This window comes from Macaca mulatta, chromosome 9 (assembly GCF_049350105.2).
Source record: "Macaca mulatta isolate MMU2019108-1 chromosome 9, T2T-MMU8v2.0, whole genome shotgun sequence".
In the NCBI taxonomy this organism is placed as follows: Eukaryota; Metazoa; Chordata; class Mammalia; order Primates; family Cercopithecidae; genus Macaca; species Macaca mulatta.
In genome coordinates this window covers 27,833,336-28,050,344 of record NC_133414.1, presented here as the reverse complement: position 1 = coordinate 28,050,344, position 217,009 = coordinate 27,833,336, and the positions used below count along the sequence as shown (strand labels likewise).

Below are 217,009 nucleotides of genomic sequence, written 5' to 3'. Positions count from 1 at the left end.
TGTTAGTCAGGTAACTAGAATAGTTGGTTAAAATGGGAATAGAACATATGATATATATGCAATTTATATATTTTATTTATTACATGTTTGCTAAATCCTAGTACAACTTTAAGTATTTTAATCTCAGACATTTGCCAATTCTTTGTCACCTCATGTGTGAAGCCTTAAATGACCTACCACAAATACTCATTCTCTGCTCTGTTGTCGCTGTTCATTTTATATAATTCTGGTATTGCATTTATTATAAAGTAGCATCATGATTTCTTCATATGTTCTTCTCCCCTAGTAGAGCATGTGCTCTTTGAGGTCTGGGTTCTGGGTCTTACCTTTCTTTTTCCTAGCACTTGCCCTGGGCTTAGTATATAGCAGGTATAGCAGGTACTCAATGGATGTTTATTGAGCTAATCAAATTTGACACATAATAATGTAGAACCTCATATGATCTTAGAAACATATTTTCATTTTTGATTGGTATTGAAGAAATATTACTTTTTGGCTGTTTTGGTAGTAAAACCCTTATTCTTCAAGTTTTAACATCTTGAGCCTGTTCTAATGAATTCATAGATGTTGAGGGATTTAGGTACTTGGATATTGGATACTGTGTTTGAGGGACACTGATGCTACCTCCTTTTTATCTCCAGGGGATTATTAGGCTTTTTCATACAGGAATATTATCCCTCGATGGATGTCAAAGAACCTGGATACCTGGTAAGTATTTATTTATTTATTTATTTATTTATTTATTTGTTTGTTTTTATAATTGCAACTTTTATTTTAGATTCAGGGGCAATGTGCAGGTTTATTACATGGGTATAGCGCTGAAGTTTGGGGTATGACTGATCCCCTCACCGAGGTAGTGAGCATAGTACCCAATCTTTTTTCCACCCTTCCCCTCCCCAGAAGTCCCCAGTGTCTATTGTTACCATCTTTATGTCCATGAGTACCCAATGTTTAGCTCCCACCTATAAGTGAGAATATGCAGTATTTTGTTTTCTGTCCCTGTGTTAATTCATTTAGGATAATGGCCTACAGCTACATCTATGTTGCTGCAAAGGACATGATTTCATTCTTTTTTTATGGCTGTGTAGTATTCCATGATTTCCATGTACCACATTTCCTTTATCCAACCCATAGTTGATAGGCTCTAACTTGATTCCATGTCTTTGCAATTGTGAATAGTGCTGTGATGAACATACGAGGACCAGTGTGTTTTTGATAGAATGGTTTGTTTTCTTTTGGATGTATACCCAGTAACGGGATTGCTGGGTTGAACAGTAGTTATGTTTTAAGTTCTTTGAGAAATATCCAAATTGCTTTCCACATGGGTGACCTAATTTACAATCCCATGTGGTAAGCATTTAAAGAGAAAAGACAATTCTCTGTTTTCTCTTGCTGACCTGCCAACACTAGAGATTCTAACTTAGAATTTAAAACACTAACGCTAGCAAAGGAAGTGCAGAGCCGTTTGAACATTTTGCTACAGGAAGTTAAGATGCACCACTTCTTAAACAAGGCATAGACAAGACAGTTATTTTGTTTAAAAGATGCCTATAAAAAAAGAACAGGTGTTCCTACATCCTGACAGTATACGTTATTTTTTGAGCAGCATTTATAACTTGATCACATACATTCTTTCGTCACACATTAGATATATAATATTTCTGTTGTAGTAGTTCTAAAGTAAATAAAATACATAACAGTAAAATGTGTTTTTCTATTGTTATGGAAATTTTTTGATCTCACTAAAGCTTTTCCATTATTTTAACAGTCACTGAGAAGGGAATTCCTTTATTTTTCTTGGTGACACATTTGAAGTTTAATAACTCACGTTGCTGAAACTTAACTCCCTCGGGCTGAATTCTGTTGTTTTTACTTTGGTTATTGGCCATGGAGAGACTTGATCATGATACTGTGTCTAAGCCTCTTATGTATTATTTCTGGATGAATAATTTTACTTTTCTCTATTTTTCTTACAAGTACCAATTTCCACTCCTTTAGTCATCTTTTGACCCACCTTTGAAGTTTTACTGTATGCTTCTCGTGACTTATCGGAGGATCCTAAAAGAGTGTACATTGCTAAAAACCTGAGAAATCTCTAAATTTCATTTTAGGATTTTTTTTCTATTGTGGTATCTGAGATAGCACTACTTATTGCCTTGTGGACATCTGTTAGTTTTGTTCAGACAGTAGATATCAGTAGATATATCAAGTTATACATATAGATATATATATATAGAAAAGTTGTCTACTGATATATCATTCTTCTGATGAGAAAGTAGAATTTGTTGAAGTAGAAAGCTTCATTTTTTGTGACTTTAAAAAATTCCTATTGATGAGCTTCTTAACATTTGTAATATGTAAGTTTCCCCCTTATCTGCATTCTCACTTTCCACAATTTCAGTTACCCGTGGTCAACCATGGTCTAAAAATATTAAATGGAAAATTCTAGAAATAAGCAATTCCTAAGTTTCAAGTGCTCACAATTCTGAGTAGCATGATGAAGTCTTGTTCCGTCTCGTCCGGGATGTGAATTCTCTCTTTGTCTAGTTTATCCATGCTGGAGACATTCCCTGGCCATGAGTCACTTCGTCCCATGAGTCACCTAGTAGCTGAGTAGTTCTATGGAGCATTGCAGGACTCAGTGCTCGTGTTCAAGTCGCCTTTATTTTACTCAATAATGGTCCCAAAGTGCAAGAGTAGTGATGCTGGCATGCCTTTATCGTTGTTCTATTTTATTATTATTGTTTTTAATCTCTTATTCTACCTAATTTATAAATTAAACTTTATCCTAAGTATGTTTGCATAGGAAAAAATCATAGTTTTTAGAGAGTTTGGTACTATCTGTGGTTTCAGGCATTCCCCTGGGAGTGTTGGAACACATCCTCTGCAGATAAGCGGGGACTACTGTCTACAAATTGGTTTTTAATGATAGAGAAAGATGTTTTTCATGTTTTAAATAGTTTTGAACAGATCAGGATGACGTTACCTGTAAGATTATGTATATGATTATGTATCTCTTTAAAGCAATTTTTAAATTTTTAATAAATACTACATACTTATGGTAAATAATTTACAATATACAGAAGTGAGAAGAGTTTTATTCTCCAAAGTAATCACTGTTAACCACTTTATTATTAATTTTTCTGGACTTTTTTCTATGATGTACAAATATCTCCGCAATAAAAAGGGGGCTACCTATTTTCCCACTGTCCTAAAAACGACTCATATTTTTAGTTTTTCCTCTTCTCACAACCTCCAAAAATTACTCTTATTCCTCCACTAGTCTCAAGTTCATTTTAAGTTATACATATTTTTAAACAACTGCCAGGAATTTAGGATAAATAAAAGAGAAACTTCTATTTCTTGGCTTTTTATTACTATAGTATTTGAAATTTGAGACAGTTTTGCTCTTGTCACCCAGCCTGGAGTGCAATGGAAGGATGTTGGCTCACTGCAAACTCCGCCTCCCGAGTTCAATCAATTCTCCTGCCTCAACTTCCTGGGTAGTTGGGATTACAGGTGCCTGCCACCATGCCTGTCTAATTTTTATATTATTATTAGAGATGGGGTTTCACCATGTTGGCTAGGCTGGTCTCAAACTCCCGACCTCTGGTGATCTGCCCGCCTCGACCTTCCAAAATGCTGGGATTACAGGCATGAGCCACTGTGCCCGGCCTTGCAAGGATCTTGTAATGTGAGCGATATATGTTTATATATGTATAAAGCATCTTGTTATAGCCTGGGCCTTAGTACTCATACAGTAAATTAGAGCTGTAGAAATCAATCACTTGGCTATAATACTCAATAGTAAATCAGAGCTGTAACAATAAATCACTTCTATGTTTTGATTTCCTTTTCTTTCTTTTTGTTTTTTTGAGACAGAGTCTCACTCTGTCTTCCAGGCTGCAGTGCAGTGGTGCAATCACTGCTCACTACAGCCTTGACCTCCCAGGCCCAAGTCATCCTCCCATCTCAGCCTCTTGAGTGGCTGGGGTTACAGGCATGTGCCACTATGCCTGGCTAATTTTTTTGTACTTTTAGTAGAGATGAGGTCTCACTATGTTGCCCAGTCTGGTCTCGAATTCCTAAGCTCAAGCCATTCTTCTACATCAATCTCTAGTGTTGGGATTACAAGTGTGGGCCACCATACTTGGCCTTGATTTTTAGTTTACTGTGTTGACTTCACACTTGGCTTGGAGAAGGGAAAAAACAGGGCTGGGTGTGGTGGCTCATGCCTATAATCCCAGCAATTTGGAAGCTGAGGCAGGAGAATCGCTTGAGCCCAGGGGTTCGAGACTAGCCTGGGCAACATAGGGAGATGCTCCTCTCTACAAAAAATTTAAAAATTAGTTGGGAGTGGTGTCACATGCCTGTAGTCCCAGCTACTCAGGAGGCTGAGGTGGGAAGATCACTTGGGCCTGGGAGATCGAGGCTGCAGTGAGCCATGATTGTGCCAGTGCACTCCAGTGTGGGCGACAGAGTGAGACCCTGTCTCCAAACAAACAAACAAACAAACAAAACAAACAAAAAAAGAAAGGTAATTCTTTTTGCAGTGCAGGTTCTAGCAAGATTAAAGAAGTTAAGGCAGAAGGATCTGAGCCTTTGAGTGCTTCTGCCTTAGGACTTGTATAGAGAGCATGTGTATCGGGGTGACTGGTTGCTGTCCATGAAAAAAGGATGACACCGACATTCCATGTTAGGTTAGGGAATGAAATTGCTTCGTGAACTCAGGACATTATTGTAGACATAAAAGCAAGTTTAGTTCTTACAGTGAAATGGATGAGCTCTTTGGGGTTCATTTCGTTGCCAGCCACTTATGCCCGTTTGGGCAATCATACAGAACTTTCAGGCCAGCTCAGAATGTGCACAGTCCCAGAAGTTGAGAGGAAGAAGTCTAAAATATTTGTAAATGCCATGTGGTGGCCATCCTTAGTATTTGGATTTACTTGGTTAGGATAGATTGGATGAAATGGCAAAGTGAAAGAAATGAGATGGGTTCACGGCTGCAGCTTTGCTTCTGTGAGTTTAGAGAAATAATAAATGCTAAAATGTGTGCTCTCAAAGAAGGGAAGAAATCAATTTCCACGAAGAACAATGGTATAATAAGAGTTTATAATGACAGTTCATTTATTTTTTAAAGTACACTTCCATATATTCTTATATATTTAATTGATCTGTAAATGGAAATATATAAAATATTGGTTGCACATGTTTATGTAACAATGTATAGCAGGGATGTGGAGTTAAAGAATTATACACACATGAACAAATAAACATCAAAGCAGGAGACAGCTGAGTAAAGTCTGATCCTCATTTCCCTAATGGAATCTTTTTATTTCCATGTAGCTCCTTTCTTTGGAGTAACAGCTGTGCGGGGGTCCAGAGTCAGACCAGCTATGCTTGAGTTCTGGATGACCCAACATTTCCTAGATGACAGTAAACCTGTCACTTGATGCCCCACTTCTTTCTTTCTCTCTGGTGTGTAATTTTTGACAGCTTTATTGACATATAATTTACATACCATAAAATTCATTCAAGCATAGAATTTTTTTTTTTTTTTTTTACTAAACTTAAGAAATTGTGCAATCACAGCAGTCCAATTTAAAAATATTTTTATCTATTTAACCTGTCCTAACTTTTGTGTCCTCATTTACACTATACAGTGCATATGTATAATGGGTTGCTGCACAAACTGAGTAAGATAGTGGTTGGCTGGCTCGTGCCTGTAATCCCAGCACTTCCACCTTAGCCTCCTAAGTAGCTGGGACTATAGACAGGCATCATCATGCCTAGCTACTTAAACAATTTTTTTTTGTAGAGATGCAGTCTCACTATGTTGCCCAGTCTGGTCTTGAACTCCTGGGCTCAAGCAGTCCTCCTGCCTTGGTTTCCCAAAATGCTGAGATTACAGGAATGAGCCACCATGCCTGGCCAGATTATTTTTTCACTAAAAATAAACCAGGTGCCATCACTCACTTGAGGTCAGGAGCTCGAAAATAGCCTAGCCAACATGGTGAAATCCCATCTCTGCTAAAAATACAAAAATTAGCCAGGCGTGGTGGTGCACATCTGTAATCCCAGCTACTCAGGAGGCTAAGGGACCAGAATCGCTTGAACCCGGGAGGAGGAGGTTGCAGTGAGCCAAGATTGTGCCACTGTACCCCAATCTGAGTGACAGGGTGAGACTCCATGACAAAAACAAAAAAAAAGCATTTTTTTTCTTGCTGCTTCATTCTTTATAATGTGACATTTTTAATGGCTCCGTAATATTGATTTGAAAGTACATGTTTTACTTATTAAGTATCCAGTTGTTTCTAGTTTTTCCTTAATTTAAATAATACTTTTTAATGTTTACATTTGTTTCCTTAGACTATGTTCCAGGAGAAGGAGAATTACTGGATCACAGGGCACTTCATTTTTAGATTATCTATCACGGAGGCAGACCTTCAATACCAAATCGAAATGGAATATGTAGTCCATTCAAGTAACTTGGGAACTTCAGTTGAGAGTCAATAACTGGGGTCTGCAGTCCTCTCAGAATTTCTGTTGTACCATTGAGGATAGCATCTCCCCTCCCTGACCAGTTGATAAATAATCTTGCAAAAGGTTCATCTCAAATGAAGATGTAGTTCCTGGAATTTTAAAAAATGTGTCATTTTTATAAGATGTTTTAATAGGAAAAAAAATGCATGGTTATTGTCAAAAATACAAATTTATCAAGGTTTTTAATTGCACGAGACCTTTCCTGCTTACTCTCAGGCAGAATCAGCATGACGTGGTTCTAACGCATCAGACCTTAATTCTGGGCGTTAAAAGCAGCAACTGTTTTGTTTTGTTTCCTCCTCTCCACTTAGGCTGCAGGGCCTAATTCAGATGAATTACCTACTTCATTGGCTTTATAAAATGCTTACTGAGCTGCAAATGATGAAAGAAAAAGCAGATTGTGATGAAACACCGAAAACAAAAACAAAACGTTCATGAAAATGCTCACAAAAGGTTTTTTCTGCACCAAAAGTTAATAAATGCTGTACTTTGTTTATAAATAATTAATGGACCGATAGTGATAATGTCTTCTCTTTTGACTCTTCCAGCAAACTTCTTAAAGGTTATAAAATATAGTGGTGATTTCGTATGACTTAATTTATAGTTGTTGTTTGTAATTTATTAATTTGCTGTTTCCAGATGTGCTCTCTCTCGACCTCGTTTAAGCTGTTAACACTAGGTATGTGCTGAGGAACTGGATGGCAGAATCTGCAGTGCAGAAAGCAGAAAGGAATGATTTCTCAGAGGTAAGATGCTTGACTTTTCTCAGTTCATTTTTATTAATTAAAAATCCATTGCCAACACCAGCTTCCTGGATTTCTCCCTGCTTAGTCTCTCTTTGGTTTATCAGTTGAATTATTTTCTCATATTTTCTATTTATGCTTCATTAACATTTTTAAATATTTATTTAAACACACACACATATACATTATTTGACCTTTCAAGGGTCTGATTCTGCTGTTCATTGTTTGTGTTTTGGAATTGTGGATTTCAGTCTCTGTTTGAAATCCAGTGAACTGGAATTTGAGGGTATGTCTCTCCAGAGGGCAGCAGCATTTGCTCCTTTCAGATACCCATGGTACTACCAGCCTGGGTCCACTTTAATCCTGACAGCAATGAAGACGGATAAACTAGAGCTGCATGTATTAGCAAGAATGACTCTCCCAATTCAAATAAAAACTTTTAGACATGGGGTCTCGCTCTGTCACCCAGGGTGGAGTGCGGTGACATGAATCATAGCTCACTGCAGCCTCCACCTCCCAGGCTCAAGCGATCCTCTCTTGACAGCCTCTCAGAGACTACAGGTGTGCACCACCACACCTGGCTCATTTTTTTACTTATTGCAGAGACAGAGTCCCACTATGGTGCCCAGGTTGGTCTGGAACTCTTGGGCTCAAGTGATCCTCCTGCCTTGGCCCCTCCCAAAGTGCTGGGATTACAGACGAAGCTACTGTGCCCAGCCAAATCTCTCTTCTAATGTTAAGCGAAACAAGCAAATGGCAAAGGAATTCAAACAAAGTGTTACTACTTAAATATAGTATAAAAATAAGCAGAATTCTATCAATATCATGCAATATGGCTTCAACCACATTGAAAGTATTTTATTGCTGAAGTTGAATGGAGGATACACAGGTGTCTATGATGTTATTCTGTACATGTTTTCTGCCTCAAATATTTCATCATTAGCTGTTTAAAAATGCATCGCACGTTATGTATTTTGTACAACAGGAATGGCCCTGGCTCTCATGCTGCCACTCTCCTGTCCCATGCCCCGAGGGTACGTTATTGGTAGTCATGACCCTCTTTCTCTCTCAAACCGGTTGTAGCCTCAGAACCATTTTCATCACAGAATGCCCTGACATCATCAGCCACTGATCAGAGTTGGAGTAAGAGAGAAACCATTTTGCTCTTTCTAATTTGGAACTTGTATTCGCTTTTTATCTCAGTAGTTTAATTACCCTGACATTTCATTTCAGAAAGTATAAAATTTTTAAATAGAATCTTTTTTTGATCTGAAGGAGAAACAAAGAGAAGGGAGACACCTCAGCATTTATCATTAGGTAAATGTGTCTCTGCAGGGGAAACTACACAGTGTTCAGTGAGCTGTTTTGTTGGCCCGTGTCTCTTTTCTTCTGTATCTTTTATGTCCCCCCCTTCTTTCCATCCCTTCTTCAAAATTATATTTGAGTATTGAGGCAGCGCCCCCGGGGCAGGTTGGGAGGAGGTGTTTTAAGTCTTAGGGTCAAGTAAACATTCAGATTCAAATGACTATCACAGGCCACACACCTGGCCCCGGCCAGCTGAGAGAGACAGAGCACAGGAACAAAGCTTCCCGACAGGGCACCACCAGGTTCTCCACGTGCAGGGGACCTTGGAGCAGTCCACACCAGCAGTAAGGCACGGCAACTCCACTCATGTGCAAGGATCTGAGAGCCCCACCGTGAACCTGCAGGGGCAGCCCTGCCTTAGAAGCTTCAGGCTCTGCAGAAAGCAATGTCTCTTGTAACAACTCCATTGGCATAATTTCCAGCATCCTCACAAGAGACCTGCCTCATAGTAGGAGTCACCAAGCTTAGGAAAGCCCAACGCATCCTATCAGGTATTTGCAGTTCTCCCAGTCCAGGACTTACTTGTCCTTCTTAGGCAACGCTGTATGGTGATAGAGTTGACATACCACCTTATCAGGACACCAGGGGAACAGAACCAGAAAGGTAACTGAATGACAACTTCTCATGCAGGAGAAGAAAAACATTTTGTCAAGCCTTTCTACATGCAATCCTTTACACATGGAACTGGTGTTTACCTTCTGTCCTCAAACATTTCTTGAGAATCCATTCAATGCAAAATGCTGTGGAGAAATGTAAAAATTAGAGGGGCTCTTAAGTTAGTAGGTAAGTGAGAGCAATAGGTATACAGTCAACTTTAATAAAAAGAGGTGTATAGAAAGTACCCAGGAGAAGTGCTAAGATGGGCTCCAAAAGCCCTGTATTTATGATGATGCAGTCTTCATATTTAAAATACTAGTGACACAATAATATGTTCTACTTGATCTCCCACCTTTAATTTCTTAGTATAGATAATCGTCCACCTTTTCTGTCATAACCAAGCATTTCTTTTGTAATGCCCAAGAAATAGCAAAAGCACTGAAAATATACATTTTGATCTCAGATTGATTGTGGAAAAAGGTGTGTTCTTTGGTGCCTCAGATTTTTACCATGGGGCCAAATTACCAGTAGGAAGCAGCATGAGCTGGAATTCATGGCCTTCATTTGGAAAGATTGCAAATCATTGACATCCTTCTATTTCTGTAAATATTTTAGAAAATTACAATTGCCTAAATTCTGTAAAGAGGTATTAAGATTAAAATGTATATCTTCATTCACTTAGTTTAGTACAAAAACTTAGAAAGCACTCTTAAGGAGTGGTTTAATGGAATAATAGAAACTCCAAGTAACAACTAGAGTTGAGGTTTTCCATAAAACTTAAAATGTATAAACTTTTTTTGTTGTTGATATTGTTGTTGTTTTCTCTGAGAAGGAGTCTCGTTCTGTCACCCAGGCTGGAGTGCAGTGGCGTGATCTTGGCTCACTGAAACCTCCGCCTCCCAGGTTCAAGCATTTCTCCTGCTTCAGCCTCCCGAGTAGCTGGGAGTACAGATGTGTGCCACAACGCCTGGCAAATTTGTGTAACTTCCAATGAGACAGGGTTTCACCATGTTGGCCAGGCTGGTCTCCAACTCCTGACCTCCAGTGACCCGCCTGCCTCGGCCTCCCAAAGAATAAACATTTTTAAACATTTTAAATTGACCTTGCCTTTTAGAAATGGAGAAAGTTATCAGGGTCCTGAGCAATTCTAATCTACATTTACTTGCTCACATTGTTTACCAGGTGCATCTTCTCCAGCAAGTTCTTCAGCATCCTTTCCAGAAGCATTTGGCAGCCGAGAAAGCAGGCTACGCCTCACCTACTCCTTCCTGGGCTGAAGATCTCAGACTTAGTTGCTCATCTTAATTTGGGAAAAATAAATTAAGGAATTCTTCTATCATTAAGCACAACATAAAATAATCCGTTTGATAAATTCTTTCTTATCCACATTTTTATGCCAATCCCATGTTTGAAAATAATGATTATATATGCAGATATTTTTAGCCAATTAAATTGGAACTTATTTTTTGAAACATCTTCATGATCGTTTTTGTTCTAATCAGTAACTTTAATGCAATAATAAAGTGTTTTTGATAAACCACATGAGTTATTCTCATTATCTTATGACAGTTGTTATCAAAATGGATTAGTACATATTAATCTAGTATTTGCTGTAAGCTCAGCAGTTTGGAATACATCAGTAAGTATTTAGTTTTATTATGCTACTAGAATTTTTTTTCCTATCATAGAATTTTCAAAGATTTACTAAGGTAGATAAAATTTTAATAGTTTAAGGAACCTCATTTACCATTTAATCAGCTTATTTATTAATAATCAATACACAGCCAATTTTGCTTCATTTACACCTCCACACACTTCCCTCATATTCCTTGTTATTGCCTAAATTGAGATGTAATTTACATGTCCTCAATTATGTTTTGGGAAATGGAGACATTGTTTCATTTCCTCTACAAGTATTTCTGTATGCCTCTCTAAATGTTAATGACTTAAAACACAAACAAACTCTGACACCATATGACCGTAAGACAAATTAGCAATAAATTCCTAATGTATAAAATTAAATATCCAGTCAGTTTTCAAGGTTTTTCTATTGTCTTGTAAATTGTTATTATCATCTTTATTTTATAGTTATTTTAATTGGGATCCAAATAAGGACTATACATTAAAATTAGATGAAAAGATGTCTTAAGTTTCCTTTCATATCTTTGAGTATCTCACCCATGTGTGTCACCTACATCTTTTTTCACTTGCACTCTTTTGGTTTATTTTGTTTTGACTGAAGAAACCGATATTATTTATCCTGTAGTATTTTGACACTGCATTTTTTGGATTGCATTTTGTGGTATTTATTAAACCTGTGATATAATTTGAATGTACACTCCAAATCTCATTGATATGGTTTGGCTCCATGTCCCCACCCAAATCACATCTTGAATTTTGACCCCCATGTGTGGATGGAGGGACTTGGTGGGAGGTGATTGGATCCTGGGGGCGATTCCCCCATGCTGTTCTTGTGATAGTGAGCGAGTTCTCACGAGATCTAGTTGTTTGATAAGGGTTTGGCATTTCCCCTTTGATTTCTCTCTCTCCTGCTGCCATGTAAGATGTGCCTTGCTTCTCCTTCACCTTCTGCCATGATTGAAAGTTTCCTGGCTGGGCGCGGTGGCTCAAGCCTGTAATCCCAGCACTTTGGGAGGCCGAGACGGGCGGATCACGAGGTCAGGAGATCGAGACCATCCTGGCTAACACAGTGAAACCCCGTCTCTACTAAAAAATACAAAAAACTAGCCGGGCGAGGTGGCGGGCGCCTGTAGTCCCGGCTACTTGGGAGTCTGAGGCAGGAGAATGGCGTGAACCCGGGAGGCGGAGCTTTCAGTGAGCTGAGATCCGGCCACAGCACTCCAGCCTGGGCGACAGAGCGAGACTCCGTCTCAAAAAAACAACAACAACAAAAAAGAAAGTTTCCTGAGACCTCTCCAGCCATACATAACTCTGAGTCAATTAAACTTTCCTTTCTAAATTACCCAGTCTCAGGTAGTTTCTTTATAGCAGTGTGAAATTGGACTAATGTATTCATGCTGATCTGTAATCCCCAATGTCGGAGGTGGGGCCTGGTGGGAGGTGTTTGGGTCATGGGGTCAGATTCCCCATAACTTGATGCTGTTCTCCTGGTAGTGAGTGGGTTCTTAGGAGATCTGTTGTTTAAAAGTGTGTGACACCTCACCTCACTTGTTCTTTTGCTCCCACCCTCTCCATGTGAGAAGCCTGCTCCTGCTATGCCTTCTGCCATGACTGGAAGCCTCCTGTGGCCTCCTCAAAAGGTGAGCAGATGCCAGTACCATGCTCCCTGTAAAGCCTGCAGAACTCAGCCAATTAGACCTCTTTTCTTTATGAATTACCCAGCCGCCCGTATTTCTATATAGGAACAGAAAAACAGCCTAGCACAACACGTTTCTCTGCCCCTGTATTTCTGTAAATATAGAGCTTCAGTCAGTTTCAGAACTGTTTTATTTGGCAAAAATACTTGAAATACAGAGCAAACATCTGCCTTGGTGAATTGCCACTATTTCTTCTGTAACTACATTTATGTTCTATTTGAATTTCACTTTGTGTTATCACTTCTATTTTTCTGTTGCAGTTTTAGCCCTGTTGATTAATTTCCACTTTTGATTATTCCTTTTTGTAAAACATCACATAGGCTTCTCACTGGGAGAGAAGGAGGCAAGACAATGACATGCATTGCTCTCTGTATGAACTCAGTAACAAATATGCAGTGATTGGCAACCTCATACTTTGAAAGGAGTGTTGGGTCACTGATCATGACTGCATCTGTTATTTAGGCTGTGATCTGTGGACTGAAGAACTAATAAGAAGTTTGTACTTTATGTAATTGCAGGTAAAATACCATGATAACTGAAATTAGAACCATGTTGGGGAACTCATGTCACTTAATTAAATCATGGTTCTCGGAACTAGGTAGAGTGTGATGGCCTATAACTCTTACCTTCCTGATGTTTTCTTTTTTATCTGCAATAAACATTTATATCTTTCCTTATATAGACTTTGAAATTGTCTATCAATTCTAGACATGTAGTTCTTGTTGCTATTGTGAATCACTTTTTATGCTACATTTTATAAATGAGCATCACTGGTATGTAGTATATAGGACAGTTTTTGGTTTCTAGAATAGGTTGACTTTATTAAATTTTCAGTAGATACATCATCTGAGAATTTAAAAGTCTGTCTTTTTCATTCAAATAGTTGTTCATCCTATTGTTTTTTGGTTGTATGCATTGGCTAGAGACTTCAGGATAATGTCGAATAATATTAATGATAATATTGACTTTAATGGTGTATTAGTCATGTCTGTTATTTTCTGAATTCGATACTTTGACATCCAGGGCCTTGTTGCCCCTGGAGGGACTGCCCCTCTCAGGATAAGCTAATTCCTGGACGTAAGCAACTTGCTTGCATGTATGTTTACATATATAAACCAACCAATCCAGAGCTCATACTCCCTTCTTCATCCTTTATCACCCTCTATTCTTTATATCTCTTTATCCATCTTGATCCTTCTTTTTTTTTTTTTCAGTTTCCAAGTCATTTTATTCAGAATTTTGTGTTTGTTTCCTGAATCAATAAATACTATACAAAACAATGTAAAAATGGCTACCATCACTGTCATATCCCTGCCCACTATCCGCCTGCCCTAATTGCCTCAGGGCCAGGTAGCCGACAACTAGGGACAGCCTCGCCTCCCCAGGATGCCATGAAATTATTCAAACTAGCCAATCCTAAGACTGGTTGCCCTGCCTTGCTTGTTCCTTCCTGTGGAAAGTGAAGTAAATATTCTTGCTTTTGCTTCCCCCGTCTTCTCTGCCTCCTGACTGACCTTGATGTTTCCCTGTTTTGCCTCTTCTGGTGTGAAGTGCCTACAGCTTCTAGGGAACCCTGAGTAGCAAAATAAACTACTTCCCTGATGACACTCATTTCTGTGTTCATGTGTCTTACCATACTGATTAAAACAAATCCTTGGTACCATGAAAATAAATGACATTTCTGTTCATGCTTTATTATTAAATATGCCTTTTGCTGTAGGTTTCTAATAACTTTTATCAGTATAAAAACATATTCCTCAATTGCTAGCTTCTTCTGAAGTTTTAATTTTTTTTAACAAGGAGTGGTGTTGAATTTAAATAACTGTTTTCTCTCCTATGAGTTTTTCTAATAAAAACTATACTGATTGAACAAGGTTAAAATTAAAGTTTCATCAAAGACTCCCAAGACGTAATAGCTGTGATAGTCTAAATCACCATATGTAGGTTTTCACAGCAAATATCTGAGAACCTGCTCCACAAGTATTAATTCCCCTCACCTGCTTTAACAATGTGAAAGGATGTGGAGTGGAGAAGACTGCAGGGAGCTGTTGCCTCGCACTCTCCCCTACCTTGCCTTTGATAGTCATGTTTATGGAGACGAAAATAATGCATACTCTTAACCCTGGGTCTGGAGGAGGACTCTTTGGGAGGCCACCAGGACAACTGACCAAAAAACTCCTGGAACTAATAATAAACGTTGATAGCAAGGCTGCAGCATACAGGATTAGTATAGAAAAACCCATTGCAGTTGCTCTCCAGCACACCAACAATGAGCAATTGGAATTTGAAATTAAAAACACAATGCCATTTATGTTAACATTCCCACAACCACCAATGGAATACTTAGGTATACATCTAACAAAATATATAAAAGATCTATGAGGAAAACTGCAAAATTTTAATTAAAGAAATAAAAGAAGGACTAAATAGAGAGATATTCCATGTCCATGGACAGGAAGGCCTAGCATTAACAAAATATCAGTTCTTCCCAACTTGTTCTCTAGATTCAATGCAATCCCCATCAAAATTCCAGAAATATATTGTTTGGATATTGACAAATTGATTCCAAAGTTTATATGGAAAGGCTAAAACAAAAACAAAAACACAAACAAAAGCCAAAAAAAACCCAAAAAAAACAAGAATCGACAACACAGTATTAGATGAAAATCAGGGGGAGTAACACTACCCAATTTCAAGATTTACAAGAAAACTGCAGCAATCAAGACAGTGTGGTATTGGCAAAAGAACAGATGAATAGATCAATGGAACAGAACAGAAAGTCCCAAAATAGACCTATACAAATATTTGACAAAGGGCCTAAGGCAATACAATGAGGAAAAGATCGTCTTTTCAACAGATGGCGTTGGAACAACTTAATATCCATATGCAAAATCAAAAATCTAGACACAGATCTTACATCTTCCCCAAAATTTAGCTCAAAATGGATCATAGACCTAACTGTAATACACAAAATTATAAAATTTCTGGAACAAAGAAGAAAACCTAGATGACCTTGAGCATGGCAATGACTTTTAAAATACAACACCACTAATGGCATGATCCATGAAAAAAGTAATTGATAAGCTGGACCTCATTCAAGTTAAAAACTTCTGTGAAATGCACAGTCAGGAGAATTAGCAGACAAGCCACAGACTGGGAAAAAACATGAGTGAAAGACGTACCTGATAAAGTACTGTTATCAAAATATACGAAGAACTCTTAAAACAGCAATAAAAAAAGGAACAACACAGTCAAAAAATTGACAAAAGATCTAAACACACACCTCACCAAAGAAGATGTACAGATGGCTAATAAGCATATGAAAAAATTGCTTAAAGTCATGTGTCATTAGGAAATACCAAATTAAAACTCATACCACTACCTACCTATTCAAATGCTTAAATACAAAACCCTGACAATACCAAACAATGACAAGGATAGGGAGCAATAAAAATTCTCATTTATTCTTGGAGGGAAAGCAAAATGAAACAGCCACTTTAGAAGACAGGTTGGCAGTTTCTTATACAACTAAACACACTTTTTCCATATGATCCTGCAATTGCACTCCTATTTGCTTAAGTGAGTTGAAAACTGATATTCACACAAGTGTCTGCACACAAGTTTCTAGCTGCTTTATCCATAATTGCTAAAATTTGGTGGCAACCAAGATGTCCCACAATAGGGGAATGAATAAATGAACTATGGTTCATCTAGACAATGGAATGTTATTCAGTGATAAGAAGAAATGAAGCCAAGATCATGCCACCGCATTCCAATCTGGATGATAGAGTGAGACTCCATCTCAAAAAAAGAAAAAAAAAGTTAAGAAATGAATTATCAAGCCGTGGAAAGATAATGGAGTGCTATGGTTTGACTATGGATTGGCCCTTCCAAAACTCATGTTTAGGTTTGGTCCCCAAGGTGGCAGTGGTGGGAGGTGCTTTAAGACTCATTAAGATGGATTAATCTCTTTCAGGGGCTATGGGGTTAGCTTTCATGGGAATGGATTAGTTCCCATGAGATTGGGTTGTTATAAGCAAGTTTGCTGCTCCTGTTTTGTGCCCTTCTGCACGCAGCCACTCCTCCTTCCGCTTATCTGCCATGTGATGATGCAGTCAGCAGGCCTTCCCCAGACACTGGCACCATGCTGTTTGGACTTCACAGCCTCCAGAACCATGATCGAAAATAAATCTCTTTTTAAAATAAATTACCCAATCTCACGTATTCTGTGATAGGAACGGAAAATAGACTAAGATATGGAGGAACCATAAATGCATATTATTAAAAAAAGAAATCAATTAGAAATGGCTACATACGGTGATTCTAACTATATATTTTGGAAATGGTATAATTACGGAGACAGTAAAAAAGACCAGTGGTTTCCAGGGTTTAAAGGGGAAGGAGACATTGATAGGCAGAACCCAGAATTTTGGGACAGTGAAACTAATCTATATGATTCTATAATGGTGGATACATGCCATTGTACATTTCTGAAAACCCATAGATTGTGCAACATCAAGAGTAAACCTGAAGTAAACTGTTGACTTTGGATACTAATGATGTGTCAATGTAGGTTCCTCAATTGTTTCAGTATGATTTTTGTAGCATTTAGGTAGTGGAGGAGGCCATGCATGTGTGGGCACAAGGGACAAACAGGAACTCCCAATACTTTTTGCTCAATTTTGCTGTGAATCTAATACTGGTCTGAAACATAAAGTCTATTTCAAAAAACAAAAAACAAAAATGGATGGCTTTAATGTAGATTAGATTGTGTTAAAGAAAAGAATTAGTGAATAGAAGTTAATGTCTGATTAATATATCCAGAATGATAAAGAAATGGAAAATATACACAATTAAGAGATAGGGGGGCTAGAGTTAGAAGTCCTAACATATATTTCATTAGAGTTTTGGAAGAAGCGAATTAGGAGGGGCAATGTTTGAAAACAATATAAATTACATTTTTCTGGAATAGTGAAAGACAGATATTTCTAGATTCAGGAATCTCAGTAAAATATCAGGCAACTTAAAAAAAACCCACAGTTATACCCACTGTGGCACCAAAGACAAAGGTCTTAAAATCATGCAGAGAGGAAACAAAGAGATGACCTAATAGAAATAATAATTTCACGGCTGACTTCTCAACAGCAACAGTGAAAGGGAGAAGACAGTGGGGACAATTCCCTCAAAAAGCTGAGAGTTTTTGCTGTCAATTGAAATTTTACATCTGTTGAAACCATCTTTGAAGAATGAGGGTGAAGTAAAGATAATCTAGGAAAAAAAGAAGTCAGCCATAACTCAACTCCTAGGCAATAATGTGTGTGTGTGCGTGTGTGTGTGTGTGTGTGTGTGTGAAACCAAAGTGTTCCAAACTCCGTGCATTTCCTAGGTTAAAGTTGTTTAACTTGAGACTTTATTGAGTATGGATATTATCATTATAACTAGCCATTCAAAAAATAGACACAGTATAGAACTTTTCAACAAGAAGCTTAAAAAGGGGAGTAAGAACTCTTAAAACAGCAATAAAAAAAAGGAACAACACAGTCAAATGAAGTAGACTAATCACATGAAGTAGACAAGAAAGGAAGATAAAAACTCCAGAAAAATCCAGGGTAATAGGAAATACAAAACAAGATGTTAAAAACAAATACACATATATAATCATAGTAAGAGTAATAAGAAGAGTCCATTCGTGGTGGCTCATACCTGTAATCCCAACACTTTGGGAGGCCAGGGCAGAAGGATTGCTTGAGGCCAGGAGTTAGGGACCAGCCTAGATGACATGGTGAGACTTCTATCTCTACAAAAAATAAGAATTATCCAGGCTTAGTGGCATAAGCCTGTAGTACTAGCTACTCGGGAGGCTGAGGCAAGAGGATGGCTTGAGCCCAGAATGTTGAGGCTGCAGTGAGCTATGATCACACCACTGCACACCAGCCTTGGTTACAGAATGAGACCCTGTTTCCAAAAAAAAAAAAAAAAAAAAGAAGAAGAAGACAGAAAGAAAGAAGGAAAGAAAGAAAAAAGAAAATTTAAAAAGTAAAAAGAATAAACTTGCAGTTCAAAGATAATAATTCCTGAACTAGATATAAACACAACAAAATCCACTAGATGTCATTTACAAGTAACAAACATAGAACATAAAGGCATAGAGAGTTTGAAAGTGCATGAATAGATTTGTCAGGCAAATACCTGAAAAAAGACGATACAGCTGCATGAGTACGAGATAAAAAGCAGAAAGCATTGCATGGTGATAGACGGTTCAATTCACCAGGAAGTCACATACATAATTTTTGTTTACACTTAATAATAAAGTGTCAGAATATAAGGCACAATTCACCAGAACAATGAAAAGATATTGACAAATCTGCCCTCAGAAGATTTTAAAATGTCCTTCTTAGTTATTGATGGATGCAACAGACCAGATAACAGGCTGCAGGCAGAAGATTTGTGCAACATGCTTAACAAGCTTGTTCTAAGGAACATGTATAATACGTTGTACCCAAGCACACATAAACCATCTGTAAAAATGGACCACACATCAAGCCATAAGTCTCAGGCACACTTCAAAGGTTCAATTCTCATGGACTTGGGTCATTTCAGTATCATACTAGCCAAGATTCCTATGATCAAACAAAATATGTGGCTTAAATACTCATTCTCCTCTTTGAGGACCTACTGTAAAATCTTAGTTCATAGTCTATCATGTGACAGGTTAAATCATGTTTTCTGTAAACTCTACCAAACCCTGTGGTTTTTGTTGCAGTTGGCCTATTACATGGGTCTTTGCCCCAGTGGCAGCATTATAAAAGAAATTATGGAGTTTTCATAAGCTGTGATGTTGTATTACTGCCCTATACTATTAATTATATATTGTTCATGATATATTATTATCCTTGTACTCCCTCTCTAATGTCCAATTTCCCCCAGCTTTTGCACTCCCCCCCACCTCCAGTATCTCACTAAAATTTTCATAAAGGAACAAAGTTTACTGCATTTTCAGGATAAATCTAAATAACCCCACTCAGGTATAGCTAGTACTTGTAAAGACCTCTCAGCCAGACACCAAAGATTGTGTTCCACTTGAGTGAAAAGCACAGAGTTGACGATAATCATGAGAACCCTCTATTCAAGGACTTGCCTGGTTCTATTTGTCAGCATTTTCTTAACATGAGTGACTCCATCTTGATTCTGACACCTTTCACAGCCCTCTTCACTGAACCTTTCCTGTATTGTACCAGAGATCTGCGTAATGACCATTATGTAATCAGGTGTCAGAAAAGCTGTTTTTCACATGGACACAAGGAGGGGAACAACACACACTGGGACCTGTTGTAGGGGGTTGAGTGGAGGGAGAGGATCAGGACAAATAGCTAATGCATGCTGGGCTTAATATTTAGGTGATGGGTTGATAGGTACAGCAAACCACCATGGCACACGTTTACCTATGTAACAAATCTGCACGTTCTGCATATGTATCCTGGAACTTAAAGGAAAACGAAATTTAAAAAAAGAAAAGTCGTATTATTACTGTATCTGACGTCAAAAGAACATAATATACTAAAACTGGAGAGTTACTGTTCCTGAGATAAAATTTAATGTAAAGCAAATTTGCCTTCTATCATATTTCAAGCATATGCTCAAAAAAATTAAGAACACCTTGCCAGTTTTAATTACTAAATATTTTGGTTTTAAAACTAAATTTGTTTCATTTTGAATTTCCATTTAGCCTGCAGGGGTGTCCAATCTTTGGCTTCCCTGGGACACACATAAGATGCACTAACACTAGTGATAGCTGATCAGCTAAAAAAAAAAAAATTGCAAAAATCTTATAATTTTTTTTAAGAAAGAGTCTTGCCCTGTCGTCCAGGATTGAGTGCAGTAGCAAGATCTCAGCTCACTGCAGCCTGCATCTCCTGGGTTCAAAGTATTCTCCCACCTCAGCCTCTGCAGTTGCTGGGATTACAGGCATGCTCACTGCGCCTGGCTCATTTTTGTATTTTTAGTACAGACAGGTTTTTGCCATGTTGGCCAGGCTGGTCTTAAACTCCTGACCTCAAGTGATCCACCAGCCTTGGCCTCCCAAAAGTGCTGGGATTACAGGTGTGAGTCACCGCGCCCTGCCAAGAGCTTATAATGTTTTAATATTTGTCGGGCAGCATTCGAAGTTGTCCGGGGCCGCGGGAGCCCATGGATTGAGACAGCACGATCTACAGCTTACTCTTCCCCAAATATTAAAACATACCATTAATTATCTTCCTTAATTTTAAGAAAATAGCCTTTTAGCCCATCGGAACCCAATTTGAAAGAGAAGAGACACAGGTAACAAAAGCCTAGGATAAACTGAACATTAAATCTCTCTCTGAGGGAAAACATTCCAGATTGAAATATACACCAATAAGATTGCTTTTGCCTGTCCCTACATTCTTATTTACAGGATACTTACAGCGCTGTAATAACAGAGAATTCAAAAACTGTCTGAATAACTATTTTGTAAATTACTGTTATTCAAGCATTAAAAAAGCAAAACCAGGCCAGGCGCGGTGGCTCACGCCTGTAATCCCAGCACTTTGGAAGGCCGAGGCAGGCGGATCACGAGGTCAGGAGATCCAGATCATCCTGGCTAACAGGGCGAAACCCGTCTCTATTAAAAATACAAAAAATTAGCCGGGCGTGGTGGCAGGGGCCTGTGGTCCCAGCTACTCAGGAGGCTGAGGCAGGAGAATGGCGTGAACCCGGGAGGTGGAGCTTGCAGTGAGCTGAGATCACACCGCTGCACTCCAACCTGGGCACCAGAGCAAGACTCCCTCTAAAAAAAAAAAAAAAAAAAAAAAAAAAAAAAAAGGCAAAACCAAAACAGCCTGTGTCCAGGGCTCCAATCAATCAAGCGACGGGAATCTCAGAGCAAGGGAACAGGCTCTGCTTGTCATGTTTTCCCGTTTTCCTCTCTCGATTTTCCTGAAAATTCTGAAGGTCGCAGAGGTAGAGATGAAAATCCAAGGTCACCAAGACTTAAGAAGGCATGGGATGGTGAAAGCTATTTTTAATTATAGTGTTGACCTCAAGATTGACTGACCCAGTAATCCTTACAGAAATACTGTAGGAAGAACGTTTAACTTTTATTCATTTATTTTATTCATTTGCTGCTTGTGAACATTGATGCCTCGTGCCTGTTGGCGGGGTGGGGCATAGGAGGCCTCTTGACGACTGCGGCGGGAGGGGGCACAAAGTCCGGGGGCGGCGGCGGGAGCTCTGGGTCGTCCAGGCGCGGTGGCGGTGGCTGCGGCGGCAGGAAGTCGTCGGGCAGGGCGAGGAAGTCCCCGCTGCCTGTACCCTTGGCTTTGGGGGGCATGGCGGGGCTGCCCCTGGTGTCCCAGGACCTCTGCACCGGACGGGGTGGGGCAGGCTGGACTTGGGGCCCTGCGGGGCCGGGGTACTCCCGGCTCCTGGTGGTTCCTGAGGGCTGGCTTCTTATCCTGAAACCAAGGGACAGCAGCATTCATTATTTTAAAATTTTTGAAATTTAAATTTATTGGGATTAATTAATGGAGACAGAGTCTCACTCTGTCGCCCAGGCTGAGTGCAATGGAGCGATCTGGGCTCACTGCAGCCTCCACCTCCTGAGCTCAAGCGATCCTCCTGCCTCAGTCTCCTGAGTAGCATTCTTTATTCTTGACAAAACAGCCCCAGTGGACAAGACCATGCCATAGATATGTGAGTCTCTGTCCTGGGGGGGCGGGGGCGCGGGCGTCCCTCAGTCACTGAGACTCCTGGTTGTTCATGAACTCATCTTTGCTCTGGAATAGGGAAATGACTCTCAATGGCCATTATTATTATTATTATTACTATTATCATTATTATTGAGACAGAGTCTTGTTCTGTCGCCCAGGCTGGAGTGCAGCGGCGCCATCTTGGCTCACTGCAACCTCTGCTTCCTGAGTTTAAGCGATTTTCCTACCTCAGCCTCCCTAGTAGCTGGGACTACAAGCGCTGGCCATCACATCCAGCTAAGTTTTGTATTTTTAGTGGAGATGGGGTTTCACCATGTTGGTCAGAGTGGTGTCGAACTCTTGACCTCATGATCTGCCTGCCTCTGCCTCCCAGAGTGCTGGGATTACAGGATGAGCCACCGTGCCTGGTTTTTTAATTTTTAAATTTTTATTATTTATTTATTTATTTTTTGGGACAGGATCTCGCTGTGTCACCCAGACTCGAGTGCAGTGGCGCAAGCTCGACTTACTGCAACCTCGACTCACTGCAACCTCTGCCTCTAGGGCTCAGTGATCCTCATGCCTCATCCTCCTGAGTAGCTGGGATGACAAGCATGTGCCACCATGTCCAGCTAATTTTTGTATTTTTTGTAGGATGATTTTTTGCCATGTTGCTCAGGCTGGTCTCCAACTCCTGGGTTCGAGAGATCTGCCCACCTTGACCTCCCAAAATGCTCGGATTACAGGTGTGAGTCACCTCACCTGGACAGTTTACCTTTTCTCAACTGCATGAAAGTTGACTGGTTCACCAGGTAGAAAATGAGCCCCGTAGTCTCTATTATGACCTGTGTCTCAGGTTGTGATGAGATCAAATGAGATACATATGAGTTCTGAAAAGAAAAATCACCAGCGTGCTATTGGTAGCAACCAGAACGCCAAATTTGGCTAAAGTCTAATAGAGGCATAGCCCTTCCTCTGCCAATACTGGAATAGATGATAATAATTTATATTTATATAACAAATCATCCCCAGGCAGCTGGATTGAATCCCTCTGTTTTAGTGATAATTATCATTCCAATTTACATTTCATCAGGGTTCCAGTTTTTTTCTTCCTCTGCTTAATAGCCTCTTACCACTGAAGATTAAATTTGGAAGTTTTTTTTTTTTTTTCTAACAAAGTGCCTTCTAATTTAGTTTCTATTTTATTTAGTTTATTTACTTATCATGATAAGCTAATTAACTGGCGATGTATTTTTTCCTTTTTAAAAAATTTCTGAACAGGCAGCTTGGGTATTGATGTTCACATATAGTTAAGTGATTTCTATTCTGGGATTCTTTTTTTTTTTTCAGCATTTTTAAATGCTTTCCTTCGATTGACATTATAGAAATAATGAAAATAAGAATAGCTGAAAGCGCATTGCATGAGAAGTGCAGGCTTGAGAAGATAATGTGAACATTAAAGAAATACAACTTTTACAGGCCTGCAGTGGTTGTCAAAATTATAAGAAGTTCAATAAATACCAAGATTTAGTTGTTTTCATGACTGGCCGATGGACAAAATGAAGGGGTGAAAGAAGTGAAAAATTGCTAAAGCGAAGCACCCTGCCTGTCCTAGCTGGGAGACATGCTGTTGTCACAGTTATTTAAGGTTGTTTTGACTCACGCAAGAGAAATATTCAACAGAATTTATACAGTCAACTGAGAGGTTTTGAACTAGATTAGTAACTAAATCATAATTATTAGCTATGATTTTAAAGTAGAGTTAAGTGAATCCTCATTGATCTAATCAGTTGAAAAAATGTTGTGGAGGATGTCATACCTATTGGCTATTATTTTATAATGTATTTTCTCCTCCATCACCCTGGGGATGTATGTAGGACATTAATGGAGAAAATAGAAAATGCAACCTTTTTTTTTTCTGTTTTTCTTGTTTTATGACAAGGTCTTTATCTATCATACAGGCTGGAGTGCAGTGGTGTGATCACAGCTCACTGCAGCCTTGAAATTCTAGGCTCAAGCAATTCAAACACCTCAGCCACCCAAGTAGCTAGGACCACAGGTGCATGCCACCATGCCTGGCTAATTTTTTGATTTCTAGTAGAGATGAGCCCTTGTTCTGTCATCCAGGCTGGTCTGGAACTCCAGGGCTCGAGCAATTCTCCTGCTTCGGCCTCCCAAAGTGCTGGGATTACAGGCGTGAGCCACCGTACCCAGCCTGTTTTTTCTTTTTAAAAGAGCAGTTATTGGAACAATGTGAATGGTTGAGAACATGGGCTTTAGGGGACAGCTGACGGAACGTATGTCAGCTGCTTGCTGGTTTTACCTTGGATGTTTCAGCGAGTGTCTGGGCCTCTTGGAGAACAGCACTGACAGAATGCAGCCTGGGGCATCTGTCCATTGGGCTGGGCGGTGCCGTTTATAGGTCCTGAGAGGGAGGAAGCGAGAAAAGAAGAGCGAGCAAAGCATTTTCAACATTCTTGAAAGTTAATCTGAAAACAAAAGCAGTTTACATCTCTAAAGCAAAGAAAGATACTTGCCGGCTACTTCTTACAAAAAATAAAAAAATAAAAAAATAAAAACAAAGCAAAGAGAGCAATTCACAGGCATGGCACGGTACACAAAACCTTATGAAAAATCTGAGGTTCTGTGACAAAACTTTATATGAGATTCAGCAAAAGGTTCAGGAAGGTGAGTTCGGTATTTGATAAAGCTCACCGAGGAGGGTCTGGATTAACTGGGATCGTGGAGAAGAATAGTATGTTTTACTTTTGAAAAGCTTTTGATAATTGAAGAATAAACCTTGAAAACCAATTTCCTTTCAAAAAAATTTCACTGTTGATTTCCCTAAAATGTATTTACCTAGTTTCATACTGTGCTGAGTACAGGAACAACTTTCGAACATTATCCTCAACAAAGAGTATATTGGGCCGGGCGCGATGGCTCAGGCCTGTAATCCCGGCACTTCGGGAGGCCGAGGCGGGCAGATCATGAGGTCAAGAGATTGGGACCATCATGGCCAACATGGGGAACCCCGTCTCCACTGAAAATACAAAAATTAACTGGGCCTGGTGGCGCACGTCTGTAGTCCCAGCTACTTGGGAGGCTGAGGCAGGAGTATCGCTTGAACCTGGGAGGTGGAGCTTGCAGTGAACTGAGATCACACCACTGCTCTCCAGCCTGGCGACAGGGCGAGACTCAGTCTCAACAACAACAACAAAAAACAGATAAACAACAACAACAACAAAGAGTACATTGGACACAGAAACAACAGACAGATATTTGGGCAAAATGTGCGGGTCCCTGAACTAATCTGGAATTAGATGTGGGTTTTTTTGCTTTGTTTTTTTTCCCCAAAAGTCCTGATATTACAATTTTATTTTCTCGCCTTTTAATTTGTCCTTTTGACACAAAGCTTGACTCATGGAAAGTCTGCAGTTGTTAGAGAATCAGATAGAAGAAGCTCTACGTTGATTTCTCCACTCCTTAGAAAGGATCCCGCCAAAGATGGCCACCTCTCCACACCCAGGCGGTTTCTCCTGCAAGCGAATTGCAGCCCAGCCCCCACCAGTCTCAGCCTGGGTGACAGAATGAGACTCAGTCTCAAAAAAAAAAAAAAAAAAAAAAAAAAAGAATGATACTCAGGGGAAAATGGTGGGAAGGGGGAGAAAGATAAGAGACTACAAATTGGATTCTGTGTGTACTGCTTGGGTGATCGGTGCACCAAAATCTCACAAATCACCACTAAAGGAGTTACTCAAGTAACTAAATACTACCTGTTTGCCAAAAATTTATGAAAAGAAAAATTAAATTTTTTAATGGTGAAAATTGAGTGTCGTACTTTCAAGTTACAAAAGGCACATCTATCATGAGACTTAATTATTCTAATGTTTAAAGAAATGAAGAGAACAACCAGAGTTTAAATAGAAAAGCTGTCAGACATTTCGTCTACAGCAATGAAATGTGTAGCATGCGTTTTGTATTTTGAAACCTAGTTTTCAGCCAGCCTGGGGGAAGAAGAAGAGGAAACAGAACTGAGCATTGGGGTAGGTAGGAGGAAAGTAAGAAACCGGCTGGAAGCAGCAGGGAAAGAAGAAGCGGTGAGGACTCCAGGCAGAGCCAGTCCTCCTGCTTGGGGCCTGAGCATAGGAAAGCAAACCCCGGGCAGGAGGAAGGAGCCCCAGGCTGTGGACGCCTCTGGGGGAATCTTGGGTCAGCGATGGCCAGAGGAGCTCCTGAACTTAAGCAGTATCTGCCACCTCCCTACCTTTGGGTGTCTTCTGGTGGCCAATGTGCTGCTGTCAGGACCTTTGCTGGCTCCCAACTTCGACTGGGCAGGCTCCAAAGCAGTGGAGTTGGCGCTACTGCCACCTCTACCTCGTGGATCACAGAGCTGCAGGATGGCTTCACCCGCCGCACCCTGAGCTGGCCCCACTTGCGGCTGGCATTGGGGGACAGTGTGTTCCAGGCACTTCTGCTCCTATATATCGCGTCCTGCATCTTTGCTATCTGTACACCGGTAGAAGTCAGAGCCACAGGCTGGCTCTGCAGAACCCTTGTACCAGCCCTGATTGGGGCTGGCTTTGGCGCATATGTGACAATTCAGTGTGGACCCCATGGGGCACTTGTGCTCTTCTCAGGCAGCTTGGGCCTTCGCTCGCCCCCAAGTCTGCAGAGTTCAACACCTATCGCCTTTTCCTGGCAAAAGCAGTGCTGGCACGGGCAGTCCTGGGCCACGGGGGCAGCACTGCACTAGCAACCCGCACCCCATATCACCCCAATACTCTGAGCTGACTTGTCTGCTAAAAAAACCTGCCAACCTGTCTGGTTTATTTTAGAAGGGCCTGGATGCAACAAGCCGGAGAGCTGTGACTGGGGGAGGAGAGAGCACAAACTGATTCATCCTCCTTCCACCACCACCCAACAACTGAGGAACACCAACTGAAGAGAAACAACTGAGGGAACCAACTGAGGGCACTAACCGAAGGCAACCAATGAGGGCACCCACTGAAGACCACCAAGTGAAGGCCAGTTGCCCTGCCAACCAGACCACATCCTGGATCAGAGGAAACAATCAGGTCCAGAATCCCCTGCAGGCATCCCCACAAACTTGGAACTTGAGAGCACAGGCACATGGCTCACAAGGCCCCGCCCTGCCAGCGGCTCCGCCCCACCTTTCATTCCTCGCTGGCTGCTGGGCATTTTCATGTTGCTCACTGTGAAGAAGTTCCTAGGGATCATCCCTTACAATGAATGATGCTAAAATTACTGAAACCAAATCTGCCTCATGCAGTGTCTGGGTTTCATAGAATCCCCTTTACCCCATAACCTCTGGGATTTTTACAAACCAGAAAAATGACAGATTTCTGCAGCTGCATTCAGGAAAACACATTCCCATAAGCTAAGCCTACACTATAATGTCAAATCATATTTCATATACATGTATATATACACATATATATTCAATCCACATGTATTCCATTTCCATTTTTGAAAATAATACACGTATTTCATCAAATTAACATGAGTAACAGAAGATATTCTCTAAAATTTATACACTAAGTATATCACAGTTTTCTAGTGATCATTTTGATGCAGCAACTTAGACTCTATGGCTTCAACAAACAAAGAGGTTTATGTAAGAGGAAAGCACCACATAATACAAAAATTTAAATGTGATCATCATTGCTACTTTTAACTGGCAATTACCCAGTAAATGTATTGTGAACTGCTTTGTGACTAGGGTGACTCATTTAATCTTGTGATCCTTGGTTTGATTATCTCAAAAATGTGAGTAACATCATTTTATAAACTTGCTCTAAAAATTAAATGAGAGAAAAATAATCCTTCTCTGTGTATTGAACATTTAGAAAATTGTAGGCATTCTGTCCAGATTTTTACACACTTACCTTATCGAAGCCTCATAACAACCCTATCTTTTAAATTAAAGGCATTTTGCCCACCCAAATTTTTACTCATTTACCTTATGGAAGCCTCATAAGAATCCTCTCTTTTATAAATAAGCAAAGTGAGGCTCTGAGGAGTTAAAAACACATGCACCATCACGTCCTAATGAGTGTTGGAACTGGGATTCAAATCCAGTTCTCTCTGATGCCAAATGTGGTGCACCTTAATGAAGACCAAGTTATACCCAGCACATGGAGGGATCAAAACATGTGGATCCCCTTTCTTGACCCTCTTATGTGTGGATTTCAATGGGTTTCATGGCCTCAGAACAATCCTAGACTCCCTCCCAGGTTGCCTTGCAGTCATTCCCTTCTTCTCGCTAATGAATGGGAATCTGCACATTTAGACCACAAGCATCTCCTTTGAAACAGGTTTCTTAATTAAGAAATGACATTTTTGGCAGGGGATGGTGGCTTACGCCTGTAATCCCAGTGCTTAGGGAAGCTAAGGTGAGCAGATCACCTGAGGTCAGGAGTTCGAGACCAGCCTGACCAATGGTGAAACTCCATCTCTCCTAAAAAGGACAAAATTAGGCACGATGGCGCATGCCTCTAATCCCAGCTACTGGGGAGCTACGCCAGGAGAATCGCTTGAATCCAGGAGGCAGAGGTTACAGTGACCCAAATTATAGGTATTGTATCCAGATTTTTACACACTTACCTTATAGAAGCCTCATAGAAACCCCCACTTTTAAATTACAAACATTTTTGCCATGGTTTTCACACACTTACCTTATGGAAGCCTCATGACAATGACACCTTTTATAGATGAGAAAGCTGAGGCTTTGGATGCCTCTGGGGGAATCTTGGGCCATCAGCGGCCAGAGGAGCTCCTGAACTTAAGTGGTATCCGTTGCTTCCCTACCTTTCGGTGTCTTCTGGTGGCCAATGTGCTGCTGTCAGGACTCTCGCTGGCTCCCAAATTTGACTGGGCAGGCTCCAAAGCAGTGGAGTCCTGCGCTACTACCACCTCCAGTTCGTGGACCTCAGAGCTGCAGGACAGCTTCACCCACTACACCCTGAGATAGCCTGGCTTGTGGCTGGCATTGGGCGATAGTGTGTTCTGGGCACCTCTGCTCCTGTGTATCGTGGCCTGCGTCTTCACTGTCTGCATGCTGGTAGATGTCAGAGCCACAGGCTGGCTCCGCAGAACCTTGTGCATTTGCAACACTTCGGTGTGGACCCCATGGGGCACCCCTGCTCTTCTCAGGCAGCTTGGGCCTTCGCTTGCCCCCAGGTCTGCAGAGCTGAACACTTCTGGCCTCTTCCTGGCAAAAGCACGGCTGGCACAGGCAGCCCTGGGTCATGGGGCAGCATTGGGATAGCAGCCCTCACCCCATGTCAGCCCCGTACCCTGAGCCGACTTCTCTGCTAAGAAAACCCTGCCAACCTGTCCAGTTTATTTTAGAAGGGCCTGGATACAACAAACCTGAGAGCTGTGACTGGGGAGGAGAGAGCACAAACGGATTCATCCTCCTTCCACCACTGCCCAACAACTGACGACCACCAACTGAAGAGAAACAACTGAGGGAACCAACTGAGGGCACTAACCGATGGCAACCAATGAGGACACCCACTGAAGGCCACCAAGTGAAGGCCAGTTGCCCTGCCAACCAGAACGCATCCTGGTTCAGAGGAAACAATCAGGTTCAGAATCCCCTGCAGGCATCCCCAGAAACTTGGAACTTGAGAGCACAGGCACATGACTCACAAGGTCCTGCCCTGTCAGCGGCCCCGACCCACCTTTCATTCATTGCTGGCTGCTGGGACCTTTCCGGTTTCTCACTGTGAAGAAGTTCCTAGGGATCATCACCAAATTGAATGATGCTAAAATCACTGAAACCAAATCTGCCTCACGCAGTGTCTGAGATTCATAAAGCCCCCTTTCCTCCATAATCTCTGAAAGATTAACAAACTAGAATGAAGAGAGATTTCTGCAGATACTTTCAGAAAAAACCGTTGCCATGAGCTAAGCCTACTCTATAATATCAAGTCATGTTTCATATATACACATATATATCCAATCCACATATGTTCCATTTATGTTTTTGAAAATAACACATGTTCAATCAAATTAACAAGACTAACAAAAGAAATTTTCTAAAATGTACACACTAAGTACATCACATTTTTCTTTTCTTTCTTTTTTTTTTTTTTTTTTTTTTGAGACGGAGTCTTGCTCTGTCGCCCAGGCTGGAGCGCAGTGGCATGATCTTGGCTCACTGCAAGCTCTGCCTCCCGGGTTCATGCCATTCTCCTGCCTCAGCCTCCTGAGTAGCTGGGACTACAGGTGCCTGCCACCACGCCTGGCTAAATTTTTGTATTTTTAGTAGAGAAGGGGTTTCTCCATGTTAGCCAAGATGGTCTCGATCTCCTGACCTTGTGATCCACCCGCCTTGGCCTCTCAAAGTTCCTGGATTACAGGCGTGAGCCACCGTGCCCGGCCAGTATATCACATTTTTCTAATGATCGCTTTGATACAGCAACTTAGAATCTATGGTTTCAAAACACCAAGAGGATTATGTAAGAGAAAACCACACCATAATGCAAAATTTTCAATGTGATAATCATTGCTACTTTTAACTAAAAATTACCCAATGAATGCATTGTGAACTGCTTTGTGACTTTGGTTATCTAGTTATTCTTTCTCATCATTGGTTTGATTGTCTAAGATATATGAGTATCACCAATCTTATAAACTCATTCTAAAAATTAGATGAGAAAAAATAATCCTCCTTCTGCATTTACTGAACACTTAAAAATTATAGGTATTGTATCCAGATTTTTACACACTTACCTTATAGAAGCCTCACAGTAATGCTGTCTTTCAAATTACAAGCATTTTGCCATGGTTTTTACACACTTACCTTATGGAAATCTCAAAACAATCACGTCTTTTAATAGATGAGAAAACTGAGGCTTTGGATGCCTCTGGGGGGACCTTGGGCCAGCAACGGCCAGAGAAGCTCCTGAATTTAAGCAGAATCTGTCACCTCCCTACCTTTGGGTGTCTTCTGGTGGCCAATGTGCTGCTGTCAGTACCCTTGCTGGCTCCCAAATTCGACTGGACAGGCTCCAAAGCAGTGGAGTCCGGCGCTACTGCCACCTCCACCTTGTGGATCCCAGAGCTGCAGGATGGCTTCACCGACGCACCCGGAGCTGGCCCCGCTTGTGGCTGGCATTGGGGGACAGCGTGTTCCGGGCACCTCTGCTCCTGTATATCCCGGCCTGCGCCTTCACTGTCTTCACACTCTTAGATGTAAGAGGCACAGGCTGGCTCTGCAGAACCCTTGTGCCGGCCCTCACTGGGGCTAGCTTCGGTGCACATGCGACAGTTAAGTATGGTCCCCATGGGACACCCCTGCTCTTCTCCAGCAGCGTGGGCCTTTGCTTGCTCCCAAGTGTGCAGGGCTCAACACCTATTGCCTCTTCTTTCCAAAAGCATGGCTGGCATGGGCAGCTTGAGCCATGGGGTGGCACTGCACTAGCATCCCGCACCCCACATAACCCCTGAACCCTGAGCTGACTTGTCTGCTAAAAAAAAAAACCTGCCAACTGGTCCAGTTTATTTTAGAAGGGCCTGGATACAAGCCTGAGAGCTGTGACTGGGGAGGAGAGAGCACAAACGGATTCATCCTCCTTCCACCACTGCCCAACAACTGAAGACCACCAACTGAGGACCACCAGTTGAAGAGCACCAACTGAGGGCACTAACTGAAGGAAACCAATGAGGGCACCCACTGAAGGCCACCAAGTGAAGACCAGTTACCTTGCCAACCAGAACGCATCCAGGTTCTAGGAAACAATCAGGTTCAGAATCCCCTGCGTGCCTCCCCACAGACTTGGAACTTGAGAGCACAGGCACATGGCTCACAAGGCCCCGCCTTGCCAGCGGCCCCGCCCCACCTTTCATTCGTTGCTGGTTGCTAGGACGTTTCAGGTTTCCCACTGAGAAGTGCCTAGGGATCATCGCCTTATAATGAATGATGCTAAAATTGCTGAAATCAAATCTGCCTCATGCAGTGTCTGGGATTCATAGAATCCCCTTTTCCCCATGATCTCTGAAACATTTACCAACTAGAAATAAGAGAGATTTCTGCGGGTGCTTTCAGAAAAAAACATTCCCATGAGCTAAGCCTACTTTCTAATGTCAAGTCATATTTCATATACACACATATATCCAATCAATATATGTTCCATTTACATTTTTGAAAATAACACGTGTTCAATGAAATTAACAAGTGTAACACAAGAAATTTTCTAAAATTTACACACTAATTACATCACATTTTTCTAATGATCACTTTGATAGAGCAACTTAGAATCCATGGTTTCAAAACACCAAGAGGATTATGTAAGTGAAAACCACAACATAATACAAAATTTTCAATGTGATCATCTTTGCTACTCTTAACTAGAAATTACCCAGTGAACGCATTGTGAACTCCTTTGTGACTTTGGTGATCTATTTATTCTTTCTTATCATTGGTTAGATTGTGTAAGAAATATGAGTATCACCAATTTTATACACTTGCTCTGAAAATTAAATGAGAAAAAATAATCCTTCTTCTCCATATACTGAACACTTAAAAAATTACAGATATTGTGTCCAGATTTTTACACACTTACCTTATAGAAGCCTCATAGAAACGCTCTGTTTCAAATTACAAGCATTTTGCCATGGTTTTTACACACTTACCTTATGGAATCTTCATAACAATCACATCGTTTATAGATGAGAAAACTGAGGCTTTGGATGCCTCTGGGGGAACCTTGGGCCAGCAATGGCCAGAGGAGCTCCTAAACTTAAGCAGCATCAGTTGCCTCCCTACCTTTTGGCGTCTTCTGGTGGCCAATGTGCTGCTGTCAGGTCGCCTGCTGGCTCCCAAATTCGACTGGGTAGGCTCCATAGCAGTGGAGTCCGGCGCTAATGCCATCACCACCTCGTGGATCTCAGAGCTTCAGGACGGCTTCACCCGCCGCACCCTGAGCTGGCCCCATTTGTGGCTGGCATTGGGGGACAGCGTGTTCCCGGTGCCTCTGCTCCTCTATATGGCAGCCTGCGCCTTCACTGTCTGCACACTCATAGACGTCAGAGCCACAGGCTGGCTCTGCAGGATGCCTGTGGCAGCCCTGACTGGAGCTGGCTTTGGTGCACATGTGGAAGTTTACTGTGGTCCACATGGGGCACCCTTGCTCTTCTCAGGAAACTTGGCCTTCGCTTGTCCCCAAGTCTGCAGAGCTCAACACCTATCACATCTTCCTGGCAACGGCGTGGCTGACACAGGCAGCCCTGGGCCATGGGGTGGCACTGCACTAGCAGCCCGCACCTTGCATCACCCCCATACCCTGAGCTGACTTGTCTGCTAAGAAAAACTTGCCAACATCTCTGGTTTATTTTATAAGGGCCTGGAGGCTACAAGCCTGAGAGCTGTGACTGGGGGAGGAGAGAGCACAAACGGATTCATCCTCCTTCTACCACTGCCCAACAACTGCAGACCACCAACTGAAGAGAAACAACTGAGGGAACCAACTGAGGGCACTAACAGATGGCAACCAATGAGGGCACCCACTGAAGGCCACCAAGTGAAGGCCAGTTGTCCTGCCAACCAGACTACATCCTGGTTCAGAGGAAACAATCAGGTTCAGAATCCCCTGCATGCATCCCCACAATGCTGGAACTTCAGAGCACAGGCACATGGCTCACAAGGCCCCGCCCTGCCAGCGGCCCCGCCCCACCTTTCATTCATTGCTGGCTGCAGGGACCTTTCAGGTTTCTCACTGTGAAGACGTTCCTGGGGATCATCCCTTATAATGAATGATGCTAAAATCACTGAAACCAAATCTGCCTCACGCAGTGTCTGGGATTCATAGAACACCCTTTCCTCCATAATCTCTGAAACATTAACAAACTAGAAATAAGAGAGATTTCTGCAGGTGCTTTCACAAAAAACCATTGCCATAAACTAAGCCTACACTCTAATATCAAGTTATATTTCATATGTACACATATATATCCCATCCACATATATTCGATTTACACTTTTGAAAATTACACATTTGTTCAAATTAACAAGACTAACAGGAGAAATTTTCTAACGTTTACACACTAAGTACATCACATTTTTCTAATGATCACTTTGATAGGGCAGCTTAGAATCTATGGTTTCAACAAAGGAAGAGGCTTACGTAAGAGAAAACTACCACAAAATACGAATTTTCAATGTGATCATCATCGCTACTGTTAACTAGAAATTACCCAGTGAATGCATTGTGAACTGCTTTGTGACTGTGGTGATTTATTTAGTCTTTCTGATCACTGGTTTGATTGCCTAAGAAATATGAGTATCTCCAATTTTACAAACTTGGTCTAAAAATTAATGATCTAAAAATGAGAGAAAGATAATCTTCCTTATCCACATATTGAACACTTACAAAATTGTAGACACTGTGTCCAGTCTTTTACACACTTACCTTTTAGAAGCCTCATAATCCTCTCTTTTAAATTACAAGCATTTTGTCATGGTTTTTACACACTTACCTTATGGAAGCCTCGTAACAACCACATCTTCTATAGATGAGCAAACTGAGGCTCAGACGAGTTAAAAACACATTCACCATCACATTATAAAGAGCAATGGACCTGGGATTCAAATCCAGTTTTCTCTGACGCCGAAAGTGGTGCAATTTAAGGAGGACCAAGTGATACCCAGAACATGGAGGAATCAGAACACGTGAATTGTCTTTTCTACCCCCTCGTGTGTGAATTTCAATGGCTTGCACTGCCTCAGAACAATCCTAAACTCCCTCCCAGGTTGCCTTGCAGTGGTTCCCTTTTCCTTGGGGATGATGAGGAATCTGCATATTTAGACCACAAGCATCACCTTTTAACAGGTGTGTTGATCAAGAAATGAAATTTGCTAAGCTGTATGTTACTAAGTGTGAATTGTCCAACTTCTCTGCAATAAATAAAGGGTCTATTCCATTAAAGAAATCACAGCATCCACTGAATTTGCACAGAAAGATTTGGAACTGTGCTGCAGGAGCATCTTACTGACAGCTGCGCGGGAGACCAGCCAGAACACACAAAGCAGGAGCAGCTCCCAAGGCCAGGTGTGGTGGTTCTTGCCTGTCATCCCAACAAAGTGGGAGGCCAACGTGGGTGAATCACTTGAGGCCGGGGGTTTGACACCAGCCTGGGCAACACAGTGAGACCCCGTCTCTACAAGAAATCATTTTTTATTATTAGAATGAAAAACAGTACTTCTAACCGTCCATCATTACTTTAGGAGAGAGAGCTCTGCTCTAGAACTCAAGATATGAAATTGGGAGTCCCGATGTGGCTACTTAAGTTTAAATACAAGAGCGGTCAGACATTTCCTCTACTGTAATGAAATCTGTAGCATCCATTTCGTATTTTGAAAACTTAGTTTTAACCAGCCTAGGAAAAGAAGAAGAGGACACAGAAGTGGGCATTTGGGCAGGGCAATGAAAAGTAACCGGCTGGATGCAACAGGAAAGAAGAAGGGGTGGGGAGTCAGAGCAAGTTCTCCTGCTTGGGGCCCGGGCCTAGGAAGGCGAACTAGAGGCAGGAGGGAGGAGCCCTAGGCTGCGGATGCCTCTTGGGGCAACCTTGGGTGAGCAACGACCAGAGGAACTCCTAAGTTCAAGCGGTATCTGTAGTCTCCCTACCTTTTGGCGTCTTCTGGTCGTCATGGCTCCTGAATCAGACTAGGCAGACTCCAAAGCAGTGGAGTCTGGCGCTACTCCCACCGCCACCTCCTGGATCTCAGAGCTGCAGGACGGCTCCAAACACCACAACCTGAGTTGGCCCCGCTTGTTGCTGGCATTAAGGGGCAGCTTCTTCCCGGTGCCTCTGCTCATCTCTTCTGGGGCCTGCGCCTTTGCTGGCTGCCCACTCATAGATGTCAGAGCCTCAGGACGGCTCTGCAGAAGCCCTGTGGTGGCCCTGCCTGGGGTTGGCTTTGGTACACTCGCGACAATTCAGCGTGGTCCCTATGGGGCACCTGTGCTCTTCTCGGGCAGCTTGGTCCTTCATTTGCCCCCACGCCTGCAGAGCTGAGCATCTGCCACCTCTCCCCAGGAACGGCCACCAAATGCTACCAACTGAAGGCACCCACTGAAGGCACTAACTGAAGGCCGGTTGCCCTGCCAACCAGATCGCGTCCTTCTTAGGAGGAACCAATCAGGCCTTGGGTTCCCTCCACGCTCCGCCCTTCCATTTGTGATATGGGAGTCCAGGCACTGGCTCACAAGGCCCCGCCCCCACAGCAGCCCCGCCCCACCTTTCATTTATTAGTAGCTGGGAGCAACTTTCAGGTTTCCTCACTGTGAATTATGAATATGACTTATGCTGAAATTACTGTATGCCAGTGTACCTCATGCACTATCTGACATTCAAACACCCCCTTTGCCCCATCGCCTCTGATTTTTTTGGAATCTACAAAAAGGACAATTTTCGGCAGGTGCTTTCAGAAGAAAACATTGCCATGAGCTAAGATTATGATGTCAAGCCTTATTTCATGTATCAATACATATTCATATTCATAATCCAAAATGCACATATTCAAATTAACAAGACTAACAGTGGAAATTTTCTAAAATGTATACACTAAGTACATCACATTTTTCTAATGAACACTTTGACAGAGCAACTTAGATTCTATGGTTTCCACCAATAAAGAGGCTTATGGAAGAGAAAACTGCCACATAATAAAAGATTTTCAGTTTGATTATCGTTGCTGCTTTTAAGTAGCAATTACCCAGTAAGTATATTGTGAACTGCTTTGTGAGTATGGTGACTTATTTAAACTTATTGGTCCTTTGATTATCTTAAAAACAGGAATAATGCCATTTGTATAAACTTGTTCTAAAAATAAAAGGAGAGAAAAATAATCCTCCTTCTCCATATATTGAACAATTACAAAATTAAAGGCATTGTGTCCAGATTTGCACACACTTACCTTATCAAAGCCTCATCACAACCCCATGTTTTAAATTACAGGCATTATTCCCAGATTTTTACACACTAAGCTAATACAAGCCTCATAAGAGTCCCTTCTTTTAGAGATGAACAAACTGAGGCTCAGAGGATTTAAAAGCTCATTCACCATCACGATGTAATGAGTGTTGGAACTGGGATTCAAATCCAGTTCTCTCTGACACCAAAGGTGGTGCAACTAAATGAAGACCCAGTTATACTCCGCACATGGAGCGATCAAAACATGTGGCTCCCCTTTCTCTGTCCTCTTATGGGTGAATTTCAACAGCTTGCACCGCCTCAGAACAATCCTAAACTCCCTCCCTGGTTGCCTTGTAGTGGCCATGACTTCTTTTTCATGATTAGGAGTCTGCATCTTTGGACCACAAGCATCTATACACAGTTGTTTTGATCAAGAAACAAAATTTTCTAGGCCTTAGGTTACTAACTGTGAATTGTCTAGCTTCTCTGCACCAAAAAAAAAGGGCTCTTCCATGTAAAAATATCACAGGATCCACTGAATTTGTGCAGAAAGGTTTGGAACTATACTGCAAGAGCATCTTACTGACAGCTGTGCAGGAAGATTAGTTGAAACACACAAAGCTAGAGCACCTCCAAAGGCCAGGTGTGGTGGTTCTTGCTTATCATGCCAGCAAAGTGGGAGGCCAAGGTGGGTGGATCTGTTGAGGCCAGGAGTTCAAGACCAGACTGGGCAACACAGCCAGAGGATCTTCTGAACTTAAGCAGTATCTATTGCCTCCCTACCTTTGGGTGTCTTCTGGTTGTCAATGTACTGCCGTCAGGTCCCTCGCTGGCTCCCAAATTCGACTGGGCAGGCTCGAGAGCAGTGGAGTCCAGCACTACTGCCACCTCCACCTCGTGGATTCCACAGCTGCAGGACGACTTCATCCTCTGCACCCTGAGCTGGCCCCGCTTGCAGCTGGCACTGGGGGACAGCGTGTTCAGGGCACCTCTGCTCCTGTATATCGCAGCCTGTGCCTTTGCTGTCTGCACACTTGTAGATGTCAGAGCCAGAGGCTGGCTCTGCAGAACCCTTGTGCTGGCCGTGATTGGGGCTGCCTTTGGTGCACATGCGACAGTTTAATATGGTCCACATGGGGCACCCCTACTCTTCTCAGGCAGCTGGACCTTCACTTACCACATATCGACTCTTCCTGGCAAAGGCATGGCTGGCACAGGCAGCCCTGGGCCATGGGGTGGCAATGCGCTAGCAGCTGACACCACGCATCACCCCCATACCCTGAGCTGACCTGTCTGCTAAAAAAAACCCTGCCAATCTGTTTGGTTTATTTTAGAAGGGCTTGTATGCAACAAGCCTGAGAGCTGTGACTGGGGGAGGAGAGAGCACAAACGGATTCATCCTCCTTCCACCACTGCCTAACAACTGAAGACCACCAACTGAAGACCACCAACTGAAGAGAAACAACTGAGGACCACCAACAGAAGACACCAACTAAGGGTACCAACTAGGGCACTAGCTGAAGGCAACCAATGAGGGCACCCACTGAAGGCCACCAAGTGAAGGCCAGTTGCCCTGCCAACCAGACTACATCCTGGTTCAGAGGAAACAATCAGGTTCAGAATCCCCTGCAGGCATCCCCACAAACTTGGAACTTGAGAGCACAGGCACATGGCTCACAAGGCCCCGCCCTGCCAGCGGCTCCGCCCCACCTTTCATTCATTGCTGGCTGCTGGGACGTTTCAGGTTTCTCACTGTGAGGAAGTTCCTAGGGATCATCCCTAACAATGAACGATGCTAAAATTACTGAAACCAAATCTGCCTCATGCAGTGTCTGGGATTCATAGAATCACCTTTGCCCCATAATCTCTGAAACATTTACAAACTAGAAACGAGGGATTTCTGCAGGTGCTTTCAGAGAAAACATTGCCATGAGCTAACCTTACTCTAAAATGTCAAGTCATATTTCATATATACACATATATATCCAAACCATATATATTCGATTTACATTTTGAAAATAATACGTATGTTCAATCAAACTAACAAGAGTAACACAAGAAATTTTGTAACATTTACTCACTAAGTACATCACATTTTTCTAATGATCACTTTGATAGAGCAACTTAGAATCTATGGTTTCAAAACACGAAGAGGATTATGTAAGAGAAAACCACAACACAATACAAAATTTTCAATGTGAAAATATTGGTACTTCTAACTAGAAATTACCCAGTGAATGCATTGTGAACTGCTTTGTGACCTTGGTTATCTATTTATTCTTTCTGATCATTGGTTAGATTGTCTAAGAAATATGAGTATCACCAATTTTATAAACTTCCTCTGAAAATCAGATGAGAAAAAATAATCCTCCTCCTCCATATACTGAACACTTAAAAAATTATAAGTATTCTGTCCAGACTTTTACAAACTTACCATATAGAAGCCTCATAGAAACCCTCTCTTTTAAATTACACGCATTTTGCCATGGTTTTTACACACTTACCTTATGGAAATCTCAAAACAATCACGTCTTTTATAGATGAGAAAACTGAGACTTTGGATGCTTCTGGGGGAAGCTTGGGCCAGCAACGGCCAGAGGAGCTCCTGAATTTAAGCAGTATCTGTCACCTCCCTACCTTTGGGTGTCTTCTGGTGGCCAATGTGCTTCTGTCAGGACCCTCGTTGGCTCTGTAATTCGATTGGGCCGGCTCCACAGCAGTGGACTCCGGCGCTACTGCCATCATCACCTCGTGGATCTCAGAACTGCAGGACGGTTTCACCCACTGCACCCTGAGCTGGCCCTGCTTGCAGCTGGCATTGGGGGATAGCATGTTCTGGGCGCCTCTGCACCTGTATATCGTGGCCTACGTCTTCACTGTCTGCACACTCGTAGACATCAGAGCCACAGGTTAGCTCTGCAGAACGCTTGTGCCAGCCCTGATTGGGGTTGCCTTTGGTGCATATGCGACAATTCAGTGTGGACCCCATGCAGCACCCCGGCTATTCTTGGGCAGCTTGGGCCTTCACTTGCCCCCAAGTCTACAGAGCTAAATACCTTTCACCTCTTCCTGGCAAAAGCATTGCTGGCACTGGCAGCCCTGGGCCATGGGATGGCATTGTGACACCAGCTCACACCCTGTGTCACACCCATGCCATGAGCTGACTTGCCTGCTAAAAAAAACCTGCCAACATGTTTGGTTTATTTTAGAAGGGCCTTGATGCAACAAGCCTGAGAGCTGTGACTGCGGGAAGAGTGAGCACAAACGGATTCATCCTCTTTCTACCACTGTGCAACAACTGAGGATCACCAACTGAAGACCACCAACTGAAGAGAAACAACTGAGGGAACCAACTGAGGGCACTAACCGAAGGAAACCAATGAGGGCACCCACTGAAGGCCACCAAGTGAAGGCCGGTTGCCCTGCCAACCAGAACGCATCCTAGATCAGAGGAAACAATCAGGTCCAGAATCCCCTGCATGCCTCCCCACAAACTTGGAACTTGAGAGCACAGGCACATGGCTCACAAGGCCCCGCCCTGCCATCAGCCCTGCCCCACCTTTCATTCATCGCTGGCTGCTAGGACCTTTCAGGTTTCTCACTGTGAAGAAGTTCCTAGGGATCATCCCTTACAATGAACGATGTTAAAATCACTGAAACCAAATGTGCCTCACGCAGTGTCTGGGATTTATAAAAGTCCCTTTCCCCCATAATCTCTGAAACATTAACAAGCTAAAAATAAGAGAGATTTCTGCAGGTGCTTTCAGAAAAACCATTGCCATGAGCTAAGCCTACCCTATAATGTCAAGTCATATTTCATATATGCACATATATATCCAATCCACATATCTTCGATTTACATTTTTGAAAATAACACATATGTTCAAATTAACAAGACTAACACAAGAAATTTTCTAACATTTACTCACTAAGTACATCACATTTTTCTAACGATCACTTTGATAGAGCAACTTACAATCTATGGTTTCAAAACACGAAGAGGATTATGTAAGAGAAAACCACAACACAATACAAAATTTTCCATGTGAAAATCATTGCTACTTCTAACTAGAAATTACCCAGTGAATGCATTGTGAACTGCTTTGTGACCTTGGTTATCTATTTATTCTTTCTGATCATTGGTTAGATTGTCTAAGAAATATGAGTATCACCAATTTTATAAACTTCCTCTGAAAATTAGATGAGAAAAAATAATCCTCCTTCTCCATATACTGAACATTTAAAAAATTATATTGTGTCCAGATTTTTACACACTTACCACATAAAAGCCTCATAGTAACACTCTGTTTCAAATTACAAGCATTTTGCCATGGTTTTTACACACTTACCTTATGGAAATCTCAAAACAATCACATCTTTTATAGATGAGAAAACTGAGGCTTTGGATGCCTCTGGGGGAAGCTTGGGCCAGCAACGGCCAGAGGAGCTCCTGAATTTAAGCAGTATCTGTCACCTCCCTACCTTTGGGTGTCTTCTGGTGGCCAATGTGCTTGTGTCAGGACCCTCGTTGGCTCTGTAATTCGATTGGGCAGGCTCCATAGCAGTGGACTCCGGCGCTACTGCCATCATCACCTCGTGGATCTCAGAGCTGCAGGACGGCTTCACCTGCTGCACCCTGAGCTGGCCCTGCTTGCGGCTGGCATTGGGGGATAGCATGTTCTGGGCGCCTCTGCACCTGTATATCCCAGCCTGCGCCTTCACTGTCTGCACACTCGTAGACGTCGGAGCCACAGGCTGGCTCTGCAGAATGCTTTTTCTGGCCCTGACTGGGGCTGGTTTTGATGCACATGCGACAGTTTACTGTGGTCCACATGGGGCACCTCTGCTCTTGGGCAGCTTGGGCCTTCGCTTGCCCCCAAGTCTGCAGAGTTCAACACATATTGCCTCTTCCTGACAAGAGCATGCCTGGCACAGGCAGCCGTGGGCCATAGGTGGCACTCTGCTAGCAGCCCACACCCCGCATAACCCCCATACCCTGAGCTGACTTGTCTGCAAAGAAAAAGCTGCCAGCCTATCTGGTTTATTTTAGAAGGGCCTGGAAGCAACAAGCCTGAGAACTGTGACTGGGGGAGGAGAGAGCACAAACGGATTCATCCTCCTTCCACTACTGCCAGACAACTGAAGAGCACCAACTGAGGGTACCAACTAGGGCACTAGCCGAAGGCAACCAATGAGGGCACCCACAGAAGGCCACCAAATGAAGGGCAGTTACCCTCCCAACCAGACCACATCCTGGTTACAGGAAACAATCAAGTCCAGAATCTCCTGCAGGCATCCCCACAAACTTGGAGCTTGAGAGCACAGGCACATGGCTCACAATACCCAGCCTTGCCAGTGGTCCCGCCCCACATTTCATTCCTTGCTGGCTGCTAGGACATTTGAGGTTTCTCACTGTGAATAAGCTCCTAGGGATCATCGTCTTACGATGAATGATGCTAAAATCACTGAAACGAAATCTGCCTCACACAGTGTCTGAGATTCATAGAACCCTCTTTTCCCAATAATCTCTGAAACATTAACAAACTAGAAATAAGAGTGATTTCTGCAGGTGCTTTCAGAAAAAACATTGCCATGAGCTAAGCCTACTCTATAAAGTCAAGTCTTATGTCACATATACACATTTAAATACAATCAATATATATTCCATTTACATGTTTGAAAATAACACACATGTTCAATCAAATTAACAAGTGTAACACAAGAAATTTTCTAAAATGTACACACTAAGTACATCACATTTTTCTAATGATCACTTTAATAGAGCAACTTAGAAGCTATGGTTTCAAAAACACCAAGAGGATTATGTAAGTGAAAACCACCACATAATACAAAGTTTTCAATGTGATCATCTTTGCTACTTTTAACTAGAAATTACCCAGTGAACACATTGTGAACTGCTTTGTGACTATGGTGATTTATTTAGTCTTTCTGATCGTTGGTTTGATCGTCTAAGAAATACAGTATCCCCAATTTTATCAACTTGGTCTAAAAATTAATAGTCTAAAAAATAAGAGAGGTCGGGCGTGGTGGCTCACACCTGTAATCCCAGCACTTTGGGAGGCTGAGGCGGATGGATGACAAGGTCAAGACATTGAGAACATCCTGGCCAACATGGTGAAACACCGTCTCTATTAAAAATATAAAAATTTGCTAGGAATGGTGGCGGGCCCCTGTAGTCCCAACTTCTCAGGAGGCTGAGGCAGGAGAATCGCTGGAACCCCTGAGGCGGAGGTTGCAGGGAGCCGAGATCGCACCACTGCACTCCAGCCTGGGTGACAGAGTGAGACACCGTCTCAAAAAAAAAAAAAAAAAAAAAAAGGAAAGAAAGATAACCCTCCTTGTCCACGTGTTGAACATTTACAAAACGGTAGACATCGTGTCCAGTCTTTTACACACTTACCTTTTAGAAGCCTCATAATCCTCTCTTCTAAATTACAAGCATTTTGTCATGGTTTTTATACACTTACCTTATGGAAGCCTCGTAACAATCATATCTTCTATAGATGAGCAAACTGAGGCTCAGACGAGTTAAAAACACATTCACCATCACATTATAAAGAGCGATGGAAGTGGGATTCAAATCCAGTTTTCTCTGATGCCAAAAATGGTGCAAGTTACAGAGCACCAAGTGATACCCAGAACATGGAGGGATAAGAACATGTGGATTGTCTTTTCTGTCCCCTCATGTGTGAATTTCAATGGCTTGCACTGCCTCAGAACAATCCTAAACTCCCTCCCAGGTTGCCTTGCAGTGGTTCCCTTTTCTTTGGGGATGATGAGGAATCTGCATATTTAGACCACAAGCATCACCTTTTAACAGGTGTGTTGATCAAGAAATGAAATTTGCTAGGCCGTATGTTACTAAGTGTGAATTGTCCAGCTTCTCTGGAATAAATAAAGGGGCTATTCCATGTAAAAAATCACAGCATCCACTGAATTTGCACAGAAAGATTTGGAACTATGCTGCAGGAGCATCTTACTGACAGCTGCACAGGAAGACCAGCCAGAACACACAAAGCAGGAGCAGCTCCCAAGGCCAGGTGTGGTGGTTCTTGCCTGTCATCCCAACAAAGTGGGAGGCCAACGTGGGTGAATCACTTGAGATCAGGGGTTTGAGAGCAGCCTGGGCAACACAGTGAGACCCTGACTCTACAAAATATCGTTTTTCATTATTAGAATCAAGAAGAGTACCTCTAACCCTCCGCCATTACTTTAGGAGAGAGAGCTCTGCTCTAGAACTCAAGATATGAAATTGGGAGTCCCGATGTGGCTACTTAAGTTTAAATACAAGAGCTGTCAGACATTTCCTCTACTGTAATGAAATCTGTAGCATCCATTTCGTATTTTGAAAACTTAGTTTTGACCAGCCTAGGAAAAGAAGAAGAGGACACAGAAGTGGGCATTTGGGCAGGGCCATGAAAAGTAACCGGCTGGATGCAACAGGAAAGAAGAAGGGGTGGGGAGTCGAGTCAGAGCAAGTTCTCCTGCTTAGGGCAGGGGATAGGAAAGCGAACTAGAGGCAGGAGGGAGGAGCCCTAGGCTGTGGATGCCGCTGGGGGGAACCTTGGGTGAGCAACTGCCAAAGGAGCTCCTAAGGCCAAGCGGTATCTGTAGTCTCCCTACCTTTTGGCGTTTTCTGGTCGCCAATGTGCTGCTAGTCATGGCTCCTGAATCAGACCGGGCAGGCTCCAAATCAGTGGAGTATGGCACTACTCCCATGGCCACCTCCTGGATCTCAGAGCTGCAGGATGGCTCCAAACACCGCACCCTCAGCTGGCCCGGCTTGGGGCTGGCATTAAGGGACAGCTTGGGCAGGGCAATGAAAAGTAACTGGCTGGATGCAACAGGAAAGAAGAAGGGGTGGGGGAGTCGAGTCAGAGCAAGTTCTCCTGCTTGGGGCAGGGGATAGGAAAGCGAACTAGAGGCAGGAGGGAGGAGCCCTAGGCTGTGGATGCCTCTTGGGGGAATCTTGGGTGAGCAAGGCCAGAGGAGCTCCTAAGGCCAAGCGGTATCTGTAGTCTCTCTACCTTTTGGCGTCTTCGGGTCGCCAATGTGCTGCTAGTCATGGCTCCCGAATCAGACTGGGCAGGCTCCAAAGCAGTGAAGTCTGGTGCTACTCCCAATTCCACGTGGTGGATCTCAGATCTGCAGAACGGCTCTGAACACAGCACCCTCAGCTGGCCCTGCTTGGGGCTGGCATTGGGGGTCAACGTGCTCCGGGCACCTCTGCTTCTCTGTGCTGGGGCCTGCGCCTTTGCTGGCCGCCCACTCATAGATGTCAGAGCCACAGGATGGCTCCGCAGAAGCCCTGTGGGGGCCCTGTCTGGGGCTGGCTTTGGTGCACATGCGACAGGTCAGCATGGTCCCCATGGTGCACCTCTGCTCTTCTCAGGCAGCTGGGGCCTTCGCTTGCCCCCACGCCTGCAGAGCTGAGCACCTGCTACCTCTCCCCAGGAAAGGCCACCAAATGACACCAACTGAAGGCATCCACTGAAGGCTCTAACTGAAAGCCGGTTGCCCTGACAACCAGATCACGTCCCACTTAGGAGGAACCAATCAGGCCTTGAGTTCCCTCCACGCGCCACCCTTCCATTTGTGATGTGGGAGTCCAGGCACTGGCTCACAAGGCCCCGCCCCCACAGCAGCCCCGCCCTACCTTTCATTCACTGATAGCTAGGCGCAACTTTCAGGTTTCCTCACTGTGAATTATGAATATGAACTATATTAAAATTACTGTAACCCAATGTGCTTCATGCACTATCTGGCATCCAAAGGATCCTCTTTTGCCCATGTTGGGGTTTTTGAAACTGGAAAGAAGGCTGATTTCTGCAGATGCTTCAGAAAAAATCTTTGCCATGAGTTAAGTCTACTGTGTGATGTTAACATATATATATATGATATATATATATATCACATGCATTCACTAATTATATATTCAATTTATATGTTTTTGAAAATAACACACATACTCGAAGTAGCATGTGTAATAGGGAAATTTCCTAAAATTCGTACACTGAGTGGCAAGATGTGGTAGAGAAATGTAAGAATCAATTAGAGGAGCCGTTTAACTAGTAGGTGAGACTGATAGGTGTACAAGCAACTTCAATAAAATGATATGTATTGAACGTACCTGGGGAGAAGTGCTAAGATGGGCTCCAAAAGCCCCGTATTTATGATGATGCAATCATTATATTTAAAATACTAATGCAATAAAATGTTCTACTTTATCTCTCACCCTTAATTTCATGGTATTATCATCCACCCTCTATATTCTAACTAAGCATTTCATTCATAATCCCCAAGAAATAGCAAAACCACTGAAAATAAACATTTCAATCTTAGGTTTACTGTTGAAAGAAGTGTGTTGTTTGTGCCTCAGTTTATTATTATAGAGCCAAATTCCCAGTGAGGAAGCAGCATGAGCTGGAATTCATGCCCTTCATTTGGAAAGATTGCAAATCATTGACATTCTTTTTTTTTTTTGCTAAATATTTTAGAAAATTATAATTCTCTTTATGCTGTAAAGGGATCTTAAAATGACGGGGATATATTTGTACTCTCCATGACAGTGTACACATTCCTTCTCTTACTTTAGTACAAAAATAGTACTTAAGGAAATTCTGTGGAATAATAGAAATTCTAAGTAACAACTAGAGTTGAGATTTTTCATAAAACAAAATGTACGAACTTTTATTGTTGTTTGTTCGATTTGAGACAATCTAGCTCTGTTGCCCAGGCTGGAGTGTAGTGTCGTGATCTTGGCTCACTGCTTCCTCCACATTCAGTTTCAAGACATTCTCCTCCATCAAACTCCCAAGTAGCTGGGAGTACAGGCAGACGCCGCCACATCCGGCTTATTTTTGTGTTTTTAGTAGAGACAAGGTTTCGCAATGTTGGCCAGTCTCGTCTCCAACTCCTGACCTCCAGTGATCTGCCTGCCTTTGCTTCCCAAAGTATGAACATTTTTAAACATTTAAAGTTGACCTTGCCATTCAGTAATGTAGAAATTCATCAGGGTCATGAGTAATTATAATCTGTATTTATCTGCCCACATTGTTTACCAGGTGCATCTTCTCCAGCAAGTTCTTCAGCATCCTTTCCAGAAGCATTCAACAGCCAAGGAAGCAGGCTACACCTCATCTACTCCTTCCTGGGCTAAAGATCTCAAACTTAGTTGCTTAATTCGGGAAAAATAAATTACAAATGAATTAAAGAATTCTTCTATCATTATACACGACATAGAATAATCTGTTTAAGAAATTATTTTTGATCATCCACATTTTCATGCCTATCCCACATTTGGTAATAATGATTATATGCAAATATTTTTAGCCATCTAAATTGGAACATATTCTTTGAAACAACTTCATGATGATTTTTGTTCTAATCCGTAAGTTTAATGGAATAATAAGATGTTTTTGATAAACCACACGAGTTATTCTCAATGATTACAAGATCTTATGACATAGTAATCAAAATGGATCATTAGAGCCTGGCGTGGTGGCTCACGCCTGTAATCCCAGCACTTTGGGAGGACGAGGCAGGCGGACCACCTGAGGTCAGGAGTTCAAGACCAGCCTGGCCAACATGGTGAAATCCCATCTCTACTAAAAATAAATAAATAAATAAATAAATAAATAAATAAATAAATAAAATTAGCTGGGTGTGGTGGCGGGCGCCTGTAATCTCAGCTACTCAGGAGGCTGAGGCAGGATAATTGCTTGAACCCGGGAGACAGAGGTTGCAGTGAGCCATGATAGCGCCATTGCACTCCAGCCTGGGCAACAGGATTGAAACTCTGTCTTAAAAATTGGATTATTAAATATTGATCTAATATTTACTGTAAACTCAGCATTTTGGGGTACATCTGTGCATATTTAGTTTTATTATGCTCCTAGAGTTTTTTTTTTTTGTTTGTTATAGAATTTTCAAAAATTTACTAAGGTAGAGAAAATTGTAATAGTTTAATGAACCAATTTACCATTTAATCCGCTTACTAACAATTAATACATTGCCAATTTTGCTTCATCTACACCTCCACACACTTTCCCTATATTCCTCATTATTGCCTTAATTGAGGCATTTGTACACTGAGTACATCGTATTTTTCTAATGATTTCATTGATAGAGCAGCTTTCTTGATGCAGCCCTTTTCACATGTTACTGGTATTTACCTTCTTTCATCAAATATGTCTTTAGAGTCGACTCAAGGCAAGATGTGGTAGAGAAATGTAAGAATCAATTAGAGGAGCCATTTAACTAGTAGGTGAAACACATATCCTCATTTTTTTGGAAATTCAGGCATTTTATCATTTCCTCTGCAAATATTTCCATATGCATCTCTAAATGTTAATGACTTAAAACACAAACAGTCCTTGACATCATATGACCTAGAGCAAATTAGCAGTAACTCTTAATGTATCAAATGAAGTATTCAGTTTTCAAGGTTTTCCTATTGTCTTGTAAATTATTATCATCATTGTTATCTTATAGTTATTTTATCTATTTATTTTTGAGACGGAGTCTCACTCTGTTGTCCAGGCCGGAGTGCAGTGGCACAATTTCGGCTTACTGCAATTTCTGCCTTCTGGGTTCAAGCAGTTCTCTGCCTCAGCCTCCCAAGTAGCTGGGATCACAGGTGTCCCTGCCACCATGCCTGGCTAATTTTTGTATTTTTAGTAGAGAGAGGGTTTTACCATCTTGGCCAGGCTGGTCTTGAACTCCTGACCTCGTGATCCACCCGCCTCAACCTCCAAAAGTGCTGGGATTACAGGCATGAGCCACCATGCCCAGCCTCTTATAGTTATTTTAATTGGGATACGAATAAGGAGTATACATTCAAATTAGATGATAATATGTCTTTAATTTCCTTTGATATCCTTGAGTATATCACCTACATGTGTGTCTACATCTTTATTCACGTGCATTCTATTGGCTCCTTTAGTTTTGATTGAAGAAACCAGATTATCCTGTGGTGTTTCAACATTCTGCATTTTTCTGATTGCATTCTGTGGTATTATTTATTGAACCTAGGATATAGCTTGGATGCCCCCTCCAAATCTCGTTGATATGGTTTGGCTCTATATCCCCACCCAGATCTCATCTTGAATTATGACCCCCATGTGTGGACGCAGGGACTTGGTGGGAGGTGATTGGATCATGGGGGCAGTTCCCCCATGCTGTTCTTGTGATAGTGAGGGAGTTCTCATGACATATGGTAGTTTAATAAGTGTCTGGCATTTCCTCTTTGCTCTGTCTCTCCTGCTGCCATGTAAGATGTGCCTTGCTTCTCCTTCACCCTCTGTGATGGTTGTAAGTTTCCGGAGGCCTTTGCAGCCATGCATAACTGTGAGTCAATTAAAACTTTCTTTATAAATTACCCAGTCTCAGGTAGTTTCTTTACAGCAGTGTGAAAATGTACTAATATACTCGTGTAGAGATATAATCCCCAATGTTGGAGGTGGGGCCTTGTTGGAGGTGTTTGGGTCATGGGGACAGATTCCTCATAACCTGGTGCTGTCCCACTGACAGTGAGTGAGTTCTCAGGAGATCTGTTGTTTAAAAGTGTGGGCACCTCCCCCACTTGCTCTCTGGTCCCAGTTTCTCCATGTGAGAAGCCTGCTCCCACTCTGCCTTCTGCCAAGAATGGAAGCCTCCTGAGGCCTCCCCAAAAGCTGAGCAGATGCCAGCACCATGCTTCCTGTAAAGCCTGCAGACCTGTGAGTCCAGTAAACCTTTTTTCTGTATAAATGACCCAGCCTCAGGTATTTCTTTACAGCAACAGAAAAACACCTAACACAACACCTGTCTGTACCCCCTGTGTTTCTGTAAATACAGATCTTCAGTCAGATTCAGAATTGATTTATTTGTCAAAAAGAATCGAAATACCAAGCAAACATCTGCCTCAGTGAATGGCCACTATTTCTTCTACAACTACATTTATGTGCCATTTGAATTTCACTTTGTGTTATCCCTTTTCTTTTCTCTTTTCTTTTCTTTTTTTTTTTCAGTATCATATTTGTTGACGACTTCCCTCTTTTGATTATTCATTTTTGTAAAATGTCACGTGGATTTCTCACTGGGAGACAAGGAGGCAAGACAATGACATGCTTTGCTCTCTGTATAAACTCAGTAACAAATATGCAGTGATTGGCAACCTCATACTTTGAAAGAAATGATGGGTCACTAATCATGATTGCATCCGTTATTTACGTTGTGATTTGTGGACTGAAGAGGTCACACAAAGTTTATACTTTATGTAATTACTCACAGTTGAAATACCATGGCAACTGAATTTGGAACCATGTTGGGGAACTCACGTTATTTAATTAAATCATGGTTATTGGAACTAGGTGGAGCAGTGATGACCTGTACCTCTTTTTTTCCTGATGCTTTCTTTTATACCTGCAATAAACATTTACAATTTTCCTTATAGACTTTGAAATTGTCTATCAATTCTGAAAATATTTTAGTTCTTGTTGCTCTTCTGAATCACCCTTTGTACTACATTTTATAAATGAGCTTCACTGGCATATAGTATACAGGACAGTTTTTAGTTTCTATAATTAACAGCTTTTAATAGATTGCTTGACTTTGTTTTTAAATTTTAAGTAGATACATCATCTAAGGATTTGAAAATCTGTCTTTTCCATTTAGATATTTGTTATCTTATTGGTTTTGCTGTTGTGTGCATTGGCTAGAGACTCCAGGATAATGTTGAATAATATTAATTATAATACTGACTTTAACGGTGTATTAGTCATGTCTCTTATTTTCTGAATTTGATGCTTTGACATCTGGGCCTTGTTGACCCTGGAGGGACTGCGCCTCTCAGGGTAAGCTAATTGCTGGATGTAATAAACCACTTGCCTGCATGTATGCCTTTCCTATATATCCAACCAACCCAGAGTTTATACCTCCTTCTTTATCATCTCTTCCTCACTCTTTATTCTTCTTTATCTCTGTTTATCTCTTTTACAGTCTTTATTCTTCCTTATCACTCTTACATTTCTGGCCACTATTCTGCTTCCCTAATTTCCTCAGGGCCAGATAGCAGCCTCTTCTTTCCAGAAGCCAATGAAATTATTCAAACTAGCCAATGCCAAGCCTGATTGCCTTGACTTGCTTGTTCCTTCCCATGGAACTGCAATAAAGATACTTTCCCATGATTTCTCCTGTTCCCACTGCCTCCTGACTGACCTTGATGTTTCCCTGTCCTGTCCCTTGTGGTGTGCTGTGCCTCTAGCTTCTAAGGAACTGTGAGTAGTAAAATAAACTACTGCCTTCATGACAGTCATTTCTGTGTTTGTGGGTCTTACCATTACTGAGTCAAACAAATCTTAGATACTATGAATGTAAATGACATTCCTGTTTGTGCTTTATTATTAAATATGTCCTTTGCTGTGGTTTTAGACAACTTTTATCAGTATAAAAACATCTTCCTCAGATGCTAGCTTCTTATGAAGTTTTAATTTTCCTAACAAGGTGTGGTGTTGAATTTCAACAAAAGCCTTTTTGCCATTTATTGAAATAATTATTTGTTTTTTCTCCCATGAGTTTTTCCAATAAAAAATAATACTGATTGAACAATAGGTTAAAACTAAAGTTTCGTCAAAGACCACCAGAATATAATAGCTCTGAAAGTCCAAATTACCATATGTAAGTTTTCATAGCAAATATTTGATAACCTGCTCCACAACTGTTAATTCCCCTCATTTACTTTAACAATATGAAAGGATGTGGAGTGGAGAAGACTGCAGGGAGCTGTTGCCTTGCACTCTCCCCTATCTTGCCTTTGATAGTCCTATGTAGGGAGAGGACAATAATGCAAACTCTTAATCCTGGGTTTAGAGGAGGAATCCTTAGGGGTCCACCAGGACAACTGAACAAAAAACTCCTGGAACTAATAAGCAGTTACAGCAAGGATGCAGCATACAGGGTTAATATAGAGAAGTCAATTGCAATTGCTCTTTTAATACCAGCGATGAGCAATTGGAAGTTGAAGTTAAAAATATACCATCTATGTTCACATTCCTCCCTACAAATGGAATACTTAGGTATAAATCTAACAAAATATACAAAAGATCTAGTAGGAAACCTACAAATTTTTGATTAAAGAAATCAAAGAAGTACTAAAAAAATAGAGAGATATGCCATGTTCACAGATAGGAAAGCCTAGCATTTGTGAAATGTCAGTTCTTCCCAACTTGCTCTATAGATTCCATGCAATTTCCATTGAAATCTCAACCATTTATCTTGTGGATATTGACAAATTGAATCCAAGGTTTATATGGAGAGGCAAAAAAAAAAAAAAAGAAAGAAAGAAAAAAAGAAACAAGAATAGCCAACACAATATTAGAAAAGAAGAAAATCAGGGGACGAATGCTACCCAATTTCAACATTTACAAGAAATCTACAGCAATCAAGACAGTGTGGTATTGGCAAAGAAGAGACAAATAAATCAGTGGAACTCCAAAATAAGCTTATACAAAGGGGCAAAGGTAATAAAGAAAAGATAGTTGTTTCAACAGATAGTGCTGGCACAAGTGGATATCCATGTGGAAAAACAAAAACAAAGAACCTAGACATAGATCTTGCATCATTCAAAAAATTTAACTTAAAATGGATCAGAGAGCTAAGTAAGCTATAAAACTTCTAGAAGATAACATAGAAGAAAATCTAGATGACCTTGGGTATGGCAGTGACTTTTTAGATACACCACCACCAATGACATCATCCATGAAATAAATAATTGATAAGCTAGACTTCATTCAAATTAAAAACCCTTGTGAAGTGCAAAATCAAGAGAATGAAAGGACAAGTCACAGATGGGCAAAAGCATTTGCAAAAGCCATATCTGATAAAATACTGTTATCCAAAATATACAAACCATTAAAACTCAACGGTAAGAAAATGAACAGTCCAATTAACAAACTGACAAAAGATCTGAAAGACACCTCACCAAAAAAGATACAGATGGCCAATAACATATGAAAAAAATGCTCAACATCATATGTCATTAGGGAATTGCAAATGAAAAATGATACCACTACATACTTATTACAGTGGCTAAAATTCAAAACCCTGGCAATACCAAATGCTGACAAGGATGTGGAACAATAAGAACACTCATTTCTTGTTGGAGAGAGAACAAAATGGAGTGGCATCTTAAGACAGTTTGGCAGTTTCTTGCAAAACTAAACACACTTTTTCCATATGATCCTGCAATTGCACTCCTGTTTGCTGAGCGAGCTGAAAACTGATATTTACACAAATGTCTGCACACACATTTCTAGCTGCTTTATCCATAACTGCCATTTGATGGCAACCAAGATGTTCTTCAATAGGTGAATGAATAAATGAACTATGGTTCACTCAGACAGTGGAATATTATTCAGTGATAAGAAGAAATGGGCTGGGCACGGTGGCTCACACTTGTAATCTCAGCAATTTGGGAGACCGGAACAGGTAGATGGCTTGCGCCTAGAGTCCAAGACCTGCCTGGGCAACATGATGAAACCCCATCTCTACTAAAAACACATAAATTAGCTGGGCATGGTGGTGCACCTGTAATCCCAGCTACTGGAGAAGATGAGGCCAGAGAATCATTTGAATCCAAGAGGTGAAGGTTGTCATGAGGTGACATTGTGCCACTGTATTTCAGTCCTGGGCAACAGATCGAGACTCTGTCTCAAAAAAAGAAAAAAAGGAAAGAAACAAACAAAAAAGAAATGGGCTATCAAGCTGTGAAAAGATAGAGATGTATGTACTATGCTTTGAATACGGATTGGCCCTTCCAAAATTCATGTTTAGTCTTGATTCTCAATGTGGCTGTGCTGGGAGGTGGTTTAAGAGATGATTAGATCATTAAAATGGATTAATCTCTTTCAGGGTTAGTTCTCATGGGAATGGATTAGTTACCACGAGAGTGGGCTGTCATAATCAAGGTTGCCTCTCCTGGTTGGTCCCTTTTTTGCATGCACCCACTTCTCATTCTGCTCATCTGCCATGTTATATGATGCAGTCAGTGGGCCTTCCCCAGGCACTAGCACCATCTCTTTGGACTTCCCAGCCTCAGAACCATGATCTAAAATAATTCTCTTTCTTTATGAATACACAATCTCAGGTATTCTGTTATAGTAATAGAAAATAGACTAAAATATGGAGGAACCATAAATGCATATTGCCAAGGAAAATAAATCAATTTGAAATGGCTACATACGTATGATTCCAACTATATGATATTTTGCAAAAGGTATAATTACAGAGACAATGAAAAAGATCAGTGATTGCCAGGGTTTAAAGGGGAGGGAGAGATTAATAGACAGAACACAGGATTTTTAGGACACTGAAACTAGTCTATTTGATCCTATAATGGTGGATACATGTCATTGTACATTTCTGAAAACCCACAGATTGTACAACCTCAAGAGTAAACCCTAAGTAAACTATGGACTTTGGATGCTAACAATGTGTCAATGTAGGTTCATCAATTGTTACAGTGCTATTTTTGTAGAATTGTGGTAGTGGAGGAGACTGAATGTGTAAGGCAGGCGGCAAATGGGAACTCCCTGTACTGTTTGCTCAGTTTTCCTGTGAATCTAATACTGGTCTAAAAAATAAAGTCTATATCAAAAAAAAAAAAAAACCACCAAAAATGGTTGGCTTTAACATAGATTAGACTATGCTGAAGAAAGAACTGGTGAATGGGAATTAAGATCTGATGAATATATCCAGAATAGATAAAAAAATAGAAAATACACAAAATTTAGAGATAAGGAAGCTAGTGTTAGAAGATTTAACACATTTCATTAGAGTTTCAGAAGAAGCGAAAAAGGAGAAGCAATGTTTGAAAACAAAATAAATTACAATTTTCCGGAATAGTGAAAGGCAGATATTTGTAGATTCAGAAAACTCAATGAATTATCAGGCAACTTAAGTAAAAGAAATTCAGAGTTAGACTCACTATATGCACCAAAGACAAAGAAAAGGTCTTAAAATCATGCAGAGGGGAAACAAAGCAATGACCTAATAGAAATAATAATTTGATAGCTGACTTCTCAATAGCAACAGTGAAAGGGAGAAGACAGTGGGGACAATCCCCTAAAAAAACGAAGAGTTTTTACTGTCAATTTAAATTTTACGTCCACTGAAATCATCTTTGAAGAATGAGGGTGAAATAAAGATATTCTAAGAAAAAGATACTCAGCTATACCTCAAATACTAGACAATAATGTGTGTGTGTGTGTGTGTGTGCGTGTGTTTGAAATCAAAGTGATCCAAAGTCCATGCGTTTCCCAGGTTAAAGTTGTTTAACTTGAGACTTTACTGAGTATGGATATTATCATTACAGGTAGCTATTAAAAGAATACATACAGTATATAAGTTTTCAACAAGAAGCTTCAAAAAGAGAATAAGAGAAAAATTCTAATCACATGAAGTAGACAAGAAAGGAAGAAAAAAAAAAACACCAGAAAAATCCAGGGTAATAGTAAATACAAAATAAGATGTTAAAAACAAAATATACAGTCACATTCAGAGTAAAAATAACAGGCTGGGCATTTTGGTTCATGTCTGTAATTCCAGCGCTTTGGGAGGTTAAGACAAAAGAATTACTTGAGGCCAGCGGTTAGAGACTAGTCTAGGCGACATAGTGAGACCCCCATATCTACTTTAAAAAAAATTAGCCGGGCATGGTGGTATGAGCCTGTAGTCCTAGCTACTTGGAAGGCTGAGGCAAGAGGATGGCTTGAGCCCAGAAGGTTGAGGCTGCAGTGAGCCATGATCGCACCACTGTCCTCCAGCCTGGGTGACAGAATGAGACCCTGTCTCTAAAAATTAAAAAAAAAAAAAAAAAAAAAAGAAAATTTAAAAAATTTAAAAAGAATAAACTTGCAGTTAAAAGATAATAATTACTAACTAGATATAAAGACAACAAAATCTGCTTATATGTCATTTACAAGTGGAAAATGTAGAACATAAAAGCACAGAGAGTTTGAAAGTGAATGAACAGATTTGTCAGGGAAATACCTGAAAAAAGACAGTACAGCTGCGTGAGTACAAGATAAAAAGCAGAAAACATTGTATGGTGATAGATAGTTCAATTCACCAGGAAGTCACATACAGAATTTTTGTTCACACTTAATAATAAACAGTGTTGGAATATATAAAGCACAATTTGCCAGAACAATGAAAAGATATTGACAAATCTGCCCTCAGAAGATTTTAAAACATCCTTCTTAGTAATTGATGGATGCAACAGACCAGATAACAGGCTGCAGGCAGAAGATTTGTGCAACATGCTTAACAAGCTTGTTCTAAGGAACATGTATAGTACGTTGTACCCAAGCACACATAAACCATCTGTAAAAATGGACCACACATCAAGCCATAAGTCTCAAGCACACTTCAAAGGCTCAATTATCATGGACTCGGGTCATTTCAGTATCATACCAGCCAAGATTCCTATGATCAAACAAAATATGAGGCTTAAATGTTCATTCTCCTCCTTGAGGACCTACTGTAAAATCTTAGTTCATAGTCTATCATGTGGCAGGTTAAATCACGTCTTCTGTAAACTACCAAATGCTGTGGTTTGTGTTGCAATTGGCCTATTACATGGGTCTTTGCCCATTAGTAGCATTATACAAGAAATTATGGAGTTTTTATAAGCTGTGATACAGGATTACTGTCCTATATTATTGATTATACATTATTATTCATAACATATATTATCCACATACTCCTTCTCTAGTTCCCAATTTCACTCCAGTTTTTCCACTCCCTGCACCACATGCAAATATCTCACTAAACTTTTCATAAAGAAACAAATTTTGCTGCATTTTCAGGATCTAAATAATCCTACTCAGGTATGGGTAATACTTGTAAAGACCTTTCAGCCAGACACCAAAGATTGCATTACACTTGAATGAAAATCACAGAATAGGATCCTCACGAAAACTATTTTCCTGGACTTGGCTGGCTCTGTCTGTCAGCAGTTTCTTAATGTAAGTGACTCCATTTTGATTCTGACAATTTTCACACCTCTCTTTGCTGACATCTTTCCTGTATTGTACCAGAGATCTGCATAATGACCATGATTTAGTTAGGTATCAGAAAAATGGTGTTTTTACCGCATCCGATATCAAAAGGAACATAATAAAATGAGAACTGGAGTTACTGTTGATGAGATTAAATTGAATGTAAAGCAAATTTACCTTCTATCCTATTTCAAGCATATGCCCCAGAAAAAATTAAGAGCACCTTGCCAGTTTTAATTACTAAATATTTTGCTTTTAAAACTATTTTTTTTTTCTTTTTAAAGGTTCATTTAGACTTCAGGGGCGTCCAATCTTGTAGCTTCCCTGGGGCACACTGGAAGAAGAATTGTCTTAAGCTACATATAAAATGCACTAACACTAGTGATGATAGGTGATGAACAACAACACACACACACAAAATTGAGAAAAATCTCATAATATTTTTGAGACAGTGTCTGGCTCCGTCTCCCAGCAGAGTGCAGTAGCATGATCTCAGCTCACTGCGGTGTCCGCCTCCTGGATTCAAGGGACTCTCCCATCTCAGCCTCTGGAGTTGCTGGGATTACATGCATGCGCCACTACACCTGGTTAATTTTTGTATTTTCAGTATAGACAAGGTTTTGCCATGTTGGCCAAGCTGACCTCAAACTCCTGACTTCAATTCATCCATCTGAGTCCGCCTCCCAAAAATGCTAGGATTACAGGTGTGAGCCACCGTGCCCTGCCAAGAGCTCCTAATATTTTAATTTGTGTTGGGTAGCATTCAAACGGGTCCTGGGCCACCTGCAGCCCGTGAGTTGAGACAGCATGATTTAGAGCTTACTTTTCTCCAAATATTAAAACATAGCATTATCTTCCTTTATTTAAAAAAATGCATTATTATTTTCCACTCTAAGAAGATTTTGAGGAGTTTTACAGTTAAAAAAAAACACAAAAATACAAAAACAAAAATAGAGCCATATAAATAAAATTAAGAAAATGTAAAAGGCCTATCAGTAGCCAATTTGAAAGAGAAGAGATATAGGTACCAAGAACCTAGGATAAACTGGGCGTTAAACTTATCTCTGAGGGAAAACATTTCAGGTTGAAGAATATACATAGGATTGCCTTTTCCTGCCCCTACATTTTTATTTACAGGATACTTACAGCATTGTAATAATAAGAGAATTCAAAAACTATCTAAATAACTGTATTTTTCAATTACTGTTATTCAAGCATTATAAAAGCAAAACCAAAACAACCTGTGTCCAGGACTCCAATCAATCAAGCAACCGAATTCCAGGGAAAGGAAACAGGCTCTGCTTGTCACGTTTTCTCGTTCTCCTCTCTCGATTTTCCTGCAAATTCTGAAGGTTATAGAGGTAGAGATGAAAAATCTATCTGAGGTCACCAAGACTTAAGAAGGCATGGAATGTTGAAAGCTATTTTTAATTTTAGTGTTGATTTCAAGATAGATGGACCCAATAATCTTTCTAGAAATACCATCTTCAGGAAAAACGTTTAACTTTTATTCATTTGATGCTTCTTAACATAATAAAATAAATGAACCTAAAACAGCACTTTAGGTAACCTGGAAGGGAAGATACATTCCATTTAGGTGAAAATACATAGGAGCAATATGTACATTTGGGCAGATATTCTGAACTCTATTGGGTTAATGTTTATGGCTGCACTTGAGCACAACAGTGAGAAGTTTCCCATCACATTTTATCTGAAATGAACAAAATGTCAGGGTAATCTACTAGCAAAACCTGCGCTCCGGGTCAGCGGTGCTTCTCCCTCTGGCACACTCACCATGCCCCTCCCTAGGACACGTTACCTCTCTTCTTTTGCAAAGCTTTCATGAGGTCTGACATGAAATCTTGCTCCCCGCCTCCTGCCCCGCCCGGGGTCCCTGGGTTCTCGTGCCTCTTGGGGGGCATAGGAGGCCTCTTGGCCACCGCGGGAGACGGCCTGGCGGAGTCGGGGGCGGGCGCGGGCGGCGGCGGCGGCGGCGGGGGCAGCTCCAAGCCCGCGTTCCCTGCACACGACGGCGGGGGCGGGGGCACGAAGTCCGGGGGCGGCTCCATGAACTCCGCGGGGGGCGGCGGGAGCTCTGGGTCTTCCAGGGGCGGCGGCGGTGGCGGCGGCGGCAGGAAGTCGTCGGGTGGGGAGGGGAAGCCCCCGCCGCCTGTGCCCTTGGCCTTGGGGGGCGTGGCGGGGCTGCCGCTGGTGTCCGAGGACCTCCGCACCGGAGGGGGCGGGGGCAGGCTGGACTTGGGGGCGTGCGGGGCCCGGAGCGCTGCCGGGTCGTGGTGGTTCCCGAGGGCTGGCTTCTTATCCTGCAACCGAATGACAGCAGCATTCTTTTTTTTTTTTTAATTTTTGAAATTTTAAATTTATTGTTATTAATTAATGGAGACGGGGTCTCACTCTGTCGCCCAGGCTGAGTGCAGTGGCGCGATCTGGACTTACTGCAGCCTCGACCTCCCGAGCTCAAGCGCTCCTCCCGTCTCAACTTCCCGAGTCGCATTCTTTATTCTCAAAACAGCCCCAGTGGACAAAACAGCCCTAGTGGACAGGACCATGCCATAGATATGTGAGTCTCTGTCTGCCCCCTGGGGAGCCTCTGTCCCTCAGTCACTGAGACTCCTGGTTGTTCATGAGCTCGTCTTTGTTCTGGAATATGGCAATTATTCTAAATGGTCTTTAAAATTAAAAATAATCATTTTTCTAATTTTTTAATATTTTGGCTGGGCATGGTGGCTCATGCCTATAGTCTCAGCACTTTGGGAGGCCCAGGCAGGTGGATCACTTATGTCCAGGAGTTCAAGACCAACCTGAACAATATGGTGAAACCCTGTCTCTTTTAAAAATACAAAAATTAGCCTGGTATGGTGGCACACGCCTGTAGTCCCTGCTACTGGGGTGGCTAAGGCATGAGAATTGTTTGAACTTGGAAGGTGGAGGCTGCAATGAGCTGAGATCATGCCACTGCGCTCCAGCCTGGACAACACAGCCAGAATATGTCTCTCTCTATATATATATTTTTAGAGACGGAGTCTCACTGTGTTGCCCAGGTTAGTCTCAAATTCCTAGCCTCAAGTGATCCTCCTGCCTCAGCCTCCTGAGTAACTGGAATTACGGCCACCCCACTTGGCCCAAATGGCCTTTAACAGTATTTCCTGTTGTCACAGTGGAACAGCATAAAAACGAATGTAACTAACTTCATTTTTATTTAAAGTGGCCTTTACCCATTCCTGCACATCGGCAAGGATAATTTTAGAGCATTGAGATAAACATGCAAACCCAGCAATCACGTAGTTTTAAAAACTAACTCTGGGATTAGAGAAGTAAACAACTATGTTTTGTTAAAGATTTATATGACCATTGTGACCTGACCAAGGACAGAGAAGTTCCCAACCTCTTTGGACCCTTGTTGGCACCCAGATGTCTGCAGTCTCTGGTCATCCCTTGATCTCAACTCTTTCCCCAACTCACTCCTCTTCCCCATATCCCACACTCATTAAACTCCTCCAGTTAGCCTGAAAAATTTAAGATTGTACTTCAGAACACTAGTCCACCATCTTCATAGTGTTACTGGCTTTCCAAATAAACCAGCTTTTCCTCCCATCATCCCTAATCTCTTGAGTCTGGCTTTTAAGTGGGGAGCAGCCGAACCTGGGTTCAGTTACCCTGTGGCACTCATCTACCAAGTCTACTCTAAATGGAAGATCTGGCCATGTTCAATGAGGTGTGTTGTATTTAGATCATACGAGTATCACCTCCTTGGAACCTGCCTTATCCAGGAGCTGCTGTGTGTCTCTAAAGGGGCTTTCATGGTGTATCTCCTGTGGGGTTGCCTCAGTCTATAAACCACCCTCGACTCATTCATTCCTTCAAAATGGAAGCCAAATGACTTCACTCTTTGGTTCCCAAGCCAAGCCACCAGAGTCCTCGGCATATAGGAAGGGATGCATTTTTTCTTGGTCTGAGTTGAGCTGGTTGTGAAGCTCGTGTCAGGAGTAAGCATCTGTAAAATTATCTTGCTCCTATTCCACACAACACACAGTAGAAACACACGGCAACTCCTGGGGCTTGAGGACTTCCCAAAACCTCCACACAGTCTCCTGGCTTAAATGTACTACTCTGATTAGGATGAAGGAGATGGAAGGGGAGAAGTGAATGGAAACAGTTCTCTCTTGGCTACAGCTTTGTGCAAACGTAGGCACAAAGGATATGTTTCCTGGCAAAGACCTTTTTGCCTGATCTTGGGGACAATGTCTCCTTGTGTTGGTGAGCTGAGAACACAGGTGCCTTTCGCCAGGACTGTGGGCTTTTAGAGAGGAGCCGATTGCAAGCTTGGCTCCAGCTGGCCTCACAGCTTCAGGGAAGGCAGTGTGGTGGGCCAGAAATCAGAACAAGGCATCTGGTCTCTATAAGTTTACTTTTTCTTTATTTTATTTTATTTTTATTTTTATTTATTTATTTTTTGAGACAGAGTCTCGTTCTGTCACCAAGGCTGGAGTACAGTGGCAGGATCTCCCCTTACTGCAACCTCCACCTCCTGAGTTCAAGCAATCCTCATGCCTCAGCCTCCCAGTTAGCTGGAATTACAAGTGTGTGCCAACAGCCCCAACTAATTTTCCTATTTTTTGTACAGACGGGGTTTCACCATATTGGCCACTGGTCTCCAACTCCTGGACTCAGGTGCTCTGCCTGCCCCGGCCTCCCAAAGTGTTGGAATTATAGGCATGAGCCACCATGTCTGGACAGTTTACCATTTCTCAACTGCATGAAAGTTGGCTGGTTCACTGGATATAAAATTAGCCCCATAGTCCTTATTATGACTTGTGTCTCAGGTTGTGATGAGATCAAATGAGATAAATATGTGAGTTCTGAAAAGTAATATCACCAGCATGTGCTATTGGTAGAAACTAGCACGCCAAATTTGGCCTAAGTCTAATAGACGCATAGCCCTTCCTCTGCCAATGTTGGAATAGATAATAATAATTTACATAATGAAACATCCCCAGGCAACTGGATTGAATCCGTTTTAGTAATAATTATCATTTCAATTTACAGTTTATCAGGGTTCCAGTTTATTTCGTTCTCTGCTTAGTAGCCTCTTACCATTGAAGATTAAATTTGGAATTTTTTTCTAATAAAGTGCCTTCTGATTTAGTTTCTGTTTTATTTAGTTTATTTACTTCGCATGATAAGCTATTTAACTGGTGATGTATTTTTTCTTTTTATTTAAATTTCTGAACAGGCAGCTTGGGAATTGGTGTTCACATATAGTTAAGTGATTTCTATTCTAGGATTCTTTTATTTATTTCAGTATTTTTAAATGCTTTCCTTCAACTGGCATTATAGAAATAATGAAAATAATAATAGCTGAAAGCACATTGCATGAGGAGATTGTCAGGCTTGAGAAGATAATGAGAACATTAAAGAAATACAACTTTCAAAGGCCTGCAGTGATTGTCAAAATTATAAGAAGTTCAATAAATACCAAGATTTAGTTGTTTTCATGACTGGCTGATGGACAAAATGAAGGGGCAAAAGAAGTGAAAAATTGCTAAAGTGAAGCACCCTGCCTGTCCTAGCTGGGTGACATGCTGTTGTCACAGTTATTTAAGGTTGTTTTGACTCACACATGAGAAATATTCAACAGAATTTATACAGTCAGCTGAGAAGTTTTGAACTAAATTAGTAACTAAATCGTAATTATTAGCTATGATTTTAAGATGGATTTAAAGGAATCCTCATTGATCTATTTGGTTGAAAAATTTTATGGAGAATGTTATACCAATTTGGCTATTATTTTACAATGTATTTTCTCCTCCGTCACCTGGGGATGTATGTAGGAAGGACACTAATGGGGAAAATAGAAAATGCACATTTTTAGTGAAACCCTTTTTTGTCTTTTTTCTTTTTTTTAAGACAGGGTCTTTATCTGTCACCCAGGCTGCAGTGTAGTGGTGCAACCAGAACTCAACTGCAGCCTTGAACTCCTGGGCTCAAGTGATCTTCCTGCCTCAGCATCCCAAGTAGTTGGGACTACAGGTGCTCACCACTGTGCCCAGCCCTATTTACAGTGTAACTCTTTTAACAGTCTTCTAATCTGATTTTGGGGGCCAGTTAACGCTTCATATAGGGCTTCAGACTACTAGTTGCCCTATTTTACTCAAAAAAGGCAAGTAAAATCCCAAGCGTTTAAAACTTGGATGTGCTACTATCAGAGAGGGCTAAGATCACTTGACTAAACCAAGAAAACCACTTTGGTCAAAGTAAACGTAGCTAATTAACTTCAGAGTGTTAAGGAAATGCTTACGTTTTTCCTAGGCAGTGTGATGATAGCTGGTTTTAACTTTTGATTCTAGCATGTGTAACTTTAAGATTACAAATATCAAGCAATGAACTAAATTAAATTGTAGTAACGTCTCAGTTGTTGGAACTACATTTTCTATTTATTTATTTATTTGACTGGATCTTACTCTGTCACCCAGGCTGGATGCAGTGGTGTGATCACAGATCACTGCCGCCTTGATCTCCTGGGCTCAAGCCAGTCAAACACCTCAGCCTCCCCAGTAGCTGGGATTACAGGTGCATGCCACCACACCTGGCTAATTTTTTTTTTTTTTCTAGTAGAGACAAGCTCTCTCTATATTGCCCAGTCTGGTCTCGAACTGAAGCTCAAGCAATTCTCCTGCCTCAGCCTCCCAAAGTTCTGGGATTACAGGTGTGAGCTACTGCACCCGGCTTTTTAAAAGAGCAGTTATTGGAACAATGCGAATGGTTGAGAACATGGGCTTTGGAAACATGGGCTGATGGAATGTATATCAGCTGCTTGCTGGTTTTACCTTTGACGTTTCAGCATGTCGCTGGGCCTCTTGGAGAACAGCACTGACAGAATGTGCAGCCTGGGGCATCTGTCCATTGGGCTGGGCGGTGCCATTTATAGGTCCTGAGAGGGAGGAAGCGAGAAACGAAGAGTGAGCAAAGCATTTTCAACATTCTTGAAAGTTAATCTGAAAATACAAAGCTGTTTACATCTCTAAAGCAAAGAAAGATACTTGCCGGCTACTTCTTACAAAAATAAAAAATAAAAACAAAGCAAAGAGAGCAATTCACAGGCATGGGATGGTACACAAAACCTTATGAAAAATCTGAGGTTCTGTGACAAAACTTTATATGAGATTCAGCAAAAGATTCAGGAAGGTGAGGGTGGTATTTGATAAAGCCCACCGAGGAGGGTCTGGATTAACTGGGATCCTGGAGAGTAACAATATATTTTACTTTTAAAAACGTTTCAGTAATTGAAGAATAAACCTTGAAAACATATTTTAAAAAATTCTTCTTGATTTTTTAAAAATGTATCTATCCAGTTTCATACCACACTGAATACAGGAACAACTCTTCAACATTGTCCTCAACAAAAAGTACATTGGACACAGAAATAATAGACAGAAATTTGGGCAAAATGTGCAGGTCCCTGGAATAATCGGGAATTAGATGGGTTTTTTTTCCCCCTCAAAAGTCCTGGTATGCTATTTTATTTTCCTGCCTTTTAATTTGTCCCTTTGACATGAAACTTTGACTCATGTTACCTTCAAATATGCTGTCCAGGACTGGGTGTAAGGTGTCAAAACACTGGGACATAATCTCATTCTTCATGTGGACAGTTTTCTGGGCACTAATGGAGCCTTGGATTAATATAATATTTGTACTCTGATAAGAAACATCTACCTACTAGCTCACCCTAAACAGGAGATCAGCACCTTATCCACAGAATATCATAAAATAAGTGGTCAAAGCTTTCTTAAAAGTCACTTAAAATAGATACAGGGCTCCAGTCTGGGCAACAGAGCAAGACCTTACCTCCAAAAAAAAAAAAAAAAAAAAAAAAGCAAAGAAGAAAAAGAAAACAGGTCGGGTGTGGTGGTTCATGCCTGTAATCCCAGCACTTTGGGAGGCCGAGGTGGGTGGATCACGAGGTAAGGAGATCAAGACCATCCTGGCTAACGCGGTGAAACCCTGCCTCTACTAAAAAATACAAAAAATTAGCCAGGCGTGGTGGTGGGCACCTGTAGTCCCAGCTACTCGGGAAGCTGAGGCAGGAGAATGGCGGGAACCCGGGAGGCAGAGCTTGCAGTGAGCTGAGATTGAGTCACTGCACTCCAGCCTGGGCGACAGTGCGAGACTCTGTCTCAAAAAAAAAAAAAAAGAAAAGAAAAAGAAAACATATTCCGAAGCCGTCTACAAAGTTCTGTTTGTATAGATGTGTTGGATACGTTTTGAACAGGAGCACTGAGCTTTGAATATGTGTTGGAATTTCTCCTCCATTTAGTACCTGTAGATGGCTGAGCTGGTGCAGCTGCATTGACTGTCCCCAAGTTTGTCCACCGAGAGGCAAGTCCAGCCTTTGCCACTGCCCGCTGGTAGTTATCATAGAGAGTCTTCCCATACTGGGGAGAGAACACAAAGAAGGAAAGGAATCCATTTATCCCAAATCTGCACTCAATTGCAATATAAACATAGAGAAGAAATAAATACTCCACGGCTACTCTGTTCACCACTTGTCTGAGTTGGTGATTTTGGATATTTCCATTAAAATTTAACAAATACACATTCAATCATTTTCCAGATTGGCAGAGTCAGTTAATTTTTTCACCAACATATTAGAGAGAGCTTTGGCCACTCAGTTCTGATTACGTATGTCTTTATGTAACACGATCATAGATTCCATCTTGCGTTTTTTTTTTTTTTGAGACCGAGTCTCGCACTGCAGCCCAGGCTGGAGTGCAGTGGTGAGATCTCCTGCTCACTGCAAGCTCTGCCTCCCGGGTTCACGCCATTCTCCTGCCTCAGCCTCCCAAGTAGCTGGGACTACAGGCGCCTGCCACCACGCCCGGCTAATTTTTGTATTTTTAGTAGAGATGGGGTTTCACCGTGTTAGCCAGGATGGTCTCGATCTCCTGACCTCGTGATCTGCCAGCCTCGGCCTCCCAAAGTGCTGGGATTACAGGTGTGAGCCACCACGCCCGGCCCCATCTTGCGTTTTTAATTGCACACTAAGCTTGCAATACTCGCCATGAGTAAATATCCGGTTACTGGAGAGGTTCGTGTTTCTATCGCTCTCCTCATTTAGAAAACCCACTGGCGAATACACTTGATAATGTCTGTGGCTGAACCCAAAGGTGGGCCAACTGTTTCACAGTACCAGGAAAGCTGCGCCCGGGTCACTAAGTGGGCTGGCAAATGCAAGACAGGGTGAAGTCCGAACGCTCTCTCACCTTGGCTATCCGTATTCCCATCACCCACTGGTTAAGGGTTCTTGCGTCATCACAGCAGAGATACTTGATATACTGGGACTCCTTCTGAATTTGGGGGTGCTAGAAAGAAGCAGTTTCAAGACAATGTATTCACTTGTCATGTATTAGGAAGTCAAAGCACCTGTCAGGAAATTTTTAAAAAATCTCTAAAAATATATGTGATTTATGTGGTAAAAATTACTGGTTGTAAAATTAGGAAGGTAACTTTTAAAAATGACTAAATTTTGAAAGGATTTGAGAAATTTGTTATATGTTGGGAGGCTGAGGCGAGCGGATCACTTGAGGTCAGGAGTTCGAGACCAGCCTGGCCAACATGGTAAAACCCCGCCTCTACTGAGAATACAAAAAAAAAAAAAAAATTCCTGCTGAGGCAGGGAAATTGCTTGAATTTGGGAGGTGGAGGTTGCAGTGAGCCAAGACTGCACCACTGCACTCCAGCCTGGGGTGACACAGCAAGACTCTGCCCAAAAAAAAAAAAAAAAAAAAAAAAAAAGAAAAAGAAATTTGTTTTATGATTTATCAGAAGCACATCTTTTAAAAAAATGTTTTAGAAACAGGGTGTGACTCTGTTGTCCTGGCTGGAGTGGCACAATCACAGTTCACTGCAAACTTTGAACTCCTGGGGTCAAGAGATCCTTACCCCTCAGCCTCCTGAGTAGCTAGGACTACAGGTGCACACCACCATGTCCAGCTAATTGAAATTTTTTTAAAAAAAATATTTTGTGGAATTGGAGTCTCACTATATTAGCCAAGCTGGTCTCAAACTCCTGGCCTCAAGCAATCCTCCTGCCTCAGCCTCCCAAAGTGCTGGGATTACAGGCATGAGGTACCATGCCTTGCTTGTAAGAACTTTTTACTAATTATTATTACTATAATTTTCATTTATGACTTTTTAACTTTTGGAAGGTTTTCACATCCATCATGTCTCTATCCCCATGAGAAGTCTGAGCTGCTTCTCCATTTGTCAGATAAGGGAACTTACCTGAAGTAATTCTTATGTCATAGAATTAAAGCCTATGAGAATTGTGGGTTTATAACTCCCAAAAACTGATTCTAGGGTTATTTCTGCTTCTAAAAATTCAGAGTTTTGTGATGACCTTTCCTTCTTAACTGCTATCTGCTGCTCAAATGGGCCAGTGGCTTCCAGATGGACACCCTGGAGGACTATTTCTGTCTATTACACTTAGTGCCAGTGGCACTAAGCAGTGGTTCCGGTTGCTGAACAGGTCTTTTAGGAGCTCACAAAGATAACAAGGAAATGGGCAAGTGTGAAAGAGAAACACCTTGCATTCCTCTTAGTCCTCATTGCTTTTGTTGTTTCTGGTTTAATTTTTATTTTTTAAGACAGGATCTCACTCTGCCGCCCAGGCTACAGTGCAGTGGTGCCATCATGGCTCAGCCTCTAATTCCTGGGCTCACACAATCCTTCCACCTCAGCCTCCTCTGTAGCTGGGACCACAGACATGCATCCATGCTTGGCTTTTTTTCTTTTTTTTAAAGAAACACTCTTGCTATGTTTCTCAGGCTGGTGCTGAAACCCTGGGCTCAAGTGATCCTCCCACCTTAGCCTCCCAAAGTGCTGGGATTACAGGCGTGAACCACCAAGCCCAGTTAGTTTCTGTTTTATGTGTCTGTCTCAGATAGACTGTGTCTTCCATGAGGGTGGGAACTACATCTGTCTTACTCACTGCTGAAGACCCTCATTGCTTAGCACATGGCCAGCACATGGCAGGTGTTCCAGTCCAGATGTCAGAATACTTGAAGAAAAGAAACAAGCACAACATTTCGTGTTGAGTTAGAAATCTTGCCGTCATCAGGCGAGGGGCCAGCAACCAAACATAGGTTCTAAGATATTAATATGTGCCATGTAAATTTTCATCGGTCATTATAAGGTTTATTATAATACATTTTATTATGTAGAAAAATAATTAACAACCACAAGCATCTTGTGTGTGTGTGTGTGGAGGGGTATGGTACCACCTCTTTCTTTTTCCTCCTGTCCTCAGAGGATTTATTAATCCTGCTAGGATAATCCTCATTTGCTGGTGGGGCTGAAAGTGGAAAGGAAAGCAAAGAGAGCTGGAAGCATCTGTCTGCTCTTCAGTTGGCAGGAAAGGTGGAAAGCTGTCCAATTCCTCTCTTCGGGTATTGCACGGACCTCTCCACTTCTCTTTCACTTTCCATCTTAAATCACTGACCTCCAAGGAAATGGCTATTCTCAAAGTTGATCTACGCAAAGGGTCTCATGTCTTTAAACTTCAGTTGGAATCTGACTGGCAGCGTCTAGTCACTCTGCTGGACTTTCTAATGACTCAGCCTGCAAGAACCTGTGGGATTGTTACCTTTGTCCAGAAAAGATAACAAGATCTTTATAGACTCCAAGAGCTTGACGAGAGTTTAGTAATTTTTGGTTTCACGAATGAGAAAACTGAGGTTCAGAAACGTTACTATACATTCCATTCCACCCTGTGACCCCCACTAGAACCTGGGGGTCTCCTGACTAACCACCTAGAATTTCTGTGTTTGTATTAAGCTATTACACCCAAATCTCAGACTTGGAAGAGACAACAGAAAAAATTCCTCTTTTTGGTTTTTTCAGGCAATTGAGGAAGGTCTACTCATATTTTTGCCTTTAAATATGTATTGCTTATGTAGCTCGCTCGGGCTTCAGAAATTGCATCACCATTGCTCGAAGAACGGTCAGTTCCTATTTGCTTGGGCAGAGCAAACAGGAACACAGACATTCTCTCTACCAACGGCGACAACTTCACATCAGGCGCCTGAATGTTGCTGTAGTTTTGCAGTCTGGCCAGCAGATGACAGGAAACACTTTCGAATGGCTGCTGGGCATTTTATTGTTTTTGCGGTTCAATGCTTATTCCCTCATCCTGAATGCTAGATTTTAATTTTGCAAATGTTACTCCAATAGTGATCCTCTTTGGAGGCCCTTAAAATCGGAAATATCTATCAACTCAGGTAATATGGCCCGATAGCCAAAAGGATTTGTTGTCTTAATTAACCTGAAGGACGTATTGATGAAAAATATACTAAAGCCAGCACTCACTGGCTGGAATGTAACAGCCCACAAATGCCGCCAGCATTGCCTTCAACGATAACACGTGCAAAGCCAAACCAATGCCCTTGTCTTTCAGCACCAGAAACACGGCTCTCTGGCCGACAAACAGCATTTGTGTTCTGATTGTCATGTAAGAGAGGCAAGCATTGGTCTCTTCAGCAATTAAATGTTTACAATTGTTCTTAGAAAGCAACTATTCTGCCCCACCCCCCAGATATTTAAAAAGCTGACATTGCGACCTTCAAGTTAATCTATTACTTTTTTTTTGGTAGATGTCATGTGAGAGCCAAGTTTCCAGAGCAGACTAAATCTCATCGTGTTTGCAACAAAACGCAGAAAGCGACAATTATCCATTTAAGAAGCACCATAAACAATTTCTTAAGTATGTTATTCATTGAAATAGAGTAAAACATAGTCATTCCCTTAAAGAAAATGACTTTTGAACATAAAACAGTCCCTTGATGATGGGGTGATGTATAGACGTTGCTATAGGTCAGGTCTCACCAAGTTCCTTCCTTACGCTACATGTGTGCTGTGGATGTATACAGGAGGATTATATGACCTCTAAGTTCTCTAGCAATCCTCAGATTTTATGGTTCTAAGATGAGCTACCTAATGGGAACAAGCTCCTTTCTGGCTCCCTTGTGACACGGAAGTCGTTCAGGCTTGCAGACATCATAGAGCAAGTCACTGAGCTTGTTCTCCACCGTGATTGAGACTTTGCCAAGGAGATTATTGCCTAACCGAGCCTTTTGCTGAATAATCATTTGCAAAGAGGTTTCAGGAAAATGCTGGTGCAATGTCACTGGCCAGGCTCTTTTGCAACTGATTTGATTGTTCCTGACCATAAAGAGAGAGAAGCTCTCTTGGGACATGAGAACAGCACACAGAGGGCAGGGCGATTGTGGAATGCCACTGCTTAAAGGGCTCTTACAGACCCTCTGAACTTAGGAAATGAGAAAACAGGGTGACAGAGGCTAAGCAATTTATCCAAGGCCAAAGCTAGTGAAAGAACCAAGGTCCTATTTTGTTCCACAAATATCTCTGGGTGCTAAGAAGTATGCTAATTCCCAGGTACATTAAGAGGAGTAAGAGAGGCAGGGGCCAGTGGCTCACACCTGTAATCCCAGCACTTTGAGAGGCCAAGGCAGGTAGCTCACTCGAGGCCAGGAATTTGAGATCAGCCTGGACAACATGGTGAAACCTTGTCTTGGCCGGGCGCGGTGGCTCAAGCCTGTAATCCCAGCACTTTGGGAGGCTGAGATGGGCGGATCACGAGGTCAGGAGATCGAGACCATCCTGGCTAACCCAGTGAAACCCCGTCTCTACTAAAAATACAAGAAAAATTAGCCGGGTGAGGTGGCGGGCGCCTGTAGTCCCAGCTACTTGGGAGGCTGAGGCAGGAGAATGGCGTGAAACCGGCGGGGCGGAGCTTGCAGTGAGCCGAGATCGCGCCACTGCACTCCAGCCTGGGGCACAGCAAGACTCCGTCTCAAAAAAAAAAAAAAAAAAAAAAAAAACAAAAAAAAAAAACCAAATGCTTATTTCAATAGATGCAGAAAAAGCATTTGACAAAAATTCAGCGTCTCAACAAATTAGGTGTAGAAGAAACATACCTCAACATAATAAAGTTTATATATGTTAAACCCACAGCCAACATCACACTGAATGGGAAAAAATTAGAAGCTTTTCCCCGAAGATCTCAAAAGAGATAAGGATGCCCACTTTCACTGCTCCTATTCAGCATAGTACTGGAACTCTTAGCGAGACCAACGAGGCAAGAGAAAGAAAGAAAAGGCATCCAAATTGGAAATGAGGGAGTCAAATTGTCCCTGTTTGCAGACAACATGATTTCATATGTAGAAAATCTTAAAGACTCCACCAAAAAAACTGTTAGAACTAATAAACAGATGAAGTAAATTTTCAGGATACAAAATCAGCATACAAAAATTAGTAGCATTTCTATGCAACAGTAGCCAACTATCTGAAAATCAAGAAAGCAATCCCATTTACAATACCTACACAAAAATAAAATACTTAGAAATAAATTTAACCAAGGAGGAGAAAAATCTCTATGAAGAAAACTATAAAACATTGATAAAAGAAGGTGAAGAGGATATAAACAGAAAGATATTCTATGTTCATAAATTGGAAGAATTAATATTTTTATAATGTCCATGCTACCAAAAGTAATTTACAGATTCAGAGCAATCCCTATCAAAATTATGATGTCAGACTTCACAGAGAAATAGAAAAAAAAAAATCCTAAAATTTATATGGAAACACAGACTCCAAATAGCCAAAGCAATCTTGAGCAAAAAGAACAAAGCTGGAGGAGTCACACAAACTGATTTCAAGATATACTACAAATCTATAGCAGTGTGGTATTGGTGTAAAAACAGACACATAGGCCCATGGAACAAAACAGAGAGTCCAGAACTAAATCAATGCATTTACAGCCAACTGATTTTAAACAAAGGTGCCCGCCCCCCCAAAAGAACAAGAACAAGAAAAACAAACCAAAAAACTCACAATGAGGGAAAGATAGCGTCTTCAATAAACAGTGTTGGGTTAACTGGATAACTTCATGCAAAAGAATGTAACTTGACCCCTATTTCTCACCATAAACAAAAATCATCTCAAAATAGATTAAATAGTTAATATAAGACCCAAAACTGGCATGGCTCATGCCTGTGATCTCAGCACTTTGGGAGGCTGAGGAGCACAGATCACCTGAGGTCAGGAGTTCGAGACCAGCCTCGCTAACATGGTGAAACCCCAACGCTACTAAAAATACAAAAAATTAGCCAGGAATGGTGGCGTGCTCCTGTAATCCCAGCTACTCAGGAGGCTGAGGCAGGAGAATTGCTTGAACCTGAGAGGTGGAGGTTGCAGTGAGCCGAGATCACGCCATTGCACTCCAGCTTGGGCAACAAGAGCAAAACTCTGTCTCAAAAAAACAAAACAAAACAAGCAAAACAAACAAACAAACCAACAAAAAGAAAGACTCAAAACTGTGAATCTGCATAGCAAGGAAAACAATCAACAGAGTAAAGAGACAATCTACAGAATGAGAAAAAATATTTGCAAATTATACATTTGACTAAGGGTTAATAAGTAGAATTTGTAAGGAACTCAACTCACTAGCAAAAAACCCAAATAATTCATTTTTTAAAAAATGGACAAACAACATGAATAGACATTTCACCAAAGAAGACATACACAAGGCCAATAAAAATTTTAAAAATGCTTAACATCACTAACCATCAAGGAAATGCAAATCAAAACTACAATGAGATTTTGCATCATCCCAACTAGAAGGACTATGATAAAAGGACAAAAAATAACAAATGCTGACAAGGATGTGGAAGAACAAGAACTCTTATGCACTGTTGGCAGAAATGTAAATTAGTCTAGCCATTACGGAAAACAGTATGGAGGTGCCTCAAAAAACTGAAAATACATCTACCATATGATCCAGTATTTCCACTGCTGGGTATATATACAAAGGAAATGAAATTGGTATGTCAAAGAGACATCTGGACTCACATGTTTATTGCAGCACTGTACACAACAGCTAAGATATAGAATCAACCTAAATGCCCATCAGTGGATGAATAAAGAAAATACAAAAACATTTATATTCCACTCATATGTGGAATCTAAAAAAAATGATCTCATAGGAGTTGAGAGTAGAATAGTGGTTACTAGAGACTGGAGCGAATGGGGAGAGAGGTTTGTCAACAAGTACAGTGTTATAGTTAGGAGGAATAAGTTCTGGTACCCTACTGCAAGGTAGGGTGACTATAGCTAACAATAATGCATTGTATATTTTAAATAGCTAGAGGAGAGGATTTTATGATAAATGTTTGTGCTAATTACCATGATTTGGTCATTACACAATGTTTACATATACCAAAACAACACATTGTGTGTCATAATGTACAATTACTATGTGTCAATTAAAAAGTAAATGAATAAATACATAGGAAAAAAAGAAAAGCAAATTTCTGCACCCAATCCCAGACTTACTAAATAAAAAACCCTGGGGGCCTAGCAGTCTGTGTCTTAACAATCTAAATGGTTCTGATGCATACTAAAGTTTGAGAAACACTGGTTAATAAAGAGATTTATTTAATACTAGATGGCAATAATAACTACCACTTACTCAGTGCTGATACATTTTTAGACATTGCACTAATGATTTTGTAGGCGTATCATATTTAATTCTCAAAAGAAGGGCTGGCTGCTCTTATCTCTTGAAGATGATGCAATGAGGCTTAGCATCTCAATAGTGACCCAGTTACTAGGTGACAGGGCCAGGACTCAGACGCCAATCTTTCTGACAGCACCTCTCATGAACAGCCATAGTCATCAAGCTCATATTGAAGGATAAACTTTAGCCTGGATTTATCAGGCCACGAAATGAAATAATGCAATCTTCTTTTGTTTTGTTTTGTTTTGTTTTATTGAGACAAAGTCCTACTCCGTCACCCAGGCTGGAGTGCAGTGGCGTGATCTTGGCTCACTGCAACCTCCATCTCCCAGGTTCAAGCAATTCTCATGCCTCAGCCTCCCGAATAGCTAGGATTACAGGCGCATGCCACCATGCCTAGCTAATATTTGCATTTTTAGTAGAGACGGGGTTTCATCATGTTGGCCAGGCTGGTCTCAAACTCCTGACCTCAGGTGATCCATCCGCCTTGGCCTCCCAAAGTGCTGGGATTACAGGTATGAGCCACCGCGCCTGGCCTAAATCTCTTAACATTCCTCCCTGTATCCTTAATCCCTCTTGCCATCTACATACACATTCTTTGCATTTTGGAAACTGGCTCACCCTAATAAAGAATAGCAAGAGTTTTTACTTTTTTAAAACAGCAGACAAAAAGGGAAATAAGTGACCACAATGTTCATAAACAAATTAGGTTCTCCAAACCTCAACAGTAACCCTTTTACTCAGCAAGTTAATAAGAATTCTCAATATTTTGGGAAGGAACTGAGAAACATGCTTAAGAACAAAATGAGCAGGGTGATTGCACATGAGGAAATTGGCTTCAGAACAGAACTGATCATCATCCTGAGAAAAAAGGAAATACACATTCTGCAAGGGTTGCTCATGACTCTTACTCCCAGATCCATCGATCCTGCTGGTTTCTCCACCTCTGAGCCCCCTTTTTCCTTTGGGGAGATCCTCAACTCTCTCTTGACGACCCAGACCTTGGAGAGTAGGAATTTTTAGAAATTCTAGTTCAATATTCTGGGACCCAGGATTTCTATTCTTGGTGTAATCTCAGGATAACCTCACGTTCTAGGTCAGACAGTTCAAGTCCTGGCGATTGTAGGTCCTCATCCCAAACTTATGTGTCAGTTTGAGAAACTGAGTCCCTCCCCTGTTCACTGTGTCTAAATCCCCGTGCTGGGAACCTCTAGTCAGAGACCTTGTCTTTTTCTTGACAGACATCCCTGCTCTGGCTTCTGGACCCCAGCCCTGGGATTTGGCTCCTGCTTCCTTCTGCTAGACTTTCATCCTGTCTGCCCACTCTGAAGGCCATTTCATCATCAGCTGAGCCATGACTACTACATGAATCCTCATTAGAGTGAGGATACGTTCTAACACTTGGTAGAAAACTTGACCATGTTTAGGAAAAATGAAGATTCCTAGGCTCCATCCTTAAACCCTAACCCTAACCCTAGGTTCCATCATTATTTTGATTTAGTGGGCCTAGGGCCTGGGAACCTGCATTTGTAATGAGTCTCCAGTGACTCTGATTCAGCCAGTTTACTGACCCGCGTTTCAGAAACTTTCTCCAAAACCTTCTCCTGATTTAAGAAGTGTGGGCAGTGCTTTGGTGATAAAGTGTGTTGGAATGCTCCATTTTGGTGATTTATCAGGGTCTTAGGATTCCAAACACGGGAAGACATGGCTCCAAGGGCAGGTGGCCTTGTGGGAGGGGCAGGGTAGTGGGCAACGCTTCGTGTCCAGATCTCTGGGGGCCTGAGAAACTGTCTGAGAGAACAGCCTCTGAGCCACGCTGCCTGATTTCTCATTCTGACTTGGCCACTTCCTGGCTGGGGAGTCTCTCTGCACACATACCACATTTATAAAGAAGATGCGATGTCAGTGCTTGCCGTTCTTCTTATTTTTCCTATATCAGGAACAGACAAGGAGGGGCGAGGACCAGAAGCAGGCAGGGCATGCTCCTCATCTCTCTTCCTTCTGACCAAACAGACCTCTCTCACCTCAGGGCTTTCCACTTCCCGTTCTTATTCCTGGAGGGCTCGTACTGCGGGTAATTCTTGCTCCCTCACTTCGCTCACATCTTTTGTCAAATGTCACTTCCTAGAGGGCCTCTCTGTGAACACCCCATCCAAAGGAGCCCTGGCCCCAGCCCTACTTCATATTGCTCCTTGTTACTACCTGACTTTACATTACATAGTTTTTGTTCTTTACCATTTTCCTCATGTTGAATGTAAACTCCATGAGGACAGGAATTATTGTATTTTTTTCATTGCCCCACCACTGTTCCAGGTGATGGGAATGCAGCAGTAAAAATAATAATAATAATAATCCTTGTCATTCAACAATAGTTGTCATTCAATAAAATTTTTTTTTTTTTTTTTTTGGAGACAGAGTCTCTCTCTGTCGCCCAGGCTGAGTGCGTTGGTGGGATCTCGGCTCACTGTAACCTCCACCTCCCGGGTTCAAGCGATTCTCCTGCCTCAGTCTCCCAAGTAGCTGGGACTATAGGCATGCACTACCACGCCCAGCTACTTTTTGTATTTTCAGTAGAGACAGGGTTTCACCATGTTGGCCAGAATCCTTGGTAGGTGGATCGCCTGAATCCGGGAGTTTGAGACCAGCCTGGGTAATATAGTAAAGCCCTGTCTTAACTAAAAGTACAAAAATTAGCTGGTGTGGTGGTGCGCACCTCTAGTCCCAGATACTTGAGAGGCTAAGGCAGGAGGATTGCTCTTAAGCCTGGGAGGCTGAGGCTTCAGTGGGCTAGAATCCTTGGCCTCAAGTGATCCGTCCGCCTCAGCCTCCCACAGTACTGAGATTACAGGTGTGAGCCACCGCGCCCGGCCGGCATTCAACAAATATTAAATGAATAGATGAATGAGTGAGTGAATGGATCTAGCCTTCTCCCTGCCTTCAGTGCCTTCACAGTCATTATTCTGGGGCTTTTCTGTCTAGGGCAGGTTTCTTGACAGCAGCACTGTTGACATTGGGGGCCAGAGAAGTCTTTGGCATGGGGGTTTTCTTGTGCACTGCAAGGTATTTAGCAGCATACCTGGCCTACTAGATGTCAGTAGTCCCTGCTCCATGCCCCAAGCTATGACAATCAAAAATGTCTTTAGAATTGGCCGAACAACCCTTGGAGGCAAAATGCCTGGTTGAGAACCACTGGGGGAGTATCAGGCTGACTGAGCTAGTATAATGGTTTTTATTATTAATATTATCCATAAATAGTTAAAAGTGGATGCTTAGGAATTAAAAACAAAAAGGTTAGGACATCTGAATGAAAGCCACTGAATATCCTGAGTCCTTGATAAAGCCAAGAATTTCAACCAATTATTATTTGATGATTACAATAAGTGGTTGTAATTGTTCAGGGAGTCAAAATTACTAAACATGATTGATTTGGCCTGGTTACTGTATTTGACTAAAAAGAAACACAGACAAAAACTTACCATAGTCCTCAATCCAGAGTTCTGTAGGCATACAGAAAGGCTCTAACACATCACATGTGTGGTTGTAATAACTCGTCTCCTGATCAGACTGATCTGAGATTCTAATTTTAAAAAATGTAAATTGGCCAGGAGTGGCGGCTCATGCCTACAATCCCAACGCTTTGGGATGCCAAGGTAGGTGGATCTCCTGAGTCCAGGAGTTTGAGACCAGATTGGGTAATACAGTAAAGCCCTGTCTTAACTAAAAATACAAAAATTAGCTGGTGTGGTGGTGTGTACCTCTAGTCCCAGATACTTGAGAAGCTAAGGCAGGAGGATTGCTTAAGACTGGGAGGCTGAGGCTTCAGTGGGCTATGATTGCACTACTGCAGTCCAGCCTGGATGACACAGTGAGACTCTGTCTCAAAAAAACATAAACCATATCTAACATTTGATAATACATATTGCCTTTTGACAATATACACCTTAAGTTTCATGACCCAGTAATTAAAACAATTTTTTTTTGTTATTTTCTATACATTTTCTAGGACATCTTGCAAGTTTCTAATTTCCAAAAACTTACTATGTTGGAATGAGCCCAATAAATAAAGAACTGAAAACTTTTTTTAGTCTTATCAATAAAATTATAAATTAATTTGTTTAAAATGTGGAACTTTCATTTTCAGAAGTGAAGAAATCCCCAGACAGATTTACCTTAAAGTTTTAGGTTCAGATAGGAGGCTTTGAGGAAAATGCCCCAAATTGATAGAAATGTTTCCCTCATTCCTATTTTGGTTGAACAATTTCTTATTGTTACACATGTGGCTAACTATATAACATTTAACATTTTCTTCCTTGAAAAAATGATTAACTCAAATTGCTTATAAATCTAAATGAATGACTTCTTATAACATACCTTTAAAACAAAGCAGTAGTCAGTGGGCGCTTTATATTTCATTTTATGCTGAGTCCCATAGTAAATGTTGACATTTTCGAACTGTATAAAACATGCCAGATCTCGAGATGTCTGAAAGACAGGGAAAAAAATAAAACTTCAACTGAGATGACAGTTAACAATTTTCCAGAGTTGTCCTTCACGGCATAACTAAGGATTACATTTTAGTAAAGAAAATATTGACTTTTAGGTAGTTTATATAAACATCTGCCATGTATGGTTCTTCTCAAAGGCAAGTCTGAAAGGTTGGAATGGAAACAGATATGGCCAAATTGGGGGACAATTTAGTAAGATCTATGCATAAATCTTTCCCAGTATGAAAGATATTGAATGTTCCCAACACAAAGAAAGGATAAATGTTTAAGATGATGGATGTGCTAATTACCTTGATCTGATCACCATACATTATATGTATCAAAACATCACTGTGTACATTGTGCATATGTACAATTATTATTTGTCAGTCAAAAAATAAAATTAATTTTTAAAAAAGAGTACAGCCAAGGAAAATCGGTGCCACTGACCAAGAAATGGAGTGAAAGATTATACTGCTGTTCTAATGCCTATCTGGGGACTCCCAGAGTCAGGATTGTCCTTCAGATGTCATTATCGATGCAGTCGAGACAAGGTGACCGCTTAGCCAGAAATTTCATTTTGACTTTTGCCATTTTAAGTCCGTGATGGATTTTGTGATTGAGCATTTAAAAAAAAAAGTCCCCCTCAGGACGAACAATGAGAGATAAACTTATGCTCAGTAAATTAGCACACACTTCATGCACTTCCTCCTCTTCCTCCTGAGAAAAAGGATTTCTTTCACAAGTTCTCTTTACTGCAGGCAGTGTTGCCATGGAAACAGAGACCTCTCCTCCACGGATAACAGGCACTGTGAAGGCTGCAGCCTGTAATCTACGTATTTGGTTACACTTCAATTACAAATGTGTTGTATTATTTTTTTCTTTTGCCTTCTATAATTCTTTACCTAGTTAGTGAATAGATGAATAGATGGCAGAACTATTTACACCTTAGTGCACAATTATTTCTTTACATATGCTTGTACATTCTTTTCTTACAAGATATTTTCTTCTGGATGTTCAAAGTTTACGTTTTTAAGTTACAAACTAAGGCATATTAGTCACAATTAAAAATATATATATATATTTAAATAATAAAATGCATATCTTCCTTTACCACCCCTTTTTCTTATTTTGTTCTTTTCTCCAAATGTACCATAGTTAATAGTTTGGTAGTATTCTATTCTGTTCTATTTCCCCACGTTGCCCAGGCTGGTCTTGAATTCCTGAGCTCAAGCGATCCGCCTTCCTTGGCCTTCCAAAGTGTTTGGGATTAGAGCTGTGAGCCACTGTCCCCTGCCTTCGTTTTCTTAACATTGCATCTAGGAGTCTTTCTATATCAAGACACATGAATTAATAGATGACATTCATTTTATGACTGCAGAGAATTCTACTGTACAGGGGTAACGATTTATTTAACTATTCTACTACAGAGGATTAGAAGTTATTTCAATATTTAGCTATTACAACAAATACTGTGCATATGCGCTTATATTTCTGTGAGATAGATTTGTCAAGCATGGAGCTGCCAATTGAAAGGATTTTTCCTCCCTTTTACATTTACATAGATTTTGCTAAATTGTCCCCCAGTTTGGCCGTATGAGTTTCCATTCCAACCTCCTAGGTGTGAGTGTCCCTTTTTCTTACCCACTTCCACCAAAATTTGGATATTGTCTATATTGTTTATTGTATCAATCTCATGTTTAATTTACATTTCCTGATTACTAGTGAGACGGATCAACTTTTAGTTATGCGGTGGCTACCAGTACTTCTTTTTCTGTAAACTTTCCCTTTAATGCTTTGCCATTTTTCTGTAAGTATGTTTATCTTTTTCTTATTGATTCGTGGAAATCTTTATATTTTATGGATATTCATACTTGTTTGTACATGTTGCAAATGTACTCTGTCACTGTAGTCAGTCTTTCACTTCTTGTTTGTTATCTTTGGCCAAAAGGTATTAAAAATAACTTTATAAGGTCAAATCTGTCCATTTTTTCCATTATAATTTTGAGTTTTTATTCTTGCTTAGGAAAGCTTTCTCCAGCTCAAAATTATAAAAACATTAACCTATATTTTCTTTCTTTCCCTCTCTCCCTCCCTTCCTTCCTTCCTTCCCTCCCTCCCTCCCTCCCTCCCTCCCTCCCTCCCTCCCTCCCTTCCTTCCTTCCTTCCTTCCTTCCTTCCTTCCTTCCTTCCTTCTCTCTCTCTTTCTTTCTTTTTTTTTTTTCAGGGTCTCATTCTGTCACTTAAGCTGGAGTACAGTGGCATAAACACGGGTCACTGAAGTCTTGACCTCCCGGGCTCAAGTGATCCTCCCCGATCAGCCTCCCAAGTAGTGGGGACTACAGGCATGTGCCGTCATCCTTGTTAATTTTTTTATTTTTTTTGTAGAGACTGGGTCTCCCTATGTTTCTCAGGCTGGTCTTGAACTCTTGGGCTCAAGCTATTCTCCCACCTGGGCCTCCCAGAGTGCTGGGATTATAGGCATGAGCCACCACACCCAGCGAACCTCTATTTTCTTCTAGAATTTTATACCATGTTTCTCTAAAGATATTTTAACCAATCAATAATTTAGTCTGGTACATGGAATGAGGTAGGAAATTATATTTCTAAATGGATATACAGTTATTTCAATGCTATTTGTTGAATACCATATTCTTTCCCCACTGCTGTGATATAAAATTCTAACTTTAACTTCTCTTATATTAGATGGCTGTCTGTCGACCTGTTTGTCTCTAGCCGTGCTGTTTTTATCTAATGTTTTGGCATGGCAGGAAATCTACCTGGATGTTCTTCACAATTTTGGGAAGGTCTATTTTGGAAGAGTGTCTTTTTTCCATGAACTTTAGAATCAATCTGTGAATTTCAAGTAAATAAAATCCTACTGATATTTTTATTAAAATTACCTTAAATTTATAGAAAACTGGGAAGAATTAATAACTTTTCATTTAGCAACATGGTACCTTTCTTTTCTTTTTCTTCTACTTTTTTTTTTCTTTTTTCTTTTCTTTTTTTTTTTTTTTGAGATGATATCTCACTCTGTCGCCCAGGCTGGAGTGCAGTGGCGTGATCTTGGCTCACTGCAATCTCTGCTTCCCGGGTTCAAGCAATTCTTCTGCCTCAGCATCCCAAGTAGCCGGGATTATAGGGGCCCGCCACCATGCCTAGCTAATTTTTGCATTTTTAGTAGAGACGGTGTTTCACCATATTGGCCAGGTTGGTCTCAAACTCCTGACCTCGGGCCTGCCTCGGCCTCCCAAAGTGCTGGGATTACAGACGTGAGCCACCACGCCCGGCCTGCAACATGGTACCTTTCTATTGATTCAGTTCTACTTCATTCCTCTTAATAAATTTTAAATTTTATGCCATATAGATCTGGAACATTTCTTGTTAAGTTTATTGTTAGGAATTTTGCATTTTCTGTTTCTAGTCTGCATGGATTCTTTTGCATTGTAATTTGCATTATATATATTGTTTGTGTAAAGAAAAACTTTCTTAGTTAATGCATTTATTTGGTTCTAACAGTTTTTCAGCTGAGTATCTCATATTGCTGGTAGACAATCATGTCAACTGTGAAAAATCAGTCTTTTCCTCTTCCTTTCTATTGGTTATACTTATTATTCTTTGCTTTAATGTACTAGTTCCTCAACCCAGTGTTAATGGTAACAGTGAGAGAAGGTATTCTTACCCGACTCTACTGTAAACACTTTTTTTTTTTTTTTCTGAGACATAGTCTTGCTCTTTCACCCAGGGTGGAGTGCAGTGGAGTGATCTCAGGCCACTGCAACCTCCACCTCCCAAGTTCAAGTGATTCTCGTGCCTCAGCCTCCCCAGTAGCTGGGATTACAAGTGTGTACCACCACACCAAGCTAATTTTTGTATTTTTAATAGAGATGGGGTTTCACAATGTTGGCCAGGCTGGTCTAGAACTCCTGGCCTCAAGTGATTCACCTTGCCTCAGCCTCCCAAAGTGCTGGGACTACAGGCATGAACCACCACACCTGGCCAAATGTAAACACTTTTAATTCTCATCAGAGTATATTGTTTGTTACACGTTTATTTATATGTACCATTTATATTCAAATGCCTAAGACATAAACATTTCAAAAAGAACACAAATTATTTGTGGGTCATTTGTGAGGTGCCCAGCGTGGGACTGGAATGACATGGCAGAGATGGGAAAGCATCAGATCTAAGGCCGGGAGCAGAATGGAAGAGGCTAAGGAGAACAGTAGCTGTCCTGGACCAAGAGTTAGCCATAATGCCCCTCCTGCCTTCCGGCAGAGACAAGAGTCTCCTTACTGGAGGTAGCGGACCTGGATGTTCACCATAACTTCATCGGCTTGGAAGTGTGGGTTAAGCTTTATCAGAGGAAGTTGGCAATGCATGAATATACCACTGGTGGTGCCCTGCATTTGGAAGGGAAGGCAAAATGCTTCTGCGTACCCAAGATACAGATTAGACATATATTAATGGTGAACAAAAGAGTGAAATGTCCTAATCCTCTAAGAAAGATCTTAGAGAGAGTTGATGGTCAGAATAAGAGTTAAAATTACATTTCAAGGAATAATTTATTACATATAAATTTGAGGCAATAATCCCAAATCACCAAGTAAAAGTTAAATGATGTCTAAAATATCCTGCTAAATTAAGCAGGGAAATTCAGAGTACACCTCAGAGAACGATTTAAAAATATTCAGAGTCTAAGGACTAAAATCTCAAGGAAAATCTAGTCCAGAGCCGGTGCAGTGACTCATGCCTGTAATCCCAGCACTTGGGAAGGCTGAGTGAGGCGGGCGGATTGCTTGAGTTCAGGAGTTCAAGACCAGCCTAAGAAACATGGTGAAAACCCATCTCTACAAAAAATATGAAAAATTAGCTGGGCGTGGTGCCATGCACCTGTAGTCCCAGCTACTTGGGAGGCTGAGGTGGGAGGATGGCTTGAGCCTGGGAGCCAGAGGTTGCAATTAGTCAAGATCATGCCACTGTACCCCAGCCTGTTGGTTAGAGTGAGACTCTATCTCAAAAGAAAAAAGAAAAAAAAACCTTATCAAGACTTCTAATACCTCTATGATTCCAGATAAAATAAATTTAACTATAATGACTATAGAACTATAAGGGTAAAAAGTCCTTGGAAATAGATAGGTAAAGAAACAAAATAATCTCTAGAAAAGTGCTTTTGCCATCATTTTTGAAACCTGACTTTAAAATAGATAAAATACTTTTACCTTCGAGAGCTATGGAAAAACTCAAGAAGATTTCAGTAATACTGTTCTATTTGTATACATGTTGCAGGATTATGGAATCTGCAGCAACAGCGAATGTATTTAACTTGCCACGTAAGGATTTCTTTAGTTTGACGCTTATGAAATGCTTTATTGCTAAGTGCTTTTTTTTTTTCTGACCTTAGTCTTCCCTTTGGGTACATAATAAATTCCAGAAGCCCGTAAAAGAAAATAGCGCCTTTTCCAGGATTTCTTTCCATCTTCTTTCAAATAAAGAGCTCCTTCCAGTTCTGGTACAATGATAGATGTTCCACAGAAACTTTCCTGAAATTGAGATTCCGACGACACAAGACACACATGAAAGATAAAGCACGCATTTTTATTCACATTTAAACAAACTCGCAAATTAGCTTTTAAACTAAAAGTCAATTGTGTGTACAGCTCTGATCGAATGCATTTGTTTATATTATATGCTATTTGCCAGAAAAGGGGAAGAATAACACATCGGTCAAGAATCCTGGCTCCTGAGTTACGCCTCAAGGCCTCCTCACCACTTAGCTCTGTGACTGTGGGCCATTAAACCTCAGTCCACTTACTTGTCAAAATGGAATAATAATAGCCCAACTTCATAAGGTAGGTACAGTCTTGGCATGTTGTAAAAGTAAGCATTTAATAAAAGCAATTAATGTTATTATAAAATGGAAGACAGAAAAATTATTACTTTCCTGGTAAGTAAAATAGTTACTATTTCATTGCTCGTAAATAGAACAATTATTATATATAATTCAACACATAAAATTGGGGAGGATAGTTAACGGGTACAAAAGAATAGAAAGAATGAATAAGACCTACTATTTGAAAGCAAAGCAGGGTGACTATAGTCAATAATAACTTAATTGTACATTTAAAAATAACTAAAAGAGTGTAATTGGATTGTTTGAGGGAAGGGATACCCAATTCTCTATGATGTGATTATGTCACATTCCTTGCCCATATCAAAATATATTATGTGTCCTATAAATATATACATATTATGTACCCACAAAAATTAAAAATAAAAAGAATAAAAATAAATAAGTTAATATTTTTTTCTTGGGATAGTTTTCAAAGAAGGAAGAAGGCAGTTATTAATACATCAGTATCAGAAAAGAATAACAAAGCACATCTAGATGTAGATTTTTAAATCTCAAAAGTTGCATAGAATTACAGAATTCTTAATAAATTTTGTCTTAAAAATCAATAGAATAAAATTATATATTATTCTATTTTACAATTCAAATAGTCAAATTTAGATTTCACTTTCTTTTTATAACTTTCAATATCTTCTCATTTAGTTTCATAAATGCAAAATAACTGGATTTTGCATCCTCCAAGTACATTTTTATGTAGTAGAGCTGGAACACATTTCTGTTCACACTCCCCAATTTCTCCCCAAATTTGGCTAGTATTAGTCATCCTGTTAATAGTCTCTTAAATTCAGGTTTTTACCCCCATTAGACAGCAGGATAATGATTTTTCATAGCACAGCACGCTTTGTATTTTCTTTTACATGCAGCTGTAAAACATTGCTGAAGTCCTGGGACAAGGACTCTCTTGTTGTGCCTCCCTGGGAAATGCCCGCTGTGCTCATGCTCCCAGGAACCAGAACCTGCAACACCTGAGCTCAGCATCTTGGGAGTGGCAGCTGGCTGTGGTAGCTGCTTGCTTTGGTATTGGGCTGTGAACGCAGGCAGGCAATAGACATGCGCAAGGTCTGGACGGAACCTTAGTGAACGCGAGAGGGCGCTCTTCAGAATGAGCCAATTGGCTCCAGGTAATGGGGCCGAGGGCATCACCAGGTCTTCTGATTTTTCAAGGGAGGTCCAAAATTTACTAACTCAGGAAAAGGTCCATGGATTGTCTCAGGGAAATACAACCTGGGCAACTCTAGCATGGCCATTTGTGACTTGAGATCTGGCACTCATTTCAGCTGCGTTATGTGCTGCAGAGCCTCGATTTTTTTTTTTTTTTTGAGACTGGATCTTGCTTTGTTGCCCAGGCTGGCCTTGAGCTCCTGGACTTAAGTGATCCTCCCACCTCAGCTTCCTGAGTAGCTGGGATTACAGGTGTGTGCCCCCATGCGAGGCTCAGAGCCTTGATTTTTAGCACGTGAAAACTCACTAGAAGTTTCCAAACAATCAATTGCCAAATGAACTTCTGGAACACGCCCTAATAGTGGTCATCACAGACATCTGTATGGTCATCAACACAGTGCTTTCGCCAGCTCCCTGAATCTCTGTGATGATTCAATACAATTCGGAAACTGAGGTTCTCAGGGGGGCGGGGACTGTCCCATTAGCAAATGAACAGTGTTGGGCAGGGCCACCTCCTGTAACGGGTCCCTGACTCCGAATCTCATGCTTCCTACCACATCTGAGATGTTGGGAGAGCATCTTAGAGGTCCCTTTAAATAAGATTTGGAAGTCTTATGTCTGACTTCCGTGGAGCACTTAAGTAATGAAACATATGGAATGCCAGAAGATGAGTTTTATGAGGATTTGTCAAGTCTTTTTAAAAGTCAAGAATTATGAATCCCACTTCATTTGTCTAAAGCCACATGTTGTAACAAATGACTCAAAAAAGAAAAACAGTTGAATGATCTAAACAGCTATAATTTAGTAATAATTTGATTTTAACACCCCAACTTGAAATTCAGTGTGTCTTTAGATTTTTCCATTGTTCTGGGAAGAAAATGACTTAAAAATAGATAGAGCAAACGTCATTCTCTTTCCTTCCATTCTGCAAAATTAACCTTACCTCGAGTAAGGATTCCTTGTTCTTAGCATTCATTTTCTCATTGGTTTCCTTGCTTTCTTTTTTTCCTCTGTTATCCAAGTAGAAATTCTAAATAAAATGTTAAAAGATCAGATCAGTAAGTGTTCATTACCATGCTAGACGCTGCAAGGAACTCACAGTCTTGCAGGAAAGAAGATGTTAATTGTGTGAAATAAACAGGGAATCAGAGCATATGCTATCAATCAATCATCAGGGCCTTCCCAAATGCTGATACCGCATGGCAAGGCAGGATTGAAACCTCCTCACCCTCCCATAGTGTACAATCGATGAAAAAACGAAGATAGAAAACAGTAGTGAAAAATACTTCATTTAATTGCTGAAGTCCATGCGTGCACCATGCATGTTAAATGCTGGAAGCTGGAAGTCCTCAAGGCACTGGCAAGAGCTGGAGGCTGGAGTGAAGGTCAAGCTCATGTCCTATGCTCAAGAGGGGAACTGCTCTGGCAGGCAGATGCCACATGGCAGCTCAAGGCCTTGTAGGGGAGCAGGATTCTGGCTTATCAAGAGAATCCAGAAATATAGATGTTAGTAAATGTTAGTGACCTCTTTTATTTTTTAAAAGAACTACCTGGGTTAATCACAACACAAGGTTTACTATTTAGCAACTTCTAAGGACAGAAAGAAGCAGAAAGGGCATTTCTGGAAAGAAAACCAGCCTAAACAAAGACAGGGAGGACTATGAGCTAAAAGCACTCATAGGCTGGGTGTGGCTCATGCCCATAATCCCACCACTTTGGGAGGCTGAGGCAGGAGGATTGCTTGAGCCCTGGAGTCTGAGACCAGCCTGGGCAACATAGTAGGACCCTGTCTCTACTAAAAATAATAATAAAAAAATTAGCTGGGCATGGCGGCATGCATGCCTGTAGTCTCATCTACTCGGGAGGCTGAGGCTAGAGGACTGCCTGAGTCCAGGAGTTCGAGGCTGCAGTGAGCTATGATCACGCCACTGCACTCCAGCCTGGGCAACAGAGTGAGACCTTGTCTCAAAAAAAGAAAATAAAAAAATAAAAGAACTCACAAGTGGATTCGTGGTCTCTGAGCATGGTTCGTATTAATTTCTGGATCATACTTTGTTAATACTGAATATCAACGGGGTGGCTAAAAATGAAGTGTGTGAGTTTCCAAAAAAATCACGAGCACTCAAGGACTAATTTTTACACAATAAGCGCAGCTGAGGTATCCATATGCACAGTGAAGATAATGAGTGACCACTGTTATAGTTAAAGTGCTGAGGATTTTATGTAAAAACATGGAGTTTTACAAAATCATACATAACAAAGGTATTAAAGGCAGAAAATGTATCACAGAAGCACTGTGACTAAATTAAGGACCCTCCCGAATCTAGGCACAAGTGTTTATTTACACCGTAGGAGTGTTTCTCCAAGTATAACTCCCAGACCACCTTGAAACTTGATACAATGCATGTTCCTGGGTTACACTGGAATCTCTGGGATGAGGCCTGGAAATCTGCATTCCAATATGCTTTCCAGATGATTTTTATGCACACTGAAGTTTGAGTTTTTCTTTTCATTTGCTTTTTTTTTAGAGACAAGGTCTTGCTCTGTTACCCAAGCTGGAGTGCAGTCACACGATCATAGCTCACTGCAGCCTTGAACTCCTGGGCTCAAGTAATCTCCCCCACTCAGCCTCCTAAGTAGCTGGGACTATAGGCATGGTGACACATGCTTGTAGTCCCAGCTACTTAGGAGGAAATATGTCAAGTACAATTTTTTTTTTTGAGACACAGTCTTGCTCTGTTGCCCAGGCTGGAGTGCTGTGGTGCAATCTTGGCTCGCTGCAACCTCTGCCTCCTGGGTTCAAGGGATTCTCTTTCCTCATCCCCCACCCCCCGAGTAGCTGGGATTACAGGTGTGCACCACCATGCCCAGCTAACTTTTTTTATTTTTAGTAGAGATGGGTTTTGCTATGTTGGTCAGGCTGGTCTCACACTGACCCCTCAGCCTCCCAAAGTGCTGGGATTACAGGCATAAACCACCATGCCTGGTCAAGTACAATTCTTTTGGTAATTCTTATTGAAAAAAGTTTATTTTAATATGTTTTTCCAAGACTTTTAAACTTTTACTTGTTATTTGAAAGGATGTTATATTATGAATTAGTGCAGTCATAATATAGAATTCAGAAAACTATTTAAATTTTAAATGTTTTGCTTGAAGACCACGACTAGCCATATTAGGTAGCACCTGCCAGAAACCTGTGCTAAGGCTTTACAGGCATGATTTCATTTCATCCTCACAAGAACCCGATAACACAGGTACCACTGCCCTTGTTACTTTACAGACGACGAAACAGAAGATTAGGTGATTTTCCCAAGGCCGATTAGTGGCAGAACGTCGAGTTATTAAATAATTTTTTTTTTTTGAGATGGAGTCTTGCTCTGTTGCCAGGGTGGAGTGCAGTGGTGCGATCTCAGCTCACTGCAACCTCCAAATCCCGGGTTCAAGCAATTCTCCTGCCTCAGCCTCCCAAGTAACTGGGATTACAGGCATGCACCACCACGCCCGGGTAATTTTTGTATTTTTAGTAGAGACGGGGTTTCACCATATCGGCCAGGATGGTCTCGATCTCCTGACCTTGTGATCTGCCCACCTCGGCCTCCCAAAGTGCTGGGATTACACACATGAACCACCATGCCTGGCCAAGTTATTAAATACTTTTTCTCAGCATTAAAATTCTCTGAGTACAGAGCCAGGCACAATGGCATGCACCTGTAGTCCCAGCTACTCTAGAGGCTGAGGCAGGAAGATTGCTTGAGCCCAGGTGTTTGAGTCCAGTCTGGGCCACACAGTGGGGCCCTGCCTCAAAAAAAAAAAAAAAAAAAAAAAAAAAAAAAAAAAAAAGAAAGAAAGAAAAAGAAAGCTTTAAGTACCATAGGGGAGAATCTAGCACAACAATGTGAATGTACTTAGTACCACAGAAAGGTACACTTGAAAATGGTTAAGATGATAAGTCCTGTGTTACATATACTTTTCCACAATAACAAAAAATGTGATCCAACACGAGTTTGCCCATTCATACAAGAGTGATTTCAGGGTGCTGCTAGAAAGCAAACCTTGGCTTAGGAAGGCCAGATATTTGAATCATGTATGATGAATTGGAAGCGTGAACAGAGAGCATAGTGAAGACTCCAAGCCCGGGGGCGGTGGCTCACGCCTGTAATCCCAGGCCTGTAGTCCCAGTACCTTGGGTGGCCGAGGTGAGTGGATCACCTGAGGTCAGGAGTTCGAGACCAGCCTGGCTAACATGGCGAAACCCTGTCTCTACTAAAAATACAATTATTTGGGTTTGGTGGTGGGCGCCTGTAATCCCAACTACTAGGGAGGCTGAGGAAGGAGAATCACTTGAGCCTGGGAGGTGGAGGTTGCAGTGAGCTGAGATTGTGCCACTGCACTCCAGCCTGGGTGTTAAAGCAAGACTCGGTCTCAGAAAAAAAAAAAAAAAAAAGAAAAGAAAGAAAAAAAAAAAGACTCCAGAGCAAGTGTTTGTCATCATCTGGGAAAGACAGAACATTTGTCACTCTCTGCAGGGAAGAACGTGTCTAAACCGTGAAGGGCCGCATTTCACCAGGGTGCCCTAAAGAGGCGGGATACGTAGCTGTACCTTTCTCTGAGAACTTTCTCTGACATACTTCTGACTTTTTCAGCTCCAGAATATCCTTCTAAGTGACCATGCTACACTATTTTTGTTTTTTATTTTAACGAAACAGCAAAAAACACAAAGTAAATCTGTGCTAGAGGAGGGCAGTCCTTAGAATAAGAATAATTCTTAGAATAATAAGACTGATTGCTTTCGGATCGGAACTTCCGCCTGTGGTGTGGGCGCCCACTCAATGCGGGCTGCTCTGGAGAAGTAGTGAGCAGAACTCAACATTTAGTCATTATATCCTGCAAATGGAAACTGGGTAAACCTGAGTCGAATAATAAAGGAACTTTAAAATAGGAAATGAGACTCTTGGTCACAGCTTGCTGTCTTTTCTCACAGCTTCTGGGAGTGCAACATTTGGGAACAGCTGGATAGGAAAGAAACAGCAAATACTTTTTAAACATCTTCTTGGAATAAAGAGTAAATCAAGCAAACAGTTATCAGGTCATGAAGAAATATTTGCGAGTGCCCTTTGTACATGTAAAACATCCCTGTTCTTTTTTTGGGGAGGGACATGATCTCACTTTGTCACCCAGGCTGGAGTGCAGTGGCGTGATCATAGTTCACCGCAACCTCCGCCTCCCAGGTTCAAGCAATTCTCCCACCTCAGCCCCACAAGTAGCTGGGGCTACAGGCACATGCCACCACGGTCAGCTAATTTTTAAATTTTTTTGTAGAGATGGGGTCTTGCTATGTTGTCCAGGCTGGTTTCAAACTCCTGAGTTCAAGTGATTCACGTGCCTTGGGCTCCGAAAGTGCTGAGATTACAGGCGTGAGCCACCATGCCCGGCCTCAAATCCCTGTTCTTAAGAAGGCTGCTATCACATGGAGAAGATAAATACAGATAGAGCATAGTGAGATGGACGGATGACTCTTTATCTATTGATGGGGAAGATATAAGAGACTACAAAAATTCAAAATGAGCCACCATCTAGAGATTTGCAGGAAGGAAAAAAATAACTATGGACTGAGATGGTCAAGAAAAGCTTTACAGAGGGGGTCAAAGTTTGAAGGAGGCCTTGAAAGTTGTTCAATGTTCAGCTAGGGGAAAAAAGAATGAGAATAGATTTCCAGGGAGGAGAACAAGCATGCACAGAGGCACACAGGTGTCTTTGGAGGACCAGTGAGCAGCCAGTCAGGCTAGAGCTGTGGGGTGAATGCAGCTCACTGAGTGAAGATCAGATCAGACCATCACTCCCAATTCTCTGCTCGCTGTCAGGTGACCGGGCAGTAACTTTCCCCAGAGTGGGTGAAGCTTATTTCCTTGCTTCACTTATGTTGGGTTTGGCCATGTGACTTGCTTTGACCAATAGAATGTGGCAGACGGGACGATGCATGGATTCTGAGCAGAGGGCTTGAGGTGCAGAGTGTGTTTCTGTCATTCACCTGTACTCTTGTCATTGACTGTGAGAAGAATATGTCACAGGTCTGTGCTGTCCAGGGCCAATCAGAGACACATGGGGCCGGACGCAGTGGCTCAGGACTGTAATCCCAGCACTTTGAGAGGCCAAGGCTTGTGGATCACCTGAGGTCAGGAATTCGAGATCAGCCTGGCCAAAATGGTGAAACCTCGTCTCTACTAAAAAGACAAAATTAGCTGGGCCTGGTGGCGCATGCCTGTAATCTCAGCTACTTGGCACGCTGAGGCAGGAGAATGGCTTGAACCCAGGAGGCAGAAGTTGCAGTGAGCTGAGATGGTGCCATTGCACTCTAGCCTGGGCCACAGGAGCAAAACTCCGTCTTAAAAAAAAAAAAAAAAGACATGGAACTACCTAAATCTAAGTCTAAGTTATACTCTGGAGCTAAAGACAGGCGACCTGCAGACCCAGGAGAGAGGAAATGTCTGTTTCTGCAAACCAGTGGGATTCTGAGGTAGTTTTTTTTTTTTTTTTTTGAGACAAGGTCTTGCTCTGTTGCCCAGGCTGGAGGGCAGTGGATCATAGTTCACTGCAGCCTTGAACTCCTGGGCGCAAATGATCCTCCCACTTCAGCCTCCTGAGTAGCTGGGACCACAGGTGCATGCCATCACACTCAGCTAATTTTTTGATTTTTTGCCAAAACTGGGATCTCCCTATGTTGTCCAGGCTGGTCTTGAATTCCTGGGTCCAAGTGATCCTCCTGCTCTGCCTCCCAAAATGTTGGGATTACAGGTGTGAGCTACCATGCCTGGCTTCTAAGGTTGCCTTTCATGCCTCAATACACTGACTAATTGCACATACCCACACTGGGTGGTGAGAAGATCCAGGGCACCGAAGTCATGGGTAGACCTTCCTTTAACACAGTAGCCCATGCTGGGGACCATAAAGGTGATTACTATGTAACTTTCCTTCTAATTACACCTGGTCCTGGATGGTCAGAGACTGCCCTTGGTGGGCTGAGGGAGGCTGGAAGGGAATGGAAGAATGATGCCACAAGGTATTAATACTTTTCTCCCACAATAGCTGCCAGGCTGGTGGCTGAGACCCTTCCACACCTGAGCAGAAGAAGCTGTGTTTCTGTCTCTGCTCCTCACTCATGCAGCCACCAGTAGAGTATAATCACCATCAAATTTCAGTTAAGAAACAGAATAATCTGTGGAATAAGAGTTGCCTAAAATATCAATAGTGATTATTGTTAAAGAGTGAGATTATGGGTGATTGAGATTTTCTTCCTTATATTTTCCTGAATTTTCCAACTTTTCCTTTTATAATAAATTGATATTATTATTATTAATATTTTGAGATGGAGTCTCACTCTGTCACCCAGGCTGGAGTGCAACGTCGCGATCTCGGCTCACTGCAACTTCCACCTCCCGGGTTCAAGCGATTCTCCTGCCTCAGCCTCCTGAGTAGCTGGGACTACAGGCACACGCCGCCATGCATGGCTAATTTTTGTATTTTTAATAAAGGCAGGGTTTCACCACTTTGGCCAGGATGGTCTTGATCTCCTGACTTTGTGACATGCCTGCCTGGCCTCCCAAAGTGCTGGGATTACAGGCGTGAGCCACTACACCCGGCCAGATATTATTTTTAAGTTAGCAAAAGAAAGTTAGTAGAAGAAATAAAAAGTAGATAATAAGGAACTTATTTGAGGAACTTACTTGAGGCACAACCTTACATGAACTGACTTTACAGATTCCTTTTCTGAAAAAGAGATTCTTTAGGCTTCTAGCAGTAAGAATGGCTTATGTGAATACTGGAATGATTTTCCATGTTCATACTCCTTCCTCAATTCTCAGACCTCTATTTTGGTTTCAGGTGACAGGGTTTAGGACACACTATCCCAAACTATGGCACCTTGTCATTTGAGAAAACAGAAGAAGCAAGAAGAGCCCTCTGAGCTCTTCCTGTCCTTCTCCTCTGAAGCAGGTCTTAAAAGAATCCTCCGACCCTTCTCTAAAGTAAGTCATAGGATCCTCGTGAGACAGGCACCCACCCTATACCCAGAGGAAAGGGATGTCCCTATCTCTGAAGACACAGGGACCCAGAGAAGAATTGGAACTGACCTTGCCAAGTTCCCCCAGTTTATTTCCATTAGATCATATACTTTTGTCCTGCAATCACACTTCTGCACGACTGTCCACAAAAATACCCAGTTCTTCCTGTTTCTTCGGATCTTCATTTCTGAAATCTCCTATGTTACTTACATTAAATAAATTTGTGTGCTTTTTTGGTTGTTGTTAATCTGTCTTTTGCAATAGTGACCTCAGCCATAAGCCTAGCAATGGGTTAGAAAATGGTTCTTTCTCCCCTACACAGGCAAAGTCACTGATTTTTGTACAGTAGGCTTTTAAAGTAAAACTGCCTTTATGAGGATAACACTGTTCTACTGCCCCAGCCCACTTTCCCAAAAGAGACCACATCTCCTGGGCAAGAGAGCCTCTGTAGGGGAGAAAAAGTCTTACCTTTTCCTCATCCATTGCAGAGGTCATGGCTGACACCCCTATAACAAGAGAGAGTAACAAGAGGAACGCAACACAAATTCATCTAACCAAAGTTTTATATGACATAGGAGCCTTCAGAAGTCAATATCCAAAGAAGCAAACTACGTATTTTTACGCTAAGTTGAAGACTGAACTCTGACCTTTTTTTTTTTTTTTTTTTTTTTTTTTTTGAGACAGGTCTCACTCTGTCACCCAGGCTGGAATGCAGTGGCATGATCATGGCCCACTGCAGCCTCGACCTTCCAGGCTCAAGTGATCCTCCCACCTTAGCATCTTGAGTGGCTGGGACTACAGGGATGCATCACCACGCCCAGATAATTTTAAATTTTTTTATAGAGATGAAGTCTCACATGTTGCCCAGTGTGGTCTCACACTCCTGGGCTCAAGTGATCCTCCTACCTCCCGAAGTGCGGGGATTACAGGTGTGAGCCACTGTGCCTGACGCTTTTTCTCTTGCCAAGATTCCCTTTTTTCTTTCCTTTTGTTTTTTTTAAAAAAAAAGAAAAAAGAAAGAAAAATAAACGCATAGATTATATGCAATCTTGCCCAAATCCTTTCTAAGGGGCCAGGGGAGTCATACCCTACAAACCACAAAATCTCATGAAATGTGTTTTTAATTAACTCTGTAGAGTGGAGCTTACTTTCCAACCTGATTCCGGTACAGTATCACATGATAGACAGCAGACCTTCTCATCTTCACGTAGGCATTCCTTTCTACTGACTTCAAGTCTTTAGACAAAGCTCAGTTCTTTCAACCAATTGATAACTCAAGAATCCCTAAAATCCACCTATGACATGTTAAGCCTCTGCTTTGAGATGCCCTGCCTTTTTGGGAACCAATGCATACCTCCCACATATTGATTTATGATTTTATCTGCAATTCCTGTCTCCCTGAAATGTACAAAACTAAACTGCAAGCCACAACTGCCATAGGCATATTTTTCAGGACCTCCTGAGACTGTGTCATCTGGACTCGGTCACTCATATTGGCTCAGAATAACCTTCTTTATTTAGTATTATTTAATATTCTTTAAATATTTTGGCATAATTTGTTTTGTTTTGTTTTTTTCCATCATCAATCTGATGAAAGAAGTGGTTAATTGTGGAGAAACATGATCCAATGGCAATAAACTGGGGGAGCTCAGCGAGGTCTGTTTGTTTTGATTTGTTTCTGTGTCTCTGCGTGACATTCTCCCCCCCAACCAGGTATGGGGCAGGACGCTTGCCACAGGAGGACCTTCCGGGGCAAAGGGAGGAGGTCAATGAGTGATCCTTCTAGGTTTCATGGCTTGCTTTGGGGAGAAGAAGTTGAGTTTCTATAACCTGCTTCAGGGGATAAGTGGGGAAGGAGAAAGGAGGGTGGGAGAAGGTCACAGAGATTGTCTGGCATCTTGGGTCCTTCTAATCTCCTTCGGTTTAAAGTACTCAGCATGCCACGGTGCCATATTTTGGGGGCACTGTGTTCGGAGTGCTGGCACCCACCTAGGTCCTACTGACTATTGAAGATGAGAAATGATGTCATAAATTATTATTTCATAATAGGCACAATGGCTTTGTAAAGCAGAGGACAGTTAACCATGGGGGAGCCTGAGCCACTCACGGTGAGCCAACATTCAAGGCCAGGGTCTTCCTTTTTTAAGAAATTTATTTATATTTTGATTTTTTATAGAGATGGGGTTTCCTGTGTTTCCAGGCTGGTCTTGAACTCCTAGCCTCAAGTGATCCTCCCACCTTGGCCTCCCAAAATGCTGAGATTACAGATGTGAGCCACTATAGTTGGCCTTGGCCAAGGGTCTTTCAGCTGTGTCCCCCCGTCCCTCCATGTCCTATAATTACATGAAGCCCCTCCAAGAACGTGCTGTGTAAATTGTCACATCCTCAGTCTTGAAGTGTACCATTTTCTAAAGTGGACCTGCCTGAGAATGGACGGCCCCTTTCACAATTGCCTTTTCACATGTTAGAAAGGAAAATTGCACCTGCACCCACACAGAATCTTACTGCCCCAGGGTAAGGCTCAAAGGCCCTAAACAAAAGGACAACTTGAAACACCAGCGCAGAGAAAGAAGAAGACTCATCACAAATGCTTTTGGAAGTCATGCGGATTCTAATTCTTTGCTTTCAACATAATAGAAGGTACCTAATTATCTGGTCAGCTGCTGGATGAAAAGAATCATCACTGATCCTCCTGTGGCTTTTGGCTAGTACCTTGGAAGGAGTTCAAAGAATTGAATAGAATTCTTCTGTTCCCATCTACTTATTTATATGAACAAAGTCTCTCAGTATACAAAGTACTTAACATCTGTAAAAATGAAAAACTGGAATATAATTGATAAGGAACTTCATCCTTTGATCCTGGAATTAACCAGGGGGAAAATGGCTCCATCTGTTTCTAACATTAAGAGATGTCCCTTCTCCCCATTTTTTCTTTCTTTCTTTCTTCTTTTTTGGAGATAGAGTTTCACTCTCGTTACCCCGGCTGGAGTGTAACAGCACAGTGTTGGCTCACTGCAACCTCCACCTCCCGGGTTCAAGTGATTCTCCTGCCTCAGCCTCCTGAGTAGCTGGGATTACAGGTGTGTGCCACCATGCCCAGCTAATTTTTTTGTATTATTAGTAGAGACAGGATTTCACCATGTTAGCCAGGCTGATCTTGAACTCCTGACCTCAGGTGATCCACCTGCCTTGGCCGCCCAAAGTGCTGGGGTTATAGGCATGAGCCACTGTGCCTGGCCTCCCATTTTTACTTTTCATGTTTAATTAGTATCAACATTTATAATTAAAAAAAGGTTTCTATGTTGTTTCGGTCAACTGTAATTTTTTAACCCTTAAGTTTCCTATGGTGACAGAAAAGAAAAGCTCACCCATCAATTTATAAACATAATTAGTTGAAGAGGAGTATGGGACGGAGAATAATAAAAGACTTTTAAGCATATCAATATATTACAATAGGATAAATCTTTGGGGAGAAAATGAAATGGAAACAGTTCAAAGGGGGGGAAAAAAGGAACAATATAAAATGTCCCAAATGTTGAAAAAAGCTTATTGTACATCACCAAAAGTGAACATTAATGTCAGTTTTGGACTTTGGGTGATAATAATGTGTCAATGTAGATTCATCAACTGTGACAAATGTGCCATGCTGGTGTTGATAGTGGGGGGAGCTGCATGTGTGCGAAGGCAGGGGATATATAGACACTCTTTCTATTTCTGTCCAATTTGACTGTGAATCTAACTGTTCTAAAAATAAAGTCTATTAAAAAAAAAGCTTATTCATGTGCTTCTTAAAAAGATGATGGTGAGAATCAGATTGCCATGGAACTGTATTTAGATTCCATTGAATAGTTTTTTTAAACTGTCAACATTTAAAATATGTTGGACATGGAATTCTTTGTATCTATTTAAACTTGTAAGCCGGGTGCAGTGACTCATGCCTGTAATCTCAGCACTTTGGGAGACCAAGGTGGGCAGATCACGTGAGGTCAGGAGTTCAAGACCAGCCTGGCCAACATGGTGAAACCCCATTTCTACTAAAAATACAAAAAGTAGCTGGGCATGGTGGCACATGCCTGTAGTCCCAGCTACTTGGGAGGCTGAGGGAGGAGAATCGCTTGAACCTGGGAGGCGGAGGTTGCAGTGAGTCGTGATCACACCACTGCACTCTAGCCTGGGCGACAGAGCAAGACTCCATCTCAAAAAAAAAAAAAAAAAAAAAAAATTAATAAATAAACTTGTGATGAAAAAATTTAGATGTCAGCAAACAAATGTGTGAGGTGGCACATGGATTTTCAAACTTCTTCTAGGGTTATGCAAGCACAAAGTTTGAGATCCATTTATAGAGGCAGCCATCATCTGAGGTTGGCTATAGGGGCTATGTGGGAACAGATGAGTAAGTTGAGGAAAGGAGTCCACCAAAAGGGAGAAGAATGACACAGCTGTGCACAGGGACAGCGAGTGACAGAGAGAGATGGACACCCAAGGGAGGGCTGGGGCCAAGATGCTTGCCATCATGATCCCAGCAATGCTCCAACCCCTACACCAGTCCCTGGGAGGTCTGACTGTACTTCCTATCTTTCATTCCAATGAGATGCCTCGGGATCCTTTCAGTAATCACTCTGAAAAAATTCTAATTAGAGCAGTATCTGTTTTTATACCCAAGGATCACCACTGACAGTTGACGGCAGGAGCTAACAGTATTTGTGCACTCAGATTTCAGCAGTGCCTCTGGAAAACCAGTGATGGTCTTGCACCCTCACCAAATCTCAATAGTTAGACTCATACTTGGCTCTTACCTTTTGGGAGTGAAGCTAAAACAGTGACCGTTCCAAAAAGCTGGTAAGTTACTTTCAAATGGAACAGTGCATAACGGCAACCATCAGGAGAATTCATTAGGAATTAACTCTATTTTCTTTCATTTAAAAATGGGGTGATCTGCTATTGCCTCCCCAAATGTAGACAAGTTATCCTTTTGGAATTCCTAATTAAGCATCTTTCTGTTCACAAATTTGCAGAGTTTGGTTTCTCTATATTCATTTTAGATAATCTATTACATAGAACTTTACTGCAGATGACTGCTGAATTTCAGTTGGGATCAAACCACTTTACTTTTATGCATAACTCCACAATGTAACAAGTGGTTTTCATGCTGGATTTGATTTTGTGAGGTAGGAAGTACAGCAGCATCAACCATTTGACAAACTGAGAAGTGAATTGAAGTGTTGTCAAAGAGCATACCAAGATCACACAGCAGGTGACATTTGAAACCCGGGTGCGTGAAGCCACTTTTCCAGTCACCTTTGGAAATGGATGCCTAGTAATTATGCCTGCACAAGCATATCACTAATGTCTCCAAATTCTTACTTACTGTTGCTTCTGAAAATGGAGCTCAAAGCCTCCCTCTGCATTCACTTTCTTGCCTCTCCCAGGCACTATCCCCAAAGACAAATAATTTGTAAAAGACTTCTGTTAAGTATTGAAGACTTCAGTATTGGGACTTTAAGAATGAAGTTTTAAAGAGTTTTGTACAGTTTGATAATTTTCCAGAAGAACTGACACTCTGGGTCAGGTAAGCTCTTTCTTAATTAAGCTGCAAGTATTAATCTGTCTTAGTCTATTTCTCTTGCTATAGCAGAATACCAGACAGTGGGTAATTTACAAGGAAAATAAGTTTATTTGGTTCATGGTTCTGGAGGTTGAAGTCCAAGGACATGGTGGAAGCTTCTAGGGAGGGCTTTCAGACTGTGTCATAACACGGTGGAAAAGCAGAAAGCAAGTAAGCAGGCATGAAAAAGATGGCAAGAGCAAGCTGAGCTCACTTTTATAACAACCATGTTGCCCAGGCTGGTCTTGAAATCTTGTGCTTAAGCAATTCCCTTGCCTTGTCCTCCCAAAGTGTTGGAATTACAGGCGTGAGCCACTGTGCCCAGCCTTAAACAAACTATCAAAGGGTATTAGTACAGAGCTTCGACAAGAATGCTTTAGGTACTTCAAAATTACAAAGCCTCCCTTTTAGGAGTCATGACATCGATGAGAATGATCACAGCCTACTTCTCTCACTCTAAGGTCAGCAGGCAGAAGCCACTATGTACGCAGGGCACTGGCCAGAAGATACATTCAACCAAACACTGAGAAAATGGAAATACATTTACTTAAAATTGGCCATTTCAAAAATGCCTCCACTTCAATTTTGGTCTTTACATTTGATTGTAGATTAGGAGAATGTATAAAAGTTGGCTTTTAAGAACATATTCTTAAGCAAAATAATTCATCAGGAGAATTTCTGCTTCCTGCTATGGTAGAATAGTAATGGTTTGGGTTCATGGCCTGGCCCAAATCTCATCTCGAATTGTAATCCCCAGTGTTGGAAGTGGGGCCTGGTGGGAGGTGACTGGATCATGGGGCAATTTCTAACAGTTTAGCACCATGTCCTTAGTGCTATCTCATGACAGAGTTCTCAGGAGATCTGGTTATTTAAAAGCATGTTGCATGCCCTCTCTCTCTCTTCCTCCTGCCCTAGCCATGTGAGGTGCTCACTGTCCTTCCCCTTCACCCTCTGCCATGACTGAAAGTTTCCTGAGGCCTTCCCAGAAGCAGATGCCACCATGCTTCCTGTACAGCTTGTAGAACCATGAGCCCATTAAACCTCTTTTCTTTTTTTCTTTTTGAGAGGGAGTTGCCCAGGCTGGAGTGCAGTGGCACGATCTTGGCTCACTGCAACCTCTGTCTCCTGGGTTCAAGTGATTATCCTGCCTCAGCCTCCCTAGTAGCTGGGATTACAGATGCCCCCCTACCCTCACCACGTCCATCTAAGTTTTGTATTTTTAGTAGAGACAGGGTTTCATCACGTTGGCCAGGCTGGTCTCCAACTCCTGATCTTAGGTGATCCACCTGCCTCACCCTCCCAAATAAACCTCTTTTCTTTATAAATTACCTAGTCTCAGGTATTTCTTTATAGCAGTGTGAGAATGGCCCAATACAAGTAGCTTGCAGTAGACAAAACAGTTAGAAATGCTGGATTAAAAAAAAATCTGTGTGAAGGCATTGGAGAGCTATTGAAGCAATTAGGACTCAAGGGGTCAAGATCCAAGACAGAAATGAACCATAAAGAGGTGTTCAGGTCTCTAGAAAGCCACACTTCCCCTCAGGGCATTTGTTGATGCTTAGTCTAGGGTGAGACTGGGAATCATGGCAAAGGATTTGAGCAGGCACTTCACAAAAATGGGTATTCAAATGGATAAGAAACATTTGACAAGATGCTACAATCGCTGGCATCAGGAAAATTCAACTTAAAACCACAGAAGATGCCACTACAAACCCCTGGAATGGCAAAATTAAAAAACTAATGGCAACACCAAAGGCTGTCAAGGATGTGGAACAACAGGAATTCTCATACAATACTAATGGGAGGCTGAATCATAGAATCTGTGTGGAAGCTGCTTGGCAGTATCTACTAAAACTAAACATATTACCCAGCCTGGCTAACATGGTGAAACCCCGTCTATACTAAAAATACAAAAAGTAGTGAAGTGTGGTGGTGAGTGCCTCCCAGCTTCTTGGGAGGCTGAGACACAAGAATCACTTGAGCCAGGGAGGCAGATGTTGCAGTGAGCTGAGATTGTGCCACTGCACTCCAGCCTGGGTGACAGAAGGACTCTAATTAAAAAAAAAAAAAGGTTGGGTGCCGTGGCTCATGCCTGTAATCCCAGCATTTTGGGAGGCTGAGGCAGGCTGAAGTGCAGCTCGAGACCAGTCTGGCCAACATGGTGAAACCCCGTCTCTACTAAAAATACAAAAACTAGCCAGGCGTGGTGGTGGGGGCCTGCGATTCCAGCTGCGCAGGAGACTGAGACAGGAGAATCATTTGAATCCGGGAGGCAGAAGTTGCAGTGAGCCGAGATTGCACCACTGTACTCCAGCCTGGCTGACAGAGCGAGACTCAATCTCAAAAATGAAATAAAATAAAAAAATAAAACTAAACATATGCACAACCTGTGGTCCAGCAATTGCACCGTAGGTATATATGCAAGAGAAATGTCTACACATGTCCAACAAAAGACATGTACTGTACAAGAATGCTCCCAACAGCATTACTGGTTAAAGCCCCACCCTAGAAACAAATCAAATATCCATCAACAAGACAATGGATAAATAGGTTTTGGTATAGTCACACAATGGAATACTAACGGTGAAAAAGAATAAGCTAGTGCTGTGGGCAGTAGCATGAATGAGAGTTGAGTCAAAGCAAAGCAAAATAAAACCAACCTAGGCAACATGGTGAGAGCCTGTCTCTTAAAAAAAACAAAAACAAAACTTGGCCGGGTGTGGTGGCCTGCGCCTGTGTTGCCAGCTACGCCGGTGGCTGAGGCGGGAGGCTCACTTCAGCCTGCAAGGCGGGGTTGCAGTGGGCCACGATCGAGCCGCTGCAAGATCTGGCTGGGCAACAGAGCAAGACCCTGTTTCAAAAAGAAAAAAGTACTGTGATATAATTCCATTTCATATATAAAGTTCAAAAAGAGGATGGCCGGGCGCGGTGGCTCAAGCCTGTAATCCCAGCACTTTGGGAGGCCGAGACGGGCGGATCACGAGGTCAGGAGATCGAGACCATCCTGGCTAACACGGTGAAACCCCGTCTCTACTAAAAAAAATACAAAAAAAAAACTAGCCAGGTGAGGTGGCGGACGCCTGTAGTCCCAGTTACTCGGGAGGCTGAGGCAGGAGAATGGCGTAAACCCGGGAGGCGGAGCTTACAGTGAGCTGAGATCCGGCCACCGTACTCCAGCCTGGGTGACAGAGCGAGACTCCGCCTCCAAAAAAAAAAAAAAGAGGAAATGCTAAGGAGATAGAGGCTAGAATCATGACGACCTTTGTAACGGGGAGTAAGGACTGGAAGGGCCATGAGGAAGGCTGCTGCACCTCCCTGAATGCTGTTATCTTCATGTGGGTGGTTCACTTTGTAAAAATTCAGAGTGTACCATTATGATATGTGCACTAATTCATTAGTTACCATGGCAAACTGCAGATGCCCACTGAAGGACTGAAAGACATGCCATCCCCCAAAATGCTAGATTGGTGCACTGATTACTTCTAGTTGAAAACATTGGAGAAATTGGGGTCCCAGAAAGGGTGAGCCGACCTTCTCTTCCTGCAGGCAGCAAGCCATCAGGATTCCTCTGAAGGGGAACCCTCAGCGTTTCAGGGCGAGAAAATAGCCCTTATCACCAGAGACTGGGAACTGGGCTGCAAAGGAGCTGAATAAATACACTCAACAAAGTAACCTTTATCTTCCACTATAGATAAAGTAACCCTTGTCTCCCCCCATAGATCTTCTGGTGATGCCCTTTAGTGAAAGGAATATAAAAACGCAGGACCCCAGTTTGTGCTGCCCAAAGGAATAAAGTAAGCTGAAAGCTGAGTCATGGAAGACGCTGCCTTGCACCCTTTTGTTGCTAAACAGACAGCTACAAATAAAAGGTTAAATATCTCCACAAGGAGCAATTCTATGTTCATCTTATCTTCTGTAAAGTTCCAACTTACTGAGCGGGAGAGGAATACAGTTATTCACTCTTTCCCTACCTGCTCTTTTTCTCTTGCAACATGTGCATTACCATGCCCCTCCCTCTTTCCCCTCCTTGACTTTTCCCCTTTACGTTTTTTTTTGTTTTTGTTTTTGTTTTTTTTGAGATGGATCTTGCTCTGTCACCCAGGTTGAAGTCCAGTGGTGCTATCTCGGCTTACTGCATCCTCTGCCTCCTGGATCCAAGCAATTCTCCCTTCCTCAGCCTCCCAAGTCGCTGGGATTACAGGCGTCCACCCCCATGCCCGGCTAAGTTTTGTATTTTTAGTACAGATGGGGTTTCACTATGTTGGTCAGGCTAGTCTCGAACTCCTGACCTCAAGTGATCCGCCCACCTCAGCCTCCCAAAGTGCTGGGATGACAGGCGGGAGCCACCGTGCCTGGCATCCCCTTTAAATGCTGAAGCCCTGAAATTCATCTTTGGAGAAGGGCACAGACCACAGACTGTTTCTGTGATTCTGTTTGTTTGTTTGTTTTCTTCTAGGCGTGTCCTTAAGCCTTGGCAAAATAAACTTCTAAACTGATTGAGACCTATCAAAGACTTTCTGGTTTACACTCCCCTAGAAACTTCACTGCCCCTAGCCAGATCCTCTTTGTTCTGTCATTTTTTCTCAAATTTATTGTTCTTTGTTAAAAAAGTATAGAAGCATCTTGCCTCGGCGACTTCTTTAGACTTTGGAGTCTTGTGAAGATCCCCATGTAGATGTAAAACTGATAAAAATGTGTATGCTTTCTCTTGTTAATCTCTCTGGTGTCAATTTGGTTTCTAAATCCAGCCTAAAGGGGTGTGGAGGTAATCTCTGATCCAGCCTAAAGGGGTATGGAGGTAATCTCTGACTCTCCCACCACAGCTAATCTTAGTTAGACAATAGCTATACCTTCTCTTATACAATAGCATAGCCATGTTGCATGACTCCTGAGCATTATTTTTACAGATTCAAGGGGAAAGGTGCCTCATGGAAGAGTTATGCAAAGTGGTGGCCCTGAATGTAACTCTCTAGTTTTAGCTGTGCATATGGTTGTTCAGATAGACACTACATTTCTCAGCTTTTCTTGTAGCTCAGTGTCATTATGGAACTAACTTCTGGCCAATGGGATGGAGGCATAAGCCTGAATGTGCATTTCCCCGGCTCTTCCCTCACTTCCTACGGACTGGAAAATGGCGAGGCAGAAAAGCTACCATGGAACCAAAGATGGAAGCCGCATATTGAAAATGGCAGAGCCATTCTACTACTAGTAGAATGGCTACTAGTGTAGCCATTCTACACTACTGTGTACCTGTGCCTGGACCAGTGTGTGAGAGAGAAATAAGCTTGTAGCTTGTTTGAACCACTGATTTAAGAGTCTCTTTGCTACAGCAACTTAGATGGTACCTTCACTAATGCAGTTGTTAAAGCATGGCATTGGGCCAGGTGCAGTGGCTCACGCCTGTGATCTCAGCGCTTTGGGAGGCCGAGGCGGGCAGATCATGAGGTCAGGAGATCGAGACCATCCTGGTCAACATGGTGAAACCCCATCTCTACCAAAAAAAAAAAAAAAAAATTAGCCAGGGGTGGTGTCATGCGCCTGTAGTCCCAGCTACTCGGGAGGCTGAGAGAGGGGAATTGCTTGAACCCGGGAGGCAGAGGTTGCAGTGAGCCAAGATTGCACCACTGCACTCTAGCCTGGCAACAGAGCAAGACTTTGTCTAACAACAACAACAAAAGAAAAAAAAAAGCATGGCGTTGAAGGTAGTTATGGGTGGAAAACTTTGTATTTTTATTGCTTAATATTTATCACAAATAATACTATTTAATTGCTTTGTTGTCAGTCAGCCACCATACAACCTAAGGAAGACCCCAGAAAACAGCATTTATAGGATACATTTTCCCACAAGGAAGCTGCCCTAATTCTCCCTCTAATGATATGACACTTTTTTTTTTAAAAACCTGTAAAAGGGAAAGGTGTTTGGAAAATGGAGAGGAACTTCTTCACCTTTAACATTCTTTGATTTTCAAAAAGAAGGTAATGACCCTCACACAATTATAGTTGCTCGAGGCCTCAGTTGGGAAAAAGCCTGGAAATCCTTGTACACATGACTTGAAGGAAGCATTTTCAAATATGAAGAACAAATATGAAAAAAAGAACACATATAAATTTATGCTTTTTACTTGCACAAATTGTTTGTAACGAAATCACAGTAACTTGCACATTTTCCAGGTGGTCCTTTTAGTTTTCCTGGCAAATATAAGCCCCAAATACAAACAACAAAGAAAAGAGCATCTTTCAAGCAGGAAGCAGGAAGAACCAACAGTGAGTGCATGAAGATATATCGGATTAATACAGCCACACAGAAGCAGGGACAGAAGAGAATCAGACAACCACAGAGAGATACATTTTGGATTTGGAATGAAAAAAAAGCAAAATGGATTCTTCTCTTTCTGAATCCTTCAAAGGGCTGTTAACTTACATACAGCTTAAGAGCTGAGTCTGTGTTTATTTGAAAATAATATATTTGTAATATTTTGTGAGACAATGAATGGTGTGGTTAGTATACAGGTGACATTAAAACAAATCCTTGGCCGGGCGCAGTAGCTCATGCCTGTAATCCCAGCACTTTTGGAGGCAGAGGCGGGCAGATCACGAGGTCAGGAGATCGAGACCATACTGGCCAACATGGTGAAACCCTGTCTGTACTAAAAAATACAAAAAAGTTAGCTGGGCCTGGTGGTGCATGCCTGTAGTCCCAGCTACTGGGGAGGCTGAGGCAGGAGAATTGCTTGAATCTGGGAGGCGAAGTCTGTAGTGAGCCAAGATCATGCCACTGCACTCCAGCCTGGGCGACAGAGTGAGACTCTGTCTTAAAAAAGAAAATCCTTCATACTTTATAGGGTTTAATAATATGCAGGTCATCTTACCTGGGGGTTTTTAAATACAGCATATTTCTCCTCTTTCTGCAAAAATAGTACTTTATTTTCTGTGTCTCTTGTCCAGTCTGATAAGACTTCAACAACATTTTCATGGTCTTCGAAAAACCTCTCTGATGAAATAAGAAAAGGTATTCTTTCAGACCCAAGACATCAGGGGTTCCAAGTGAGAAGCAAGCTATTACTGAGTTAATCTTCATGAGTTTCATCAGGTGCCTAGGATTCTTATTAATAATTCTCACATGATGTCACACTGTAATATTTCTATTATGTTTATCTTTCATTGTCTTCAAGTTATCTTCCATTAAAAACAAGATGAAAAAACCCATAACACAGGCCGGGCGCTGTGGCTCAAGCCTGTAATCCCAGCACTTTGGGAGGCTGAAACGGGTGGATCACGAGGTCAGGAGATCGAGACCATCCTGGCTAACACGGTGAAACCCCGTCTCTACTAAAAAAAATATAAAAAAATAGCCGAGCGAGGTGGTGGGCGCCTGTAGTCCCAGCTACTCGGGAGGCTGAGGCAGGAGAATGGCGTGAACCTGGGAGGCGGAGCTTGCAGTGAGCTGAGATCCGGCCACTGCACTCCAGCCTGGGCGACAGAGCGAGACTCCATCTCAAAAACAAAAACAAAAACAAAAACAAAAACAAAAAACCCATAACACAGTGACAATGGTCAGCTGTCACACTTTTTTCTTTCATTTTGTTTAAGAGATGGGGTCTCACTGTGTTGTCCAGGCTGGAGTGCAGTGGCTATTCACAGGCTCAAGGCTCAAGCAATCCTCTTGCCTCACCCTCCCAAGTAGCTCGGCCTACAGGCATATGCCAGTGTACCCGGAGACATACTTTTTTCATACCGACATTTTTTACCTTAAATAGTCCCAGATGGTGGCAAACATTCTACGTGAGGTGGACAGTCAGTCAATGACTGGTGGAACACTTTGAATGAAATTGTGAGAGTCACAGTGTGTACTCCAAAACATCACTCCTTAACATTCTAAAAGCAACGTGTGAATGCTTGAATTAAAACATAAAGAAAGGCTTTCATTTCTTCCCTTGACACATAGAACTGAAGACAACTTCAAGGGACTGTTTTAGTGTAAACCATTTTATCCAGAAAAAAAATTGCTCCTAAAGCTTCCAGCACAGGCAATTCTGTCCCACCCAGCTCTCCTGAGGGACGACTGTCCCATTATTAAAAATGAGAAATGTGGTATGTGTTCTTATAGTCCCAGCTACTCGGGATGCGGAGGCAGGAGGATCGCTTGAGCCTGGGAGCTGAGGCTACAGTGACCCATGACTGCGTCATTGCACTGTAGCCTTGGTAATGGAGCAAGACCCTGTCTCAACACCACCACCACCACTACCTAGAATGAGAAGTAACAGTATATCTTCAGTTAACCTTTTTTCCGCTTTTGAAAAATTCCACCAATTTCTACCAATTGTTCTTTGCACTCTGAGGCTGAGCCTCTTCCACAAGACAAAGTGTCAGAGATTAAGCAAGTGGGGAGGGAGGAGGGGGAAATGAGCACTGGTGGGAGACTGTGGCAGGGTTATGGTCGGTTAAGGAAGCAACCACTAAAGAGGCATTAGCCGACAGATACCCAGGCTCTTCTGCCACCTGCTCAGCTTATTAACCATGCAGTATCTTAGTCAGTATCATCCAGTCGCTTTCTTTCCCAAATGGAACCACTAGAGAAGCAGCAGTAATAATGCTTATATCCCCCAAGGTCTGGCCACCACCTGCTAGAATCCAACTCTCTTCACTACAACAAAATGAAGAGTCGAGCACTAAATCTCATATAAGGGAAGTGAAAGCCTTGAACCAAAGTCTTCTCAAGGAAGAACCAGGCCAGGCATGGTGGCTCACGCTTGTAATCCCAGCACTTTGGGAGGCCCAGGTGGGAGGATTGCTTGAGCGCAGGAGTTTGAGATCAGCCTGGGCAGCATAGTGAGACCCCGTGTCTATTTTCTATGTAAAATTAAAGAGAAAAAAAGAGAATAAACCCAGGCCCGTAATACAGCAAACCCACAAGGTTTTTGGAGTACAGCCCATTGCTGCGGATGGGACTTACCAATTTGTAGTTCCGGGTAGATTTCATAAAGACACCAGTCTACATTGCAGTCACAATGAGTTTTCTCGAAAAGGTTGTCCAGAACATCTCGGGCTAGCTGCCGCTCATCCACCATCAGTGACTTTGTGCTGTTGTCGTCCATGTGCACCTTGACGACGAGCTGAGGATAGAACCATGAGGCAGCCAGTAAATTTCAGCAACTGGAGAAGGCTACTAAGATAAAGGTTTCAAAGTTGCTACTGTTTCTGCACATTTATGTGAGAATGTGTTTGGTGAACTTGCTCCATCTAAACTCACTTGCATGCCAGGCACTTGTTTTAGGTGCTAGGATTATAGAGGTGGAGAAACCAATTCACAAAAAGAGAAAACAGATAATAAACAAAGTCCTTGTTTAGCCTTCAGAGACAGGTCATTCTGGTGGCAGAGACAGAAAACAAAGAGAACAAAAAAAGTGCTAGCTTCTTTCTTTCCCAATAATCTTTCCCTTTTCTTATTCCATCCTGGAGCCCAGAAACTTTTCTAGATTAAAAGCTATGCCTGTATCTTTATTATTATTATTATTATTATTATTATTATTATTATTATTTTGAGATGGATTCTTACTCTGTCGGCCAGGCTGGGGTGCAGTGGCGTGATCTCAGCTCACTGCAACCTTTGCTTCCTGGATTCAAGCGATTCTCTTGTTTCAGTCTTCCTAGTAGCTGGGATTACAGGTGCCTGCTACCATGCCCAGCTAATTTTTTTTTTTTAATTTTTAGTGGAGATGGCGTTTCACCATGTTGGCCAGGCTGGTCTTGAACTCCTGACCTCAGGTGATCCACCCACCTTGGCCTCCCAAAGCGCTGGGATTACAGGTATAAGCCAGCACCCCGGCCACCTGTTTCTTTATAATAAACTCTTCTCTTTTGCTTAGCTGGAGTTGAGTCCCATTTCATGCAACCCAAGAGTCTGAAGACACCAAGTTGGTTAATCCACAATTCTTTGAAGGTCCACAGGGCATATCTCAACACAGTGTCACTGAGGGGACCCCACTGAGAGACAGATAGTTACAGCAGGGCACATTTGAGATCAGAATTGGATTAAGTGAAATGAATGTAGACTGAGAAATAAGCTGTTTTGCAGGCACATGATGAATCTAATTTTGGGGTTGTTTTGTGTGTGTGTGTGACAGGGTCTTGCTCTGTTGCCTAGGCTGGAGTGCAGTGGTGTCATCTTGGGTTACTGTAGCCTCGACCTCCTGAGCTCAACTGATCCTCCCACCTCAGCCTCCTGAGTGGCTGGGACCACAGGTGTGCACCACCACACCCAGCTAATTGTTGTTCATTTTTTTTTGTAGAGGCAAAGTCTCACTATGTTGCCCATGTTGGTTTCAAATTCCTGGCCTCAAGCAGTTCTCCTGCCTCACCCTCCTAAAGTACTGGGATTACAAGCATGAGCCACCGTATCCAGCCCCTAATTTATTTTTTATTCCATTTTCAAAATATTCTATTGAATTAAATTCACAATAAAATTGATAGTAATCTTATTCCAAATCTGTAGGTTTGGAGGAAGCTGCATTTACTTATCTTCAACAAAAACACAGAATATCCTTGACTTTTTCTTGGCAACTTGTCAAAGTTATTAAAACACCTGATTCAGCTGGGTACGGTGGCTCACGCCTGTAATCTCAGCACTTTGGGAGGCTGAGGCGGGCAGATCATGAGGTCAGGAGTTCAAGACCAGCCTGACCAACAGGATGAAAACCTGTCTCTGCTAAAAATACAGAAGTTAGCCAGGTGTGGTAGCATGTGCCTGTAATCCCAGCTGCTCAGGAGGCTGAGGCAGGAGAATCTCTTGAAACTGGGAGGCAGAAGTTGCAGTGAGCTGAGATTGCAGCACTGCACTCCAGCCTAGGGGATGGAGTGAGACTCCGTCTCAAAAAAAAAAAAAAAAAAAAAAAAGGAAAGAAAACAACAACAACAACAACTAAAATCTTATTCGTTAGAGAGACCCTGATTTTCATGTAATGTAACAGAATTAATTCGTGAAATAATGCAGCTAGGCTTTGGATTTTCTTTGACACCTGTGTATTTGTAGCATATGAGCTTATGGTTGGTCCTGGTTATTCACCAATAAGACGCATCGTTATTAAAAAAAAAGTAATTAGATGGACTGAAAAGGGAGAGAGAAACCATAAATTTGATAACATTTCTTTCTCTCCACAAGTTTGGATTAGGTTCTGAGCAGCCAGGTTCTGTCCCATTCCTGCCTCCCATCCAAGTACTAACCAGGCCTGACCCTGTTTAGCTTCTGAGATCAGATGAGATGGAGCATGATCAGGGTTGTATGGCTGTAGCTTCATTCCTTCCTAACACTCTATAGTTAACAGATTGAAGAGTGTAGCTCCTGTAGATGGTTCTGCAGAGTTACTGATAGCAACGGAAGGGTGTGTGTGGTGGTAACCATTTGGATGAGTTGCAGGCAGCAACCAAAAGTTGAAGCACTCATGTAACACCTTCTATTTCCAACATTCACATACACCCCCAAGATCAAAATGTAGACATGGGGCAGTCAAAATGCTTTCTTCCTCCAGGGACCGTTTAAATCAGAGCCTTATCCCAGGGTTTCCTAAAGAATACTTTTTTTTTTTCCCTTGAAAATCTCTAACTCAGACATCTGTAGTTGGATAGTTGCTTTTTCCCTGTATTTGTCTTTTGATGATAAAATGGTAGGCCCAACTAACACAGTGTCAAAGATCCATTCATGTGACCTTAGAAATGAGTCATGGAGGGTTGCATGGAAAAAGAAGAATTCTTCAAATAGCGGTCTTTACTAGGATTTATTTTCTGTGGAAGGCGTACTTGCTGCTCTCTGCTGAGAATTACTGCTGTAAAGTAGCTACATGTGCTAAGACACACTACCAATGTTAAGGCTTAGAAAATTTAATGTTTCTGATGGAAAGATTAATGATGTTTGACTACATTTCAATCCCGCTTAGGAATTCTTGAGAAAATAAAACACGTGTTGCTGTTTTTTATGTTCTATAAAAACATTTATATAGAGAAAAAATACTAAACCACATAATTTGGCGATGATTAAAGGTTTCTTTTTGCAGAAATTGGAAACTAGAGTTAATCCACATGTACTTACGAATGTCCACAATTATAGAATTTAGAAAACACACACACATACACACGCATGCACACACACACACACACACAACCAAGAGAAGTCTTGTGATGTTTAACAAGAAGAAATTACATTTACTATTCTTCACAGCTTCCTTCACATTTGCAAGCTAAAGAGTAGCTCTATACCAACACATAACATTAAATCACAGTTATGTGATTTAGGAAGCTAAATACTTTCATATTTACACTATATGGTATGGGGCAAAGTGATTCAAGGGTGAAAAAATTGAAATAATCCGTTAAAGATTTTATAGCTTTTATAATTTCTTCTTTTTTGGCAAGATGCTAAATACAAAAATATCTTAGACCTAAGTCATTTACAGTTTTGTTTTTTTGCTTCTGTAATAAAATTTACAGATGGAACTGTTCTCTGGTGTCACAGGGCTTTTAAAAAAACAATAAAAGTAATGCATGAGTCTGATTCTGTTTCTAGTTCCAAAATCTTTGTAGCACAAGCTGTGTACATCATTTGTAATTCAAAATGATGTCAACAGCCCACAGAATACTTGAGGGCAAAGTATGACAGATAGATTTGATTTCCATCCTTTAAAAACATGTTGTAGATTACGCATGAGTACATTGCAGTTATTCTCTTAATGCATGAGTGTGTCTCAGTTATTTTCTTAATATTCTGCATCACAGAACAAATATATTCGGAGTGTCTGAAATCAGAGCAAATACATAACTTGTCTTCGTAATTTTCTTTCCTTCCTCACTGATCAGAGTGGCTTCTGTTTTCCATCTTCCTTGTTGAATCAAGGCAGCTTGTGCTTTGTGTGTACCGTTATAATTCATCTAAACTAAATCATGGCAACACTCTCACTTTCTGATATATGGCAGGAGATACCTGCCCTCTCCTTCTGTTCTCTTAATCTCCAGCTGAAGCGAATGGATGGAACCTGCTGGTTGTTCTATCTTTTAATCTAAGAAACAACTTCTCTTTTCATTTCCGCTTCTGAAAATATATAAATAATATATTTTATACATAATCCAGGGGCTTGAAATAGTCTAATTATGAAGTTTACTGTTACCTTTTTCTTTTGTCTTTTTATCTTGAGAGGTAAAGTCAATGACTCAGCACAGCTCATCCTCAGCTGCCATCCACGTGTGATCAACACGTTTATCCATGTGTGAGATTTTGTGCTAGAATCCTGCTCTCATACCTTGCCCCTACAATCCATTTTCCACAAAGCAGCCAGTATGACCCATGCTTATTTATTTTAGAGACAGGATCATGCTCTGCCACCCAGGCTGATGTGCAGTGGTGTGATCATAGCTCACTGCAACCTTGAACTCCTGGGCTCAAGGGATCCTCCCACCTCAGCCTCCTGTAGCTGTGATTACATGTGTGAACCACCATGCCCAGTTAATGAAAAACAATTTTTATTTTTGTAGAGATGGGCTCTTGCTCTGTTGCCCAGGCTAGTCTTAACTTCTGGCCTCAAGCAATCTTCCTGCCTCGGCCTCCCAAAGTGTTGAGAGTAGAGGTGTGATCCTCTGTGCCTGGCCCTTTATGACCTTTAAAAGCCATATATTCATCTTACACTCCCCTGTTTAAAACCCTCAAATGGTTTCCCATTGCACTTACAATACAACTCAAACTTCTCCGTGGACCTATGAGACCCCGTGTCTCCCGGCTGCCTCTCTGTCCTCAGTTGTTTCCTTTTTTCCCCACCTCCCGGAGCTCATTCTTGCTGGACCATCTTTCACTCTCCGTTTCCTCTGCCTGGAATGCCCCCTAGCACCACACCCATGTGCATCCAGCTGCTTCTGGCCAGAGGCCTTCCCTCCAGGGCTGCCTGCTCAGAGAGGCCTCCTTGGCACCAAATCCGTCCGGAAGGGTTGCCTGTGTACTCTCTGTCACTTCTCCCTGGTTTATTTTCTTCAGAGCTAGAGTCTAACTAGACTCTAACTCTCCACAAGCAGGGACCACACTTGACTTATTCACCTCTGTGTGATCCTGGCATCTATTCTAAGAGATGGGGATGCATTGGTGGGGAAAAGAGACAAAGATCCCTGGGGAAGATCCTATGGGGTGGTGGGGAGGGGATACAGGCAATACATAGGACAAATAAGTAAAGTAGGCCAGGCCAAGCAATCCTCCCACCTCAGCCTCCCAAAGTGCTGGATTACATGCCCGTTTCATCTTTTCCTTAATTTACCAAATTAACTATTTTAACCACTATTACATGCCTGTAATCCCAGCACTTTGACAGGCTGAAGTGGGAGGATTGCTTGAGGCCAAGAGTTTGAGACCAGCCTGGGCAACATGGCCAGACCCTTTCTCTACAAATAATTTTTAAAAATAGCGGGCCATGGTGGTGCATACCTGTAGTCCGAGCTACCTGGGAGGCTGGGTGGTAAGATCACTTGAGCCCAGGAATTTGAGGCTTCAGTGAGCTGTGATAGCACCACTGCACTCCAGCCTGGGTGACAGAGCAAGACCTTGACACACACACACACCCCCCCCCCACACACACACAAATAGGGTAGTGTTAAGCACTGAGGGGAACACTAAAGTGGGGGAAGGATTGGGAGTACTGGGGATGTGGGCGGCAAGGTCCCAAGGCAAGGGCGGGCCTGGAGTGCTTGAGGGGCAGTCAGGAGACCAGCAGCTGGAATGAGGGGAATGAAGAAGTGAATGCTGGGAGGTGAGGCCAGGGAGGTGACTGGTCGCCATGTCATGCAGGGACTGGAGGCCACCGGGAGGATTCATTCTGGCTTCATGTGTGAGATGGGCAGACATCAGAGACTTTTGAGCACAGGAGGACAAGAAGAGAGACTGCAGCCCAAGAGAAGAAGCTGGCCCTCGGCAGACACATAATGATTCATCCATCATTAAGGAAAGAATATGGGATATGTGGGTAGAGATGCACGCAGGTAGATAGGTAGATGTCTTGGCGGGAGCTTGCACAACTTTTGTTTTGAGTGCGTCTATTTTCCCTGCGACACGGGCAACAAAATCATTAGCTGAGGCCAGGTGTGGTGGCTCATGCTTGTAATCCCAGCACTTTGGGAGGCCCAGGTGGGAGGATCACTTGATGCCAGGAGTTTGAGACCAACCTGGGCAACAGAATGAGACCCTTGTCTCTGAAAAAAAAATGGTTTTGTCGGTGAGAGAGTGATTGAACCAGGGTAGCTCACTGAGTGCCCAGGACTGAGCAGGAGGAAAGTTCAATTTAACCAAGGTTTGAGAAAAGGGCAAGGCAGATGAGGATGTGGAGTTCCAAAGATTGGCTGTGGAATTAATCACTTGTGGAAAACGGGGAGAAAATGGTAAGGAAATTTGGGCATGTTTGGAATGAGTGGAACCAGACTAATCTGGGAAGAGTCCCCTAGATGAACCTTGAAAGTCTGCCTCCAGGGGCAGCCAAGGAATACTTCCTGAATATCCATCCATCAGCAGGTATTGAACGCCTTCATTCAGAGAACTGTGATAGGTGCCATGGGAATAGAAAGTGTAAAGCCCTATGTGAAAAGGACAATTCATGCAACTCTCAACAGAAAATTCTGAATGAGTCTCAGAGATGTTATTTGCTTCAGCAGTTGAAATCAGATGAAGAGCCAGGCATTGTGGCTCACACCTGTAATCCCAGCACTTTGTGAGGCTGAGATGGGTGGCTTGCTTGAGCCTAGGAGTCCAAGACCAGCCTAGGCAACATAGGGAGGCCTCAACTCTACAAAAAATAAAAATAGCCGGGCATGGTGGTACATGCCTGTGGTTCCAGCTACTCAGGAGGCTGAGGGAGGAGGATTGCTTGACCCCAGGAGTTTAAGGCTGCAGTGAGCCATGATCAGTTTGGGTGATAGAGCAAGACCCTGTCTCGAAACAAAACATGATGAAGACTGTTTCATCTTTCCCTTACTTTACCAAATTAACTATTTTTAAAAATTTTTTGTTTTTTTGAGATGGAGTCTCGCTCTGTGGTCCAGGCTGGAGTGCAGTGGTGCAATCTTGGCTCACGACAACCCCCGCCTTCTGGGCTCAAATGATTATCCTGCTTCAGCCTCCTGAGTAGCTGGGATCACAGGTGCACACCACTGTATCCAGCTTATTTTTGTACTTTTAGTAGAGACGGGGTTTCACTGTGTTGGCCAGGCTGGTCTTGAACTCCTGACCTCGGGTGATCCACCCACCTCAGCCTCCCAAAGTGTTAAGATTATAGGTGCGAGCCACCGCGCCCAGCCTAACTATTATTAACACTTTATTATCATTAGGTATATTCTTCTAGTGAGGTTAAATGCAGCTGTATCTCTTGCTATAATACAATACATGTCTTCTTCAAAAACCTATACTCTGTAAAAAAAACATGCATGATCAAGTTACAGGCTTATTAGGAAAGTAGGGTTAAGGGCAGATTACTCAAAACCTATTTTGAAACCAGAGCACCAGCAGAAACAGCATTTGGTACCCTGGGAGATAACTTGGACATCTAGGGCAGCAGCAGGGCTGACGGCTGCGCCAGGGCATAGGAAAAGGGCACAAGAGCAATTGCGGAAAAGCGGAGGCCAGGCCAAAAGAAGCTGAGCTCTGACCCAGTTAAGGCAGTCCCCAAAGGTGGCGCCACCTGCTATCAACCCAGAACTTTGCAAAATCCTGGAGAGGCCGGCTCAAAGGAAGGGAGCCCTGGATGTGCAAACTTGTTTTAAAATTTCTTAAGATAGAGCTGAAAGGGCCCCTGCCTGGACAGCAGCCAAGTCAAAGGTCCTTTCCTTTCTTGTTGAAGGTATAATTCTACTCCCACCATTCCAGCTCCCAGGAAAATTCATGTATAAGCCAGCAAAAAAAAATCATGTACAAGCCAAGGAAACCTCTACGTTTATAGTAACACAAATCCCTTATTTATCAATCACAAGTGAGCTAACTGATGATATAGAAAGAACAATTGTTCTCTACCTTTGTCCTTAAAAGGTTTTGAAAATTACAATTATTTGGAAAGTATCACTCAACATTTTTTTTTCTTTTTTCTTTTTTTCCTTTCTTTCTTTCTTTCTTTTTTTTTGAGACGGAGTCTCCCAGGCTGGAGTGCAGTGGCTCGATCTCAGCTCACTGCAACCTCCGCCTCCTGGGTTCAAGTGATTCTCCTGCCTCAACCTCTCAAGTAGCTGGGACTACAGGCACCTGCCACCACACCCAGCTAATTTTTTTTATTTTTGTAGAGAGGGGGTTTCACCGTGTTAGCCAGGACGGTCTCGATCTTCTGACCTCGTGATCCACCCACCTCGGCCTCCCAAAGTGCTGGGATTACAGGTGTGAGCCACCGTGCCTGGCTTCATTTTGTTTTTATCATTAAGCATAACCACAGGTCCTTAATTTAACTGCCCCCATGCAAATGGGATTCATGATTCACCTTCTTAACCTTGGCCTCCTTCAGTTTTTCCAGCGCCAGCTTAATTTTATCAGCCTTGGCTTGGGCTTCTTCCTCTTCCTGAAAAAGGGCAAGATATTCTTCATTACAGTCCATTAAATAATACCAGTGAGTAATCACTTCTGTCATTGCTAGTGTCTTAGCTACTTTATGTTAGCAAAAGTTACCAAATTTCACATGCTTGATTTTCAGAATGTATTAATTACTTTTTAAAGACATACAATGTGTAATAATCACATCTGGATAAATGGGGTATCCATCACCCGAAACATTCAATTTTCAGAATTTAAATGGCTATAACAAAATTCTTCAGCTCAAAGATATAGAAGGCAGCCACTCTTTATAGCTTGGGAATGGTAACTTAAAAGATGAAATGATGACTTTAACAGTGGTTCGTATATTTAGATCACAAAAATCTGCTTGGCCCACAAACTGGGATCCGACCTAAGGAATCTGTAGATTGACACATCTCCAGGGATTTGAACACTCTCAGAAATTATATACACACTTTTGGATCAGGATGTCTTTTTGGGGATTTCTATTTTTTTTAATTAGATTCTTAAAGGGGTTCTTAATGTCCCCAAAGGTTAAGAGACACTGAATATATATACATATATATATTTTTTTGAGATGGAGTCTTGCTCTGTCACCCAGGCTGGAGTGCAGTGGTGCGATCTCGGCTCACTGCAAGCTCTGCCTCCCAGGTTCACACCATTCTCCTGCTTCAGCCTCCCAAGTAGCTGGGACTACAGGTGCCCGCCACCACGCCTGGCTAATTTTTTGTATTTTTATAGAGATGGGGTTTCCCTGTGTTAGCCAGGATGGTTTTGATCTCATGACCTTGTGATCCATCTGCCTTGGCCTCCCAGAGTACTGGGATTACAGGCGTGAGCCACTGCACCAGGCCCAAGAGAATGAAATTTAAACTTACAATTCACCAAAAAACATATGAGCACTGACAAGCTCATATGAACAGGCAGAAAAGTGAGTGAAGTGTTTTATGAGCCCAAAGTTCTTTGAGTTTGGCAAGTTAAGTCTCTCTTCTATTTATAATGATAATGAAAGGAGCTGTTCTGGTTACATTCTAATTACTTGAATATAGGCATGTATCTTTTTATAGCAGTGGTTCTCAAATTGTTTTTTGAGCCACAAGCCCCTTTAAGAAAGCCCATAAAGCTTCACAAGTGCATTCAACTTTGTACTTTGTTTACTTTCAGGGGTTGCATGGCCCCCTCGAAATCTTCATGGACCCTACATTAAGAGTCTCTGTTCTATATTGATCTCCATTTTCACATAAATTTTCTATAATAAGTACACAGTAGTGTGTGATAGAGTATAATTTAATATTTGATTTATGTTCAATATTTGTTCATTCAAAAGGCATTGTATGACCTTCAGGGTCCCTAGGCTCTTATTTGTGAGGACCAAACATCATGACACAGTGTGACAACTGTGGAAGCAGAAATTGAACTGGACTCTCCTCTAAAATATTTGGCTTACTCTATAAAGAAAATCCTTAAAAGTGCTCTTTTTACTTTTATGAGAGACATACTATGAGTTAATATCCCAAATAATGATAATTTAAACTTTCCAGTTGTCTGTTTTTCAATATTCAGAAATTTATCAATATCAAGCACCCATCACCTGCCTGCTTTGTAACACCCTCCCCAACTATGACATTACAAGTGATACTTGGATGTGCCTGTCCTACTGAACAGGGCTGCCAAGTTCAACAAAATTCAATTTCACTCTACTCAGAAAATGTATAATGAATGCCGTCCAATCTCTATGTACTGAGCTAGGAGCAGGGACATGGAAATATACAATCAGTTCCACATTTCAATATGATATTAATAAAACATGTCCCCAAAAGACTGAGTTTTATCAAAGAGTGTTTGCATACAAATATTTTTTAAGCAAACTATAGTAAATCCTGAATATGACCCTAATACATTCTTGATATACACCCATGTGGCTTGTTTACGCAGTGTTCTAGCTTTGCAACGAGCATGCTCTGTATCTTGGTTTTTTAGTATGTCAGATCTTTGGATGCACAAACTTTGGAATGTAATGATCACTTCAGAGAACATCAGTGATAGGTAGCAGAGGCTGATGGCCCTGCCGACTCTGGTCCCACGCACTTACCTGAGAGAGAGGTTCAGGAGGTGGTGGCGGCAGTGGAAGGTCTAACACAGGATCAGCTGGTGGAGGTGGTAAGTCATCCTCATATTGGCTGATACCAGTGGCAGCAACATTTGTTCCATGACCAAGAGGGGCTGCACCACTAAAATTTGATGCCTGTAGAGATGCTGAATGATATTGATTCTGCGAGGACTCTTTCTGTGCCTGGATTGTCCTCTGCTCAGCTTCACTGATGTCTGCTACCAGATCTGCCATGAGAGCCTCTAAGTCTTGGTCTTCCAGTGCATTTAAGGACTCTAGTAGGGAAAATCACATTAATGGTATAAAAAACTACTTGCATCTGGAAAAACAGAAAGAAGATAATTTTTAAGCATAATATTTGAGTAGAAAGGAATCCTTATTTTGATTGGTTATGATATAATGAGAAGATTGAGAATATTTTAATTCAATAGCACAAGTATAGGAATTCCTAAAGGACTGTTGCTGCATTTGTTGCATGGTTAATCCGAGTGAGCTTCTAATACCAAGAAAATAAATGGAGGAAATGTGTTCTCTACACTGGGGCACCTGACACACCAGCTATAAAGTCAAATCCAAGCCCACGAATAGATGCTTAAGTAGGAAATCCTTGCATATTATAGTGTAAGATCTCAGAGTTTTAGAAAAGTAGGGGAGGGGAGAGCATTGGAAATGGATGGAAGGGGAGTTTTCCCTAAGCATTTGGAGGGCAAATAGAGTACTGCTGCTATTTAGAAGAAACTGGATTTCAAGCAACTGGGGTTTAATGTGCCTGTTACTTTGGGGTGAAGATGGAGCTTCTATAGGCTCACCACCTAACTGTAGAAAACTTCACATTCGGAGAAAGAGCAATTTTTTAAAAATTTTTATTTATTTATTTATTTGGGACAGAGTCTCACTCTATTGCCCAGGCCGGAGTGCCATAGTGTGATCTCGGTTCACTGCAATCTCTGCCTCCCAGGCTCAAGCGATCTTCCCAATTCAGCCTCCCAAGCAGCTGGGATTACAGGTGCATGTCACCAGGTCCAGCTAATTTTTGTATTTTGTGTAGAGACAGGGTTTCGCCATGTTGCCCAGACTGGTCTCAAACTCCTGGGCTAAAGCCATCTTCCCACCTCAGCCTCCCAAAGTGCTGGGATTACAGGCAAGAGCCACTGTGCCCAGCCAAGAGCAATTAATGATAAATAGCAGAAATTAAAGCACCATAGGTGGCAAGGAATTAAAAAATTATGGGATTAAATGGTAGAAACTTAATGAAGATAGTAAGCTGGGAGTTAACTTTTAAAAGACAGGAAAGACAAAAATTTTCAGAGTGAGAGGGAGGGAGGGGAGATCACCTTAGGATTTCTTCCATGTGTGGGATTACTATGGTAATCTGTGTGATCCTGAACATTGATTAGATCATGTGGTGTAGTGGAGGTGGTGTCAGTGAGTAGTCCTGGTGGAGTACTTTGATGATCAGGCATATATGATATGGTGAATATAATGAACAAAGGATGGGCAGGAAGGAAGTGATCCATGAGGAGAATTCTAGCTGCTATAGGTATGATGAACCAGACTGAGGAAATGGGAGCAGCCGGAATGAAGCCTATTCAGTAACAAATAAGCTTTGTGAAAGGATACATTGTCAGACATCATCATCATAAACGCCACACAGCATATTACAGTAATGCTAGTAGTGCTAGTTTACAGTACTGGGACTAAAGTTTGGTGTTCCTCAATGTGTTAAAAGAGTTTATTTTGGCCGGGCGCGGTGGCTCAAGCCTGTAATCCCAGCACTTTGGGAGGCCGAGACGGGCGGACCACGAGGTCAGGAGATTGAGACCATCCTGGCTAACACGGTGAAACCCCGTCTCTACTAAAAATACAAAAAAAAAAAAAAAAAAAAATACAAAAAAAAGAGTTTATTTTACTGTAAATCACTTTTATATACAACTTCTTTTTTTTTTTTTTTTGAGACAGAGTCTCGCTTTGTCACCCAGGCTGGAGTGCAGTGGCATGATCTCAGCTCATTGCAACCTCTGCCTCTTGGGTTCAAGCAATTCTCCTGCCTCAGCCTCCCGAGCAGCTGGGATTACAGGTGTGCACCACCTTGCCTCGATAATTTTTGTATTTTTAGTAGAGACAGGGTTTTGCCATGTTGACCAGGCTGGTCTCGAACTCCTGGCCTCAAGTGATCCCCTTGCCTCAGCCTCCTGAAGTGCTAAGATTACAGGTGAGAGCTATCAGGCCCAGCTTATATATAATTTCTTTATAAAATCAAGTTAAATTAATTTAAAATGTTTTCAGAGAAAATATATATAGAACTAAAGAAGCATATTTATAATTTTCTAATGTAATCAATCACATTGTGACTGTTGACATATAAACCTTTACTCTATTATAAAAATTTTGGGGACAAAACCTCCATAATAATATTTATATTAGTAATTTCCAAAGCAAATTTAATAAATTGAATTATTATATTAGTTATTAATAGATTTTTAATATATTAAAGATTTCTAAATTTATCAATAGAGATGAAATGTTTTAATAAAGATTAGCTAAATTTGTGAATATAGAATTGAGTAATATGGAATTGGGGAATGGGATAGAAATAGATTTTATTCTGAAATTAGTCACTGACTCTCTGAATGACTTTGGGCAATTATTTTTTTTTTTAAACAGGCTTTTGTTCTGTTGCCCAGGCTGCAGTGCAGTGGTAGGATCATAGCTCACTGTAGCCTCGACCTCATGGGTTCAAGCAATCCTCCCATCTCAGCCTCCCAAGTAGCTGGGACTACAGGCACATACGAGCATGCCTGGCTAATTTTTAAATTTTTTTAGAGACAGTCGTCTCACTATGTTGCCCAGACTTGTCTCAAACTCCTGGGATTAAGTGATCCTCCTGTGTTGGCCTCCCAAAGTGATGGAATTACAAGCATGATTACAGGCTCGCACCCAGCCTGGGCAAAATATTTTGAACTCATTTTAGCAGTGTTTTAAAGTGAAGACAAAACAAATCTATTCTTAATCTAATTCCATACAAATTTAATTTTCCATACATAGCAGTAGTTTTTAATTGTCTTGTCCCGTATCCAAATTAGACCACATGTGTACATCTTGTTTCCTTAATGAGAATAGTGTCTTATTACTGTGATGTAACATCACTGTGTTTATATCTTGCTGGGTGTCTGGGTATCATTGCTCCTATCATTGTCAGTGTTGTGATACCAGGCACTGAGTTAGTGCTTAGAAAGCGTCAGTTGAGATGACTACAATTAAACTGAAATATTGATTAAATTTTAATTTTAATTGAATTGATTATAAAGCATGCGGCTGTTATGATGTAGTGAGGCTAAAAGGCTAAATTTGCATTGTTCATATGTGCAAGTGTATGTTATCTATTGCAATCATAATTTTACAAAAATGTATTGCTTTTTTTTTTTTTTTTTGCTTTTTCTTTTAGACAGAGTCTTGCTCTGTCGTCCAGACTAGAGCGCAGTGGTGCAATCTTGGCTCACTGCAACCTCCACCTTCTGGGTTCCAGTGATTTTGGTCCCTCAGCCTCCCAAGTAGCTGAGATTACAGGTGCCTGCCACCATGCCTGGCTAATTTTTGTACTTTTAGTAGAGATGGGGTTTCATCATGTTGGCCAGGCTGGTCTTGAACTCCTGACCTCAAGTGATCCACCAGCATTGGCCTCCCAAAGTGCTGGGATTATAGGCGTGAGCCACCATGCCTGGCCTGCTTTTGTAAAAAACTTCATGAATGTTACCATCTTGGTGGAAATGACTGGCAGGAATAATAAATTTGTGTGGCAAATAAAAAGAGTGTAGGAAAAAGAGAAAATCAAAAGAGGTATATTATAATTTATCAAGAAACAGTCACTGGAACACCTAATGGTTTGTTACAAAATTACTGGAAATGATAGAAACAGAGAAATCCTGGTTGGATGCCATGCCTCACGCCTGTAATTCCAGCACTTTAGGAGGCTGAAACAGGTGGATCACCTGAGATTTGGAGCTCGAGACCAGCCTAGCCAACAAGGCAAAACCCCGTCTCTACTAAAACTAGCTGGGCGTGGTGGCTCTTGCCTGTAGTCCCAGCTACTTGGGAGGCTGAGGCAAGAGAATCGCTTGAACCCAGAGGGCAGAGGTTGCAGTGAGTGGAGATCCCGTCACTGCACTCCAGCCTGGGTGACAGAGAGAGACTCTGCCCGAAAAAAAAAAAAAAAAAAAAAAATCCAGAGAAGCACAGAAATAAAACTTGGAATTCTGGATTTCTATAATTGAACTTCTCTCCTATCTTGCTTTTCACATTTTTGGTAGGCACTGCAAGTCTTTGGGAAATCTTCTTCCAGAGTTGCAGGGAGTTTTCAATAACTTGAAAGTGATTACTTCAAGGCTTATTATTATTATTTTTTTTGAGATGGAGTCTCACTCTGTCACCCAGGCTGGAGCGCAGTGGTGTGATCTCGGCTCACTGCAAGCTCCACCTCCTGGGTTCACGCCATTCTCTTGCCTCAGCCTCCCGAGCAGCTGGGACTACAGGCGCCCGCCACCACACTCGGCTAATTTTTTGTATTTTTTGTAGAGACGGGATTTCACCGTGTTAGCCAGGATGGTCTCGATCTCCTGACCTCATGATCTGCCCGCCTTGGCCTCCCAAAGTGTTGGGATCACAGGCTTAAGCCACTGTACCCGGCCTCAAGACTTATTATAATATGAATAGCATGTGGCCTAAAGATGTCTCCACTTAAATAAACTGAGAGTTTTTGTTTTGTTTTGTTTTTTATTTTCTTGAGGTAGAACCTCATTCTGTTGCCCAGGGTGGAGTGCAGTGGCAGAAGCACAGCTCACTGCAGCCTTGATCTTCCTGCCTCAGCCTCCCAAGCAGCTGAGACCACAGGCACATGCCACCACACTTGGCTATTTTTTTTTTTTTATTTTTCGTAGAGATGGGGTGTTGCCATGCTGTCCAGGCTGGTTTCAAACTCCTGAGCTCAAGCAGTTCTCCCGCCTTGGCCTCCTAAAGTGTTGGGATCACAGGCGTGAGCCACCATGCATGGCTGAGAGATTCAGGAAAAATGAAAAAATGTCAAGTAGACTAAATTACATATAAGTATATATTACATATAAATTTAAAAATATTTTAAATAAAATATGAAGTATCCGTTCATATTTATTAATCATTATGAAATAGTTGATTTCTATCACTGAAGGGTCATTTCCTTATTAATATTTTCATATACTACTCCTTGTTACTCTATGGGCTTAGTAATAAGAAGAAACTCCCCTTACTTTAAAGTGCAAGATCATTTTGAGACTTTTCACAAATGCAGAATGGTGTTCCCTTTCGTTATTGGCAAAAATATCTTCTTGATTCTCTCAATTCAATCAAGACACAGTAAAAGCCAGTCTGAAATCCATGATTTTAACAATGATATTTATCATGATGTTTAGGTTCCTTTAATTTAGTTTTCAAATTATAGTTTCATACTGATTTGAATCATCATCATGATTTTGAATTGCTTAAGAAAAGAAATGGTTATGCTTACCATTTAAATCTTTAAACCCCACACTGTAGTTAAATTCAGCTCTGGGTGGGTTAGGGTCAGGAGGAGGGAGAGTGTCAACTCCTAAACTCTGTGAAAAAAAGACCCCCGTCAAAGTTATTCATGATACAAACATTTCTGTAGCACACTTTACTCAGCAAGTCAAAAACCATGTATTATTTACACATTTTCTCCCTTAGCATGTTCTATGAAAACCATATTGTAACTTGAAAATGTTTTATGTAATTTTTCCCCTATAGAAAATTAGAGCTTAAAAATTATTCTAGAAGGAAGATCTTGAAATGGAACATGTCAATGAGAATGAGGTAGTTAATTTTTAAAAAGAACAAATAATGTCTTGTAATGGTGAACACACACACTATACATATACATGTATACAAATAATTCTGTAATGACTTAAGTCATGACATCAAAGAAATAAATATCCAATTACTTGGAGGAGACAAATTGTTTGAGGATGCAGTCTGTTGTAGTAAAATACTTCTTTAGCCTAAAATCTTGAGAACCTACCTGTTGGCAGGGCTGTTTAGCCAAGCAAACCATGACTGCATCCACTTGGCCGCAACAAAGAAACAGCAAAAACCAAAAGGGCTTTGTGTGAAGGCAGGTCCAAGAGACTAAAAGGGGCCTTTTCCTATTCCTTTTTTTTTTTTTTTTTTTAATAAAAATGAGTCTTACTATGTTGCCCAGGCTGGTCTTTAACTCCTGGGCTCAAGTGAGCCTCCTGTCTTGGCCTCCCAAAGTGCTGGGATTATAGGTGTGAACCATCATGCCCAGCCTCTTTCCTGTTCTTGCCTTACAGTAACAATACTTAAATGTGGTCCTGCAAAAATCCCAGACTCTGGCCCATCAGAACACTTCCCCCACTGGCTGCAGGAATGAGAGAACAGGTACAGAGAGACCACACACGTTCCCTTAAACTCTCCTCCGCCATGGGAGGAGAAAACACAGTCCTCATCTTTAGAAATGTGGTTGCCATCGGCTCACAACTGTAATCCCAGCACTTTGGGAGGCCAAGGTGGACAGATCACGATGTCAGGAGATAGAGACCATCCGGGCCAACATGGTGAAACCCCTTCTCTACTAAAAATACAAAAATTAGCTGGGTGTGGTGGCGTGCACCTGTAATCCCAGATAATGTGGGGGGCGGGGGCGGGGTGGATGAGAGAGGAGAATCGCTTGAACTTGGGAGACGGAGGTTGCTGTGAGCCGAGATTGTGCCACTGCACTCCAGTCTGCTGACAGAGTGAAACTCCGTCTCAAAAAAAAAAAAAAGAAAGAAAGAAAGAAAGAAGAAGGAAGGAAGGAAGGAAGGGAGAGAAAGAAAGAAAGAAAGAAACAAAGAAAGAAAGAAAGAGAGAGAAAGAATGAGAGTGAGAAAGAAAGAAAGAGAAAGAGAAAGAAAAAAAAAAAGAAAGAAAGAAAGAGGAAGGAAGGAAGGAAGGGAGAGAAAGAAAGAAAGAAACAAAGAAAGAAAGAAAGAGAGAGAAAGAATGAGAGTGAGAAAGAAAGAAAGAAAGAGAAAGAGAAAGAAAGAAAGAAAGAGAGAGAAAGAATGAGAGTGAGAAAGAAAGAAAGAGAAAGAGAAAGAAAGAAAGAAAGAAAGAAAGAAAGAAATGTGGTTGTCATCCTAACACCTTTTAACCAGCACCCTTTCCTCTAAGCCAACTGTCTTGTATCTTATCCCTTCTTTCATAGAATCTAAACTTTTCTGAATCTTATTGGGAATATAAAGTAGATGCTAACTAGAATTGGTTTATTTTTTTATTTTTGTTTTTATTGAGACAGAGTCTCACTCTGTCGCCCAGGCTGGAGTGCAATGGCACAATCTCGGCTCACCGTAACCTCTGCTCCTGGGTTCAAATGATTCTCCTGCCTCAGCCTCCTGAGTAGCTGGGATTCCAAACACCCGCCACCAGGCTCGGCTAATTTTTGTGTTTTTAGTAGAGATGGGGTTTCACCATATTGGTCAGCCTGGTCTCGAACTCCTGACCTGTGATCTGCCCACCTCGACCTCCCAAAGTGCTGGGAATACAGGTGTGAGCCACTGCGCCCAGTCTAGAATTGGTTTATTTTTCTTAAAATAAATAGTCTTTCAAAACACAGACTATTCATTTGGTTTTTTTTTTAAGAAAGCTTTAGAAGACCCCTATCTTATTTAGGAATACTGGCTTATTCTTCTTTTGACATTTTATGCAGCTAAGTGATGAGCTGGTTACCTTCTTAGTCAAAGGCTCATTTACGAGCACACTCTGAGACGCTCTAAAGCCCACTTGACTGTAACCTGGCTTAGTGGTCGCTGGGTTAGCAGCTGACTGTAACCTGGCTTAGTGGCCCCTGGGTTAGCAGCTGACTGTAACCTGGCTTAGTGGCCCCTGGGTTAGCAGCTGACTGTAACCTGGCTTAGTGGCCCCTGGGTTAGCACCTGACTGTAACCTGGCTTAGTGGCCCCTGGGTTAGCAGCTGCCTGGCTGTAGTGGCGCTGACAGTGGGGCTCAGTGACCTCTGAGTCAATCTGATCTTGATGCCAGGGGCTTTTTTATGTCTATGGCTGAGTGGTTTTCACATTCCTTTGAGGGTACTAAGTTCTTACAGTCTAATCACGAGGCACCAAAACTCCCCCTTAGTTATTTAAAATATAGCATTTCCTCAAGGGTTGGTAAAAAGTCTTTACTAAAGATGATATCCAGCCTGGGCAACATAGTGAGATCTCATCTCTACAAAAGAAAAAAAAATTAGCTGGGTGTGGTGGCGTGCACCTGTAGTCCCTGCTACTTGGGAGGCTGAGGCCAGAGGATCACTTGAGCCCACGAGGTTGAGGCTCCAGTGAACCATGATTGTGCCACTGCCCTCCAGCCTAAGCAACAGAGTGAGACTCTGTCTCAAAAACACCCCAAAATCAAACAAAGATAATATTTTCTTAGTGAGTTTATATAAAGGTAACCACAGGCAAATGGCTCAGTGCTGGTGGTTGTAGGGTAGTAAACTTGGGGATAAATTTCTCTATTGGTAAATATTTGGATACTACAAGTTTGATGTATGTCTGATCAATGTATTAAACTAACTGATCTCAAAAGTGTATAGTCAGGAACAAACTTTTTTTTTTAATCTGTCATTGTCACAATTATATTATATCAGAACTATATAATGTTGCCAATCTTCAGGGTTTTAAAAAAGACAGCTCCCTTGTCATGTTATAATGAAATTCAGCAACTCTATTTTTGTTTTCTAATTTGCCAGTTAAAAAGGGAAGTTTACCTGAGTCAGAAGATCCATCTCTCCCAGCAAAGTGCTGAACATTTGGTCTATGTCTTCACTTGACTCACCCATCTGAAAAAGGAAGAAACTGAGATATTAGCAGTCTCATAAAAGCCTGATCCTAGGATACTCTTTGCATCCCTCTCTTTCCCCTAAGAGCCCCATCCGTGGGCAGCTAAGTTGGGAGAGGACTATACTGAGAGGAAGGCTCATGTTAGCCTGAAATTTCATGCCTGGCTTCTATCCAATCCGCTTCATCTAAGATTGTGCCAAACCTTGGGGAACGCCTCAGAGCCACAGTTGTAATTTTCCAGGCTAAACTAGTCTTCTTGGGGCCAAAGAAACAGGCTGGGCACGGTGCCTCATACCTGTAATCCCAGCACTAGGGGAGGCCGAGACAGGCGGATCACCCGAGGTCAGGAGTTCGAGACCAGCCTGGCCAATATGGTGAAACCTCATCTGTACTAAAAATACAAAAATTACCTGGGTGTGGTGTCGGGCGCCTGTAGTCCCAGCTACTCGGGAGGCTGAGGCAGGAGAATTGCTTGAACCCAGGAGGCAAATGTTGCAGTGAGCCGAGATCGCGCCACTACACTCTAGCCTGGGGGACAGAGCGAGACTCCGTCTCAAAAAAAAAAAACAAAAAAAAACCAAACTTACATGAAAATGATGTGAGGAGTGATTAAGCATATTTACCCAACAATTTCCTGCTTTCAAAAGATATTTCTGAAATAATAGTTTTTAGTACATTTACTTAGAAGTACGAGTGGACTTAGAACTTAAATGGCCACCCTGTCAAGCGAAAAGAGATAGAAAGAAAACATGCTTTTACATTTTCAACTTTCTTTGCCTAAACCAAATGAAGCAATTGCCCAAGAAGCGGAAAAGTTTGCGACAAAATAGGGTGGGATGCACTGTGAGTCGCAACTGGCTGCTCTGTTTCCTGACATTTTTGGCAAGGCTAAACTGGGAAGTTAGGAGACATTACTAGTCCTTTGGCCACTAACTAGCAGTATGTAGTTTGGCAACGGTAATCAATTGTTTCATCTGTAACATGAGGAATTTGTTGCAGACCATTTCTAAGGGCATTTCTTTTTTCTTTTCTTTTCTTTTTTTTTTTTAGACCGAGTCTTGCTCTGTCACACAGGTTGGAGTGTGGTGGCACGATCTCAGCTCACTCCAGCCTCCATCTCTCAGGTTAAAGCAATTCTCCTTCCTCAGCCTCCTGAGTAGCTGGGATGACAGGCACCCGCCACCACGCCTGGTTAATTATTGTATTTTTAGTAGAGACAGGGTTTCATCATGTTGGCCAGGCTGGTCTCAAACTCCTGACCTCACCTGAGGGTGATCTACTCGCCTCGACCTCCCAAAGTGCTGGGATTACAGGATTGAGCCACCTTGCTCAGCCTCTAAGGACATTTCAAAATGCTCCAAAACACTGTAAGATTAATGCCAATTATAGCTCATACTTAGAAGTCTGGTGGGTTTAGAGAATCAGTATGTAATATTTAAGCCAAATCACAATATTTACTTGAATATGTACATGCATGCATATTTATGTCATTCTTTTAATTTGGAAATTAAAAATATATACAAAAGCAGAGAGAATAATGATTTTCATGTACACATTGTCCAGCTTTAATAATTTTCAACTGGACTGATCGTTTTCCATTTATATCTTCCTACAACAGATATTTTAAAGCAAATATTATTTTTCCACAAATATTTCAACATGCAGTACTAAAAGCTAAAGATACTTTATTTCTTTTTTCTTTTCTTTTTTTTTTTTTTTTTGAGATGGAGTTTTGCTCTTGTCGCCCGGCCTGGAGTGCAGTGGTGCCATCTCACGCCACTGCAACTTCCACCTCCCACGTTAAAGCAATTCTCGTGCCTCAGCCTCCTGAGTAGCTGGAATTACAGGCATGTCCCACCACACCTGGCTAATTTTTGTATTTTTAGTAGAGACGGGGTTTCGTCATGTTGGCCAGGGTGTTCTGAAACTCCTGACCTCAGGTGATCCACCTGCCTCAGTCTCCCAAAATGCTGGGATTACAGGTGTCAGCCACCACGCCTGGCCGATAAAGATACTTTCTAAATCATAACCATAATACTATTATCCCTTCGTGTGTGTATTTAAGATAAACTACTTGGCTGAAATAGGCCAAGTCGAGGCAAATCTACCTTTCCTTGAATAAACTATCTTGAAAACTTGTAGTTCACCCTTTAAGTGACTTTAATACTTTAGCAGTCGCATATTTTTATTTTTAATAGCTTCAGTTATCAGGGTGTCTTAGTCCTTTATTAAATACGTCTATGAAACAAACTTTGTCACACTAACTTTGCTTTCTTAAAAATGACTCAAATGATCTCCTTCCCCTTCTCCTTCTCCTTCTCCTCCTTCTCTTCCTCCTCCTCCTCCTCCTCCTTTTATTTTTGAGACAGAGTCTCACTCTGTCTCCCAGGCTGGAGTGCAATGGCTTGATCTCAGCTCGCTGCAACCTCTGCCTCCTGGGTTTAAGAAATTCTCCTGCCTCAGCCTCCTGAGTAGCTAGTATTACAGGCACCCGCCACCATGCCTGGCTAATTTTTGTGTTTTTAGTAGAGATGGGGTTTCATGATGTTGGCCAGGCTATTCTTGAACTCCTGACCTCAAGTGATCCACCCACCCAGGCCTCCCAAAGTGTTGGGATTACAGGCGTGAGCCACCACACCCGGCCAAATGATTTTTAAGATATCACAATTCTTAAAAGTGAAGTGATGTAAATGATGATGATGATGATAACAGTAATATTTATCTACCACTAACTCTGTTGCAAGAGCAACAGAGTTGCTATTAGCAACATTTAGCACCCAGGATAGCATTGACGCTGAGCAATCAGAACAGATGAGGCTGTAAAATCATTTTGGGTGAATCAGTGCATATCCTCCAAATATCCACCCTGCAAAGCTAGCACTTAATCTTCCCAAATTATCTTCAACAATTATCTTGGGTTTATCACTTAGGAAATCTGACATAATGAAATCTTCTTGCTTAATTTTTCCATCGTATATTTCCTCCTCTCCCTATTTTAAGAAGAAAAAAATTATTTTCTTCTCCTACATAACTTTATCACCCTCGCCGAACAGGACTGAAAACATTTTCCATCTGAATTTTCTGCCCCCTGCAGTGGCTTTTCTTTTGCCCTCCTTCTAGTCTCTCCCTCGTGAGAAACACAAAAGCTACCCTGAGCTGCGGGTCACTGAGGGTATTGCATGGTCATTTCGAGGTTTAAGTTTTGCATGTTTTATTTTGGAGGACGGATGCTTGAATTGCTATGAGATGCATTAATTTTCTCTAGTGCCCTATCTGGCATCCAGTGTAGGAGGTGTCTTGCAGGAGCACAGGAAATTGTAAAACTGTGTTGGCCAGGAGTCACTGGGAGGGGACAAGAAGAGGTCTTTAGTTAAGAGAGGTCTAGATTCCATCGAACTAGCACATTTCCTAGTAGCAAATGCATCCCAAAGAATCAGGTGTACATACACGTGGGACAAGGAGGTGTGTGTTTGAATCCAAGGAAGCCACTCAGTGACTGCTGAAGGTCAGACCACACAGAGCTGACAGGTGAGCACCCAGGTATAGAAGCAACAGGTGAGAAAGAAAACAAAGGTCTAGGTCTATGTGTGCAGGGAAAGTCAGAGAGGAATCAAACACAGCATCAGTGAAGGATGATAGAAGATACTTGGCCTATTTTGTGTGTATTGTTGGGATTAAAAAAGTGTTTATGGCAGCCAGAAGAGAGGAAGATGGCTGCAGGTGGGCGCCGCCCCTGTTTCAGGAGGGAAGTCAGCATGAGGAATATTTTCCATGGGGTTTTATCCCCACACAGTTGCTTACAAAGTATCTGAATCATATCCTTCTTTCTTTAAATGTCCTACAAGGCTGGGCATGGTGATTCATGCCTGTTATCCCAGCACTTTGGAAGGCCGAGGGGAGAGGAGTGCTTGAGGCCAGGAGTATGAAACCAGCCTGGGCAACATAGACTTCTCTACAAAAAATTAAAAAATGAGCCAGGTGTGGGGGCATGTGCCTGTAGTCCCAGCTACTCAGGAGGCTGAGACGGGATGATGGCTTGAGCCCAGGAGGTCGAGGCTGCAGTGAGCTATGATGGTGCCACCAAAGTCCAGCCTGGGTGACACAGTGAGACTCTCTCAAAAAAAAAAAAAAAAAAAAATTCCTACAAAATGGTAGAAAGTATTTAAGTAGACATTATCTCCATGGTTTCACAAACTGTCTCCCAAAACAACTAATATGGTATTAAAAATCTTGTCATGGGTTTTTAAGTTATTATTTTAATAAGGGGAAATTCTTGGAATAAATAATAAAATTCCAGAACTGCTCACGTGAATTTCTTCCTGAGTACAATAATGTGAGAAAATAAAGGAATCCTTCAGATGAATTACTATTAACAGAAAAAGTTAAGAGTAATTATTGGTGTTAACACATTTCAGATTTTTTTATGAGAGTAATCCATTTTATAAGAATAAATATAGATTTGTTTGCTGACCTCAAAACTGCCAACCAGCATTACAATAAGCTTATAGGAACCAAAGATAATTTGAGTAACAAGAATATTGCCATTGATTCATTCTCCTGAACCCTTAAATTTGGAAAAGCACTAAAATAAAGCCTTGCAATGTGACATCAATGAGTCAGAAAAACCCACTGAACCCAAAGGCCTTGTTTCTCAGGCTGTGCACACCACTGCTACATAACAGGTTAATGACGTGCCACAGTGAATCATCCACCTAAGATGGAAATAACTCAAAACAACAGCGCGTTCTCGTGACCTCTCCCTGCATTCATCTGCTGAAAATCTTTCCCCCTGCCCTTTCCCCTACCCTTTCATTCCTCTCCCCCAGAGTCTGTTATTGAGTTATTAAGTGGAGTCAATATCAAAATTGTGCTGAAACCTACAGTCGTAAGTAAACTTGCTAGTGAATGGATCACAGTTGCACGCACGGTGAAAATAAAAAGACATTTGACTTAAGGGCGGTTTGTAACAAAAATTATTAATCTGTAAATGCAATCATGTGACATAATTGACCTCTCTGCAAGAAAACTTTATTTTTGGAATGGACAAACAAGAGTTATACACATGTGTACAGTGTACCCACACACAAGCGTAAGAAAACAGGGCTGTGCCTATAGGTACGTGTGGTGTTTTCCAAAGGTCAAAATAAAGACTAAAAGAGAGAGAGGAAAAAAAAAACACCCAGCCCTGACAGCTAAAAGTGTTATTTGGGTTAGCAGCCAGAAAGAGCCGGGGTGGAGTTCACAGTGAAGCAATGCATTGCAAACAAGCCGTGCTCACATCGTGACTGGGTGGAGTTAGAATCTTTTTGTGAGTATGTCACTTCTGAGTTCATTTTATGCCTTGGGAAGAACCACAAGTTGTTGATGAAAAATAAATGGAAATACTACAAAATCAGCTAGATTTTGTGATCATTATTGTTATTATTGGATAGACGTGGGGTGAAGTGGTTGAAGCCGCTCGTCCAGGCTAAAACTTTCCCTTAGGTTCCTTAAACGACAAGGAAATTTTCCCTAATGCTTAATATTTCTAGGCTTTAGTTTTTTTATCCTTAAATTGTTTCTCTTTTCCACCCAGATACATTTCAAAAATATGTCTTTTAAACATTTATCCTGAGTACTGTGATGCACGTGTTTTACAGGACATATGTTTATATCGACGGCAAAGTTAATCTCACACATTTAACTCAGTTTGCATGAGTTTGGGATGCCGTGAAGATCAGCAATTCCGGCCATGGAATCTGGAATTTTGGACCTGGATGAGGGCGGCCCTTATTGCATCGGTCAGAGTAGCTTGCCTAAAAACAGCCAATTCAACATCCCCCAGGCATTTGCCTCTAAGCAGCTCCAACTTGTTACTCCCCCTCATGCATTCTCTTCCTATGCGCCCTCACTTGGTAAAAGGCCATTAGTCACATATCAGTCTGACTTAGAACCCTCGGCAAAGTCCCTTACTCCTCCCATTTTTCCATCTAGTAGGTCAGGGAATCTGTTGGCTTTTCGTGTAGAAGGCTTCTCCTTGCCTTCATTCTCTCTATCAAGTCACAGTTGATACCTCACCAGATCACCCAGTCTCCAGCCTTCTGGACTCCCTAGAAATGTTCACCACCACCACTGCTGCAAATTGCAAATACAAATGTGAACATGCCACGCTCCTGTTTAAAAGCCTTCCCTGGCTGCTTATGATGAAGTGGAGAGCGTTCAGGCACTCAGCGTGTCTTTCAAAGTCCTTCCTAATTTGCCCCAGTCGGGGCCTTTTATTTTTTAATTCATTTATACATTTTTACATTATTTTATTTTATTTTTAGCAGAGACAGGGTCTCGCTATGTTGCCCAGGCAGGTCTCAAACTCCTGGGCTCAAGTGATCCTCGCACCTCCGCCTCCCAAAATGCTGGGATTACGGGCATGAGCCACCAGGTCTGGCCTCAGGACCCTTGATGTTTTCTGAACAGGCTTTTAAGAACTCTTTTGTCTTTGTATATGCTATTCCCTTTAAATAACATTCTCCTCTGTCCATATCTCCTTCATAAAATCCTACTGATCATTTAAAATCCAGCTGTCATGCTAACACTTCAATGGTATCTTCATTTACAGCAGAGATTTGCTGTCTATTGCATTTGGTAAACATGTCAGTAAATCCCGGCCTTAACAACCAACTTGACACGGTATTTAATCTCCCTGGACTTCAGTTTCCTTGTCTGTAAAATAAGAAAAACAATAATGCCGAATTCATAGGCTTGTTGCGACATTTAAACAAAATAGCCAACAATACTTGGCATAAATTTGCAATCAGCATTTGCCACACTGAATCACACTCTTTTTGTTATGGTTAGAATCTCTTAGAAAACTGGGAGTCGTTATTAAGTAAGAATCAGATCTTGTTGATGTTTGTGTTCAGAAATGCTTCGTTGGAAACCCAGAGAGATTAAGTAACTTCCCAGACTAATGAGAACTGGGCTAGAGTCCAGATCTGAAGCCTCATAGAACGTTCTCTCTCACTTGACTGGCTACACGTTCTACAAGGCTCCTGGTGTGACACACTCAGAAATGTCACATTCCAGGGCCAGGCAGTCCTTAGAGGCTGCCAAATAACATGTTTCCAAGAACTATCAGAGCAATTAAACAGTCTGTTTCTAAGCTGCTGCTATAGGTACAGGTTTGTGGAACCTCATTCACTATAATACTTTCTCTTTTTCTAATGCTATTTCCAAGTGAGTAAATACTGATACTTACACAGATATGTTGTGTTGGTAAACAAAAGTTTCACTGGGGCTCGCATCTATTTAGGCCTGAATCCGTTTTCAAACCAAAAATTGTAGTTGCTTTAAGAAAAATTCTGATAACTACCATGCAACTTGAGGCAACTTGAGTGACAATATCAATGACTTTTCTTCTTTTCTAATTCAATCTAAAGCCAGCTAACGTTTCAAGTAATAGGCTAATCATTATTTAGTAAATAAAAACACATTATGTTTTCTATCTTAATTATTTCTTAATTCACGTCCTATAACTAATTTCATGTGTTTATTTTAAATTTGCTGATTGGTAAGAACGAAAGTGAACACATAAACATGCTTAAGTACTCCTTTGTTATAACAATAATATGTTATAATTTCGTGCTAGGAACTGAATTTTGAGCAGAATGATATTAAATTAAGGGATTATTTGATGCTCTTAAAACTAAAAGATTTATTCATAAAAGCATACCATTTTATATATTAAATTAAATATGTAATAATAAAATTGTTTATAATAGGAATTTTTTAATAAAACAGAAAACAAAAAAACACTATTTTTCATATAAGTTCAAAACAAGGTTGGGCGTGGTGGCTCATGCCTCTAATCCCAGCACTTTGTGAGACTGAGGCAGGTGGATCACTTGAGGTCGGGAGTTTGAGACCAGCCTGGCCAGCATGGTGAAACCCTGTCTCTATTAAAATACCAAAAAATTAGCTGGGCGTGGTGGTGCTCGCCTATAAGCTACTTGGGAGTCTGAGGCACAAGAATCGCTTGAACACAGGAGGTGGCGGTTGCAGTGAGCCAAGGTTGTGCTGCACTCCAGCCTGGGCGACAGAGCAAGACTCCACCTCACAACAAAACAAAACAAACAAGTGGTCCTAACAACTTCTACATGAAATAAAAAAGTTGTTAAGATTTTTTTCTTCTTGTAATTATCAAGTTTTGGGTTTACAGAGTTGTTTTCAGTGGCAGCAAGTGTCAATACAACGAAGAAACACATATTATTTACATTTTTATAAGGAGCTTATCTGTCAAAACCCTGCTTTCTTATGGCACCATATTAAGATGTTACAAACTCACGGGTTGTCTAAGCTCATTTGAATGGTTGCAAATTTCACCTTTTCAGCTGTATTTTTAGTTATGCTTAGTCTTTACTTGGATTAAAATACTAATACGAATAACCGAATGAAAATTTCAGAGCACTGAGAATGAAAAGAAAAGACCAAATAGAATATTTGCAAGCAAGACCTTATCTCTACAAAAAATAAAAAAAATAGCCAGTCATAGTGGCATGCGCCTGTAGTCCCAGCTCTTCATGAGGCAGAGGCAGGAAGATCCTTTGAGCCCAGGAGTTAAAGTCTGCAGTGACTCATGATTGTACTATTGCATTCCAGCCTGGGCAACAGAGCGAGACCCTGGCTCAAAATAAATAATACAAAAAAATGAAACAACAGAGGAGGTATAAAAATGACTTTCCGATTATTAAAATGAGTCACAGTCAATGAAGTTCAGGAAGGTTAGAATTAGTCTTCAGTACTTCACCAGAGAAGTTGCTACCTGTCTGTCTACCAAGAATAAAACTCCTCATTCAATTGTTTCTGCGTATGGCTGGGGGTGAGACAGACAGAAATCTCCCCTTGCTCTTTACCTGCCTGATAACAATAAAAATAATAGCGGATAACTATTAGGTGTTCTCACTCCGTGCCAGGGATTGTCCTGGTGCATTATGTGCATTGACTGATTAAATCCATCCTCATTCCCTAGGTGAAATGAAAACACTTTTAGGTTCCTCTTAGATGAGAAAACTGAGGCATCCAGAGATAAGTAACTCAATCGAGTTTACACAACGTAAGTCAGTCATCAAATATTTATTGATCCCAGACATGGTTGGAGGCTTAAACAAATTTCTGGAAGATTTTTCTGTGTGGGTTTTCCTCAGCTATATTTCTTCTCTTCAGTGAATTTATCTGCATACTGTACATCTTTCTATGTTAAAGATAGTTAAAGAAAAATGTTTGTATCCTAGTATTGACTGCTTTTTTTTTTCTTTGAGATGGAGTTTTGCTCTTGTTGCTCAGGCTGGAGTGCAATGGTGTGATCTCAGCTCACTGCAACCTCCGCCTCCCAGTTCAAGCGTTTCTCCTGCATCAGCCTCCCAAGTGCCTGGGATTACAGGCACCCGTCACCATGCCCAGCTAATTTTTTTTTTTCACTTGAGAAGGGGTTTCACCATGTTGGCCAGGCTGGTTTCGAACTCATGACCTCAGGTGATCCACTCGCCTCAGCCTCCCAAAGTGCTGGAGTTACAGGGACTGCTGTTTTTTTACCCTACAGTGTTTTGAGTTTATTACTAGATTGCCAAAACTAAAAGAGAACTGGAATTGATGAGAAATAAGTTTAAAAAATCTGAGGCTCTCCAAGTATCAATTTACTTTAATATTTTTATTATTTTTAAATTAAATACCATCTGGCAATTTTTTTTCTAGGAAATAAATCAGTCGACATATTACAACTACAGATACAAAAGAGGAGGAAAACATTTAAAAAAGCTTATGAATGGGATTGCACTTAGGATGAAATATGCACTGCAGAATTCAGATGCTCGCAAATGCTGGTGGAAACTGTGAAATCACCTGTGTACAGTGTGATTGAAAATAACTTAGAATATTGAATTTTACCTGATTCCTTCAGTGTTGTATTTTTTCAAAATGCAATGAAAGCGTTTTATCAAGAGGAAGTGGTTCACAGAATAACACAGCATATGGTTAAAGGTTCTTGCAATGTTTGGAGGAGGAGGAAGGGGAAGCCGAGGCTTCTGTGTGGCATAAAACAGGAAACAGAAGCATCTCTAAAGTTACAATTATATCAAATAATTCACTCAGCAGAGAACTAAGATGAAGAAACCTCTCGGGCCAACTTAACCGACTTTGCGCTGTACCCCTGAGATCAGTGAAAATCTTAATAGGCTAGCAAGTAGTTATTGAATCAAAAGGACGATGACTGTGGTCATATGATCAATTCAGACTAATATGCAGTGAATCACAAACAAAATTCATATGGACATGTGTATATGCATATCTAGGGTCACATAGAAGGAACAACCAAGACACCAGGGTTCTTTTGTAAGCAATATTGTCATGGCAAAAGTTACCTGTAAATAACATTTTAAATAAAAACTAATTATTAAATGACATGATTTATTTCAGTGATTTAAAAAAATACTAAGAGAATCCTTTGAAAAGTCGTAGAATTTTGCAGTAAAGACACACACACACCCCCACACCCATACACACACACACACACTCACACGTAATGAGATGGGCTACCACATCTTTAAAAATATGATTTAGGCCAGGTGTGGTGGGTCACACCTGAAATTCCAGCACTTTGGGAGGCGGAAGTGGGAGGATCACTTGAGGTCAGGAGTTCAAGACCAGCCTGGGCAACATAGCAAGACCCCATCTCTATCCCCTGTGCTAAAAAAAATTAGCCGGGCATAGTGGTGTGCACCTGTGGTCTCAGCTACTCAGGAGGCTGAGGTGGAAGAATCCTTTGAGCCCAAGAGCTCACAGCTACAGTGAGCTATGATGGCACCACTGCACTCTAGCCTGAGTGACAAAGTGAGACCCTGTCTCTAAAATTAAAAAATAAAAACAAAAAATAAAAGATACGATTTAAAAATGTGCTTGTTTCCAAATTGCTGTGATTTTATGCAAAGCATAAAGTCAGTGAAAAATTTATGTTTTGCATAAAATCGAAGCAATTTGGAAATAAGTGGGTGGGACAAGGTGGAGGCACTCTGCGAGGTCAAGCTTCAGCTAGAAAAAAAATGAGAGAACTGAATAAGACCCTGTCTGGCTTCCCTCTGACTGGCTGGCCTCCAGCTCTGGGAGACAAGTTGTAGACTAGTTTCACTTGGATGCCCATGGGTTGGAAAGAATGCCAAGTCTCTAGATTATTTTAAGTTCCCCCTTTTTTTTTCTACTTTGAGTGTTTATATAAGGAATGGGGAACTGCTTTCGTACATAGAACCCACTGTGACCTAAAACCAGAGGGACAATGCAATTTAGAATTATTTGAAGAGACGCAAATAGAAAATATTGTATTTATCATGTTGTGTTAATAAATAAAAATCACGAACATTTCTTTTTAGAAACAAAAGTCCTGTGAATAGTTGGATCTATTCACTCTCCCCTACTTGTCTCTCTTTTCTCATGAATCTACCCCAACTGGACTTTTGCTTGCACTATGTCACCAAACTGTGTGTCAAGATTACCAACAACCTGTGGGGTGCGGTGGCTCATGCCTGTGATCCCAGCACTTTGGGAGGTCAAGGTAGGCAGATCACTTGAGCCCAGGAGTTCAAGACCAGCCTGGGCAACATGGCGAAATCCCACGTTTACCAAAAAAAAGAAAAAAAAAAAAAATAGAAGAAGAAGCTCAAGCATTCTAGTATTAAAGTTATTTTGAAAAAAGAGATTACCAATGATCTCTCTGTTGTGAAATCCAATGGTTGGTTCACAGTCAGCACCTTATACAGCCTTTAATATTATTGATCACTCCCTCCTGGAAATATTTTCTTCACTTGGCTTTCCTGACAGTTTTCTTTCCTGGTTTTCCTCCTCACAGAGGCCAATGTACCTTGAAGCCAATAAAGAAGCTTACATTTCAGGGCTTCTCACTTGCAGGACCCTTCTGATGCCGCATGTCTCCTCTGGCACCCCAGCAGCAGCACACAACACTGTTCTCTTGCTGGGAGGTCACCTGGGTAGGAGTTCCTAGGTCTTGGAGTGGGGCCAGGCGACTGCCAGCACTATCTCCACTTTACCTGGAGTCCAGCAAAAGCCCTCCCATGATGCATTTCATAGACATTAGTTCTCATGTCCCATGCCAAGGAGAAGGTCTGAAGGAAATGCTGCTCCACTCCTTGCCTGGGGGTCGCCTTGATCCAAGCTTCCTGGCTACCTTATGTCACCCCCAGTCCCAGCCCAGGAGTTGGAAGGGTGGTGGGAACTGATGGTTCTGTGGTCCTGGCCAAGCAGTCCAGCTGTGGCCTGGCCATTGGATGCCATGGGGTGCCATGTTAGTAAGAACAAAAGCTGCACTTCTCTGAGGCCTTGTTGCCTGGCAAGAAGCACCGCCAGAGTTAGAAACCACAGAGGAAGTTACAGAGGGGGGCATTACCATCTAGAGCTGTCAAACGGAAGTCAACTTCTTCTCAACTCTCAGTCCTAAAAATTAAGTTTGAACAGCCATGCTGGAGGAAACACCAAATCATCTATCACCTACAGAAAATTGTATGCCCTATAGGAAGAGAAGATAAAAGAATATGCAACCAAAAGTATAGGAAAAACACATCAGCAAGTTATTTAATCATCATAAAGATTGCAATGTTGCTTTTTAGATGTTTATGGTTATTTGTCAATTTTTATTTTGAGTGTTTTTTTCAAATGTCTGCATATTTTAATAATACTGGAAAATAAAGAGTTTCATTTTAGGCAGTGAAAACTATTTTTTCACAGTAAAGTATCACAGTGAAGTCTTTTTGGGTTCAGTGATCTCTAGTGATTAATAACAAATACGCTTTATAAATTATCGCTGTCTCCTACCCTAGCCATGATTTTAAATATTTTTCTTTATTTTATTTAAAAAATTATTTTAGGTTCAGGGGTACATGTGCAGGTTTGTTATATAAAAAGTGGTAATTCATTGTGATTTCCTTTCTGGCTCTAAATAAATATTCCCTCTTGTCCTTAATTTTTCGTTGATTATTTTGTATTTTTTTAAAGGGAAATCTCATCTCCCATCCCAAGGTTAAAATAATCCCTTCTTTTTAAAAGGGAGCCTCCCAAAATTGTGTAAGATTCAGGCCCCAGAGATTCTGGTTCCATCCCTATCTACCTCATCAGCTTCTCCTTCCAGGCTTCTCCGTGGGTTCCTCCTCATCCTTCCTGACCTCTTTGTCTTTGGCCTTGGTCTACACTCACTCCCTAGGTGCTCTTAGGGCTTTAAATACCATACATATGCTGCCAACCCCCAAAGCACCTCTCCAACCCAAGCGCCTCTTTCTTTTTCTTTTCTTTCTTTCTTTTTTTTTTTGAGACGGAGTCTCACTCTGTTGCCTAGGCTGGAGTGCAATGGAGTGATCTTGGCTCACTGCAACCTCCGCCTCCCAGGTTCAAGTGATTCTCCTGCCTCAGCCTCCCAAGTAGCTGGATTACAGGCATGCGCCACTATGCCCAGCTAATTTTTGTATTTTTAGTACTGACGGGGTTTCACCATGTTGGTCAGGCTGGTCTTGAACTCCTGACCTCAAGTGATCCACCTGCCTTGGCCTCCCAGAGTGCTGGGATTACAGGCATGAGCCACCACACCTGGCCTCAAATGCCTCTTTCTAACTCACACATTCAGCTACCTTCTCAACTGCCTCCACCCTCCCGCCCCCGCAATCACTGGCCCATTGGATTTTATCTCTGTGTTCTGCTCACACAAGCCTCCCAGCTGTAACTCGAACCCTGTGAGCGTGCATTTGCTCATGCTTTTCTCTCTGCCTGGAACACCTGTTCCCCATTTACCCAAACAGCTGCTCTCTCACTGCCTTTAGGTCTTTGCTTTAATGTCTCCTCATTAATGAGCTCTGACCTATTTCAAAATCAACTCTTTCTACCACCTAGGCTTTCTCTAATTATACTCTCTTCCCGCTCATCAACTAGAGTGTAAGCCCCATGAGGGCAGGGATCTGACTGTTTTTGTTCACTGTTGGATTCTCAGTAAATAGAACAATATAAATACATGATAGACTCTGAGTGAATATTTGTTAAGTAAATGGATACATTTAAAAAACTACTAGCCTGGGCGACACAGCATGATACAGTCTCTACAAAAAATTTTAAAAAGTTAGCTGGATGAGGTGGCATGCACCTAGCTACTTGGGAGGCTGAGGTGGGAGGATCACTTGAACCCAGGAGTTTTGGGTTGCAGTGAGCTGTGATCTAACACTGCATTCAAGTCCAGGTGACAGAGTGAAACCTTGACTCAAAAAAATTAGAAACATGCTGTATTCACTCAAGCTCCACAGGGGCAGGGGTCGAGGCATCTTATTCGCCTTTGTGTGTGTTGCTAAGCATAGTGCCTACCTTGGTCATGAAAAATCTTCAAAAGTATTTGCCGAGTAGGTTAACAGCTTAAGGGAGAGCCGTAGAAGAGACAATGATAGAATTATTTTTAAAAAGACACAATTCTGCAACCACCGTGGTGGGTGGCAAGAATAAGCAATGAATGAATAGACCATTAGGTGAAAGATGGTTGGAGAACATGGTATTCACTTGAAGTAGCATTCCACTCTGCAAAGTCAAACTCCGGGGTAGGTGAAAAAATGAGGATATGACCTCAAAATGCACAACAAGACTCAGAACTAAAACTATATGAAAACTAGTACTTAACACTTATCAAAGAAATACTTTTAATTGAGAAAATCTGGTGGACATGACTTTAACCAAATGATCAAACTTAAAATGATCAATAATGCGACAATGCGACATCATGTGCCCCACTGATGCGATGCCCTGAGGACACAGCCTCACCTCCGCGATACTGCTACCACAATCAAGAGGAATAGATCAGCTAAATCCAAACTGAGGAACATCCTGCAAAATGAACAAAGTAACTGGTCTGGACTCTTAAGAAAAGTAGGGCTGGGCGTGGTGGCTCACACCTGTAATCCCAGCACTTTGGGAGGCTGAGGCGGGTGGATCAGCTGAGGTCAGGAGTTCGAGACCAGCCCGGCCAATATGGTGAAACCCCGCCTCTACTAAAAATACAAAAATTAGCCAGGCATGCTAGCACATGCCTATAATCCCAGCTACTCGGGAGGCTGAGGCAGAAGAATCGCTTGAACCTGGGAGGCGGAGGTTGCAGTGAGCTGAGATTGCGCCATTGCACTCCAGCCTGGGCAACAGAGCAAGACCCCATCTCAAAAAGAATAAATAAATAAAAATAAAAAAAGAAAAGTGGACATTTTTGGGTAATTGGAAAAGTTGAATATGGACTATATATCAGAATATAGTATTAAATCATGTACATTTACTGAATGTGATCATTGTACTGTAATACATGCATTGTGCAACAAAGACAGAATGTCTTTTTCTTAAGAGATAAATGGTGAAAAAAATAAAGTAGGAATGTGGCAGAATGTAAACAATGAGTGAATCTTGATGAAGGGTACATGCATGTCCCTTACGTGATTCTTATTTTTTTTTTAAGTTTTAAAACTTTCTCTTTTCCTTTCTTTTCTGTTTTCTTTCTCTCTCTTTTTTTCTCTCCTTTTTTTTTTTTTTTTGAGACAGGGTCTTGCTCTGTCACACAGACTGGAGTGCAGTAGTGCAATCTTAGCTCACTGCAGCCTTGAACTCTGATTTGAAGTGATCCTCCTGCTTCAGCCTCCCAAGTAGCTGGGACTACAGGTGCACACCACAATGCCCAGCTAATTTAAAAAATTTTTAGTTTGAGACCAGCCTGACCAACATGGTGAAATGCTGTCTCTACTAAAAATACAAAAATTAGCCAGGCGTGGTGGTGGGCATCTGTAATCCCAGCTGCTCGGGAGGCTGAGGCAGGAGAATAGCTTGAACCCGGGAGGTGGAGGTTGCATTGAGCTGTGATTGTGGCATTGCACTCTAGCCTGGGCCACAGAGGGAGACTCTCTCTCAAAAAAAATTTTTTTTTCCATATAAAGACAGGATCTTGCTGTGTTGCCTAAGATGGTCTTGAACTCTTGGCCTCAAGCGATCCACCTGCCTTGGCCTCCCAAAGTGCTGGGATTATAGGCATGAACCACCACACTGGTGTAAGGTTTGAAACTTTTCAAAATGAAAAGCCGGAGAAAAAAAGAAGCAGAACCAGCCTTTGAAATTGACTCGACCTGGGTTAAAAAACAAAACAAAACAAATGAACAAAAAACAGAGAAGGGGAAGAAGGAAGAAGAGCAGAATGAAAAGCAGTTGCAGGAAAAGACTATGCAAAGGAAAAAAAATATTACCTCTCCTGTGTACTGCTGATATATTATCTGGTCTAAATCTCATAGAAACCTTGTGGGGGTAGATAATATCACTACTTTCTTAGATGAGGAGCTTGTGGTCAGGAGTTCGAATGACATGCCCAAGATCACACAGGACATCCGTTGCCGGATGGGATAAACCCAAGTCTGATCTCTTTCATTACACTGTTCCTGTCTGCTCCAGAAAGTAAGTCATATAGACAACATATCAGGGCCTGGGACTGTGTGAAGGAAAAACACAGGTGGAACATTCACTTAGACCCACACAGCACATCTGACATGTATTCAAATCCACACAAAGAAAAAGCAGGGGAAGGCCAGGCACAGTGGCTCAGGCCTGTAATCTCAGCACTTTGGGAGGCCCAGGTGGGCAGATCACGTGAGGTCAGGAGTTCAAGACCAGCCTGGCCAACATGGCAAAACCCCGTCTCTACTAAAAATATAAAAGTTAGCTGGGCATGGTGGCAGGTGCCTGTAATCCCAGCTACTCGGGAGGCTGAAGCAGGAGAATTGCTTAAACCCAGGAGGTGGAGGTTGTAGTGAACCGAGATTGCACCACTGCACTCCAGCCTGGATGACAGTGAGACTCTATCTCAAAAAAACAAAACAAAACAAAACAAAAACAGAAAGAAAAGAAAAGAAAAAACAAGGGAAGACACAGACACATCAGCGAGAGTCAAACAGAAACCTGCTTTCATAGAGCCACGTTCTCATCTCAAAGGAGGGGGGGTGTTTGTCACATCACTGCTTCTAGAAACTTCTAAAACTGGGTTATGTCTTCATAGACATGATGGCGTTTCCCCTCTAGAACAGTTAATGTTAAGCCAAGGTCCAGATCTGGCCATGGCCTTGAGACCTGCCTTTATCTTGGTTAAAAAGGAGATGCAAACAGATGCCTGGGTCTAGATGTCTTGCTTAATAAACAGGCTGAAGTGGAACTTTTCTGGTAATCACAAGATTTTGAGCAATGATTTAGAAAAATTAATCTTATCTCTCCTTCCAACTCCAAGTTGAAAATGAAGAAGGAGGAAGCGGGGGAACTTAAAATATTTTAGACTCAATTTTTCATTTTGCTTCAGCAAGGAAGCCAATTTATTTTTTACTTTTTAAAAAACTTATTTTTTTAAGCCAACAGATCCAGTTATATGTATTTATCATGTGAAACAGAGGATGTTTTGAAGTATGTGTACATTGTTGAATGCTTAGTTCTAGCTAATTAACAAATGCTTTACCTCAGTGATTATTTTTGTGGAGAGAACATTTAACATCAACTGGAGGATGAACGTTTTCTAGTGCAAGGAAGATTTTCCTGGGCGATTAGTAAAATTCTTTTACTTAGCATTAAAATATTGGTGTCAAATGGCTTTTTAACTTCCAGGAGCACAGAGGGGATATTTGCTAAAGATTCCAAGCAATGAAGTCATGAACTTGCCTATTACTGGAGTAATGAAAACCAGGCATGTCCATTGAGGTTTGGGCTTCAGCCCTAGGCAGAGCACAAATTCCAGGCATTGCTTAGAAGGCAGGATACAGCCACTGGAGAGCTGAAACTACCACTTTCTGCACTCTCTGAAAGGCTCAATCTACCACAGCCTACGCTAGAACTGGTAGTCGTTTTGTGAGTTGTTTCTAATTGCAAAATAAATCCATAAATTGCTGCAGAACATTTTAAAAAGTTGCTGAAACCAAAAGGAGAAACAGTGGCAACGTGTTTCTTATATTCAAGAACATACTTTTTTTTTTTTTTTTTCTTTTTTGAGACAGGGTGGCTCTGTCACCCAGGCTGGAGTGCAGTGGTGTGATCTCAGCTGGCTGTAATCCTTGCTTCCAGCATTCAAGTGATTCTCATGCCTCAGCCTCCCAAGGAGCTCGGATTACAGGCGTGCACCCCCACACCCGGGTAATGGTTGTATTTTTGGTAGAGATGGGGTTTCACCATGTTGGCCAGGCTAGTCTCAAACTCCTGGTCTTACGTGATCTGCCCACCTCAGCCTCTCAAAGTGTTGGGATTACAGGCACGGGTCACTGTGCCCGGCCAAGAATGTATGTTTCTATATTTTAGTGCTTCTGAAATCATGACGGTTCACACAGTAGACTATGAAATTTGGCAGCCACCAACTGGGGTCACCTACAACGTACTTTTCCTCAACCATTTATGTGCAAATGAGTGAAGCAGAATCCAATTGTCATTCAGTTGAGTTATTTGCATTGGTGGTAGAACACACTGCTTAACTCTTAATTTAAATTTGGATCACACAACATCATTTTAAAGGCTTTCAAAAAGACTCACAATGAGACAGTGCTGAAATGCAAACTTATTATACCATTTAGAGAAGACGGCTGTTCACAGGACAGGACAGCCAATAAAGAGAGCAGAAATTCCCAAAGCACCCTGATTTTAATTTTCAAAGTCAAGAGAGATTGATGTGGCAGATTTATCCATCATGAAAGATTATCCATCAGGTACCAAATGCCTACCTAGCAAATGCTTCCTGTTGGAATTCAAGAGAAATTGTTAAACTTCCAGCAATATATAATTCAATAATGAGAAACCAAGAAATGTAGAAACATTCATAACATTCTTTGATAAACCTAAAAATCATGTTGTGAGCTTTAAAAGTTGTAAGGAACAAGACTAAGTGCTTGAGTAACAAAGAGTTGAGTGTCCTAGCATGTTCCATATGCCTTAGAATCTTTGTATTGTCAATGTAAAGAAGCGAAGACACACTTTATTCGTAATCCTAAGAAGAAATGATACATACCTCTATGAATAACTGTATGCTGTTATCTCTTAATATCTTTCTTTTTGTTTTTTTTTCTTTTTTTGAGATGGAGTCTCCCTCCATCGCCCAGGCTGGAGTGCAGTGGGGCGATATCAGCTCACTGCAACCTCTGCCTCCCAGGTTCAAGTGATTCTCCTGCCTCAACCTCCTGAGTAGCTGGGACTACAGATGTGTGGCATCACGACTGGTTAATTTTTGTATTTTTAGTAGAGATGGGGTTTCAGTATGTTGGCCAGGCTGGTCTCGAACTCTTGACCTCAGGTGATCTGCCGGCCTTGGCCTCCCAGAATGCTGGGATTATAGGTGTGATCTTGACTGCGCCTGGCCAAGATCTTTTTTAACATTTAATGCATCATCCCCAGCGTCCAAAAGAAAATGTAAATGAATGAATGAATGAATGAGTGAATGAATAAATGAAACAAACACGATGAGGATACTGAATGTTCTCAAGATGAAAATGAAAAAAATGACCTTTGGCTTTAACTGCACAGATACCCTCCCTGGTTATCAGTGCAGGAGTGTTGAGGGTGGAAGCCAAACTGAACACCTTCAGAAATGGATGGGAAATAGAGATAAAGACATGAGGAGAAGGTGGGTCCACACAGACCGTAGCAATTGTAAAATGCTTTCCTTTCTATTATTGAGCATTCTTCCAAAGCCACTTTCATGGCTCCAAGCCTCTTTCCTGTGGATGCACTACACTATAATTTAATCAGCTCTATTGTTGAAAATGTGTAGCTTGCTCTTCTTTTCAAGACACGATGATCTGAGCCAGATGTTCTCATGTGCAGAAAAATTATACGCAGTGTGGCTCAAGGATAAAACTGGAACTATCAACCAACTCTTGCTTTTCTGTGGGGTGAAGGATTTTCTATTTTTCTTCCCCCTGCAGCCCCTGCCCATCTTGGTCAATGTTCTGCACCTGTCACCGAAAACCCCAGAGGATTGGAGCTGTTAGTAAAGATCCCAGTCAAGTGTGCTAAAGCTTGCATGAAGAAGCTCAAACAGGCCGGGCGCGGTGGCTCATGCCTGTAATCCCAGCGCTTCGGGAGGCCGAGGTGGGCGGATCACGAGGTCAGGAGATGGAGACCATCTTGGCCAACATGGGGAAACCCCGTCTCTACTAAAATATAAAAAATAAGCCAGGCATGGTGGCACGTGCCTGTCATCCCAGCCACTTGGGAGGCTGAGACAGGTGAATTGCTTGAACCCGGGAGGTGGAGGTTGCAGTGAGCCAAGATCACACCACTGCACTCCAGCCTGGGCAACGAGAGGGAAACTCCGCCTCAAAAAAAAGAAAAAAAAAAGCTCAAACATTGCAGGTCCCAAGGTGCCGTTTATTTCTCTCTGTTTGGAAGGAAGGATTTATGGTCATTTCTGTGACAGTCTGTATGTCCACAATACATTGGGTGATCCATACCATAGAAAAAAATTTATATCAGACAAATCTGAGCTACCATTTATGATTTTTCAGTGACAATCCAGTTTTAATTCTTTTCCTGCATTTCTTAGTAAATATTCTCTCTTTCTCCTCAAACATGCTACGGACAATATTTTTCACTCTTTTATTTGGAAGCAAGAAAGGAACTGAGTCTTTACCTCCCACATTCAGAATGATTCATTTGTTAACATAAAACAAAAAGTAATAGCTAAGATTTCTCTCCAAAATTATCTTGCAGAATGAGCCGCATGTGCAGGGTGGGGGTCTCTATTTTGTGCACATATCCCTTGTGATATGTGGGGCCATCTAGGTGGGCTTCGGTCTAGAGGACCACTGAGCCACATGGTGCAGCCAAAACCCTTGTCCAGAGGTGAAGACAGAGTTCAAAATCCAGCCCTGATACTATTGGCTGTGTAATCTTGGGCAAGTTATTTAACCTCTCAGTGCTTTAGTTTTTTTTTTATCTTTAGAAAAGGTGTGATGATAAGCTGTTTCATGAGGTCAAGGTGAGAATCTGATAAGTTAATGCATGTGAAGTTCTTAGAGGAGGCTCCGGCTTAGAACTGAAAGTTCAGTAAGTGTTACTCTTAATATCATGAAGCCGTTGGAACTGCAGTAATCATGGAGCTACCCCAGATGCCTGGACAGATGATGGGCAAGGACACAGGCTGGGGTTGGTGAGAGATGATGGGCAAGGACACAGGCTGAGGTTAGTGACTCTGATCATGGCTTTGGAGAGAAGCAGGATGGTAGACTATTGCGTGGAATATTATGGACGCTCTTCAACTTACAATGGGACTATGTCCAGAAAAACCCACCGCAAATTGAAAATATCCCTAAGTCGAAAATGCATTTCCTAACCTACCACACACTGTAGCTTAATATAGCCTACCTTAAATGTATTCAGAACTTACACTAGCCTATATTTGCGCAAAATAATCTAACGAGCCTATTTATTTATTTATTTATTTTGAGACGGAGTCTTGCTCTGTCACCTAGGCTGGAGGGCAGTGGTGCAATCTCGGCTCACTGCAACCTCTGCTTCCTGAGTTCAAGCAATTCTCTTGCCTCAGCCTCCCGAGTAGCTGGGATTACAGGCACCTGCCTCCATGCCCGGCTAATTTTTTGTACTTTTAGTAGCAATGAGGTTTCACCATATTGGTCAGGGTGGTCTCAAACTCCTGACCTCAAGTGATCCACCTGCCTTGACCTCCCAAAGTGCTAGGATTACAGGTGTGAACCACTGTGCCTGGCCTGAGCCTATTTTATAATAAAGTGTTGAACATCTTAAGTAATTCACTGGATACTTTATTGAAAGTGTAAAACAGAATGGCTCTATGGGTCTTTGAAATACAATTTCTACTAAACGTGTATTGCTTTTGCACCATCATATAGTGGAAAATCGTTAAGTGGAACATTGTGAGTCAGGGACTATTAGATCCAACAGTCTCCTGACTAGGGTCCCTGCCACTTGCCCTATCCTTTGTCCACCAGAGAAACCACCTGGCCCCTGTGTTGTAGCTGGTTGGGGTTGTTCTTGGTTGTAGTTAGTGAGGAAGGGGAGATCGTGAGTTGAAATAAAAGGGAAAAGGATTTAAAAAAAGTAAAGTCCTAAGTGGATTAACACAGGAACAGAAAATCAAATACTGCATGTTCTCACTTATAATTAGGAGCTAAAAATCGGGTACTCATGGATATAAAGATGGGGACAATAGACCTTGGGGACCACTAGAGTGGGGAAGGAGGGAGGAGAGGATATGTTGAAAAACTGACTGCTGGGTTTAATGCTCAGGACAATGCTCAGTACCTGGCTGATGGGATCATCTGTACCACAAACCTTGGCATCACACGATATACCCAGGTAACAAACTTGCACATGTACCCAATGAATCTAAAACAAAAGTTGAAAAATAAAAATAAAAATAGGAAGTCAAAAAAAGAATTAAAAAATAGAAAACGCTTATAGTGGCCAGGCGCGGTGGCTGGCGCCTGTCATCCCAGCACTTTGGGAGGCCAGGCAGACGGACCGCTTGAGGTTGAGAGTTTGAGACTGGCCCGGCCAACATGGTGAAACCCAGTCTCTACTAAAAATAGCCGGGTGTGTGGTTCACGCCTGTCATCCCAGCTACTCAGAAGGTTGAGGTTGGGAGAATGGCTTGAGCAGGGAGGTGGAGGTTGCAGTGAGCCGAGATCACGCCACTGTACTCCAGCCTGAGCAACAGAGCAAGACTCTGTCTCAAAAAAAAAAAAAAAAAAAAAAAAAAAAAAAAAAAAGAGACAGAGAGAGAGAAAGACAGAAAGAAAGAAGGAAACAAAGAAAACACTTAGATAAATAGAATAAGGATATAAAAATATTTTTGTACAGCTGAACAATGTATGTGTTTTTCAGCTGTCTTATTTCAAGAGTCAAAAAGTTAAAAAAATTAAAAAGCTTATAAAGTGAAAAAAAAAAAAAAAGAAGAAAAGAACTACCTTTCGAGACCCTAACAGAAGTCAAAAGCACACGTCTCTGTTTTGTGGTTGATGTTGGAAGTGCCTAGAGTAACATCTCAGCCTGCAGCAGTTGCATAGAGGTCAGAGGAAGGCAGACGCTGCCACCTCAGGAGGGGTCAAATCCAGGCAACCCCAGAAGCAGTGCATAAACCTGTGGGGACACGCCTGTCCTGCCACTGGGAGCCACAGAAGGTGCAACAGGAATGATGAAATCTTTTGCACAGGGCAGTGACTGAGAAGCATCCAGGACTCTGTGAACAGGAGCAGGCAGAAGCCAGAAAGAGCTGATGAGCGGGGGTTGCAGAGACTCCACCAAGGATGGCGGGACCAGTGGCTATTATTTAGTTACTATTATATTAGGTTGGTGCAAAAGTAATTGTGGTTTTGGCCATTACTCTTAATTGTGAAAACTGCAATTACTTTTGTACCAACCTAATGTTTCCCAATTGTACCTTAGTCTGGTGTGACCTAGAGAAACAGGAAACCCACGAACATATACACATAACAATCACTTGTTCATTTCACAGAAACTCGTTCATCTACACAGTGACGGGTCAAGGTTTTCTGACATGATTTTCCCTTCTGATTTCATTCATTCATTAGCTCCAGAAGCATTTACGGAATGCAAACTCTCTGTTAGATCATTGCTAGAATTCATATCTTGAATATTTATTAAATGAATGAATGAAGTTCAAAGTCTAAAGAGGGTGACAGACATAAAAATAACTTAGCACTATACTATGTAACAATAATTTTATAAAAGGAATAAATAAAATAATAAGGAGCCAAAGAAGAGAGACTGTTACTTCTCTCGGGATGAAGAGTTGCTTCTTCTTGGCCACCTGAGAGGATGGGGAGAATATTAGCTGTTAAGAGCACGAGCAAGGATTTTGGATTCTGAAAGACATGGGCTCAACTTTTCATTTACTGTGGATGTTGGGAAACTTAGCCATAGTATGACCTTAGTTTCTTCATCTATAAAATGGGAATATGTCAGTGGGTTTTGTAAGGAAGGATTCCATAAAATAACGTGTGCAAAGTGCTTGCCAAATGTCTGATGTGTGTTAAACACTCAGTAAGTGGTGACAGCAGTTGTAGTTTCTATCATTGTTGCTGTTGCACTTATAGTTAGTACATAAATCTCGTAAGCGATTACCAGACACTTAAAAGCTCTTGCAGGTTTGCATAGTTGAGTAATTTGGTGAGATCAAAGCTAAGCTTTGGGTTTGGTTCTACATTTTCTCTGAAACAGTGGTTCTCAAAGCGTGAGTCTTCAGACTATCATCACCCAGACACTTCTTGCTGAAAATAAAAATTCTTGGGCCCCACCTCAAAATTATTATTATTAGAGACAGAGTCTTGCTGTGTTGCCCAGTCTGGAGTGCAGTGGCATGACCGTAGCTCACAGCAGTCCCGAGCTCCTGGGCTCCAGTGATCCACTCACCTCAGCCTCCCGAGAAGATGGGACTAGAGGCGTGCACCATCATTTTGGGATAATTTAAAAAATGTTTTGTAAAGATGAAGTCTCACTATGTTGCCTAGGCTGGTCTTGAACACAATTATGGAATCAGAACTCTAGGGCCCACTAATCTGTGTTTAGCAAGCTTTCTATGTGATTCTATTGCACATTAAAGTTTGAGAACCACCGCTGTACAGGTAGACGACAACTGTTTTTTTGTTTTGTTTTAATTTAAAGGTAAAGGCAAGTAAGAATGTAAAGGGATTATGAGAACTAAACACTTTAGTGAAGGCAAAACTTGCTTTTGCTTCATGTCAAGCACGAGGAAAAAAAGGCATCCCTCATACTTCTATTCTCAATGTTAAAAATGCATTAGAAGGCTGGGCATGGTGGCTCACACCTGTAATCCCAGCACTTCGGGAGGCCAAGGCAGGTGGATCGCTTGAGGCCAAGAGTTCGAGACCAGCCTGGCCAACATGGTGAAACTCCATCTCTACATATATAAAAAACCATTACAAAGGAACACATCTTTTTGTTGTTCAGAGGTACAGAATGAAAAAAAAATCTCGTGTTACATTATGTATTGGGGACTGAAACTCATTCTCATTATTAATGTTCCCGCTCTGGGCAACTACATAACTTTTTTTTTTCTTTTGACAAGGTCTTGCTCTGTTACCCAGGCTGGAATGCAGTGGTGTGATCATGACTCAATGTAGCCTCAAACCCCTAGGCTCAAGCAATCCTCCCACTTCAGCCTCCTGAGTAGCTGGGGCTACAGGTGTGTACCACCATGGCTGGCTAATTTTTTATTTTTATTTTTATTTTTTGTGGGGCTGAGCTCTTGCTATGTTGCACAGGCTGGTCTCAACCTCCTGGCCTCAAGTGATCTTCCCACCTCAGCCACCCAAAGTTCTGGGATTAAAGGGGTGAGCCACTGCATCCAGTCAACTGCATAAGTTCTTGAAGCAAATATTCACTTAATTCCTGTTGGATGGTGAAAAACTCTCTTTTTCATATTCAAGAAACATATTCACAGTGTAATGATAATGATGGTGATGGCCTCCTATTCTTTGGCACTTCTCCCACTAAGAAGTGGGGTCTGTGTCCCATCCCCTTGAACATGACCAGCCTTGTGATGGCTGTGGTGGATGCCACCAGGTGACTCTGGAAGTCAGACCATCAAAAGCCATCTATCTGGGCCTCTCAGAACATTTACTCTCCAGACATTCCTTCTGGAAGCCCAGCTGCCTCGATAGTAGAAGCCCAGGACACCCGGAGGGGCTGTAGAAGGGGGTCTCATCACCGCCAGTCCTAGCTCAGCCGAGGGCCAAGCAAGAGTAAAAATCCCTCCAGATGAGCCCAGTTTCTTGCTGTTTGGGTCACCCCCGGCTGCTCAAGTCTTCCCAGCTGAGGTCACAGACATCATGGAGCTGAGACAAGCTAGCCCTGCTGTGGAATCTCGGAATTCCTCACCCACAGAACCTGCAACCATAATAAAATGGTCTGTTTTACACCTCTAAGTTTGGGGTGGTTTGTTGAGCCAAAATTGGTAAGTGTAACAAATTATCCTAATACCTACCATCTCCAGGGCAACTGCATCTGGCACTATATTATGCTTTAGAGGTTATACCTCTCATCCTTTCCACTTCTCTGCAAAATATATTATCCTCATTGTGCAAGTGAAGAAATGAAGGCTCTGAGAAGATAGGTATCACACAAGGACACACATCTGGTGAATGACATGTTTATGTCAAAATTCGGTGCTTAAACATGCCCAAAATGTCATTTAGTCACCTAAAGATGATAATTACTAAGTGATGAACATTAAAAATTAATAATGACATAATTATACATTTTTTTCTTTAAAAATGTGAATGTCTTTTCTATGGAGAATTTGAGCATTGTATCTGCCCATCAGAAGGCGCAAAATCATTAATTTATTATTAATTACAATGAGTAATTATTATATCATTATGACACGTAATATATAAAATGTCAGCATTGTTACTAATTTATTTTCTTTTGCCATAATGATGAGATGTTTGTCATGAAAAAAGTAGAAACTTGTGTCCTTGAATATGTCAACTAGCTAGACATTTACCTGTCTACAGAGTGTCACAAGCAGCAAACTGGTTGAGATCTGAGCACATTTATGAAGCAATGAAGGGTGCCTGTCAATTCAGTGGACATCTGATCACATTTTATGCTCTACATGAGCTTCTTCAATTTCTTTGTGAAGGATACTGACATACACTTTCCTATGGGTATTTTTTTCATATATGGAAAATGAGAACCTTTTCATTTAATCATAGTTTTCTCTGCACAGTCTACATGGGAATCATACCTGGTCTGCAGCTATTTTATTTTTCATTTCTCCCTTATAGCTGTGCGAGAAAGCACATGTCTAGAATGGAAATAATGTCTTTGCAAACACAGAATGCCCCAGAGTTCTCTGTTGGTTTTGCTTAGACCACAAAAGTGAATTCTCTATTTAATTCATGTATCAATAAAATAAAAACAGAGAATAAGGAACTTGGATTTATCCCTGTTTGTCCTTCAGATGGTACCTGTTGGGGCTCTGCTGTATCATCAGAACACTTATTAGATGTGAATGTGGTAATCGAATGAGTGAAACTCAGGTTCAGTGCTAACTATTGCATGATGTTGACTAACTTACTTAACCTGGTTGAGCCTCAGCTTTTTCATCGGAAAAACAGGGCTGGGAAAATTCATAAAATTGTTGTGGGCTGGGCATGGTGGCTCACGCCTGTAATCCCAGCACTTTGGGAAGCTAAGGTGGGAGGATCTCTTGAGGCCAGGAGTTTGAGACCAGCTTGGGCAACATGGCGAGAACCTGTCTCCACACACACATACAAGTAATAATAATTAGTTGGGCATGGTAGCGTGTTCCTATGGTTCCAGCTACTTAGGAGGTTGAGGTGGGAGGATCATCTGAGCCTGGGAATCTGAGGCTGCAATGAGCCATGATTGTGCCACTGCACTCCAGCCTGGGCAACAGAGTGAGACCTTGTCTCAAAAAATAAAATAAAATAAATTTGTCATGAGGACTAAATGAGCACAGTCAGGCCTGGGCACAGCAACTGGTACATAGTGGTGTTTGCATATAGGTGGGTATTAATACATTTAAAATGTACTGAAAACTTCCAGTTCCAAATCGTGGGAGTGACTATATACTGTCTCCTAAAATTCCAATGAAAAGACTTTATAACAGTCTGGAAAGCATGGAAGGATGGTATCAGTAGATCAAAATGTTGAGAAACTTCTGAAAGATGCTCCAGAGAAGGGACTGTAGATACTGAGTAACTAAAGCAAAAATGTGGAGTCCAGTATGGGTCTAGAGGAGGGCTGCTGAAGACACAGCCAAGGCGGACACCCAAGCTCCAGGTCAGCAAAGATGGGAATCCAGGGACACTCAACCAGAGGAGTCACTATTTAAAATGTTATGGTCCTGTTCTCACTCATAAGTGGGAGTTGAACAATGAGAACACATGGACACAGGGAGGGGAACATCACACATGAGGGCCTGTCGGGGTAGGGGGCCAGAGGAGGGAGAGCATTAGGACAAATACCTAGTGCATGCGGGGCTTAAAACCTAGATGACGGGTTGATGGGTGCAGCAAACCACCACGGCACACGTATACCTACGTAACAAACCTGCACGTTCTGCACATATATCCCAGAACTTATAGTAAAAATCTTTTTAAAATGCTATGGGCCATCTAACTTCTCTGTCACAAGGAATAATGGGCTGCCATAATCGCCCCCAGTGTACAATCAGCAAGAACCCTTGCCTTAAATAATGTGGAAAAAATACCTCATTAATTCCAAAGGTGGGTCTTGAGCCAAAAAAAAAAAAAAAGTAGAGCAGTGCCCAGAAAGCTTGGGACACCGTAACAGTCAGGCAGATTCCCATCCAACCAGTCAAGCATCCAATCAATCAATCAATCAGAAGGGAGTGGGAAAAGAAATTTCCACATTCCAGTGAATTTTTATATTTTATTTTAGACATGGAGTCTCCCTCTGTCACTCAGGCTGGAGTGCAGTGGCACAATCACAGCTCATTACAGCTTCAAACTCCTGGGCTCAAGGAATTCTCTCGCCTTAGCCTCCTGAGTAGCTAGGACTACAAGTGTGTGCCACTATCCCCAGCTAATTTTTTGAATTTTTTGGTAGAGATGGGATCTCACTATCTTGCCCAGGCTAGTCTTGAACTCCTGGCATCAAATGATGCTCCTGCCTCTGCCTCTCAAAGGGCTGAGATTTCAGGCATGAGCCACCATGCCTGGGCTTCTAGTGAATTTTACTAAGCACTCTTGCGTGCTCCATTTTCAGTACATATTTTTGCTGGCTTCAGCAAATAACACTCAACAATGGCTGAAGCTTATTGTTTGATCTTCATCCAACCCAAAGGGGAGATCTGCCTGTTTATAAATGCCCATGCTCATCTACAGAATGCCACAGTTTGCCTGTCAGTCCGGAAGGAGGCTTGCTCTAGTCCCCAAGTAAATCTATACCACCTTCTATATCATTCTAACTGTTTCATTAAAATTATGAATCGACAATCAGGGTCATCAAATATTTGAGGAGTAACAAGAGCATGAAGCATCAAGATTAAAAACCAAGATATTGACCCCAGAGGAAACTAAGTGGAAGAAAGAAATAGAAGAGAGCCTTTTAAACAATTCCGATTGCTGTCTTCAGACAGATTTCAGATGACAGCAACAAGAATAAGTTGCCACTAAAAATAAAAGCGTTCCTAAAATAGGAAAACAACAAATCATGATTACTTACAAATATGGATGAAAAAATCCTAAATAAAATTTTAGAAAATTGATCCCATAAATACTCTAAAAGGATAGTACATAATAACTAAGAGTACAAGAACAACTCACCAGTGGGAAATGTATCAGAATAATTCACTAAGTTAAAATATTAAATGACAAACTATATGATCATCTCAATGCATGGTGAGCAGGAAGTTCCTAAAATTAAATACCCATTCCTGATAAAAATCTCTTAGTAAGGTTGAAACGGTTGGTATTTTCCTTAACTCGATAGAGGGTATCTACCAGAAACCAATGGCAACCATCATTCTAACTGTAAAACACCAAAAATGTTCCTATGTAAAACACAAGTCAAAGGGGTCCCGCCATTATTGCTACTATTTAGTTTTGTTTTGGCAGTCTTAAACAGTAAGAGGTCCAGAAAAAGATCTCACATTTATAAACAGTCTATGGCAGGACTTGGGAAACTTTTTAAATAAAGGACAAGATAGTAAATATTTCAGGTTTTGCAAGTCAGATGGTCTTGGTCAGAATCACGCAAGTCTGCTGTTGTAGGGAAAGCTGCTGTAGACATTATGCAAACAAATAAGCATGGCTAGTGCCAATAAAACTTTATTGGCAGAATCAGCCAAGTGGATTTGGCCTGCAGACCCCGGAGAAAAAACAAAGTTAGCAAAATATGGAGGTGATACAATTGTCTACATAAACAATTCAAGAGAATTTTTTATGTAGTGAAAAGTAGAATTAATAAGGTGGCCCATGTAAAGTAAATATATACACATCAATAGTGTTCCTATATATACACCAATAAATATTAGAAAATGACATGGCAAAAGATCAGATTTACAACAGCAAAAAACTATGAAAAACATAGAAATAAATAATAAGCAATTTGTCAATTCAAGATAGAGAAAATAATGAAACTATATGGATAAAAGACGAAAAAATGAAGGGAACTACCATGTTATGGGAATTAATGTAGGGAGACATCTTTACCATATTAAATGGTAACTCTTCCTAAATGAATAAGAAACTTTTTGCAACTTCAATTAGGTCCCAAAATGTATTTATAGAAAAGTAAAGAAAGTCAACAAGTTGACTCTCAACTTTATCTGAGAATAAAACCTTATTCCTGAAAAAAAAGATTATTCCTAAGTAATAAAAATGTATTTTAAATAAAAATAAACATATTTGGCATTTCAGGATTTACACAAATAAACCACTGGAAAAAGACAAATATTTCAGAATTTACATTTAATGTATGAAAAAGTTGGCAGTTAGTAATCAGTAGAAAAATAATGGAGCATTTAATGAGTGGTATTGAAGCAATCGGCTATGTATTTGGAAGAAATAAACTCAGATCCCTATCCTCATTGCCATATGCAAAATAAATTCTTGTTGAATTATGAATCTATGCATAAAAGCAAAAGTATAAGTTATATAAGAAAAAAAGAGTTTTTCCTTTTTTCCTTGTGTCCTTCCTTCCTTCCCTACCTCCTTCCCTTCCTTCCTTCTTTCCTTCTTTCTTTCTCTCCCTTCCTTCGTTTTATAATACTTTTGTGGTAAATACTTTTGACTGGCTCTCTGAACACCCTCTCCAAGTGCCTTTTATGATGTGTTCCTATAATATAGAAGCTGGAAATCTAGAAATGATATTTCCCAGGCTCCCTTGCAGTTAGGGTTCTACCTGTGATTAGTCAAGCAGATACATTGACACGAGACCTAGGAGGTGGAAATGAACAACATGAAGTGAAAGCCAACGTGGAAAACCAGAATCTTCTGGGGGCAGTTCTATCCCTACCGTCTTAGACCAAGGAGTGAGTGCTGGCAGCAGTGAGCTTTTACCCCAGCATCCATTAACTATTCTTCCTAATGCTCTCCCCACTCGCCATCCAACCTTCTGACAGGTGTGTGTTGTTCCCCCAATGTGTCCATGTGTTTTCATCATTCAGCTCCTACTTATAAGTTAGAACACGCAGTGTGTAGTTTTCTGTTCCTGCATTAGTTTGCTGAGGATAATGGCTTCCAGCTCCATCCATGTCCCTGCGAAGGACATGATCTCATTCCTTTTTATGGCTGCATAGTATTCCATGGTGTATATGTGCCATATTTTCTTTATTCAATCTATCATTGATAGGCATTTGGGCTGATTCCATGTCTTTGCTACTGTGAATAGTGCTATTGTGAACAATGAACATATGCATGCAAAAATATAACATCCTACTGTGAGGGCAGCTCATAAAAAAGGGGAAAGAGATTTCTCCACTCCTTCCTGTTGTGGCTTTATTCTCCTAAACATTGCTGGGGAGTCCATGTGAGGAGGACAATTTGAGATGGACAAGTGCACTGCAACAAATTCCTTGTCTTTCTTGACTACATTCTAAAATTCTAAATGACTCTAGAAATTCTTAGAGTCATTATGTTCTGATATAAAAGGCAAATAATGTCTTAGGGAAAACAAAATGCATACTACAATGTATCCTTAGTGTATTGTTTCTGACTAGCAAATTTTATAATTATTTCTAAGAAGGGTGTTTTATTTGCTTATTTATTTGTTACTATGCTCAGTGACTTGACTAAGAGTGTTCTTCTTGTCATCAGCTAATTATTTTCTTTATTTCTCTGGAGGCAACAGCTGAACTGTAATTAAGAATTTAGCATTATTTGTCTTGGTTCAGAACTGATTCATCATTAAATTTTCCATGCAAAAATACATTATTTTGTTTATACAAATTTTTTTAAGACTAAATCGATAGAAAATAATAGTAAAAATTTGGCTTACAAAATTATGACCTTAACAATAGTAATAAATTTAATTTCTACATTTGACTGATTAATAGGGGAAAGATATAAATATGTTATAGGGGATTTGAGTAAAAATTAGGCTTAGCTTATAAATTATTTATTGAAAACTAGTTATATGCCAGAAAATCTAAATAAATTTCTCAAAGGAGAAATAGCCACATTCTCTGACCAAGATACAATAATAATGAAAATGAATAATAAGGGCTAAAAAAAATTAAAAAAAAAAAACTCCTTAAGTAGAAAACATTTTCCTTAACAGCTGAGGAAACAGAGAAGAAAATTTCAAAAGGACAATTTCAAACTATCTAGAAAATAACCACAGTAAAGAAAATACACACTTATACACAATTTAACTAGAGTCAATTTCAGAGGAAATTTTGGAGAAAATAATGAAAGCAGAAAATAATTAAAACAGGACAGTAAATAAAAATAAAGTAGAAAATAGAACATAAGTTATGTGAAAGTATATTAAAAAATATCAAAGAATTTGGTCCTTTAAAATCCTACCGGAATCCAAAACATAAAGTAAATATGGCAAATATGGCCTTAATTTTTTGGCAATAGCATATTATAGTCTTTGTTTTGTACCTATTTTATCATTAATAACTTATCAATCACTACTCCCTTCCAATGGTCCAGTGATGTTCTGATATAAAAGGCAAATGATGTATTAAGATACAATTTAGGTTTGTTATGATGTAGACAGTGAAAGAAAAAAGTGATACTGGGAAATGAGCTTTGTTAATTTTTTGGTCAGGTGTTCATGGATCTTACCAGAAAAGGTATCAGTAATATTTTCTCGCTCGCTCTTTCTTTCTTTCTTTCTTTCTTTCTTTCTTTCTTTCTTTCTTTCTTTCTTTCTTTTCTTTCTTTCTCTTTCTCTCTTTCTCTCTCTTTCTCTCTTTCTCTCTCTCTCTCCCTTCCTTCCTTCCTTCCTTCCTTCCTTCCTTCCTTCCTTCCTTCCTTCCTTCCTTCCTTCCTTCCTTTCTTTCTTTCCTTTCTCTTTCTTTCTTTTCTCTCTCTCTCTCTCTCTCTCTCTCTTTCTCTCTCTCTCTCTTTCTTTCCTTCTTTTCAGAGTCTTGCTCGGTCACCCAGGCTGGAGTGCAACAGCAAGATCTCGGCTCACTGCAACCTCCACCTCCTAGGTTCAAGCGACTTTCCCGCCTCAGACTTCCAAGTAGCTGGGACTAAAGGTGCCTGCCACCACGCCCAGCTAATTTTTGTGTTTTCAATAGAGATGGGGTTTCACCATGTTGGTCTGACTAGTCTCAAACTCCTGACCTCAGGTGATCTGCCCGCCTTGGCCTCCCAAAGTGCAGGGATTACAGGCATGAGACATCACACCCAGTTTCAGTAATACTTTCAAGAAATCATTCATTAAGTCCTTGCACTTTCGGTTCCATACATCTTCTCTGCTGTCCAAGGGGGCTGTCTTGACAAAGGTATTAGTCAGGTCGTAAAAATACCCAAATTTCATAAATGCCAAAAAAGACCCAGCTTTAAGCGATTTTTGAAGAAATGGTGGCAACAAGTTTACCCTTTCAGAGCAAATAATTTAGTCACTGTAGCTATGATCCAGATTATCTTTGGGATAAATCTGCCCTGATCTTTGTTTGGTATTATACTTTTTCCTGTTATCTAATCTCTGTAGATATTGCTTCAGAGGGAAGCATAAAACTCTTACTTATCTGTGTCTTCATCTCTCTTCTCATTTTTAAGCCCTGCAATTATACTTTGCATTGCACACAGAGCATTTCCACCAGGCAGCCCTACCAGTGGTTTATATGCAACATGGCCCCAATCCAGCCTCCTCTTCAGCCTGTTCCCAGGTCCCCTGGCTTGCCAGTATAGGTTTTGGTATAGGGAGATCCAAGCCAGATGTTATCTTGGGAACTGGGGACAAAGTCAGCACAGAGAAGCCCTGGATAAAAATCAGATCCTGGGTTTAGGAGTTGAACAGTGCAGTGAAGTGAGGCTGTGACTGGATGTCTGGGCAAAGGACAGCAAAATCCAATGTGAGGCCAGGCACAGTGGCTGATGTCTGTAATCCTGGCACTTTGGAAGGCGGAGGCAGGAGGATCGCTTGAGGCCAAGAGTTCAAGACCAGCCTGGCAACAGAGTTAGACCCTGTCTCTTAAAAAAGAAAAATTCAAATGTGATAGTTACCAGAAATTGGGGAACTGAAAAAGAAGTGTACATTAGCATTTGAAAAAGCAGACCAGAGAAAGGGAAGAAGAGCCTCGGAGAAGAAACACCGGTGGGCTGACTCGATGGCTGTGAACATCTGCAATGACCAAGCACAGTCTAGCTCCTGTGCTGCAAGTCTCTAAAAGGAGCCACTTGGACACAAGAACTCCTCTTCCCAGATAGTATCCCTCTCTTGCTAAGAAAACAAACACCCAAAAAGCCAGCCTACATTTATCTTGACCTGTAGCCTGATGACCTTGACTAAGCCAGTGTTCTCAGAAGCATCACCTATTCTGGACGTCCCACATGTGATCACTTTGTCTGGTCAGTTTAGCCTTCCTAATGCCCTCGAACTTGTCCCACTCTTTCCCCAGCTACCACTCTAGTACTGGTCTTCCACATCTTATCAGGATTCTGCCCTCGGCTTACTTTTCATCTTCCTATCTCCAATTTCTCCTTCTTTTCTTTTCTTTTTTATTTTTCATATGCCTACAGAGGCTCAAACAGTCTCTCCTTTTTTTTCTTAGACAGGGTCTTGCTCTGTCACCCAGGCTGCAGTGCAGTGGCATGATCACAGCTCACTGCAGTCTCAACCTTCTGGACACAGCCATCCTCCCACCTCAGCCTCCTGAGTAGCTGGGACTACAGAGGCTCACCACAGTCTGTCCTTAAATCAGCTTCTATAATGCCACCAGGGTTTTCTTCTTAAAACCCAGTTCTGTCATATTCTTTCAAGTAGCAAAACTTTTCAGTGGCTCTCTACTGTCCGTGGGATTTAATATAAACTCCATAAGGTGGCTTTTAAATTTTTCCATAGTCCAACCCGCATCAACCCCTCCCACCTCATCTTTCAGACATCCATCCTGTTCTCTCCTAAAACCTACTCCGCTGCTATCACTGCTATTTTCCCTATAATTCCCAGGCATACCAAAGGCTTTTACTTAATGTACTGACCTCAGAGCACAAATTGTACCAAATGCATCCTTCCATTTTCCCGTGGATAGAGCAGCTCCTTGAATGCAGGTGAAATGAAACAATCCACCTATTTAAAGTGTATAATTCAATGGTTTCGGCATATTCACAGGGTTGTGCAACTATCACCACAATCTAATTTTAGAACATTTTCTTCTCCCGTAAAAGAAACCCCGTATCCATTCACTCCTCCCCTCCCCATTCCTAAGCAATCATTATTCTACTTTCTCTCTCTATAAAGCTGCCTATTCTGGACATTTCCTATCAATGGGATGATACATTAATGAGGTCTTTTGTGTCTGACTTCTTTCACTTAACATCATGTGTTCAAAGTTCAATCCAAACTGTAATATGTGCTGACATTTCATTTCTTTTTATTAGTTGATGGACATTTGGGTTGTTTCCAATTTTTCAGCTAATACAAATTATGCTGCTATGAACACTTGTGTGCACACTTTTGTGTGGATGTATGTTTCAATTTCTCTTGGCATTCCTAAGAGTGCAACTGCTGGGGCATATGGTAACTCTGTAAGTATTTAACTTTTGAAGAACTGACACATTGTTTTCCAAAGCTGTGGCCTATTTTACATTCCACCAGCAGTCTATGAAGGTTCCAGTTTCTCCACATCCTCATCAATACCCGTTCTTGCCTCTCTTTTTTATTACAACCATGCTAATGGGTGTGAAGTGGTATCTCACTGTGGTTTTGACTGGCATTTCCTTTATGCCTAATGATGTGGAGCAACTCTTCATGGGCTTATTGGTCACGTCTATATCTTCTTTGGAGAAATGTTGGCTCAGATTTGTTTCCCAGTTATAAATAGGTTATATGTCTTTTTATTATTATATTGCAGGAGTTATTTAAATATTCTGGATACCAACTCTTGTCAGATATATGATTTCAAATGTTTTTTTCCCATTTTGTATATTGTCTTTATACTTTCTTGATGGCATTGTTTGTAGCACAAAAGTTTTAAGTTTGAATGTAGTCCAGTTTATTTTGCATTTGGTGTTCTATCTAAGAAAACATTGCTAGATCAAGTTCATGAAGATCTACTCATACATCTTCTTCTAAGGGTTTTATAATTTTAATAATTTTAGCTGTTACATTCAGGTCTATGATCCATTTTGGGTTAGGTTTTTGTGTAGGATGTGAGTTATTTTTTAACAAATGCTACCGAGAGCAGAGGGCTTTTGTTTTTAATACCTAAAGGGAGGGAAAAAAGCTCTTTCTCTCTCTGTGGTTTGATAACAAACAGTCTCTGCCATTTGATAAACAATACTTACCGAGTCATTTGTGCAAACGTTTGTATGTCTCCATGATAAAGTACAAAGAGATTATAGTAAGTATGATAGTACTACAACCCAAGACCAATTCAAATGAATTTAGAGCCATTTTGCGATTGCTCCTTCAAAGAAATAGACTCTGGTAAACCCAGTTTGGATTGAGTCCCTCCATAGAAAGATTATTCATTAATCTGGCATGGAATCTTTGCCTTAAAAATACAGAAGCCAAAAAAAAAAAAAAAAAAAGAAATCCACCAAAACTCTGAACAGCTAAATCAGCAGAGATAGCGTAAAATCCAACTTCGGGAAGTGTCTGCATTTCATATGTGTTTTGCATGACAGTAACCATGTAACTTTACTCAGTTAATGTGAGCATCCCCAAAGATGTTTTTCTTCTTCTTTTTTTTTTTTTTTTTGGCTCTGTCACCCAGGCTGGAGTGCAGTGACCCGATCTCAACTCACTGCTACCTCTGCCTCCCGGGTTGAAGCAATTCTCCTGCCTCAGCCTCCCAAGTAGCTGCGATTACAAGCGCCCACCAACACACCTGGCTAATTTTTTTTGTATTTTAGTAGAGACAGGGCTTCACCATGTTGGCCAGGCTGGTCTGAAACTCCTGACCTCGTGATCCGCCTGCCTCAGCCTCCCAAAGTGCTGGGATTACAGGCGTGAGCCACCGCGCCTGGCCCTGATTTTTTTCTTCTTAATGATAAACTAACAGTACTTAACTCCATGGCCCATATTTATATTTAAATTAGCCGAGCAATATCATGTACTGTTTTTGAGGGCATCTCTCTCATTTGCCTCTTGGCAAAAAATCGGAACTACTCAACACCATTTAGCATCCTGTCCCATCCATTTCCTGAGCAGCCAGAATAAAGTCCTGCATCAGAGACAGCCTCTGAGCAGAGACAGCCGTCAAAAATGAAATCGTTCCCTCTTTGCTTCATCATGTGTTGTCAGATTGTGGAGAGCCATTCAAAGCCCTCCTGATTTCTCCACATCCTAATCAATATTTTATTACTGTCTCTCTTTTGGATTATAGCCATGCTAATGGGTGTGAGGTGGTATCTCACTCTGTTTTTAATTTTTAATTTTGGTGGGTACATAGGTGTATATATGTATGGGATACATGAGATGTTTTGGTACAGGCATGCAATGCATAATAATCACATCACAGAGAATGGGATATCCATCCCCTCCAGCATTTATCCTTTGTGTTACAAACAATCCAATTATACTCTGAGTTATTTTTAAATGTACAATTAAATTATTATTGACTATAGTCACGTTGTTGTGCTAGCAAATACTAGGTCTTATTCATTCTTTCTGGTTTTTTAGGACCCATTAACTACCCCATATCTCCCCCAACCCAACTACCCTTCCCAGCCTCTGGTAACCATCCTTCTACTCTCTATCTCCAGGAGTTCAATTGTTTTTATTTTTTTATTTTTTATTTTTTGAGACAGAGTCTCACTCTGTCGTCCAGGCTGGAGTGCAGTGGCACAATCTCAGCTCCTTGTCCCATCAGGTTCCTGAGCAGCCGGAATAAAGTCCTGCAATCCTGTGACCTCTGACCTCTGGCTCCCTGGTTCAAGCGATTCTCCTGCCTCAGCCTCCCAAGTAGCTGGGATTACAGGCGCCCACCACCACGCCCAGCTAATTTTTATATTTTTAGTAGAGATGGGCTTTTGCCAGGCTGGTCTTGAATTCCTGACCTCAAATGGTTCAACTGCCTCGGCCTCCCAAAGTGCTGGTATTACAGGCATGAGCCACTGCACTGGGCCTGTTTCTATGTTTAGATCCCATAAATAAGTGAGAACATGCCATGTTTGCCATTCTGCGCCTGGATTTTTTGACTTGTAATGATCTCCAGTTCCATCCATGTGGCAAATGACAAGATAATATTCTTTTTTCATGGCTGAATAGTACTCCATTGTGTATAGGTACCACATTTTCTTTACCCATTCACCTGTTGATGGAATTTGGGTTGTTTCCAAATCTTGCGAACAATGCTGCAACAAACACAGGAGTGCAGATATCTCTTTGATATGCTGATTTCCTTCCTTTTGGATATATACCCAGCAGTGGGATTGCTGGATGATCTTGAGCAAGTCATTTAACCTTTCTCTTGGCTTAGTTTCCTCGTCTGTACAATGAAAACAATTCCTACCTTAGATAATCGTGCAAGACTGGAACACTTTTTAAAGGTTTTATTGGTTTTTAGGGAAGGAATAAATATACATTTTTTTCCTCTAAGAATATATGATTGATATAATCAATAAAACCTTAAAATTACTGATTATTTAAAAAAATGTCTGTCACTGAAGTGGATCATTGGTAAATTTGATGTCTCCTAAGTCTTCATGTATGCCACCATATACAGCACAAAAGGGCTTTTATTTATTTGTACATTTACATGTTCTAACCATCTTTAAAACCAGATAAATGCCTTGTTTCGAGAGGAAGTGTTGATAATTGAGATCTAATATACTGACTTCATTCAATGGTTTTAAGCCAAGTTATTGTTATTTATACTCTTATATAGGATGTCTCCATATCTACTACTTTTGAGGATTGACTGAAGATCGCCTTCATTCATGCACGATCCTGTCTTCATGCATATAGTCTTAAAACAGAACTAGGAAAGTAAGCTCAGTTTAACTTAACCCAAGCATCTCATTTTATAACTGAGAAAACTTAGAGGTAGGGAAGATAAATGGCTTTCTTACAGTGTTTATTAGTTATTTATTCCACATCTCCTGAAAAAGGGCTTAAGGTAATTTACAGATACAAGACAAGAGAAGAAAAAATAGAATAGGATCTCAACAGTGGCGGAATTTGGCCATAGATGTGATTCTGGATGTCCAAATGTGATTCTGGATGTCCAAATGGCAAAAGTAGAATGCATCCTTTGCAAAATCCAAGGTTCCTCTGAGTTACATCAGATCTTAAGTAAAGCACAGAGTTCCTCCTGAGGACTGAGAGAAATGCTTCAATCCACTAGTAAGACATTCTTAATTAGGAAGCAACTCTAGGCTGGGCTCAGTGGCTCTTGTCTGTAATCTCAGTACTTTGGGAAGCTGAGGCGAGAGGATTATTTGAGCCCAGGAATTTGAGACCAGCCTGGTCAACATAGTGAGAACCCACATCTGTCAAAAATAAAGTAAAACAAAGGCAGCTCTAATGTGACTCCCAACCTGGTTTCTTTCCTTCATGCCTTCCATGTCACCTTAATTGCATATGATAAAGATTATTTAAAATAAAACACCCCTTTCATTTCTTACAATTTATCTTTCCTTAGAAATAGTTACTGTCTCTTATCGTCCTGTATATTTTGCCAATCTATAATAGTTAACACTTTTCACACAGCTGCATCTCATTGCTTGAAATCTGAGTTCTAGGCCAGGCGCGGTGGCTCACGCCTGTAATCCCAGCAGCTTGGGAGGACGAGGTGGGTGGATCCCCTGAGATCAGGAGTTCGAGACCAGCCTGACCAATATAGTGATACCTCGTCTCTACTAAAAATACAAAAATTAACCAGCTGTGTGGCACATGCCTGTAGTCCCAGCTACTCGGGAGGCTGAGGCATAAGAATCGCTTGAACCCAGGAGGCGGAGGTTGCAGTAAAGCTTAGATCGAGCCACTGCACTACAGCTTGGGGGACAAAGGGAGACTCAGTCTCAAAAAAAAAAAAAAAAAAAAAAAGGATCTGAGTTCTAGGAGGGCAGAGAGCAGGAAACAACTCTACATTTATTCGTTTTCCACAGCCATGGTGGAGTGTTCCACAAAGAGTAATTGTCCAAAACCGCTCAACAAAGAGAAGGAGAAGAATAAAGAAAAGAATAGAAATATTAGTGTATACCCTTATCATCTACCTATGGACTATTTGACTAAAATATGGTGGCTGTGAAATTGTGTTTAATCTACAATGTTTCAGGCCCTTAGAGGCATGTGAATAACAAAGGCTTATTTCAAATGTCAAAATACAAGGAAGATAGATAATACTTGAGTTGTTTTCAAGGGTAACTTCTAGGGGGGGTTTAATTTTATTTTGTTCTAAATGTTTGAAACAAGATATTTTATTTTTGAGTGCATACTACGTGCCAGGCATTATTCTAAGTGCTTTGCATGTACAGACTCATTTAATGGCTGAGTATTTGTAAGCCTTCCAATAAATATAATGCCAATTCCAATGCCCGTATTTGATCCACTGCAAAACTGTCCAGAGTTTAACGAAACCCCCTTTGCCCTCTTATACCCTTCTCTGAGATGCTGTAAACCATTCTTCATATTTTTACTTTCCTTACTACCATTTCTGACAGGATGTTGCTGATAATCAAGCCCCTTTTTTTTTTTTTTTTAAGACAGGGTCTTGCTGTGTCGCCCAGGTTAGAGTATAGTGGCATGACCATGGCTCACTGCAGCTCGACTTCCTGGGCTCAACTGATCCTCCTGCTTCAGCCTTCCAAGTAGCTGGGACCACAGGAGAATGCCACCATGTCTGGCTTTTTAATTTTTTTTGTAGAGACAGGGTCTCATTGTATTGCCCAAGCTGGTCTCCAACTCATGAGATCAAGGGATCCTGCTGCCTCAGTCTCCCAAAAGGTTGTGTTTACAGGCATAAACCACAGTGCCTGGCCTTCAAGCACCTTTGAGTGAGTTCTGATGAGAAAATTGGATAACTATATAGGAGAATATGGAATCACATTGGCAGTAATGATTTGATATCTGGAACACTTCTAGTCAATCAAGATGATATCCCATTGAAACAAATGCCAATATTTCTATTCAACTGGAATGTAGAAAGAAACTAAAGATTCACACAGACACACACGCGCAAAACAAAACAACAGCTCCTGCTTCATAGGGATGAGGTAGTTAGTGCCTGTAATGTACTCATTATAATGTCTGGTGCATATTAGTATCAGCTATTATTTCTATCATCATCATCATCATCATCATCATCATCATTTTTATTATTGTGTTTTCCCTCTAAAACCAACAGTGGAAAAAAAGTGTCAATCATTTATTCTCTCTCTCTCTTTCACACACCAGATATATACACACACAAACATAAACACACACCCAAGTCCACAAGGGGATGGTTACTTCTGTCTGTTGCATTTTCATGCACCTGGAGACTGAGTTAAACCGCCATTTTTTTTTTTTTTTTTTGTAGGTCAGGCACACTTTTAAAAGACCAAGCCACTGGAAGGACATCTGTAAGTATAGTTTCTAGAACAGGGATTCGTAACCATTCTTAACAAGGAAAGAACTGCCCTGGAATCTCCTCAAGTCTTTTTTGAGTCATATCTTAGGCATCTCCAATCCATTTTCCAAATCTTAGCACTACCGCCCTCCCCTGAAAGGGAGGCGTAATTTTGGAGCTGAGCACCGCCACAAAGAGAGTGGCTGTCGATGAGAGTGTGTTATGCTTGTGAACTAGCAGGTGGAAGCAAAAAAAAGAAAACAGAAGGGTTGACCACCACGGTTGCCTAGGGCAACAGATCACATTTTGCCGGATGTGGGTTTAGGGCATCCTGCTTCGCCATTTGTTTCCAGTTCTTTTTCAGTCCTTCTTACTTGTAGGCAGAATCCATAATATATAAGGTGGTGGCGAGTTGGGGGAGAAAGAGGATAAAAAGGAAAGCAAGCAAATGACTATTCGAGGTTGTTTTTGTTACCAGAGGGCAAATAATGCATTCTGGGTGTAGGTTTAAAGATGAATTAAAATCAGATTGTAGGGACAGGCCCCAAACTAATTGCAAATGTTGTTTACTTCCTTTACCCTAGAAAATTCTGAATACTTTAGAATTCACCTAATATCCTCCTTTCAGTGCATAGTCAACACATAGTATAGGATGCAATACTTGTGAATTTATCTCAATCTATGCTGTCCAGTTCAGCCACTAGCCACATGAGGCCATTTAGCACTTTAATTGTGGCTAGTCTGAAATGAGATGTGCTGTAAGTGTGAAAACACACTGGATTTGCAAGACTTAGTAATAAAAAATGGAATAAAATAGCTCATTAATAATTTTACTATTACTGGCAGGATGCCTGTAATCCCAGTGCTTTGGGAGGCTGAAGTGGGAGGATCACTTGAGGCCAGAAATTTGAGACCAGCCTGGGCAACATGGTGAGACCCTCATCTCTACAAAAATTAAAAAAATATTAATCTTACTATTACTTTAATGTAATATAATTTGAAGTATATCAAAATTAAGATATTATTTTAAAAATTTTTAGTAAAAATTTATGTCACTTGATTTTTACTGTTAAGTCTAATTTCAAACATATTAAATTTAATATAACTTCAAACAATCCACTTTTTAATAATTTATTTTATTAAACGAAATATCCAAAAATAATCATTTGATCCACAGTGCTATTATCATTTTTGGATATATCATTTAATAAAATAAGTGATTAAAATTAACATCACAATTGGGCACAGCGGCTCACATTTGTAATCCCAGCTCTTTGGGAGGCCAAAGTGGAAGGATTGCTTGAGCCCAAGAGTCCAAGACCAGCCAGGGCAACATAGTGCCTGGTTTCTCAAAAAAATCAAAAAATGAGATGGGAGGGGCTGTGATCATGCCACTGCGCTCTTACCTGGGTGACAGAGTGAGGCACTCCCTCAAAAAAAAGAATGTCATGGTTCTTTTTACTGTTTCTAATGTGGCACCAAGGAAATTTAACGTTTAACATGTAATTTCCATTGTATTTCTACTGGACAGCTCTGGTCCAGAGTGCTACAGTTCTGTTATTGCAAGTGCCTCAGTATTTGACTCAAGTATGTTGGGTTGCGGGGACCATATCGTGTGAATGTAATCTGAATATTACTCATTCTGCGTTACATTAGATTCTCACCGTTTCCTTTCCCACTGCATTTTATGCTTCAGCACTGCTAAAGTGTTTTACAAATCTGGTGCCTGGTGTATCTTTCTTCTACTTGGCCACAAGGTATAGAAAGACATTTCTCTTCTTTTCTTTTCTTTTCTTTTCTTTTTTTTTTTTGAGACACAATCTCACTCTGTCACCCAGGCTGGAGTGCAGTGGTGCGACCTCGGCTCACTGCAAGCTCCGCTTCCCGGGTTCACGCCATTCTCCTGCCTCAGCCTCCTGAGTAGCTGGGACTACAGGTGCCCGCCACCATGCCCATCTAATTTTTTTGTGTTTTTTTTAGTAGAGACGGGGTTTCACTGTATTAGCCAGGATGGTCTCAATCTCCTGACCTCATGATCTGTCCTCCTCGGCCTCCCAAAGTGCTGGGATTACAGGTATGAGCCACAACGCCTGGCCTAGAAAGGCATGTCTATACCTTTCTCCCTCAAAGCACCTCTTGATCATCCCCAGATAATATTTGCCCTATAATCACTGTCTGCACCATATTATTTCTGTATCAAACATTGCACATTCTGCACTGTCATGTATTTTTTTTATATGCCTGTCCTTCTCACTAGACTGGAAGCTTCTTGAGAGTAGGGACTATCTATCTATCTATCTATCTATTGACAGGTAGATAGATAGATAGATAGATAGATAGATAGATAGTCACCCAAGCTGGAGTGCAGTGGCGTGATCATAGTTCACTGCAGCCTCAAACGGCTGGACTCAAGCAATCCTCCTACCTCAGCCTCCCAAGTAGCTGGGACTATAGGTGTGAGCCACCACACTGGGAAGGGGGCCATATCTTACCCTATTTTAGTTACACATGCCCCCTACACTGGCGTGGGGTTGGCCATCAATAGACGTGTGGTGAAACTGGAAAAAGTTCCAATTATATTACATTGAGCAGAGTCTGATTCAGTTGAAGTGTATGTTTCAGTACTGTGGCCCACTCTGTAAACCCGGTCTTGAGGAACAATAAGTACTGTTCATTTTAGCTTGGGCATTCTGCAGTGGTCTCATGGCCGTCTTTTCACCACACTGCACAGCACTTACCCACATTCATGGCCCAAGCAGCTTCAATCCTGTGTGTTGCTTACAACAGGGGAAATACAACGCCACAGAATGAGTAAACACATGAAGAAACAGTCTTGGTTTGCTAAGCCATACCGTTTATGAAATTTAATCAGAAGGAAGCCATTATCTTAAAAGGAAAACAATACTGCATCCAAAACCTAATGAGTTCATTGCCCTACCTGTCACTTGTGAATGTTATGTGATCAGTAGAGATGCATGAGTTTGTCAATGCTATAAAAACAGTGGCCTTAGGTAAATTTACTGATTCAGTAACCTAATTGTGATAATACACTATAATATGATGTGAAATCACCTGAAAAAGATTTTGTGGGATTCCCCGCTTCTGCCCCCACATAACTAATTTGTTCTTTTCTTTTTGAAATGAAATCCTAAAAACACACTTGAAAGACTGAACTTCTGCCCCATGGAAAACAGTCTACCAGGTGGTAATGAATAGCTTTTAGCAGCATTCTACTGAATATTACTATTTCGTTATTACACTGGCTTGATAGCAGTTAATAACTAAGATAAATGAAATGTCAGCTATCTCGATCGCTGGTTACTTCCTAACCACTTTCAACTTCCAAATATCTTAACAGTGTTATCCAACATTCTTCAACAGCTTCTAGAGAATTGTTAGCCCTGCTCTAACACTTGAATCCATTTGAAATCCAGCTGTGTAAGGGGGAAACATTCCTATCTTCCAAATCTGGTTTGGATTTTGAAAATATGAACATTTTAAACCTCCAGGCACAAAAAACTTCTTTGTGGGAAAGGTCTCTGTCCTCCCTTCTCCAGAATGTTGTTTTCAAAATGCACAGTCATGGAAGACTTGTATTTCATAATGTCTACATCACAGGTCAAGAATGTATGTGGTCAGCCATGGTGGCCTATGCCTGTAATAGCCCTTTGGGAGGCTGATGCAGGAGGATCACTTGAGCCCAGGAGTTTGAGACCAGCCTGGGCAACATAGCAAGACCCCATCTCGGTTAAAAACAATTTAAAAAATTTTATGGATGGGGCTTTTAAGTATTCATTTCTTGCTTTCCACTTCTCAAAAATAATTTCCATTGTTTTGATTATTATGGAGGTAGAACATTGCTGATTAGCCAACTATATTCTTATTTTACCTACCTAATAAAGATTTCTGGTCAACTCCTTCTCCAAGTTTTGAAAGAATAATTAAAGGTTTTAGGGTTGCAAAGACTTTGTTTTATATCCCCTTTTCTTTCCGTCTTTGTTTGTTTCTTTCTTTGTTTCTTTCTTTGTTTCTTTTTCTTTCTTTCTTTCCTTCTTTCCTTCTCTCTTTCTCCCTTCCCTCCCTCCCTCCCTCCCTTCCCTCCCTCTCTCCCTCCCTCCCTTCCCTCCCTCCCTTGCCTCCCTCCCTCCCTCCCTCCCTCCCTCCCTTCCTTCCTTCCTTCCTTCCTTCCTTCCTTCCTTCCTTCCTTCCTTCCTTCCTTCCTTCCTTCCTTCCTTCCTTCCTTTCTTCTTTCCTTTTTGTTTTTGGACAGAGTCTAACTCTGTCACCAGGCTGCAGTGCAGTGGTGTGATCTTGGCTCACTGAAATCTCCACCTCCTGGCTTCAAGCAATTCTCCTGCCTCAGCCTCCCAAGTAGCTGGGACTATAGGCGTGCACCACCACACCCAGCTCATTTTTGTATTTTTAGTAGAGATGAGGTTTCACCATGTTGGCCAGGATGGTCTTGATCTCTTGATCTCATGATCCGCCCACCTCAGCCTCCCAAAGTGTTGGGATTACAGGCCTGAGCCACCACACAGCCTATGTCCCATTTCTTAAACTGTGTAGCCTTGGGCAAATTTCCTGAACTCCCTTAACTGCCATTTCGAATTTGCAAAATAGGAGCAATAACAGTATCTTCTCAAATAGTTACCCTGCTCTTAACCTTATATACGATAAGCACATCAATATTCCCAATCAATACTTCATATCTACATCTAGAATTGAACTTCTAATCATCTACCCTCCAACTTGCCCACTTTAGTTGATGACAATTTCATCCTTCCACTTGTTTAGGCCACAGACTTCGAAGTCATCCTTGACTCCACTTTCTCAAACCCCCCACATTCCTTCTGTTGGGAAATCTTGTTGGCTCTACCTTCAAAATATACGCAGAATCCAACGCTTTGTCATGGGTTCCTTGCTTTCACCTCTGCTCCCCCAGGTTTATTCTCGAGCAGTCAGAGTGAGCCTTAAGTCAGATCATGTTATTCGCCTTCTCAGAATCCTGCAATGGCCCCTCCATTTCACTCGGTGTGAAAGTCAAAGTTTTATAATGGCCTCTGGAACCCCACATGATCTGCTATCTCCCTGCCTTTCTCATACTTCTCCAACCACATCTATTTCTCTCTCCCTTGCTTATTTACCTCTAACTACGTGGACCTTCTTGTTGCTTCTCAAATCCCCAGATATGCCCCTGCCCTACAGCCTTGACTGTTCCCTGTGCTTGGAACACTGTTCCCCCAGATAGCCACTTGGTTAACTCCATTGTCTCCTACAAACTTTTGCTGAAATCCTCTCAATGAGGCCCGGCCTGACCACTTATTTCATATTGCAACTTCACCTTGCTTTTCATTTACTAATACCTATATTATTGACTTATTTATTATGCTTATTGATTAGCATCTGTATCTGCCCACCAGAATACAAACTCCATAAATGCAGACATCTTTGTCTCTTGTTCACTGACATTGCTTGCATCTATCATAGTGCTTAGCAAACATTTTTGACTGAAAATGATTGAATCGTATTTAAACTGGAGATCTGGTCGCGCACAGTGGCTCATGTCTGTGATACCAAGACTTTGAGAGCCCAAGTTGGAAGGATCACTTGAGCCCAGGAGGTCGAGACCAGCCTGGGTAACAAAATGAGACCCTGTCTCTATAAAGAACTTTTTAAAATTAGCTGGGCATGGTAACACGCACCTGCAATCCCAGCTACCTGAGGGGCTGAGGCAGGAGGATTGCTTGAGCCCAGGAGGTTAAGGTGCAGTGAGCCTTAATCATGCCGCTGCACTCTAGCCTAGACCCTGTCTCAAAAATGAATGAATGAGTGAATAAATAAGTAAATAAATAGTGGTGATCACTTCCTAGGTTATATATTCTTTTTTTTTTTTTTTTTGCCTCCTTTATTTGTTTTCCTCATATAAGTTACTTTTTTTTTTTGGACATGGAGTTTCACTCTTGTTGCCCCAGCTGGAGTGCAATGGCAAAATCTTAGCTCACTACAGTCTCTGCCTCCCAGGTTCAAGTGATTCTCCTGCGTCAGCCTCCTGAGTGGCTGGGATTACAGGCATGTACCACCACACCCAGCTAATTTTTTTGTAGTTTTAGTAGAGACAGGGTTTCACCACATTGGTCAGGCTGGTCTTGAACTCCTGACCTCAAGTGATCCTCCTGCCTCAGCCTCCCAAAGTGCTGGGGTCACAGGTGTGAGCCACCGTGCCCAGCCACATATTGTTTATTCCACTTAAAAATCATAGTTATTTACTGATGATTCTTGGTCACTTTATCAATGTCTAAGGTAGCACAATTTCTGTGGTACTTACTATTAACTATTTCTAATACATGTTGTTTTTATGCTATTCAATTAAAGTAAGCTGTCTTTACTGAACAGCACACACTACTTGTGACCACCCAGAGTCGGTGGGGAACCTGACACCAGTCTACCATGCCAGTGTTCATTAATCCCCAGTTTGACACCATCCTTTACAAATGTATGTACAGGCTTCCTACAAGCTTTGTAAAAATTAGCACATTCAGAAGAATGATCACCTCTAGCTGAGAAATGGGGAAATGTTATTGGAAGGAGACCAGGAAATGCCTTGGAAAATATTCTACTTCTTAAGCTGGGTGATAGGTACCTAGATGTTGGCTTTATTATTATTTGCTATGATTTATAGGTATACATCATCTTTTGTAGATATGAAACATTTCATAATAAAACGTGAAGGAAGAAATGAATCTAGTCATGATTCACTTGCTCTAATATCATTTTTTATTTCTCTCCAGTTTGATGTGATGTAGCTGTCTGGATGCAAACCTTCCTGTCAGTTTGCGGAAACACAATTGCCGGGTGATTTAGCGTGTATCCCCCATCCCAGCCCACAACCATCTCACTGATGGGTCTATGACATGAGACTAAATAAAACAGATCCCCAACAGAATCAGAAAAAAATATTAAATTCACTGCTTTGTTGATTTAATCCACCTAGCCGGCTGTCACATGGGATTAGAATAAAATAAACACAAAAATGAAAACACACGATTGCTAACAAAGCAGATTCTTTTTTCAAGACACATGTAAAGATAATAACTTCAAAGTTGATTATAATGTCTTGTCTTCCCAAGAATAACAAGACAAGTTCTTTCTTGGTTTCCTTCTATTCATTCTTCTCCCCTGACCCTGGTTGGGGGAGACCAGGGACCCCGATATGTAGTCCCACAGCACTCAACTCTAGTTCCACATGGAATTCTACATGTCCTCTTACATCTAGTTACATCTCCTCTTCCAGACTATAAACTCATGTGGAAAGGCCCCAGGTTTTTTCATGGGTGCTACTATCAGATGGCCCAGTTCAAACAACAGCTCTGTTTCTTACTTCCTGCGTAAGTTTCTTACCCTTTCTGTGCTTTCATCGTGATATGACGATTAACAAGATGACACATCTAAATTAGTTAGTACAGGGCCTGGTAGCATTTATAAGTAAACATTATAATAATTATTATTTACTATTACTATATGATGATCAAAGAGAAAACTGAGTTGACAGAGAAGAAAGAAAATATTATTCAAGTTCATGGTCAATGCTCAGGAAATGTTTGAAAACTGAGTCATGGAATCAAGCTCCAGAATATGTGGGATAATAAGAATGTTACCTCTCTGCTTGCTCATGCCTGAGGTTTGGGACCAGTGGAGCCAATGGGATCTCAGGGGCTTGTGACATTTCCATGGTACCACTCAGTGAAATTAATATATTCTGCATATTTAGTCAACATCTTCAGAGTCCTCATTTTGGAGTCACAAACTGGCTAGGAAATGATGATGCAGTGGTGGCAGGTCACATCTTCCAGTCCCCCAAAGCAGTCCTCAGGGTCTGCCCTTCCACACTGCAGGTACAATCTAGTCTCTTTAACTGGGTATACGTGTAAAGGTATTCCTTCATGTGGCTAGTTCTCTCTTTTCAAGAGAAATCTAATGATCACTGTTCCGGATATCTAGCAGTTTTCTCTAAAAGTCATGTTTCTCATGATAATTAAAAGTGTGATACATATTTAAAAATCCCCATGCAACCAGTGTAGAAACCTTACACCTTAAAGTCTGGCATTTATTATGTACATGAATTTATAATAAATGCTTAAGCTTTAAGTGACTTGCCTCTTAGATGACATCAGTGACATAAAACACACGCATACATTTTCATACTGAGAAAATACCAGTCGTGTTAATAAAAATTGTTGTATTTTGAGGTGAGAATTCCTGAGATCACTCTAGTCCCCATAAAATAAACTCATGAGGTCCTATAAAATTGTAATGATTGTGGTCCAATAGGCTCTGGCAGGCAGACAATTTATTATAAGATTTGTGGACTCACTAAAATGTTTTAATTAAAATAATTAATTAAAAATAATTAAAATAAAATTGAAGAGAATTAGAAGTAAATGAAAATAATAATGCTCTTTGAAAGTAAGATGGCTTAAAGAAAATTCAAAGTGGCATATCAAACAGACATTTATGGCAATGAACTTTAGAAGTAGCTCATTCTAATATTAATATGGAACTATTTAAAACTTTCATTGATGAGTGAAAAAGGGCAAATCAATAATGGATAACTGGAGAACATTCTTAGGATATAAAAATACAAAAAATGTAATAAATACTATAAAATCTAGTAAGTATTGTGTTTAAGATTTAAAGTAATGCCATAAAGTAATTCTTATTACAAAGTTATATTTCTTGAGAAATGGCAATTGAAGGATTTCAAAATATTATATTGACCTGTTCAAGTTTGGGCTCTTTCTTATCTCAGTTTTCAAATAAGACGAAAGTTTGCCTTTTTATCTATAGGCCAGATATTGACTGTGCTTTTATAGGAACTTCTCAGAAACAAAAGACCTCAACGATGTTGATATTTCAGAATGTAAGAAAATCTGTTATCACGATTATAATTATTTTCTCCATTTTAAAAAAATTCATGATCAGCAATTCCAATGTTGCCAGTATTCCAGTTGGGACCAGTTCAAAGAATTATAGCAACTCCTCAATTGCTATTTTAAGGACAGACATAATGTAGTCCAATCATCTCACTTTACTGATGTTATCTGAAGTCCAGGGAGAAGTCATGCAAGTTAATCAAGATAATCCTTATCTAGTTGGGGCAGATACAAGAGCCAGAACCCAGGTCTCCCAAGTGCTAAGAAAAGACACAAATATTAGTAATTATTAATAGTTCAGGAATTAATAGTTTAAGTAATTATTGTTTAAGGACACACATTATTAATAGTTTAAGGATGAAGTTAAATTTCTTAGACCTTTCACAACACATGTTGAGCAGACAGGAAATACCACTAGAAGACGTTACAAAGTATTTCTCAGCAGATCCTTGCTAATTTCGCCAGCCAGCATCATCGTCCTGGCCCATGTGCCATCCATTATTCCAGTGAGGCCAGAGGGAAAATCGCTGCTCTAGGTTTATGAAAAACGACAAACTTTTCTTTTCTGAAATTTCCGTCTGGAGACCCAGATTTTAAAAAGAATGCTAGCTAGTACCAGCGCCTTTGTTTAAACCACGTTATGCCACCAGAAAAAAACATCTCGAGGCGTAATAAACTAAGGGGCCTTTTTCTTCCGTTACTTCCCTCTAGTACTCCGTCTCGTTAAGGATCCCATGAAAAGTTCTTTTTGTACCGCTGTGCCCTGAGTGGCTCTAGGAAACACATTTCACGTTCCACAGAGGTATGAATGCTAAGAAATATCTTCCTGGAAGGAAAGTAAGAGGTACACCAGGCTAGGTCTTTGGCGGAACACCTGCGCAGAGATTCTTGGAGCCAACAGGACACCCTAGTTAGTTTCCTTCATTCTATAAAAGGCCCTCTGAATATCCATTTCAAGCCAAATTACGAAACTTATGCCTTGTGTCCAAATCTACCTTTATGGTATCTTAAAATGAAAATGAGAATAATTCAGGGGAAAACGTTGTTTTTAAAAAGAAGAAAGAGTTGTCCAAAAGTTTTAGAAGAAGGAAACTCTCTAAAATGCATCAGACGGCGAGCCACACTCAAATTCTCACACGGCTGGCATTTAATCTACAGCGCCCGAAAAGGCCCCTCAAGAATCCCTCCAGATTAGGGTAGATTAGGGCTCCTGGACCTGCTGACCTGCTGACCTGCTGGACGTGCAAGAGCTCATAGCAGTTCCCCGTTTGACCTTGCAGCAATTTCCTGGGCAGGAAATCTGTCAAATCTGATGCAATAGCTCGGGAAAAGGCAAGCCCGAACCCCAAACCCCCACACCCCGACCCTCGCGAGCCGAGTCCAGTGTGGAGATCAGCGGAGGGGACCCTGGGGACCCGCTGTGCTCGAGGGCCACGCCGGGGGGCGCGCGTTCACGAGGCCAGAGCCTGGAGCAGCGCCCGGCATCGGACCCCATGGGCTTGACGAACGGGTTCCTTACAGCCCCGAGGGGCCCGTGCTGGCGCTCCCAGGGCTCCCGGGACCGGGAGCGCCACTTACCTCGACTGCTCTGCCAGGCGCGGCGGGGCGCGGGAAGGCGGCGGGACTCTGGCGGGGAAAGCGAAGTGCGGTGCAGACGGCCGCACCCGGGCTCCAGGTCGCTACCCCGGGCAGGAAGTGCTGTCAGCCCTGCCCTTCCCACGCAGCGCGCAGACGTGTGGCGCTATCCGAGCTGCTTTGCTCCGAGGTGCAAGGAGGGCCCCTGGTTAGAGACAGTGGGACAGACAAGCATTCGCGTAAAGGACTCCGAGTTAGGGGCTGCTTTCTCCAACTCTTCGAGTCTGCGCCTGATTTTCTATCCCCCAGCCCACTCCAACTACACAACAACTTTGAAGGGATTTTTTTTTTTTTTTTTTTTTTTTTTTAAATTCTGGGAAACGTTGCGCCTTCCTCTCTCATCCCTCCCCTACCTGAGCCGCGCGCGCCCTCCTCTCAGGAGCGTCTCCTGGCGAATGGACCCATTTTGCAGCCTAGACGCGAGAGGGACTAAGGGACTTGGGGCCCAGTGATGGTTCCACCAAAGACTGAGAGGCCGATTTATGTTGCAACGGTCTGCCTAAGTGTTTACTTCAGCACTTTCTGGGCTTCCTCTTTTGGGCCGATTGTGCAAGGCTTCCCGGCCGCCTGCAGCCCGCCCTCAGGGGACGCGGTGCAGGGCTAGACTGGCAACACGCGCGTCCCGGCCCGGAGTTCAGCTGTCTCTCGGGTGGGAGTGGAGGAAGGGCGCACTGGGCAGAGGCCCTTTCTCAGCCATCAGGTTGGTAACCTCACCCTCCTCCGTCCTCCCCACGTTTAAACACGCTCAGTTGGCGGGCCGGGGTGTAGAGGAATGGCACTATCATGCATTCCTCATAGAAATCCAAAATGGTCTGAACCTCGTGGAAGAGAATTGAGCAGTATCTATTTAACTTATGTATGGATTCGCCTTTTGACCCCGTCATCCCACTTCCAAGAGTGTAAAAACGAAGATCTGCTGATGAAAATAAGTAACGCACACGGCACAGGTACTCACTATTTGCAATAGCAAAGGACTGGCTGGAAATAGCACCTGTCAGTTGGGAGTGGAGTTTCCTGAGAGAAAGTTGCTGGAGAGATCTGAAAATACGGAAGTTAAAATCAGTTATGATTTGTAAATGCGGTTGAATAACCCTCCTCTTCTCCTTTACAGCTGTGTCTTCAAAGGCTTATATGTCGGGGAAGGTGGTGGAGATATAAACAAAGAAATTAGACGCATGTGTTAATTAGGCAATTTCAAATAGTTCTGTCATTTATTTAATGAGAAACTATTTCCTAAGCACCTACACTTCTAAGAACAATGAAAATAGAGGGAACAATTTCTGCTCTCATGCATGGTGCGTTCTATTTGGTAGAAAGCAGACAATAAACAAATTAATATTTAACATGTCAAGGAATGTAAGTGTTTTTGAGGAAAGTTAAAAGCTGAGGGACAGAGAGTGATGGGCATGGTGATGGAGTGGCTATATTAGGGTAAATAAGCGATAAATAAATAAATAGAATATAAAATTTCTCTTATGATTTTCTTGATAAGTTTCTTTTCTCTAGCTTTCTTTATTGTAAAAATACAGTATTTATTTAAATACATATAATATGTGTTAATTGACTGTTTATGCTATCAGTAAGGCTTCTGGTCAACAGTAGGCTCATCGTGGTTAAGTTTTGGGGGAGTCAAAATTATACATGAATTTTCAACTGTGCGGTAGTTTGGTACTCCTGAAACCTGGCATTGTTCTGTTACAGTAGGTAGCTAGTCAGGCATGAGCAGGGCAGGAGAGGGCTCCCCTCATCCCCTACCAGGAATGTCAGGTGACCATCAGGTGATGATCAAGCGGTTGTTATCTCTAAAATAATAATTGGACATAGCCAATTATTAGCCTTACAGATAACATAGTCGATTAACACATATTATATGTATTAAATACTGTATTTTCATAATAAAATAAGCTAGAGAAAAGAAACTATTATTAATAAAATCATAAAGAGAGAAAATATATTATTTATTTATCCTAAGTAATATAGCACCAGGGAAAGGCAGTCTCCCAATAGATAGAAACACCTGAAACTGGTGTTTCTGTCTGATAAGTGACACTTGAGCTAGATCTAAATGGCATGAGAGATTAATCCACATTGGGTTCTTAGATGGGAATATTCCAGGCCGAAGGAACAGCACATTCAAAGACCCTGAGTTAGGAGAGCACTTAAGATATTGGAAAAACACCAAGAAAGTTAGTACGGCTGAGCAGAGTGAGATGGGAGGGACAGATAGGAGATGGGATCAAAGAGGAAATGGTGCCCAGATTTTGTGTTATTTGGGAGCTGTGGAAGAGAATTTGATGTGAGTGAGATGGAAAGCCAGTGGAAGGTTCTGAGCAGAGTTGTAAGTGCCACATAGAATGTAAAATCAAACAATGAGAATGACTTTCGTGGGGCAGGGAAAGTGGTCAAGGATCAGATCTCCTCTTTACAAAGTAATGAGAAGGGGCAGCCATTCAGAAACTTGGGAAAGGATTCTAAGAGAAGGAAGAGCAAGAAGAGGGGTTGAGATAGGAACACAGGAAGTTCAAAAGAAGGCAGGCCAGTGTGCCTGGAATGTTCTCAAAGAGTAGGGCAGCGATAGTGGATGGGGACAGACAGGTAAGCAGGAACCAGAACAAGCAGAACCTTGTAGCCAGCGTTGAGAACTTCAGGTTTTATTCTAATTGCAACGGGGGGCTACTGGAATGTATTTAGCAACTGAGTGCAGGATTTGACTTAAGCAATAAGCCATCCTGCCAGTTGGTGATTGTTCGGAAAATCGATTGAAGCAAGAGAAGAGAGATTGCTCAGAGGCTGTGGTCATAGTCCAGATGAAAGATGATAGTAGCTTTATTAATATTCTAACAGTAGAGATGGTGAGAAGAGTTTGGAATCAAGATATAGTTTTCAAAATAAAACCAAGGCTTGGCACAGTTGCTCGTGCCTGTAATATCAGTGCTTTGGGAGGCCAAGATGGGAGGATTACTTGAGGCCATGAGTTCAAGACTAGCCTGGGCAACGTAGCAAGACCCTGTCTCTACAAAAATGGGTGAAAAAATTAGCTGGGCATGGTGGCTTATGCCTGTGGTTCCAGTTGCTTGGGAGACTGAGGCAGGAGGATTGCTTGAGCCCAGGAGTTGAAATCTGCAGTGAGCTATGATGATGCCACTGTACTCCAGCCTGGGCAACAGAGCAAGACTATTTAAAAAAAAAAAACAAAAAAACAAACAGAAAAAACACCTAGCACAGTAGAACCAATAGCTTTTGCTGATGAGTGGGCTGGGAAATGGGGTGGGAGTAAGGGAGTGGCAGAGGGATTGGAAACTGAATGGAAACCGGTATGATTGGAGTTATGGAAGGTCTGGTTAGAGGTAAGGTCAGTAGGGGCAAACCATGTTGGGTCATGTGGAGTATGTCAAGAATTATTTTCTCATCCTAAGAACAATGAGAATATATTAAATAATATTTTAAGCTGGCAAATGATGGGATTTATGCTTCAGGAAAATCACTCTGGCTATAATTTGGGGAACTGATCAGCTGAAGAAAAGAATGGGTGCAGGAAGACTTCTGAGCTAAGTTGGGAAAGAAAATACAATTGGCCTTTGAGCTACTAGCAGCAGAATATATCTGAGACATGGCACCAGAGTATGTTAGCTTTGGTGAAACCATATGGGTCTGTAGCGACCTGATTTCTTGCCTCCTCAAAAGCAAGAATTCAACTGAGGGGCATAAGGCAACTGAAGAGATTGAGGCAAGCTTTAGAGCAGGAGTGAAAGTTTATTAGAAAACTTTAGAGCAGTAACAAAAGAAAGTAAAGTACCCTTGGAAGAGGGCCAAGCGGGTGACTTGAGAGAAGCGCGCTGTTTGACTTTTGACTTGGGGCGTTACACACTGACATGCTTCAGGGTCTTGTGTTCCTCCTCCCGATTATTCCCATGGGGTGGGCTGTCCACGTAAGCAGTGGCCTGCCAGCACTTGGGAGATGAGCATGCGCAGTGTGTTTACTGGAGTTGTATGCATGCTCACTTGACATGTTCTTCCCTTACCAGTCAAATGTTCCTGGAAGGTCATTTGCCAGTTAAACTCCACCATTTTACCTCTTAGTGCACATGCTTGAGCCCACTCGCCCAACTCCTGAGATCTTATCTAGAAGATGCTGATCACCAGTTTCAGGTGTTTCTATCTATCGGGAGACTGCCTTTCCCTGGTGCCGTCTGCGATCAATTATTATTTTAGAGAGACAGTTAACAATCCCCTGACCATCACCTCATAGTCGCCTGACATTCCTGGTAGGGGGTGAGGGGAGCCCTCTCCTACCTGCTCATGCCTGACTAGCTACCTACTGTAACAGAACAATGCTAGGTTTTAGGGGTACCAAAGTGCTGCACAGTTGAAAATCCATGTAAAACTTTTGACTCCCCCAAAACTTAATTACCAATTGCCTACTGTTGACCAGAAGCCTTACTGATAACATACAGTCGACTAACACATATCATATGTATTAAGTACTGTATTTTTACAATAAAGTAAGCTAGAGAAACTGTTATTAACAAAATCATAAGAGAAAATAGATTTTCTATTTATTTATTTTTTATTTATTTTCAGAGTCAGTCTCACTCTTTTCCTGGACTAGAGCGTAGCGGTGAGATCGTAGCTCCTTGTAACCTCAAACTCCAGGGCTCAAGGGATCCTCCTGCCTCAGCCTCCTGAGCAGCTGGGACTATAGGCATGCACCATCATGTCCAGTTAATTTAATTTAATTTAATTTTAAATAATTTTTTGTAAGATGAGGTCTTGCTATGTTTCCCAGGCTTGTCTCAAATTCCCAGCCTCAAGCGATCTTCCTGCCTCCGTCTCCCAAAGTTCTGGGATTACAGGCATGAACCACTGTGACTGACCTCATATTTACTATTTATTTAGTGAAAGTGGATCATCATAAAGGTCTTCATCCTCATCTTCTTCACGTTACTCAACTTTAGAAGGAGGAAGAGGAGGGGCTGATCTTGCTGTTTCAGGGGTGGCAGAAGCAGAAGGAAATCCAAGTATAAATGGACCCATGCAGTTCAAACCCATGTTGTTCAAGGATCAACTGTATAATGGTTTTGACTAGGTTGGCAGCAGTGGAAATGGGAAGAAATGGGTGAACCTGAGAGATATTTAGAAGGTAGTTGGCCAGAGATTAAGATGACTGGATATAGGCAGAGGGAGAAGAGTGGGGGAGGCAAGGATGACTCCTAAGAATCAGGTTTATGTGATGGTGGCTGACAGTCCCATCATCAAGATGGGGAACTCTGGAAGAGGAGCATTTGGGCAGGGGAAGATAATGAGTTTTATTGCTTGCAAGTTGCATTTGACAAATCTTTAGGACATCCAAGGGGAGACTTCAAGTAGAGAATTGTATATAAGAATCCTTTGCCCAGAGAAGTGTGGTTCAGAGTTAGAGATATACATTTTAAGTAATCATCATATAGGTGGTGATTTATGAGTTTGCATAGAGAGACGATGGTGTGGGACGGAACAGAGGCCTCAGGCTAAGCCTTAAGGAACTCCACTGTCCAAAGCAAAGGACACAGAGCCCACAAAGAACACAGAGGGAAGAGCGTTAAAGGGGTGGATGGAAAACCAGGGGAAGCCACAATGTGGGAGGATGTGGTCAGCCATATCCAGAGATGTTGCAAGGACAAGTTGGACAAGACGGCAACATGGTAATTGGCTTTAGCAATGTTAGTGACCTCAGAAACCAATTGTAATAGCGTGATGGGGCTGGAGGCCAAAGTGGGTTGAGGAGTGAATAGAGTGTGAAAAAATGAAGATGGTGAGCAAAGCAACACTTGTCAATAGTTTGCCTATTGTATTGATCTGTTCTCACACTGCTAATAAAGACATACCTGAGACTGGGTAATTTATAAAGAAAGGAAGTTTAATTGACTCATAGTTCATCATGGCAAGGGAGCCCTCACAATCATGGTGGAAGGGAAATGAGGAGCAAAGTTACGTCTTACATGGCAGCAAGCAAGAGAGCATGTGCAGAGTAACTCCCATTTATAGAACCATCAGATCTCATGACACTTATTCACTATCATGAGAACAGTATGGAAGAAATGGTTGCCATTATTCAGTTATCTCCACCTGGACGTGCCCTTGACACGTGTAGATTATTACAATTCAAGGTGAGATTTGGGTGGGGACACAGCCAAACCATACCACCTATGAAGAGGGGAAAGGGGACAGGGAGGCAGTGGTTGGGGGATATGAAATTGAGGAAGATTTTATTTATTTACTTACTTTATTTTTATTTTATTTTATTTTATTTTATTTTATTTTATTTTATTTTTAGAGACAGGGTCTTGCTCTGTTGATCAGGCTGGAGTGCAGTGGTGCGATCACAGCTCACTGCAGCTTCTAAGTCCTGGGCTCAAGCGATCCTCTCACCTCAGCATCCCAAAATGCTGGGATTATAGGCATGAGCCCCACTGTACCCAGCCGTTTATGTATTTTTTAAAATGATTTTCAAACAGGAAGAATTGAGATGAGAGTGAGGAGTTGACATTAACAAGAGAGTAGAAATAATTGATGGTGAAAAGTTTTCAAGATGGAGGAAGTGGGTTGAGTCCAAATGTAGGTAAATGAATGGGCCCCCAGATAAGAGAAAGGAGACCTCCTTCATTTTACTGGAAAGGCAGAAGGGTGGGTTTGGAGTAGATAAGGATTTTCTTTCATATGGCTGTAAGATAAGGAAATTCTAATCTAAAGCCTCTGTTTTCCCTGTGAGAAGCAGGGTCATCTGCTGAGAGTGAACTATGAGGTAGGCCAGGCATGAATTTGGGGAGATGGAGAAAGTTTGATAAGGTCATTGCAGAGAATGGGAGAGAGAGATGATCAGAAACATGTTATGGGATTTCCAGGCAGACTGCGCGTCCGTTTGAAACTGGCGATCATGAATTAAGGTGGAAGCCATCTGCTCGGTTGTGCCTCTCTCCTGCAGGGCTAGGTTTGGAGAAAGTGTGGCCGCCACGGGAGTGGCCAAACAAACCAGATGGAAGGATGTGAAATTGTGGTCAGAAGGTAGGCAGGGTGAACTTGCTTCTGGAGGTAGTGAGATAACGGGTGCTGACGTAGTCCAGGGGTGACCGTGGGCCTGCGTGGCTGAGATGACCAAGGAAATGAGAGGCTAAGGGGCTATGCGCATAATCCCAGCTAACTGTTTAAGTCAGTCAGTATTGGGGTGGCCACATCATTTATTATCTCAAGACTGGGACACTTTTGAGAGTACCAAATCTCCAACTGGATAGGAAGCTAAGAAACAGTTGTAGGCCACGTGCAGTGGCTCACACCTGTAATTCCAGCACTTTGGGAGTTCAAGGCAGGAGGATCGCTTGAGTCCAGGAGTTTGAGACCAGCCTGGACAACACAACAAGACTATCTCTACACAAAATAAGAAATTAGCTGGGTGTGGTGTGTGTGCCTGTAGTCCCAGCTACTCAGGAGGTTGAGGTGGGAGGATGGCTTCAGCCTGGAAGTCTGAGTCTGCAGTGAGCTGTGTTCATGCCACTGCAGTCACCCTAGGTGACAGAGCAAGACCCTGTCAAGAAAAAAAAAAAAAAAGACAGAAACAGTTATAATTCATGACTGTCTCAGGCAAACAGAATGATGACAGGATTTAAGGTCATCTTAAAGGGTGACAGGGAGTCACGTGTCAGGGTTTTGAAATAAGAAAGCAGAACTGGATTGTTTAGTTAAGTGGCATGAGCCTCAAAAGGGAAAGCTTTTTTCGTTTGCTTTTAGTTTTGTTTTTAATAAAAAGATTAGTCAATTATGATTTGCAAGTAGCAGTGAGGAACATGGAGAACAACAAACTCACCTTCCAAACTTAAGGTGGCTGGAATTTAAGAGAATAAACCACTTTGTTTTGAGAAAGCTGCAGTGGAAATGGTGTCCTCAAGGCAGAGTTAAAGCCTGAGGTTAGCAGAACACTCCAGAAATAGCTTCAAGATACAGGAGTGGCAAGAAAGAGTTTGGGAGGTGGGGAAGAGAATGACCCATGGGGCCATGAACACAGATGAAGAGCCCATCATGAAGATGAGGGTGGGGGAAAAACCCCCAGGTGACTTTCTATTTGGAGAGTGACCAATGAAAACAGACTTCAGTCAGACGCAGTGGCTCACATCTGTGATCCCAGCACTGTGAGAGGCTGAGACAGCCAGATCACTTGAGGTCAGGAGTTTGAGACCAGCTTTGCCAACATGGTGAAATCCTATCTCTATTAAAAATACAAAAATTAGCGTGGTGGTGCATGCCTGTAATCGCAGTTACTCAGGAGGTTGAGGCAGGAGAATCTCTTGAGCCCAGGAGGCGGAGGTTGCAGTGAGCTGAGATTGCATCACTGCACTCCAGCCTGGGTGACAGAGCAAGACTCTGTCTCAAGAAAATAAAAGCAGAATTCCTTAGGTATCTTGGAAGAAGATGGCTAGTGGCTAAAAGATGTGTGCTATGGAACTGTAAAGAAACTCAGTCTACATTGAGTTGGAATTTGACTGTCTCACTACCTCATTCTGTTGGCAAGACCATCAAATCCAACATGTATTCTGGTCAATCTCTTCCTGGCCAGATAACATTCACCTTCTGTAAGGGGACCTGGGTTGACTTGAAATCAGAATCCTGCAACCTTTTTCTTTTTCTTTCTTCTTTTTCTTCTTCTTCTTCTTCTTCTTCTTCTTCTTCTTCTTCTTCTTCTTCTTCTTCTTCTTCTTCTTCTTCTTCTTCTTCTTTTTTTAACAGATACTTTTTCTTTAGTTTAGCATTTTATAAAGCTTTGTCCATTTATTTTATTTGACTTGACCTCAATTGTGGTTGATATTAGTTTCTGATTTAAATATCTAGCTTATTTTTAAAAATCTAACTTGTATGCCATCTGGAGTAGACTGTATTTCCCAAAGATAGCCATGGCCACATCTTCCTTTCCCATTAAGAGGTAGGATCTATTTCTCTCCCTCTCCCTTGAATGTACTTTGACTGATAGAATAGAGTAGAAGTGATGGTGAACATAGCACTTAAATCCTGCCTCTTCTGGCCTTGAGCAGTCATGAAGAAGTCCTGACTACTACGTTGGCAATGAAGCCACATGGTGGGGCATGGAGGCATCAGATGTGAAATGAAGACACCATTTTCAACACCCAGCCCCAGGAAGACTTCAGATGATTCCAGTGCCAGCTGTTCTCTAAATACAACTGCATGAGAGACCAAGGGAGAACCATCCTGCTGAGCCTCATATCCCTGAGAGATGATGATAAATGGCTGTCTTAAGCCTCTAAGTCAATGGTCCCCCAGGGACTAAGTTCATGGCACCAGGGACTGGGTTCATGGAAGATAATTTTTCCAGATTGGTGGGGGGTGGGGGGAATGGTTTCAGGATGATTCAAGTGCGTTACATTTGTTGTGAACTTTATTATTATTACATTGTAATTTATAATGAAATAATTATACAACTCGCCATAATGTAGAATCAGTGGCAGCTCTAGGCTTTTCCTGCAACTAGATGGTCCCATCTGGGGGTGTTGGGAGACAGTGACAGATCATCAGACATTAGATTCTCATTAGGAGCTCACAACCTAGATCCCTCACATGCACAGTTCACAATAGGGTTTGTGCTCCTATGAGAATCTAATGCTGCCGCTGATCTGACAGGAGTCAGAGCTCATGCAGTAATGCAAGTGATATGGTTTGGCTGTGTCCCCATCCAAATTTCATCTTGAATTGTAGCTCCCATAATCCCCACATGTCATGGGAGGGACCTGGTAGGAGGTAACTGAATCATGCAGGTGGGTTTTTCCCGTGCTGTTCTCATGATAGTGAATAAGTCTCATGAGATCTGATGGTTTTATAAGGGGCAGTTCCCCTGCACATGCTCTCTTGCCTGCCACCATGTAAGATGTGCCTTTGCTCCTCCTTCGCCTTCTACCATGATTGCAAGGCTTCCCCAGCCACGTGGAATCATGAGTCCATTAAACCTCTTTTTCTTTATAAATTACCCTGTCTCGGGTATTTCTTGAGGGCAATATGAAAATGGACTAATACAGTGAGTGATGGGGGGCAGCTGTAAATACAGATGAAGCTTCACTCGTTTATCCACTGCTCACCTCCTGCTGTGTGGCCTGGTTCCTAAGAGGCCACGGATGGGTACCAGTTTGTGGCCTGGGGCTTGGGGACCCCTGCTCTAAGTGTTGGTTTCTTCACAGAAGTAGACACCCAAGACACCATCTTGGGTATTTGTGCGTCTCACTTTTTCTGTCACAGTCAAGTTTCAATGCTTTAAATTTTTAAATATTATAAACTGGCAATAAAAAATAACTCTGCTCATGATTTCGATTTTAACCACATCAGGGATATATAATTAGTATATTTTTACTAATTACATGTTTTACATATAGTGAATATATTTTCTCTTGCCTGTTAACAAAATCCTCCCTCTACCTGCCTCCTTACCTGCTACTTGTCCCTGACCTTTGTTTGAAGCCAACTCTTCTTTCTCTCACACACTCCAGAGGTAGTCAGCGGGAGGAGAACGAGAAAAGAAAGGATGAAGACCAGCAGCAGGACGAGAGGAGTGGAGAAGACATGAGAGAGTTCAAGAAGGCTTAGGAGAGAATCTTTGATGGGGAGCTAAGAGCAAGGTGAGGAGAAAAGGGTTCGAGGGAAACTGCAGGATATGAGAAGGGTGGAGGTGAGAAGAAAGGGAGGAAGGGGGTTTTAAGAAGTATGGACTTGGTCTAAAATTAAATTGGCTGCTGGTTTCTTTGCACAGACACTGCACAGGGGCTGTGCCCATGGGAGGGGGCCCAGTGTTAGTCAGGGCACTAAATAAGCATTAAATTCGTGAAACTCTGAGATAAACATTTGGTGCTTGAACAAGGCAGGGGTTAGGTGAACCGACCTCTGTGCAGTTGAAAATTCCACACGTAACTTTTAACTCCCCCAAATCTCCACTGCTAACAGCCTACTGTTGATCAGAAGCCTTACCGATAACATAAAGAGTTAATTAACACATATTTTGTATGTTATATGTATGACATACTGTATTCTTACAATAAAGTAAGCTAGGGAAAGGAAAATGTTAAGAAAATCATAAGGAAGAGAAAATATATTTACATGACTTAGCCACTCCACCCATCCCTATATGCACAAATATTCTAACTTTTGGAAATTATATTTTCTGAATGTTTGACACCATTTCAATAAAATGATATCTGCTCTTGAAAAAAATGTTAATAAAATAATATCTGCCCTAGAAGCTGATTATCCAACCTTTATTAGGTTCATCAAGTGGAAGTGGACCATCATAAAGGTCTTCATCCTCATCATCCTCACGTTGAGCAGGCTGAGGAGGAGGAAGAGGTCTTGTTGTTTCAGGAGTGGCAGAGGCAGAAGAAAATTCATGTATAAGGCTGGGTGCAGTGGCTCACACCTGTAATCCCAGCACTTTGGGAAGCTGTGGCAGGTGGATCACGAGGTCAAGAGATCGAGACCATTCTGGCCAACATGGTGAAACCCCGTCTCTACTAAAAACACAAAAAGTAGCCGGGTAGGGTGGCGGGTGCTTGTAGTCCCAGCTACTCGGGAGGCTGAGGCAGGAGAACGGCGTGAACCTGGGAGGCGGAGCTTGCAGTGAGCTGAGATCGCACCACGGAACTCCAGCCTGGGTGACACAGCGAGACTCGTCTCGAAAAGAAAAGAAAAGAAAAGAAAAGAAAAGAAAAGAAAAGAAAATGCACGTGTAAATGGACCCATGCAGTTCGAAGGCATGTTGTTCAAGGGTCAACTGTATATGCATACACTGTCTCTCCCTAGAGCATGTGTCTGTAAACCAGTTATCATGACTACCTAGTATAATTGATTAAAAGTACAAAACACATGGGGATTGTTTGATTTGCAAGGATCAAAATCCGTTCAAATGGGCTCAAGCCAAAAGGGAAGTTATTGGAGAGAAGCTCTGATAGCTCATGGAACAGCAGGAAGGATAGCCAGGTCTTGAGGGACAAGACCAAGAACTCCAGGACCCCCAGGGAGTCTCTCCATCTCTCTTTCTTTGTGTGCTTACATGATTGATATCTAATATTCTCTAATATTCTCTGCCCAACCTTTTTATCCTTTTTCTGCAGATCAGCTTTCTCTGGTCTACCACAGCCATTGCCCTGGATCAGGTTTCCTGGACTCCAGACTTGTGGAGATGGAGATGGTGCAGAAAGTTCCCTAGGAGAGCTTTCAGGAAAAATATCTGTAACGTAGGGCAGGAAGAAGGATTGGATCCTGGAAGAAATTAAACTATGGTGCAGCAGCAACGGAGTCCCCAGCCAATTCTTCAGGGAGTTCTAGGCCAGACCTTTTAACTGCTCCCGTTGACCAGCCATTGGATGCTGGCTGTCCCTGGCTAGAGGGACATATCTTTAGACAAAGTGAATCCCTTTGGTCAAGGGTGATTTCTGGGGAGAATCTCTGCTATGAATAGTCAGTAGCTAGCACCCTTGCAAGGGGGATGATGAGCCCTGGGTTCATCATTCAGCTGCCCAGCCCAGCTTGACCTCATGTCTCATCTCAAACACCAACTGAGACTGAAGGGAGTCCCTGTGTTCCACTTCCAAATTCCCATGAGCATCTCACTGGATTAGGTGTCTTTTTCCTGTTCTGATAAGCTCTCGCCCTGAAAGTCACGTCACGAGACACATTACCCACTGGGTATTAACTAACACATTTGCTAATAATCAATTAGCAAAAACAATTTGTCTTTGATGATAAATGCAGATTTGTCTTTTAATAATAAATGCAAGTCAGCAGAGGTTGGATAATCAGTTTTTAGGGCAGATATTACTTTATTAACATTTTTCGTTCAAGAGCAGCTATGACTTTATTGAAATAGTGGCAAACATTGAAATGGTGGCAAACATTCAGAAAAATATGATTTTGAAAAGTCAGATAGGTGGGGTGATAAGTCATGTAAAAACAAGCAAGCCCACATTTATCCAGAAGACAAGTGAATACTTATCTTTATTATTAATTCTTTTATTATTTATTTATTTATTTATTTTTTGAGACAGTCTTGCTCTGTCACCCAGGCTGGAGTTCAGTAGCATGATCTCGGTTCACAGCAACCTCTGTCTCTCAAGTTCAAGCGATTCTCATGCCTCAACCTCTCGTGTAGCTGGGATTACAGGCACACCACCACACCTGGCTAATTTTTGTATTTTTAGTAGAGATGAGGTTTTGCCATGTTGGCCAGGCTGGTCTTGAACTCCTGACCTCAAGTCATCTGCCTGCCTTGGCCTGCCGAAGTGCTGGGATTCCAAAGTGCTGGGATCTCAGAGTGGCGTGAGTCACTGGGCCTAGCTAATATTTACCTTTTAACAGCATATTTTACCCTTTTGTTTACAACATCTTTAGTTTTGCCTTTTCCGGAATGTCGTGGAGTTGGAATCATACAGCATGTCACCATTTCAGACTGGCTTAATTCACTTAGCAATGTGCATTGAGGATTTATCACGTCTTTGTGCGGCTTGATAGCTCATTCCTTTTTACTACTGAATGATATTTGGTTATATAAATATATTGCAGCTAGTTTATCCATTCATCTATAGAAAGCCAGAAAAGAGGTCTCGAGCTAGACTCCAAGAGAGGGTTCTTGGATCTTGCACAAAAAGGAATTCAAGGCAAGTTGCAGAATGCAGTGAGAAGAGTTGGTTTATTGAAAGCTACCTAGATACAGAGTAGGGTGTCTCAGAAAGCAAACAGAAGAATGCACCATCTTTGTTTGAGATTTTTCTTTCTTTGTTTGAGGTCTTGTCTATGACGAGACTAAACTAAGCTGTGCCTGTGTGTGGGTGGGTTGACAGCATGACAGAATTTATTATTTGATTGATTGAAAGAAAACTATCTTGACAGTTTAGTGTGTAAGTACATCAAAGCATAACTATAGTTATCTTGAAAGCATATCTCGTTATGGCTATTGGAACATCTGGACTTTCTGTTGCTGTAGGAGTTTGTTCTTGCAGGCATTACCAAGGTACCTCCTTAGCTTTGTAAGTGACTGGTAAGCAATGCTAGTTTTAAGATGAAGGAGATTTTAAAATGGTGTCATCCTCCTAGTTTTAAGATGGAGGTGATTTAAAAATGGTGTCGGCCAGGAGCTGTGGCTCATGCCTGTAATCCCAGCACTTTGGGAGGCTGAGGCAGGTGGATCATGAGGTCAGGAGTTCGAGACCAGCCTGAACAACATGGTGAAACCCCATCTCTACTAAAAATACAAAAATTAGCCTGATGTGGTGGTGCACGCCTATAATCCCAGCTACTTAGGAGGCTGAGGCAGCAGAATCGCTTGAATCCAGGAGGTGGAGGTTGCAGTAAGCCAACATCGTGCACCGTTGCACTCCAGCCTGGGCGACTCTCTGAAAAAGAAAAGAAAAGGTGTCATCCTAGGCGCCTGCTTCCCTAACAGAAATACATCTTGGTTACTCACAGCTTTTGGTCATTATGAATAAAACTGCTATAAGAAATCACACACAGGATTTTGTGTGGACATAAGTTTTCAGATCAGCTGGGTAAATTCCTAGGAGTGTGATTGCTGGATTGTTATATGTAAAATGTTTATTTAGAAACAGAATGCTTGTTCCCTGGTGCTGCAAATATATAGCACTTTAACATACATTTAATTCTCTCAGCAAGGCCAATTTTACTTTCTGCAGAAAGGGTGCTCATCGCAGATTAACAGTGGCTACAGCACACCTGAACAAAGGAAGGAAGTGATTTTTATCCCTTATGCAGTTTGTCTCTGCTACTGTGTCCTGTCTCCATTGGCTGGAGCCAGACCTCACAATCTAAACTAAAACCCGATTGGTTAACAGTTTAAAACTTTTCTAAATAGGTGAAAGTAATGGAAAGACAAAGGAAAAGAGGAAGTTGCTTATGTCAAAAAAGGAAGGGGCATAGGCTGCAAGCTAGAACATACCTGTGAGCGTGTCCAGCACAAATATCTTGGTTAAGGTACAAGGACATAGAACGTACTACATGCCTGTGAGCATGTTTAACAGCTACATAGGATAGGCTTAACAAAGAGTTATTAGCACAAAGCAAGGAGGCCTGAAGGAAGTTAGTTTTTAAAAGAAACTATTATTTTTAACTCTTATGATTTATTCTTTAACAAGAAGGGAAACTTTGAAGAGGAACTTTTACTTTCTACATGGATCATATAAGAAGACTATGGTTAGTTTTGTAAGAAGCTGCCAAACTGTCTTCCCAAGTGGCTGTACCATTTTGCATCCCCAGCAACAATAAATGAGAGCTCCTGTTGCTCTGTGCTGTTACCAGCAATTGCTGTTGTGGCTTTTTTCAGATTTAAGCCATTCTAATGGGTATGCAGTGGTATCTCATTGTTGCTTTAATTTGCATTTCCCTAATGACAAATGATATTGAGCATCTCTTCTTGTGCTTAATTGCTATCTGTAGATCTTTCGCCCATTTTTACTTGGCTTTATTGTATTATTGATGAGTTTGTAAGAGTTCTTTGGATATTTTGAGATGACTGGATTTTTGCTATTTGATTCCTGCTTACTTAGAATTAACCCTGCAAGGCCTGAAAAGCTTCTTCTCCCACCCTCATTTCCTTTCACACAGTGGTGGCAAATGGCAGCTACCATCAGTTAGCTTTTGTATGAAAGACCAGATTTGGTAAAAGGTGGTTTAGGGCTGTAAAACGTGTGAAAAGGCAGGCTATAACATCTTTACTTAAAATACCTCCTCTATTAAAGGGACCATTGGTTTCATCCAGTGTGGTTCTCAACTCTGGGTGCACATTAGGACCACCGGGGTAACTATTAAAAATACTGATGTCCTAGCCAATATCTTAAAATTTTTTATTTATAATTTTTTCTTTTTTAGAGATAGAGTCTTGTTCTGTTACCTAGGGTAGAGTGCAGTGGCACCGTCATAGCTCACTGCAGCCTTGAACTCCTGAGCTCAAGCAATATTCCTGCCTCAGCCTCCTGACCACCAGGTCTGGCTTATTTTACTTTATTTTATTATTTTATTTTTTGTAGAGATGGAATTTTCCCTATATTGCCGAGGCTGGTCTCAAACTCCTGGCCTCAAGTGATCCCGCTACTTCAGTCTCCCAAAGTGCTGGGATTAGAGGTGCAAGTCATATCACCCAGCCCAATATCTTAAAATAATTGTTGATATCAATACTTCAACATCAACTAAAACCATATTAGACACTGCTACATATCCACTTAAATGGCTACAATAAAAATCATTGATCAAGTCAGGTGTGGTGATGTGTACCTGTGGTCCTACCTGCTCAGGAGGCTGAGGTAGGAGAATTCCTTGAGCCCAGGAGTTTGAGACCAGCCTAGGCAACATAGCAAACACAGCAAGACCCTGTCTAATTAAAAAAATATTGATCACACAAAGTGTTGTAAAAGGATATGGAGGAACTGGAACTCTCATCCAGGCTGGTGGGAATGGAAATGGTGCAACTTCAGAACACAGTTTAGCAGTTTATTAAAAAGTTGAACATACACCCAGTATATGACCTAGCCATTCCAATTCTAGGTATCTATCCAAGAGAAAGAAAAACACACATTGACACAAAGACTTGTACGTGAATGTTCATGGCAGCATTATTTGTAAGAGCCCTAAATTGGAATCAACCCAAGTGTTCATCAATAGGTAAATGGATGAACAAAGTGTGTGATATTCATATGGTGAAATGCTACTCTGCAATAATAAGAAGTAAACTTCTGATACAACGTGGATGAATCTCAAAATAATTAGGCTGCATGAAAAAAGCCAGTTCGTAAGAGGATCATGTGCGATTTTATATAAATTACACATGCGTGACATAAATATGTGATCACATTTATATAAAATTTTTGAAAATTTAAACTAATCTATAGTAACAGAAAGCACTGGGAAGGGGAGAGATGAGGGAAAAAAAAAGGATGACAAAGGGCCACAAGAGGGCTTAGAAGTAATGAACATGTTCATTATCTCGTTTTTTTGTGATGGTTTCCAGGGATCTTGATATCAAGACTTCAACATCAGCTAAAACCATATCAGACACTACTGCATATCCACTTGAATGGCTACAATAAAAAACATTGATCAAGTCAGGTGTGGTGATGTGTACCTGTGGTCCCACCTGCTCAGGTGTACATATGTCAAAACTGACCAAACCGGACACTTTTCATATGTGCAGTTTACTAAATGTCAATTGGACCTCAATAAAACTGTGTAATATATTTTTGTACCTTGACTTGTTATCCAATTCATGCTGTCAAAAAAATCTAATGTTTTAAATCTATAAGCTAAATTTTAGTTACAATCTTATTTATCAACAATAAGTGAGAATTTAAAAATCTGCAATATCACTTCATGTTCTCACATAAAAGTGGGATGGAACATTGGGTACACATGATTATAAAGATGGGAATGAAAGATCCTGGGCACTACAGGAGTAGGGAGGGAGGGGGGAAAAGGGTTGAAAAACTATCTATTGGGTACTATGCTCATTGTCTGGGTGACAGGTTCGATTGGACCCCAAGCCTCAGCATCATATAATATACCTTTGTAGCAATTCTGCACATATATCCCTGGAATCTAAAATAAAAGGTGAAAAAGAAAAAACTCTTTAATATTAATATTTTTCACACATATTCATAAATAGAGAAGAATCTATGGTATAGATTAATTAATTTAATTTAATTTAATTTTTGAGACAGGGTCTTGCTCTGTTGCCCAGGCTGGAGTGCAGTAGTGCAAACGTAACTCACTTAAATCCCCTACCTCCTGGGCTCAAGCACTTCTCCTGCCTCAGCCTTGCAAGTACCTGGGATCACAGGTGTGTACCACCTTGCCTGGTTAATTTTTTATTTTTTTGTAGAAATGGGATCTTGTTATATTGCCCAGGCTGGTACCAAACTTCTGGCCTCAAGCGATCCGCCCCCCTCAGCCTCCCGAAGTGTTGGGATTATAGCTATGAGCCACTGCACTGGCCTAGACTTTTTATAACTTAACATTTTGTTGTTGAAAGCCTTGATCTGAAATATAAATCAAAGAGAGAGAAAAAGAGTGAAAAGTCAAAACTGTATTGGAAGAAATGTGAAATCAAATACTATGAATTTTCTGGAAGTTCAGTCCAATACCGTAGGCTACAAAAGGCAGTGGGATGTTGTGGAGACTTGCTGCCTTATACCTACTGTAGGAGGGTGTTGAAGTAATCATACATGCTTTAGTACAGCAAAGAGGTTTTTGTATCGGAACTGAATACAACAAAAAAGGAGAAGATTTAAGAAATGCTAATGTTACCTATTTAAAAAGTTTAGAACACAAGTTTTATTAGAGGGCTTTTTCATCCAACCAACTTAAAGTACCTGTATTGTCTTCTTTGCTAGATCTCTACGACTTCTGGTAACAGAAGCCAAAGCATACAAACTCCTCAGACTGTCTAGTGAAACTCCATCAATAATAGGAGAGTTCCTACCAGTTCCAATTTAAATACTTTTCTGTATGTGTGTATGTCAAGATTGTCATAGTTTGATTAACGTAAGAAAGAAATGTGCATGAGAATGTATTGCAATGCTGCAATACTGACCCTGTTTCATATTTCATTTATTTGTTTATTTATTTATCTAATGAGATGGGGGTCTCACTAAGCTGCCCGAGCTATTCTTGAATGTCTGGACTCAAACAATCCTCCTGCCTCAGCCTCCTGAATATTAGGTCTGTTCACTAATTTAGAACCTCAAATTAGTATTTGATAGCTTTTAATGGGGACCGAGTCATTTTCAAATGTTGGCCACAAACACTGTCGAGTTGGATACAAGTCAATACAAACTATTTCCCTAAGGCACTTAATGTTATCAGCAGGTCTTATTCAATTAAAGTGTTTAAATTATGATTTTCATTACCTTAAACTATTTTACTTATCTTTCTTAGAAATGAAAGAAAACTAGTTTGAGAAAATTCCTGCATTTTAAAAGAAATCTCTATTTCAGCCAGACATGGTGGCTCACACCTGTAATCCCAGTACTTTGGGAGGCTGAGGTGGGTGGATCACCTGAGGTCAGGAGTTCGAGACCCACCTGGCCAACATGGCAAAACCCCATCTCTACTAAAAATACAAAAATTAGCTGGGCTTAGTGGCACACACTTGTAATCCCAGCTACTGGGCAGGCTAAGGCAGGAGAATCGCTTGAACCCAGAAAGTGGAGGTTGCAGTGAGCCAAGATCACGCCACTGCACTCCAGGCTGGATAACAGAGCGAGGCTCCATCTGAAAAAAATAAAAAAATAAATAATAAATAAATAAAATGAAATAAATTTCTATTTCAATGAGAGGCTTGTAGAAGAAGATATTAGTAGATTTGTGTTGCAAATTTATGATATAATAGTTTGGCTCTGCATGTAACAGTAACTATTATTGATTATTATTTTCCTTCTGTGAACATTAACTTTATGAATTATGATTTTTTCATTTTTACAATAAATCTATTCTTAATAGAAGATTTTAAGTTTTAATTTACATACTGAGAAATGCATCTTTTTTAAGTGTACAATTTACTGAAGGTTTTTCCCCTTTGATGATGTTTTTAATTTTGATGAAGTTCAAGTTATCAATTTTTTCTTTTATGGTTGTTTTTTGTGTGTGTCCTACCTATGAAATCTTTGCTGTCTGCAGGATCACAAAGATTTTCTTTTGTTTTCTTCTAGAACTTTTATAGTTTTAGCTATAGTTTACATTTATGCCTAAGATCAATCCTGAATTATTTCTATGAGTGGTGGGAGGTAGAGGTTGAGATTCAATCTATTTTCATGCATTTATTCAGTTGTCCAAGCATCATTTGTTGAAAGGATTTCTCTGGTTTAGCAGTGCTGTGGCTTGGGTGAGTTGGTCTAATTCTAGAGTTCAGTGATAGAAAGCCCAGCTGGCTCTCACACAAAGCTACACACCCCACCTCTAGTCTAGCTTTTATGATTAAGAAGGTGATATTTTGGTTTCCAATAATCATTCACTTGTCTTTTGTTCAATATATTCAGAACTCAGGTGGGGAAGCGAGATGCTACTTACAACCCCTCCCATGAAGGGGCCCAGGTTCAAAGCCAGAGGCTAACTAGTTACAGGTCCAGGCTCCACGATGTTTCTGTTGCCTTCTTCCTCCTTGGGTTGTTAAGCTACATACAGGCCACAGCTCTACGTAGTGTTTGGTTGAAGCACTTTTTTCCCCTTCATCTTCTTTTCATTGGAAAATGTCCTTGTTAACAGATAAGTTTTTAAAATAATAAACTACAATTCTCATGCAAATATAAAATCCATGCTCGTCGAAGATTTTATTTGATTCATTAACTAATGAGGGAACGAGAAAGATGTTACAGTTGTTTCAAAGAAGCACATGTTTATATGCAATAAAGAAATGTTGAAATGAATTTACAAACAGATAAAAAAACTGGTTTATCTCCAATACAATAATCCATTACATTTCACCAGACACAAGTCAATTGCATTTTTGTGAGCAAGAATCATTTGCACTATTACTGGTTTTTTAGAATTTACTGTCTTTGAGAGGTGCAAAGCCTCTCAAAGATAGTGAAAGATGGAGATAACCAGGATGGTAAAGCTAGACAGGACACCCACCAATCTTTTTTATCCATTTCGAAGTCTTTTGTAATTTTTCCTGACACTTTCTACCCTCACCCAGCTTCACATGATGAGCCTAGTCCTGTTCTCTGCTACAAGAAGTCTAGCCAGCTACAGTTACATTTACTTAGTTTTATTTAATTGCCTTCTTGACCTTTCCACTTGAGTATTTAAGAGGCATCTCAAACTGAATATGGATAAAACAAAACTTTTGATTTTTTTCTTAAGCCAATTCTACCCCCAGTTTTTCTCATCTCAGTAGAAGGCATCTCTTCAGTCCGAAACCCATGAACCATCATTGATTATTTCCTGTTCCTCATCTAACGAATTAGCATGGCTTTATATATACCCTTTTCTTTGTCTCTATCCTCACTTACTTAGACAAAGCCCCATGAACTATTCCTTGGGCCGCTCCAATAACTTCTCAGCTGGTCTTGTCCCTTACCCTCTCACCCTCGATCCATTTTCCACACAGCAGGCTGCATTAGCTTTAAAAAATATAGACAAGTAACATTTACCAATGCTTTTGTAGAGACAAGGTCCCACTATGTTGCCCAGGCAGATCTCAAACTCCTGGGCTCAAGCCATCTTCCCTCCTCAGCTTCCCGAAGTGCTGCAATGACAGGGGTAAGTCACCATGCTTGGCAAATAAATCATTTTAAAACAGCCTTATGCTGGGCTATTATTGTTGCTCTCTTTCTTTTATAAATGAAAAAACTGATATGTGGATTTTAAATAATATGCCTACACTCACCCATTTAATAAACGGTAGCAATGATATTTAAATCTAGGTCATCTGATTCTGGAGCTTGGACTATTAACCACTGTATGTCCTGCTTCACTGAACAAGTTAGATTTGTCATTCCTTGCTTACATTAAATTTCAACTTGCCCTTGTGCTTAGAATAAAACTTGGTCTCCTTGCCAGACTTACAAGATCTGATGCCAACTCTACCTCTCCAACCTCATCTCGTAGCTGTCTCTCCCCATAACAAACAAAATTCAAGCCGTACTGGCATTTTCTTCTCTGTTCCTGAGTATTTATTTATGTAGAGACAGAATCTTGCTCTGTTGCCCAGGCTGGAGTGCAGGGGCGCCATCATAGCTCACTGCAGCCTCAAACTTCTGACCTCAAGCGATCCTCCCACCTTGGCCTCCCAGAGAGCTTGGATTACAGGCATGAGCCCCCACATCTGACCTTTTCCTGAATATTGGGAACCTCTTTGCTGCTTAGAATGCATACCTCCTGACTCTTTGCTGAGCGGTGTCTCTGACCTTTTCGGTCTCAGCTTAAAGAAGGTCTCTTGCTCCTGTTGGGTAAGCTCCCTGAAGACACCGGGGCATAGCTGTAGTAGGGGTTAGTGGGTGTGTGGGAGGTAGAGAACTGAGGGAACATAGGGAGTCTTCATTTCTCCGAGCACATTGTTCTAAACTGGTTCTTCCTTTTCTAAGAGAGGTAGTCTGAAGCAGTCAATTTAAACACCCAGATCAGACTGTGAAACACAAGGAGAAAGAAGTCAGAAGATGACTCTGTGGTCTTACCCGCACCTGAACTGTAAAATGACGCCAATCACAATGCCTTCCCGCCCTCATCACAAGGTTGGTGTGCAGATGGCAACATATTCAAGACTGCTTTGACAGCGGTAAACAGGAACAGATGTGAGTAACTTCAGGCGAATGTGATCTTCACACTCTAGTGGTGCCTTCTCTTGTGAACTGTGCCCAGGACCAGGCAGTGAGGCCAACATGCTTAGAGAAGACCTCTATGAGCATGTCATTGTCCCATTCTGGGGACCTCAAAGGCTCTGCAATCTATTTCTGCTCATGGCAGCAATCTTCAGACACTATGCAATATTCTTCCAATGAACATAGCAAATAAATACATTTTATTTTATTATTATTATTGTTATTTTGAGACAGAGCCTTGCTCTGTCACCCAGGCTGGAGTGCAGTGGCCCGATTATAGCTCATTGTAACCTTGAACTCCCAGACTCAAACGACCCTCCCACCTCAGCCTCTTTAGTAGCTGGGACTACAGGTATATGCTACCATGCCCAGCTAATTCTTCTAATGTTTTGCTGAGCTGGGATCTCGCTATGTTGCTCAGGCTGGTCTCAAACTCTTGGCCTAAAATGATCCTCCTACATCAGCCTCCCAGAGCACTGAGGTGATCCACCCACCTCATCTTCTCAAAGTGCTGGAATTACAGGTGTGAGCCACCACACCTGGCCCAGAAATACACTTTAAATGAGAAACTTTTCTCTAGTTTACATCAGTCTAGAATTCCCTTCTACCCTCTATTCTTTAGTATATTTCTCTGCCTTCCTCTCCTCTCTCCCTACCTTCTCTCATTCCTCCCACCCTCCCCTTGTTCATTCCCTCCCATCTTTGCTAAGATTAAAGAAGGAATCTGGTCAAAGTGGAAAACTCCATATGAGTAAATGAATTTCAAGCACAGAAAAATATGTGGTAGTAGATATTTTCAATATTAACCATGAACGATATTAGAAGGTGTTGGTGTAATTGAATGACACCAAGCAGACCCCAAAAACGCTACCTCGGTTACTTCTCATTTGGTTTGCTTAATTCAGTTTTATATCCAACAACTTCAGGTAAAAGTATAAAATCATTCATTACTAAAAGTTTAACTTTTTAGCTAGACCCATATAAAAATATTTCTCCACTTCTTAATTGTAATTTGTTCTCAATGAAACCATCTTGTTGTTCTCTCCTGGAACCACATTTACAATTAGTCAATGAGATAATATTTAGTCAAATCTTCGTTTCTGTCAGCAGTCCTCCATGATTTCAGCTTTCATTTATTAAAATCTCAACTGATTCTAAGTTATTTCTGTTATTCTTTCAAAAGGAATCTTTATCAAATTTTTTCAGACTATCTTTCATGGTGATATAATTCTCTTGCATTTGAATCTTATGAAGTTAATCCCAGCAAACCTCCTTGGTCTTAGCATCTCTAAGTGTCTTGACTTCAGCTCTCAGTGTCTTTTCTTCATTATTCTGGACACAGAGGAGAAACATGTCGTGCTGGGGCTTTCTACGTCATGTTGGGGCTCGGGGACTGTGAATGGCATTTTCCAGCCTACTGGCTTCAGTTTGCCATGCAACTATATTTACCAGCTGTGAGGGTATGGGGGACACTGGCATCCTCCAAGGGCATCCAGATGAGCATCAGGGCATGAGTCCACCTGACTCAGAACTCTGATCCCTGTAGAGTTGGCCAAAAGGCTGGGAAATCCATGCCAACTTCCCTTTCCGATCCTCTTCTCTCAAAGACTCTCTTCCCATCCCAAGCTTTGATTGGAAGCTGAAAGTATAGGTGGGAAAAATGAATTCTGCTCAATTGCATATTACTTCAAATCCATTGTCTTCTTCCTTAACACAGAATCTTGGATAATGTGTCTAGCTAGCGGGTCTGTATCCCAGCCTCCCTTGTAGCTACTTGCAACCATGTGAATAAATTTTGGCCCAAAGAGAGATAAATGAAAGTACTATTTGGAACTTTCAGGAAGTGCCCTTGAAATGTGCCTTTTTTTCATATCCTCCTTCCTGCTGGTTGGAATGCAAGCCCAATTACCGCCCTCTTGGACCATGAGATGACCTTGAGTTTAGAAGCTTTGGACATCAGAGCAGCAAAGTGGAAGATGGCTGGGCATTTGAAGGCTCTGTGGAATAGCCTCATTAGCCCTGGACTAGCTACTTATAGATTGTTTGTATGTGTGAGAATCAACCCTTGTGCGATTAAATCTCTAATTTTAAGATTTCTGTTACACACAAACATGATTGTTATCTAATATACCCAGGGATCTTCATTTTTTAAGCTTAAGGGACAAGAATTTGACTTGTCTATTTTCTAATCTTGATTATATATACTTGTAGATAACTTGTATCTGACACCTGGATCTCGACTTTTGAATCTTACAAACTAAGATGTTGGGTCTTCAGATTTACTGGGAAAGTCCTGCTGTGTTATCTTTCCCTGGTGTCCACAAGAAATCCTCAGGAAAGACCTATGTCACTTGCCAAGGCGTTTGGGTGTCAGAGTATGTTTCTTTTGAATTGTTCTGGAAGCAACCATGAAGCAAGGAAAAGCAGCTCCTACACATGCAAGTTAACGGAGTCTTTGCATAGTGAAGCTGCGAGACTCACATACTTGACTTGTTATTCATTGCATCTATATGTTTAGATCCGTGCTAAAGGATCTTGATTGACATCTTGAAAGTAAATGTTCTCTCTTCTTTGGCAAATGAACTTGATGATTCCAGTTGGTAGCTAAAAAGACATTATCTTTAAAGAGTCATTCTTGTCAAATGCAGGTAAATGATGAAATGTATGTGATCTTATAGGCTCCTGGTATGTGATGCTTTTTATCTAAGCAGAACTCAACAACATTTGTTACTGTAACATTCAGTTGAAGTAATTTAATTTATCATGAAAACTGAAAGGAAAGTCACTAAATAGAATCAGGTATAGCCTACATTAGAGTGTTATATTGTTATTTACACATTATTTTATTTTCTGAGACTAGGTCTTGCTCTGTCATCCAGAGCACTGCACTGGAATGTGGTGGTGCAAATATAGCTCACTGCAGCCTCCACCTCCTGGGCTCAAGTGATCTTCCCACTTCACCCTTCCAAGTAGCTGGGACCACAGATACACACCACCATGCCCAGCCAATCTTTCAATTTTTTTTTTTTTTGTAGAGATGGAGTCTCACCTTCTTGCTCAGGCTTGTCTCAAACTCCTGGACTCAAGTGATCCTCCTTGCTCAGTCTCCCAAAGTGCTGGGATTATAGGTGTAAGACACCGTACCTGACCTATTTACACTTTTAGTATATGGTAACCACAAAGATGAGCTGAGATAACACATCTACATAAAACACTCAGTAGGTACCCAAATGCTTGCTAAATAATGACACCCCAACATACACTCTACTCTTTCCAGAGGGAAGATCTGTTTATTTACAAAACAATATTTTCTATCCTTAATTTTTTACCACTTCCTTTACCCTAATCTTTCACTTTCTCCTGGGAATCCTGGTTGCTACTGTTCAGTGGTCACGACAATCCAGAGAGGAGAGCTAATGGGGAGCCACAAAGAGTGGGGTTGCAGCAGCTCCTTCTGCAGTGACATCCTGGTGCTAACAAGTATGGATGGGCACTACGGAGTCCCCTGTGGCACAGCTTTGAGCCAGTTTACTTTCACTGACTGCTAAGAAAGAAATTTATAGTTAAAAAAAGTTTAGTAGGATTTTAATTTTAACTTTAATAGAGGCAATACATACTTTCCATCTATTTCTTTCTTTTTTTAAAAAATTTTAAATTGGCCAGGCACGGTGGCTCATGCCTGTAATCCCAGCACTTTGGGAGGCCGAGGCAGGGGCATCAGTTGAGTTCAGGGGTTTGAGACCAGCCTGGCCAACATGGTGAAACCCCATCTCTACTAAAAATACAAAAATAGCTGGGCGTGGTAGCGGGCACCTGTAATCCCAGCTAATCAGGAGGTTGAGGCAGGAGAATTACTTGAACCTGGAAGGTGGGAATCACTTGAACCTGGGAGGTGGAGGTTACAGTGAGCCGAGATTGTGCCACTGCACTCCAGCCTGGGTGATGGAGTGAGTCAAATAATAATAATAATAATAATAAATTTTAAATTGACAAATTTGTACATGTTTATGATGGACAACATGATGTTTTGAAATATGTTTACATTATTAAATGGCTAAATTGAACTAATTATCATACATCTTACCTCACGAGCTTATTTTTATGTGTGGTGAGATCACTTAAAATTTACTCTGTTGGTGATTTTCAAGTATACACTACATTTTGTTTTTCTTTTTTGAGACAGGATCTTGCTTTGCCACCCAGGCTGGAGTACAGTGGCACACTCATGGCTCACTGCAGCCTCAAACTCCTGGGCTTAAGCTATCCTCCCACCTCAGCCTCCCTAGTAGCCAGGACCACAGGTGTGTGCCACCACACCTGGCTAATTTACACTGTTGTTAGCTGTAGTCATCATGTTGTACCATAGCACTCTTGTCTGACGTTTTGTACCCTTTGACCAGCATGTCTCCAACCTTTCACCCTCTTTATCGCTTTTACTTTGTCTTTCTAGTGATGCCTGGGCCAGGGCCAAGTGAGTCTCCTTGTCTCCTTGGCCAGGGGCCACTTCAGTTATCACTCATTCTTCACTGCCCTTGTTTGCTGTTTAGCTCATCTGTCTGCATTCTGAGGCATTCATCCTCATTATACATTTATCATTTTGTGGAGGAGATAGCAGTAGATCCCAGTCGAGTAGTCATACAGTGGTGCTTCTTCCTTTTGTCTCCTAGGGTCACCCCCTAAATCTTCCACATACTTTTACAGCCAGTTAGAGCCACTAATCTACTGTGGTTGACTTCTTTTTCAGGAAAAGCAGGTAAAACTCAAGAGAGAGGAACGCAAAGTTCACAGGGACCACCATGGGGACACCCTTGGTCTTTTTATGTACCATTTTCACAGAGGCCTCATAATTTTTACACATTCTTGACAAATACCAATTACAATTTTTTTATTTGTATTTATTTTATTGTATTTTTTGAGGGATGGAGTCTCGCTCTGTTATCCAGGCTGGAGTGCAGTGGTGTGATCTCAGCTCACTGCAACTTCCATCTCCTGGGTTCAAGCAATTCTCCTGCTTCAGCCTCTTGAGTAGCTGGGATCACAAGTGCCCACTACCACCCTTAGCTAATTTTGGTATCTTTTTTAGTACAGATGAGGTTTCACTATGTTGACTAGGCTGGTCTCGAATACCTGACCTCAAGTAATCTGCCTGCCTTGGCTTCCCAAAGTGCTGGGATTACAGGTGTGAGCCACCGTGCCTGGCCATGAATTACAATTTTAATCAAAATAGACATACATTGACACAGACTAAGGACTAAAATGTCAGATTGAAGTAATTCTTCATATTAAATGAATTATGATTAGGATCTTTAACTAGTGAATCCTTAAGTTTTTCACTGCTAATAAATAATACCCCTTTCTCTCTCTCTTGAATTCTAAGCTGAATGAAGAATAGTAGGAATCAGACAGATGGAGATAAAAACAGCAGCTCTATAATTAGCAAGTCTGAATTGTAGAATTCAGCTTGACTTGGGGAAAAAATATCTTTCTAATGTTTCCCACAGAGTTGGACTCATCTGGTACCAGGCTGAGCAGCTGCTGTCTACACATTAGAATTATCTTGGGATCTTTAAAAAATACCAGATACTCAGAGCCCCACCTCCCGACCAGGTGAATCATAATCTCAGGGGTGGAGAAGGGGTTTGGGGATCTGTATTTTTAGAAAGTGTCCCAAATGATTCTCAGTGAGTACTGAGAACCTCTGAGGCTGAGGACCATGGAGCTTGATCATTACAAAGGCGGATCTGTTTCCTCAGGGTGGAGAGGAGAGGGCAGAACAAAGCCGACCTCAGGGCGAGCCGACCTCAGGGCAAGCCTACCTGAGAATGGGAAAGAGGATGTTGGGTGAACTAATGCCCCCAGTGAGAGATGAGTGAGGAAGTGAATCTGTGGTTTCATGTCTTTTGTCAATTTCAGAACAAATTCTGAGATTTTATTATTTTTAAAATTTTTTAATTTTTTTTTTTTTTTTTCAGATGGAGTCTCACTCTGTCGCCCAGGCTGGAGGGCAGTGATGTGGTCTTGGCTCGCTGCAGGCTCTACCTCCCGGGTTTAGGTGATTCTCCTGCCCCAGCCTCCCCAGTAGCTGGGATTACAGGTACACACCACCACGCCCAGCTAATTTTTGTATTTTTAGTAAAGACAGGGTTTCACAGCTTTGGCCAAGCTGGTCTCAAACTCCTGACCTTAAGTGATCTGCCCACTTCAGCCTCCCAAAGTGCTGGGATTACAGCTGTTAGTCACCGTGCCCGGCCAAATTCTGAGCTTTTAGTTCATCAGAAATTACTCTTGCCCTGCTCCCTCACTCCTCTCTTTCTGGGATCCAGATTGCATGTATATTAAAAGGTTTTACTGTGTTAAATGTTTCTCTGGCTCCTTTCTGTAGTTCTAAATTCTTTTTTACCTTCCTATGCTTTGATCTTCATTCATCCTTTCAGCTCTGTAATCTACTGTTAAACCCAATTGATTTTGTTTATAATTCCAGTTCTATAATTCATTTAAAAAATTAGGTCCATTTTAATAGAAGGTATAGAAATTCACAACTCAAACAATTCATAAAAACTATTACCTACATAGGATAAGTCGCACCAAGAGTGCAATAATATAAACCCCGTGGTCTGCAAATAAGAGGTACTGCAAAAACTGTTACGACTGACTTTTACATTTTCCCCTCCTTTCTCTTGTTTTTTTAAAGATCAGTTTCCAGTTCTCTACTGAGTTTCTTCAACATGCTATCTCATTTCTTGAACATATTAATCATAATTACTTTAAAAACTGTCTTATGCCTCTGATATCTGTAATTTCCTGTGGGTCTGTTTAATGCTCACACTTTTGGGGGTCATGTGGTCTTATTTGTGGTATGAGAGGTAATTGATTGAATGATGGGCGTTGCAAAAAAAAAAAAAGCTGTAGATATCATTTGAGCCTTTAGATGACATCATAGTCCTTTGAGTTCTGATTTATTTCTAATCCATTCCTGGATGCAGTCCTTTAGGAATCTTGGGGGGTCCCACTGAAGAATCTGAAATATCCCTTTCAATCTCTCTTGTTTGCTGGGTTCTCAACTCCAATTTGGTCTCCCACCTCAGTAAGAGTGTCAGTTTCTCAGCTTCTGACCTAATTGCAGTTTGTTAATCAGCAAATCCCTCAAGAGGAATAATTGCTTGAATATGGAATTCTATGCGTCCCTTCTTTCTGCAATCTTGCATTCTCAAGTGCTTGTTACTTTTGTACTGTTTCTGTGCCTTCTATGTCTGTAAAAGCTTTCAAAAATATTTTGTTTGCTTTTTACTAGTTGTCAGGGGAAGGGTTGCTAGTGAGCCATTACTAAAAACATCAATTAGAATGTGTGACTTGCAGGGACCTTTGATGATGACTAACTGATCATGGGATCCCTTCTAGACTCTATTCCTCCAGGCTGGGTCCTCTGCTCTCTTCAGTCTGCCTTCTCATGCGTGATTCACTGTGGATAGGCACACAGAGGGAAGACGTAAAGGGAGCATGGAGGGCAGCTAAGCTTGGCCTCCAGGCTCCTGCCTTCCACATATTCAGCTGGCGCAACAGTCCAACATTAAGAAATGTTAAAACATCAGGAAAATGGACCAAAAGAAAGTAGGATGATGGATAAGGGTAGTTGAAATTAATAAAAATAAATATTTTTTAGAAAATGTAAATTACAACAAATACTTGTTTCTTAATTTACTTTTAGTTAATTATTTATTTTTTTAGAGAGAGTCTTGCTATGTTGCACAGGCTGGAATGGAGTGGCTACTCACGGGTGTGATTATAACACACTACAGACTCTAACTCCTGGGCTCAAGTGATCCTCCTGCCTCAGCCTCCCAAGTAGCTGGGACAACAGGTTTTACTTTTTAAAAAACCAACCAAAACCCTCAAATAAGTAAAAATAAAACCTTGACAATCCTGATTTAGGGGAAAAAAAGAGACAAAAAAAAATATTTGAAATGAGATTTGGAAGAAATTAAGTACATAAGAATATAATAAATAATTCCATCAAATACTTCTGGCAATCGAAAGAAAATGGATTACCAATATATTAACTCTTAAAATTACTCCATGAGGGTGCAGAAAACCTTAAGAGGTTATTTGTCATGAATGATATGGGAGATGCTGATTTCTATACTTAACACAAAGGTTCAGACTCAGATGCTGTTATAATTGAATTAACTCAAACTTCTAAAAAATTGGCTATTCCTATGTTAATCCACTCTAATCCACAGAAATCATGGAGATGTCTCTAATGCAGTTTATCTTAGAATAACTCCAATATCAAACTCTGAAAAGATAGTATAAAAGATACAAGAACTACAAATGCATTTCTATTTTAAATCTAGATATAAAATAATAAAATATTGAAAATCAAATCTAGCTGTATATTGAAAGAAGACTGTGTCATGCTCAGAAGAATTCATTCTAGCAATGCAAGGATGGTTTAGTGTTAGAAGACCTAGTAACATAATTCCGTATATCAATGCAGGAAAAGACAAGTACATGTTTTTAGCTCCAAATCTCATAAATTCATTTAATAAAACACAGCCATCATTCCTAACATAAATTTTATAAATTTTTAGTAATGTAGGAATGGAAATACATTGTTTAAACGTAATAAAATAAAATCACAAAACCCAATTGACAAATGATACTAAATTGTGAAATGCTGAAGCCATTTTAAATTTAATAAGACAGATATGCCCACTCCTAGTACAACTAGTCAATATTGTTCTTGAAGTTATAACACAGTAATCATTATAGCTGATATAATAATAAATATAAAATATGAAAAAACAATAACTCAATAGTTAGTATGAACATGAAAGAAGCAAAATTATACATACAAATAGTATAAGCAGTAAACTTAAGAAACATCTAGAATTACTAACATTATTTGGCGAGGCAGCTGGATGTAAGGTAACCATACAAAGCCCAGTAGTTTTTTCCTTCTGGTAATAGACAGCTACAAATAGACTTTAAAATAGAATACATTTTTTTTTTCATAGTTGTATCCAAAAAGTTAACAAAAAGGCACAGGACCTTTATTTAAAAAAAAAAAAAAAACCTTAATATCTTCTTGATAAATAATAAGGAACAAGTAAATCAGGGGCTAGATGGGAAGACATGGTATCATAAATAGGTCAATACTTCAAAATTAGCAAAATTCCAATTAGAATGTTAACTTTTTGGTAATAAACTGGATAAAAATAATTTAAAAATTAGTATTGAAGCATAGATATCCAAAATAATCTAAGAACATAATGAAAAAATAAAGAATACTAATAAGTAAAAACCTGGCTTATTGGCTATTAAAGCTTTCCTAAGATTTTAATTGGTGACAGAAATAAAGTGATTAGTGGAACAGCCTGAAGAATTCAGAAACAGATCTAAATATATATGACACTTTGACCCATGGCAAAAATGGTGTTATAGTTTGAATGTATCTCCCAAAGATTCCTGTGTTGGAAACAATCTCCCTGCTCTTATGTATAGATTAATGCTGCTGTCACAGGAGTGGGTTCATTATTGCAGGAGTGGCTTTCTTATAAAAGCGAGCACTCTCTGACTCTCTTGCTTCTGCCCTCTTGCCATGTGATGCACTCTGCTCTGCTATGATGCAGCAAGAAAGTCCTCACCAGGTACCTGAGCCATGCTCTTGAACTTCCCAGTCTCCAGAAACGTGATGAAATAACTTTTCTTAGAAAACAAGTCTATGGTCTTCTCTTACAGCAATAGAAAACAGACTAAGATAGATGGCATTTTCACTCTATCTACAGATAGATAGATAGATAGATTGATTGATTGATAGACAGATGAATATAGGTAGAAGTATATATTTAAATATAGATCAAATTAATATATTATATATATGGAGATGAATGATAAGAAACTCAAAGCTAGAGCCCTTTCTCCTACCATATACAAAAATAACAAATATTTAATATCAGAAAACAACAAATGATTAGAATAAAACTTTGGAGAGCAAATTTTGAATGGTGAAGTGCTCTCAAACAAACCAGTAAACTCAGAAATCAGAAAGATATATTTGTCTTGGTACATAAATACTTTTAAAATTCATGGCAAACAAATGAACAAACAGTAAATAAAAATACTAAGAAATGGGAAATATATTTTCAACAGATATGACAGACAAAACTATTAATATTCACAATAGAAAGAATTTCTCTAAATCAGTAAGAGAAAACACATAAGAAAAAGGGCAGAAGTGATTCATAGAAGATACAATTTAAATATCCAATAAACATATAAAAAGATACTCACACTTTCTAGAAGTCAAGTAAGTAAAATTAAACCAGGAGAATCTTTTTTTTTTTTATTTTTTTTTACTTTAAGTTCTGGGATACAAGTGCAGAACGTGCAGGTTTGTTATATAGGTATATGTGTGCCATGGTGGTTTGCTGCACCTATCAACCCGTCATCTAAGTGTTAAGCCCCACATGCATGAGCCATTTGTCCTGTTTCTCTCCCTCCCCTCACCCCCCACCCCCTGACTGGTGCTGGTGTGTGTTGTTCCCCTCCCTGTGTCCATGTGTTCTAATTTTTCACCTCCCACTTATGAGTGAGAATATGCAGTGTTTGGCTTTCTGCTTCTGTGTGTGTTTGCTGAGGATGATGGCTTCCAGTTTCATCCATGTCCCTGCAAAGGACATGGCCTCATTCCTTTTTATGGCTGCATAGCATTCCATGGTATATATGTGCCACATTTTCTTTATCCAGTCTATCATTGATGGGTATTTGGGTTGATTCCATGTCTTTGGTAATGTAAATAGTGCTGCAATAAACATACGTGTGTATGTGTCTTTATAGTAGAATGATTTATATTCCTTTGGGTATATACCCAGTAATGGGGTTGCTGGGTCAAATGGTATTTCTGGTTCTAGATACCTGAGGAATCACCACACTGTCTTCCACAACGGTTGAACTAATTTAAATTCCCACCAGCAATATAAAAGCATTCCTATTTCTTTAGAAAATACATTTTTAATCATCAAATTGACAGAAGAAAAAACGAAAAAGAAACGAAGTGGGGAGAGATCCCATTTTGTGCTGTCAGGAGTGTGGGGAAGCAGGTGTTCTGTTACCCGGCTTCTGAAGCAGTGAATTGCTGCATCCTCTCTGGATGTAATCTGAACATCTCTATGAAATAAAAAAAATCCATTCTCTTTGGCACAGGAATTTCAGTTTGGAAATCTTTCCTGTGAAAATAACAGCAGCATTATGAAAAACCATATGTTCCAGGATATTTATTACAGCTTTGTTTGTCACGGCAAGAAAACTGAAAATGAATAAGCTGTCTATCAAGTAGTGAATGACTGAATTAGAATAATGTCAACATGCCAAAGACAAATCCCTTCATAAAAAGATACTAATAGGGATCCATGTCGTGTGACCTTGCTAGTGCAGCAGAAATTGTTCCGGGTGAAAGTGCCCTGACTCTAACTTCAATATTTTACAAGATCTAGTTTTAATTTATGTATTTATTTATTTAATTTTTACTTTTTTAATTTTTATTTTAGTTTAAAGTTCTGGGATACATGTGCAGAATGTGCAGGTTTGTTACATAGGTATACATGTGCCATGGTGGTTTGCTGCACCTATCAACCCATCACCTAGGTTTTAAGCCCCGCCTGCATTAGATTTGTCCTAATGCTTTCCCTCTCCTTGCCCCTTCAGCCCCCGATAGGCCTCAGTGTGTGGGTGTGTGATGTTCCCCTCCCTATGTCCATGTGCTCTCACTGTTCAACTCTCACTTATGAGTGAGTACATGCAGCGTTTGTTTTTCTGCTCCTGTGTTAGTTTGCTGAGGATGATGGCTTTCAGCTTCATCCATGTCCCTGCAAAGGACATGACTTCATTCTTTTTTATGGCTGCATAGTATTCCATGGTGTATATGTGCCACATTTTCTTTATCCAGTGTATCATTTATGGTCATTTGGGTTGATTCCAAGTCTTTGCTATTGTAAATGGTACTGCAATAAACATACGTGTGTATGTGTCTTTATAGCAGAATGATTTATAATCCTTTGGAAATATGCCCCGTAATGGGATTGCTGGGTCAAATGGCATTTCTGGTTCTAGATCCTATAAGGTCTAGTTCTTTGAGTTCTCTAGACATGAACGCATTTAAGTGTTTGAGTTAATCATAATCTGTTCTGCCTTGCTTGGTATGCAGTTTGGAAATTCTTTGTGATAGAGGGAGTTTTGAGTAGCTATGCAGCTAAATTATCCTGGAGTTTTGCACAGGCTAAACAGGGGTGGTTTATCTCTATAATATATTTATATGTATTAAGATATAATTGACATATTGACATGCATCTATATATCACAATATATTTGATATAGACATGAGATATATATCTCATATATACATATATATATGATAAGTATTGGCAAAGGTGGGAAATGTCCATTGTTATGGTTAACTATGAAAAGCAAACTGCTGAGCAATAGCTATAACATGATCCCACTGTTGTCAGAACAGATACATGCCCCATATACTTGTCTCCATGTATTTGCATTTGTTCATACGAGTTTGAAGGAATTTGCCAAGAAACTCCCACCTGCTTCTTAACATTGATTTCCTCAGAGCAATGGGCCTATAGTTGGATAATATCAGAGATATTATGTCATCTCTTCTTTATGTATCTCGGATGTTCCCCTATTATAATAGGCATGTATTATTTTAACTCATTTTTTCATAAGATTCGTTAAAAGGCTCATTTATTTGCTCACTGAGGGAAGACAGGAGGAAGGAATTTGAGATTTTGAGAAGCACGTTGGGAGACTGCAAAGAGCCAGGGCGCAATTTGACTAGGAAACGTAAGGAATTTTGAGGACATATTGAGAGACCATTTGAGGATGGGGATCATGAATTAATGGAGACAACCAATAAACCTTGGCATGGGACTCTCTCTAGCAGGGCTTTCCTGAGCCATGGAGAAAGCAGCATCTTACAAGCCCTAAACGGTACTACAAAAAGACACAGAGTTAAAGCTTTTTTTTTTTTTTTGGAACATCTTACTGAAAGACCATTAGCTCTAAACTGATTTAGTATAAAAAGGAAGGAAAGAGGCCAACAATTTGGGGAAACCAGAGCAGTCAATGAATTGGCTTCAGTGAGACTGAATAATAGTGGAAAAAGTTGAACATGTTTTAGGTTATGCTCATGGGTGGGGGTAATATTAAAAATATTTAATGACTGTAAAAAAAAAAGGTGCTACCAATCAGAATGATGTCTAGATCACTAGAAGTTGGAATGACGCCTGGTCAATTGGCACAGAACACTCAGTTTGCCACACAGGTGGGTGCAGCCTGAATTGCACACCTGATACGGGAATGGGCAGGAGAGGAGGAGTTGAGATAATGACCATTAGAGGTAAGGAGATCAAGGAACTGAGGAATCAGGATTTTGTCTGGATTGTCCTTGTGGACACTAAGGTCACATCACATGATGGCAGGAAATGAGATGGAAGGTGACTGTGAGCCAGTCGTTCAAACCTTCAGTGAGTGAGTGGGATGGGCTGGAGGCTGGCTGGTGGATGACAGCGGCAAGGAGGGGAAAAGATGGCAGAGCCTTGTGCAGAGTTGTGTGAGGTAGGAGAGAATGGGTAGCCATGGTTGGGCGTGCTGCAAGACCAACCAGGTTGTAGGTAAGGCTAAGAGGTGAATGCTTCCAAGGAATTTATACTCTAGTAAGGGACACAGATGAGAAGGCAATAATAATACAGTATGTTAAGTGTAGGGTGCTATGAGAGCATACAAGAGTAACTTTTAGGCCGGGCGCGGTGGCTCATGCCTGTTATTCCAGCACTTTGGGAGGTTGAGGCAGGCAGATCATGAGGTCAGGAGATCAAGACCATCCTGGCTAACTCGGTGAAACCCTGTCTCTACTAAAAACACAAAAAATTAGCCGGCCATGGTGGCACGCACCTGTAGTCCCAGCTACTCAGGAGGTGGAGGTTGCGGTGAACGGAGATCACGCCACTGCACTCCATCCTGGGCAACATAGCAAGACTCCGTCTCAAAAAACAAAACAAAAAAAGAGAGTAACTTATAACCAAATCTTAGGTGCTTCTGAATGAATGAGGTGTGAAAAATGAAACTAATAAAATATTATATACCTATAAATACCTAAAATATACCTATAAAGTAATGATAATCACAATGATAGCTTAACATTTATTGAGGGCTTAGCATGTGCCCCACCAGGTACTGCATTGTTTTTTTTTTCCCCCTTAATTCTTACCCCTATTAGATAATACAATTATTCCTCCCCAATTCGCAGACAAGGAAACAGAGAAATCAAGTACCTTCCTCAATAGTACAGTGGTGTAGTGGTCGCTAAGATGCCCAGGTCCCCAGCAGGTTGGAGTGCTGCCAGTGAATAGCCAGCAGCCAGCAGCTCTTTCTGGAAATTGCCCTCATCTGGAGAGAGCCATCTGGCCTAAGATCACCGCCCACTTCAGAGGACTGGCTACATCCAATAACTGGTCCATATGTGAGCAGAAAGTTCTGGCCCCTTTGTTGCAACCTGGGACAACTCTGAAGGGCCATCCCAGTTGCTCCCTGTGGGGTTGGCTGAGACGTTTTTTGAGACTGCGTAGTAGAACAGCTTCTCCCCCTGTCCAGTCCTGCTTCATCCTCTTCCAAAGTATTTACCTAGAAAACATTCTCT

General features: G+C 41.3%; 2 protein-coding genes and 1 long non-coding RNA gene across 11 annotated transcripts; 1 reads left to right on the top strand and 2 right to left on the bottom strand.

Annotated features, from left to right (window-relative positions):
- Positions 1 to 21,683: 21,683 nt before the first annotated feature.
- Positions 21,684 to 40,331, bottom strand: LOC144331090 (uncharacterized). Of its 3 annotated transcripts, none has more exons than XM_077946024.1 (4): positions 39,877 to 40,331; positions 24,617 to 24,718; positions 23,056 to 23,183; positions 21,684 to 22,059 (listed from the first exon to the last, which is right to left on the bottom strand). In XM_077946024.1, exons 2-4 carry the CDS (start codon positions 24,689 to 24,691, stop codon positions 21,720 to 21,722), a joined length of 543 nt encoding a protein of 180 aa, XP_077802150.1. In that variant the 5' UTR covers positions 24,692 to 24,718; positions 39,877 to 40,331; the 3' UTR covers positions 21,684 to 21,719. The 3 variants fall into 3 exon arrangements, with proteins under 3 accessions (XP_077802150.1, XP_077802152.1, XP_077802151.1); XM_077946026.1 differs by lacking the exon at positions 39,877 to 40,331 and adding an exon at positions 38,023 to 38,137; XM_077946025.1 differs by lacking the exon at positions 39,877 to 40,331 and adding an exon at positions 26,558 to 26,697.
- Positions 40,332 to 58,785: 18,454 nt separating this feature from the next.
- On the bottom strand, positions 58,786 to 181,011 carry APBB1IP (amyloid beta precursor protein binding family B member 1 interacting protein). 7 transcript variants are annotated; one of them, XM_077946022.1, is made up of 16 exons: positions 180,924 to 181,003; positions 179,912 to 180,113; positions 128,080 to 128,221; positions 127,597 to 127,668; positions 124,321 to 124,408; positions 118,767 to 119,059; positions 116,604 to 116,681; positions 108,083 to 108,242; positions 105,999 to 106,120; positions 86,411 to 86,497; positions 83,795 to 83,938; positions 78,280 to 78,390; positions 66,578 to 66,676; positions 65,635 to 65,749; positions 64,145 to 64,248; positions 58,786 to 59,620 (listed from the first exon to the last, which is right to left on the bottom strand). In XM_077946022.1, exons 4-16 carry the CDS (start codon positions 127,666 to 127,668, stop codon positions 59,105 to 59,107), a joined length of 1,989 nt encoding a protein of 662 aa, XP_077802148.1. In that variant the 5' UTR covers positions 128,080 to 128,221; positions 179,912 to 180,113; positions 180,924 to 181,003; the 3' UTR covers positions 58,786 to 59,104. The 7 variants fall into 7 exon arrangements, with proteins under 7 accessions (XP_077802148.1, XP_077802145.1, XP_077802147.1 ...); XM_077946019.1 differs by lacking the exon at positions 180,924 to 181,003 and adding an exon at positions 180,322 to 180,437 and having other exon boundaries at positions 58,786 to 59,644; XM_077946021.1 differs by lacking the exon at positions 180,924 to 181,003 and adding an exon at positions 180,322 to 180,437.
- LOC107000077 (uncharacterized) lies at positions 180,535 to 191,852 on the top strand. The gene is made up of 3 exons (XR_003719195.2): positions 180,535 to 180,668; positions 190,486 to 190,614; positions 191,255 to 191,852. It is a non-coding gene; the product is annotated as an uncharacterized LOC107000077 (long non-coding RNA).
- Positions 191,853 to 217,009: the final 25,157 nt, after the last annotated feature.

Bases quoted from the DNA above. Each gene is read 5' to 3' on its own strand.
- LOC144331090 (XM_077946024.1), bottom strand. From the start codon at position 24,691: ATGGACAGATGCCCCAGGCTGCATTCTGTCAGTGCTGTTCTCCAAGAG. The intron at 23,184-24,616 runs GTAAAACCAGCA...TTTTCTTTTCAG, and splicing joins CACTCGCTGAAACATCCAAG to AACTCATATGTATCTCATTT. The intron at 22,060-23,055 runs GTGAGGTGACTC...CCTTGGTTTCAG, and splicing joins AGAAAAGGTAAACTGTCCAG to GATAAGAAGCCAGCCCTCAG.
- APBB1IP (XM_077946018.1), bottom strand. From the start codon at position 127,668: ATGGGTGAGTCAAGTGAAGACATAGACCAAATGTTCAGCACTTTGCTG. The intron at 106,121-108,082 runs GTAAGTCCCATC...TTATTTCATCAG, and splicing joins CTACCCGGAACTACAAATTG to AGAGGTTTTTCGAAGACCAT. The intron at 65,750-66,577 runs GTGAGAGAGCGT...TTCTCTCCCCAG, and splicing joins TGGGAATACGGATAGCCAAG to TATGGGAAGACTCTCTATGA.